General features: G+C 39.8%; 4 protein-coding genes and 2 long non-coding RNA genes across 8 annotated transcripts; 2 read left to right on the top strand and 4 right to left on the bottom strand.

Moving 5' to 3' along the window:
- Positions 1-29,968: 29,968 nt before the first annotated feature.
- On the top strand, positions 29,969-40,022 carry LOC124282541. Its single transcript, XR_006900181.1, has 3 exons — positions 29,969-29,980; positions 34,392-34,396; positions 39,868-40,022. It is a non-coding gene; the product is annotated as an uncharacterized LOC124282541 (long non-coding RNA).
- Positions 40,023-118,241: 78,219 nt separating this feature from the next.
- On the top strand, positions 118,242-143,074 carry LOC124282539 (arg8-vasotocin receptor-like). The gene is made up of 3 exons (XM_046718551.1): positions 118,242-118,376; positions 136,873-137,412; positions 140,740-143,074. The coding sequence occupies exons 2-3, from the start codon at positions 136,891-136,893 to the stop codon at positions 141,439-141,441; spliced, it is 1,224 nt and encodes a 407-aa protein (XP_046574507.1). The 5' UTR covers positions 118,242-118,376; positions 136,873-136,890; the 3' UTR covers positions 141,442-143,074.
- A 24,131-nt stretch (positions 143,075-167,205) lies between these two features.
- On the bottom strand, positions 167,206-216,872 carry LOC124282421 (stimulated by retinoic acid gene 6 protein-like). 2 transcript variants are annotated; one of them, XM_046718411.1, is made up of 18 exons: positions 216,707-216,872; positions 215,994-216,099; positions 215,113-215,195; positions 214,835-214,971; positions 214,461-214,581; positions 212,620-212,680; positions 211,816-211,935; positions 211,489-211,562; positions 203,567-203,675; positions 201,981-202,101; positions 197,917-197,992; positions 197,757-197,832; positions 196,180-196,228; positions 195,593-195,713; positions 194,620-194,736; positions 193,006-193,169; positions 191,786-191,914; positions 188,853-191,426 (listed from the first exon to the last, which is right to left on the bottom strand). In XM_046718411.1, exons 2-18 carry the CDS (start codon positions 216,081-216,083, stop codon positions 191,167-191,169), a joined length of 1,908 nt encoding a protein of 635 aa, XP_046574367.1. In that variant the 5' UTR covers positions 216,084-216,099; positions 216,707-216,872; the 3' UTR covers positions 188,853-191,166. The 2 variants fall into 2 exon arrangements, with proteins under 2 accessions (XP_046574368.1, XP_046574367.1); XM_046718412.1 differs by lacking the exons at positions 188,853-191,426; positions 191,786-191,914; positions 193,006-193,169; ... (1 more) ...; positions 195,593-195,713; positions 196,180-196,228 and adding exons at positions 167,206-167,412; positions 167,757-167,877; positions 168,968-169,016.
- Positions 176,992-178,894, bottom strand: LOC124282422. The gene is made up of 3 exons (XR_006900148.1): positions 178,842-178,894; positions 178,468-178,588; positions 176,992-177,049 (listed from the first exon to the last, which is right to left on the bottom strand). It is a non-coding gene; the product is annotated as an uncharacterized LOC124282422 (long non-coding RNA).
- Positions 216,873-219,639: 2,767 nt separating the features above from the next.
- Positions 219,640-244,587, bottom strand: LOC124282420 (stimulated by retinoic acid gene 6 protein-like). 2 transcript variants are annotated; one of them, XM_046718408.1, is made up of 18 exons: positions 244,373-244,587; positions 241,156-241,279; positions 239,211-239,293; positions 238,618-238,757; positions 238,179-238,299; positions 237,791-237,851; positions 237,101-237,220; positions 236,511-236,584; positions 232,268-232,376; positions 231,238-231,376; positions 228,805-228,880; positions 228,645-228,720; positions 227,777-227,825; positions 226,151-226,271; positions 224,922-225,038; positions 224,301-224,464; positions 222,908-223,036; positions 219,640-222,075 (listed from the first exon to the last, which is right to left on the bottom strand). In XM_046718408.1, exons 2-18 carry the CDS (start codon positions 241,258-241,260, stop codon positions 221,816-221,818), a joined length of 1,944 nt encoding a protein of 647 aa, XP_046574364.1. In that variant the 5' UTR covers positions 241,261-241,279; positions 244,373-244,587; the 3' UTR covers positions 219,640-221,815. The 2 variants fall into 2 exon arrangements, with proteins under 2 accessions (XP_046574364.1, XP_046574366.1); XM_046718410.1 differs by having other exon boundaries at positions 241,156-241,265; positions 244,383-244,587.
- Positions 244,588-249,241: 4,654 nt separating this feature from the next.
- Positions 249,242-267,597, bottom strand: LOC124282419 (stimulated by retinoic acid gene 6 protein-like). The gene is made up of 17 exons (XM_046718407.1): positions 267,484-267,597; positions 265,376-265,445; positions 263,910-263,992; positions 262,976-263,106; positions 261,535-261,655; positions 260,774-260,834; positions 259,531-259,650; positions 258,135-258,214; positions 257,833-257,941; positions 257,106-257,238; positions 255,198-255,274; positions 254,836-254,884; positions 253,736-253,856; positions 253,194-253,310; positions 252,409-252,572; positions 250,470-250,697; positions 249,242-249,429 (listed from the first exon to the last, which is right to left on the bottom strand). Coding segments are annotated over exons 1-17 (1,797 nt in total). The 5' UTR covers positions 267,486-267,597; the 3' UTR covers positions 249,242-249,298.
- Positions 267,598-288,358: the final 20,761 nt, after the last annotated feature.

Raw genomic sequence — 288,358 nt, 5'->3', positions numbered from 1 at the left:
TGGTGGTCAAGCTGAAGTAGTGCGGCAGTGTTCTATACGTGCGCAGTGAAGCGCAATGAAATCAAACGCATTTTTAATCCAAAAATTTCCAATTGCCTATGTGGAAAATTCGAAAGTCAGCGTCAAAATCCATGGAGTTGTTGTTATGATCCGCCATCATTATGGTCAAACGGAAGTAGTTCTCACAATACGATTTGTTAATGCGCGGTAAAGCGGCCTTACAATCAGATGAGCGTCAATCCAAAATTGATGCCGTCTGATTTTTCTGAACAACCAATCAGAATCTAGTATTTTCTTGATTCATGGTAGAATAATGGTTTAACTCCGCTTTTAGCAATATTCCAGCAATATCGGCGGGGGACAACAGAAATGGGCTTCACATATTGTGCCCATGTGGGGAATGGAACCCGGGTCTTTGGCTTCACGAGCCAACGCTTAAACCACGTCACTAGGATACCCCACGGCCCCTGAACTGCTTCTGAAGATTAATGGTCCATCGCGTTTCAAATGCCTATTCCCTACCAATTGTAAGAAGCTTGTGGGTCTAGTAGAAAATGAAGGTGTGTAACAACTGGAATTGGATCTCCCCACCCCAGCTTCGGAAGGGTAGAAAGGAGTGATGCTACACGATTGTACCATAGGATGAAGATGCGATTGGACATGGAAGACTGACAAGACGAAATCAAATCATTTTGTAATTATGTTTCTGTAAGAAACTCAGAACGTTCATGTGGTGCTATTGGATGGGTACTATATTTGATGAACAACACATAATATGCAAGGTGAAGTTAAACCATATGCCCATGGACATTACATTTGGATATAGACGGTGGAATCAAAACTGTCCATAAGTACGAAACTCAGGATACAGTTCACCAACGTTCCGTACATACGGTTGATATATTCCCATTGTGAAGCACAATGGTCTGTTGCTAAATACCAATGTACACATTAACAACTGTGTACATGTTATTAGATGATATAGGAATATAAAGAAGAGCGGTCAGGCTCGCTGACTTGGCTGACACATGTCATCGTATCCCAATTGCTGACGATGGTGATCACTGGATTGTATGGTCCAGGCTCGATTATTTACAGACCGCCGCTATATAGATGGATGGGTGCGGCGTTAAACAGCAATTAAACTTGTACGGGTATGCGTCCTTTGCATACACAAGAGTTATTCCTCAATCAGTAATCTACCAAATGGCGGGGCGCTGGAGTAGCCCAGGGGTTGAAGCGTTCGGTAGTCATGCCGATCGCCCGGGTTCGATTTCCCACATGGGTACAATGTGTGAAGCCCATTTCTGGTCCCACGCCGTGATATTGCTGGAATATTGCTACAAGTACCATAAGTGAGCGCATGGAAGCCTTGATAGCTGTGGTCACAGTTCATTGTTTCTCGAGAATACATGTACGTTATTTTGAGACAACGGACTGCCGATTTAGACCATAGCCCTGTTTCGAACAGGACCATCACGTGGCGGCTAATCAAGCGACGTTTAGTAACGAGGACCAGGTGTTCCACTTGAACTCTTACTTCACCTAGACGGTTTTATCAGTCGGCTGGTCATGCTATGCATGTGCATGGAACATATTATTTCACATTTAACTTATTATTGGGTATTGGTAATTTTGATTTACCAGAATACAATTTTTTGTTATACTTAATTGCCTGGAGTCCTATGCCAAAAGGCGGTAGCTCATGGGCCTAATCTGGTGATGTTGACCTTCGAATAATATATGTCTATGTCGGTCAAGGGCCGAACCAATCTGGCATTAAATTGGTGGACAAATACAGCTATTCATGTCATATTCACTAGAGTATACCACCTCTGTATCCCTGGTGTCAGCATCTTGGATATCCGGTGCAAATTGACACCGTCCTTGTTGACACTCCGTGGTGGGTGCTAAATCGTTTCTTTTCATCAAGGCACTATTACATCCAGGTTTTCTCACTGTGAAAAGTAAAGACGTTTTGAGGATTTAGATCCTTCATCTGGAAATGCTTCTTCAAACAATGAATTATGGGCTCAATTTCTGATGTTCGAGGCTGCTGACATTTGAACTAAAACCATTTGCTCTATCAAAGGCTGCATCTGGGATTTGTGGTGAAGTTGCTGAACTTCACCACGTCTCCGTAGTGATTCACTTCTTGTGGAGTGTGCACGGAGACGGCAATCTCTCAATTTGTTATCAATCAAAACATATGCAAATATTGAGGTTTCCCTGTCTGTGCACAAAACACTAAACTCTAGTCGAGGCATTGCTCGTGACAGGGCTCGTTGCCTGTACATGTCTGAGAAAGATATTGCTACAGTGTTGAAGGAACAGGCGGTAACTGCAGTCAAATGTTTTACCATAAATAAAGATAGTACCATAGTAAATACAAACACGTGTCTACCGACATTTGCCCGTTCAACCCTTCCGGCATCAAACAAGGCATGCTATTTTCAATATCAGAATGGAGGCGCAGGTCTCGAATCCGCTCCGATGCTACGTGTCAACAGTCCGGGCATGGTTCGAACTCGTGTCGTAACTCTGTGGTTTGTCAACGTTGTGGCGGCAACCACTAGGGCACTGTCTGTAGGAAAGACTATAAATGCCGTAATTGTGATGGCGCACATGCTGCATCATCGAAGTGTTGCCCCTTGTGGAAACGGGAATCTAAAATACTAAACCTTTAGTGTCAAAATAACACATCATTCATAACTGGAGGCAAGACATTATTCAACATTCAGACAACACCTCCGTTGACCTTGACCTTCTCTGTTGCAGTCTCTCGATCTGTTGCAACATCATCTATATCATGTCAGACTGACTTGCCAGGGGACTAGTGAGAAAAATCTGTTGATTCAGCAATTAGCACCCACAGCTACATAGTCAACCTACGACAAAATCACAAACGTCTCTGAAACCAAAAGCCAGAAAGAAAGAGAAAACAATGACTAGAACAGAAAGGCCTTCACCATCAGAGGTTACTCTGCAGAACTCATTTGGACCTCTAGACATGGAGTTTTCCCTGTCCTCGAATGGCAGGAGGAGGAGGAGGAATAATAGTTCCTCCTCGCAAAATTTTAAATGCCAAGGCTTGACACGCATTTAAACAGAATAAGCGTCAGTCTTAGAGAAACAATGTTTCTAAAATAAATTCGCACACACAGATGCCAAAGGTGTGGCACATGATACAAAGGATAAAGGGCAAAGGTCAAGTTCTACTGTTCACAACTCTCACCAAGCATTCTTCATCGCCAAACTATGTCCCTGAGTTTATCAGAAACCATATGAGAAGAAAATAATAATTCTAATGTCGAAGTCTATAATATTCCAATTGATACTCATGCTGTTAATCATTTGATTCTCTGGTCCAGACTCGTTTATTTATAAACCGCCGGCATATAGCTGGAATATTACAAAGCAACAACAATAACAACAAAGCAAACCAAATCCTAAACAACGCCGTGTATCATTATCTTTACGGTATCTCATTAAACTGTATTCTAATGAGTCCAACGATGCATGTAACGGTGTCTTTAATCCGCTCTATGAGTCTTCTCTTCTTCCGCCTCTTGGAATAAGTATAAAACCTTTCCTTTCTGCAGCTGGTATTGAGGCACAAATATATCTCCTTCTTGCTTTCTTCGCCTCCTTGTCAAATCCCTCAACAGCAAATCGGCGCCATATCTTGGCCAGACTGATATAAATACAAATGTCAATGTATCAAGCAACATAAAAGGTCTTTGGGTTGTCTTCCAAGTCCAATGCAGTGTAAATGAAAACAGTACAATAATATAAAAATGTCACTTCACGGCGGGGAATTATAACTTTTACAGCTGTAACACTAAAATATAGGCCCATAAAGCCACCCAGCATTGAATGATAATTCAATCCGCTGACATTGCAATCTTAACGTTGTATTTCAACAGGCTAAATCGTATTTTGTTTGCTGTTTTGCGAACATCGCAGTTAATATTGTTGTCTGATGTTGAGGGCTTCTGTGACAGAAACAACAGCCTCTGCATCAAAGCACTCGTCCTACAACTGACACTGTTGACGAAATTGCTTTTTACATCAGTGCAGTGACACTGTCATAAAACACTGATACACTGGCGGATTGGGTGACGTGAAGTGAAACTCATTTAATGTTATCTAAGCACTTTGAGAGGTAATTTAACTTAACGGAGGCTCTGATAGACCTCCAGAGATAAAACTGTATTATACCACGGTTAATATTTTGGACTTGAAGCTTAGCATTAATTTAGTATCTTTCAAAGTTGTATTATTTCTGGGGCGTTGGGGTAGCCAAATGGTTAAAGTGTTCGCTAGGCACGCCTAAGACAGATTTCGATTCCAAGCAATGTGCAAAAACACATCCTGGTGTTCTATTCCTATATTGGTGGAATATTGCCAAAAGCAGCACTCTTATTGGGATAGTTAGGATGAATTTCCTGGTTAACGTACAACCCCCAAAACCCCAAAACAAAACAAGAAAACCCACAATCATTTAAATCAAGACCGAATCTACTCGAAAATAGAAAGAGACAAACGTGTGGTACCGTGTACAAGCTAGCCATGTTGGAATGGTTGTCTGAGTTCCGTAAAAGCTCCAATAAAACTGCAACCCCTTCTAAAGGGTATGTTTTGCTTGAATGGTAGATAGAAAAAAGCGACCCTGTTACACATTACCAAGAAGTTTACAGGATGGCACTCTCGAGTTATACATCTTTTAACTGGCACAAGGGAATTCAGTGTTGATGCCTACATTCATTTATATTATTCACCGCAATTCTGTTGAAATGGCAGGGTACTTTCCAGTTCTATTTTAGCATCTGATCTGAACAAAAGAAATGCAAGTTAATGAAAATCTGTTTAACAGGGAGTGATGTTAAGGAGAAAAAAAGAGAAGGCGGCAGATTCATTGCAATTTTTATTGTGTTGTCAGAGAGCCAGTCGGACATACTTCTCAACACATAGCCGTCTTTCGTGTCTTGTTAACGACTGCGTTCCGTTCATAGACAAACAAAATCCCGACAAGAGAGAGCCGTGATCGAATGAAATGTCACCTCTGAGATCCAGGTTATGGCTTTCTCTGCGCCTCCATAGTGCGATTTTAGGCTTAAATGAGACAATAAACATCAACAGGTCAATGCATCTCACCGTTCCCGTACCAGTGATAGACTTAGATTTTATGGTATTCCCAAATCCGAATTATCATCAATTACGTTTATAATGTGCCACATACATATCAGCAGTCGTCGCTTGCGCCACTTTGGTTCCATCCAGGGAATCAGCGGCAGATCTTTATCTCATCAGTCTCCAGGCAGGTGCTTGCCAGCATTGAAGTATATGTCTAAGAGATCTGTTATAGTTGGCAACACAATGTGCTGTGCGTGACAATGTGTAGAAAACTATTTTCCAGACAGAGCTACTTGGAATCATGACTAAGAACATCCTTGGCAGTACGTTATACGGACAGCTAAGCCTTTACAGACATCGTCGCGTTTGTAATGTAATTCAAGCGCTATCTAATTCTGTTTACTGATGTGTCCCGGAAAGTAAGAACTGGGCACTTGTTTGAACCAAGTTTTGCATTTGCGAAGATTTTAAAGTGTGGGAATTTGGGTTCAATTGCTGTTTAACAATACATTTGTTTTATCAGGAGAAGCTACTGAAGATTAGGAAAATAAATCAAGGTGGCAAAGGCTTTCAAGACATCGTCGCGTTTGTAATATTATTTCATTCACTATCTAGTGTTAGTTTTGCATTTGCTAAAAACTATTGTTTAAATATAAAAGCTGTGTAATGAGGTGCTATTCAAGAATAGGAAATAACCCAATGTGGCTCAACTGTCAACTATGACAATCCAGAGGTCATAATCAGGCGAGTGAAATCTTTGTTTAAGATCTTCTTGACCTGCGTCGCTTGTGTCCAAAGCACGTTCTGTGTTTGCCATATTATGGAAATAATTACTTATCCCAAGTATGATGCAATTTTGTTTTTCATATAATTCCTATTTTCAGCAGTATTTCAATTGATGCTAACAAGATTTCCGACTGTTAAAAGAGTGGGCGCATGATAATGAAACTTATGGTCATAACCATATCAACGACTTACTTTGACGTTTATTCCTTTTGCAGGAGAATGTATATTTGTAATATCAACTACGAACTACATCCACAATCCTGCGGGAAGCGTGTTTCTGATTCAATTGACACTTTGAGTTGAACACATGTTCGTGTAGACACTGGAAAGAGTCACGGTGTTCCAATGCATGATCGAATATCCTCTCTACGACTTATCCCAGTGAACGCCAATACACGGAACTATCGACTCCATCCGTGCTGATTCTGACAGCGACTGTTTACAGTATTCTACGACTTTACTTCAGTATCTGTTTGATACATGATTATAATCACCTTTGAATGATCAGCCAATTGATTCACGTTGAGAGAGAAGCTCTGCACTGTGTGAGGCACATACTCCAAGGACCTCATGCAAAGTATTTATACCATGATACAATTACAGATAGTACGTTTTACGTTTGGAACTATCTCATGGAATAAATGGAAGATGCATGTCAGAAGATCATTTATAAAGGTCATGCATGCAGCCTTTGGGTCACCGGGAGTCCTTCTGAATGACGGATCGGAGAACCGCAGGGATTTGAAGTCGGCTACACTGTGACATCACGTTGACAAGGTTAGCGGTGTTTGAAAAGCATACCTGTCTCTACCATACACGTGTACCTTAATTTTATACTTTCTCAAGCACGACGTTAAACCCAATACCAATAATAATTTTATACTTTTATTTGTTTGACTGGAATGTCATTGCGATACACTTAATTTTATTGCATCTAAAGAGTTTTCAGAAATACATAACAGTAAAAGGCTTAAACCTTGAAATTTGACAACCGTTTTACCGCGTTAGAGATTTTTACCAGCTCTGTCATCCAGTACTCGAGTCCAATGTTAGGCTGCAGACACTTTTGAAGCGGACAATATCATATAAACAGCTGTCATATAAATCAAGGGTCAACACACAGATCCAGCCAGTCCGGACTGATTGATAATGGAAACCACTGACACAGCAGTCACTTTGTGACATATGTAGATCCTGTTCCAGTCATGGCTGTCTGATTGGAAGCCATAGAGCTAATGTTCCTGAAACTGACACACTCTTGTAGGGACAAAATATAATGCGCCTTGGTTATATCTCTCTATAAACCACCTTATTGGCGCTCAGACAAAACGAAAGCTCATCTTAAACTCAGTTTAGTGGCACTGTTACATTTTGGGACCGGAGGTCAAGTAGTGCTTTGCAATTTGTAATTTTAGTGGTGTCATCCCCAATGCAGTACAGAATGGCCGCGTGTTCTCTCAACGAAAAAGGACATCAGCTGTGAATCTGCAGACAGAAAATTTAAGTGTTGATTTCCGAAAACGAAAACGTTTTGAAGACAAAATACTTTCAATCTTGGTAGTTTTGATGAATCAGTTTATTTTCAAACTTTCATTTAGCCACGATAATGAAAAATGTAAGTCATGCTATCTGTTGTTTCTTCTCACCGTTGAAATTCTATTTCACAAAATTTTAAAAAATGGATCAAAACGTCCCATGTTAAAGTCATACAACTGATTCAATCAAGGTAAAATCCAATAAATAATGGCTAAGAGCTGTTAATCAATGTCAGGATCCAACACTAGCATCCCTTGGAAGGTTTCAGACTCGAGTGATGCACAAAAAAATACGCTTCATGGTTTGAACGGTCTTCGTGAATTGTATTGTCATTACACATTAGAAGTTGAATGATTCACCGAATGTCGATCGTGATTTCGTATAGCATGACGACGCAAATATATAATACTGGATCACTGATACACAGGTTTAAACACAAATGTTTAAGCAATATCACCTGAAAGGAAGGGCTGTACTGGTGTGAACGGCAGTATGGTAGAGTGCAAATGAAAAGCTTCAATAAAGCTTTTAAAGACTTAAACCTAGTAATCAACCATTTTGGTAACACATAAGGGCGACAAACCATTGGGAAATTTATCAATAGAAGCTTCTGTTTCGGAGTCAGTTGTTAAGTGATATGTCTTAAGTGTGTGTTTAAGAAGCACGAGTGTATCCTGTTCAGCCACAAACACACGGAAAGACAAGTCAATTGTTCACTGGGCAAAAACACTGTTATTGGACTTGTAGAAAAAGGGTTTTGTATCAGGCATCCTTATCGCTGATGCGTCACTGAAGAGTCTAACATAAAATCTTTTGAAAGATTTACGAAGGCCCTGTGGACATAATCAAACATATAGAGAGCAAGGCTCGCACGACACCCTCCAAAAGAGTATGATTATCAACTGCATGATTGTCAATTTTCGCTGATGATACTCTTCTTTCCTTGTCACTGTTTCGATATAGGCAAGAAGGGAAGATGGCCTCGAAGATTCGGATTCTATTGCCTCTACTGCCATGGAAAATATTGAAAGAAATTCGGGATTATAATAATCTGATTACGGAGGAATTAACGAATCATTGCACGTAACATAGCCAATACAACAGGCTTGTCTCACGAGGGAGTTGCCAACATTAAAAACAATGAGCTTGGCATTGCAAAGTTTTCCTCGAGGTGGGTTTCAAGACTTTTCATTCCTGATCAGAATAGTTCCAACTTAGTTTCGTCGTTTTTGATTGAACAAATCTGACTTTGTTGAGCAGTAAGCCCATAATCCAGAAACTACACTTTCAGGAAAACTTTGCTTTTTCATCGAAACATTTACAAATATTTACAAAAAAGTAGACTCTGGAAATTGTATTTGATCAAACAATTACACTTGTGAAGCCTGAAAACATTCCCCAACCGCAATCACAACTGGGATATGCGTCTATCAAATACATCACCACCGAATAACCGTTTCTTGTTTCTTTCACTTTTAACCACCAAAAATGTGTGTATACGTCCTTTTGTGATTTAAATTCATCCAATTCCAAAGTGTCATTAAGTGTGAATCAGTGCAAAGACATTGAACACCTTGGAAATCCTTCCATTTCTGCTTAATCAAATAGAAAGTTAAGAGTAACCGGGGACTTTCTTCAACGAACTTCTGCAATGGAAATTGCCTAGGCTTTTTTCTGTTGCATCTGGAGTCGTACATCCATCACCGTGGGAACAGCGTCTTGATATACAGAACTAATGGCTCTCCAACCTGAATGTTTTCCCATGTTATAACGGGCAGGTCTATTAACCGCGACAAATCTCAGAGCAATCGTACTCTTACAAATATCATACGTCTGCCAGCATTACATCATAGTAATACCTCATCTTTTAATTACTGCAGGAAGAATCTTTTGTCTTTCATTCAGATTATAATTGTAGGACGGGTTTTTTTCATTTTTATTCAAAGGACAAACCAACAATAACCCAAACACGATTGAGACATGATCCAACCAACGAAACGCCACCTCAGAATCGCCGCGAAACAATGTTATGTTTTCACTTTGCTCTGTGTAAACTTTTAGTAATATATATAACGAACGATATACATGAACAGGTTAATGATTCCTAACATTCTCCGGCAAATAACATTCCTTCGTGTTTATGTGGTTTTCCCAAATCTGCTTATTTATGCATCAAATGAATGATAAATATTTCGGTGGCCACTGACGTCTTCAGGAATATTCCGTGCGAACTTAGAACTCTATAAAACAAAGCATGAATATGAAATCGTTCATTATACAGGGAGTGACTAATGGATATAGGAGGGACCACGAGTCAGAGCAGAGTTCTTGACCGGTTCTTCTTCAGCAGGAATGTGTACATCCTTGGATAAAGACAAAGAAGCAATGTTAGTAAACTTGAGAGGAAAGCCCTTTACAATTACCACTTGGAACCAATGACCACGGATGTGACTATGCTGACAAAGCAAGACACATCTTAATCAGTGTCAACTGAGTGTAACAAGTTTTTAACATTATTCTTTTTCTACTGTGACTTAACCGTTATCAGGATTGTCACGAGGGTAAGTAATAGCTAGTCATACTTTGATCTCAACCCTACGCAACTATGGAACGACAGCTAATAAAAATACCCTTGCCATATCTTCCAGTGTGCAAAAGTCCATCTTATTTAATCTGAGAGAGCCAAAGACCTCAATGAATTGAAATAAAATAATATCTGGAAATCGGAAAACTGTTTCTGGGGATGGGCAGAAGAAAGCTTTTAATCAGTCCTTCCCTACGTACTGGCATCCCTTGATTGGTTTCAGTTGAGAGCGAAGCGGAGTTTCTTTATCTATCATTTCGCACTGTTTAATGATTAACTGACAGGATACTGAAAGGGAACGACTGTACTTTTCAGTTTGAAAGAAATATCGTGTGAACTTTGCCAGTATTGAACAGTGTTCACCATTGCGGACTTATTCCTCAAACCTAATATCACTAAATGTGGTGGTTGTATTTTTAAGAAACCAAATAAACCCTTTATCGACGTCCCTCATCGTGGCATTGCTGAAATATTCCTGAAAGCGGCGAAAAACATACTCATTCTCATAGAAGGAACCCTGTTTGAAATATGTGACACACGGTTTCAGCTATAACCGTGAAGTATACATGTGTACACGTACATTGCATTTTATAATACCATACATACCGTAGGACGTTCACAGCAATGTAACCTCATTAAAATCACTTCTTAGCTCTCGCTACTGCTAAACATCTGAAGAGGTCACATCAGAAGGACATTTCGCGAATTTCGACTGGTCAATGTAAATGAACAAGACGTCGACATTAGCTAATCAGAAAAGTTTTTTTTCAAACTTTAGGTCACTAGTTTCAAAGAGAAAATTTTCGTTCTTACTGCACTTTGCAAAGTATTGATTTAATATTGATTTGAAAAATTCAAATTTAAAATCGAACAAACGAACAATCTAGAATTCCGAACTGAATGATACTGTATCCAACGGACAATGAAAAGTCATTTTCATTTCAGATCACCAATGACGGGAGGGATGGACGAAGATATTCATGGATTATTGTCAGTAAAGGCATTTTGACTGTCACTTTCCTTTCTGGTAAGCGAAGTTCAGATTGGTCGGATGGAAGGTTGTTCTGACGTGAACGGTATACGTACACTCACATCTATGTTTTCCGGAGTCGCGAAAACTGAGATAGGGTGCAGTTCAGTTTTCGGAAAATATCATCAGTTCAGATTTAGTAATTTTACTTTATAAGCTACGCTGTTTATTTACAGCAAAGTTTGGAACTTTTGGGTACCTATTGCTATTCTGGTTATTGCACATTTCAAGTATTTATAATAGTTGGATCGAACTGTGTCTTTCTAGTGGCCGTCTTAGACTAATAAACAATAACATCCACAGCTGTCATTTAACAAGGGCCAATGCATAGCAATACAAGCCATTCCGGGCTCAAAGATAACTGACACCACTGACACTGTCGTTAGTTTGTGACATTTTAGAACCCGTTCCAGTCATGGCTGTTAGCTGCAGGCCCATGTTGCATAGACGTCTGACTCATAAACAGTCTAGAGGAAGATGAAGAGATGAGCTTCAGTGACAGCTCTCACTAACTAGATGGATGCAGCTTAAGACACGTGTATGCTAGATCATATGCACAGGTTTTACTGAACAGTATTCGAGATGACAAAGATATTTCGTTTTGTCATAAGGGATCAAATCAATACCTCATATGCTTGTAATTTTTAAAAATAGTCTTTTTTTGACCGATACGTGAGTGACTTTAGTTGTACGCCGCTTTAGTAATATTCCATCAATATCACTTTATGTTGCTGTCCTCTGATTTTTTTTGTAGGCATGTCCAGTTATATGAATATATCATATCTGTAAATCATCGAGTCTGGACCAGACAACCCAATGATCAACAGCATGAGCATCGATCTATGCAATTTGAATACGATGGAATGTGTCAACCAAGTCAGTGAGCCTGACCACCCGATCCTGTTAGTCGCCTCTTACGACAAGCACCGGGTTGCTGAAGAACAATTCTAACCCGGATCTTCACGAGTCCTGTCATACTAGGTAGGTAGGTAGGTAGGCAGGTAGGTAGGTAGGTAGGTAGGTAGGTAGGTAGGTAGGTTAGTAGGTAGGTAAAAAATCGGGAGGTGATGTCAGTGTGATACTATATTTTACAATAGTAGCACATAAACGAGTGTTGGCTTTGCGATGTAAACTGTTAAATTCATAACCTTTTCTGCGTAAAATCGGATTAAGTGAACATGTTTTTGACATTTAAATTTCGGAGCCGACTCAAACTCCATTGAGACGAGTAACTAGTTATTAATATTACTAGATTTTTATAACATGAGACAATAGCAATAAACAGGATGCACCAAGACGAAATGAATGTTGCCAAGAGCGTCATTGTTTGTCTGTCTCCTAAACAGTATGGCATGGTTTTACTTCAAGTAAGCGTAATGGTCAGAAAGTACACATCATGTGTCAAGTATCCGTCCCAGAAGAAACACATAGTATTTGAGCAGTTTCCATCTATATTTAACTGTAGTGTGATTATTTGAGAATACCATATGATGCCGATATGAACAAAATCACATGTACTCTATTAGTGAGTCGTACAACATACTAGACAAAAGGTTATCATGACAAAGATGCATTCGTTCATTACTGTAATGATAGGAGTACGAAAGAGTACAGAGCAAACCTAATTATCCTACACTTCACATTTAAGGTCGGGAATATATCTTTACATTCATGTCAAGAGAAAGAACCCCAAAAACACATTTAAAGTGTTGTCAAACAATATGTTCTTGATATAACATGAAGCATTCACAGACCACATACGTATATCATATTGTTGGATATACAGTCGTTGCCGTTGTTGACTTATTGGTATATGCGCCTGGCGTTGTTTTTCAGCCTTTGCATGTCTGTGTGAGGGTTGCCAACTTTAAGGCGGGATACGTTCCACTTTTTATGAACACTCGTATCATCAGTATTTTCTACTAAAACTAAACCTAGTGTATCAACTTTCTGTAAAAGATGAGTAAGTAACAGATCATTAACGCTCTATTTACACATATACGCAGAGATTCCATATCAACGGCAAAAAAGTAAAGTCTGACGCAATACCCTATTTCCGCTTGTACCATGACGCGTCCAGTGGTTCACAACCCACATACACGCCTCATATTGTTTGTGATGTCCAGTTGTTGCTGTTGTTTGCTTATTAATCCCAATTCAGATGGTCTGTCTGTCTGGTGTTTTCACTGTCCCTTCGCGTTTTACAAACTTTACGTTTAATTCTAATTTAACTTACCCACAGACAAGATGAAATGCATCTATACAGAGATATCATATCAGTTGGAACGGCAAAGAATGAAGTCTGCCACAATTCATGATGTAGTCGGAATCATACAATGAACAATGCTTTTGGTAAATATGTCTTGTAATTGTGGAAAAGGATTTTGTTCCTTTTCAATTCACTTGAACACATCACTTGCATGCACTCAGCTGCCTTAAAGAGACCTTTGCCCAATCAAAACAGGATCGACTAAAGAATTCTTAATTTGATAAAGCTCTTTTCACTGATTTCTGAGCTTCTAAATATCTTGTTTAGTTTATATGTACTTGGCAGATACGCTGCCCATAACACATAAATAATACCTTTGAGAAAAGGGCACTGTCAGAAAACGTGAGTTCAAATATAACGTTGCACCCTTACTGCGTTTACTGTCGAAAAAATACAACATAGATCTGTGTCAAGTAATACGTGTTTAATTTATTATCATTCTTGACATGAGTGTAGCCAAGGACGTTTAAGGACCAACAATACAATGTTTTTGTACAATTTTATGAACATATCCACCAAACGACGAAGAAAGTATTTGCTCACATTCAATATAATATTTGTGGCGACGTATCACAATATAACCCAGATACAAAGTATGGTGAAGTGGTCTAGGAGCCGCTATCGTTGGTTATTGAGTTCGATTTGCTCCGATTGCAAGACATAGATGTAGTCGATCAGTGTCTTATAAAGATAAACCACAATTCACTCAATAAAAAAAATTCCATGTCGTTTGGCATTTACTGAAGGCGAGATTGCATCTAGTGTTCGTGTTTTTCAGCTTACACTGGTAATTATGAACAACTCTGTTAATGATGTGGATTTCTGCTCCATCTTTTTTTTCAATGTCCCGCAACTCAAGACTTAATCCACTGGACCAAGAAGAATGTCGACATTAACAACATTTCCACCATGTTGGTGTGGTTGTAGAAAGATACAAACCTACAACCGCAGTTATCAAAATGGATCTCATTTGCTGAAGTGAATTAAAGAAAAGAAGCGTTCCTGACAGGCGCCTAAGGTTTACAGGGTGACAGTCAAAAGTAGTAAATCTTTGTAAATAGCATTAGAGAATTCGGAGTAATACCCACATTCGTTTTGCAATTCACAGGAATTCGTATTTCAGTGAGTGAGTGAGTGAGTAAGTTAAGATTTAAAGTCACATCGGCAATATTTCAGCCATATCGTGACTAAAACTAGTTCTAACTTCATAATACATACATATAATATATACAACCCTGTCAACGAAGGACAGTAAAACCACTAGATTATCACAGATTGACTTAAAATTAGCTAGCATATATCTTTAAAAGTAGAAAATTATTTCTGGACAATACAATGTAAAAATGGGCTATAGATCGCCAACAACTGAAGCTAAATCACCATACTAGGGACCATGGGGACTTACAGTGCCTTTGCAACCTGCACGGACCCTAGTTGGATTTACACCATCCCTTCAGCCGCTGGCGATTGTAGGACAAGTTGAGCCGAAATTTAAAGGAACAAATATTCTACGTTTAAAAATCGGGTAAGCAAAAATTTAACTTTGAAAGTTTGGGACTTACGTACCCTCTCAGGAGGACAATACTGTTACGCTATTTCAACCCCCTTCGAGGATACAGCCACTAACAATCGCAGTTGCAAATTTATACTACCATATTTAAAATACCATTTATCTATTTACAAATCATTTAACAAATCTAATTCTTTTAAAAATGCAATAATTAAATGAGAACTGACATTACTAAAAAGATCCTTCATAGTTCGTGATTTAAAATAGATATCCCTTGTGATGGAATATTCAACAGAGTCAAGCAGGACATGCTTGACCGTGATTCTTTCATCACAAGGGATACAAAACGGAGGATCCTCACCTTTCAATAGGTACTCAGTATATCTTGTGTGGCCAATACGACATCGTCGTATGATGACCTCTTCAAATCTGGACTGACAACCCAAGTAGGTGTAACCGATAGTTGGTTTTACTGCATGTAATTTATTGATACCTACTTGGGCGTCCCACTTCTTTTGCATCAGATCACGGATGTAAGTTCTAATGCTAGCTTTGTAATCAGAGTATGGGATCAGAAGTGGTGTCACAGATTTGTTGAGTGCTGCCTTGGCAGCAAAATCGGCCATTGTATTCCCAGAAATGCCAACGTGGCTTGGTAACCAACAGAGGACGATGTCGTATTGGCCAGTTGCGAGATCATTCTATAATTCTATAATTTCTATTAAAAGTGGAAATATTTTTAATCGTCTGAAGACAAGAAAAAGAGTCTGAAAATATTATATTTTGTTTATATTTAGGGTGTCTATCTATATATTTAAGAGCTGTTAGTATTGCGTTTGCTTCTGCTGTCAAAATTTAACTGTCATTGGGTACTCTGGAAGATATTGTTTTGGACCCAATGACAGTGGCACAAGCAACCGCGCCACCATCCTTGGACCCATCTGTAAATAAGGATTTATATGTATTATATTTACTTTTTAATTGATTATATTCTCGTTTATATAGTAAGTCATTAGTTTCTGATTTTTAAAATTTAGTGAGCGTTAGGTCGACTTGTGGCCTAACCAATTGCCAAGGAGGAGAAGAAAGAAGACGGGAAGGAGATATATTTTCCAGCTCAATGCCGGCAGCAGTAATGAATGGCTTAATCCTGAGCCCAAGGGGCGGAAGAAGAGAACATTTCTTGTTGTACAAATCCTCATAAAGAGAATTAAAGATGCAGTGAAATGCAGGATTAGACTCGTTAGAATATAGTTTGGTAATATATTGTAATGATAATTTTATACGGCGTTGGGTACGAAATGGTTCATCTGCCTCGACATAGAGACTGTCAACAGGAGATGTTCTGAATGACCCATGAAAAAGTCTCAGACCTTGGTGGTGGACAGAATCTAATAGTTTTAGGTTGATTTTAGAGGCTCCACCATATACGATGGAGCCATAATCAAGCTTCGAGCGGACCAGTGATCTTTATAGGTGTAGGAGGGTAATTGGTCCCCTCCCCACTTTGAATTAGAAGCGACTTTCAATAAATCGAGTGCCTTCAGGCATTTAGTTTTTAGGGATTTAATATGCGGAAGAAATGACCAAATGATCAATGGTACTTCGATTTTTCCTGAAATTAGACGGATCAGTATGATCTGGGCCAGGCTTTGGTATAGGGACTACTATGGCTTTACGCCACGAAGTTGGGAAATTCCCTGAAGTCCATATTGTATCAAAAGTGCCACCATCCTTGGACCCATCTGTAAATAAGGATTTATATGTATTATATTTACTTTTTAATTGATTATATTCTTGTTTATATAGTAAGTCATTAGTTTCTGATTTTTAAAATTTAGTGAGTGTTAGGTCGACTTGTGGCCTAACCAATTGCCAAGGAGGAGAAAAAAGAAGACGGGAAGGAGATATATTTTCCAGCTCAATGCCGGCAGCAGTAATGAATGGCTTAATCCTGAGCCCAAGAGGCGGAACAAGAGACGATTTCTTGTTGTACAAATCCTCATAAAGAGGACTCGTTAGAATATAATTTGGTAATATATTGTAATGATAACTTTATACGGCGTTGGGTAAGAGATGGTTCATCTGCCTTGACACAGAGACTGTCAACAGGAGATCTTCTGAATGACCCATGACAAAGTCTCAGATCTTGGTGGTGGACAGAATCTAATAGTTTAGGTTGCTTTTACAGGCGCAACCGTTTACGATGGAGCCTTAATCAAGCTTCGAGCGGACCAGTGATCTATATAGGTGTAGGAGGGTAGTTTGGTCCCCTCCCCACTTTGAGTGAGTGAGTGAGTGAGTGAGTTTAGTTTTACTCCGTACTCAGCAATATTCCAGCTATATGGCGGTGGTCAGTAAATAATCGAGTCTGGACCAGACAATCCAGTGATCAACAGCATGAGCATCGATCTGCGCAATTAGGAACCGATGACATGTGTCAACCAAGTCAGCGAGCCTGACCACCCGATCTCGTTAGTCACCTTTTACGACAAGCATAGTCGCCTTTTATGACAAGAACGGGTTGCTGAAGACCTATTTTACCCCGGATCTTCACGGGCCCTCCCCACTTTGAATTAGAAACGACTTTCAATAAATCGAGTGCCTTCAGGCATTTAGTTTTTAAGGATTTAATATGCGGAAAAAAGGTTAAATGGGAGTCGAAAATCAGACCCAAGAACTTGGCCTCTTTTACAACCTTGATGGGAGTGCCATTTAAAAACAGTTCTGGGTATTTATGTGGTTTATATTTACGGCAGAAATGTATGCAATTAGTTTTTGATTTAGAAAATTTAAAGCCGTTTTCAAGACACCATTTATATATTTTGTTTAAAGGTCACATAAACCCTAGGGGGTACAAATACATAAATCACTAACTGGCATCGTTATAAATGAAACCCCGTCATTAAAACTACTCATTTCGACCTTTAATTGACTTAAATCGACCTTTTTGACAACAGTGCACAATTCTCACCCACGAACGAAATTTCAACCAATCAGAGCGGCGCGTCTCTGTGACGTCATATGAGGAATAGCTTTGAGGGCCGATGCAGAATTCATCTACATTTTAGGGGGTAAATTATCTTGTTTACAGGTTTTTTAAACCTGAAATCGTGACAATTGTTGTGGAAAATGAAAGCTATATGTTCTCACAATCTACTGTCATTTAATTTTGTCTCCTGCTTTGCCTAGTTTCCGAGTTACAACTTGTTTTCATAGACGATTCTGTCAAAATCGATTGGTGTCGTTAGGCCCTATTTGTATAATGACTGATCCAAATTGATCCCATTTCTGTGTTTTTTAACCTCGATATTTAATCATGTCATGTAAAAATCTGTTTGTATTCTCAAAACAGTGTCGGCCCATAAGTTTTCACATACAATACAGCAATTAATACTCCCTTGATGTAACCCGTGTTAGGTGGTATAAACCTACACATGTTATTTGTCATCATTCACTTGATGGTCAGTTAATGAATTTATAACAGGTATAATTAGTGGTAACACACTTAGATTACCCGACAAAGGTTCCCATTTGGCATTTCTTGTGTCTGGAGTAAATATTCAACATTATAAACATCGATCAAAGGATTAACCGATAACACGCTGATTGATTAATTACTAAGAAAGTAAGAATGTTTATGGATAACAACTTCTTTATTATATATGATGCGACGTTTCGGTATGGATTCTTATACCGTTGTCAAGCAAGAGTGAAGTACTACAGCACAGAACAGACTTATATACATGAACAAGGATTAAGTAATAACAACATGTAGGACTGAATGAGGGGGATTAACAATAACAACAAGGCACGGTGGCAATAATGTAGTGACAATAGGAAGCCAATGGTGGTGGAGGTAAAAAACAAAATATACATGCTGATGAGATTAATTAACAATGATGGCTGAGGTGCTCTAATCTGTTGCTTTTATGAGATCATTGTATGCAGAAGGGATGAGATATCCCTGGTCTCTGTTGATTGAGGGCTTGTGTCTCCGGATTTGAACTGCTTCTGCAAGTTTCCTTTTGGTGAAGTCCTGGTGGTTTTTGGATAATATCTCCACATTGTCCCAAATTATGTTGTGATTGGGGCAGTTGATGATGTGGTCTGATATTGCTGATTTTCTATCAGATTTAGTGGTAGATGATAAGTGTTCTTTGATTCTAATATTTATGGGCCGGGAGGTTTCGCCTACATAGGCCTCGCCACAGTCACAGTTGATTTTATAGACAACACCTTTGGGTTGATGTTGTCGTTTAGAGGTGTTCCTGCCATTCGCTTTCAGTAGGGTTTTTAGTGGTGTAGAGCTGGTAAAGTAGGTTTCGATGCCTGCTTCTCGCTTGAGGAGACGGCTGATGTGGTGAGAGGTTTTCCCTATGAAGGGGAGGGAGATACGAATAGGTGCTGGTTCAGGTTTGTTGGAGGCCGGTTTTCTTGTTGGGTGGAGTGTGGTGCTCATAATTTTATCGACTAGTTTCGACGGGTAGTGGTTGAACTTGGTGAAAACATGGCGGAGGTGCTGTATTTCTGTAGTGGGACTGGTGGAGGAAAGGTTGATGGCTCGTCTGGTGAGGGTGGAGATAATGCCAGTTTTGGTTCTCAAAGGGTGGTTGGAGTCAAAATGAATGTATTGGTCGGAGTGGGTTGGCTTTCTATAGACACTGGTACGGATCTTGTTGGCTGGTGTTCTGGTTACAAGGACATCTAGAAAGGAAGTTGACCACTGGATTCTGTTTCTAAGGTGAATTGGACCCAGGGGGTGCTGTTGGTTGAGGTGTTGCAGGAGGGCTGCTGGGTCTTGGTCTTGCCGGAGGATGACAAACGTGTCATCGACCTTCCTGTACCAGCAGGTTGGTTTGATGGTTGAGGTGCTGAGTGCTTGCTGTTCGAAGGAGGTCATGTAGATTTCTGTGAGTATTGGGGACAGAGGGGAGCCAATGGGCAGGCCGTGGATTTGTTCATAGTAGTCGTCTCCCCAGGTGAAGTAAGTGGAGGTGATGCAGGCAGAGGTGAGGGCAATGATGGAGTCAGTGGCGAGGTTGGTGTCAAGGGGGGTTTCTAATTCAGAGATGCGTTGGCGGAGGATTTGGAGAGTTTCTTCTATGGGGACACTTGTGAAGAGGTCCACAACATCGTACCTTTCCTTCACCAGTCCCACTACAGAAATACAGCACCTCCGCCATGTTTTCACCAAGTTCAACCACTACCCGTCGAAACTAGTCGATAAAATTATGAGCACCACACTCCACCCAACAAGAAAACCGGCCTCCAACAAACCTGAACCAGCACCTATTCGTATCTCCCTCCCCTTCATAGGGAAAACCTCTCACCACATCAGCCGTCTCCTCAAGCGAGAAGCAGGCATCGAAACCTACTTTACCAGCTCTACACCACTAAAAAACCCTACTGAAAGCGAATGGCAGGAACACCTCTAAACGACAACATCAACCCAAAGGTGTTGTCTATAAAATCAACTGTGACTGTGGCGAGGCCTATGTAGGCGAAACCTCCCGGCCCATAAATATTAGAATCAAAGAACACTTATCATCTACCACTAAATCTGATAGAAAATCAGCAATATCAGACCACATCATCAACTGCCCCAATCACAACATAATTTGGGACAATGTGGAGATATTATCCAAAAAACCACCAGGACTTCACCAAAAGGAAACTTGCAGAAGCAGTTCAAATCCGGAGACACAAGCCCTCAATCAACAGAGACCAGGGATATCTCATCCCTTCTGCATACAATGATCTCATAAAAGCAACAGATTAGAGCACCTCAGCCATCATTGTTAATTAATCTCATCAGCATGTATATTTTGTTTTTTTACCTCCACCACCATTGGCTTCCTATTGTCACTACATTATTGCCACCGTGCCTTGTTGTTATTGTTAATCCCCCTCATTCAGTCCTACATGTTGTTATTACTTAATCCTTGTTCATGTATATAAGTCTGTTCTGTGCTGTAGTACTTCACTCTTGCTTGACAACGGTATAAGAATCCATACCGAAACGTCGCATCATATATAATAAAGAAGTTGTTATCCATAAACTTTCTTACTTTCTTATTAGTCACCAACTTCTAAATGCCAATCAAACAGATCATGTTAATAGACACATCATTTGGAACAGTCTTGTGGATATTGATGGATACATTCCTCGAACAAGGTAATGTCCTGATATTGTTCTTATAACTTTAATCTCTTTTAATTTTAATATTTGCATGTTGTTTTTATTCATTTGTCGTAGCATTCAACAGAATCATTGTTTTCGCCGTGAAGTGTAATGAGACAGACAACATACACTAGGGTGTGTGTGCGAATTATGATTCACATTGGCAAACTATAAAATGTCTAGATATTATAGTTCTGTTATAAATTCACCATAAGTATCAGCAGATCGTCTGCTTTTTATTTAGTTTCAAAATGCATACAAGTATAATAAAAATATTAGTAGGATATTAAGACCAAATATAAAGACGCACATTGACTAGTATCTACATACTGGTGAGTGGACATTAACCACGTGAATGTAGCAAGAAATTTATCGCGCAGTATTGTGACTTCGACCCCCACCTCGCTTCCGTGGAAGAAATCGTTATGTTATAAGTTGTGTCATGCAAAATCCGTTTGGTTATCATGCAAAATCCGTTTGGTTATGATTCCAATACATATTTAACTACGAGTAGAAAGTAGTTTTGATTTTCTAACTTGATGAAAACAAACTATAATCTCATTAATTCTAACAGACTTTACGATTTTCAAACATGGCGGCGCCCTGTCGCGAACATCCGCCAGTCTGAGGATCAATGCTATTTAGGTTTGTTTTCACCGAGTTACAAAATCAAAACTACTTTCTACTGGTAGTAAAATATGTATTTTATTGATGGCCAATAGGATTTTGCATGACATAGCGTATAACATAACAATTTCTCTCCTGGCAGCGAGGTGGGTGTCAATATAATACTACTTACAATATTATTGTTACTTCGACCACAACCTCACTTCCGAGGAAGAAATCGTTATGTTACAAGTTGTGTCATGGAAAATCTTTATGGTCATCAATCATATACATATTTTACTACAACTAGTAAGTAGTTTTGATTCTTTAACTTCCGTGAAGCGATCTAAACACAAGTAAGATATGGTTTCAGGCTTCCACAAATCTGTGCATGGTGACACCATCGCCCGACCCCTAGGAGCAATTGACGACAAAGCAACGATTCGGCATGTCGTCGTTGATGTCGAGAAATCATCAAAATGATGAGCGTGCTACACACTTTCTATACAACTAACTGAAAATCGTTCCTCATATGACGTCACTGCAGTGCTCTGGCGACAGAGTTACGTAACCTGTCTGTGGTTTCGTTGGCGGGCGAGAGGGAAGCAGGCGACTTTTTGGCCACTTTTAATCGCTCGGTATTAATTAACCACAAGTTTTTAAAGAATAAATTTGGTGTTCCGCATAAGACTAACCACAAATCTTTCATATGTAATGGTTAAAAGAGTAACAAAAAAACAAAGTTTATTGGTTCTTTAAACACAACTGTAGTTGGCGTTCAATAGTATGCATATTCTTACCGCGACAAGAAATGTTAAAATCATCCACAAAAAAGTGATCCATCGATTGAATCATTTAAAACCTTGGATAAACTGTTGATCTTAATACTAAACAATGTTACAGACAAAATACTGCCTTGTGGGACACCCTGATCCTGATTATAATGGTCAGACAGGGTTGAACCCACTCGGACTTGAAATTGCCTGTCTGTTAAAAACTGTGATATAAAAAGAGGTAAACGACCCCTTAAACCAAAATCATGTAAATCCTTTAAAGTGCCATGCTTCCAGGTGGTATCATACGCTTTCTCGAGATCAAAGAATATCGATACAGCATGTTTATTTATTATAGCATTTGTATCAAAGGATTCTAAACGTACCAAATGATCAATGGTACTTCGATTTTTCCTGAAACCACATTGAATATTTGTTATGAGATTATTGGTTTCAAGATACCATGTTAATCTATTATTTACTATTCGTTCCATGGTTTTACAGACGCAACTCGTTAAAGAGATTGGTCTGTAATTAGACGGATCAGTATGATCTGGGCCAGGCTTTGGTATAGGGACTACTATGGCTTTACGCCACGAAGTTGGGAAATTCCCTGAAGTCCATATTGTATCAAAAATATTTAGAAGTGTTTCCAAACATGATTCAGGTAAATGTTTCCAGAGCTGATAGTGTATATTATCAGCCCCTGTTGCTATATCATGAGCTTGCTCAAGGGCAGTACGTAATTCATGCATTGAAAATCATTCATTGTAGTCTTCTCCATTGTCTGAGGTAAAAATTATTCTTTTCTTCTCCTGTTGTTTCTGATGTTTCTGAACCTCAGGGACATAACTGGATGAAGACGAATGTTTGGCGAGAGTTTCACCAAGCTTATTGGCAATGTCAGCCTTATCAGTTAACAAATTATCACCATCCTTTAAATGGTGAACGGTAGATTTCTAACCTTTGCACTTTATCTTTGTATCATGTTCCACACCTTGGAAATCGGTGTGCGCGAATTTATTTTGGAAACATAGTTCCACCAAGACTGACGCTTATTCTGTTTAAAACTGCGTCGCGCCTTGGCATTTAACATTTTAACTTTATCTAAATTATGGACAGTAGCTGGATGTAGATAAGTGGGAGAATCATCGTTATATATACATAGGTGATCATCGGAAATAAATTCCTCAAGGATTTTACCTTTAGTATTAGTATGGTCACTTCCCCAAAGCGGGTTGTGACCGTTCAGATCGCCCATGATGAGACATGGCTTCGGAAGCTGATCATATAGATTCTTAAGATCCGACAGTCGAATATCAGAAGACGGAGGTATATACAAGCTACACAAGGTGAGTGCCATGTGCAGTGGAATACGAACAGCTACAGTTTGGAGATTGGTATTAAGAGGGACAGGGCTATGTATTATACCCTGTCGTACCAAAATGGATGCACCTCCTGTTGCTTTATCTCCTATAGGAGAAAAAGTGTGATAATCACTGTACTGTCGTAGATTAAAGTTATCTGTATTTTTTAGATATGTCTCCTGTAGACATAATGCTGATGGTTTAAAATCCTGTATTAATAATTGTATCTCATTAAAGTTATTCCTTAGTCCTCTGCAATTCCATTGCATTAAAGTCGGCAATGAGTCATGGTGGCTCAATTGGCGATCGTTGACGGGTGTGTGAGGAACTGTACCTCTGCCTGTCCTGTGAGGACGGAGTAACCTCCATATCTAGAGGTCCATATGCATTCTGAGTTGGAACCACTAAAGGTAAAGGGACAGAAGGTGGTTTGTCTTTTGTTTGTTGTTTTCCTTCTTTTTTTGAAGTTGGTCGCTGGCTGGTTTTGACATAGAGTTTTGAGATGTGATCACGGAATCAATTTCATCTGTCTGAACCAGACGTATATTGGGATTAGTTGGTGTCATGGCTGACGTTGATGATAAAGGTTGAGCTGACTTGACTCAAGTCAGTCTGACATGCAGTAGAGGTAATTTCTGCAGAGCGGGTGACTGCGGCGGAATATGAGATATTTAATTGAGTTGAAGACTGACTTGTGAAAAGTTTCTTGGCCTAAAGATAAGGAATATTCTTTTCACATTTGATTTTCATAATTTTCGATTCCCTTTGATATATAGGGCAGGGCCTGGATGAAGCAGTATGTGGGCCGTCACAGTTTGCACATTTAAAATCGTTCTGACAGTCTGCACAACGATGACACACTGCAGAATTACGGCATGAATCAGACCGATGTCCGAAATGCTGACACTTGTAACACCGAAGTGGATTGGGGACATACACATCCACCCCGATGTTAAAGTAACCTGCTTTGAAAGATTGCGGAATCGAAGATCTGGCAAAAGTCAACAGATACGTATTTGTTTTAGTAAAGATTCCCTCTTTCTTGATGGTGAAACGCTTTACTGCCGTAACACCTTGGTCCTCAAGCTCTGTAGCAATGTCTTCTTCACTCATATCATACAAACACCGTGCCCAGCTCACGTATGATACCCCGACGAGTATTTAGAGTTCTGTGCACAGACACAGCAACCTCAACATTTGCAAATGTTTTAACTGATAGCAAATTGAGAGATTGCTGTCTCCGTCCACATTCCACCAGAAGTGACCCAGTACGGAGACGAGTGACATTCTTTACCTCGCCACAAATCCCAGAGATAGCTTTTGAAATAGCAAACGGGTTTAGTTTAATTGGCAGAAAATCCGTAGCTTCAGTAACCAAGAATCGAGCCCATGATTCAACGTTTGCAGAAATATTTGTGTTAGAGTGATCTAACTCGTTCAGTCTCCTCTTCTTTTCATTCCGAGATGAACCAACTTGTGGGGACGCCATAATGAAAGGAAAATAATCCATCATCCCTGCTCCCCACCCACCATGGAGTGTCAACAAGGACGATGTCAATTAGCACCGGATCTCCAAGATCCTGACACCAGGGATACAGGGATGTTACACTCCAGCGAGTATGACACAAATAGCAATATTTGTATACCAATTAAATATCAGGCTGGTTCTTGCACATGACAAGAAATTGGACACATATTGAATTTGGAGGTCAACATCACCAGATTGGCCCATGAGCCACCGCCTTCTGGCATAGGACTCTAGGCAATACAAGTTATCAATAATTTAAACATTGCAAATCTAAATTTCCAAGACCCAAATGATAATTTATTGTGCAAATATAATCACCATGCACAGGGCTTGGCGTGACCAGACGATTGATAGAACCGGGCCAGTTCTACCACCCGTCTAGGTGAAGTAAGGGCCAAAGAGGTGTGTTGGGCAACAGGAACACGGTTCCAGGATCCTATTGCCCTCAACCACCAGAATCCCGTCCTCCACCGACACAGGGGCGCAACCCACGGCAAACGGGTTGGTGGACCAATTATGCCCCCGGATCCACAACGGGGGTTTGAAGAGCGCTTAGCGTTACCCAGCACCCACCACGAGGAGGTGGCTCTTCACGGGTGCCCGTATTTAAACATTTGTGAAAATCCATAAATCCGGGAGTGGCGTTAAGGAGAAAAATCATCTCCTTAGTTTAAGCATGATTAGTTTTATAGTTGTAGGAGAAAAAATGGACACATTTCTTAACTCATAGCCACCTTTCATGACCGCGTTCCATCAAGAAGCAAAAATATTCATCAAGAGTGAAGCATGAGCCAACGAAATGTCACCTATGAGACCTTCCCCAGAAAAACTCCAGCTTTTCATTAAATTTAGACTCTAAGGACATAACAAGCGTCAGCAGGTCAATGGCCCTAGTCGTTCTTGTAGTAACAGGCTTCTGTGTTATGGTAATCGCAAGTCCACCTTATCATGATTGCTATATTTGACGTGTTTTAAAACACTGGTATTCATCGACTGATATAATCCAGCTATCCATCCACTATTTAGCATGTCTTCTATATTGCAAAAATAAGCCACTCTAAAACAGGTGATAGGTGATAACATTTCATTTGCGTGGAAGTGATCTGGAGAAATATTAGTAAATACATGAACCCCAATCAAGCCCCACCCACGTTTCTATAAAAGTACGAAAACACCTCCAGTAACTGTAATATATTTTACTCTGCGAAAAACAAAAACACACAAAAACGTGATCATCAACAATGCAGAAAGAGGTGTAGTCAGACAGTTCTCAAATACTGTGATTTTGTGAACCACCACTGGCGACTAATCTCGAAACCTGTGTTTGTGTACATGGTTGGGCAGGTTGCTGGTGTCTCACCCATTGCTTGACAGCATCATTCTGGACGGTTTCTGCTGGTGTCAGATCGTCGATTGTGGGCATGTGGCGTTGGGTCGGAATACGATCTCTTCCTCACGTTGTCCGTTGTAATTGAGTGAAACATCTGCACAATCAACGATGGTGGCTGCGAGACATCTTCTCCTCCTTGGCAAATGCCTCAATAGCAAAACGGCGCTTTATCTTGGCCAGACTGATATAAATGCAACATTGTATCAAGCAATATAAACGGTCCTAGGGTTGTCTTCCAAATCCAATGCACTGTAAATGAAAACATTAAAATATATAAAATGTCACTTCATGGCGGGTAATTATAACTTTTGCAACGATTACACAAAATAGAGGCCCATAAAGCCACCAACATTGAATGATAATGCAATCCACTGATATTGCACACATTAATTCAATTTCAACAGAATAATCGTTTTTCTATCTGGGGCGTTGGGGTAGCCAAGTGGTTAAAGCGTTCGCTCGGCATGCCTAAGACCAAGTTCGATTCCCCACAATGAAACAATGTGTAAAATCACATTCTGGTTCTATTCCTATATTGGTGGAATATTGCCAAAAGCAGCGTAAAACGTATTCCCTTGTATTGGGATAGCTAGGATGACTTTCCTGGTCAACGTAAAAGAAACCAAACCAAACAAAAACCACAACCATTTAAATCAAGACCAAATATACTCGACAATAGAAAGATAAACGTATAGTGTATGTCACCGTGTACAAGCTATCCATGTTTGAATGCTTGTCCGAGTTCCGTAAAAGCTCCGGTAAAACTACAACCCCTTCTAAAGGGTATGTTTAACTTGAGTGATAGATAGAAAAAAGCGACCCTGTTACACATTAAAATGGAGTTTACAGGATGGCACTCTCGAGTTATACATCTTTTAACTGGCACAAGGGAATTCAGTGTTGATGCCTACATTCATTTATATTGTGCACCGCAATTCTATTGAGAATGGCAGGGTACTTTCCAGTTAAATTGTAGCAGCTGATCTGAACAAAAGAAATGTAAGTTAACGAAAATCCGTTAAGCAGGGAGTGATGTTAAGGAGAAAATAAGAAGGCGACAGATTTATTGCTAAGTTTATTGTGTTGTCAGAGAGTCAGTCGGACACTTGTCACCACTTTCTTCCGTCTTTCGTGTCCTGTTAACGACTGCGTTCCGTTCATAGACAAACAAAATCCCGACAAGAGAGAGACGTGATCGAATGAAATGTCACCTCTGAGATCCAGGTTATAGCTTTCTCTGCGCCTCCATAGTGCGATTTTAGGCTTAAATGAGACACTTAACATCAACAGGTCAATGCATCTCACCGTTCCCGTACCAGTGATAGACTTAGATTTTATGGTATTCCCAAATCCGAATTATCATCAATTACGTTTCTTACATGCCATGCACAAGTCAGCAGTCGTCGCTTGCGCCACTTTGGTTCCATCCAGGGAATCAGCAATAGATCTTTTCCTCATCAGTCTCCAGACAGGTACTTGCCAGCATTGATATATATTTCTAAGAGACCTGATGTAGTTGGCAACAAAATGTGCTATGCGTGACAACTTGTAAAAACTATTTTTCAGACAGAGCTACTTGGAATCATGACTAAGAACATCCTGGGTAGTATGTTACACGGTCAATTTAGCCTTTACAGACAAAGTCGCGTTTGTAATGTAATTCATGCGCTATGTAATGCGCTTTGTGGAAGCCGCGGTGGCTGAGCGGTCTAGGCGTCTGACTTTGTGTGCTGGCGATTAGGTGCCTGACTCTGAGGGTGCAGGTTCGAATCCCGGATGGGATTCAATCCCCAAAAAGTACTAGCATCTGTACTTTACTAAGAAAGTGTTATCCCAACTACAATGTATAACATATGTTACTATCTAATGCTGTTTACTGATGTGTCCCAGCGTGTAAGAACTGGGCACCTGTTTGAACCATGTTTTGCATTTGCGAAGATTATACAGTGTGTGAATATTGGGTTCAACAGCTGTTTGAATAATACATTATATATATATATATATGCAATGTTAGTTTTCTGAAAGTTTGTTTCAGATCTTTGTTTCAGATCTTTATTACCTTCGTCGCTTGTGCCCAACTCACGTTCCTTGTTGCCATATCATGGAAATAATCACTTATCCCAAGTTTGATGCAAAGTTAGTTTTCAGATAATTCCTATTTTCAGCATTATGTCAATTGAAGCTAACAAGACTGTCCCTTAAAAGAGAGGGCGCATGGTAATGAAACTGATGGTTATAATCATATCAACGACTTACTTTGACGTTTATTCCTTTTACAGGAGAATGTATATTTGTAATCTGAACTACGAACTACATCCACACTCCTGTGGGAAGCGTGTTTCTGATTCATTTGACACTTTGATGTTGAACCCATGTTCGTGTAGACACTGGAAAGAGTCACAGTGTTCCAATGCATGATCGAATTTCATCTCTACGACTTATCCCAGTGAACGCCAATACACGGAACTATCGACTCCATCCATGCCTATTCTGACAGCGACTGTTTACAGTAGTCTACGACCTTATTTCAGTATCTGTTTGATACATGATTATAATCACCTTTGAATGATCGGCCAGTTGATTCACGATGAAAGAGAAGCTCTGCACTGTGTGAAGGCACATACTCTACGGACCTCATGCAAAGTATTTTATTCCTAAGTATCATGGTCTTTGGGTCACTGGAGTTGTGAATGACGGATCGGAGGAGCGCAGGGATTTGAAGTCGGATACACTGTAGCTCATGGTGATATAATATTGACAAGGGTAGCGGTGTTTCAAAAGCATAGCTGTCTCTACCATAATGTGTACCTAAATGTTATTTCGTTGACGGGAATAGCATTGCGGCAAGCAGTAGCCAGTGACACTTTATTCATATTCAACGGATACACAGTTAGTGAAATATTAAGGGTCAACACACAGATCCAGCCAGTCCGGACTGAGTGATAATGGAAACCACTGACACAGCAGTCACTTTGTGACATATGTAGATGGCTGTCTGACTGGAAGCCATAGAGCTAATGTTCCTGAAACTGACACACTCTTGTAGGGACATAATATAATGAGCCTTGGTTATATCTCTCTATAAACCACCTTATTGGCGCTCAGACAAAACGAAAGCTCATCTTAAACTCAGTTTAATGCCACTGTTATATTTTGGGACCGGAGCTCAAGTAGTGTTTTGGAATTTGTAATTTTAGTAGTGTTGTCCCAAATGCAGTACAGAATGGCTTCGCGTTCTCTCAAGGACATCAGCTGTGAATCTGCAGACAGAAAATTTAAGTGTTGATTTCAGAAAACGAAAATGTTTTGAACACAAAACAGTTTCAATCTTGGTAGTTTTGATGAATCATTTTCTTTTCAAACTTTCATTTAGCCACGATAATGAAAAATGTAAGTCATGCTATCTGTTGCTTCTTCACACCGTTGAAATTCTACTTCACAAAATGTAAAAAACAGAACAAAACTTCGTCATACAACTGCTTTAATCAAGGTCAAATCCAATAAATCATGCCTAAGAACTGTTAACCAATGTCAGGATCCAACACTTGCATCCCTTGGAAGGCTTCAGACTCGAGTGATGCACAAAACGCCCTTGCCAAATTTATCATAAGAAACTTCTGTTTCGGAGTCAGTTGTACGATCCGATTATATCCTGAGTGTGTGTTTAAGAAGGGAGCGAGTATATTGTGTGTGTTTTAGACTCACGAGTGTATCCTGTTGAGCCACGAATACGGAAAGACAAGTCAATTGTTCACTGGGAAAAAACACTGTTAGGGGACTTGTAGAAAAGTGGTTTCGTATCAGGCATCCTTTTCGCAGATGCGTCACTGAAGAGTCTAACATAAATTCTTTTGAAAGATTTACGAAGGCCCTGAGAACATAATGAAACATATAGAGAGCAAGGCTCGCACGACACCTACCAAAAGAGTATGATTATCAACTACATGATTGTCAATTTTCGCTGATGATACTCCTTCTTTCCTTGTCACTGTTTCGAGGTAGGCAAGATGGGAAGATGGCCTCGAAGATTCGGATTCTATTGCCTCTACTGTCATGGAAAATATTGAAAGAAATTCGGGATATGATAATCTGATTACGGAGGATCATCGCACGTAACATAGCCAATACAGCAGACTTGTCTCATGGGGGAGTTGCCAACATTATAAACAATGAGCTTGGCATTTAGTAATATATATATACATGAACAGGTTAATGATTCCAAACATTCTCCTGCAAATAACATTCCTTCATGGTAATGTGTTTTCCACAAATCTGCTTTATTTATGCATCTAATGAATGATAAATATTTCGGTGGCCCTGACGTCTTCAGGAATATTCCGTGCGAACTTAGAACTGAATAAAAACAAAGCATGAATATGAAATCGTTCATTTTACAGGGAGTGACTAATGGATATAGGAGGGACCAAGTCTTCACAGATGACCGGTTCTTCATCAGAAGGAATGTGTACATCCTTGGATAAAGACAAAGGAGCAATGTTAGTAAACTTGAGAGGAAAGCCCTTTACAATTACCACTTGGAACCAGTGACCACGGTGTCACTATGCTGACAAAGCAAGAAACATCTTAATCAGTGTCACTTTGTGTAACAAGTTTTTAACATTATTATTTTTCTGCTGTGACTTAACCGTTATCAGGATTGTCACGAGGGTATGTAAAAGTCAGTCATACTTTAATCTCAACCCTACGCAACTATGGAACGACAGCTTCTAAAAAGCCTTGCCATATCTTCTAATGTGCAAAGGTCCATCTTATTTAATATGAGAGAGCCAAAGAACTCATTGAATTGCAATAAAATCATATCTGGAAATCGGAAAACTGATGCTGGGGATGGGCAGAAGAAAGCTTTTAATCAGTCCTTCCCTACGTACTGGCATCCCTTGATAGGTTTCAGATTGGAGCGAAGCAGAGTTTCTTTATCTATCATTTCGCACTGTTTAATGGTTAACTGACAGGATACTGACTGTTCTTTTGAAAGTTATATCGTGTGAACTTTGCCGGTATTGGAAGTGAAAATTTTCATTCCTACTGCACGTTGCAAAATATTGATTTGATATTGATTTGAAAAATTCAAATTTAAAATTGAACAAACGAACAATTTGGAATTTCGAATTGAATGACACTGTATCCAACGGACTATGAAAAGTAATTTTCATTTCAAATTACCAATGACGGGAGGGAGGGATTATTACGCGGATGATATCAGTAAAGGCATTTTGACTGTCACGTTCCTTTCTGTTAAGCGAAGTTCTGATTTGTCAATTTGTTCTGACGTGAACGGTAGTGTATACTCACATCTGTGTTTTCTGGAAATCGAGTGCAGTTCAGTTTTCGGGAAACAAAATGATTTCAGATTTAGTTATTTTACTTTATAAGTTCCACTGTTTACTAGCAGCCAAGTTTGGTTCTTTTGGGTACCTATTGCTATTGTGGTTATTGTACAGGTAGCCATTTCAAGTATTCACAACAATAGGATCGACCTGTGTTGTTCTAGTGGACGTCTTAAGCTAATGAACAATAACATCCACAGCTGTCATATAACAAGGGCCAATACATGGATAAAGCCATTCCGGGCTCAAAGATAACTGAAATCACTGATACTGTCGTCAGTTTGTGACATTTCTATATCCCGTTCCAGTCATGGTTGAGTTCGATTTTCTCCGATTGAAATACATACATGTAGTCGATCAGTGTCTTATCGTATTGGGGTTTCACTATATCTTAATACGTAGAGACTTCTTTCCACATGAAGCTGACACTGAAAAACTAAAGATAAACCACAATTCACTCAATAAAAAAAATCCATGTTGTTTGGCATTTACTGAAGGCTAGATTGCATCTAGTGTTCGTGTTCTACAGCTTACACTGGTAATAATGAACAACACTGCTAATGATGTGGATTTCTGCTCCGCTTTTCAGTGTCCCACAACTCAAGACTTAATCCACTGGACCAAGAGGAACGTCACCATTTAGAATCTATCTATCACGTTGGAGTGGGTGGAGAAGAAAACAAACCTTCAGCCACAGTTATCAACATGGATATCATTTGCTGAAGTGAATTAGAGTAAGAAGCGTTGCTGACACGCGTCTAAGATTTACAGGGTGACAGTCAAAAGTAGTTAATATTTGTAAATAGCATAAGATAATTCGAAATAATACCCACACTCGTTTTGCAATTCTTAGGAATTCGTTTTAAGAGCATAGTCGAGTACACTTTAAACATTTGTGTTAATGAAAAAGTAGAACGTAATGAAAATCCAGGAATCCCGGAGTGGCGTAAGGGAGAAACATCATCTCGTTAGTTTAAGCATGATTAGTTTTATAGTTTTAAGAGAAGAATTGACATATGTTTTAACACATAGCCACCTTTCATGACAGCGTTGCAACAAGCAAAACAATTCAACAAGAGTGAGGTGTAAGCCAACAAAATGGCACCTATGAGACCTTTCCCAGAACAACACCCTTTTTATTCAATTTTAGGCTCTATGGACATAACAAACCTAATAATTACTGCTTTATCTGACCTATTTTGAAACACTGGCATTCATCGACTGGTATAATTCCGCTATGCAACGATCCATCCACTATTTAGCATGTGTTCTATATTGTGATAATGAGCCACTCTAAAACAGGTGATAGGTGAAATATTAATATATACATGAGCTTCTATCAGGCAGCGCCCACGTTTCTATTTCAGTACTAAAACACTTCCAGTAACTGTCTGGCCGAGATGATTTTATGACTGTTTTGTAAATATTTTAGAAACACGTTTTAATCTGTTTAGTGTCTGTCTCATCAAGTACCTGTACAAGCTATATCACTAAAGCAGCATACAGAAAGTTACAATAGCTTCACCTCAGCACTTATATAAGTATACTATCCAAAAAGGAAACGCATAGGCGTTTTGTATTTTTATCTATTAATCTATTAATTACCTATTCTGTTCAAACAATCGTCAAATATGTAACAAAAGTGTTGATAACATGATTTTACACAATTGCACTAGTAAAAAATCGACTTTCCCTGAAACTGTTGATTTTGATGAGATTTCTTACAAGGATTAAATAGGCATAACCACAACGCAACAGAAATCACCTTCCAGTTGAATTTGTGCAGCAAAGAGCATGCACTGTCTGGCTATAAAACCCAGATTACTTTCGGAAATCGGCATTCGTTTTGAATGAGTTTCAAGGTCAAATCACTACGCCACGTCTTGACGCTGCGACACGGAACATCGTCATTGAAAGAATGCACGCTGGAGATTACCAATCTTCTGTTGCCAGGCGTCTGAATGTTAGTCAGAGCATGATATCACGGCTTTCATCCCGTTACAACCAAACAGGCATAACAAATGACCCTCCCCGTACAGGCAGACCTCAAGTCACCACTGTAGCCCAATATCGGTACATCCTGGTACTACATTTGCGTGATCGTACTGCCACGGGTGAGAGCACAGCAGCCAGGGTGCCTGGACTTTGGAGGATATCCGATCAAACTGTACGGAACAGGTTGAGAGAGACTATACTTGAGAGCCAGGAGATCCGACGTCGGGCCCGTGCTACGTCGTCACCATGGCGTTCAACGTATCCGTTATAAAAAATTATCCACTTGGTTGTACGGGCATTTCCTCCTTCTAAACTGATGCAAAAAATCATTTCCTAAAGTCTATTTGAGGATGAGTTATGCATGTTTGAAAATACACTTTCAATCTAATGACAAGCGCATTGCATTGTCTGCCCTTTTCCTCTAGCAACATGAAGTTAGAAACGGATTGGGGATTGGGGATTGGGGATTCGAATCCCGAATCTGAATTTCTTTTCATATTCGGGTTTAACTTTTGCACATACGGCGTCCTTGTAACTATACTGTTTGCACCTTAATCTTATCTATCATCCACGTTGCCGTGCACCCTCGGAGATAGTTAACGGTCCTGAAGCACTTCCCTGATTGCAGAAGGTCGCGGGTTCGATCCCCGACCGCGTCATACCAAAAGACGTTAAAATATGGTACTTGTTGGTACTCTGATCTGGCGCTCGGCATTATTGGGCACAACGAGGTCTGGTCGGCTCGGAGTCAGTATTATGTGTCTGAGTGGGGTATTCATGCTTCACTGCGGCATGGTATCTCTGTGGGCTAGCACTATAAAACCAGCTTCAGTCTGGGCTAGTACAAGCAGCCGCACATACACATACACACGCATGCACGCCGTCATATGAGCGAAATATTCTCAAGCACGACGTTAAACCCAATTTCACCTCACCTCACCTCCCAGATTGCAGGCATCAACCCTCGATGACGATCGAAGAAATACGAACAAGGTCAATATTCATATTCCCCTTCTTATGTACTATAGGTGCTCGTTGTATACGTGGGTAACTTAAAAACATAAACAACCAAACTACCGTTTCCGATACTTGAACCTCAAATCTGAGTTTTCTCAACATTCGGGTTTCGGGACTTGAATCCCGAATCTGAATATTTTTTCCATATTCGGGATTCGAATCCCAAATCTGATTTTTTTTCAGATTCGGTATTTTTGCAGATTCGACACTCGGCATTCGGTATTTGAACTCTTATATTTCATCCTCCTTCTAATGTACTAGGTGCTCGTTGTATACCTGGGTAAATTAAAAACATAAACAACCAAACTACCGTTTCCGATACTTGAACCTTAAATCTGAGTTTTCTGAACATTCGGGTTTCGGGACTTGAATCCCGAATCTGAATATTTCTCAGATTCAGTATTTTTGCACATTCGGCAATTGGCATTCGGCATTCGTATTTGGTATTTGAACTCATATTATGCATTTCATTAAAACATTGGTGAGCGAGTGAGTGAGTTTTGTTTTCCGCCGCACTCAGCAATATTTCTTAGCTTACATATTGCTGAGTGTGGCGTAAAACAAAACTCACGATTCGGTATGGATTCTTATACCGTTGCTTGACAACGGTGCCAATCAAACAGAACAATATGCAAGCTGTATGGCGGCGGTCTGTAAATAATCGAGTCTGGACCAGACAATCCAGTGATCAACAGCATGAGCATCGATCTGCGCAATGGGGAACCGATAACATGTGTCAACCAAGCCAGCGAGTCTGACCACCCGATCCGGTTAGTCGCCTCTTACGACAAGCATGGGTTACTGAAGGCCAATTCTAACCCGGACCTTCACGGGTATTCAAACATTTGGAATTCGGAACTTCAGCGTCCTTGTAACTATACTCTTTGCACCTTCATCTGTCAAACCTATCTATCCTCGACGCTGCCGTGCACCCTCGTAGATAGTCGAACGGTTCCGAAGCTCTTCCCTGCTTTGTCGGTGTATGCATGAGCTCTCGTTGAAGACCGAAGAAAGACCATCAAAGTCAATAATTTGAAACACACCTTTATTGAGGGCAATCATGCATGAATAGGTTTCTGAGATCAAAGGGGAATTAAGCAAGGAGGAAATCTGTTTGTTTGTTTTGTAATTCTGGTAATTGTATTAAACATCCCTCCTTACTGCTCATGAGAGAATTTGAGATTGACACATTTGAGGGCAATAATGCATCAATAACTAGCTGAGGTCAAAGGGTCAATTGAGCAAGGTTTGTTTGTTTTGTAATTCTGGTAATTGTATTAAACATTCCTCCTTACTGATTATGGTGTGTGAGTGTAAGACGTTTATCCATTCTACAAGGCCAACTATGATTGACTCATTTTAGAACTGAGCTCATTTAGAAACAGTATATAACAACACCCGCACCTCAGAAAGGTTCATATCCAAAATGGAGTCTGAGAGAGGTTCAGACGTCACCTGTATGAATTGTACAACACCAACAAGCGAGTATTGATTCCAAGACATGAATATCAAAAGACCATAAGTGAATTGCTGGTGGTAGAGACAATATGCTTAAAGAAGTTACCAAGAACGTGCACAAGTCGATTTGATTGACATGCAATCCATGTGTCAAGGTCAATTCAAATGGATTATGCATTATCAGCACCATCTCACTAAGTTATGTGTGTTGAGATCGTTGACCTCCAAGAAGTCACGTATCTGTTGGTTGACATCTTGCAGAGTGACAATGGTTCAGAATTTACTGCTGCTGTCATTGAGGAGGTGTCACAGATGTGGCCTAGCACCAAGATCATACATGGTAAACCACGTCACCCCCAATCCTAAGGTTCCGTTGAGCCTGCCAACTGTGATGTGAAGGACATCTTAACAGCCTGGATGTCTGACAACAATACCACTGCTTGGACCATGGGACCCAAGTTTGTCCAGTACCAGCTACCACAGCAGAATCAAGTAAACACGATTTGCTGCCTGTACTTGATCAGATGCACCCACTGGAATAAATTCCTCCAAGCTCCCAGATGAGGTGATTGCAACACTGAAGACGGAAGAAGATCTCATCAATGCCATAATCGCCATGACACCCCCTTCAGACCAGCCAGCACCAGATGCGCCACCAGTTACTGTAGATGTTCCAGATCCCTCAGCAGAAGCGGCCATGCCAGATCCAGATCCACCTGTTGTAGCAGATATGCCAGTACCAGATCCACCTGCTGAAGCAGCCGTTACAGATCCACCTGCTGTAGCCGCCGTTCCAGATCCGCCATCATCAGCAGAACTCCTTGTTGCAAAGAGACGTCAGCAGATCAGTATCCAGAGGAAGAGGGCTGTAGACTCTCAGTTGCGAGACGCCCTAGAGAATGGTGAAAAGAAGTAAAGTTGTTCTGTCAGAAGTTCACGTTGGTGACAACGTTACAGTTCCAATCCCATCCGTGGACAGAGGTAGAGCTCAATAGTGCAGTGGTAAGGCGTCAGCCTATCACGCTGAAGGCCCGGGTTCGATTCCCAGTGGAGGCACCTATGTTCGGGTCCCGAGGTGGGCACATTTATGTAGCATCCTTGGACAAGATACTTAGATCCACATTGTCTCAGTTCACCCAGCTGTAAAATGGGTACCCGTGAGGGTGTGCTGGCAATTTGAATGTTTAGTTCATTGCGCCTAACAGGCAGCATGGCTGTGTGATCCCCAGGGAGTTGAAAGAGTATCGGAAAGAACGATAGTGTCCTATGACAGGGGATAGTAATGTAAGTTGCGCCGTGAGCAGGCAATGTGCCTGGATATGAGCGCCATATAAGCGGACTATTACTATTACTATTAGAGCTGATCCCATTAATGACAGTGGCATATACACAAATGCTGTCAATGCTGGTGTTTTATCTGGAAAACATTCTCGTAATTTCAATTTGATGTGTGCGCCACAGCTCCGTACACCTTAGAGGATACGTCTACTGAAAAACTGGTCACCTTACCCTTAGCAGTCCAGTTTGGGTCAGCCTGTGGTGGACAAGGCTTTGTGAAGTGCAATTGTGCTGGAGTCAAGAGGTGCCAGACAAATAGATGCAAATGCTACAAGGCTGGTGTAAAATGTAATTCAAGGTGCCACTCATCACTGTCTTGTCAAAATAAAAACTGAATTGATGTTCTCCAAACATGTTCATCATACTTTTCCTTATGCACATCATGTACATCTATTATGTTGAATAAAGATATCATTGTAGCAAAGAAACGTCTCTATCCTGCTATATACAAAAGTCCAATTTCACATCTTTTTGGAAGAAACATACCTCAAACTACACAAGTAGTGATTTCAGGGAATATGTCTAAAATTCTAGTATACTTTTCAGTGATAATGTATAATCCCTGCAAAGTTCAGTGATTATGTATACTAAGCAGCAAAAGAAACGTCAGTTTGGAATTTTCCGTCGCAGAAACGGATAACTGTGAACTCATTTAATGTTTTGATTGTATATTGTTGACAACATCTCCAACTTTACCTGAGCAAAGACATTCCTTCCCAAACTCAGAATGGAACCCAGGAAATGGTCTCAAACACGCAACCTGATCTCGGAGATGGTACGGTGTTCTCCATGTTTTTCATGCAACTGCAACTGAAACATTCATATTACAACGTCAGCAGGATGCCCTGACTCACGACAGCTCACAGGAACCAGGTGCTAGGAAGACTTGAAGCTGGCCAAACTGCACAAGCCGTTGCCAATCACTTCCAGGTCAACGTTCGGACCATCTACCGGCTGCAGCAACGTTTCACCCACGTACCGGCAGACCAAGGGTGACCACAAGACGACAAGACCACCATGTTGTGCGACAGCATGTACAGAATCCCTTCATGCAGGCATCCGAAACAGCACGCCAGACAGGGGAACACACGGAAGACCAATCAGTACTGATACAGTACGCCGACGTCTTAACAGCGCGAACCTCCATTGCCGTAGACCTTACCGTGGACCTATCCTCACCCCTCGTCATCAGCGTGAACGTCAACAGTTTGCCCAACAACACCAAAACTGGCGATACAGGCAATGGAGAACTGTTCTGTTCACAGATGAGAGTCGGTACTGCGTATCAACTGCAGATGGCAGAACAAGGAATATGGCGACGACGTGGCCAGCGTTACTCAGACCAATGTGTTATGGAAAGAGGCTCATGGGGAGGTGCAAGCATCATGGTATGGGGTGGAATAGGCCTGAACCAGAGAGTGGGTCTTGTGGTGTTCCAGAACCTTGGTCCAGGGAGAGGAGGCGGCATCACAGCGGTGCGCTTCATCCACCAAGCTCTCAGACCCCACGTCATACCACTTTTCGCACGTCACCGGAACAACGTTTTCCAGCATGATAACGCCCGGGCCCATACTGCCAGAGCTACATGGGACTTCCTACAGCAGAACAGTGTCAACATTATACAGTGGCCAGCCCTTAGTCCTGATTTAAACCCAACTGAACATCTTTGGGATGGAATTCAGAGGAGACTGAATAATGTCATACCAAGGCCGAACACAGGCCTTTCTCAGAGTGTGGTTCCAGGTGCCAATGGCCTTCATCAATCGATTGGTGCACTCCATGCTGCAGTTATTGCCGCTCGTGGTGGTCACACTAGATACTGAAGTCAAGGGTCTGAATGGACTGCAAACGTTGACGTAATGTCTTGGCTTTGTGCTGAGTTATTCATCGATGTGTCAAGATATTGTACACAAAAAAATGTTTTTGATCCGCTTATTATGTCCATTTCTGTAATGATCTGATTACAGTGCCTATCTAATTTTGAATTCGTACTGACTTTTTTTGCTGCTGAGTATATAATCACTGAGTGAGTCAGACATTATACATAATCACTGAATATTTCAGGTATTATACATAATCCCTGGCATTACACATTCACTGTAACATATATATGTCACAGGAAATATGTATAAACAGTAAATATGTATAATTCCTGATAATTTCAGTAATTATGTATAATGTCTGATTCACTTTGTGCCACCGCCCCATAGTTACAAGGGCACTGGTTCTATAATATAGGATGGGTGACTTAGTTGGACGTTTTAGCTGAATGAAGAAATAAGGTCTTTTTAGGTTTTATTTTGTTTACATTTGGAATTACATTATTTTCGAATCCCAAATGTGGAAAAAAAATCAGATTCGGGATACGAATCCCGAATGTGAACAAAACATTCAGATTCGGGATTCGAATGCTGAATGTGAAAAAAAATTCGGATTTGAGATTCGAATCTGATAATAATGATAATAATGAATATTGACATTGTTCGTCTTTCTTCGATCGTCATCGGGGGTTGACGCCTGCAAGCAGGGAATAGCAACAGGACCGTTCACTATTTCCGAGGGTGCACGGCAACGTCGAGGACAGATACGATGACAGATGAAGGTGCAAAGAGTATAGTTACAAGGAGTGAGGGAGTTTGGTTTTACGCCGCTTGTAGCAATAATCTAGCAATATCACGGCGGGAGAAATGGGCTTCACACATTCTACCCATGTGGGGAATCGAACCCGGGACTTCAGCGTGACGAGCAAACGCTTTAACCACTAGGTTACCCACCGCCCCATAGTTACAAGGACACTGAAGTTCCGAATTCCAAATGTGTAAAAGAAATGCATAATAAGAGTTATACTGAATACTGAATGCCGAATGCCGAGTATCGAATGTGCTAAGGAAAAATCCCGAATATGAAAACAATTCAGAATATGAAAGAAATTTTCAGATTCGGGATTCAAATCCCGAATCTGAATATTTTTTGGAACTTTAGGCAGAAATCCCGAAACCCGAATCTTAAAAAAACTGAGATTTGAGGTTCAAATATCGAAAACTGTAGTTTGGTTGTTTATGTTTTTAAGTTACGCACGTATACAACGAACACCTAGTACATTAGAAGGGGGATGAAATAATGAATATTGACCTTGTTCGTCTTTGCTCGGTCGTGATCGAGGGTTGACGCCTGCAAGCAGGGAAGAGCTTCTGGACCGTTGACTATCTGCACGGCAGCGTCGACAATAGATAGGTTTGACAGATGAAGGTGCAAAGAGTATAGTTACAAGGACGCTGAAGTTCCGAATTCCAAATGTTTGAATACCCGTGAAGGTCCGGGTTAGAATTGTCCTTCAGTAACCCATGCTTGTTGTAAGAGGCGACTAACGGGATTGGGTGGTCAGACTCGCTGGTTTGGTTGACACATGTTATCGGTTCCCCATTGCGAAGATCGATGCTCATGCTGTTGATCACTGGATTGTCTGGTCCAGATTCGATTATTTACAGACCGCCGCCATACAGCTGGCATATTGCTGAGTGCGGCGTAAAACAAAACTCACTCACTCGCTCACCAAATGTGTTAATGAAATGCATAATAAGAGTTCAAATACCAAATACGAATGCCGAATGTGCAAAAGAAAAAAAGCCGAATATGAAAAAAAATCAGATTCGAGATTCAAATACGAAACAAAAATTCAGATCCGGGATGCGAATCCCCAATCCCGAATCCGTTTCTAACTTCATGTTCAGATACCACGTTAACAAGGCAGTGGTTCCATTTTGCTCAGCTAATAGTTGGACATTTTTTGTGGACCGAGTGGCGGAGGATTTCACACTCGCTATATATAAGGTTAGTTTGTGTTTTGCTCTCATATTTATTTATTTATAGATATGTCTGTGTATATAGTTGCATTGAGTTAATGCATTCATAAGAAACATTTCTCTGTTAAACCGGTAAATTAACCTGCAAATTAGTGTCAGTGTCAGTTATTGACAGTTATTTATAGGATTACCAATTGAACACTGACCGTTTGATAAGCTGCCACCTCATTGCCACACAGTGGTAAGTTAGGCATACCAATTGTATATATAATTTGACTTTTGTGGAGAGACAATGTGTCGGCCTTTTAAGTACTTCTGTATACATTATAGTTTGCACTAGTTAATCCTTTCAGTTTAACTGTAGCTACTGTTCCCTTTCTATGTCATTTATATATTATTCATAGATATTATGTGATATGGCTGGTGTAATTAATCTATCAGATATTTTAATAGTATATTTTTATAACTTTTACAGAGCTGGAAACGAGTAGTAAACTCTGCTTACTAAATAAAGTGATAGCTGTCAAATCACACCCGGGTAGCTGTTCTGTGTTTTGTGTCAACCAGAGCCTTGTCTGCTACTACATTTTGGAGCCCCCAGTGAGGATCTACAGCATAGAGAAACACAGCCTGAAGACAGCTTGAGGGAAGTTGATATTCCTTATCTGTCATCTTGTTAGTTGTGACTTCCAGATATCAGCCGTGACTATAACTGTGTTATATTCGTCAGAGACATTGCCGTTTGATTCTGCATTGCAGTGACTGATTTCGGAGATTCAAAGATACAATTAACTTTGTTAATATCATTGTTATATTGAGACCTTCATTCTGACATTGAGCCGTCGTGGTGAAATATTTCCATATGAGATGTCACCCTTCTGTGTGGGATGACGAGAGACATTCATGAATAGGAAGCATTCTTCACCCAAGACATTTTTTTGTGTTTATAGACTCAGATTCAGCAGCACTTTTGAGAACTCCATTGATATTTACTCGATATGCTTTAAGTGATAGCTGTCAACTCACACCCCAGAAGGTGTTCTGTGTCTTGTGGCAACCAGAGCCTTGTCCGCTACTACAACTGTGACATATGCTACTCTGTAAATATCGATAACATCACACAAAAATGCCTTGTGGCAACCAGAGCCTTGTCCGCTACTACAACTGTGACATATGCTACTCTGTAAATATCGATAACATCACACAAAAATGTGATTATCAAATCTCTCTCTCTCTCTCTCTCTCTCTCTCTCTCTCTCTCTCAATTTTATTTTAGTGTCAAGTTTTCATCCATAATATTGTCTTCCTTATTGAAATACCAGTCCATTCAGCTTTCTGTAAAAGTATTTAATTGAAATATTATTAATGTTTCACGCATTTCCTTACATACTCAAAAACAACATGCACAGTTTTACTGAACAGTATCCTGAGCTCACAAACGTTACGATCACATCAATTACTCCAGAGACAACATTGAGTGGAACACAGTGACTCACAGTAGTCATTCCACAGTAGTAGTGTCAGAATATATCCTATTTTGTCACTGCCTAGACGTTGCAATGGTTAGCATTAACGGGTGAAATACGAAATCGTGCCATGAATCCAAAAGGCCACCAGAGCCGAAGGACACTTCATACAGATAATGGCAACTCCAGATAGGATGGTTGTGTTTTCATCAATATGACTGCAGGCTGAAACAATTGCCATTGTTGTGTAAAATGTCAATTCACCCGTTCATAATTGTTAATCCCGTGTATAAACACGTTCAATCATTACAGTATATATATTAATGGAAAAAATACCATCTACGAAGCCTGTGGCGAATATAACCCAGAAATTAGACTGCTGAATCCATTTCAAGAGATCAAGAGATTCGTTTTAAAATAATTCTTCTGACATTTTAGGGTGGGGACAAAATAATGTGAGTGGTTAAATAGCTACTACAATTGGTAAATAGCAATGCATACAATGCACTATGACGAAATGTATTTAGCCATATGCATACATGTTGTAGGGTTTTACTCTACGCAACGATAATGACCAAAAGGTGTACATGGTGTGTCAAGTATCAATACCTGCTGAAGTTATACTACTTTGGGAAGCTTCAATGTGTCGTTAACTGTAATGTGCAACATTTGAAAATACCACATGATGCTCATAAAATACAAATTACAATCTTTATGATGCGTACAGTATAGAAAACGTTAATGGCAAAGATGAATTCTCTTATTACTGGAATGACAATAGAACGCCTACATTATCGTGTACTTCAAGCTTCGACATTTCACATTATAAAGGACAACCTGTTTGACCCACGCGTAGTTGTTTTATGTGACAGCGATCATGATCAGATGCGACTCTTACGGTCAGGAATCTATCCCTACATTTATATCTTGTGGCAACTCATTCAAATTGTTGTCAAAGAAGAGGTAATTGGGATCGTTCTGAATCTCCATAGATCATGTTGTTTGAGTTGACTTCATATATCCTGTAGTTATTGTTGCTGGGATTTTTATCTGAATTCGTGATGGATTCTTTGTCTTTTAGTGTGTTTTTGTCTTTAAAAGAATTCGCCCATCAAACATCATAAAACGGTGTCAAGTCATATGTGTTGATACTGAAGCATGTACCATGTTAGAAAATAATGTAACCAATTGTATTCATTGCCGTAATGTAATACCCTTCTGACACAGAAACGGACAAAATGAGTGGCCAAGTGGAATAGGAGCCGCAATTAACTGTCGCCTTTATCAGAAGAGTTGCTTCTAATACAATACATAGAAGACGTCTTACCAGTGACTGTACCTTATTGCATGTCAAGTGGGTGACACGAAGCATTTGGAGACTTCTTCTCGAGTGAAGTAACAGAACAATTGTTCATACAAGTGGTAATCATTACTCTAGATCCAGTTCATGTAGTTTTACATTTCATCCAAAGAGTGAAGTGTACTCCTGGTTCACTCAAGGTCAGATTACATCAAACGTTCGTGTCAGATACAAAATTGTCTTTTGAAATCCCATGGTCCGTAATATTTGCTTAATCTTAACGTTACATGACAGTTATAAATTTTCTGTCTGTGATAATGTAGTTATTTTCACATTTTTTATGATTAAGTGTATTTATCGTAAATTCATAACTTTTTGAGTCACGATATGGCTGAAATATTGCCGATGTGATTATAAATCGTAACTCACTTACTCATAATGGTATTTTTTCATTGAGATACACGTCAGAAGCGGACCACTTGATTGATATACAAATGGTTCAAATGTGTAGACGAAACTTTCCCTTATTGAAAGTGTTGTCATAGAAACCGGGAAAATTCTGTCGAAATTCCTCAGTAGCAAAATGGCGCCATATCTTGGCTGGACTGATATATGCAACATTGGGTTGTCTTCCAAGTCCAATGCAGTGTAAATGAAAACAGTAAAACAAATAAAAATGTCACTTCATGGCGGGAAATTATAACTTTTACAACTGCTACACAAAATATAGGCCCATAAAGCCGGCCAGCATTGAATGATAATTGAATCCGCTGATATTGCAGACAGTAACATTGTATTTCAACAGGCTAAATCGTTTTCGTTTGCTGTTTTTTGAACACCAGATCACAGTTAATATTGTTGTTTGATGTTGAGGGCTTCTGTGACAGAGACAACAGCCTCTGTATCAAAGCACTCGTCCTACAATTGAAACTATTGGCGAAATTGCCTTTTACAGTAGTGCAGTAACACTGTCATAAAACACCGCAGCATTGAATGACGTGATGTGAAACTCATTTAATGTTATCTAAGCACTTGGAGAGGTAATATAACTTAACAGAGGCTCTGATAGACCTCCAGAGATAAAAACGTTTTATTTTAACATAACACCATTAATATTTTAACGAGCATAATGGACTTAGCAAACATTAATTTATTATCCTCGACAGTTGTATTATTTCTGGGCCATCGGGGGTAGCTAAGTCGTCAAAACGTGCGCTCGGCACGCCTGAGACCGAGTTCGATTCTCCACAAGGAAACGGTGTGCCAAATCTATTTCTGGTGTTCTAATCCTATACTGGTGGAATATTGCCAAAAGCAGCGTAAAACGTATTCACTCTTATTGTGATAGCTTGGGTGACTTTCCGGGTCACCTTACAAAAAAACAAACAAACAAACAAGAAAAAAACCAAAAACAAACAAAAAAAACCCCACAATCATTTATCACCGAATCTAATGGACAATAGAAAGAGACAAACGTGTAGTATATGTCACCGTGTACAAGCTATCCATGATGGAATGGTTTTCTGAGTTCCGTAAGAGCTCTAATAAAACTACAACCTCTTCTAAAGGGTATGTTTAACTTGAGTGATAGATAGAAAAAAGCGACCCTGTTACACATTAAAATGAAGTTAACAGGATGGCACTCTCGAGTTATACATCTTTTAAGTGGCACACGGGAATTCCGTGTTGATGCCTACATTCATTAATATTATTCACCGCAATTCTGAGAATTGCAGGGTACTTTCCATTTAAATTGTAGCAGCTGATCTGAACAAAAGAAATGTAAGTTAATGAAAATCTGTTAAACAGGGAGTGGCGTTGGTGAAAAAACAAGAAAGCGACAGATTCATTGCAAGTTTTATTGTGTTGTCAGAGTGCCAGTCGGACAGACTTCTCAACACATAGCCGTCTTTCGTGTCTTGTTAATGACTGCGTTCCGTTCCTAGACGAACAAAATCCCGACAAGAGAGAGCCGTGATCGAATGAAATGTCACCTTTGAGATCCAGGTTATGGCTTTCTCTGCGCCTCCACAGTACGGTTTTAGCCTTAAATGAGACAATAAACATCAACAGGTCAATGCATCTCACCGTTCCCGTACCAGTGATAGACTTACATTTTATGGTATTTCCAAATCCGAATTATCATCAATTACGTTTCTAACGTGCTATATACACATCAGCAGTCGTCGCTTGCGCCACTTTGGTTCCATCCAGGGAATGAGCAACAGATCTTTTCCTTATCAGTCTCCAGACAGGTACTTGCCAACATTGATATATATTTCTAAGAGACCTGTTGTAGTTGGCAACAAAATATGTGACAACTAGTAGAAAATATTCTCCAGACAGAGCTACTTGGAATCATGACTAAGAACATCAGGGGCAGTATGTTACACGGTCAACTAAACCTTTACAGACATCATCGCGTTTGTAATGTAATTCATGCGCTATCTAATGCTGTGTACCTATGTGTCCCAGCGTATAAGAACTGGGCACTTGTTTAAACTATGCATTTGCGAAGATTATAAAATGTGTGAATGTGTGTTCAACTGCTGCTTAAACAATAAATTTGTTTTATGAGGAGGTGCTATTCAAGAATAGGAAAATAACTCAAGGTGACTAAGGCTTTCTTTCAAGACATCGTCGCGTTTGTAATATTATTTCATTCGATATCTAATGCTGTTTACTGATATGTCCAAGCGAGACAGACTGCGGAACCTGTTTGAACTATGTTTTGCATTTGCCAAAGATACTAAAATGAGTGAATTTGAGTTCAACTGCTGTTTAAATAATAAATTTGTTTTATCAGGAGGGGATTTTCAAGAATAGGAAAATAACTCCAGGTGACACGACTAACGCTTTCAAGACATCGTCGCGTTTGTAATACCATTTCATTCACTATCAAATGTTGTTTACTCATATGCCCAAGCGAGACCGACTGGGAAACTGTTTGAACTGTTTTGCATTTGCCAAAGAACCTAATATATGTGAATTTGAGTTCAACTGCTCAAGCAGTGTTAATTCCAAAATACTATGATACACCTACAGATATCATGTTTTGCGTTTGCAAGCGTGTCCTATCTCATGGAATATTAGGAAGATTCATGTCAGAAGATCATGTGTAAAGGTCATGCATGGCCTATATCAGGGGCCAGAAACGGTGGGTGCCTGCATGCAGTCTTTTGGTCACCGGGAGTTGTTGTTAATGACGGATCGGAGGATTCCATGAGCTAGGAAACGCATGCATACGCAAAACATGATATCTGTACGTGTATCATAGTATTTTGGAGTGAGTGAGTTAATATTTATCGCCACATCGGCAATATTTCATCCATAACGTGGCGAGAACAATTAATAACTATATTCTAGATCAATAAAACAAAAGCCTGTTGAACAGTAAAAGTACCAGTGTGTCACAGATATCCATTTAAAACCAGTAATTAAATCTAAAACATTTATACTATAGAGTGCAATACAATAGAAAAACAGGCTATAGATTGCCAACAACTGAAAGTAGATCACCATACTAAGGATCATAGGGACTTACAGTACATTTGCTTCCTACATGGATCACCGTAGAGGAATATTTGACTCTCTACACGTTGAAGTCAGCCTTCTATTCATATAGTCAGTGGACTTTTTCATTCTGACTCTGTAGACATAGTTTATGTGTATATTTGTGGTCAGGCCCATTTGAGACATGTCATTCCATCACAATTGTGAAGATCGATGCTTATGATGTGAATCATTGGATTGTCTTGTCCAGATTCGATTATTTACAGACCGCCGCCATATAGCTGGAATATTGCTGAGTGCGGCGAAAACAGCAAACAAACATTTCATTGTCTCAACTTTCGCTGATGATACTCCTTTCGTTGCCACTGTTAAGAGGTGTGCAAGGTGGGAAGATGGCCTCGAGGATTCTATTGCCTCTACTGCCATGGAAAATATTGGAAGAAATTCGGGATATGATAATCTGATCAGGGATGATCAACGAATCATTGCATGTAACATAGCCAATACAGCAGGCTTGTCTCATGAGGGAGTTGCCAACATTATAAACATTGAGCTTGACATTACAAAGATTTCCTCGAGCTGGGTTTCAAGACTTTTCATTCCTAATCAGAATCGTTCCAACTTCGTTTCGTCGTTTTTAATCGAACAAAGCGGACTTTCCAGAAACTACTCTTTAAGGATAACCTTGTTTTTTTATCGAAACATTTACAAACATTGAAAAAGTGGACTCTGAAAATTGTATTTGACCAAACAATTACAAGCATGAAGCCTGAAATTATTCCCCAACAGAAATCACAACTGGGATATGCGTATCAAACACATCACCGCCGAATAACCGTTTCTTGTTATTTTCACTTTTTACCAAAAATGTGTGTATACGTCCTTTTGTAATTTAAATTCATCCAATTCCAATGTGTCATTTTGGTGTGAATCAGTGCAAGGACATCGAACATCTTGGAAATCCTTCTATTTTTGTTTAATCAAATAGAAAGTTAAGAGTAACCGGGGCTTTTTTCAACGCATTTCTGCAATGGAAATTGCCTGGGGTTCTTTTCAGCTGCACCTGAAGTCGTACATCCATCATTGTAGGAACAACGTCTTGATATACACAACTAATGGCTCTCCAAACTGAATGTTTATCCCATGTTTTAACGGGCACGTCTATTAACCGAGATAAATTTCAGAGCGATCGTACTCTTACAAATATCATACGTCTACCAGCATTTCATCATTGAATACCTCATGTTTTAATTGCTTCAGAAAGAATAAATTGTCTTTCATGCAGAAAGCTTAGTGTTCGCTCGTCTCGTCGAATTTCCCAACATAGGCACAATGTGTGAGTGGAGTAAAACAATACTCACTCAGAACCACTACCACTTCTTGTAAAGTAAAAAATGTTACCCACATAGACAAGTGTGTTGATAGAAGGACTCAATTATACTTAATTATACTTCCCCAAATAAGTGGTCACAGTTCGCCGGCTTCCACGTTGACTGCTCAGCTTCTGCAACGACCCAACACAACTCCACAAATTGTGTTTTCAGGTTTAATTTCTAACTCACATTTTGCATATTGTGTCTAAAAGTTTGAAACAGTCGATAACTAACTCGGTGAGAAGTCTTCTGACAGGAATTCATCCATCTCATCATATACATCAGTTTATATTTATAAATTTTCATTTAACTACATGAACATGTCTTTTCATTGAGAAATATAATAATGAGGTTATATTTTCGATTCACTGATGTTTGAATGGAAAACCCCTAATGTGCCAGTGTTTTAGGAATCCTGCACGTTTATAAGCTTTATTGTGCATTTCACCAACGCTGTTATGCTAACATCGGCAAGTGTAAAGATCCGGCAACTTATGATTCTCTGTGAGAAGAGGCAAAGGGTTAATTATTAGTGTCTCTCCTGATCTCTCTCACAGCCGCTGTTCAATGGATGTTTTGCTGAAACGAGCATATACAACAGAAAAAGTTCTGCTACTTTTACTATGCTTACGCGAAAATCCTTTCCTAAGTTGTATATGTTTTAACTTCTAAACACTTTTTAAATGTGTTGATACTCCCATTCATTTCCGAATTCGCATTTAAAAGGCAAATTAAGATTACAGTTTTTAAAGTATTTAGCAACAATTAATGGCGAGAAATAGAGGTCTGTTTCATGTGGTCGGATCCATCTCATGCTGTCTTGATGCTTAATCCCTCTGTGTTCTATCAGGTGAACGACTGATTTGCTTTAGCAACAGGATACACTGCCTGATGTAGACAGTAAAAGGACTTTACAATTGTTTGTTGATTTTTATTCAGTGGACAAACCAACAATAATCCAAACACGATTGAGACATGATCCAACGAAACTCACCTCAGAGTCGTCCCGATACAATGTGATGGCATTTTCTCTGTGCTGTGTTACCTTTCAGGAATATATATATGAAATTATATACATGAACATGCTATTGATTCCTAAGCTCCTCCTGCATACAATTTCGTTCGTGTGTATGTTTCTTTCCACAAATCTACTATATTATGTAGCTAATGAATGATAACTATTTCGGTGGCAACTGACGTCTTCGTCTAACGTTCTTTTCTGATAAGTCTGAGACTATGGAGAGCACATATGGCTGCATTGTTTGTGATAGCAAGAATAATTCGTCCGAATTTAGAACTGTATAAAAAACAAAAGCATGAATAATTTATAATAATCGTTCATTTTATAGGGAGTGACTACTCGATATGGAGGGCACAAAGTCTCCAGAGATGACCGGTTTTTCTTAGGTTCTTCATCAGTAGCAATGTGTACATGCATAGGTAAAGACAAAAAAGCAGTGCTAGTCAACGGGAGAAGCAAGCCCTCTACATTCCACTTGAAACCAATGACCACGGGGGCGACTATGCTGACAAAGCAAAAAAACATCTTAATCAGTTTCAACTTAGTGTAACACGTTTTTAACATTATTCTTTTTATACTGACTTTACCGTTATATGGATTGTCACATGGGGAAGTGATAGTCAGTGATACTTTGATCTCAATCCTACGCAACTATGGTACGACAGTTACTTCAAAGAGCCTTACCATATCTTCCAATGTGCAAAGGTCCATCTTATTTAATCTGAGAGAGCCAAAGAACTCAATGAATTGCAATAAAATTATATCTGGAAATCCGAAAACTGATGCTGGGGATGGGCAGAAGAAAGCTTTTAATCAGTCCTTCCCTACGTACTGGCATCTCCTGATAGGTTTAAGATGGGAGCAAAGCGGAAATGCTACGCCGATTCATTTCGCACTGTTTAATGATTAACTGACAGGATACCTAAAGGGAACGACTATACTTTTCAGTTTAAAAGAAATATCGTATGAACTTTGCCAGTATTGAACAGCGATCACCATAGTGGACTTATTCCTAAACCTAATGTCACTAAATGTGGCTGTTTTATGCTTAAGGAAGCAAAATATACCCTTTATCGACGTCCCTCATCATGATATTGCTGGAATATTACTAAAAGCTGTGAAAAAACATACTCACTCTCATAGAAGGAACCCCTGTTGGAAACAAGTGACACACGGTTTCAGCTGGAGCCATGAGGTGCACACCGACCTTGCTTTTTATAATACAATAGGTTGCATGAGGACGTTCACTGCAAGGCAATCTCATTAATATCAGATCTAAGCTCTCGCTACTGCTAAACGACACCCCAAAAGGTCACATCAGAACGACATGTTGCGAACTTCGACTGGCCAGTGTGAATTAACAAGAAGTCGACATTACCCAATCAGAAAGGAACTTTCTCGAACTAGTTTCAAAGTGATTTCAAATTTCAAATCGAACAAACAAACAATCTAGAATTCCGAATTGAATACCCCTCTATCCAGTGGACTATGAAAAGTCATTTCAAATTACCAATGACTTGAGGGGTGGACAAAGATATTCGTGGGTTATTATGTTTAATCAGAAAAGACATTTTCACTGTCATTTTCCTTTCTAGTAAGCGATGTTCTGATTGGTCAGATGGAAGGTTGTTCTGACGTGACCAGTAGTGTATCCTCAGATCTGTGTTTTCTTGAGTCAGGAAAACTGAAATTAGCCGCTTAGTGAGATTGAGTGCAGTTCAGTTTTCAGGAAACATAATGATCATTTCAGATTTAGTATTTTTACTTCATAAGCTACGCTGTTTACTAGTTTGTTTCTTTTGGGTACCTATTGCTATTCTGGTTATTGTACATTTCAAGTATTTTTAATAGTTGGATGGAACTGTGTCTTTCTAGTGGCCGTCTTAGACTAATAAACAATAACATCCACAGCTGTCATATAACAAGGGCCAATACATGGATAAAGCCAATCCGGGCTTAATGATAATTGAAACCACTGACACCGCAGTCAGTTTGTGACATTGCTAGATCCCGTTCAAGTCACGGCTGTCTGGCTGCTATCTCATGTTTAGGAAGATGAAGAGATGAGCTTCAGTGACAGCTCTCACTAACTAGATCGGTGCAGCTTAAGACACGCGTATGCTAGATCATATGCACAGGCTTTACTGAACAGTATCCGAGATAATAAAGATATTTCGTTTTGTCATAACGATCAAATCAATACCTCATATGCTTCAATGTTGTAATATTTAAATATAGCATATTTTGACCGATACGTGAGTGAGTTTTGTTTTAAGCTGCTTTTAGTAATATTCCAGCAATATCACTTCGGTTGACCCATCCGTCCTTATGACTCAGCTGAGCTTTTTTGTTGGCACGTCCAGTTATGTGAATAAATGAACCAATCACCTGACACGTGCCATCCTGCTGTACCTATTTCTGTATATGTATGTATAATGTATGTAATATAAATTAAAGGCTTGAAGTGATATTAATGACACTACTCAATGTTACAATAAGGCACATAAACGATCAAGGCTTCGCGATGTAAACTGTTGACTCGATACGCATTTCTGTGTAAACTCGGATGAAGGGAACCATGAGAATCTATTTGACATTTGCATTTCCGGGCCGGCTTAAACTGATATGGGTAACTGGTTAGATATTTACTAAAATGAGACAATAGCAATGCACTGGATGCACCAGGACGAAGTAAATGTTGCCAAGAGCATGACTGTAGTCTCCTCAACATTATGGTATGGGTTTACTCCACGTAATGGTCAGAAAGTACACATCATGTATCAGCAGAAACACAATGTCATAGTATTTAAGCAGTTTCAATGTATATTTAATTGTAGTGTGAGAACACAATGTGATGGCCATATGAAACAAATTGCTTTATTTGTGAAGCGTACAGCATAGACCAAAGGGTATAATGACAAATATGCATTCTTTCATTACTGTAATGATAATGCAAAAACACAGAATGAAACAGTACAGAACTAGCCTAATTATCCTACACTTTACATTTGTACTTTCACATTTTGTCACACTTTGTGGTGATACGTAGAGACTTCCTTCCACATGAAGCGGACACATCGTGATTTCACTGAAAAACTAAATATAAACCACAACTCACTCACTCACTCAATGAAAAAAATTCATGTAGTTTGGCATTTCCCGAAAGGCTCCAGTTAATTCATAGTTCACTCAAGGCGAGATTGCATCCACTGTTCGTGTTCGATCGAAGTTTGTTTCGTGAAATACCTGCTGAAAACAAGATCTAACAATTCAAAGCTGTCTTCAACTTACACTGGTAATTATGAACGACACCGATAATGACACTTTTAAATGTCCCTTAATTCAAGACTAAATCCACTGGACCAAGAAGAATGTCACCATTTACAACCTATCCAACATGTTGGAGTGGTTGTAGAAGAAAACAAACCTAAAACCACAGTTATCAACATGGATGTCATTTGCTGAACTCAATTAAAGAGATGAAGCGATCCTGACACACACACCTAAGGGTTACAGGGTGACAGTCAAATAGTAGTAAATCTTTGTAAGTAGCATAAGAGAATTCGGAGTAATACCTACATTCGTTTTGCAATTCACAGGAAGTCTCTTTAAGAGCGTAGCGTAGTACATTTTAAACATTTGCGTTAAGGAAAATGTAGAACCTAATGAAAATCCATAAATCCCGGAGTGGCGTAAGGGAGAAAAATCCTCTCGTTAGTTTAAGCATGATTAGTTTTATAGTTTTAAGAGAAAAAACTGGACACACGTTTTAACTCATATACCCGTGAATGTGCTATATGTTTCAATGTGCATTACGTGCATCATGGCCAAAGAACCCTTTAGGCGTCAACCACCATGAGTGGTGCAATATCCCTGAAATCGGTGAAAAAAACATACACGTTCACACGGACTGGGACAAAACCAGACGCTTACTGCAGCAGTAACGTTTACGATACTCCGGGTTCCTGTGGCAGCTCTGGGTATTTATCTTAATAGGTGAAATATGTAATTTTTTATCCTGGATTAAAAAAGTGTATGATTTTGATGATGTTCTCTTATTGGGAGACAGGCAATCACAATGCAAGTCGATGTTTATAATCAACGTTATTTTGTGAGATATTCAATATCCAGTGCAGTGAAAGGTAAAAAACTGATCACCTTTTAATAATTTGCTATCGAACAATGAGAATTAACAAGGAGTCGAAAAATCGTCATATAAGCGAAATATTCTCAAGTACGACGTTAAACCTCATTTCACCTCACCTCACCTATTGATGTCTTCTGTAGTCGATCTTCAGATCTTTGGGAGGCAATAGCGAGAGCTAAGACCTTATGTTAATGAGATTGAGTGCAACGCAGTCGCCAGGAAAACACAATTAACTATCATTGTTTTCACTTTTAATGTGAAGCTATGTATTTAGCCATATGCATAAATGTAGTGTTGTTTTACTCTACGTAACGGTAAGGACCCAAAAGTGTACATGATGTGTTCAACCGCCTCCGTGGTGTTGTGGTTAGAGCGTCCGCCCGGAGAGCGGAAGGTCGCGGGTTCGATCCCCGACCGCGTCATATCAAAAGACGTTAAAATATGGTACTTGTTGGTCCCTGCCTGGCGCTCGGCATTAATGGGTACAACAAGGACTGGTCGGCTCGGAGTCAGTATAATGTGTCGGAGTTGGGTATTCATGCTTCACTGCGGCATGGTATCTCAGTGAGCTAGCACTATAAAAATCAGTTTAAGTCTGGGCTAGTACAAGCAGCCGCACATACACATACACATGCATGCACGTCGTCATATGAGCGAAATATGCTCAAGCACGACGTAAAACCCAATTTCACCTCACCTCACATGATGTGTTAAGTGTCAATACCTGCTGAAGTTATACTATTTTGGGAAGCTTTAATGTGTCATTAACTATAATGCGTAACATTTGAAAATACCATATGATGCTCATAAAATACAAATAACAATATCTATGATGCGTACAGTATAGAAAACGTTAATGATAAAGATGAATTCTCTTATTACTGGAATGACAATAGAACGCCTACATTATCGTGTACTTCAAGCTTCGTCCTTCCCATCATAAAGGACAACCGGTTTGACCCAGGCGTATTAGTCTACAGCCTATAGTAGTCTACAGAGTGTGACAGCGACCAGATGCGCCTCTTACGGTCGGGAATCTATAAATTTATATCTTGTAGCAACTCATTCAAATTGTTGTCAAAGAACACGTAAATACGTAATTGGGATCTTTCTGAATTTATTTCCATACACATGAGTCATGTTTTTTAAGTTGACTTCATATATCATGTAGTTATTGTTGCTTGGACTTTTATCTTTTATTCTCTGTCTGGTAGTATTTTCCTCTTTTACAAAAAATCGCCCCTCAAACAATATAAACCTGTGTCAAGTAATATGTGTTAATATTGGATCATGTACCATGTTAGAAAATAATGTAACCAGATGTAATCATTGCCATAATGTAATACCCTCCTGACACAGAAAGGGACAAAATGAGTGGGCAAGTGGCATAGGAGCCGCAATTAACTGTTGCCTTTATCAGAAGAGTTGCTTCTAATACAATACATAGAATACGTCTTACCAGTGACTGTACCTTATTGCATGTCAAGTGGGTGACATGAAGCATTTGGAGACTTCTTTCTGTCTGATATAACTGAACAATTGTTCATACAAGTGGTAATCATTACTCTAGATCCAGTTCATGTACTTTTACATTTGACCCTGGTTCACTCTTTCTTGATAAAACGAACATGAATGTTCGACTCTACTTCAAAATTTGTAAAATGTTGTCAACTCCAATGGCTTTAGCCGTTCGAATATGGCTCTACAGGAAGGGAGGGCTGACAACAGGAAAGTTGAAATCATCCGTCTTGTCATACTGCCTTGTGGAGATGTCTTCTCAGTCAGAATCTTTATGCCTAAATCTAAACATGAAACACACGAAGCGTCCTCACCGATCTCTTTTATTTCAGATTCCGGTGGGTAAATCAGTGGAAGGGAAGGGAGTATTTAATTGTTGTTGAACGATAAATATAATTGATATGCCTCATGCTTCAGTCAAACGTCTTGGCTAAATTACATAGTTTTGATTTTGCCAACCCAGCATAAATTCTTATTCACATACATAAAGCAACATATCCGTAAGGAGGGGAGCCCATTGCGATGCCTATTTCGTGTCTAAATATTTTACCCCCAATTTGTACGCTTATGTTATTGATGAGGAAGTTCAGTTTTATCAGTTACCTTCAGATGACCAGGTGGCTGGGTGAGATGGTTTATTCCAATCGTTTCTTTGTATTTTTTGGTTTGTACTCCACCAATGACAACGGCCATCTCCGTCTTACACCGGTAATTACGAACAACAATGCCACGGAGGCAGATTACCGTATCACTTTTTTATGTCAAAATATATAATGCATTGGAATAGGAAACTGAATATGGTATATAACAATTTATAAGCTATGCATCAGGTTGTGGTTGTGTCCGTTAAAGCTCTAACCAGTCTGCAGCCGTGATGCTTAATGGATAACTTTCGCTCAACGGAATTAAAGAAAAGAAGTGCCCCTGTCACATACGTGAAGTTTACAGGATGACATTCGAAAGTAGTAAATCTTTCTGACAAGCATAAAAGAACTCAGTGTTAATACTCACATTCCTCTTAGAATTCCCAGCAATTCTAGAAAAGGGAAGGATACTTTCCAGTTAACATTAAACAGTTGCATGAGCTTAAGGAAGAAATGAAACTCAATGAAAAACCGCGAGTGACTTTGGCGAGAAAAATCAGCAAGACAATCTCGGTAATTACAGCGACAGATTCATGATTAGTTTTATAGTGTTAGCAGAAAATAGTTCGGACAGACTTCTTAACTCATATCAACCTTTCGTGTCCCGTTAATGACGGCGTTCCATGCTCAGGCAAACACCTTCCCTCAAGAGTGAGACGTGACCCACCGAAATGTCACCTTCGAGACCTTGCGAGCAAAGTGATGGTTTTCCTACGCCTACTAAGTATCGGTTTTAGGCTTTTAACGAGACAATAAACATCAACAGGTCAATGCTTCTGAACGTTCTCCTACCAATAACAGGCTCTGATTTTATGGTATTCCCAAATCGACCTTATTACAAATCTATCCTTTTCTTAACATATCGTCAGTCATCTATTTGGTGGACTTGGCTACCATCCAGATCATCAGCGACAGCATTCGACAACGTTACAGGTTAGTATGGAACATAAAGAGAGGGAGTGATAAAAAACTGAAGACACGTGGTAAAAGAAGTCCTGAAATACATTTTAGTCAATGACTTCTATGTGGTCTGTTAACCTCTCCAGTTTCCATGTTGGTGTAGTCAATACACGCCCATCGATTCGGTAAATTGTGTCTGCTTCTGACAGTAGGATAATTCCTGTTTTGGGAAATGCGGAAACTGAACAGATTGCGACTTTAACGTCAAACAAAACAGGAAGAGTGGATTATTGAACAATGTTGTAATTGTTTGATATTATGTGGCGAGTGAAACTGTCAAGTAAGGACGTTCCTTATTATATAGCCACGACTCTACTAGTCACCTGATCAACAGCTTGAACGACAACGATCTCAATAAAATTTGATCTAAGCATTAATACTGATTACAAACGTATCAGCACATTGGCAAAAGTACCTACATTTCTAAAATAACTTTTAATCAGCAAGAACGAATGACGAATACTGTCTTACATATAATAATATATAATGTATATAACATCTAATATGTATAAATATGTGTCATGATGTAATACATATAGACAATCAAGAAATCTTTCACCCTTGACGTTCACTCAGGTGAGCTGAAATGATGAGGATTGCATCATTTTTGAAGTTAGTGTAATATTTTGTGTGTAATCTAAAGGGAAAGGAGCGATAGCTAAGTGTTTCATTACCTTCAAAACCACTGAATCAAGGATCGAAATTACAACGTTTGTTCACCTTTCTACTGCGGACGCCATATATACTATTCACACTTTGCTAAGGATCAAATCATGGATTCAACAAAACTATGATGTGGGGTCAAATTAGGTTTGGGGCAGTAGGGCAGCCTAGTGGTTAACGCGTTCGCTCGTCAGGCCGAAGGCCCGGGTTCGAATCCCCACATGGGTACAGTGTGTGAAGCCCATTTCTGGTGTCCCCCGCCTTGATATTGCTGGAAGATTGCTTAAAGCGGCGTAAAACCATACTCAGTCAGTCAGTCAGTCAAATTTGGTTTAAATATCTAAGCTTATTGTAAGCATGGATCCTAGGTTTCAGTATGTCACTGCATCTTGTGGATCCAATACCTGCTACGGACAGGTGTTGTTTATTTGTCAATGACTCGTTCCATGATTTGCAAAATGGTTGATTGGTGCCTGAAAACCATTTTTATGGTTACTCATGTATGAAGTGCATAAGGTTAGATTAAAGTGACTGTTTGCCTAAAGAGGGGTTACCATATTATTATTTATCCAGATTTAAATGGATACAATTTCAAAGTATGAATCTACGTTTAAGTAAAGTTGTGATTTTTTGTGATCCTTAGCAAAGTGCGAGTAGTATATGTTAAAAACAGTCAAGAACCCTTAAAAGCATAGAGTATTCAACATGATGGTATATTTAAAATCAAATACGTCGTACTGTAGAAATATAACTAAAATGCATTTTCCTAGCGGATGGCGTTTTAAGTTTTCGGAAATCACGACTGCTTTTTAAAAAGATTGTTAAGAAAAATCTTATTTTGCCATAATAACTTAAGAGAAACTGAGCGTCTGTGTATTGTGGAGACAAAGTGTGATTTTAAAAGACCAGATGAAATGGTCTTCAAGTCTATTCACACTGGTAACAAATGTGCTTGCATTTTCTGTGCAAACAAACAAACAAACAGACAAACAAACAAATATTCAATGAATGCAGTAAGCGTAATCTCGTAAAGTGCGCGAATATCCGGAATCAGTGAATATATTTTGCGGCTGAATCCTGTGTAACGGGGGTGATCCTGTGACTGTCAGATAGAGGCTGACCAGGTTATTTTGTGTTGCAGATTTCAGATATCAGTATAGAGCTTGCGATGTACTGACGGTGATGGGAGAGGTTTGATACAGTTCTTTCTGGTTGAATTTGATTCCTCATATCGATACACCTCTATAAATCTATGAACAGCATTATGCCAATTGATGACATATTTTATTTTACTGATCTCTTCCCTATTCATGGAAACAGAATGAGTTAGGTTAAAGTTCAGATCGCATGGGCATTATTTCAGCCTTATGAGCAGGTTGTTTTGCTATTGTTTAAAGCTGCACACAACAATATTCCATCTATATGACGGTGGTATGTAAATAATCTGGTCTGGGCCAGACAATCCAGTGATCAACAACATGGAAATCGATCAATCGATCAACTGGGATACGATTATTTTTTTAATTTTATTTTTAATTTTCATATTTTATTCCCCCTCTACAACACATATAATACATATAACACATATAATACAGTAATATGCATATACTCTCATATACGAGTCAACCAAGTCAGCCAGCCTGACCACCCGATCCAGTTAGCTGCCTCTTGCGACAAGCATGTGTTGCACAAGACGAATTCTAACATCCTTGTAAAGACAAAGAATGGGCGTTGTTATGTTGGAGAGAAATGCCCTATACATATACCACTTGGAAACCAATGACCACTGGTACGAACTTGATGACAAACCGAAAAACATACTGATGGGTTTTGATTTAAACATTTATTCAAGAGAATGGTTTAGGTACAAGTTATGCCAACTTAGTGAAACCCTCTCCTATTTACAGTGCTTACATGCAAAGGTGAAACTATATATACAGGGATAGAAAGATATATACAAAAGGATATATACAATACAATGAATACATGAATTATTTAGATCATAAACATTATATCCAATTACTGAACCTTTTGGAGTTTGATATATATTTTTGAACTTCTTTAAAAATTTGAATATTGTCACTGTACGGAAGATCTGCGCTTCCATTTAATAGTACGTCTAAAGAATGGGTGTCTAAAGAAACAAGTCTTTAATATCTTAATAATATTTTATCAATATCCAAATTTGCTTTTCAGAAGGAGATAGTCAGTAATTGTCTGATACCAACTCAAGTCACGTTCGATAACATCAAAGAAATCAATGCTTTATGTTTCAACGTGCATTACGTTCATCTTATTTAATCTGAAAGAACGGAAGAGGTTCTTTATCTATCTTTTCACACTGTTTAAGGATCAACTGATACTGAACGAAAACGACTGTATAGCAGACACTTTGATAGAAATATTGTGAACTGTACCAGTACTGAACACCGTTCAGTATGACCCGAAGGCCACGGAAGGAATAAATAGTTAGAGAGTCGATATTAGCCAACCAGATAGCACATGTCTTGAATTCTACTGGTCAGTTGCTTTGCGGACATCCCGAAACCACTGACACTGTCGTCAGTTTGTGACATTTCTAGATCCTGTTTCAGTCACGGCTGTCGGGCCGCATGTTCATTGAGTGTATACTTCTGTCTCAGACCCAGTCTAGGAGATGATGAGATGAGCTTCAGTGACAGCTCTCACTAACCAGATCGGTGGATCTCCAACGGACGTCAATGTAGGTTTAAGACACATGTATGTACAGGTTTTACTGGATCCTGATAAATTACGTTTTGTTATAACGATAAAATCAATTACCTAAAGAGACAACGTTGTGTCAAATCCAGTGTCAAACCCAGTGACTCATTAATGCACAATAGAAGTGTCGAAATATGTCCCATTTTGTCACTGCCTGGACAATGCGATGGTTGGCATTTACGGGCGGAAATTTCATACAGATTATGTGAACTCTAGATATGATGGTAGTGTTTTATACAATATATTGCAGTTTCCAACCGTTGTCATTGTTGTGTAAAATATCAATTCATCCGTGAATAATTGCGAATCCCATAAATAAGCACATTCGAGCTTTGTAGCATACTTACTATTGGAAAATGATTATACTCTATATTACACTAAAATAGTAAGCAGTATCGTTTTAATTCTTTCATTCGACATTCTTGGGGTTGGCATAATTTAAGACTATTCTCTGGTCAGATGTTTATTATCATAAGACATTAACACTTCGCACGATGCACCAATACAAAACGTATCAAACCGTCACGTTATGAGTTATGTCTAAATAACGTTTTCAGACATTTCAAGAGATCAATAAATTCGTTTTCACATTTTGGAATATATTCGTCTGACATTTTTTGGTTGGTGCAAATTACGGCGACAGATTAAATAGTTTCTATAATGGGTGAATAATAACCGGGCACCAAAACAAAATGTGTAGAGCCATATGCATAAATCAAGTCTCCTATAGGTATAGTTTTACTCCACTTAACGACAATGGGGAGAAAGTGGACATAATATGTTAAGTATCAATGCCAGCTGAAAGTATTCTATTTTGGGGAGCGTAAATGTGAATGTATATTTAACTGTAATGTACATCATTTGAAAATACCATACGGTGCTCATATGAATACGTTGCAATTTAGACTATTTATGATGCGTAAACCATAGAAAAACGTTACTGACAAAGATTAACATTTTCTTATTACTGGAATGACATTAGAACTCGTACAGAATTGCTCTCATTATCCTATACTTCAAGCCTGAACCTCCACATCATAAAGGACAGAATGTTTGACCCGGGAGTAGTAGCCTTATCAGACTGCGACCAGATGCGACTCTTGCTGCAGGGAATCTATCTCAACATGTATATTTTGCGGCAACTCTTTCACTTTGTTGTCAAAGAATACGTAAGGACGTAATTGGGATCTTTCTGAATCGCCATATACATGAATCATGTTGTTTGACTTGACTTCATGCATCCAGTAGTTATTGTTGCTGGGTTTTGATCGAATTTTGTGATGGATTCCCTGTCTGGTATTTTCTTTCAAACAACACAAAACTGTGTCAAGTAATATGTGTTATTATTCGAGTATATACACCATCATGCCCATGTTAGAAAATAATGTAATCATTTGTAAATAGAACAGACAAAACCCTTTCCACATCTAGGAGAAATCTCTGCTAAAAACAAAGTCGATTGTACAATTGTGACAATATCATGAGTATGTATTTGTTTCAGGAGTATTACAGCTGTACGATGTTGTTTGTAAACAAATCGAGTCTTAGACATGCAACACTCAACCCATACAGTGTATGGGAACAGCGCAAGCGCATTCGATTGTGTTTATCTTGCGTTTCTTCCGGGAAGTAAAGTGCCTTTTGACGATCGAACAAGTTCATTGCGATAATGTAATACCTTTAATTCCCTTCTGACACAGAAACGGACCAAGTGGTATACGAGTCGCAGTTAACTGTGGTCGTTCTTAGATTTGCTTCTATCACATTGCATAGAAGAAGTCTTACCAGTATCGGTATATTGTCTGACTATTCCATTCCGATAATACTGTTATCACATACCAATGTACATTTCAAAAGAGATGTTTTGGCGATGTGAACATGTTGAGAATGACTGGTCGCATTGAATATAATACTTTCTGACGGGACCGCATCCGTAGTGGAGTGGTTAGAACGTCCGCCCGGAGAGCGGAAGGTCGCGGGTTCGATCCCCGACTGCGTCATACCAAAAGACGTTAAAATATGGTACTTGTTGGTCCCTGCCTGGCGCTCAGCATTAAAGGCTACAACAAGGACTGGTTGGCTCGGAGTCAGTATAATGTGTTTGAGTGGGGATATCCAGTGAGCTAGCACTATAAAACCAGCTTAAGTCTGGGCTACTACAAACAGCCACACATACATACACACGCTTGCATGTCGTCATATGAGCGAAATAATCTTAAGTACGACGTTAAACCCCATTTCACTACACCTCTATGACGAAGATTTTAAATTTTACCCAAACACCAAGAGGTTGAGTGAGTAAGTGAGTTTAGTTTTACGCCGCACTCAGCAATATTCCAGCTATATGGGGCAGTCTGTAAATAATCGAGCCTGGACCAGACAATCTAGTGATCGCCATCGTGAGCATCGATCTGCGCAATTGGGAACCGATGACATGTGTCAACCAAGCCAGCGAGCCTGACCAACCGATCCCGTTAGTCGCCTCTTACGACAAGCATGGGTTACTGAAGATCAATATTCTTACCCGGACCTTCACGGGTACCAAGAGGTTGAAGAAGTGGCCAAGTGGTATTGGAGCTCAAGTAACTGTAGTCGGGTTGCTGCTTTTATATTATTACAGTCACACCTGTATCGGTATCTTACTGCATGTCAAGTGGATTACATGGAGCATTTGGAGACTTCTTCTCGTGTGATATAACTGAACAATTGTTCATACAAGTGTAAATCATTACTCCATATCCAGTTCATATAGTTTTACATTTCACCTAAAGCCTGCAGTGTACTCGTAGCTTACTCATGGTCAGATTACATCTAAGATTCGTGTCTGATAGAAAAGTTGTTATAAAAACAAGAGCTAATATTTCAAATGAACCTAAACCCTTTTCGACATTCACAAGTAATATCTGGACGGTTCTCGTCATTCTGCCAAGATCTAAATATGAAACATACAAAGCGATCTCTTAATTTCAAGTAAATCACTGGAAAATAATTGAGTATTTGATTGTTATTGAATGACAACAGATCATCAATATACCTCAAGCTTCAGTGAAATGTCTTTGCTAAATTATCTATTTTTGATTTTGTCAACCTCAGCAGAATTTCGAATAGACCCAGTAATATATCTCGCAACAAAGGAGGGAAGGTCATGCCATTCGAAGCATTGTCAGTGGGAACAATTACAACCTTTTTATGTCAGCCAGACGTTGGGTGACAGATGACTGGGACAGATGGTTTATTCCAATTATTTCACCTTTTTCAGTTTGTACATTCAACCAATGACAACAGCTATCTGCCACTTACACTGGTACTTACGAACCACAATGCAGTGAGGCGGATTACTGTATCACTTCTTCATGTCAAATAAATTAGACGCAATGCACTGAACCCAGAAAATAGACATGTTATATCACAATTTACAAGCTATCCATCACGGTGTAGTGGTTGTGTTGGAAAAGCTCTAACCAGCCTGCAGCCGCGATGCCTAAGGTTAACTTTTACTAAACTGATTTAAAGAAAAGAAGTCACATACATGAAGTTTACAGGATGACATTCGAAAGTAGCAAATCTTTCTGAATGGCATAACAGAATTCAGTGCTAATACTCACATTCCTTTTAGAATTCTTAGGATTTCTATTTAAAAGGGCAGGATACTATCCAGTTAACATTAAACAGTTGAGTTAAGGAAGAAATGAAACTCAATGAAACATTGCGAGAGGCTTTAGCGAGAAAAATCAGCAAGACAATCTCGGTAATTACAGCGACAGATTCATGATTAGTTTTATAGTGTAAGCAGAAAATAGGTCGGACAGACTTCTTAACTCATATCCACCTTTCGTGTCCCGTTAATGACGGCGTTCCATGCTCAGGCAAACACAGTCCCTCAAGAGTGAGACGTGACCCACCGAAATGTCACCTTCGAGACCTTGCAAGCAAAGTTATGGTTTGCTCTTCGCTTACTAAGTACGATTCCAGGCTTTAACGAGACAATAAACATCAACAGGTCAATGCTTCTGAACGTTCTCCTACCAGTAACAGGTTTCGATTTTATGGCATTCCAAAATCGACCTTATTAAAAGTCTATCTTTTTCTTAACATATCGGTAGTCATCGATTTGATGGACTTGGCTACCATCCAGATCATCAGCGACAGCATTCGACAACGTTACAGGTTAGTATGGAACATGAAGAGAGGGAGAGATAAAAACTAAAAGAAGTCCGGAAAAAACAGTTTACTTTTAGGTGGTCTGTTGACCTCGCGTAGTTGTCATGTTGGTGTATTCAATACACGTTCATCGATTTAGTAAATGTTGTCTGCTAACGGCAGTAGGATAATTCCATCCTTGGGAAATGCGGAAACTGAACACATTGTGCCAAACAAAACAAGATGAATGAATTATTGAATGTCTATGTAATCGTTTGATATTATATGGTGGAACTTTGAACCAGGGACAATACTTAATATATAGCCACGGCGCTAAAGGTCACCTGCATATGCAGACAACAGTTTGAACAACAAAGACATCGAATTTGGTCTGATTACAAATATATTAACAAATGTGAAAAAAGTACTGTATTAGAAGCATTGTAGAAGTTGATAGTAATAGGAATGACAAGCGTTTATGGATGCTCAACTTCTTTATTGTACTTGAAAACGGTATAAGTATCTATACCTAAACGGCGCTATTGTAGAATAGAGAAGTTGATCATCCATAATCACTTGCGATTCCTGTGAAAAAGTACCAACATTTATAAAATAATTTTTAATCAGCAAGAACGAATGAAGCATAAAGTCAAACATGTAATAATATGTAATAAATTCTCTGTCATGATGTAATATATATAATGGACAACCAAGAAATGTTTTCAGTCTTGGCGTTCACTCAGGTAAACTAAAATGATGGGGAATGGTATGATTTTGAAGTGAGTGCAATATTCTATGTGTAATCTAAAAAGAAATCAGCGAAAACGTAGCGTTTCATTATCTTGAAAACGACTGAAAGTCGGATCAAAGTTACAACGTTTGTTTACCTCACCACTGCAGACATCATATGCGTTAGAAAACATTCAAGAACCATAACACGGATTGAGTATTTAAAAAAAACCCAAACGGGATGCGTCTTATGTAGGGATAGAACTCAAGTTCGTTTTCCAAGCGGACGGGGGGTGTTTTGTAGTTTTTATGAAACCAACGACTGCGTTTTTAATACAAAACAATGTATTTTTGAGAAAAGGTAAATGGACTCCCCGTGCCATTCAACTTGAACTGAAATGACCCCCTGCTCTTCAGAGAAAGATGGATGGTTCCTCCTCTACAGTTTTACTATTTGCTTTTTTAATCTTTTAAGAGCTAAAAAGCTTAGGTAATGTTGAACTGTGGGTAGCTGTTTTTGAGGATATAAAAAAGAGCATCAGCTGCATACAAGCAAGCAAAATATGGAATAGTTTGAATAAGATCTATTTTTTATCTGAACCTTCTCGAAATATGATCTTAACATAACAGATAAAATGGTCACGCTTAAATAATTTTCACATTGGCGACAAGTGTGCTTGCGCAGTTTTCAATGAATGGAGTGTAACGGGGTGATCCTGTGACTGACAGGTTGAGGTTGGCCAGGTTGAATATTACAGATATCAGTATGGAACGGGATGTTTACTTACGTTGATGGGAGTGGTTTGATACAGTTCTTTTTGGTTGATTTTGATTCATTATTTTAATATCGCTCGATAAACGTATGAACGGTATTATGACTATTGAAGATATGTTGTATCTTAATGATCTCATCCCATTCAACATACACAAAGTGAGGGAGTTATAATTTTCTGGTCGCATCAGTATTATTTCAGCCAAATGAACAGAAGAATTTTGAATTGTGCTGGTATCAGATCTTAGAGGTTTAGAAGTTCCTCTCACGACGAAAAATACACTGCATGAAGTCATAATAATTATCTAACCGATAATTCATCAATTTATAGTAACATAGAAGTCTAACACTGACTGACTGAGTTTGGTTTTACGCCGCTTTTAGCAATATTATAGTAACCCATGGGGAGAAGTCCTCGGCGTGACGAGCCAACGCATTAACCACTAGGCTACCCCACCGCCCCTGTCTTAACATATGTATTAACAAGGACAATTTGAATGAAGCTAAACACCACTCTAATTAGTATATTTTACCTTCCAAATATATTTCCCCCCCTTTTCTTCAATCGTTTTCCAAAGGCGCATTGTACTTTCGTGTAGACGTCAGTATTATAAATGCGATAGTTTAGCAGCTGGAGACAACAGAAAACACCTTCTGAGTCCGTGCCTGATTTACAACGTTAATAGAACATTGAAAATAACCTGAAATGTGACCGTTAGTGTAAACGGAACACCATGATTTGATTTGATTCAGCGTGCGATTAGCAAATTTAAATTTGATTTGATTTGAACATCTTGAGAAGCTTAACAATCCAAGCTAAACCTAGTGTAGAGACGATTTTTTGTTTAGTGTTCCTACAACTGCGAGCTTTCACTGAATCTGCGGTGGAATGTTTTTGAGGTGATAACAGCTGCTCAAGACGCCAAAAGGTCTTGATCTACTAATTACACTCTATTCTGAATGTTCTGTTATCGTAATAAAGGTATGTTTATCACATAATAGGAATCCCAGAGAAAGTGTACTCTAACAAAATTATCCAGTTATCAGTATTTCATTATAATTACATTGCTCCAGGAATAGATAATTATTTATCATCTAATAACAATATACATTAGTGAGTGAGTATGGATTTACGGTTTTTAGCAATATGCCAGAAATATCACGGCGGTCGACAGCAGAAATGGGCTTCACACATTGTACCCATGTGGGGAATCGAACCCAGGGATTCAGCGTGAAGAGCTGGCGCTTTAACAATTAGGCTACCCCACCGCCCCAACATACATTAGTATGAAAAGTGACGAGGCATCTGCCTTTCCAAAACAATTCAAAATTTACATCGGAATTCAACTGGTAAGGGTTTAGGAGAAGGTATGGGTGAATAAGGGAACACTGGTTTAACTTACAGCACTGCCATCTATTTGGATCCAGTCTCACACAAATCAATCAAGTACATCCTTATGCATGGTGAGTGACACTATCTCTGCTTCAGTTTAACCTTCACGTACTCGTAGGCGTCTTTGGAAAAGTCAGTTGATTTTTTTTATTTCAGCTGTATCAAAATACATATTGTATAAAGGAAATGTACATCTCATTGGTTGGTCTAGATAATGTGGTTTGGATAAAATGTCAGAAGAGGCCTCAAAGTGGGTTACTGAACATTATTTTAGTCATATTACCTCGTAGAGGCCTTTTATATTTCTAGTAAATGCATTTTCATTGTGTACCTATTCGTAATTAAGTTAATGGAATGTACTCAGCTGAATAACCTGTTAAAATCCTTGTGATGCCATATTTGTTTGGTTTGCTCTTTGTTTGAAAGCCAATAATGTTAGAGGTATATCATGATGTCTGGAAATAATGGAGTCCGCACCAGACAAACCATCTTAGTACTATGACATTCAGTTAACAAGACCAATGAATCTGGCGATATGACGTAATTCGTGTTATATGCACGCATACAGAATTCTATCCGTAAGAGGCAGATGGCTTCGGTTTTTTGTCTTCTTGTCTCTTTTGGAGTTTGTTATGAAATTAATGAAAAGTGAATTAATAAAAAAACCTGAAATTTCCCAAATTCATATAAATATCATGGGGTGTCGGTGTCTAAGGCCCCTGCTGCAATAATCCCCCCCAAATAATTCCATAGTATGTGCTACATGTTCATCTTAAGATACAATCTGAACGAAGATGAGGTTTGTTTGAAACTGGACAATGACGCGGTGTCAAAAATAGCCCATAATTGATAACAAGCTCCTTATACATTCCTTCACTCTTTCAATCAGAGGACAAGCACTTGGCAGTGTTACGGTGTGTGTTGTTGCTACGTGTTTAATATACAGTGTCCAATTCATCTCCATCAATATTCAGATTCCGCTTTCAACCTCTGTTTCATGACAACGCGGAAATTGAAGCTAGTTCCTGTCGCTAACGAGTCGACTTGGCGCATTCTGTGCATTTGGTAATGGGGGACTCTGCTCAAACATTCATTACTGAATCCTATGGGAATTCTCCGCAGTTTGAGTCCACCGGGGAAACTGAGTATCGCCACGTACGGATCTCATGTAACTGAAAGGGAAAGCCTTGTCAGTGGTCCTCCATGCCCTTAATCGAGCTTTGTATTGATACTGAAATAAGACAGACTAAACTCCAAACACTTTGGGTCGTGTTTCAGGTTAAGTATTGCGAACCGTTTCTCAGTATGTATAAACACGTGGTAATATTGAACCATTATCATGAAGAATATAATAATTTTCCCAAGGTTCCTGTTTACAATGGATAGTTTTTAGATTGGTATATTCTATTTTGAATCCAAACAGAATGTCAATGAAGAATACGTTTCTCATTCCTGTGTTTTTTCAGTACCGACTGAATTAGGTGGTCATGTGTAATTCTAGGCTGCTTTAGATGTACGGGCATGCTGATTCAACTTGAATAACATGCAGCCATACATTGCAAGGCAGAGATGATACACTCTTAAAAACAGAAACGCATAAGCCATTTTAGAAGAATTTATTGCGTTAGTTTAAGAGCAATTATTTCATGTAATTTCAATGGTAAAAAGTTAAAACTGTAAAAAAAACCCAAAACAGCAGCCTGTATTGTTGTGTTTCTGTTTACCTGAGTCCACAAGTTAGCATCAAAGTCAGAATGGCCACCATTGGCAGCAAGTACTGCTTGGCACCGTCTCGGCACGGCCTGGGTAAGTCGCTCTTGCCGAATTCTTCCCCACTCTTCCTGCAATGCGATGACCAGTTGTGGAAGTGTCTGAGGCGTGTGTTGACGTTGATGTACACGTCCATCGAGTTCATCCCATAGATGTTCTATCGGGTTTAGACAGGTTTATCTGGTGATCGGGAAGGCCATGGAAAGACATTGACGTAAGAATTGGCAAGGTAGCGTACCGTGACGCGTGCTGTATGGGAAAGAGCGTTGTCATGCTGGAACAAATCCCTCTGTAAGTCCATAATCGAAAGCATGTGATGTGCCAGGACTTCGTTGATGTACCGGTTTGTTGTCAAATTCCCCTGAACCATCACTAAATATATCGGATATCGGACCCCAAACCATGACACTGTCTCCACCGAATCTGTCGACTGCAATTTGGGGCAAATCGTTCATTTCTCAGACGGTAAACACGCTGCCTTCCATCTCGCCGGTGAAGAAGAAATCGTGATTCATCACTGAACCAGACTCGCCTCCAGTTTCTAAGGTTCCAGTTCCAGACTCTACGACACCACCGCACGCGATTGCGCCGATGGAAGTCTCTCAAAACAGGGGCGACAATTGGCCTTCTTGGTCGAATTCCCACTTCATGCAATGAATTCCTGACAGTTTGGTGGAAAGTTCTTCTCAAACCAGGGATGCGTTGTGCAGTCTCCGCGGCTGTGGCAAGACGGTGATGCAAGTGAGCAATCCGGGTGTAGCGGTCCTGGGTTCGGTGGTAACTCATGGACGGTCTCTTCTCGGGCGATCTTGGGCGGAATTGGTCTGCAGGAAACGATCCCAAAGGTGAGATATGGTGCGCTGATGAACGCTGAAATGTCGGGCAACTGCAGACTGCGACTCCTCAGCTTCAAGGCGGCCTATGGCGATGTTTCGATTGGCGGCACTCAGTCGTGGCATGGTGATTTCCTCTTTTCCAGGCAAAAACGAATAACAAAATTAAACACAACGTTTGCCTTTTCTTAGTGATCGATACCGCATACTTTTCAGCTTACTTGCACGTGCTTGTTTTCATGGTGACGTTTTGGCGAATATTTCTTCAAATGCTTCTAAAACAAGGGAAGAAGTAAAAATTGCCGCGTTTTGGCGTTGAAGCTCTCTACAATCACTCAGCGATGACGTTTTGGAAAGAAATAGTATATTTGTATTGTTTTTGCCGCAGCTACACGAGTCCAGTATTTTCGAAATCACCGATGCGTTTCTATTTTTTTAAGAGTGTACCTCATGGTACCGATTCCGATAAAACTAGCCCTTGGTATATCCCTGAACACCAGGAAGGGCAACGACAAGTACCACCATTGAACGTCTTTTGGTAAGTGAGTGAGTGGATCGGTGTAGTTTTCCGCCGCTTTTAGCAGTATTCCAGCAATATGAAAATGAAATGGGCTTCACGCGTTGTACCCATGTGAGGAATCGAACCCGGTTCTTCAGCGTGACAGGCGAACGCTTTGACCACTAGGCTACCTCACCATCCCCTTTTGGAAAGACATGACGAGGGGATCGAGCTACTGAACTTCATCTCTCCTACCTCCACTAAAACTTATCCAGTGGTCTGTTTGTTAGGCTACACGTATACCTTTACACATTTAAGGTGTTGACAAACACGGGTAAAGGAGACATACGAAACTGTGACAAGCGGATCCTGGCATGAAAAAGGGAAGCGACCGATGATATAACACATGTCGTGGCTAACATACATATGTTTATTTACCTTACATTCCATTGACCGACATAGTTATTTAACACTGTTGATTTATAAGCGGGAAAGTGTTTACAAAAACTGTCTCTGCCTGATAACACACCTTCTACTCTGCAAAACAATAAAAACTGATACGCCTGTTTGTGAGTCAATATGACTTTCGTGACCGCCCATACCTTCAATCAATATTTAGAAACGTAGAACACCATTTAGTTTCCAAGAAATAATACACCCTTCCATCTTGTCATCGCTGTCAGACACTTCCCAAACACTCCACTAGTGACACATGATCTGTAATCAATACCCTAATATCTTTGATCAAACATTGTCGATCTTTACATGTTGACACGAATTGGGAATTAATGAAAATATATCATGCACAATCTCTTCATTTAACTGCCTTACGGTGTCAGGATATTTCTGCCCGTGCTGAGTTTGCGAATGCTTAAACTATAATCTAAAAGTCAGCATTATTTTGAGTCTTGTTGAAAGAGACCGCGTGTCACAGAACACACAGACAATCCTTGCAAATGGACTCATTGCTTGTGTCTACGCGGCAGAGAAAAGCTGTTATTTGGAGGAGGCTATCTCCTTAGTCTAGGACAATAGGATGACCACAGGAAAAGCTTCTGTGGGTTGTGAACGCCACTGTTAATTAGTGGTAGAAGAAACCGTCTCGCTGACACGTGCCTGGGCTTTATTGTTTAGTTTCTTTCAGCACTACACGATTTCAACATTATAACATCATATAATATGAAGATATTCGGCATTTCACATCGTGCATCAAAGATGCCTTAATTCTCATTCAACAAATACAATAATTTCAGCTCCTGGAAAAAGAATCGGATTTGAATTGGACTCAATTCTTACTTCATGATTGATGCCTGTTTGGAATTAATCAAAACTTGTGACGAATACTAATTGCTCTATAGCCAGACGGTGCACGTCGTTGTCAAATACATTGCTGATTCTGAGGTCAAGAAGGAACAGCTTCAGCGGAGACAATACGGACCTTCCTAGCAATCTAGACCCAGACATAGTTAGTTAATGCCGAGAATTAATGCCAATCTCATCAGATTTCCACCTCGTTTTGCCCCTGCTCCTTCCGTCACCTTGTTATTCTGACCGTGATTCACAGCCGCTTGTCACGGAATGACGGTATTAGCACGTGACGTAATAACGACGTAGTGACCGATGGAGCATGATCAGCGGATATTAACATCCTCTGTGGGTAAATTGATTGTTTTGGAGTTCCTCTGAAAGAATGCTCTCCCAATAAAAATGTAATTCATATATCGCTGATGAAACTTTACAGATTCAACCTTTCCTGGTATGTAAGTTTATGGCCTGATTTTCCTTAAAGCTGCATAATAAGTTATAATCACTGGCGGAATGTAACAGAAGCAGTAGTTAAGTTTTGAGTTGGAATAGTAAACAATCGTGTCTGGACACGGCAAAGCTAACTGAAAATAAGAACAAGAATCACAGACATTGCACCACGCAATCAGCCAAATCACATTGCCCGTGTTCCCGACCCAAATTCACCGTCTCTTATAACGAGATGTGGGAACATGTCTCACCGGGGTCGTAAATAAGATGAGAGAGAACGTGACCAGTTTCGTTCTTTACACTCTTACTATTTTGTACATGTAAATATGTTTGCTCATGCACCGCCGTATTTACTTTTGTTCTCATGAACAAAATTATTTAACTGTTAACACAGTTGTGAATTTTGAAACCCTACTCCTGATTCGGGTAGTCTATTAGTGGTGGAAGAAAATAGATATGACAGATCATTGTTTGATAGAATGACACGGCTTCTCGGTTCCCATGTATTATGTTCGTATGGCCTTTGACCAACCAAGGACCCAGAATCCATCCGGTAATGAGAAAACCATACCTGACATTTCTGTTATAGACGCAAAGCTACAGGCATATACTGTTTAAACTGGGGAGTTTGGTTTTATCATATACAGGCATATACTGTATAAACTGACTGACTGACTGAGTTTGGTCATTTACGCCGCTTTGTAGCAATGGATCATTCACATTGACTACTTCTAGCTGTCATCATGAAAGCTTATTCAGACGATGCTAAACGTTTAATTGTTTACCTCACCACTGCAGACATCATATGCGTTAGAAAACATTCAAGAACCATAACACGGATTGAGTATTTAAAAAAAACCCAAACGGGATGCGTCTTATGTAGGGATAGAACTCAAGTTCGTTTTCCAAGCGGACGGGGGGTGTTTTGTAGTTTTTATGAAACCAACGACTGCTTTTTAATACAAAACAATGTATTTTTGAGAAAAGGTAAATGGACTCCCCGTGCCATTCAACTTGAACTGAAATGACCCCCTGCTCTTCAGAGAAAGATGGATGGTTCCTCCTCTACAGTTTTACTATTTGCTTTTTTAATCTTTTAAGAGCTAAAAAGCTTAGGTAATGTTGAACTGTGGGTAGCTGTTTTTGAGGATATAAAAAAGAGCATCAGCTGCATACAAGCAAGCAAAATATGGAATAGTTTGAATAAGATCTATTTTTTTTATCTGAACCTTCTCGAAATATGATCTTAACATAACAGATAAAATGGTCACGCTTAAATAATTTTCACATTGGCGACAAGTGTGCTTGCGCAGTTTTCAATGAATGGAGTGTAACGGGGTGATCCTGTGACTGACAGGTTGAGGTTGGCCAGGTTGAATATTACAGATATCAGTATGGAACGGGATGTTTACTTACGTTGATGGGAGTGGTTTGATACAGTTCTTTTTGGTTGATTTTGATTCATTATATTAATATCGCTCGATAAACGTATGAACGGTATTATGACTATTGAAGATATGTTGTATCTTAATGATCTCATCCTATTCAACATACACAAAGTGAGGGAGTTATAATTTCTGGTCGCATCAGTATTATTTCAGCCAAATGAACAGAAGAATTTTGAATTGTGCTGGTATCAGATCTTAGAGGTTTAGAAGTTCCTCTCACGACGAAAAATACACAGCATGAAGTCATATAAACCCATAATTAATTATCTAACCGATAATTCATCAATTTATAGTGACATAGAAGTCTGTCCTAACACTGACTGACTGAGTTTGGTTTTACGCCGCTTTTAGCAATATTCCAGCAACATCACGGCGGGGGACACCAGAAATGGGCTTCACACATTGTACCCATGTGGGGATTCGAACCCGGGTCTATGGCGTGACGAGCCAACGCTTTAACCACTAGGCTACCCCACCGCCCCCTGGCTTGAAACATCTAACAGCGGCTCATGTAAATGCACGTGCAGTTCATCATAGTTTTGCACTGCACAATGACCGTTTGGATCATTCACATTGAACTAGCGGCAGAGCTTATTCAGACGATGTCATAGAAAGTTGAATTTTTAAAAAGAGAGCAAATGCACGTGTCAGTTCATACATAGTTACCTACAAAAGGTGCAAAGTTAGATTCTTTTGACATCAGGGTCATCAGCATAGCTGACCTACATTGACGAACGTTGACCTTTATGACCCAACACTGCCGCTGTTACAGGTCATTGGCTCCCTCCCTCTGCAAGCCGTCTGCGTTCTGCTGTTTATTTTGTTGACAGTTACATAGACAGATTCTTTAATACAAATGCATAAAATCGGTGATTTACAATGTGATTAGGTTGTCTGACAAAACATCCACTTGCACAGTTTGAGATCGATTGGGTCATTGGATGAAGAGATATTTACAAATTTCATGCCAAACTATATATCAGAATCACATGCTCCCTGAGCGAGTACCGTTTGTAAACATCTGAAGAGATAGAGACATGTGACATATTTAGTGCTGTCATTTTTATCGCCATGACTTATGCTTATTGTGTGTACAGATATTTTCCAGTAGGTGACATTTGGTGCGGAACTGGGGTTGATGTGTTCAGATTCCTGTGCTCGGAACATTGGCAGGATAAGTTAGCCGGAAGGTTTCTTTTTATTGTAGTTTAAAGGCCAGTCTGTACCCATGTGTACATGGAATGGCTGTTGACAGCCTGGGCAATTTTAAAAAAAATGTAGCGTTACTGTAGAAGTCAATGGGAAAAAATTTGTGTTGTGTAACCTAAAATAGTCACTATGCCTTCGGAAGTGAAGAGTGAGTGAGTGAGTATGGTTTTACGCCGCTTTTAGCAATATTCAAGCAATATCACGGCGGGGGACACCAGAAATGGGCTTCACACATTGTACCCATGTGGGGAATCGAACCCGGGTCTTCAGCGTGACGAGCTAACGCTTTAACCACTGAGCTACCCCACCGCCCCCGGAAGTGAAGAAGGGGCATAACTCTAAATTCTTGTTATCGCAGACCACGAAACAGTCCGTTCAAATTAACACTTAACATTTTACAAGCGCTTCATTATTGCAGCCGCAAACAGTAATAAAAAAGCGCTCACACAATACGCCGCCACCCAAAAACGTCGACAACAACCTCCCCGTACTCTTCCTAACTCCTCTGGCAAAATGAACCCGTGTAGCTAGTTTAGATGACTATCCTTCTACATATCCGCTATACTGTAGCTTAACACATCCCTCAAGGAACAAATGAACCCAGATATATACAAGTTTATACAAGTTTCAGTAAACGACCTTTGGGTGATATTCTTCGATTGGGGGCCAGAGGGCAGCTAAGAACTGTACAATGCATTGTACATATGTAACCTGTTCATCCGGGTTTTATAGTCTCTAGTTATTGCAAAAGTTAAGCATATTTCAAATATTGCTTGTTTCACAGAATACAGGCCGGTCTCTCAGTGAATATAATTGCAACTGAAATAGTGTAGTACAATATAGGACGTTATCCTGCTTACGACCTACACTTTCAATACATGTAATGCATGTTTGAGCATATACTTGGCCATGCTAATGTAGGAATGTTCAAGGATAGTATTGGCGTTTCCACAACGGCCCATTGGTCTCTGCGTTCACCCTTCACTCAATACCAAAGAGGAAATGTTTAATTTGTAATGGCTAACTGTAAGGCAGGACATGCGTACTCCCTGCCTGAAAACATCTTATGTCATTCAGTGATCCGTTTTGCATTAAATTACGTCAACTGGAATCTATTGCGTGGGACAATGCAGAATGGCTATTCAGAATCGTTGACTTTAAAATGTACAGGCAAGGTGAAAACGGAATAACATACCAGTATATGGGCCAGTTAAATATTCCAATCAAATAGATATAACTGTCAATGAAACAGAAAACCTATTCAGATCTATATCCTATAGCTAATTTAGGATTCGAGCATGACGTCCGATGCCATTTTTAACAGTGCCAAACGTAACATTGTTCCACAAAAAGTTTCAATGTTTTTACTACAGCACTCGTGCTCTCCTACAGTTGACCTAAAAGCTTTCGAACAAGCAGGATGTGACTTTCCTGGCATAAACGTTCATCTGAAGTACTGTCAACGCTGTGAGACAAGACCAATGATATGGTCGCCTGGAGCACGTTGCATTGAGGTGGAGAAGTGCTACACTGACGTCGATCTTATGGGCGTGCTTAGATGCCACTCTTACTGAACAAAGTCACATTATCTTTGATTTTCCGTGGTGAAAAATGTGTTTTCATGTACGTGAAGTTGGAAGGGACAGTTTTCTTAACATCATCGAGATGTGAGAGCAGTCAGATAAGTGTTTCTGCATATTTTCACACCTCGCCAGGTACGGTTTTTTGTTTAAGAAATGCATGTAAATGAGTGTGATTTTTTGGACGGAAGCTTTATCACAACAGCGGGTACATGAAACCACCAATGAACATGCATGTTGACATGCAACCAGACTGACAGCCTCCCTCTTTTATGTCTCCTCTTGTGACAAGCATGGTGCCTCAGTAACCGCTCAAAATATATGATGGAATATTTATTATCACGCCCCACGTGAACGCCAGTGCGAACTAAAATAATTTCTAAGCATGTTGAGAGACGTGTTGAAGTAAATTCAATGAACGAACGAACGCTGTTAACGCAGCTTTGGTTACGTTCTATAACAGGGCGTCAGTTATAATTAATGACTCGCAGGAATGCCCCTTGATTCATCAACTGTGCTGACGAACAAAAAAGATATCACAATCAGGCCGAATCTTCCGAAACACCATCAAAGCATTCTGTTCACGAAAAAGTACACAATACTGCGTCTCAACTCCCACGGGCCCCATCCCCAAAAGGACTCGTGAGTATTTCAAAATGCAAAATGAATTTCGCATCGGTAATATTATAGAAGTCTGTGATTGAAATGACACCAATGTTATGTTCCTATCATCTCTAGGTTCTGATTCTGACCTCTGGACTGCTGTAATGTTTATACCGCATCCGCTGTCACCACCACACGGTTGTCGTGTGAGAAAACAGGCAGTAGTGGCTCCCGTCACCGATAATTTACAAGGGACAATTACAGAAATTGTGTTACCTCATCTGGGTTTCTTCTACTTCCTGCACGTGTTGAACAAAGTGTCACTTCCTCCTCGCCAGATACTGATAATCGGAACCAGACAGTAATCGCGTTGAAATATGCCATTAATTGACAACCAACATATACATTATTCATACATATTGCGGACAAAGAGGTTTAGTCTCTGTTGTTCATGAAGATTGTGTTGGTAGTTTTCTCAATCCCATTTTGATGAAGACCAAATTGTTTGTTCTTGCGAATAACATTCAGGTTTTTAGAATAAATACATTAATGTTCGTACAACAATATAAAGAACGTTACTATGATTACATTAAACCTAACAGCCATTTACATAATTGCATGTTTATCATAATCATTACCATAAACTTAGAGAAAGATTTTTTAATTTTCATAGGATATAACAATAACCATACCCGGGATATTGACAACGAGAGTATTACCTGTACACATGTTCAATTTCGTTCAACCTATAGTCAGTGATAACTATTTCATATGCATGTTGCTGCATAGGCCACACAGCCATCCGACTACCTCTACAGTTTAACGTCCCTGGGACTCCTTTTGAGCTGGAATCCAACAACTGTTGGTTCGAATCCATAAAGCCGGATGCTTATCGTTCTTAGTTTTCAATCAGTATAGTCCATGCAGGAAGCAAATATACTGTAAGTCCCTTGGTCCCTAGTATGGTGATCTACCTTCGGTAGTTGGCAATATATAGCCTGTTTTTATGTTGCATTGTCATTTATAGTTAAAACATTTTAGATTTAATTACTAGTTTTAAGTTTATTTCTGTGATAATTTAGTTGTTTTACTGTCCTTTGCAGACAGGTGAGTATAAAATCTAACTATGTTTTTATTCATTTTTAAATTTACAACATTCTTAGTTACGATATGGCTGAAATACTGCCGATATGACTTTAAAGATTAACTCACTCACTCACTCAATCACTATATGCGCGGGTTTAGTCAGTCATATTAAAACCGGTTGCATTATCTTTTCTCAACAATAAGCTGATCTGCACTACGTAACTGAAACACCGTTTAGAGAAGCGTCAAACAAAACTCACTGCTTGTTTTGTATTTTTATGGTATTACGATGAGTATCTTGGTAAATTTTTACATTTATAACTGTAAGCGTTCCCGAAATTGATCTTTAATCCGGATGAAATAGAGATGAAACCGAAGGCAGAATTTGATTTAGCTTTGGCTCATCAGAAACTGCACATTTATTCTGTTTCTCTCCTAAAAGCTTAATAGACTTTTTAATCAAGAACTCTTTCTGAGGGAATGACCCCGTCCAATAATTTTTACGCTTGATCAAATTTGAATCACAGGTCTCAGGCTTAATTTCCAATTGCGCCTTGTCCACATCGCTAGATAGGATTGGAATGCTTGCGTGGTTCATGAAATGTGTGGCTTTACTTGAGAGTCAGAGCAAAAATAAATACTAGCCATAGATCGGGATAAACAGATAGGACATAGGCACTAAACATAAGACCTTTTGCATAGCCAAAATCATTAAACAACCTTACCTGGCTTCATAATGATTTATCTAATCTGTGACAATATAACACACTATTTTCACTGTTCGTATCAGTGTCCATTTAAAGATCAATATATACTTTATATACATATACTTTGAGCAGAGATCTTTAAATGGACACTGATATATATATATATATATATATATATATATATATATATATATATATATATATATATATATATATATATATATATCAGTGTCCATTTAAAGATATATATATATATATATAGTATATTTAAATATATCAGTGTCCATAAAGTATATCTCTGCTATTAGAAATAGCATCAAATGCAGTTATAATATATATATATATATATATATATATTAGTATAATAAAGCATCAAATGCAGTTATATCATTGTGACGTCATGACAAATTTATCCGTTTAACTGTAATCACTTCTCTGAAGATAAAAGTCTGTTGGAGAAGATCAAGGTCTTATATATATATATATATATATATATATATATATATATATATATATATATATATATATAGCAAAGCATATATATACCTTGAGCAGATCGATACTTGATGGATATTGTTATAAGTGTGTATCGATGCTTCATTTCTACACACAAATAAAAACCCAAACATGTTTTAAATCGTTGCATGCAAGTGTGGTATCAGTTCATAAGAGTGATGGCATGCAATTACTTTGTTGTGAATTGCTTGATGCCTGGTTTTACTTTGATAAGAGTGATGTTTAAATCTCATTCCCTAATCGCCGCATGGGTTACATGCAGATCAGTATATAAATTGATGGATTGATATGAAGTTTTTTATGTTCTTGTTCAAAAGAATAACTAATCAATATGAAGTGAAATTGTTAAGATTACACAAAAATATTTGAATGTTTTTAAAATAAAAATGTGGTTGGTCTTGACACACGGTGATGCAATCTTAAATGATTGAAACCTTCAAATATTAAAAAAAGTGGATTCCAGTTGAAATGTTTCATTTTCCTGATTATTCCGCAGTCGAGCAAATGTGGATACGAGAGTCGTCGACTCTCTGGAGTAAATGTGATTATGAGAGTGACTACCTCCATGAATTAAATGTGATTACGAGAGGGGCTGATTCTGTGGAGTGAATATGTGTACAAGAGAAAGGCTAATTCTGCAGAATGATTGTGACTATGAGAGAATCTGACTCTGGGAGAATTAGTGCGAGTAAAAGAGGGACTGACTGTTGAGCGAATGCCAGTGAGAGATGGGCTGACGTTGTTGAAATACTGTAAGTGCGAAAGAGACCGAGTCTATTAATGTGAGTACGAGAGGGAGAGAGTCTGTTTAACGAAAGTGAGTACGAAAGGGAATGAGTGTTGAACTTGAAGTGACTTCAAATGGGAGTTAAATGGTGTCTGTACGAACAGGTTGGTAAATGCTAGTGTCAGCATGAACGGGTCTGTACATGGCAGTGTCCGTAGAAACGGGTCTGTACATGGCAATGTCAGCATGAACGGGTCTGTACATGGCAGTGTCAGCGTGAACGGGTCTGTACATGGCAGTGTCCGCATGAACAGGTCTGTAAATGGCAGTGTCCGCATGAACGGGTCTGTACATGGCAGTGTCAGCATGAACGGGTCTGTACATGGCAGTGTCCGCATGAACGGGTCTGTACATGGCAGTGTCAGCATGAACGGGTCTGTACATGGCAGTGTCCGTATGAACGGGTCTGTACATGGCAGTGTCCGCATGAACGGGTCTGTACATGGCAGTGTCCGCATGAACGGGTCTGTACATGGCAGTGTCCGCATGAACGGGTCTGTACATGGCAGTGTCAGCATGAACGGGTCTGTACATGGCAGTGTCCGCATGAACGGGTCTGTACATGGCAGTGTCAGCATGAACGGGTCTGTACATGGCAGTGTCCGCATGAACGGGTCTGTACATGGCAGTGTCCGCATGAACGGGTCTGTACATGGCAGTGTCATGAACGGGTCTGTACATGGCAGTGTCCGCATGAACGGGTCTGTACATGGCAGTGTCGTATGAACGGGTCTGTACATGGCAGTGTCCGTATGAACGGGTCTGTACATGGCAGTGTCAGCATGAACGGGTCTGTACATGGCAGTGTCAGCATGAACGGGTCTGTACATGGCAGTGTCCGCATGAACGGGTCTGTACATGGCAGTGTCCGTATGAACGGGTCTGTACATGGCAGTGTCCGTATGAACGGGTCTGTACATGGCAGTGTCGTATGAACGGGTCTGTACATGGCAGTGTCCGTATGAACGGGTCTGTACATGGCAGTGTCCGTATGAACGGGTCTGTACATGGCATGTGCCGTATGAACGGGTCTGTACATGGCAGTGCCAGCATGAACGGGTCTGTACATGGCAGTGTCAGCATGAACGGGTCTGTACATGGCAGTGTCAGCATGAACGGGTCTGTACATGGCAGTGTCCGTATGAACGGGTCTGTAAACGGCAGTGTCCGTATGAACGGGTCTGTACATGGCAGTGTCCGTATGAACGGGTCTGTACATGGCAGTGTCAGTATGAACGGGTCTGTACATGGCAGTGTCAGCATGAACGGGTCTGTAAATGGCAGTGTCCGCATGAACGGGTCTGTACATGGCAGTGTCAGCATGAACGGGTCTGTACATGGCAGTGTCCGTATGAACGGGTCTGTACAAGGCAGTGTCCGTATGAACGGGTCTGTACATGACAGTGTCCGTATGAACGGGTCTGTACAAGGCAGTGTCCGTATGAACGGGACTGTACATGGCAGTGTCAGCATGAACAGGTCTGTACATGGCAGTGTCCGTATGAACGGGACTGTAAGTGTGGTTTTGATAATGAAACTGGAAGTGACTACAAATGGGAGCGAGAACAGTGTCTGCAACTGAGCGCGATATGGAAAGAAAACATGACAATGTGAATATGACTTGAGATAGGAACTTGACAATGAAGGTCAATGTGACTGTAAAATGGACTCTAAGCGCGAGTCTCCGTATGAGGGCCACCAAAGTGAATGTGAAAATGCAAGAAAAGCTGTTACCAATCGTAATCACACCATGTGATTTAAAATGTATGGCTCCAAAGTCCTGCACCTCTCACATTTCGATTAAAGCTCTAAATAACAGACCAGCTAAGTTAAAAAGCCTCACATTTCAGGTCAATAGGGACTACACATCAAACAAAAAATCGACACTGTCGACTTTAAATGAGAAAATAGTTAGGCCTGTAATAGGAATCCCTACACAATGGAACAGTCAACGTCTGGCCGACCGACCAAATGTGGGGAAAAATGAAGTATTTGTGCTTATTTGCCACTTTCTGACTTCAGTCATTAAACACGTAAGGCTTCCTATTATGGCATCAGCTTGATTAACGGCTAGCTGGACAATCGGGAGGTCTTTTTGGTATAGCAATGTTCACGTGTTCGGAAACGTTCACGCCACAGATTGACTGGCCCTGGAGCTGAAGAAGTATTGACAGTTCTTATCAACAGCTGATTTCCGGAACATGTCACTAATGCCAAAACGTCCACTGTTTGAACATCTCATCAAGTTCATAAGATGAATGGCATTTGCGTGCTAGTCTGCTGATTGAAAAACACAAACTGTGGAGATCAGCCTTCAGACTTCGTTCCGATCGAATACAGAGAGACAGCGTTGTAATATTGATTTGAAAATAACTGACATACTCAAATATTGTATTAACAAACACCACTGACTGAAGATATTAAAGCATAATGAACAACAAAAGAGTAAGAACAATCAGCTGCATCAACATTTCAAAAATATAGTTCATCTTATCACAGAAACAAACGTTTCAGTTCATGTAGTGTGCCTTCGCTACGGTCCGTAGGCAGGATATCTTGGGAGAATTTGGTCTAATAACGATTCCATTCAGTGAAAAATGTACAGGTGCAGAAGTTAAAGATCTAAACTGGGTTTCTGTTCCATGGACTATTGACATATATGTATGACCTGATTTGTGTAAGAAATATTTTCTTTCCGCAGCACTCAACTCTTCCATCTTCCGCTGAAGCTGGTCGATGACCAATGAGGAGGTTGGTTGGTTGGTTTCTTGTTTAACGCCGCACTCAGCAATATTTCAGCTATATGGCGGCGGTCTGTAAATAATATAGTCTGGATCAGACAATCCAGTGATCAACATCATCAGCATCGATCTACGCAATTGGGATACGACGACATGTGTCAACCAAGTCAGCGAGTCTGACAACCTGATCCTGTTAGCCGCCTAGGACAGTACGTTTATCCAGGAAGTACTTGGTTTTTTAGTGCACAGTTAAACAACAAACAAACAACCAAACAAACAAAACTTGGGATTTTTTGCGGAGACATAAAGTATTGTTTTCTCTTGTGACTAGTCAGAGAGTTTACTAATATTATAAATAACTTTCAAACGTCGTTTTATGGGATTTGCAAATTAGGTTTCTCGAATTTCACGATCATCCAGAGAAGGGATCTAAATTAACACTGCTTTGGAATTTGTGTGAGTATATTCAAAGGTGCAATTGGTTTTAGTTATAACAACTTTTAAAACTTCGAAAAACCTTCGTTACATATAACAAACATGTACATATATGTATTAGGTATAATGGACAGTTATCATTTCGATAATGACATAATCAAAGAAGCAGCTTGATCAGATAGCATTTCCTATCTTCACGTTTAAAAAGACGTGTACGCTGCTATATGCACTTATTATTCACATCTCTCGTTATATCTAAATATCTAAGAATGCTTACTAGACACAAAAGGAACATCATATTTTCAAAACCTAGAAATACGAAACAACGTTGGGGAGAAACTCATTTGAATACTCTTGTGATGCCACGGGAGTGTTGATGTCACGTGTTGTGTGATCAAGTTAATCAAGATATTTTCGTCCATGTTTCATCATCACTGTTACAGTAGTTTTGCCAATTAAAACCTCTTCTTTCATCATTAAACCCTCTTTTCCACCTAAAATAACAACTAATCACAAGTTGAACGGATGATAGCCTAACTACGAGTTAAAATAGTGTTAACGGGCTGTGTCCTAGCAGATGGTTCATGATGAATCTTCATCAGGGTAAAAACACACAGTTCAAACCATTAACATTAGGACATCAGGCAGAGAACCATAATAAATGCCATAGATACTGCCTTTGTACTGCTAACAGTGTCTCCACGATGCTCAGTCTGGTCATGGTCCATTCTGCATTATCTTCGAGCACTTCTCATTTGTTTCTTTTAGTAAATAGGTGACGTTGGAATTCACAATTCACTAAGTCTTGTTTTCGCCCTTGAGAAATTATTCATCCTTTGATCCTTTAATGACTTTGGAATCCCCTGATCAATGTATTTTTTTTTATGAGAATACCGACAGAGAAGATGTACAGTTTAGTTCATTTCTCACGAAATACACCCAATCAGCAATTGTCAGTCCTTCAAAATACACTGACAGGCCATAGGAAGGCTATTTATATTGTGTTCCATGTCTCAAAATCAACCAAGTGAAGTAGATACATTGGTGAAACGTATGAGTAAAACGGTGCACTATACCTGTCATTGCACATTAATTCATTCCAGTTCCAGTAATTTCAGAAATGAGTGTTATCACTTTATCTTTTTCAGAGTGGTATAAAAATCCACATCGTATAAAGATTTGAAGGACAAATCCATTTCATCTCCACCTTTGTTTTTGTTATGTATAATATTCATCGAATCCTCCCGTACCTGATTAATTTTTTTTCTTACTTTGTGTCATTAGATGATAGGTTTTGTAACATCGCACATACCGTATTGTATATGTTAGTAAAACACTGATCAATCAGTTATCCATAATATAAAATAAAGGAATGGTACGGTAGTACGGCGTGTGCGGCTCTAGTAATATCGTGTGCACAAAACCACTGGTTTGACAGGTTACTTCTTGATCTTTGAAGTCAGTGTTATACGTACATGATACATCAAAAACGTTTTTCAAGTTTCATAAATTGTTAAAGGTAATTGTGATGTTAATAGTAAAGTGTCGAAAAGTGAAGATTCGCTAAGAATTGGTCTTCAGCAACTAATGCTCGTCGTAATAGGCGACTGATGGGATCGGATGGTTAGACTCGTTGACTTGAATGCTTTTTATGTCATCGCATCCAAGGATATAGTGAGTGAGTGAGTTTAGTTTTACGTCGCTTTTAGCACTATTCCAGCAATACAAGTGTGTGTGTGTCACACAAAGGGGTTTACACATTGTATTCATGAAGGGAATCAACCCCGGGTCTTCAGCGCGTCCAGCGAACTCTCTACACTGGTTCCGTATTCGTGGAAGGATTGACTTCAAGATCCTCTGCCTCACCTGTCAGTCTTTTTAGGACTCAGGACCTTTCTACCTTCAAGACCTACTGATACATTACTCTCCAGAAAGAACTCTACGCTCATCACGACAACTGTTACTCGCTGCCCCAAGCTATAATCTAGAATCATCTGGCTCAAGAACCTTTTGATATGCAGCAGTTTCTCTCCCAATCGAGTTAAAATCATCTCCTTCCCTAAGTACATTCAAAACACGACTCAAGACTCATCTATTTCTCCGCTACAAGTGACTTTTAATCATCTGTACATGCCATCTGTATATAGTTTTAACTGGAGCTCAGGAAGCGCTTTGAGCATATCCTTGTGACGTGGAAAGGCGTTATATATTAATGGCCTATTATTGTCCCCCGCCGCAACGCGGTACGGGGGACTATGTATTCAGCAGCGTCCGTCCGTACGTCCGTCCGTACGTACGTACGTCCCGATTCTTGTTAACGCGATATATCATGAAATGTTGTACCCAATGTCTTCATATTTGGTGACAGCCTACATTGGGGGATTACGCAGGCACCAGTTGATTTGAGTGACCTTGACCTTATTTTCAAGGTCACCACGACACTGACCACTTTTCAAACTCTTGTTAGCGTGATATCTCATGAACTCATGTACCCAATGACTTGAAATTTGGTGACAGCCTACATTGGGTGATTACGCAGACACCAGTCGATTTGGGTGACCTTGACCTTATTTTCAAGCCTACATTGGGGGATTTTCAAGGTCACCACGACACTTTGAACACTTTTCAAACTCTTCTTAACGCGATATCTCATGCACTGTTGTACCCAATGTCTTCAAATTTGGTGACAGCCTACATTGGGGATTACGCAGACACCAGTCGATTTGGGTGACCTTGACCTTATTTTCAAGGTCACCACGACACTTTGAACACTTTTCAAACTCTTCTTAACGCGATATCTCATGCACTGTTGTACCCAATGTCTTCAAATTTGGTGACAGCCTACATTGGGGGATTACGCAGACACCAGTCGATTTGGGTGACCTTGACCTTATTTTCAAGGTCACCACGACACTGACCACTTTTCAAACTCTTGTTAACGTGATATCTCATGCACTGTTGTACCCAATGTCTTCAAATTTGGTGACAGCCTACATTGGGGATTACGCAGACACCAGTCGATTTGGGTGACCTTGACCTTATTTTCAAGGTCACCACGACACTTTGAACACTTTTCAAACTCTTCTTAACACGGCATCTCATGGACTGTTGTACCCAATGTCTTCAAATTTGGTGACAGCATACATTGGGGGATTACGCACACATCAGTTGATTTTGGGTGACCTTGACCTTATCTTCAAGGTCACCACGACACTTTTCACATTTTTAACTCTTGTTAACGCGATATCTCATGGACTGTTGTACCCAATGTCTTCAAATTTGGTGACAGTTTACATTGGGGGATTACGCAAACACCAGTTTATTTGGGTGACCTTGACCTTATTTTCAAGGTCACCACGACACTTTGAACACTTTTCAAACTCTTCTTAACACGGCATCTCATGGACTGTTGTACCCAATGTCTTCAAATTTGGTGACAGCATACATTGGGGGATTACGCACACATCAGTTGATTTTGGGTGACCTTGACCTTATCTTCAAGGTCACCACGACACTTTTCACATTTTTAACTCTTGTTAACGCGATATCTCATGGACTGTTGTACCCAATGTCTTCAAATTTGGTGACAGTTTACATTGGGGGATTACGCAAACACTAGTTTATTTGGGTGACCTTGACCTTATTTTCAAGGTCACCACGATACTTTGACCGCTTTTTAAAGGCGATATCTCATAAAACATTGCACCCAATGTTTTCAAGTATGTTGACAGCCTACATTGGGTGATTATACAGACACGAGTCATATCAGGCATCTTGTATGTGACCCAAAAATATAAAGTAGTAAATATAGATATTCCATTTTTTAGCGGCGGGGGACATTGCCATATCAGTGGCAAACACTTGTTATGTTTTACAGATTAAAGATGAAAATGCAGCAGGGAGGGTTCGGGTGATCCTGGCACAGTCAGGCTAGTAAGGCTCATCATCAACTCAGGGCCCTTGCCCCCTTTACACGCAGCCCAAACAGCGAATGGCACTTCTCCCAGGAAACGCTGCCTAGTCAAACCCACCAATAACTTTCCGGAGAATATGAATGCCCCCCAACACTGCAGCCTTCTGCATTACCCAGAGAGGCAGAAGGGCTGTGCTCCTAGTAGAGAACCCGGGCACTCTCCTGATCTGCGCCAAGAGATCAGGAGGTACCAAACCAAGGGCACCGAGAACAATGGGGAGCCTGACGACAGTGCACTTGGGATGCAAGCGAGACATTTTAAAGGCGAGGTCCGCATATGTATCATGCTTTTCCTGAATCTTGCCAATCACATTGCTGTCAAAAGGGACAGAAAATTCAATGATATATATAAATTCATTGGCTTTATCAAAAAGGACAAGATCAGGTTTGTTGGCAGGAATTCTTCTGAGGCTACATATGGGCCTGTTACAGAGAAGTCTGAAAGCATCATTTTCCATGACGCCCTGGACATGTTCAGGGTCGTACCATGATTGGACCTCGGAGTCAAAGCCACAGACATGGCGGAGACTGTATTATTATTATTATTATTATAACGTCAGAGAAAATTGAACCAGTCTCGATCATCCGATGAAACTGATACCACTGTATGTAAAGGAAAAGACCGGAAAATGTGTTATGACAAAAGGAAAGTAAAGCCAAAATCACTTACTTTCCAAACATAATCTTCTTACGAAACAATTGAGTTATTATAATTTATTATTGTATTGATGTCGTAAATGTGCGTAGTTTAATGTTTGGACATAACACAAAAAGGCAAAGTTACAGCTATGAATATTTACTCAAATAACTCGCATTCGACATATACTCTTTGAATGTCAAGAACAGTTATGTACGTGTAGGTGTGTTTCAGAATCCTGTTGTTTGAAAACCATCCTTAATAGCTAAAAGCACTATCATCTTACACTGTATATACAAAATTATAAACGCTGCGTTGGATATGAATAATGTATCCATTCAGTAAATGTTAAATTGCCTGGAAATAACATGTTTCTATTCAGAAAACAAATACAGAATATTCATACTGTATACATGTATCCATTTACAAAAGTGGGAGGAAAACGCAGTTACAGTATTGTGTTCGATTACTGTTTTTTCACATTGCTTGGTATTGATCGTGAAACAGGTCCTTCAGAGCCTTTGAGACAGTTCCCTGTCGTGTCAGTGTCTCGATGTGAAGATAACTAGCAGTGTAACAAGAGCGTATAGTTCAGCCACATCAGTGTACAGGAGACCATTGACTTACAAGCAGAGACGAAGAACTTTGGTCAGAAGATGCACGTCAGTCTTTGACACTGCAGTAAGCGTAGCACTTTTAATGTTTTAATCTATAGCATTCTATGGTAAAAAAGATGTATTTGTGGACACGACTGCAGGACAGGTAGAACCTGTTTATCGGATATTACGTTTAACAATGGGCCCACTTGATCACTACATATATGCGTGCTATGAGACGACTTGAATTGATCGAATGGTCATGAGTCTTCAAATGGGTGTCACCGTAACCCAAAGGCGTGGGTCGTTGCATTTGTCTTTGGTCTATACTAGATCCTAACACAAACTATATTATATGGAGGCAGCAGTGATGTACCTGTAATACAAGAGGTTGTTGCTATACACAATAAATACTCTCTCGCTGTTGTTGTAAATTATCAATATTCTGTGACAGTGTCAAGAAGATATATGTTCTGAACCATTAAAATACTTTTCGTTAATTATTCTTCATGAAACATATTTTAGGGAAGCAGGGTATATCCGTGGACGTGATTCCGATGCAGGTGAAACTAATTGTTATTTCTTGTTGGCTCAGCACAATTACTGACCTATATTAATTAAGTAGACATATTTAGAAGAAACGTTTCGGTCAGCTGATCTGAATGTTTTAAATATGCATGTAAATATGAAGTTGAAAACATTGGCCACTTTGGGATTTAATTCAAAACACCCGTGAATATCCGGGTTAGAATTGATCTTCAGTGACCCATACTTGTTGTAAGAGACAACTGACGGGATCGGGTGGTCAGGCTCGCTGACTTTGTTGACACATGTCATCGTATCCCAATTACGTTGATCGATGCTCATGATGGTGATCACTGGATTGTCTTGTCCAGACTCGATTATGTACAGACCGCCGCCATATAGCTGGAATATTGCTGAGTGCGGAGTAAAACTAAACTCACTCACTAATATAAAACGTCAACGCTAGAGAATAACCAGTCCCGTGTGATTGCGGAAAACAATATGTGACGCTGCACATAAGAATTGTAATACAAAAGCGACCGAAAACAATCAGGTATTAACCAACAATCAAATAATAGACAAGTAACTACACGAAAATCGACAAGTTATTGTTGAATTTGAACCCTAAAACAATGTTAAACATATTAACCTTGTGTTAGGCTTAATTGTCCATAAGTCATTATAGACGACAGAAAAGCATTATGGCTAATGTGACTATTGTCCCATGAGAAAATATTTTGTGATAAAATGACAGCCTTGAAATTGTGTAAGCGCTTCTTCTTGTCGTAAAGCATATATGAACACGAAAACGACTTTTTCAACTCTCTCAGTCATCCCTTGGGGGTAACGTGTCAGTGCTGCGGTTTCGTGACTCTGTTAACTTGTCCGACTTTAGCACATATTTTTTTCATTTTCAAAAGGCTGTTAATAAGTCCCGGTTGTGATCATTTTTATTGAGTCACATTTCGTTACCATTTTGAAATGAGAAGGAAGGACTCTCATATTACTTTATAAATGTGCACGTCCTTAGTTCTACAAACACACTCATATCTATGTGTCTGTCCCCCTCTTTCTCTATGTATCCATCAGAACGAAAGGAGTAGGGGTTTCATTTTTTTCGGTCACATTCGTTTTGTTTGCAGGATTAAATATTTCGTTGATTTCGATACGTCTTTACAATATGTTTTTATAAAGTTACAATGTTTTACGTCTATAGAAAACATCATGGCTTCATTTATTTGTTTCTTATTTTAGAGATATTTAGAGTGGTTTAACTGATTTAATGCAAGTGAGAAATCCCTGTTCCTTGCACTTACAATATCCAGTTGCATAAGCGGAAAGAAACAGAGTATATTCACGTTAAACCAGAAGACATTACTAAGCATTTAATCCGTTTATACGTATGATAGGTTAACACTTGTACAATACTTACAGAGTAAATGTGGTATGTAACAGAAGCTTCTCCACAACTGTTTTACTGTATGACCACCGGTAGTTTGAATTCCATTTTGTTTTATGGAAGCATTTGGAGCTGAGTGGGTTAGATCGCTGACGTTGTCTGTTGTCGATCTGCTGCTTGATTTTAAGGGACCCCAACCCCCAAAGAACAACAACCTGTACGTACTGTGTGTACTGAGAACATATAATCGTAAATGTGAAACTTGGAACTATTTTACTTGTTCTCAACAGTTACTCATAGCGTTGTTTTACATAAAATTTAAAAAAAAGAGTTTATATTCTTCAGTGAACACGAGCAAAGTAAACAGAGACGTTTTACCAAAGAAACTGGAAACACATTGTTATTTCTACTTAACAGTCATGTTCTGGTCGTGCTTGATGAAGAACACACTAACCAACAAACAGACATCGTGTCTGCTTGATTTGACAGTTATGTTGAAACAACCTTTCAAATATGTTTAACAAATAGCGTCTGGTGAATGTCAGTTCTTTTGGTCGAGATGACGCCATATACCATGTTCTGACCTTTTCAATAATTCCGCGCCTGGGCACCTTCAGATGCAAAATCAAGAATGCCAATAGGACGATTTACGACTCGGGCGAAGGAAGAATTTCCGCCTTGTAGACATGTTTGACATTATTAAAACCGAAAATGTTATTTACGAGACATATTTATTTCTTTTGTCAGCCTAGTTACACTGGCAAGAGACAACGACCTCCCAAAATTGAACACTTAGTCTACGACTAATATTCCCGACCAGAGGAGAGTAGACATAGTCTCACGAAATTACAGTTTCTTAGGTAACTGTCCAATAAATCACAGGACATCATGTCAGTCCCGTTTACAGACATGTAAATTTTAAGGTTTATAAAGATATAAAATCAGAGTCATATATATCATTCAGTCAGGTATAGGCAATGACACAACTTAACCATACTGATGCTGTTCTAAAGGTTTATCCTTATCACGATCAGTCTGGTAAAGGATGAGTTTTTTTCCATTCTGTATTTATGTGTTCAAGCCCTAAATTATTAATGCTTGCATCTTTTAAAATGTCGAAACCGAGTAATGAAACAAACAGGCTTCTCATGCATTCCGAGATCGCTGCTTTGTTACCAAACCAAGCTGTTTGGCATATTTTAGTTTAATCAGGCCTTTGAATGGCATTCAGTGCTACACATAAGGAAGATACTTTTTTATTAATGACAACTTCTTTATCATGAGGAACACAACGTTTCGGAGTTTAGTTTCATAACTAAATTAAAATGTGTTATTTAAGTTTAATTACTCTCATTGTTTTGAATTATTTGAATTGAAAACAAATATCTTGGAACATTTTTTAGGTAACATTGTTCTGTCCCCGTCAGTTTGTCTAAATAGGGAAGCGAAGAGCTTGATTCTCTAGTGTCAGATATTTATAGTTTTGGTGAAGGGAATGGGCTATTTGGCCATAACTAAAGGGTGGCAGATTATCGATCTACCAGAACCGTATAACCTTAAATTTGTTTTCCAACCCGAAACAGATCAACAAGGGGTCGGATAAAGTGCTTCTAAGGAATATGATTTACCTGTATGTATTATATATAGTGTAGGTAATATTTGTCATATATTGATGTATTTTCCAAATGATGTATTGGGCATTCATTATTCAATGTATATTAACTAACATCCAATGATTGTTCAGACGTTTTCATGGACCAGATCACGGTTTTGAGAGTCACACCATGAAAGATGTCCATATCTGCCAAAGCCACATACATAACCCTCCAAGGGATTCAAGGACTCTTTGAGAATTTAAATGTTAGCTTTCAGGAAGCTTTGCTTGTGTTTGGCTGGAGATCACTGATGAAGAGGATGAAGATCCCTCTCTTCTTTGAAGCTGACTTACATGTGCAGTCCTACATTCTCGGAAGAGCAGCATGTGTCTACACGTTGAACACTGATGTATTGAACTTGTTAATCTGTTAATTTCAAAATGATAATTTGAAATTATATACGACCAAACTTCACACAGATATTATTCAAACACTGCCCTTCTTGGCTTTCTATGAAAGATGTTCAACTATCGCAAAGAACTCTGATTATCCTGAACGTTATTGTAAGCCCGTGTCGAAATTCCTGTTTAATAAACTATTTCTTTGATGTATTCGAAGAAAATCGAGTAATTGAAGAACCTTGTATGTTATGAAAGAGATTATGGTTGAAAACGCACAGGTTCTGGCTGTACGTACACCTGATAACTGTGCATTTGTACCCCGTACAGAGAGCATACCCGCTTTTGTTCATATAATGCACTAAATAATGGTTGCCTTCATATCCCTGTGGTTGGTGTGTTGCTAAAGTAATATTCCAGCTACATGATGGCGGTCTGTAAGTAATCGAGTCTGGATCAGACAATCCAGTGACCAACAGCATGGGCATCGGCATACTCAAATGGGATACGATGACATGTGTCAACAAAATTAGCGAGCTTTACCAACCGATCCTGTCAGTCGCCTGTTACGATGAGCATGGGCTGCTGAAGACCGGATCTTCACGGATCCTGAATGAGAAGAATTTAGTTCTGAAATAAATTGATGTAACTTTGGAACCAATATATAAATGTCATTGCACGTATCTCTAAGAGCGGTCATGGATAAGTAATTTTTAATATATCACGTTTCTATAATGACGAATTATTCCATGCGATTCACTTTGAGACGCAAAAGGCCAGTGGGAGCTTCCAATTTCAGAATATATTCCGTAAGATGGTACCGAGTTACAAGTGCCATAACACAGTCTAACAAATAATGAACCAGTGGAAGTGTAGACATTCTCAACAGCGTTCTGGGGCGTCCTTGCAAGAACATGGTGGTTGAATACATATCTGATTAAACTATTTCTTAAAGTTAAATTCTATCAATTATATTTGTCACAACGGTCAACACAGTGAGTATTTGAACTATTTTCTTCAACTGCAATATACGATCAGATGGTAAATTTTTCAGTTGTATATTTTGATTAAATCATATCCATTTATGTAATACCTCACACCTTAAAAAAAGATTGATTATCCGAAGGAATCTAGCAATAACCCTTAACGGGTTTCGAAATAAATGTGTTCAACTGAAGACCAAAAAAATTATCTTACAAAAGTCAAAGCAAAACTATCGACATCCATGTTTTTTCGATAACACAACCCCGAAGAACAGTTCTTCGTGCGAAAAATGGAAATGTCAATATATATGTCACATGGGATCAGATGTCTCTGCTAGCAGCTAAAGGTTCTGATAGCTCCTGACACTAGTAGCAACCAGAAACCAGTACCCCATGCGCCTCTCAGCTACAGGCGTTTCAGCCTTAAGGTGACTGGCGGAACAGAGTATGATAGATTAGACGTGGGGCTTCGTGGGTGTTTCTAATGTCTCTGTCTTCACTGGATCATCTGAACGCGTGATTAAGGATTTGCTTGCATGGCCATACAATCAAAGTTACGTGGTCGTGTGGTTAAGTTTATGCTACTCCAATGCAATCTTGTTTTGCTGGCTTATTCCTGTCACAGTGTGGTATTAAACAAGAAACCCCTATTAGAATAAAATTGCACCGGAGGTTGGATAAAGTAGTCAGGCGTTGAGTATAACACGTTTTTACAACAACCACTTTTAACGTTTAATGTATTTTAAACGTGTTTCCAATGGTTGAAATGTCCCAACGCGTTCGTTATTTTCAGATGCAAACCATCACACCTGGTACTGTGTTTGTAAGAAGGCACGGAACAATATTATATAACTCAAATGATGTATTAAATATGTAATAATGCACGAACCAACAGCTTAAGGCAAGGATAGACATACATAATGTAGGAGCTCCAAGAGATAATGTGTTTCCGTATGAACGAATTGTTTATCCAGACATCGAAGGGAAACATGATTTTTCTGATTATGCTGAGGATGAAAAGATGTTGTACCCTGTGACATCATGAGCTCTGTTGGTATCGGCCTTCAGCTGGTCGTAATTTGTCAGATGGAATATCCGATTAAAGCTCTAGAGATGACAAAATCACATAGACAAAGGATGAATGGGAAAGAGTAACATGGACTTGACGCCGCTTGTAACAGTAAAATTGTCGTAGGAAATTGATGCATTACTTAGATATTTAGAGCATTGATGAAACAAAACCACGTGTACTTAGTAATGACATTAGATACAAACATGTTAATCATGGAGACGTATCGTAACAAAGATATAGTTGTATTTCTAATGTTTGTTGCTGTTGCTGTTATCTGGAAAGATTAAGTCATAGATTTGTACAGGCCTGAACAGGAGTCGGGTGATTTATTATCATGAAGTACGATCTTCCTTCTCAAAAATGTCAGACTGCCCTTCCCTTTGTTTCTCTACACATGCTCGTAGTCATCCTCGACATTTATGTTAACTTCACTTCCAATTATATTAACAAGCAGACCGATAACATTTCCGATCTTTGCCCAGACGCTTTATCTACCTTATCTGTCTCTGAACAATCAGAGGTCTTTGATAACTTCAGGATAAACCACTCCGAAGGTAATAAATCAAATCATCTGCAAAAAGGTCTTTTAGAGGGTGATAAGTCACACCTATTACGAAAAAGTCGCTGGGAGTCAGTTTTGAGACTTTCAGATGGCGAGAACATGGTGTGGTGTTTTACTCAATTTAAGTTGTTGCAACATGATGTTTTGGGGTAAACCTTTAATTCAACCAAATCTAAACTCGTGTGTCTGGAACGTGTTTGGCCGTTATTGCACTACAGGGAAACCATAATAGTGTAAGCACTTTTCTCGAAATACAAATACAGTTAGATCAAGATGAGCTACGAAAACAAAGGACGCATGCCAAGGCACGTGTGAGGGCAAACATTTTGAGTCATAGTATAGCACACGAAGCCGTATTTAGTAATGCTGACAGAAATATTTGGGGTTCTCATTGATCATCTTGGAAGCCAAAACAAATCATTTCAAGAAAGGACAGGATTTGAAACTGGAGGCTTTCATTCATCAGTCACAAATTAACTCTGACTGACCCAAACGGTTTATTTCCATCACCTCGGTATTTGGCCGTTCTGGTTTGAATTATACAGCCTATCTCACAAAAGTCCAAGACTTAGGGCTCACGATGCGACATTTTTATCCATAGCCTCATTTCGTATTTATAGTATTCATCTAACATGGACTGTGAAATCCAAACTGTCACGTAATGAATATTGTAATGGAGCTGACCATTGTCCACTACAGACGACCAGACGAAATGCGGACACGAACACACTGGAGATCAGTGAGGCAGAAGAGTGTACCTTGGCATCAATGATCGCCAATGACAATAGGGGCCATTCTCCATTTCATCACGACCTGTGAGGAAACGTTGACTCCACGTATTTACATTTAGATCATTTGATACCGTTCAGTACTGCTAGGATGACCGAACCAGTAATAAAAGTCATCGAGGCGGATTAAAGTGTCTCCCAGGTTAACCATGGTTATTAGTTCCACGCAGTCCTCTGTGTGGTCAAGAACAGAAAACCTTATGATGGCACACGGTGGCCTCAAGTGGACCCGTATATGGTCAGGGACTTAAAGCTTGGGAATATTCTGATTAAAATCGTGAAAAGTGTACGTCCTTTCAATTTCACCAGACGTCTGTGTATAAATATTGAGTAGGGAAAACCAGTAGTTCACATAAAAGCATACAACCCACTCGGAAATATGGATGTTTTGAGTTGTGAATCACACGGCAATGCAGTCGTAGCACTAATGTGAATTTACAACTGCTAAGCCCAATTTATACTTTAATATGTCTTTATCACACAGTACTTGTCGAGATATTCGTTTGGTTGTTTCGCCTGTTTCACCTGACTCGAAACACTCGAACTGGTTGCCTACCCTACTTATTTTTTGCAAATATCAAAACAATCTCTCCTGAACAAGCATGTATTGTATTTTACGAGATATATACTTTTACTCAGTGAATAGTGAGTGAGTACGGTTTAACGCCGCGTTTAGCAATATTCCAGCAATATCACGGCGGGGGACTCCAGAGTTTGCTCCACACATTTTACCCATGTGGGGAATTGAAAACGGGTCTTCGGACAAGCCAACGCTTTAACCACTAGGCTACCCCACCGCCCCACTCGGTGAATAGAAGACTGGCAATGACTGACAACTGATTAATTTTTTTTGCGTCCAATTTAGGTCAAACATTTAATGTTTTATGAACGGAACAGAATGATCCACAGCAATATGTACAAATATAGTTGAAGCATCCTCCCAGAACAATCTGTGAGTGTGAGAAATACTGCTCCATAGGTTTGTTGGGTACTACTTCCACATGAAACATTTCGTCATTCAGTAATTAACCCTACTGCAGATAATGACACCTCTTTCATCGCCTTGATGTTACTACGTAGTCACAGTCACAGTGTCAGATTGACGTGGTCTGATGTTCTGAAACAGCCGAAACAGCTTGATATTACATATATGTATTTTGTCAGTTGAACACTTGATCTATTAATTGAACTTAAAATATCCTAAAATATATACGTAGAGAAACAAATAAAGAAAAGTTCTTTTATTATTTTCCAGTTTTCATCACCATTGTGCTATTCAAAGCAGGTGATGAAAATTAGAAAATATTAAAGAAACACTTGAATTTTCCTGTGTTCCTTTATTTGTTTCTCTACGTATATGAATGCACTGCACTTTGGTTCTATTAGTATGTAAACTATAATGAATAAATCATATAGAACTAATCCCAATTCGCTATTCCGTGTGCATCAAACATTTTGTTTATGGATTTTAATATTGTGTTTTTATTCTTTCAAATGACATTTTAAAAGCAGTCTGCAAACCCATCAATCGAGAGCTAAAGTAAGGGTTAAGTATACAAATTAAATGTCATTTTGACACAATTCAAGATACTATTAACAAAGCGAGGAAACATACAATAGTATGTGGAACCCAATCCGTTGTAAATGATTACACAATCTTCAAAAAAGAAACGCATTAGCCATTTAAGAAGAATTTATTGAGTTAGTTTAAGAACAATTATTTCATGTAATTGGTAAAAAGGTGAAAATCCACACGTCTATAGACACAGAGTTCGCCAACACAACAACAGCCTGTATTGTTGTGTTTCTGTCTACTTGAGGCCACAAGATGGCGTCAAAGTCAGTACATAGTATGGCCACCATTGGCAGCATTTAATGCCGCCTTGGCACAGACTGGATTAATCGACGAAGTCGCTCTTGCGGAATTCTTCCCAACTCTTCCTGCAATGTGATGGTCAGTTATGGAAGTGTCTGAGGCGTGTTTTCACGTTGATGTACACGTCGATCGAGTTCATCCCATAGGTGATCGGGAAGGCCATGGCAAGACGTTAGAATTGACGTAAGTGAGCAACCCGAATGTAGTGGTCCTGGGCTTGGACAGCCGTTTCTCGGGCGATCTTGGAAACGGATCAGGAAACGCTCCCAAAGGCGAGATATGGTGCTCTGATGAACGTTGAAATGCCGGGCAACTGCAGACTGCGACTCCCCAGCTTCAAGGCGGCCTATGGCGATGTTTCGATTGGCGGCACTCAGCCGTGACATGATGATTTCCTCTTTTCCAGGCAAAAACGAAAGACAAAGTTAAATACAATGTTTGCCTTCTTATAGTGATCGATACTGCATGCTTTTCCGCTTACTTACACGTGCGTTTTGCTTTGCATGTTTTCTTGGTGACGTTCCGACGAATAGTTTTGCAAACCCTTCTAAAACAAGGGGAAATGTTAAATTTGCCGCTTGCCGCGTTTTGGTGCTGAAGCTGTTTACAATCTCACAAAGATGAAGTTTTGGAAAGAAATAGTATGTTTGTAGTATTGTTTTTGTCCAATAATCTCAAAATCACCTATGCGTTTCTTTGTTTTGAAGAGTGTACTATGTAATCATTCCTGAAAGCTCTACAAGAGAAAACTTATCCATTTAAAAATGATTCTGTAATTGAGTTGTTTTGCATTTTCCATTTTATTAGTCTGAACCCATTCAGCATGGACATCAGAAGTCCTTCATGGTAGATAAACGTTTGAGCCGAAAAAATATGTAAATGTAATGATGTCACATCATCTAGAAGTCACAAATTGTAGTTGTGAACACCTTCAACTATTTGACATTTTAAAGTGATAGTTTCAAAATCTATCAGTTGTTGCACATATCATGCAGCTGTCAGCAGTGTGACTACTGGACATGATGTCTTTTCAATCCATGATGTAACCCATGAAGCGCGTTTTTCGTGTTCCGTTCCTTGACGGCGCTTAAAGTAGCATGAAACCGAATCTGTTCACTCTGAAACGCACACAGTAATGAAACCTTTTTGAACACCAGTGATAGGGGTTAAACATTTCTGAATCAAATCACTGTGATGAACATTAAATCGTGTTTAAGCGAATTTCTCATGTGTAGGTGGAACATGGTTGAACAAAATATTAAATTCACTCCCTGCTCATTGATGCCACAAACTACCTTTTATGATTCTCATGATTTCATTCATTATTTGACGCTTCCATGCGGTCATATCACACTTTATCTATTTGTTGAAAGGCCAAGGGTCTTCTTGGCGTGTGAGTGAATTCACTTTAACTGGACTTTAATACTACAGCTGTGATACTCCATTGCATATGCAATCTCTGACAAATCCTTGGTTTTAACGGGAATATACCGTCTAATTAAATGCAAACAAGAAGTCACGGGTTATTCACCATCCCTTGAAGTATGAGAAGAAGAACGTCAGAACAAAACATATATCAACTCTAAATATTCCTTCACACAGACCATTAACATATAGAAATAACTTCCAATTGATTCTATAGATTCTGTACTGTACATTTATTAGATTCTATTCATGCATGTTTCGTAATATGTTATTAAGATTCAACGAAAGTCCTTACTTTTGAGCGAGTGAGTTTAGCTTTACGCCGCACTCGGCAATATTCCAACTATATGGCGGCGGTCTGAAAATAATCGAGTCTGGACCAGACAATCCAGCGATCAACATCATGAGGATCGATTTACGCAAATGGGATACGATAACATGTGTCAACCAAGTCAGCGAGCCTGACCACCCGATCCCTTTAGTCGCCTTTTACGACAAGCATGGGTTACTGAAAATCAATTCTAACCCGGATATTCACGGGTTCCTTGCTTTTGAAAGGAACGATATTATCAATGATGACGCGTGGAAGTTTGATGATGACGCGTTACGTTTTATGCGGTAAGAGTCACTGTGTATATTACATGCACATGGGCAATTATTTTGATTTAAACAATGACATGCATTTGGGAAGCTGACTAACACCTATTTCGACAAAACAAATATAGTTGGTAAACTAAATTCAAGCAACTTATATTCTAGTAGACATATTTCTTGTCCATAACAGTTCCAATGACGTATTCGCAGTCATTATAATATTGTCATAAACTGTATGGTTGCTGGAAGATATTTATTATCGATATGTTATTATCAATATTGTCACAGCAACGTGTAATTTACAACCCGGAAGTACAGTCTTATGCCAGCGATCTGGTTTAGCTCAGTTATGACAGAAAAGGTTAGCTGGCAGTCATATGCGACTGTTACATCCTTTCTCATGACGAATTTGCGTACATGAGCTGAATGTTAGCTGTGTTTGTTGTCAGTTCCAACAAGGAGTGAGTGAGTGAGTTTAGTTTGACGCCGCGCTCAGCAATATGTTCCAACAAGGAAGCAATGTCGTTTGCAAGTAGCTAGCCTTCCTTACGTGAGTTCCACCTTTAACAGTTGCAAATAGAATTGTATTAAAAAGATTCAAAATTTGGAAGTATTCTGTGAGTGGTGCTGATGCGGCACCAATACCATTCATTTCTTTAATATGGTATCGTTTACTGAAATGTTTTACAACTGAATATAAAACTTATGTTACAATCATCTCAGAGGTTTAGTTTCATATATTTTTAATTAAGAGAAGAGTTACTGTGTGATTTACATGTTTAATTATTTCAATAAAGCTATTTCATATTCTTCACAGGTGGTGTGTAATAGTGCGGGGCAGTTGTCAAACAGTTGTGTATCATCCATCGTTTCTGCATTTACAGAATACATAATAAGGTACCTGTTCAATTCATACTAATTGAAAATACCTGTTATTCTTGAAATGTAGTTATTTAGTGAGGTGAGGTGAGGTGAAATTGGGTTTTACGTCGTACTTGAGAATATTTCGCTCATATAACGACGTGCATGCGTGTGAATGTGTATGTGCGGCTGCTTGTATTAGCCCAGACTGAAGCTGGTTTTATAGTGCTAGCCCACTGAGATACCATGCCGCAGTGAAGCATGAATACCCCACTCAGACACATTATACTGACTCCGAGCCGGCCAGTCCTTGTTGTACCCATTAATGCCGAGCGCCAGGCAGGGACCAACAAGTACCATATTTTAATGTCTTTTGGTATGACGCGGTCGGGGATCGAACCCGCGACCTTCTGCTCTCCGGGCGTACGCTCTAACCACTACACCACGGATGCGGTCAGTTATTTAGTAACAACAATTGCATGCCAAACTGTAATCAGACAAAAGAAAGTACCCGTGAACATCCGGGTTAGAACTGGTCTTCATCAACCCTCGCTTACGTGGCTGACACATGTCATCGTATCTCAATAGCGTAGGGGCGGTGGTTAAAGCGTTGGCTCGTCACGCCGAAGACCCGGGTTCGATTCCCCACATGGGCACAATGTGTTAAGCCCATTTCTGGTGTCCCCCGCCGTGATATTGCTGGAATATTGCTAAAAGCGGCGTAAAACCAAACTCATTCAGTCAATAGCGTTGATCGATGCTGATCTTGATCACTGGATTGTCTGGTCCAGACTCAATTATTTACAGACCTCCGCCATATAGCTGGTACATAAATGAGGGCGGCGTAAAACTAAACTCACTCACTGATATGTTATCGTATCCCGATGGCGTAGATCGATGCTCATGCTCTTGATCACTGGATTGTCTGATCCAGACTCGATTATTTACAGACCGCTGTCACGAAGCTTTATTATTGCTGAGTGTGGCGTTAAACACACTACAAAAGAAAAAGATGTTTTTCCTCAACCAAGTTTTACCTTTGATCATTGATCGGGCACATCTATTTAAAAATTAGAGCTTCAAAACTCTCTCAAGATCAACAAGAAACCTCTGACATAGAGCAAACTCGATTGTACGATATCGACTTTAAAAATTACTCTCAAATAGTGATGGTACCAACCTTTCTCGAATAGGTGAACTTATTCTACTCCACCAGTGCCATCTGTCATTAACACATGCAAAGGCTAGTTAAGTTTTCAAAGGGGTTGAATGCAAAGGTAACGATTAGAGCCATTTTTCACGACATGTTACACACTCCCAATTCTCATCAGTTCTCTTTTACGACAGGCACAGGATATAAACATGTAGGACCTGTTAAGGCGTCCCTAGACAGATTTGTTATTTGGAGTGATAACACGTAAAAGTGAAAATATTGATCACTGCGTCTCTGGCCGCCTCAGCCTGGTATGGAATAATATTTAGCACACACTTAATCATGTCACCTCACATGAATACACTGCGAAAGTAATGTGAGGTTAAAACATAACATGTAGCTCGTAGCACATTCTAAAGCCACATTATAGAACGTATTGGCATAGTAAGTGTACACACTCACACCTCCCGTGAATCCCGAATAGCATTAATTCACTCTGAGTCACAGTACTCACTTCTGAATCGTGAATACTATAGAACACAACTATCGAACACATTCAGAAAAGGGAACGATTTGAAATTAAATTATTGAAAAAGCAACGAAACATTAAAACGAAAATGTTTCAACATTATTTCCACAATAATTGTTAAACCAGCAAACTGGACATATCTATATGCATCCCGCTTACCACATTGCGACCCAAACACCGTCTAAATATACCTGTGCACGCGTGCTAGCGGCGTCGTGGTTCCATATTGTGATAATCTTAGTAAGTGAATAAGTACCAGGCAGTGCATGGGTTCATTGAAAGTGTACGAACTGTCGAAATGGTGCAATATTGTGTACCAGTTACCACGTCATGGTTCCATATTGTGAAAATATAAGCTAGTGAATAAGTACCAGGCAGTGCAAGGGTTCATTGCAAAGGTACGAACTGTCGAAATGGTGCAATATTGTGTACCAGTTACAACGGCATGGTTCCATATTGTGAAAATATAAGCTAGTGAATAAGTACCATGCAGTACAAAGGCTCACTGCAAAGGTACGAACTGTCGAAATGGTGCAGTAACGTGTCCAATTACCACGTCATGGTTCCATATTGTGAAAATATTAGCTAGTGAATACGTACCAGGCAGTACAAGGGTTCATAGTAAAGGTACGAACTGTCGAAATGGTGCAGTAACGTGTCCAATTACCACGTCATGGTTCCATATTGTGAAAATATTAGCTAGTGAATAAGTACCAGGCAGTGCAAGGGTTCATAGTAAAGGTACGAACTGTCGAAATGGTGCAGTAACGTGTCCAATTACCACGTCATGGTTCATAGTAAAGGTACGAACTGTCGAAATGGTGCAGTAACGTGTCCAATTACCACGTCATGGTTCCATATTGTGAAAATATTAGCTAGTGAATAAGTACCAGGCAGTACAAATGTTTATTGCAAAGGTACGAACTGTCGAAATGGTGCAATACTGTGTACCAATTACCACGTCATGGTTCCATATTGTGAAAATATTAGCTAGTGAATAAGTACCAGGCAGTGCAAGGGTTCATAGTAAAGGTACGAACTGTCGAAATGGTGCAGTAACGTGTCCAATTACCACGTCATGGTTCATAGTAAAGGTACGAACTGTCGAAATGGTGCAGTAGCGTGTCCAATTACCACGTCATGGTTCCATATTGTGAAAATATTAGCTAGTGAATAAGTACCAGGCAGTGCAAGGGTTCATAGTAAAGGTACGAACTGTCGAAATGGTGCAGTAACGTGTCCAATTACCACGTCATGGTTCATAGTAAAGGTACGAACTGTCGAAATGGTGCAGTAACGTGTCCAATTACCACGTCATGGTTCCATATTGTGAAAATATTAGCTAGTGAATAAGTACCAGGCAGTACAAATGTTTATTGCAAAGGTACGAACTGTCGAAATGGTGCAATACTGTGTACCAATTACCACGTCATGGTTCCATATTGTGAAAATATTAGCTAGTGAATACGTACCAGGCAGTGCAAGGGTTCATAGTAAAGGTACGAACTGTCGAAATGGTGCAGTAACGTGTCCAATTACCACGTCATGGTTCCATATTGTGAAAATATTAGCTAGTGAATAGGTACCAGGCAGTACAAAGGTTCATTGCAAAGGTACGAACTGTCGAAATGGTGCAATACTGTGTACCAATTACCACGTCATGGTTTCATATTGTGAAAATATTAGCTAGTGAATACGTACCAGGCAGTGCAAGGGGTTCATAGTAAAGGTACGAACTGTCGAAATGGTGCAGTAACGTGTATCAGTTAACACGAAAACATAATAAACCAGTTCTACAGTATCGGGGTCAGTCCATATGTCCCACTTAGATCTTCAGTCATATCGGGGGGATATTCCTAGCGCAGAGACGCATAGCAACTGTCAGTCAGTTGTCTCACTTGCCCTCTAACACAATGACTGGTTGGTCTGGTTGTGTTTGTTAACATGGATAGAATACGGACATTTCGTAATATGCAACATGGCAGTAATGTCTCACTCCATTCACTCAAGTATTGTATGGATACAACGAGGTGACATTAGACTGGGAATCGGGCCTTGATGTCAGTAGTGTTATCGACAATTACAAGATTATTGCCATGAGGTAACTTACTGATTACGAATAGGCCATGGCTTATTTGGCTTTGACCAGTGCATTAACTAACAGAGCTGTTAGTTAAACACACTTAGCAATGATTTCTTATTTCCCTTTAATTTACCTTGATGATAAGTCGCCAGCGGGATTTGCGCCTGTACGGAAGACCAACGAGTGTATTCTTCTGCCAACATCGTAGAAGAAATATGAACTTTACAAAACCATGTGTACTTATATTGAGACTAACTGTTTAGCGTTTTCATGAATAGTTATGCTTGTTAATTAGGTATCAACATGGTTGATCCAGAATAAATTGCAATATCTGCCTTTGGGAAAAATAACTCTTTCATAACCAAAGTCCTCAAAGAACACCAAACGCTTGTAAGAAACACAGTGTTCATTTGTGTGTGTGTGCGTGCGTGCGTGCGTGCGTGCGTGCGTGCGTGCGTGCGTGCGTGCATAACTGCATAAAAACAATGCAGTTTAGATATTTAGGGGGCTAAGCTTTGTCGAATATTAGTCATTGTTTAAACGGGTTAGATCACGAAGCCCTGATGTGTAATCGTTGGAACTGTCTGTTTAGATTTTGAGGACTCGATATATTTCAATGAGACATCAGATCTTCCTAATCTGACCTATACCAAGACAGCTACAAATTATGTTAATGATTGCATCGAATATTAATGACATTCCACATTATCGCATGGTAGCGTCAGCTGTAAAGGCAACATATCTCAGGTCAATAAGCAGTGCTGGCCAGTTTCATTCAAGTCATTCAGAGACCAGTTTGATTGTCAGTATAGTCAACTCAGAATTTACCGATTGCCTTAATTACACAGACACAGCGTCTCAGATTGACACACGTCAATAATTTAAACTTAAGTTGTAGACTAGGCCCTCGAACGTGTAGCGTAAACTCTGAGACCGTTAACTGTTTATGTGTCACGACTTCTGATAAACCACTGGACTAAATGAAGAATACATCCCTGTTAGTGAGTTAAGTTTTACGCCACTTTTAGCAATATTCCAGCAATATCACAGCGGGGGACACCTGAAATGGGCTTCGCACATTGTACCCATGTGGGGAATCGAACCCGGGTCTTCAGTGTGACGAGCGAACACTTTAACCACTGAGCTACCCCACCGCCCCCTATACACCCATGTACCAGAAATGTTATTAAACGTTGATGTATGTGATGCAAGTATCAGTTGTATTTGTAGCCTAGTAACATTTTAATAACGTGTGTAATGTTTAAAGTTAAATCCAATCTTAAAGTGTATACTTCCTTGCCATTTGAACTCGTCATGATACATGTTCAATGTTTAATAGTTCGTGTCACGAGAACATTAATCAATGTTTCTTATTCAAAGTCTAGGAAAATTATTTAAAACCTGAAAAAATGTTCACGCGTCAAAACACTATTAATCTTGGGAAGATTGGAAATCTTTTTGGTCGGAACGTTGGTTCGTTAAACCGTAGCTACGATTCGTCCTCATTCACACATGGGATCAGTGAGTGAAACCCATGCTTGGTGTACCCGCCGTGATACTGCTGGAACATTGCGAACAGTGTAATAAAACCAAAACAATCTACTTTTTTTTATTTTCAAATACAGATTCAGAAGTGATGGATTTTCTCTTGTCTTGATGCGTCGGAATGGCAATTTCAGTTTATTATCACCAAATGGATGCTTCGCGGTCCTTCCAGTTCACGTAAATTGATGAATCGTTGGAAAGCATTTGTTCGTGAACACTGTGTAAGACGCTCCATGTCTCATGGGTTTAACTCGATTGGTGAGGCTATGGTCCTTCAGTTTTTCATTGAACTAGCTTGACGTGATGACATAATTGCTCTCGTCAACAACAAACGAAACATGAAAAACCCAACAACAACAAAAATCCCACACAACAGACAATGAAAATAATGATCATCTTGATCAACTACCAGAGGGAGCCCGTCTCTTGAAAAACATCCTTTTTTATTGGCAACAATGTCGTTTGTCGCCGTTGCCAGGCTGTGTGCATTTGAAACATTGGTATCGTGAGTACCAAAGTGAGTTTCAAAATACATGTAGGAATGCGTTATATATCTAATAAAACAACACCATACTGATCTGTAAAATATTGTGATAACTTTTGTAATAAAAAGACAGTAGAACGGTTTTTCGTGTTGATCATGATAACGTAATACGCTTTCATTTGTCCAAAACTCGTGTAAGAAACGTTAAGGACCCCGTGACCCTATTACCAAACGAATACTGTAAACGGTTTTCTTTAATGAGCAAACAAGTATTAATAAACATTGCTAACTGTTATTTTGTAAAACGAATACGGTCTGTGCTAGGTTCTTGACCGAACATTCTACATGTGAGACCTCTCTTGAGACGGGGAGGCAGGCTGTCAGCTCATTGAGACGAGAGTGGTAGTTCTTCCTGTGTCACACTCTTCAACACTTGAGCCGGGTTTTCCACGAGCTCATTATACTAACACAAGCACAGACATCACACTGATTTGGCTATCCATCAATTACTCGGGTCTACAACGATTGGAAAGGTTACGGACAAAATCCAGTGCAATTTCTATGCTGAATCATGCAAATATGTTTCATGTAATAGGGCACGTGTGAAGAAGCGGAAGTCCATGGTCAGTGATGCCAGGCACGTACAGATGAAGACGTGTGGAACCTTTGTCTTCCTTGGACACCAAGTTATACCATGTGATGAACATGATGCAATTACCACTATGACGTCATAGCGAGTTTGTAAGACGTCACGAACTGCATATGTTTGCAGCTGTTTCTACGCTAACATCTAAGGAATGTGCAATGTTACGAATGATGTGTAACAGAGACCGTAATTGTGGCTAATGACATGCAGTTATAGGCACTGGACAGACTTTGTAAATGCTTGCAGTTTTGTGTTTGGTGAAGGAGCTCTGTATTAGATCATGTATTTACTTAATTCTTCAGAGTCTTCACATGGTGTGCCGCTCGAAATAAGAGCCATTGTTAATCATTCAATGTCTGCCACCTGTCTCCCTGTTTGTTCCTCAGACACAATGGCTGTTTCAAAGTCTGGCAAAATAGTACAAGAGTATGTAAGTGAGCGGGCTATATTAGCCACGTGAGATTGCTATTTTGGGTCATAGTTTTGGGACGCGCGATGCAAAAATGACACCATCTTCTTGTAAAGTTTTAGTAACGATTGCGAAGTCTACAATATATTTTTAACTAAATGCTTTTTAATAAGTGTGACGTTTTGGTTTAGATGAAAATTGAATTTGGAACCTTTGCCTTGGTACAAAGGAACAGTGTTGTTTCAGTCACTATGTGAGTAAGGTTTTTAGCAATATTTCAGCAATATCGCAGTGGGATATCACACATTCTGGGGCGGTGGGGTAGCCTAGTGGTTAAAGCGTTTGATCGTCACGCCGAAGGCACGGGTTCGATTCCCCACATGGGCACAATGTATGAAGCCCATTTCTGGTGTCCCCTGCCGTGATATTGCTGGAATTTTGCTCAAAGCGGCGTAGATCTACCTTTAGTTGTTGGCGATCTATAGCCAGTTTTTATATTGTATTGTCCAAATAGTGCTATTAGTTTTAATTTTCCACACTAGTTTTAGTTGTAATTGTGATATTCTAGTTGTTTTACTGTCCTTCGTCGACAGGTTTTTATAATATACATCTATTCCATTTCAATGTCACATATGTTCTCGTCACGATATTGCTGAAATAATGCCGATGTGACGTTAAATAATAACTCACTCACTCAAAGTGGCGTAAAACCCAACTCACTCACCTCTACACAATCTACCTATTTGAAGAAACGAACCCAAGTCTTCAGTGAGATGAGTGATCGTTTTCACCACTAAGCCACCCAACCGCCCCTCAGATTATTGATCATGTCACTTGGTCATAGTGGGAAAACATGACTATGTATACAATCTTCTTGCTGCAATCATAGTATTTACCCACGGCATACGGTTTTCATTCATGACATTGTGTGTAATATTAGGCAGGGTATCGTCAGAGCATCGATAGATCATCCACTGTCCCGACTCATCAGCTTCATCACCCAACGCTGCGGGTATCGTCATCCTATAAGGTTCACGGAGGACACATGATACTGGGCTGCGACTGGATGATAACTTGGAAGTGGCTACACTGATTGCCTATATTAGTTGCAATTAATAATCATCCACTTGCAGGCAAATCTTTGTAAGAGGAAGATCGTCGGCTGATACACTACTTATACTAATGTATTCATGGAATGTTTGCCTCGCTGGTTTATATTACCAGTAAGACCTTGAATTCATGAATTTTCCTGTCGAGGATAGGGACCAGACACGAATCTCGAGAAACACTCCACCATGGCACTTAAGGACATATGCCCGAGTATTTCTGAATTTCGAATATGACCAAGAGGACAGTGCTGATACTTATATGGGCTAATGAACGTCTAATGCTTGCTTAATATACGCCGAGTGGGTCTCCGATAACACGCTTTTCATGTTACCTCGTAGTTTGATATACCTGCTTGAAATCGATATTTTGCGAGTTCTAATTATGTTCTGTCCTGACGTTCGTTCTTGTGTTCTGACATTACATGCAACGTCCCCAGACACTGAGATTGTCGCGATGTACTCGCTCTGTAGGCGTCTCTGACGTCCATATAATTTAAATCCATCCGTCCAAAATCAAGACGCAAAAACCCAACACGCCCCAAAAATTCAAAACAAAAGACCCCTCCCAAAAAACAACAACAACAAACACAACCCCTCAAAACAAACAAGCAAAACAACAACAAAAAGAAAAAAGAAACACACACACACACGCACGCACGCACGCACGCACGCACAACGTCAAACAAACAAAATATAACATTATTTCAAACAGACAAAATTGAGAATACAACATCGAGGTTAGCGCGAAGAATTCAACGTTCTAATCGTTGACGTAATTAAAGCATTAATTCTTGTATATTCCTAGGATTAACCTTTTTTTGGAGAATGACATGTGACCAGTTTTCTATTACTTCTATTCTTCTTCACCCGTAATCAATACCTGACCTGTTGCAAAATAGGAGATGAAACTGGGTGAAACTGGGTTAGGGAGTTCAAGATTTGAGCATTTAAATAGAGGCGAGGTGAAATTGGGTTTAACGTCGTGCTTGAGAATATTTCGCTCATATGACGACGTGCATGCGTGTGTATGTGTATGTGCGGCTGCTTGTACTAGCCCAGACTTAAGCTGGTTTTATAGTGCTAGCCCACTGAGATACCATGCCGCAGTGAAGCATGAATAACCCACTCAGACACATTATACTGACTTCCTTGTTGTACCCATTAATGCCGAGCGCCAGGCAGGGACCAACAAGTACCATATTTTAACGTCTTTTGGTATGACGCGGTCGGGGATCGAACCCGCGACCTTCCGCTCTCCGGGCGGACGCTCTAACCACTACACCATAGAGGCGGTCCATTTAAATAGAGACATGCATGAACGTATGTACACTGCCAGTCGACGAGTCCTGGTTTTGTCTCCGAAATGAGAAGAACAACAGTAAAATAGGCATGACGTCCGATTTTGACGAAGGCTTCGACGATATGAACGTAACTCTACTGTCCTCAGATTTGTTGCTTGAAATGGGCTATTGATAAGCTGGCATTTTGTTGTTAGTGCACTCTCATGCACAACAAATGCAGTTTCCTACCGATTACGAAACCATACCTGTAAACAACCCTAACAAAACGACGCGAATCTAAAACTAATTACTTTAAATTTAAACTTTTTTTATACATTTAAACTTTCCTCACCTGTAGAAATATGTGTAAAATTGATTTGGCACTTCATTAATGTGATTCCTTAAACATGCTGTTATGTGTACATCTACATCATTTTGACACAGCACAGTTTGGACAAATGTGACTCTAATAGCTGTGGTATTGTCAGTATGTTGTCAAATGCACTGACAATCTCCCGAGTAATCACTGTGGCAAGTGCAGAAGATTTAATCTGGTATTTGAGACTTGGATTAGTGGGCTCGGTGAGGATTCCCAAGTAGCAATCCCACAAAATAAATGGAATGTTAGCTAATACCGGTAAATAACTATAGAAGTTGAAAGAATCGGTATTAGCTCCTAATTTGGCCCCGCTGATATCGACATCCCTATTCTGATTGATTGCAGTGGCGACAATCTAAATCAACACCCTCAATTGCGATGAATTGCTCTGGCTATTTGCTGGGAATATTGATCAGCTGATTCTTGCCAATCCTTCAGAGTAGCCTCTACAATTGACAATAGACAAACGTCTCCCTTCTTTCACTTACTAAATCCACGACTTGACATCAAAAACCTTTCGACACACTCGGCATGCCATTTGAACCTAAGTCGGTTGTAACCATCGATTGTAACAGCCCCTTATTAATGCAATACGGCTCCCATTCTCATACATGACATTCGAATGAGAATTATGTCCATCTTATCTGACGCGACAGTAACTTGAAGACGAATATATTTTCAGTAACACCGTATATTCAAGACTACACCGTACTTGTGAAGTCGACCGCTTTCAAATATGTCCAGATTAAAAATTAGCTGGACGTAATGTCTCATTGTATACAGTGAGTGAGTGAGTTTAGTTTTACGCCGCACTCAGCAATATTCCAGCTATATGGCTGCGGTCTGTTAATAATCGAGTCTGGACCAGACAATCCAGTGATTCGTTGTATACAGACGTCACAAATGTTCAGGAGAGTAAATACAGGGTTTCAGTATTAACGGGGTTCCAGTTGTCGTATTTGCACTTTATTGGTGATTTTATGACAATATTTAAACAAATTAGCAGTCGTTGACAATTCAACTTTCAACTCTATTGTGAATTGACAATGCAACTTTCAACTCTATTATCTAGCATGAATTTATCATCATTATGTAATTAACACCTTAACTTCACTTATACTGTACTCACCCTTGTGTACTGTGATGTCACTTGCATTGTGACGTCATAACTCAGTTATGACGTCATAGTGACGACGTCATAGTCCCAACTGTCAGTTCACCTTATGAATGGACCTGGAATGGTCTCGAAACGTCGTGAGGGAAATTATAAAGAAGTTTAATCCATAAAAATATCGTGGACATCAATGTACAACTTCTAAATGCCACTGAAAGACATCAAACTCATTAAAGTCAGGTCATGTGAATTGGAGTACCTCTGTAATACTGATGAAACAGATATATAGTCATGATATAGCTGCAAGACTGCCGAAACAGATATATAGTCATGACATAGCCATAATTGTACAACAATCGAGTCTGCTTTTAACAGAGATTCCTTATGGCTGTGGAAAGGGTTTTGTCGCTACTATTTAAAGTCGCATGCTGGACTGTTAGACTATCGTACCTATAAAGCGACGGACATGCATATACGAGACTGCTGGCACTGCTCAGAATGTGTGCCGGTTATAAAAGGGAAACACGGAGATATCATGATTCAGTCTAACATAGACAGTCCATTGAGACACAGCACACTGAATCCGTGACAACCAATCCTTGTTTTATCCCCCAGACTCTTACAACAATATTAGATATATCAAAGAGTGTCCGACTCATTTGAGAGAAAAGCCTGAACAAAGACCCCCTGCCAGTGATACCAACGAACACGTGGAAGGCTTAAAAACAACAATATGTGTTGGGCAATCCGCGATTAACACCGTCGACCGAAGGTTTCAGCAACTTATAAAGATCGCAACTCTGCAGAGTGAATAGATGCCTGTTATACGGCTTGGCTGACACATGTCATGGTATCCCAATTGCGTAGATCGATGCTCATGCTGTTTATCACTGGATTGTCTGGTCCAGACTCGACTATTTACAGACCACCGCCATGTAGGTGGAATATTGCTGAGTGCGGCGTAAAACTAAACTCACTCACTCACACACTTACTGACTGACTAAGTTTAGTTTTACGCCGCTTTTAGCAATATTCCAGCAATATCACGGCGGGGGACACCAGAAATGGGCTTAACACATTGTGCCCATGTGGGGAATCGAACCCGGGTCTTCGGCGTGACGAGCCAACGCTTTAACCACTAGGCTACCCCAACGCCCCACACACACACTTACCAAGGCACAATAGGGATATAGTACAAGAGTTCTATTTACCTTTTCTTCCATGTACTGTCACGTATTGTATCACTGATGATTCTACCTCGATGTTGACATTATAGGTGGGCGTAACAGCTATGGAACGTGACAGAAACCGGTTCATTGTTCTAATCTCAGATCCGCGCCGATCATGTTTCCGGGCCAGTAAGCTTTGTACCCACCTTTCTGAATTTCAATAAAGTGGGAAAAGTCCAAGGCCTGCATGACTTCCTGTTTTTCTCCAATATGACTAAAATGATATGAAAAATGGCGTTAAACCAAACTCACTCACTCACTCAGAAAGTGTGGCTAAATACACTAATTCACAATTTTACAGAGATTCATGGTGTTCAACCGAAACATTCAACTCGGTTGTTCTATCAAGATCATGAATTTTGCCATCCTCGATAATCTCCAGGGTATACGTTCCGATAAATCTTCACTATAGTTAGATTATCGAGGATGGAATTTTGCACACTTTATCAAAGACGCATGTGCCCTATACTGTTCAATATGAGTGAGTGGGTGAGTGTGGTTTTACGCCGCTTTTAGAAATATTCCAGCAAGGGACGGGGGACACCAGAAATGGGCTTCACACATTGTACCCATGTGGGGAATCGAACCCGGGTCTTCTGCGTAACGAGCGCACGCTTTAACTACTAGGCTACCCCACCGCCTCCTGTTCACTGTAAAAGACAAACAAACATAGTATGGTAACTAAGTAACGTAAGTAAAAAAAACCATGATCATAGATCTTACGAAAACAGTAACATGTTAACAGCAAAAGCACTCTCGCATGAAAAGGTACTTTATCTTTTTCTTCAAATTGACATGTATTTGCATGTGTTTGTGACAGGTACCATCGGAGCGACTCGATGCACTCACCTTTACAGTATTTAACAGTGATTCATGGACGCATGTATTTGATATAGTACAAAGACCTGTGCTTTTAACAAGTACATCTTATCATTATCGAAATGGTGTTGTCGTCTGTATAAAACAATTGTGTAAACATCGCCTTGTTTTTACATCTTATGTAACCCGTAATCTGTTCCTATATGAATACTACATCTAACGACTCTGGATCAATAGAAAAGATCGAATGTGCCTTTGAACCTTTTACATTTCAAAGAAAGATTAATATTTATTTTTTCTCTGGTTTTATGTATGTGTGATGTTAGTCTTGTTCTCATATGTACACGCACACCAGTGACGTCAATTATGATTTCAGATTAATAAAAATATCCTGACTGTACATTCCACATGAAGTAAACGCCATAACAGTACAATAAACCAATGCCGCATGAGGATAATATGTTCTGTTATGATGCTTAATGGCAAACGTACACATCCGTCTATATATGAAGGGGCGGTGGGGTAGCCTAATGGTTAAAGCGTTGGCTCGTCACGCCGAAGACCCGGGTTCGAATCCCCACATTGGTACAATGTGTGAAGCCCATTTCTGGTGTCCCCCGCCGTGATGTTGCTGGAATATTGCTAAAAGCGGCGTAAAACCAAACTCAGTCAGTCAGTCTGTCTATACATGAAAGACGTGGGAGTGGCATGTAGACATTTACACAACATAGGCGGATCCTGAGGGGGGTGCAGGGGTGCGCACCCCCCTTTTTGTGCTGAATGTTTGTTAAATGACCATTGAAACTCGGGTGAAAATGAAGTGTGAACCCCTCCTTTTCTCAATAGTGTGCACCCCACCTTTCTCAAAAAGCTGTATCCGCCCCTGCACAACGATTGGTCTACTATGGCTCATTAACTGTCATAATCAACTACAACGTAATTTTCAGTATAATTTGTTGGCGTGTTCGTAATTAAGCTTTCCACGTGTCTTGGCTCGGACTAATGATCAGTTCTCGCGGATTTGATTCAAGTTCCTAATACCCGGCTTTGATCGTGCTTTTCATATTTAAATGTACATCAGTTCTCCAGTCGATGATAACCTTATTACACACAGTACGTCTCGGTTCCACACATGGCACCACCTGAAACGCCTTGATCAAGGAATCATATAGGATCAAAAAGGTGTGAGCATAACCCCTCTATAATATGACACACGTGTATCTAATCTGCCTGGCAAAGGAAAATATATATTTGAAAATTGAATTAGACCAAGAAATCACGAACGTGATAAAAACAGTAAAGGCAAAATAGATAAAGAAAACCCCAAAGAAACAAAAACAACAACAACAACAACAAACAAATCCAAAACAAAACAAAAGCGAAAAAAAGACACACCCCAAAGACAACCCCACAAAACCGAATAACCATTTTTTCATTATCATCCATAACCAAACATGTTAAATGTTTTTCCGTGTACAATGAAACAGACTCGTGAAGATTCGGGTTACAATTGATATTCAGCAACCCTTGTTTATCTTAAGAGCCGACTTACGGGATCAGTTGGTCTGGCGCAGTGACTATGTCATCGTATCCCATTTGGGTAGATCGATGTTCATAATATCAATCATGGGTTTGTTTTGTCCAGAATCGATATTTACCGCCGTCTTACAGCTTGACTATCGCTGATTGCGGCGTAAAAACAATGTAACAACATCTAAAATTACATAACGTTTATCTTCATTATATCAGATAATTGTAGAACAAACGGTAAGAATGGATGAAGACTATGGCATAGTTCATCTCTACAAGGCTGTATTTATGCACTCTGTGCACTCAAGTTCTATTTAAGAGCTACGTTATAATACTGTGAAGGACAGTTATTACTGCCCATGAAAGAAATGGAAGACGTTTTAAAACATTCTCAGTAATAGCGGTTATAGCCTGACAAGCATGAAACATGTAAATCAAGACGAAAAGACGCGTTAGACATTACAGCGGTGACAAGTCGTGATTATAAAGAAGTAAATGGCAGCAGAACTAGGCAGATGGCTTCCAACATATCGACGATGTTTTTTCATGATACGTAATGCTCTATCATGTCACATAGAACAACGTGAACTGATGTAAGCGATACTTCTTCTGACGTTTCTATACGCTAAATATGGAACAATTTTAACAAGCCAAACATACATAGATATACCAATATAAATATACACACATACATATAATTACACACACAGACGCATTTTCAACATTGAAGAATAATACCGTTTTATGAATCTACTCAGCGTGTATACTTAGACAAGGTCGATTACCCATAAAGGCCTCCGAATACTACTTAGATTCTTTGGGTTTAGAATCCAATTATGCAACATGATTACTAAAGACAAAACATCATAGCACACGTACTGAGATGATGTTAATCCCTAAAACCAGACAACCAGTGGTAAATTTCAAGCCATTTTATATTATGATGAAAATCCGAATTAGATCCCCCGTTATATAATGCTGTACTGATATCTGAATGTATGCATGTTATGTTCTTCGTAATCGTCTATTTGTGATAGGGCTTTAGTTTCACATTGCATATGTACTAACTAACTGAGAAATACATTATGCTGTATTTATCCCTCCCGGTTATAAGGAAAATTAGATCAAACAAATACATAAGAACAGACAGTTTTAAAAGAGTGTGTAAGTCCTCTGAAAAAAAAACCCAATGAATTTCAGCCGATTTGGACCCGAAATTGTTTTAAAATATTCCGCATATCGTCAGACTAATCAGTTTTCCTGACTGGATTATGTTTGATTGTTTTCGCCCAATGTAATTTGGTTTGCTTGATAGGTATGCAACACTGACTGACTGACTGAGTTTGGTTTTAAGCCGCTTTTAGCAATATTACAGCAATATCACGGCGGGGGACACCAGAAATGGGCTTCACTCATTGTACCCATGTGGGGATTCGAACCCGGGTCTTCGGCGTGACGAGCCAACGCTTTAACCGCTAGACTACCCCACCGCCCCAGGTATGCAAGAACGTATAGTAGACATTGTGAAAACTTGGTCCTTCGGACTCTTGTAACCTTGTTAATTCAATATGTTGTTGAAGACGAAGACAGTTAAGAGTTTTACATTGTAATGAAACATCGGCGCGACATTTGTCTTAATTTTTTTATATTTTTCAGTTTGATTCCAACGACTTTCACTACTGTATTTGGCGTCAATATTCTTTACGGCTGCTCTTTTCAATTACCAAAATATATTTCATGCAAATGTGGAGTGAACGAAAAGAGTATTCTCATGCAGTTATGGGTTAGTATTGATAACTGGTGTGTTTTGAATTCTGAGAACACATCATATACTAAATGCTTAACTAGTCATTAGTTTCAGTAAGGAGACACCATTACTATCCTCTCTACGGCTGGTTACCATTTTTGTTTGAGTCACGATACCAGATATACATACAAACATGCAATTATTAAAAACTCTAAATCCAAAATATCGAATCAGGAAGAAATAGTCTCATTAACATTTTTCTTCTTCATCATTCCTGATGTTCTTGCTTGACTGAATAGGACGTTACATGTATGAACAGCTAAATGATAGCATCCGACATTTGAAACATATATTACGTTGACATTTGGAATGGATCATCCGTAAGAGATCCACTGAGACCAGCATGGAACTAAGCTGCCAGTAATTACGTCTCGTTCAAGATTTGTCTTAACGTATACTGCTATAGACACATAAATGCATACAGATTTATATGAGAAGTAGAGAATGAGTAAATCTGCAAGTAAAGCACAGATACGTTCAACTGTACATGTGATATAGCTAATGCCACATGATACATTAAGAGCTAAGGATATACATTGCATAAAAAACTATGCTGAGTGTATTCCTGCAATGGACTCTGAGACCATTTCTCTCATGAGCACATGCTGTGAAGAGCATTTTATTCCATCGCACGTCGCAGGCAAGCAGACACTCACACCAGTTATGAAACAGTCTCCAGTGTCAACTATCACAGGCTCATGGGCGGTATGGCGGCACCTATATTAATTGGAAAGCGACCAATGGCATGCTGCAGGCGCCGTGATGCGACTAGAGCTGTGAGCGATACTACCATCTGAGATGCTAGAGTCAGCTTCAACGTCGCCACAAGAGCGAGCGCTTGCTACTTTGGCGTGCTATGTCAGCACAATGAAGCTCTAAGCTAGTGACCAGATGGTTATTGTTCATAGGCCTGGTTTGGGAAAATTCCATGCACGGGAAATTTTGTGGGTCTACCAGTTAACAGCAAGGTAAGGGAGAAACTTGAAATTGAATGTCAGTTCTAAAGTATCCACACTTAGTTGTAATGATGTAATTTGACGTATGTCCAATTTAAGTGACATGAAGCTGTCATAATCATCTTTATAAATTCCCCATATTTATTGTGTTACAACTTACATTTCTGTAAGCATGTAATAACGTCGGAGAAAATTATGTGAATGAGCGATTGTAGTTTTACGCCGCTTTAAGCCCAGCATTAGTATTGCGGAGACAGAAACTATGGTCGTCTCTGTGTGGAAATAGACCCTTCTCCTCGGCGTGACTACCCACCTACGCCCTTTTTAGAAGACTTGCTCTCCTTGTTGGCATTCATAGTAATATGTACATTATGTCTCTGTTTTCCTTTGACGATAATCGAGTTTGAAATATGTAAAAAATGAATTTGGTTGCAGAGGACATGATACCGCGTATATTCCTCAAAATGCTCACAGGTTTACACAATTTCAAATTGGTATATACACTCATTGTAAGAGTTATTTTAAACGCAGGGTAAGTACTCATTAGTGTTTTTCATATACTACCCATCAAAAGTGTAGACTCACTTAAAGCACTCACTATATGCTATGGTTACATTAAAGATGAATTTCTCCACTAACGTGGGGGAACCAACTGCAAAATTTATGCAGATGAATTGTACGAGAATCATGCATCAAATTGCTAAAAAGCATGTGCAAATATCGTGCATGTGAATAGCTGCGTTTTGGTATAAAGTTTTTTAAGATTTCGCCAATTTTCACTGATTTTCATCAGTTACTGAACTCATGACAATGATCTTTACAACGTTAGGAATTTGTTTTACAATACAACAGTTCATGTGTAAACAGTACCTGTAAACAGTATGGAATATTTTGCAAAATCTAGTTTAGAACAGTTGACTGAAGTATGTAGCTACATTTACACTAGTGAGTCTAAACTTTCAATGGGTAATAGTAAGACATTTCTGAACTAGATATTATTACTCGGTATATCCAATTAAATATTCATATTAAGTATCAAGATTAGTATTAAGAGGCGTAAAAAGGATCTTTACCATTTGCAAAAGGGCATGTGTTATTCTCAAAACCAGATTTAGAAATGTGTTGGTAAGGTGATCACAAGAACACATGGCACCGCGTATTTTCCTCAAGATCCCCAAATGATGACACGTTTCTTCGATGCACTCGGTCTAAAACGTTATTCGTGTCAAACTTTCAACCACCCTAAAATTCCATTGTTTTTTTACAAGTCATACCTACTACAATAATCGCCTTGTCACGTGTGGCTTTGTGAAATAGAGTATGTTTATTAATCATTTTATTATGCATTCTGAAGTATTTTAAAATAAATCATTAAAACAAACTCTTACCATTTCTGTGTCCCGTCGTAGCAGGACATGTATTGTAATGTCTAAACTGGAACTTATAGGTAAGTGGAAGGCAGCTATGAGTGCAACCATTGTTGGAATGTATTTCCTCAAACTTGCTATGAATAAGCTTTGCTGTCCGTAACACCTGTTATTGAAAACACGTAGTTTTAAATGACATATGCTGCATATATATAACAATTTATCGATTTAGCTGCCTGCGTTGATTGTTGTACTTCTCTGATTACACGTGAAAGCAACTATGAATAGATTCATACCGTATTGTGTTTTTTGTCAGTACAAACTGCAGTATGAATTCTGACAATGTTCTGCGTATCTTACACTGAGATAAAAACCCATTTTGCATTTCTCTGATAATTATACACTGGTCATATGTATTTGAATACAAATGTGTTTGTGTATGCTTTCTTGTCAAGAATATTCAACAATCTAATTTGAAGTGCTTCACTTTTTGTTAGTTAAACGTGTTTGTATATGTAAGTGACTACGCATTGGGACACCGCTTGTTTACTTAAAAGGGTTTTTAGAAGGATAATACTTTTAAACATGATACGTAAATCCGAAAATGTCATTGCTCAACTTACCATACTGTATCACGGTATTTGTTCTTGTATTTGTAGTGTGGGTCTGTGCTCACATGCGTTGGTGTCTATTTCGTGTTGTTTCGCTAGTTCTGTAGTTAGCTGGCGTTAGAAAGCCGGTATTACATAAAAAAAAATATATTTGGATAATTTGTAAGTTGGAACATCAAGGACAAAGTGGAAGTTATATGGATCTTGTGATGTTGGGACATTGTACTTTAGTTTAATCGAAACCACTGTCTATCCTGAAAGGAACGTTTTACCTAGAAGTCAGCACATCATATCTTTGACACAATCGGCTGTGAATACTCCAGTTCAGACAAAACAGTCGAAAGTGTACAAACACTTCATGGATATCAACTTCATTTGCTGTAATCGGGGTTTCGGCACAGATCCCTATATCGTTGTCAAGTAAAACTCTAAAAAAGTCGTTACCAATTAACTCTTTGTCATCCGTCAAGTTCTAAGAAAAGCCATACAAGCAAACGCTACATGGCATGATAAATGATCCACCTGATCGGTGCAGGGTGACACAGCCAGTCAGTACAGTTGGGATGGTCCCCGCTCCAAAGGGAACAGATTCTTGAAACTATTTAACAAGGTATGTTTAAGTGCTTAACAGAAGATGGAGACAACCATCTTCAACACAAATCAGACTCCCAACATATGACACACAAAAACATAGTTGTTTAAAAAAAGTATCAACTAGATAAACAATTCTGATTTTATATGCAAAATCAGTCTTATTCTTGAAAACAATCATTTATTGATGTGATTTCTGTCCTCTGTCAATCAGCCAACTCAAAACTGTCATTGTTCCATTTATTTACCATATTCCATTTATTCTTTTTTTTGTACACAATGATCATGGCAGAGAATTCTTATATTGTCACTTTTATTGTGCAATTGTCATAAGTGTCAATTTTATTTTAATATATTTCTTGTGTAGAGTTGGGTCATTATGTTCCTTCTCAGCTTTCTGCTAATTCTTAGTTCAGTTCGTACTGAGAAATGTTTATACATGTAGTATATTTTATAATGACTGCAGACTACTGACCACTTCGGCAGGTGCGCACTAACCAAACCACAGGTGATTCAGGGAATGTAATTTAATCCTTTGATTCCTGACAGGACCTGTAAGGACTCAAACACCCTAATCACTTTCCGGGTCTATGCAACTGAACTTGCCAATGACAGATCGAGAAATGCAACGAGACAATTTTAAGAACTTGTACTTCCCAAAACAGGTGGATGGCATCCAAACTGTAAAGGGGTTGAAAGTGTAAAGCCACTCCAGGGTTCCACATAGGCACATTCTGCTCCCCATTCTGTGCTTTGATTGAAATCAGTTAGTAATTAAATAGGCTTAAATCAGGATCATTGTAATGAGGTTCTGGTGATAAATAAGGATCACTGTGGTGAATTTTCATTGATGCATAGGGATCGTGAGGTTCCAGCGATAAAGAAGGATCATTATGGACATGTTCCCCTTATAAATAAGGATCAAAGAAGTCTGTCTTTTTGACCGATTTATAAGGTCAACAATTGAGATTTACCATAAGCATTTCCGAAACTTCAGGGCTCGAACACATCAATGTTCTCGATAGTCATTTTATCAAAACTGTGTACATAAATTGAATCTTTGAATAAAAGAAGACAAACCTAATAAACTATCCCTTTCACTTAATGCCACGATCGTGGGTAAAGACCCTTACCGAGCGATTACGTTAAAACCAATTCTGTGTGATGCCTTCAAACACGGGGACAAAATGACGTTTCAAGTAGTTCTTGATGCCGAACGTGCTAGTACACATCCCGTTCAATTATATAGTGAATATGTGTGCGATCTCTGTAATGTTGCCAAGTAGGCATGAAAGAAATTCAGTAAAACCCACGTGACACTAAAAAAGATAGCCCAACAACGATGATCTGCCTTTGAGAAGCAACTCTCTGAAGAGAATTGATTTGATGAGTCTCGCTTTCAAAACACTTCTGTGCAACAGTAACAATAAGCCTTAGGCATTAAAAGTGAACGTGTCTAATTTGACATGGTATGCATGAGAGGGGGCTGTTTTGAGTGTGAGTGAGTGAGTTAAAATTTACAATCACATCGGCAATGTTTCAGATTGTGACTTTCAAAGTTATAAATTCATAATAAACGCAAGTAAATTATACAAAAACATTGTCGACGAAGGACGAACTAAAGGAAGCAATACAATATAAAAACAGGCTGTAGATCACCAACAACTGAAGGTAGATCACCATACTAGGGACCATTGGGACTTACAGTGCCTTTGCTACCTGCATGGACCCTAGCTGGGTTTATATCATCCCTTCAGCTGCTGGCGATTGTAGGAAAATGTAGGCATAACGTAAAATCATAAAAAGACTACGTTTAAGAAATCTGGTAAGTTTAAATTTCCTTTGATGCTTTTTGGACTTGTGTATCGGGGTTGTTATGAAAACATTGGTTCACCAACATACATTTGAGACGTTTGATTTGCAAACGCTTATTCAGCGGTGGAGAGAAGTAACACAAGGGGGCGATGGCGATGGTGTTCAGATACGATAGTGCAGTGAGATTATACATGATTACATTTACATATGTCACACAAATAATAGTCGTAGAAAGACCAGGCCCCGGGATCATGAAAAAATCTTAAGTCTAAAATTTGCTTAGAACAAAAAAATCAAAAGTCCAAAAAAAGCTAAGATTTTAGATAAGACTGGATCATGAAACTCTCTCAGCAAAATCTTACCTAAGACTAAGACCGAGACAGTTACCATGGCAATTTTAGAATTATGTAATCATGACCGGTCACTTAATTGGTTAATTAATTGAAGAGAATAGTTTAGTAGCATGCACTTAATGTTCCAAACAAGTCAACTGACGCTTTTATCCCTGCCGCGGTGAATTTTAGTGTCTTTACGGTTTGTATGTTTTCGAAAATACACCAACACGAACGCCTAAGTGCGCTTACTGCCATATTGCATTGGACAGTGTTTACAAAATCACGTTTCGCGAAGGCCGGTATTGAGACGCCTATTACATCACGTATATTTCATATTCAGCTGCGACAAATGCATCACTGAATTCCTCATACATTTTAGTATCAAATAAGAAATGGTCTTCATCACTAAAACCAAGTGTCTAGGTGATACGAAACGAAAGATCTATTGGGCATGAAAAAGAACGCTGCGCGAATATACAGCACTTGTTGAAATGTAAACACAGAAAAATTCAGACTGTACACTGAGCATGCATAGGCTCAATACTTTTAGATCATACATGGAAAGAGTATCGTAGCAAGAAATAGCACATTAAAAATAGATACAATAGAGTAATGGGTCATGTTAATACAAATATGTGACGTGACGTGACGCCATGACTGACTGAAAATGTCGCAGAACAACAACGGTAATGATCAACATATCTGGCTTCTTCTCTTACTTATAATGAAAACGATAAACCATGTAACAATACACAGACAGTCAGAATCATTCCGATTACTTACGTCACACATTTATGTACAAACGATACCCGAATCAAAGGAAAGGTCCTCGCAAAATCCTGTATACCCATGTCAGCGAAGCCGCCATTTTGTAAGAAATCGGTTGTGATGTCGTATAAGTCAACATTGTTGTTACATATTTGGCAATTTCTTTGAAATGAAGGTCGGTTGAATAAGAGTAAACACAATCGCCATGTTCCATCGATTACACTTTCAGTGTATATTTTGAGTATCTTTCAGATATTTTTTCATGAAACTAATTTCATTATCTACATTTAGCCTTTTTCTATATCATATCCTTGGATATAGGGTATAGGGTTTTCATTCTTTCAAGGGTTTTGTTTGTTTGAATAATATTTACATAAGAAATAGATATACTGAGTGTAGTACACCATATTTTAAACCCTTAAACAAGTATTAGAAAAACAAACTAAGGCGTAACTGCAACATGTACTTAAATAGTTCATGTATCATGTGCAATATTCGCCATTCGGACCAATATTACAGTTGCATATGAACAGGTTATGAACAGCGATTTAACTTTCATGATCCCGGGGCCAGGGGTTGTGAAATATTCTTTTTAATTTACGTCAAATTGATGCCAAACATGTGCGTGTTTTGTTCATATTAAGATACAAAGTCAAACCGTGTAATTATGGATCTTTTCAGGACATTATTTAAATGGTAAAATCAGTCATTTTAAGTTCTGTCGCAAGAGTGTTAAATTCAGACATAGAAACCGAAACCTTTTACACAATTCATGGAAATTATGTGAGATATATAGTGATCAGCATACCAATGTCGTCTTTTTCCGACGTCGCAAAATACATAAAACAAGCAATGACGTCAACTACAATGTTGTAGTCTTTTCAGTAATTTCATTACATTTGAAGATATGGCTAGTACTCGGTTAATAAAGATGCAAAATCAGTCAAAATACATCTACACAAACAGGAGAATTTGTGAATTTAAGAACTTATTTACATATCGGATAGGGCCATCCAAATCGCTTTTACGTGCTCACTCATGTAGTACATTGTCATCTTTTCTTATAAATTGTGAAACTACTAAAACGTTTTCGCTCACATTTGGGAACTTTGTATTGGAATACATGTAGTTTGGTTCACCGTGAACAAAACATCAGGAACATATAGCGTCCGTATCCACGATGAGTTATATCCATGTGATCTTAGTTACATTGACCTAGTGTTAAGCATAGCGGAGTTATGCCACCTTATCTTTATACGTGTATGACCTCTGTCGTCGTTTGACGTCATAGAAGAAAATCCATTTTTGACATTTATTGCGAGTCATTTTTAATGTTGAGCGTATAACGTTCTGCATAAGCAAATAAACCCATTTCATATATACTTATGTCGTTCAGATATCAGGCTGTATTTTCTTCGCTAACGCTTTCCGTAAAGATGCCAAATTAAAAACATCGTAGCACAGTGCTTTTACCGGTGCACGATCAAAAGCATAGCGCATAGCAAAATTTTGGACTTCATTTAGCAGTGTTTATTTCTCAAACCGCCGAGTTATATTGCAGTTATATTTATACCAACGGATAGGAAATTTAATATTCCGAATTTCTGGGTAATTTTTTAGCTTTACGCAGATCCAGGACCACGCGAGCGCAAATTTCGTACAACGTTCACTTTTCAAACCTTATGAAATTGTGCGCCTGAGAAAAACCTCGGCATCAAAAAGGGCTTAAGACTGGTAGGTAGCAGTCTCAGGATTTAAGACAAAAAATGATCTCAGTCTAACTTTTAAGACTAAAAAATGTACGTGATCCCCGATTTAAGACAATTTTTTGGACTTAAGATCAAAATGACAGACTTAAGCAATTTTTAGACTTAAGTCACTTTCATGACCCCGGGGCCAGGTAGCAGGAACAACTCTCCCAGCTGATCAGTGTCTGTTTGCATACGTATCTATTTGCATACTATGTGTTGCTACTTTTTCGATTGAAATAGAGGACTTTATGTCACAAAGATCGACACAAGTTTTATATACAGAGCTGGCCATTTTTGCCAAAAATACTGAGAGAAATGTTAACCCAATACCATTTCTGTTTCATAGGTCGAAGTAAACACAATTGAGAAACAATATTTCGTATCTAATCTGAAGCGATACAAAAAGTGAGAATACTTCGTTTTTTTATAGAATACATCATCACCCTTCTAGAATATATCATTACCTCCGTATTATGGCGCTTCTATTTCTCAGTTGCTTTTGTTCTTTAGTGCATGTACATTGTATTCAGTTTTCTGTGCAAAAAAGAGAACCGACTTTTTATAGGTTTCTGGATCACAGAAGTCAAAGTTTTCCCAGTTGTATGGTAGACAGAGCAATTTACCAAATATGAAACTGCGCTTCTCAATATGATTATTCTCTGTCGTTGCCTATTGCTATCACAATAAAACAAATTATTTCCTGCTTCTCATCATCGACCAACCCTAAAAACGGCCTAAACACTAACGTATATTTTTTAAAATTAGATTTCGGTTTAAGTGATTTTTTCGACTTCAAAGTTGAACATTTTGATGTAACCCGCTCTGACGCACAGCAGTATCATTAAATATTTCACAAAATTCAGGAAATGTGACTGTTTTGAAATGAAGCCTTGGTTGAAAGATTTGATCAACAATTTGGAGTGGTTTGAGGAACCAATGATACAGTTAAAAATCTACTTATTCACCACAACAGAGAGATAAAGATAAATCTTAATGTGTCCAACTCATCAGAGGAATTAGCTCCAGCTGCAACTGCAAATTATACATGTATTTTCATTCAGTAACGAATGAATTTAACGAAATGATATCCTGTGAAATTACCGTAATAAGCGAGAGAAACTCTCAGCTAAGTTAAATATATCGTAGTAGAAATTGAGACGATGACGTTACTTCCCAAACGTAAATGAGATAGGGCTTGTCTCATTAGGTAGACGAAGTATCGGTTGGCTGCAGTGAATGACGTCTATGACGTCATCGTACGTCAATTAACTAAATTCAAAACTGACTAAAGGCTTGGATATTGAAGACAGCAGCTTCAAACTATACTAGGCACATAAAGAAACTTTAAACTTTAAACAAAAATTTAAAATCTAAATTTATCAAACCTGTGTAGACACATAAGGATTCAAACTCAGAGATTAGTGACATGTATCCAACATGCATGCACGTGCCACGTTCCGTGACGTCAGTGGGTTCGTCCTTGAGACGTGCAATACGTTGTTGCACGTGCATTCCGGGAAAGAGAAACAGAGCAAATGAATGCCACACAATACTGTCACGTTGGAAAGCTCAACCCCTGCCCTTGCGATCGTTCAAAAAATTAAACGGCTATTGAAACGCATAGCATGCCAAGGCTCACGTCTGCACAACGTCAGGAGGCCATTGGGATGGTCCGTGGGGGAATGTCTCAACGTCAAGTGGCTGCACATTTCCACTGCCACCGGAACACCATTTCTGCACTGGTGAGACGCTACCAGAACACAAGTGACGTCATCGATCGGTCACGTTCTGAACGTTAACGTGTAACAACGCCAAGACAGGACATATGGATAAGGGTGACCCATCTGCGCCAAGGGTTTCAGACTGCAGTGATGACTGCCCGAACCATCCCAGGACTTCGCCATATCCACCCCAACACAGTTCGACAACGTTTACGTCATCACGGGATCAGACCACGACGTCCCGCCATACGGCCTATCCTGACACAAGGTCATCGACAAGCTCGCCGAATGTGGTGCCGAAATCATGTCCGCAGACCCTTGTTTTGGTGGAGAAATGTTGTGTTTACAGATCAGTTCAGGTTTAACATTTCCCATAGTGATGGACGTCAACGTGCCTATAGACGCGTGGGAGAACGTTATGCACAGGCCTGTGTCTTGGAGAGGAATCGCTTTGGTGGTGGTTCCGTGATGATTTGGGGTGGAATAACAGCACGCCAAAGAACTCCTTTGGTGATTGTTCAGGGCAACTTAACTGGTGTGGGCTACAGGGATCAGATTCGTCGACCTGTGGCAATTCCTTTTCTGCAACGTTATGGCCCTGGGTTAACATTCCAACAGGACAATGCCCGCCCTCATACGGCAAGGGTTGCTATGGATTTCTTGCAACACCACAACGTTGACTTACTGCATTGGCCTGCAAATTCACCGGATCTCTCCCCGAAAGAGTATGTTTGGGACGAGATGGATCGACGTCTACGCCGTCTTCCTCATCCGCCAGATAACGTCCTTGACCTTGCCACAGAACTTGAGAGAATCAGGCGTGACATCCCACAAGCCTTCCCTGCACGTTTGATAGGCTCTATGCGTCGTCGATGCACTGCTGTTCTCAATGCCGATGGTGGACATACCCGTTATTGAGCTAGTGACATGGTCGTTTGACCCCTGTCCCGCTTGTTGACTCGTGACGTCATTGTGATTGACTTTTCAATTGAAATTCTTCCTACTTGCAATGGTCTCATGATCCCTCCATTAAATTATATATGTGCCTTTGACATTGTTATCGTACTTATCAACTGGGATAATATTTTGACAATGCACAGTTTCTTTATGTGGCTAGTATATATTCGTTCACTCACGTGAATACAATGTACGGCTCTGCAGTAAAACGTCACGTAATCGTATGGCAATAAACCGCGTTCGATAATTCACAGGTTGCCTTGTCACGACTCTGATATTGCTGAATGCAGCGCTAAACTACATTCACTCACATGCTTTCAATGTACGGCTGTGTAGTAAACTAGTGCTTCATGTTGAAAGTGGATATGCATCTCCATGAAACTGGTGAAACCGTTCAAGCTCATGTCCATGTTTGACACAACTATGAATAAAGCAAATAGAAATTAAGACTAAGGTTATAACCACAAAAGGACTGACCGTCCAGGGAAAGTATTAAGTAAAATTATTTCCTGGGCATTAAGATTTCAGAAATTTTCAGTCGCCCGAACGTTGGTCAGAAAATCCGTTCGTAGGTGAATATTGCAATGTTTTCTTGGATCCTTTTAGGTTTGTTTGAAATAAAGTTATAGGATGGGAATCGCTATTTGAAGACAAAAAAGATAAACACTTTTCTAATTTGTTTGGCTCAGGAAACCTCATCTTATAACTCCCTGTTGACCAAAGTGTTGTTTTCGTGCGGCGTCTGTCGATGTATTATCGTTACCAACGTCGCAAAATTAAGACAGCTTTATAGGTTAGGACCCGGCGTTACATGCTCAGCTCTTATGCGGGACGTTGGCTATAAGAGGATTACTCAGTGTTTAGCTTGGGTATCATGTTTACTGACACTGTAGGAACCTTACGTCCGTGAAGCCATTACGGAAGTGTATCATTATTTGTCTTCTCCTAAATGGATGCACTCAGATTTTTTACGAGTTTATATTAAAAAGAATGAACATGCCACGTATTTTCCAACAACTCCTGTCCCTATTGAACATCTGTCTTTTGTGGAAGCACAATTTTGTATCGGTGAGGGGAATGAAACTGTTGCCTTTTTATTGTATGTCATCCGCAACGTGTCTTTCTCAAATATAATCAAGGAGCTGAATTGACCCCACTGAAGATCAAACTGATATGAACAATAATCCCTCGTTTATTGTCCTGCCCGTTTGTTTCTTTGTTGTTTAATGCCTCAATCAACAACATTACATCTTTAAATAATCGACTCGGAAGCAGACAGTATAAATATCCAATCCCACAGAATAAGCAGTATCGATTATCTGTCGAAATAGATTGTATTGGGCATGAAAGGCCAAGCGATATGAAACATTACATGAATGGACTACTGAAAATCAGTAATGACACTGGCTTGTGGCAAAAGGTTATGCGTGTCCTTCCCAACCAGTCGCATCTGCAAATCACACGCGGTGCATAACGATTATGCGTTTGTTGCCTGACAAGACAGTGATAGCCGTTGGGGTACGATGACACACAAACACATCAAAATCGCTGATCCATTAAGTGACAACAAATAACAGGCATACATGAAGGTTTCTGGTGGCATATTTTAGCCTGGAATAGTCATAGGGGTTTCTGGCTATAAAAGGCACAATATCTACAAAACATCACATTTACCAAACCCTTTCTATAATCATAAGAAGTTAAAACTAACAGCAGTGGGGATTTACGATGTTACTGTATCGTAATGTTGTTACGTCAACATGTATGAATAATTACCAAATATTGATGGCACAAAGTGTTTGCAAAAGGGGAAGCTGGCCTGTCACAACGGTGGTGGCATGCAAAGAGTTACAAGGGAACACCGATCGGTCACCTGATCATGTCAGATTTGGAAATATCCTTTAGCTGTCTGACGTAAGACTTTCTGAAAGTTTAACTAAGGCCCTGGAAACTGTGAAATTGTCAAAAAGTCACGACAAGAATCGCATGAGGCTCTTTAAAATGATTAGTCATTGATGTGTCAAATTTGGAAATGTCTACGAAAAAGAAATTTTCAAACCTTTACCCAGATGTCTTAATACGTCGATCGAGCAACTTTTGAGCAAAGGTTGTATGGCGCTCTTTGGAATCTTGGTAACAAAAACTTGCTCCATTGCAACTTAAAAATGTAAACACGAAATGCTAGACCTGTTGGAAACCTGTTTGAAATGACATCATCATATGTGGCCATCACTGAACAAGACCAGATCATCGATATAACTGAAGCTTAGGTTAGTACTTACTTGGACAAATTCACTTGTTTGAAGTCCAGTCGCAAAGTCATATTTATATAGAAACAAAATTCGCACAGAATCTGGTACAGTTGTTGCCGTTGAGGATGCGGGAGCGGAAACTAATTACTTTCACAGATGATACAAAAATAATAAACTAATCTAATTGTCAAACAATGATAATGGTTTATAAACTTGAATGCAAATTATCACCGTCATACAGAACCCCATTGAATATGAAACCCATGCATGCACGTAACGAAAAAAGATTGGTGTTTCATCAGTCGGAAGTTTTAACCTAAGAGAAGGTGATTACATCCGGATGTTTCAGAAAAATACAAACAGGACACCTCTGACGAGGAGAGGTAAGATGTCCTGGTGGTTCCTTACATCCATGAGTGTCATTTCGTCTTACCCAAATCCTCATCTGCTGTTCAGAACAGCTCTTGACCGCCATTCCCATTCGCTTCAAGTCACAAAGCATCCATAAATGAAGACTTCTGATATTTAATGGTAGTAATGCTGATTATATGATCATAAACTCATCACCTGTGGATTAAAAGGACCATCTGCATGTCTATGTAGTCTCCAGTGAATAGTTACTTTGGACTGGAGTTGATACAGCGGTGTTTCATCCGGATCAATAGTATATAGATGTTCTTTCTGATCCCCCAAGAGGGACATATACTGAGATGGATTCAAATCACGACTGAGCAATGTATACATATGTCCGATTGGGACGTTTGCAAAATGATATTTATTGGACTCTGGAACATGGTTACATATGGCATACACGTTCTTATATGATGCAGTCTAACATCCTCACATGTATCTGTCTTCAATACTATATTTATAGTAATTCTGACATACAGGCCGAGTGTTCTGACAGAATATTATCGAAGCTTCTACCAACATATTTTCTCATATAATGGAAGCTAGCTATTGCCTGTCGTCTCACATTACATCAAAAGTACATAACTGTGTGTGATGATCATATATCCTATCAAGGCCTTGTTGTAAGTTGGATTACTGCTGCGGAGAGGCGAATATCACTATCACTGTCTACAATGCTATAATCTCAACTCGTATTACATCTGATTTTTTACTGCCGCTCAATGTAGTACTTTGTATTGATTTTTGAATTCTAGATACAACAGTACTGTTGATACAGTAGATGTCATTTTTGTTTTTACACCTGGTAGTTCTCTTACGGACCGGTTATCTTTTAAGTTTCCACTTAGGAAGATATACGTGTATGTGCATACATATTTGATTGAAGGTATAGCATTATCACCAGTGATATCTGGGTTACATTTTGATATCCCGTTTGGACAATCATACAACTGCTCATCGAACGGACATCCATTTACATTTCATGTGACCATGCAATTCCAATTCTTGTGAGTGTTGAGATTTTCTTTCCCTACGCTGTGGTGTTACTGATAATATCAAACACTTCTTTGTCTGGTCGCTTACTTACACCGATAATAGCTTGAATGTTTCGAATTAGGCATAAAACTACGAATACACAGTGAACCAACGTGACTGTTCTGATTTCAATCCTAACATACACACATACATACATACATACATACATACATACATACATACTAACATTTGTATAGCGCCGATATCCAGCTCAGCTCAGCTGCTCAAAAGCGCTTTGTTTTTCCCTCGTTCACTGGATGTCAATCTCAACGGCACATCGTATTGTCAATCTCAACTCCCTGGGGAGCATACAACGCCATGGCAACAATTTTAGCCAGTGATATTTTCACGGTCGCTTATTTATACTGATTTGAAATTCAATATTGCAGATAAGAGGGTAAAACAATGAACAAACCAATTCGATCCCATTCATTTTCATTTGACTCTGTTGTGATTTTCCTCCCTACGCTGGAGCGTCGCTGATAATTTTGTCTGGTCTCTTATTTACATTGATAAGAACTTAAAGGATGCAGATTGGGGAGTAAAATGACGACCAAACACAGACCATCCTACTTCATTCCATGTGAATCTGCGGTGATGTTCCACGCTATGGGGTCTGACCACCTTTAACACAAAGATGGCATGATCAAATCTTGTCTGACAATCATGATTCGATGTCGTTATGCGTGCTTTGAACAACTGCTATTGACACCCTACGGGCAGTTATCCACAATTTTATCCCTACTAAGCCGATGCCGTGGTCATTTTTAGAATAAAGACGCTGTTTGAGGATGGCTTCCCCCGCACTTTAGGCGTCAAGCATTATTTCATGGAACTGCGAAATCACGTCTTTGTATTTATCAGAAAATAAATATCTATGGAATAATTTCAAAACCTCTACTTAGCGTTGACGTTGTCGACAGCAGATCTGTAAACCGTTGCCAGTGTCATAATCCCATGTGAATAGCGTTACATCAGGAATCGGAACACATTCACAGCTGTTTCATTTATCACATGATTGAGTGGTGTTTGCATTAAATCACAGTATCTTCACAGAACAGCAAATATCAGGAATTTTATGAGGATGTGGATGTCATAAAGCCGATCCCTTGCGCATTGTGATGTGTTCACAGCCAAATTTTGCACATTTGTATTGCAATTGCAACGGCATAACATATTTCAAAAGCAGACAGAATCCATAAGCTTTCATTTATTTTTTCTAATAAAAGCCGATGAAACCAAGATAAACAGTCTCCGCAATAACCCCTATTGTGACACTTAAGCAGAACGTCAGCTAAACGTTATTGTCTGTGGGTATCTGGGGCTATAGAACATCGTGCCTGACGCTGTGTAAGGATAATGGAATATTTATGTTCAAGAAAATAATTTCTACGTGTCATGCATCGTTTTGAGTAAGTGATGGAGAGGGTGAGAAGGAGTGAGTGAGTGAGTGAATCGGTGAATTCATAAACCTTGAGTGGGCTTTAGACGGCTTTTAGAGTTATATGAGACAAATTACGATGGGGACAGCACGATTCATGTACACATTGCACCACGTTGGGAATCGAGCTGTGGTTTAATCGCAAGGTTATATTCTCATGTTATTTTGAAGGCAAAAATTATAAAAATGAGTAAAGACAGTCTTTTTTCAGAAATAGAATAACGTAATAGCGTTAGGTGACAAATGATATTGGCTGAACTGGTCACTTTCAAAATTTCACACCTTATAAAGAATTATTCTACCATTGTAGTAAGGGCCATAATGTGACAAACCACATCTCGATTCAACCTAGTATTATAGCAATTTGCAATTGTGGCTTTTCATGACACACACGAGCAAAAAAGTCTATATTTTCATAATGTCAATGAGGCTAATTTCTGTGGCGTATTTACGTGGGCGGACACTCTTTAAGTGAGCATCTGAACCATCTGAACTCATGTAACAATATACAATACCTGACGTATCTGCCCTGGATAGACATTTATTTTGTGATTAAGAAGTACTGAATATTATATGATCTTGTTTTTGCTGCCATGCTACTTAGCGACGGAAGAGATTCTAGTTACACATACTATATATAAAAAGCTCATGCGTGACATTAATACGATATCTTGAGTCACGTGTCAATGTTTTATCCGTTGGTATGACGTTGTTGAAACACTTATGACGTCCTAGTGGTATATGTCACCGACGTTGGTGATGCTCTATACATAAGGTACCCGTGAAGGTCCGGGTTACAATATTGGCCTTCGGTAACCCATGCTTATCGTAAGAGGCGACTAACAGGATCGTTTGGTCAGGCTCACTGACTTGGTTGACACATGTCATCGGTTCCCAATTGCGCAGATCGATGCTCATGATGTTGATCACTGGATTGTCTGGTCCAGACTCGATTGTTAACAGACTGCCGCCATATAGCTGGAATATTGCTGCGTAAAACTAAACTCACTCACTCACTCACTATATACATAACATATCGTATTCACTTTGATTTCTGCTGAATATCTCTGAATCACTCATTCCTCAATCTGGCAAGGCGGTGGGCTAGCCAAGTGGTTTATACGTTCTCTCGTCACGCCAAAGACCCGGGTTCGATTCCCCTACAATGTGTGAACCCAATTTCTGGTGTCCCCCTGTCGGGAATTTGCTCGAATATTGCTAAAAGCGGCGTAAACTCATACTCACTAACTCACTTCTCATTCTGGCTATATGACTGAAGAACATAACACAACGTGCATTAATTATAAATGTGAATATCATTAATACATATCCAATAATGATTAATTGACACATTTAACTTATATTTCATGAATTATATTGGCATGCGTTGCTTTCATTCGATATTAAGACGATTGGAAAGCCTGGGGTTAAGGTGTTGCCAGAGGATTCGATTCCTCACTGTGTACAATGTGGTGTTCCGGATATTGCTTTTATGTCATCGTCTTCAGGGCACACGTGTCTGATATGTCTTTGATACGCATGTATTATATTTCTATGACCTTTCCCTGGTACATTTATAAGAAAAATCATGCATTTTCATATCTCCGCGTACACGCAAAGATGATGAACTGATCAGTTGTGCATTCATCTGCTTCCTTGACTTTGTTGGGGGAATACACATAGAACCGTCTGTTCGAACCGTTTGTTTCACCATGTCATTCAGCTCATTAAACCAAGGCATACTGCGAACAAGATCACTTGCTCGAGGCCAGTAATGACTTTAGCATATGGTCACGTAATTCAATTTGGTAACGGATGTGATCATTTTCAGATTAATTTAATGCAATTCCCGTTTTTAACCCGTTTTTTCTTATGCAATAGTTATAAAAAATCGATAAGAAAGAATAAGAAGGACAGTTGTCGGCAACTTCTATAGGTCTGATAATTGTCACGACAATTATATGTTAGGGCTTCGCAACCGAATAAATGACATCAGATAGTCAATTTGTTTAATGCATTGATTTAGAAAGTTAATAGCTGCAATAGCTTTGTAAGCAAAGGAACCAAACACACCAGTCAGCCCGTTTTGGCTCTATCTTTCCAACCTTACGCAGTTCAAATCATCATAAACCTACGATAGGCAGCGACGCGCATGAAAGGTCATCCGATGTGTTACTGGAAGCAACACGATTCCTTTAGCAAATCTCCATGTAAATACAATGATGTAATGGACGTTCCATGAGACCGGGTCACATTTCACCCGGGGCTAAATCGATAGTTTATCACTGTAATCTGGTTAACATCATAGAGAGGTCCAAACGATTCATCCTGCTGGTTATAATTATCATCTTACTGTTACCGGCTCACGAGGGGGTTCATCGTTCGTTGTCTGGCTCTCAAAGATTGCCTATTGATGGGATACTGTTAGTTATTGGATTAAGGACATGTAGACGACAGCGTTTGATTGTTACAGCATTATATATTGTTAGTTGTCTAACGCCGCAATCCTACAATATGACGGCATTTTGTAAATAATCCAATCCGGATCAGACAACCCAGTGATTGTCATTATAAGCGATCTACACAACTGGGATGAGATGAGCGACCCTGACCACGCGACCTTGTTAATTATTGCTACAAGCATGGACAACCTGAAGACCATTGCAAACTATTTTATAAGTAAAACATACACTTCAGAAAACGAAACTGAACAATATCAATATTTATATTTATTTTTGTACTGACAACCCTTTTTGGACATCGGAACGCTGTTTGTTATTCAATGTGTTCTAAATATTGAGGTGAGGTGAGGTGAAATTGGGTTTATCGTCGTGCTTGAGAATATTTCGCTCATATGACGACGTGCATGCGTATGTATGTGTATGTGCGGCTGCTTGTACTAGCCCAGACTTAAGCTGGTTTTATAGTGCTAGCCCACTGAGATACCATGCCGCAGTGAAGCATGAATAACCCACTCAGACACATTATACTGACTTCCTTGTTGTACCCATTAATGCCGAGCCCCAGACAGGGACCAACAAGTACCATATTTTAACGTCTTTTGCTATGACGCAGTCGGGGATCGAACCCGCGACCTTCCGCTCTCCGGGCGGACGCTCTAACCACTACACCATAGAGGCGGTCCTAAATATTGAGTGATGTAATGGTGTGCACTGAACATTTGGACGTTTGAAATTATATCCATACACCTCTTTAGTGTGTCTTTTCATTTGGACTTATGAGGCAGCCTAGAGGATGAAAAGCGTCTGCTCGTCACGAAGAAGGCCCGGGTTCGATTCACACAATAACGACTGAAGTCAGCTTCTTGTATCACCAGCCCTGGAGTACAATGTACTCACTGGTCACAAACCGAGCAATTAACTAGAACTGTATCCCATCCGAGCGTAAATTTTGAGTTCCATGATTTAGAAACCAAATTTTTTTGTCTTACAGAGACATCAATAAACCGACATGACATCGACGGCGATCAGCGTTGATTTGATCACAAGGGGACACAACTCGATTCAACAGTTCTCAATGGAACCTTCCAACAGCTCGACCATTGTGGTCAGCAACACTACCAACTACACGTCATCTGTCAATGACACAACCACTCCTGGATACGTGCACAGCGTCCACGACATCACGTACGACTTCAAAATCCGCCGTATCGTTCTCTTCCTGCAGATCATCCTCGGGGCTATAGGGGGGTTCCTCGTTATCCTGTGGATGTGGTACAACCGACGACAAAGGTCCCGAGTGAACGCCCTGATTCTGAACCTATGCGTGAGCGACTTGTGTGTTGTCTTCTTTGCGCTGCTTCCCCAACTCGTATGGGAGTACGTTGAGCGAGAGTGGATGGCAGGTGAAGTTATGTGCAGACTTGTCAAATTCATGCAAAGCTTTGCTTTGTTTGCTTCAGCCAACATGCTTGTGATCATAGCATTGGACAGACATCAAGCAATACGGGCACCTCTAAGAGAACCCTGCAAAGTAAGTTCCACTATCTTCTTTACTTTCAACTTAGCTACCTCAGGTACTCTTTGTATATGTTTTAACTTAAGCGTACATTACAATTAATGATGTTTACAGACCTGTGTCTCCCTTCACTAAACACTTAGGTGATTGTAAGTCACTCAGGTAACATTAGCGCAATGTTAAAGAATGGGAGTTAAGGTGAAACTTAGTAAAGGTTGCTTCGTGAAAGGAGCCCCAGTTCCGTATCATTGTAGTACCAGTTATGTGAACGTCAGTAGTAGAAGGCATATATAGCATAACGTATAGTTATACAGTAGAAATAATACGTATAATTGACAGTCAGATAACGGAACTGAAATGAGCAATATCAGCAGGAGTACTTGAAGGAGTAATAGGGGAAAATTAAACTTAACTAATAGTTTCACACAACACCGTCTTAACACATCACACAACAACAAGTTGCTTCATAACACATCACACAACAACTTGCTTCATAACACATCACACAACACCGTCTTAACACATCACACAACAAGTTGCTTCATAACACATCACACAACAAGTTGCTTCATAACACATCACACAACAACTTGCTTCATAACACATCACACAACAAGTTGCGTCATAACACATCACACAACAAGTCCTTCATAACACATCACACAACAAGTTGCTTCATAACACATCACACAACAAGTTGCTTCATAACACATCACACAACAAGTTGCTTCATAACACATCACACAACAAGTTGCTTCATAACACATCACACAACAACTTGCGTCTTAGCACACCACACACTTGCGTCTTAGCACACGTCTTAACACATCACACAACAATATAACACATCACACAACTTCTCATAACACATCACACAACAAGTTGCGTCTTGCTTCATAACACATCACACACACACACAACAAAGTTGCTTCATAACACATCACACAACAAGTTGCTTCATAACACATCACACAACAAGTTGCTTCATAACACATCACACAATAACACATCACACAACAAGTTGCGTCATAACACATCACACAACAAGTTGCGTCATAACACATCACACACAAGTTGTTGTTCATTGCGTCATAACACATCACACAACAAGTTGTCTTAACACATCATCGTCATCACACACAACAACTTGCGTCTCATAACACACACACACACACATACCAAGTTGTCTTAACACATCACACAACAAGTTGCATCATAACACATCACACAACAACTTGCGTCATAACACATCACACAACAAGTTGCTTCATAACACATCACACAACAACAAGTTGCGTCATCATAACACATCACACAACAACTTGCGTCATACACACATCACACAACAACTTGCTTCATCATAACACATCACACAACACATCACACAACAACTTGCGTCTTAGCACATCACACAACACAACACCGTCTTAACACATCACACAACAAGTTGCATCATAACACATCACACAACAACTTGTTTCATAACACATCACACAACAAGTTGCTTCATAACACATCACACAACAAGTTGCTTCATAACACATCACACAACAACTTGCGTCTTAGCACACCACACAACACCGTCTTAACACATCACACAACAAGTTGCATCATAACACATCACACAACAAGTTGCGTCATAACACATCACACAACAAGTCATAACACATCACACAACAAGTTGCGTCATAACACATCACACAACAACGTTGCGTCATAACACATCACACAACAAGTTGCTTCATAACACATCACACAACAACTTGCGTCTTAGCACACCACACAACAACTGGAGTCTTAACACATCATATTACAGAGACCTTGCGCATCCCACAACGTGCGTCTTCTGAACGCATCTCATAACATGCGTCTTAACACATCACATAACATGTCTTAAAAACACATCACACATACACATCACTGCATATAACGGGTTTTCTCCCTGACAGCCGAAAGCAACTGTATATACATGTACCTTCGATATCGAATATTATCCTGTGTTTTGTCACTCACTGATGTACACATAATCACAACATCAGACATTAAACATATCAAATCTATTTCAGAACACATGCCATTACGGAAAATATACACCAACCACTGTCTTAAAAATGGACAGTCTCCTGTCTCTAGGGCCGAATTGTCCTTAACTAAATATAGCTTTGTTTGCGATGACAGTAGTTGTTCCAGTAGGCTCATATCCACCATCAAATCAACACGTTTTATTGAACATGTGTAAATAGAACTGCCGCTTTCCAGAACCAAATGAAGTGACTCAAATATAACCATGTCTAAGTTCTGTGTACAGGGGAGCTATTTTAAAACAACTGCTTTAAACGTAAAACACACAAATAACTTTAATCCTGTTATTTGATCAATTTCAGAATTGTATTTAGCAATTTGTCCTATAGATAGCATGTTGGATAGAATTCCAAGATCATTTCATCGCAACCTGCTTGGATACAACTATGTATTTGTTGAAGGTTACCTGATCACTTTGTAATTTCAATACCTTTTTTCCAATTATGATGAACTTGAGTGACGATCTGGGTTCTCATATAGCAGATCAATTTACCCACATGTGATCACGAGTTCTGAAGAATACCGTTTTCAAAGCTTACATGTACTTATCATTGAGGAACGGAGATAAACCTACTCTATTTTGAAAGTTGAGGTAGTCTAACTGAGGATAAGACACCTTATCTATACATTTGCATTCACGCAATCTTCTCGTTCGGGTCCAAATTAAAGTACGAGGTATCTCAGCTAGACATTTATAAGTTTAACGTGACATGCCGATATTTAAAGTCAGGTAAAACTAGCTAGCTCTCGGTAATAATATACCACATGTAGAATCTGGTTGACATTATACAACTCGTGGCTGTATGTGGATATCAAACTTAGTTTAACTTGATCATTGTGACGTTATTTTCAAACTAAATGGACTCTGGACTATTCAGTTATCCGTGCCTCAGTACTGTAAACGTTGGTTCGAATCACAGATTCTGCTCCCTTTTAAAAAATGTATTGTACCCCAATACCCTTGCACGTGTATGTCACCAAAGATGTACCATGTTTCTCCAATCCTCCTTCCAGAATACCCTATTCACTTTGTGATCAATCACTCACCCACCCAGGCTTGCTCACACACCCACCCTCACCTGCACTTACCCATGCAACCAAAACACATCCACGCACCCACTCACACATCAGCACACGAAACTAAGAGCAGTCAGTTCTCCTTGAATTGGAATATGGCTGTAATATTGCCTATGAGATGTAAAGTTTTAACTCACTCAGTTTGCCTTGGTGTAAGTAATTAAAAGTCTTTTCTCATTTCAGGTGTGGATGATGACTGGATGGGGCTGGGGTGCTGCTGCGGTTCTGTCCGTTCCTATGATGTTTGTCTTTCACCTGAAATTCAACGAGCATGAAAATATGATGAAATGCGAAAATATTTTCCGAGGCAAGGCTCCGTGGCATAGACAAGCCTTCATAACGTACGCTGCCATTGTCGTATTTCTGCTACCTCTCATCATCTTGGTCGTCTGCTATGTACGAATCTTCACAAAAATTGCTCAAAAGGCCTCTGAAAACAAGACATCACGACGACAAAGTTTTAAACCTGGCAAAATCCACCTTACCAGTACCGGAAACACATCTCTCCCAAAAGCAAAGATCAAAACTCTGAAAATGACAGTCGTAATAGTCGCTGCTTACATCATCTGCGGGTTGCCATATTTTGTTGCAGAGATGATAATGTCCTATGGCAACTTCAAAATTTTGGAAGAAAATATATACGGAATTCTTGGAGGCATCGCAGCTGCCAACTCCTGCGCCAATCCTTTTGTGTTCCTGCTCTTCAACGCCAACTGGCAGTGTGTTCGGGGTCTGAAGCTTTGTCCCATGCAGACAGAAGCCACGAAGAGAAGCTTTATGTATTCAACAGCCAGTACTAGATCGGAATATTCAACCAGTTATGCTAGAGGAACTCCTATCACTGCGTCTGATACCTACGAGATGTCAACGGTTCGAGTTCATTAAATCTTGACATTTTTGTTGACGATCTGAACAGCATCAATGAATGTGTGTCTTGGTATTTTAAAGGACCAGGATACATCCGATCCATGGTAATACTATAGTGACTTAAGGTGGCCCTTATTACGAGGGTGGAGATGTTGATAGAGGAAGATTGTTGCTTGGTTTAAAGACAGAAAGGCCCATACAGTATTACATCTGCATAACCACCTGAAACATGTTGCTGGTTTTGGTGACTTGCGAGGAGAGGGCAGTGAAACTGCACAAGGTCATCTGACATGGCGCCTGTGATTCCATGGGACATGATAAAGTGCTATGTTGCAATGGTTGGAAAATAACCATAACGTAACCTTGTATTCATCACTTTCTCCAATGCTGCTCCAGTTTGTAGATACTGATCCACATGGATTACATTAAAATTCAAATAGGGAAACACTGCAATCAGCGTTGGAGCTTTCGATACACCTCAGTTCATCATTCCTGCTACCAGGTACGACGTGTTTGTGTTTGAAGATATACCTTTTGTATACGGTAAGGAGAACAGGAGCCGTTTACACATCACCACGTGATCAGCATCTTCATGTGTATATGGCTGTTTATATTGATCGTGAGCAAACGTGTTTTAGGTCAATTGCTACTAATATCATAACGTCAGTGCAGAAGAATATCCAGTCTTGACTATCCTTTTTAATGAATGGACCACTGAAAATAGGATGAAATAAGGTGTTCGCGAAAAGAGTAAGTATGTCCCTCCCTACAAGTAGCTTCCGCTATTCACACAATAGGCCTAAAAATCAAGTAACGTTTTCATAAACATATTTGGAATCCTGTTTCTCATTTTCTTCAGTGAGTTTTGTCGGAGAAAATGTGGCTGATGAATAAAAAGGGCTTGTTGTTGATCTGACAACGCACACTGGCAAGAGTCGATTCCAGACTGATACATGATACACCAAGACAAGTACTTTTAACCACACCCGAAATGTTGTAGTCAGTTCTTCATAACTGATTCAGTAGGTAATAACGGTATTTTTGTATGACAATGAATATATCGTATATGTCTCGTGTATTTCTTGGGCTAATGACTTACATTGTGTTTGGATACCTGACGTATACGCCATGAATTAACCAAAAGCGAATCCTGCACAGGAAAGGAGTACAACTCTACGCAGACAGTGTAGCCCAGTGTCCAATCACAACATCACGTCGTATTCTTCACCTTATGGACATACAAACGGTTTACGAAATTGTGGGTTCAAAAGGCTCAAGATAATACCTAAAAAAGATCTCATCATTCTGTGGCTGATCGGGCAATAAATCATAATTCTATGCTGTCCATGCAGCCAGGTCTGTGTTGTGTATGGATTAATGATGTTTTATATGGTGGCTATAGTGATTCTTGTATGATTTACATGCAGCTTTGATCATTTAAATGTCATTGTTTAAATTATAATAAGAAAATTTGCTACTTTAAACAAAATGTATGAAACCGTATGTTCAATTTTCTTTTGACGTTTAGGCAAGAGACAGACGTTCCCATAGACACCAGTTGCGCTCACTTCTTGCTGATCTGTTTATTGGTGCATATGAATAGGAATTTCTGCTTGGGTTGGCAACCCGTGAAGATCCGGGTTAGAATATTGATCTGCAGTAACCCATGCTTGCTTTTGTCGTAAGAGGCTACTAACGGGATCGGCAGGTCAGGCTCGCTGACTTGGTTGACACATGTCATCGGTTCCCAATAGATCGATCGATGCCAATTATTGTGATCACTGGATTGTCTGGTCCAGACTCTATTGTTTACAGACCGCTGCCATATAGCTGGAATATTGCTGAGTGCGGCTTAAAACTTAACTCACTCACTCACTGCTTAGTTGGCAAAGAAACAAAAAAGAAAATGAAGCTGGGCAAGTATTTTGACCTCATTTTTAGATATATCTATATCTATGTTAATGATTCAATAACAAACCCCTTCCTACCGAATAAGAAGATCAATGGAACAGTTTTCTCTTTTTTATATATAGGTCTATGAGATTCAGTATTACAAAGAATACTTCACAAGACCGTCTGACAAGTGTGTGTGTGTGTGTGTGTGTGTGTGTGTGTGTGTGTGTGTGTGTGTGTGTGTGTGTGTGTGTGTGTGTGTGTGTGTGTGTGTGTGTGTGTGTGTGTGTGTGTGTGCTATATTCCTAACATGTCCCAAGAGCTCCATTCTTTCATGTCCACGTCTCACAAAGTGTGAGGTACATTGGATGATGCTCGTTCGAAGAAAGAAAAGATTCCAAAGAGCATCTTTTTGGCACAAACGTTTTTTCAGGGTTTTGCATTCCAGCCCTTCAAAGGTTTATGATAGGCATTTAGATGGCTTTTCGAAATTTGACGCTTGAGTGACCAAGACTAGTATGTCCGATGCAGTTTCCTGTTTTAACCGTATACTCACGGATTCTATTTGTACAAATGAACAATTGACTTGCCTGTGCATGTGTTTGTGACGGGAGCTCGCCTGTTCTCGAACACAAGGTATTCAGAAATCATGGTGTAGTCGTATTTGAACTCTGGATATAACTTTCAGTAAAGATTTCTTTGGACTTTGGGATTTGTTTTTGTTTTTAACAATGTCATGTGAATAGTGGTTATTTGAAAAAAATGGAATCAGGAAAACTGTTGTTGGTGTACATTTCAAAGCTTAGAGGCTGATAGATCGTATTGTTATACATGTCAATAGTATATTTTGTTATAAATCTATACATGTATATATGTACATGTTTACAGTAAGTGCATGAAATTCAAGTTCATGACTGTGAATATTTTGAGTCATCGTTTGAAACATTGACAACCTATTAACGTGTATGGTTTTAACTATATATAGCATGATAAGCTGTGTAATTTGAATGGATTTATGACATTTAACTACTCATTTGTAGAATATATGGCATAGAATGGTGACCACCATTTTATCATTCTGAACAAAGGCCGATATTAATATTGCCATTGTTTTGCTAATGTGTAGTTTGTATGATTCTGGTAATTGTGTGTTTACGTAGACATTGAATCTTCAATGTGAATATAAAAACTACATTTTTGTGTTGTTTTGTTGATTGAATGTTGCTTACGTTAAGATAGATTCACCGTGTTGATTTCATAAGTTCGAGTGTGATACGCAAGACCGGTTCTCTGGAGAAATCTCCCATTAACGATCAGTTAGTTTACCCTGACTGTGAGGGGCGGAAAACGAGACCTGATTTAATTTCCTGTTCTAGGACAGGGTGCATCATACAAATCCTGTTGTTATCCACACACTGTCACGTTTTGAAGGATTGTTCTCCAGCCGTGATGGCACTTGCTAAATCGTTTGCTATGGTATTATTAATTCGTTGTCCTCGCTTCGAATAGTAGTTGATACTCAAACACAGAACAATGCGTATTGTCAACTTGATGACTACGTGGGAGTGTATCAATAGAGAGTTTGATATTTTCAAAAGATTGTTTAAAAAATGTTTATTGTTTTCACCGGTTGTGAAACGTGCCATTGGTGTCAAATTTGCTCCATATGTTAGTGAAACTTGCTACAGTGTTGATGTCCTTTATCAATTACATAAAATAACAATTACCCTTTTTATTGCATCGTGTTTGAATTTACTCGTTTCAATTATGATGCCAACATAAAAGTGGTATGTGACACTGTTTTTAAAAATACATTTGTATATAACAGTTTTTATGCGACGAATTTGATTATACAATTCTCTCTCGTCCACTTGAAATTGAAAACTATCAGTTACAACACGGAAAGTATAGATTACAAAAGACAAACAATTTTTGTATCCACTTTTCTATTCCCTTTTTGTTTCCGGTGGGAATCCGTTGTTAGGATTTAATTATTATGTGATAAAACGTAATCATGATTTTTATAAGTAAGGTTCTCTCAGTCGCAACATTTGAACATTAATGCATATACAAAAGTTTCAGAAACGCGACCATCGCACCCAAATTCTCGTGATGTCCGCGATCGAGGGAATGTATTTTTTGCCTATTCGTGGTAAAGTTTTAAACTTTTAAAATGACTGAGAGCTATTATAACTTTGGAGACATCGCGATTGTTATCGTTTTGTTTAAACATTTGCTGAATATTGTTTCGTTGTATATGTGATGTGTTTGTTGAAATAAAACATTGAATGTTTTATGTCTCTTACATTTCTTTAACAATTTGAATTGGTTTAGCATTGTCAATGCATCATTCGGAAATTGTGAAACTGTGATTAGGTGTGGTTCAGTTTGATACGGCATTTAAGTCATATCCTGGCGTCACAGCGTGACGTGAGATGGTTTGGCGTTTGATGAAACCACGTTCATTCATGATGAATGGGATTCAGGAACAGCCTGAATTGAAATAGGTCATATGCTTTCTTGTACGCCGAAGGAACGCAGCTTTGCACTACTAAATAGGTGGTTACATCCGCGATCGATACCAAACTGATTCCTGTGATGAGACTAATTAGTGACAAAATCGGTTGAGGGATCACACCAGGACCATCACACCGTCCGGCCCAAACGTCCGACGATACGCCCAGTTCCACGTTTGCATCCACGTTACAGTGTGCGCACGGCTACCTTGGTGTAACAGCATCTGAGCTTGAGATAGCATTCTGTTCACAGAGTGTTCAAGGCGTGCGATCGTCCTCCTCAGCCACCTGACTCATCCACTTTCACTCACTTTTATTTTAAAAGGTCTGTGGAATAACGCATCATTGTCCATACGCCAAATGATCGATACTTTTCAGGCATCACCGTTTATATGCATGTGTATTGTCATTCTTGCCATGGGAAGTTACATTCACAAAGACATCTCGAATGAAGGAATCACATACAAGGAATGCCGTCAGACGAGCACACACACGTGGTAACCAACACTTTTCTTTGGGATATATATTGAAGGACAGTTTAATTTTTTTTAGCAATATACACCTCCTGTAGATTAAGTATACTTAGACAACATGTAGGTAGTGGTTCTCTGTCAGAAACTGGGATAAACCATACTGCTCACAGATCGCTCAAGAGTCCACTGGCGTTTTAAGAGAACAATTAAGCGACGCTTGCGCTACTCAACGTCTTCGGTTTGGGGGGTGTAAATGTCGCCATATCTATTGGTATAAGAATTCATGGGAGAACATAGCTTGTCACTGTTTAAGGCAATCTGAAATGGAACGACGTCTACGACAGGTCCCGAACAAGTCGATTGCTATTCTATCCCGTTTTAGGGCTCACCGCTCTGTCTTCTCTCACTAGGTACACGCTGTTTTAATGAGGATTTTAGACGTTCAGCCAACGAATCATTACATTTTATGTTGTTTTCAGCATAACATTTGCATCACTCTGTGTGAGGTGAAGTGAAATTGGGTTTAACGTCATGCTTGAGAATATTTCGCTCATATGACGACGTGCATGCGTGTGAATGTGTATGTGCGGCTGCTTGTACTAGCCCAGACTTAAGCTGGTTTTATAGTTCTAGCCCACTGAGATACCATGCCGCAGTGAAGCATGAATACCCCACTCAAACACATTATACTGACTCCGAGCCGACCAGTCCTTGTTGTACCCATTAATGCCGAGCGCCAGGCAGGAACCAACAAGTACTAAAATTTACTATGGTATGACGCGTCGGGGATCGAACCCGCGACCTTCCGCTCTCCGGGCGGACGCTCTAACCACTACACCACGGAGGCGGTCGCATCAGTCTATGTAAATAAATCAAAAAGAAACGTAAGAGATTTTGACAGTTTTAAGACGACACAGCATTTTATCATTTAACACACGTTTTCTTCCGTCGTGATGTTGCAAAAGAAAACGGGATTCATCAGAAAACCAGATGCGCCTCCAGTTTTGTAAAGTCCATATCCTTACGTTGTTGCACCACCTGAGTCGTCGGCGTCGATGTAGGGGGCGTAGTACAGGTCCAACAACTGGTCTACAGGCACGTAAACCCGCTTCTTTCAGACGGTTCCTAATCGTTTGAGCTGACACTCTCCTCAAACCTGGTATTTGTGTGGCAGTCACGGTTGGTAGGGCATGCCGATTACGCAGGTGATGGACCCGGATGTACCGATCTTGAAGGGGGGTCGTGATTCTTGGCCTTCCACTTCTCGGGCGATCGTTGGTCAAATTGAAGTTGTTGTAGCGGCTCCAAAGTCGGGATATCGTTGTTTTGTGAACATTTAGGTGCCGTGCAACAGTTCCAAAACTTTCTCCGGCTTGAACACGACCAATGGCGATATTTCGGTCGGCAGCACTCAATCGTGGCATTTTCACACAATCTGAGGACAGGGGTTGCGTTTCTTTTTGACAGAGTTTATATACATCTTCCATTGTTCTCTCGTGCCCATTATGTAATGAATATAACCTATTACATAAAACAATTATGTGACTGTTTGATATAAGACCACGAAGAGAAACAAAGGATCGCGCATACTATAGTCAATACCAGATTGAAATACTACGCAGCGAACAAAATAGGCGGAAATTATGAATAAGTATATCAGTTCGTTACATTCCTATTTCACAATAGTTTGAAATTTGTGGACCAGAGCTGTTAAGGAATTGCTTTTTAATACGACAAGCAGAACTTGAGTTCCATTTGTGGTGGAGCTACAGGTTCATTTTCGCTTACCCACCATCCTGGGCATATATCGTTTGGGGAGTGTAGTCTGATTCACTGAACTTGAACCCCAAACAAGAGGTGTGGGTAAACGAGAAGACCCCAAACAACCGAGTGTCAACAGCTTGTCATACAACGCCACGGCTTGATTCCAGCATCATTACAAGGGGGAAAGCCTATGCTTTAGTTTCCTTCTCATCAGACAGAAGCATGGTTAATTTTCAAAGTGGTATATATAAATTGTACCCAATTATGAAACAACCCCCCCTTATGAAGAACGTTATTGTCTTGTTATGTTTCTATTATAGCTGTGAACGATTACACATCTTTATACATTGGCTAGCTGATTGATAAGTTGTTGAAGCTTGTAAATTGTGAGCTGAATCATAGCGAATTTGAGTTTATCGACAGTAACTTGAGGAAAGAGTTAAATGACTTTCCTCATTCCAAGCTGTTGTTTTGACTATGCCCGGTTTTGATCCTATGGCCATGATTAAAATTCATCTGCAGCCTTTGAAGTCACATACGATTTTGATTTCATCATCACATTAGAATATAGAACAGACACAATTTTGTCCTTTGAACTGGTATGGCCTTGTGTCCTTTGAACTGGTCTGGCCTTTATCGCACGCCGCACTAAACCCGGAAACCGAATTGTCGACCCCGAATAACAGGCAAGGCATAATATCCTTGTTTTTCATAGTTAGAGTAGCTCGTGTATTTTTGGTCATAGTGATGACAAAACCTTAGCATGATCTTGCGTAGCATATTTCGATCGTTTCCTGCGAAGTATTCAGTACTAAAATTCTATTCAAACGTAAAAAAGTATTAATCATTATAAAGTTGATTGGTACGCTTGCTAAATCACGATATGTCTCAGCTGCTTGTGTACATCATTGTCCTCACCTACTCCATAGTCATCTCAAGTGGATACGATATCGTCCCAAGGAGTGGAAGGTCGGTAGGTCGATCCCCGGCAGCGTCATAATAAGAGATGTTAAATGGAGAATTGTGTTGTTACCAAACAAGGACTGGTTGGCTCGGAGTCAACTACGGTGTCTCAGTGGAGGATCCATTTAAAACGGCGGCATGGTACCTCAGTAAGCTAGTTCTATACAAACGGAATTGATGGGGACATTCTGGGTACCAATCCTAAAAACTCTAGTTGTGCTACGACATCCGTAAGCCTATGATAAACTATTGAGTTACGACAGGTCGTAACGTTACGAACGTATTCTGGATCGGGACCAAGAAGTGGCAATACATACACACACATTTACGCCTACACGCACTCACAAGTACATTTACGTCGATATGCGAGTACAATTATCAAACACCGGACGTTCAACCCCATTTAACACCATATCACCTCGTGATTGTCGTCAGAGGTCGGATAGGTTGTGGGTGGTGAAGGAGTGCGATCGTCCTCCTCAACAACCTGGCTTATTCACTTTCACTCACTTTATGGGGCGGTGTGGTAGCCTAATGGTTAAAGCGTTTGCTGGTCACGCCGAAGAAGCGGGGTCGATTCCCCAGTACCACCGACGTGGTATTGCTGGAATATTGCTAAAATCGGCGTAAATCTAGACTCACTCACTCACTTTATATCAAAATGTCCATGGAACTACACATCATTGTCCATACGCCAAATGATCGATACTTTTAGGCATCACCATTCGTATGCATGTGCGTTTTCAATATTTTCAATGGAAAGTTACATCCACAAAAACGTCTCTGATAATGGAATCACATACAAGGAATGTCGATAGACGATCACACACGTAGTAAACAACAGCGCTCTGTGATATAATTAATGAAGGACAGTTCTGAAAAATAGTAAATGCACTCCTGCGGATTAGCTTAAAGTCAACATGATTGAATCTATTAAGGCAACATGTCGTTAGGGGTTCACTGTTAGAAACTGGGATCAAAGCTGCTCTTCTGCTTACCTCATACTGTTTTACTATCAATCCAGTTTAAGTACTCAACAATATTAAACGAAAGGTGGTCATCAAGGATCCAGTTTAGAACCCTGTTCATTACAATATTCTGAAACTAAGAGGTTCTTGTTCTAGATTGCTTCTTTCGGTTATAGAATTTCGACATCAAAACATAGTTTATATGAAAATATCCCCTTCCTTTGGACATAGGATCCAAGCGAAGACAGGTATGTTACAAAACATATTACAACATAATTGTCATTGTTATCAATATTACTATATCACTAGAACAACCGACTTGATGGCTTTTGATGTAAAATCTCTTACGTCCAAAATATCAAGGGACCTTATAACACAGCTACATTCATTGCAAAGGGATGATTGTTAAAATAGTTCTCAGGATGATTTTTAAAAAAAAGTTCTCAAACGTAAAGAAGAGAGGCTAAAATGCACAGATGAGTAAATATCAAATTGTGAGAGAAAGATGAGCTTGAATGGATTTTCAAAACAATGCCGCTGAATACAACTGACTAACCCATATTACGCACGTAAGTAACATTATATCAGAGTAAGCATATAACATATAACAAAGCCTTGAATATGTGTATTGTATCTGCGAGTATTTGTAATATAATATTTGGAACCTTTTAACTGACCACTTGATGCTAATCCTTATGTTTGAAGATGTTCTTTTGAAATGAAAATGCATACAGTGTATTGTAGCTTTATTTGTTTGAAAGATTGATAGAATTTTAGTGTTGATGTAATAGCATACCGACGATAAAATGTTATGTGTTGCTATTACGGTGGGGAATAGTTGTATGATGTCCCTGTAGCAGAGAGACCACATGACCCGTGAAGATCCGGGTTAGAATTGGTCATCAGCAACCCATGCTTATGTAAGAGCGACTAACGGGATGGGGAGGTCAGGCTCACTGACGTGGTTGACACATGCCATCGTATCCCAATTACGTAGATCGATGCTCATGCTGGTGAATTGTTGAATTAATGAATTGTCTGATCCAGACTCCATTATTTACAGACCGCCGCCATGTAGCTGAAACATTGCTGAGTGAGGCGTTAAACAACAAACAAGCAAACAAATAAACAAATATACCTATCACATGTCCAATATATAAGCAATTATACCAACTGTATCACGGCGAGGATACACGGAACACACATGACTGAAAACATCAGGAACGATGACAAACAACCAGAAAGAGCCACAGAACTGGATAAATCGAGCCATTTCAGTTGCCTCTTCCCACAAGCTCTTGGGGACTGGGGTCTATTCTCACGTGATTGCCTTAGGGTTTTTATCATCTGCATGTTTTCTACGAGCATTTGGCATACATATTTGAACCTGGTATCGAGCCACTTGATTAAATAACTTTGTGACATTCACGTTTAATGTGGCGGAAAGGTTTTCTTCTTTTTCTTCAGAGGCTCCTTTGTAGCACTGGAGATGGAGTTCAGTGAAGTGGAAAGAGGAGCTGGAAATAGAACTTTGTGAAGTGAACAATTTTACAGTCGCAGATCATGGATACAGATGCACAAACTACATTTCATTCAGCTCGTTACCGTTTATCTTAGTCGTGGCGCTGCCAGTCATCACTGACTGTGGATGGTACTGTGAAACCCCGTTAATGCGAAATCATCCTGATTAGCACTGTCTTGATAAACGAATCCTGGTTGTGGAGTGGTGGATTTTGCAATATTCCAGCAATATCACGACGGGGAACACCAGAAATGGGCTTCACAAATTGAGGTAATGTTGAGAATGGAACCTGGTTCTTCAGCGTGATGAGCGAAGGCTTTAACTACTAGGCTACCCAACCACCCCGCGTGTGGAATAATATTGCATTCAACATTTGTACGTACACCTTCTGAATAAGGCCTGCAAGGTTCCAGAAATAGCTGCTCCGGATATCTGAGTTTTCATCATATGTTCACTGTATCTTTTTAATACCAAGCGACGAAATAGACCTAATTAGGTTGTCAAGCCAGATGACATCTGGACAGCGTGTCGTCGTCCCTCAACGGCGAGGAATCATGCTCATGATATCTATCACTGGGGGAGATTCGATCATTCACAGGCGTAATTCAGCTGGAATATTGGTGTCTGTGGCAATAGGTACCACACAGATAAATACTAGATGTGTCACAATGTCCAACGAAACAATAAAAGCGACAAAAGCCATTCTGTATTCACATTTGCATCATTCCAACACCCACCGACCATCCAAATGTTACATTTATTATTGCAAGCAAAATCTAATTGTTAGTACTTCAAAGTTAGATTTTTGCGCATAGCAATATTTTAGCTTTTTGACGTCGTTCTCGATTTAGATGGCAGCAAGAACCTGTTTGCTGAATTTATTGTGCGCTTCAAATGTAATGAGAAAAATAGAAGGTACCCGCAATAATTTGATTACAATTTACAACACAAGCTGAAGAACCACATGTGACATGATCAGACTCTCAGCTTGTCGAACTATGAAATACGCGTTTTCGGTCATAAACACTAGATTTTAGTGTAACAAATGATATATGTTTTCGGTCATAAACACTAGATTTCAGTGTAACAAATGATATATGTTTCCCCAGGGATGTATTTTATGATTGCGAAGATTAAATAATAACTGTAACTTTGTTGTTCCCATCGTGCTTTTACCGTTTTTTCCTCAAATATATGAAATTGCTCGTTCAAATAGAAAAAATATTAAAGAAAATTCGTTCCATTTACTGAAAACCATTAATATACGATTTTCGAAGAAGTGTTCAATGCACGTTAAAGGAATGACGCGACAAACCGATACTTTGTTCAGCATCAACAATTCTACACTTATGTATAAGCATGGTGTAAGAGTGTTGATATGTGGACTTAAATTTTAAGAAAACAGTGTGCGATGATATTTTCATGTAATGTTGACACGTAAAAGAGTTGTGTAGCGAACACATATTTATTCGTCTCATACTTTTCTTGGCGTCTGTTTAGACCATACGTTCCCTTGCTTTGTTTTCAGATGAACATTTGACTTGCCTTTGCATTTGTTTGCGACAGGCGGGGTATGATACGCTCACCATTTTCAGAATACCTTTTACTATAACTAGTGATTAAGAAACTCAATCTTATGTTACAGTCGGAATCGTACAATCGTTTCTCACAGATATTCCTTTCTTAATTACAGAAAGCTGGGGGACACCTGAAATGGGCTTCACGCATTGTCCCCATGTGGGGAATCGAACCCGTTTTTTCAGCGGGTGGTGCGAACAACCACTAGGCTACTCCACCGCCCCTATATCAAGAAATGACACGAGACATGAACCATTCTCCCTGGACTCTCTGAAAATCAAACCTTTCCACCAGACGTACAATGCGTGGGAGAGCACAAGAAATGTTTCCTGACTAACGTTAAGAATGTTTAAACTTGAGTTGAAAACGATTGTTCAATTCTAAAGCACCAAAAGTTTAGATATTTTAGGTTTAAGTATGACATGGGACATACGTATATGTATTAGAGATTAGTTAAAATAGTTAGTGAGTTTAGTTTTACGCCGCTTTTAATATTCCAGGAATATCACGGCGGGGGACACCAGAAATGGACTTCACACATTGTACCCATGTGGGGAAGCGAACCCGGGTCTTCGGCGTGAGGAGCGAATGCTTTAACCACTAGGCTACCCCATCGTCACTCAAACGTCATTTCAAACGTGTCAATAACCCTGAAAAACATCATTACTAAGGACATGAATTCATGTACGTTGTCTCTCAGAAATGTTTTGACTTAGTTCTTGTCTGCTACATGTTGTCAACTGAAACATCGTGATATGCTATCAGTTTGCCTCGCACCCTCTTGAATAATACCTTTTTTTCTTGATGCAGAACCCGTGAATACATCGACGCCACACACAAAATGCCAATTTAGATTGTTCCTTTAAATGACATGCCAATGAATTAGTCTATGAACCAAACACCCCTAAAACTGCAACTATGTCAAATTAACTTTCCGTAGCAGATTCCAAGTTCAAAGCCTTTCATGTCCTTAACTGCATCATCTGCCCATCCCATTAATGAAAACCTCCGGCTGACATAGAAATCTGATCCTTCGATATCGTTAGTTTGAAACACAGCAGTATTCCCAATTATAAACTCTTTGAAGGCTCGAGTTTACGACAGCGGTTGACACAAAAGGACTGTGAATTGTAATGGAAGGAATTCTTTGTTCATTTTAAGGTTAATAAATTGTTCAAAATAACGATCTCTGAATTTTGGGACGATCTTACTTTCTATCTCAATGACTCCCTATGAAGAGTAGTAATGGAAACAATATTCTTGAAGACTTAATAAAATCTCCTATTCTGACATAAAACCATCGCAGGAACTAGATTCAAATGAATATGTTAACAACGCTAGGTTAATTGTTATTGCTAGAAAATCCATCAAATATAGACCTTAACTGCATAGGTAGCTCGTTTTGATATGCCATTCTAATGCTGAATTTACAGTGCTACAAACCGGCATGTGGTTTTTTGGTGTCACAGTACGTCATTCACAATATGCCAGTTCAGTTATATAGTTTAAAAAGCTTTCAATTCAGAGAACACCTATGGGATGAACTCGATCGACGTGTACGTCAACGTCAAAACACGCCTCCGATACTTCCACAACTGGTCATCGACTTATCCAGTCAGTGCCGCGACAGTACCGAGCAGTAATTGCTGCCAATGGTGGCCATACAAAATACAGACTTTGACGGCATCTTTTTAATTCAATTAAACAGAAACTCAACAATAAAGGCTCCTGTCGTGTTGGCGAACTCTTTGGCTATAGACGTGTGACCTTTGTACCATTGAAATTACATGAAATAATTGCTCTTAAACTAACGCAATAAATTCTACTAAAATTGGTTTATGCGTTTCATTTTTTAAGAGAGTATCAGATTTTGTATCTTTAATAGAAACGAAGCTTAAAAAAATCCCATCAATCATGACCTGGTTACAAAACGTATTTCTTCATTAATTACTTCTTTAGTCAATTATTAATTCCTTTTCCATCATTTCTCCAAAGAAACATAATAATATGAACCTTGGTATACAGGCATGTAGGAATGAAAAAAAATCATTTTCTATCTTTAAAGGGATGAATTAATCATTCCAAAGAGAATCAATACCATCTCATGATGTAGTGCTGGATAAGGTAGTTTCATTTGGGGTAACTCAGTTTGAGGAGCGTAGCTCAAAACAGAATCCTTCTTGAATATGTGTTTTTTGGTATGCCTTTTTCGTTCCACCGAATTGGTCGACGACAATGACCCGTACCACTGTGATCTTGGCCAAGGTTTCCTATTGAAATCTGCCACGTTTTATGACTGGTTTTCGGTTCAAAGTGGCGTGGAACGTTAATCAAATGACGCCCACACATGTTTTAAAAAATTGTTATGATATGATTCTTACGATATCACTACGCCCCCATAACGTCAGGTTGATGTACATTAATAGTATGTATTGTGTTGTTTGACGTAGATGTGAAAGATAAATGTATATAAATAAATCCGAAGATACGTTTTGACGCACGAAACAGACTTATCGATCGACAGGAAAACATGTCATATAATTTAGTACTAGATATTTGAGCATTGGTATTGGAATTGGACATATGGTACATGTAAATCTGAGAATCACAGACGATCTAAGAGCGCTCGAATCCTCTTGAAAAATATTAAGATTAAAAAAGGTTTCCAATATAATCTTCTTCCACACAATCTGGAAAGCGCTCCATTCAAGGTACACATTTGTATTCCTGAGTGTTATCAAGTTGTTTCTAACTTTATTGACCACATTATACTTGTCTTGCACAGATCAGCAGCAGCGCGAGTGATTCTTTGCAGCAGAATTCCATATCCTGAGGGAAGAGCTCTTAAACTACGGGTTATAACGTTATATCAGTGCTCTTGGCGATAACATAATGTACCTGCTGTGAATGTTGAAATAATGTTGGTTGGTTTGTTGTTTAACGCCGCACTCAGCAATATTCCAGCTATATGACGACGGTCTGTAAATAATCAAGTCAGGTCCAGACAATCCTGTGATCAACAGCATGAGCATCGATCTACGCAATTGGGATACGATGACATGCGCCAACCGATCCCGTTAGTCGCCTCTTACGACAAGCATGGGTTGCTGAAGACCAATTCCTAACCCGGATCTTCAAGGGTGATAAACATAAAGAAACTGCTCTGTGTGATAAGATGTCACTGTTCTGGCTGACAAAACATGTTACTGCTCTGTGAGTGAGTGAGTTAGTTAACATTTACAGTCACATCGGCAATATTTCAGCCATATCGTGACTAAAAAAAGTTTCAAATTAACCATAAATACATGTAAATTATAAACAAACTGTCTACGAAGGACAGTAAACCAACTAGAATATCACAGTATTAAGAATAAAACTAGCATATCTGTCTAAAATTGGACGTTGAATTATACTACTCTGAAATAAAATGTTATATCACTGCTTTGTATATCAGTATTATTGTAGTTGCTCTGGCTGACAAAACATGTAACTGGTAACTGTTCTGGGTGATAACGTAAGGTAACGGCCCTGGGTGATATCGTAATGTAACTGCTCTTGGTGATATCGTAATGTAACTGCTCTTGGTGATATCGTAATGTAACTGCTCTTGGTGATAACGTAATGTAACCGCTCTTGGTGATATCGTAATGTAACTGGTCTTGGTGATAACGTAATGTAACTGTTCTAGGTGATAACGTAATGTAACTGCTCTTGGTGATAACCTAATGAATGTAACTGCTCTGGGTGATATCGTAATGTAACTGCTCTTGGTGATAACGTAATGTAACCGCTCTTGGTGATATCGTAATGTAACTGGTCTTGGTGATAACGTAATGTAACTGTTCTAGGTGATAACGTAATGTAACTGCTCTTGGTGATATCTTAATGTAACTGTTCTAGGTGATAACGTAATGTAACTGCTCTTGGTGATAATGTAATGTAACTGCTCTTGGTGATAACGTAATGTAACTGGTCTTGGTGATAACGTAATGTAACTGCTCTTGGTAATAACGTAATGTAACTGTTCTAGGTGATAACGTAATGTAACTGTTCTAGGTGATAACGTAATGTAACTGCTCTTGGTGATAACGTAATGTAACTGCTCTTGGTGATAATGTAATGTAACTGCTCTTGGTGATAACGTAATGTAACTGCTCTTGGTGATAACGTAATGTAACTGCTCTTGGTGATAACGTAATGTAACTGGTCTTGGTGATAATGTAATGTAACTGGTCTTGGTGATAACGTAATGTAACTGTTCTAGGTGATAACGTAATGTAACTGCTCTTGGTGATAACGTAATGAATGTAACTGCTCTGGGTGATATCGTAATGTAACTGCTCTTGGTGATAACGTAATGTAACTGCTCTTGGTGATAACGTAATGTAACTGCTCTTGGTGATAACGTAATGTAACTGCTCTTGGTAATAACGTAATGTAACTGCTCTTGGTGATAACGTAATGTAACTGCTCTTGGTGATAACGTAATGAATGTAACTGCTCTAGGTGATATCGTAATGTAACTGCTCTTGGTGATAACGTAATGTAACTGCTCTTGGTGATAACGAAATGTAACTGCTCTTGGGGTTATCGTAATGTAACTGGTCTTGGTGATAATGTAATGTAACTGCTCTTGGTGATAACGTAATGTAACTGCTCTTGGTGATAACGTAATGTAACCGCACTTGGTGATATCGTAATGTAACTGCTCTTAGTGATATCGTAATGTAACTGCTCTTGGTGATATCGTAATGTAACTGGTCTTGGTGATAACCTAATGTAACTGCTCTTGGTGATAATGTAATGTAACCGCTCTTGGTGATATCGTAATGTGAGTGGCATTATATTGCCATAGTACTGCGAGAGAATACACAACGTCACTGCTTTGTTTCATCATAAAATATACGCAATTATTTAGTAAACTTTATTATATTTTTATCGCCTGCACTCTTGCAGGTGGAGTTTGGAGACGGGAAACACCTATATAATGGCCCCAGCTTGTTTTATACGCTAAAGATACCGCCTACTCTATATCCGTCGTTACCTGAAGGGCATATGTAGTTTCATCTATCTCGCTGTTATATATCATGACATTCGTGACTCGCAGACATGGGTTATTTTCAGACATTTCCTAGAATATATGACCCCATTGTAATATTGTACTGGAGGATGATATCAATGTCCATTCAAGGATCAAACAGAGAAAAAATAATCTCTGTTCGGAAACTGAAAAATGCCACAATAACACTACTTTGTGTGCCAATCTCTGTATCTCACAATAGCATCCTGAAATATTAAACTTCTTAATCCATTTTTCATTGCAGTAAGTCAAAAACGTCACGCAAAAATCACCTGTTCTAGGTCTATTTAAGTGATGGTGGCCTCATACTGGTTATTGGTTATTTACCAACGCCACATCCAGCAATATTCCAGCTATATGACGTCTGGACTAGGCAATATATAGAGCGACATCACAAGCATCGATCCACACAATTGGGACACAACGCATTGTCTCAACTAAATCTCCGAGACCGATCACGTTAATCGCCTCTTATGACCAGCAAGAGTTGCTGAAGACTAAGCCGTGACTAAAGAGTTTGTTAGTAAGTAGCTATGAAGATGATTCATTGTACATTAAATTTCATTATAGAATAATAAAAATAAAGCACTTTTGATTTGGGACAGAAAGAAACTGATCGAACCAATTCTGTCTCTGTTGATGCCTTTTGCGATGGTGGCTCTCTTCAGTGGGAATTCTTCAAGAACTTTGAATTTGACTGACGAGAACATATCAGCTCTGTCAAGTAAAGATTATGACATCCTTGAAGACGACAGAATGAAAAGAAATGCTTGCCCATGGGAATGTATGTGAAAAGGAGTTTAATCGACTTGACGGTGGCCCTGTACTTTGAGAATACATGCGTTCCTTCCTCACGCCAACATCACAAGAATCTTTCATTTCACAGGAGTTGGTTTGATTCATGGGGAGGGACAATGTATGAAGTATTTCGTTTGTGTTCTTTCTGTCCCTGTTGTCATATGACTGGACCAGTGATGAGCCGGAACCACTTACAAAGTGTACCCACACGTTTCAACTGATAGATGCTCAAGCAGAAAATGAAACAAAGAAATGAAGTTTCTAACAGTATTAAGATATATCTTTCTCCCCCAACTGAATTCTACAAGGGAGTGGGCTTGGCTTGAGCCGTTTAGAATAGCATGTCAGTTGTATCACGGGTTGCTTAATTCAGGTGCTAAAATATTGACAGTTAGTATTCACGATCTCCCGAGTCATTTGTAACAGTATTCCAGTTTATCACAACGTGTCAGATTCATGTAGGATGAAACCCACAGGGATACTGGTTTAAAACGTTCCCCCTATGGTGTCAACCACGAGCAAGCGTATATTGCTGTCAGACTAAATTCTACAAGTGAGTGGCTTCGGCTTGAGCCGCAAGGCAGTTTTATCACGGGGTGCCCCTTTCAGATGCTAGAATATTGTCTTTAGTATTCACGAGTTCCTGAGTGGGTGAGTTGAGTTTAACGACGCTTTACAGTATTCCAGTAACATAGCTGAATGTAGGAGGAAGGCCTAAGGGGATACATGTCTAAAACGTTCCCAAATGGTGAAAACAACGATCAAGCGTATATTGCTGTCAGACCTAACTAAATTGTGAGTGGCATTGGCTTGAGCCGTTTGTAAGTTTTATCACGGCTTGATTCTAGAATACTGACTTAGTATTCACGAGCTCCTGAGTGGGTGAGTTGAGTATTACGCCGCTTTTAACAGTACTCCAGTTTATAACAACGTGTCGTGGGAAATAATGACATGCGGTTGAAGCATTCCCAGCCGTGTCTTTGTTTTTTACACGTCACGTCATTTATGATATGTCCTCAATATGTGGACCAAAGAAATGTGTCAGCATACACTTAAGCATTAAATTTTCTTTCGTTGTTTTACAGCCTTTTCGTGATTGTATTCCAATTTATGCCTGAATTTGTTACATGAAATAAATCCTAACCATGGTGTTAGGTAGTGTATTTGCAGGAATTATGCCACGGTGTGAGCTACATATAGGTGGAAATCCCAAAGGGATACAGGTCTAAAACGTTCCCCCTATGGTGGAAACCACGAGCAAATGTATATTGCTGCCAGACCTAGAAACCTGATCGGCACGAACCACAGCTACTGGTTGTTTCCTCAGGAACACAACTATGTCTAGGGACATAGAGCGCCTTGGATGACAATGCTCCCGTGCACACACAATCTCTTGATTACTGTCTGGTACGCATGCACTTTTTAACAAAGCAAACACAAGAAGCGAGCTCGCTATACCGCTACCTAATCCCTTAGATGTGACATTGTTCACTCATCGTGTGTCCTAGAATATCCCTCTGATCATGGATCCTTTTGCCAGCATAATATCTATACTTCCGTAATTCACTGGAGCGGTAAACTTGAACGACTGAAAAGAAGTCCATGTACTTACAAGCTTACCATCGACACACTTATTACATCTGTTTCGATGTATAGTGGTGAACAGATATCTCAGGTCTCACAAATCAACAAAATGAGTGAGTGAGTATGGTTTTGCGCCGCTTTTAACAATATTCCAGCAATATCACGGCGAGGAACACCAGAAATGGGCTTCACATATTGTACCCATGTGGGGAATCAAACACTGGTTTTTGGCGTGACGAGCGTAAGCTTTAACCACTAGGCTACCCCCGCGCCCCTAAATCAACAAAGAACACAATTCTAATCAATGAAACATTTAAAAGCATTTATCATTTACATCACTGTTACATTTAATTACAAGCATTACACAGCTGTGGAGTAAAAATTAAAGATCTGATTACAAGCATCACATAACTGTGAAATGAGTAAAAATGAAAGATCGCACAGAGAAAAGAAACCTGTAGAGGTTCATATTGTCATTGAAATGTATTACACAGACAGCGGCATGCACAGCAAAACGTAAGACAACAATGAAACACAGTATGTAGAACGAATGTTTTCACACTTTAAATTGTCAATATTAACATCCTTGCAAAATATAAGAATAAAATAAAAACAAGATAATAAAATTGACTGGTTGGATAGTCCGTCATACTCTAAAGATCGTGAGCTTCAACATTGAGTAAACGTTGCACATCTGCGTTATATTTCACCATGACTGCCATAAAACCATACCGTTGAAATGGCAGATTTTACAGACAAAACCACTTCTGGCTGAATATTGACACAATGTAACACGCTGAGATTACAGATAACAGTCGGTGATATATTATACTCCCCGCTGGAACTGATCGTGGTTATTTAATAATGACATGCGCTTGAAGCGTTCCCCGCCGTGTCTTTGTTCTTTACATGTCACGTCATTTATGTTATGTCCTCAATATGTCTAGATGTTTCATAAACCGACATAGAAAATGGAAACCAAAGAAACGTGTCAGCATACACTTTACATTTTCTTTCATACATTTTACATTTTCTTTCGATATCTTACAGCCTTTATGTGATTGTTAGTTAACGTATTTATGTACATAATGTATTGTCATATTATGTAACAGTATTATGCAGTTGACAAATAACATTTGAGATATGATGTTTGCACACTTAAAAGATGCAGTAGATTAACATTCTCAAGCTACAACAGCCTAAGCAAAGATAATAAAAGTAAGGAATATTATTACATCTTTAATGCGGTTGACATGGAAATGCTGGAGTTACTATTCTGATTACGATTTGATCCTTACTTTGTGTCTGCTTTATAGATATGAAAGCAGTAATAAATTTCAAAGCATTCTGTAATACATTCGTTTTCCTATACATCACACACAAACATACAAACGTGCAATAAAGTCTGCAATTGAGAAATATGTCTGGAACATGGCAGTCATATCGGCCTGAAGTACGTTTTGGTTTTCAAATACTGGCATTTGTGGTTCCTGCAAATTTCACCACTGAACGGTTAAGCTGATTTGGTTACAATGTTAAGGTATCGTCACTAGTTTGATAGTGATTCATAAACACATGCTCATGATATCAAAGTTGTACAATCAACTATGTTTTTAGGAGATATTTGGTATGGATGTGGAAAGTGTTTGTCCCTTCTATTTTCTAAAATTGGCAAACCTGAACAGGGTTTAGAGAGACATTTAAAGTCTCAATCAAACACAACATATTTATATACATGTTACTACATTTTAAGGGACTGGATATGAAGATCTACAAAATATCACAAGTAACAAATCTAATAAAGATGATGAAAGTAACGAAACAGGGAAGCAAATTGTGTGTACCAGTGGTGTACAATACAACATTAATGCAGAATGACATTAGAGAGAAACACAGATCCATTCCTGAATACAATTTCGTCTTAAATTACAACTGTAATGTGTACATATTTTCTAGATGCGATATTTTTTCCTTAATTTGACAGCCTTTTCGTGATGTTTTCCACTTTATGCCTGAACTTGTTACATTAAATACATCCTACTGTATATTACAGTCCGTATGATTTCAAATGAGACCTATGAATTGCTCACTAACACAAAATCTGATAATTGCTGTTGGTAGAACAGCCAGGTGTGCGAGTTGCGCGTGTGAAATTGAAATTTCACAACACACGCTTGTTGATTACGTGGCTGTTCTACCAGCAAGTAGTCCCCTCTCGTAAAAATGGCGAAAAGTGACAACAAAATAATACAATTTTTAGATTTTGTGTTAGTGAGCAATTCATCGATCTCAAATGAAATCAAACGGACTGGACATGTGCCGACCACAAGAATGATCACGACACCCATGGGAAAGAAAACTAAAATTACTATTAATTGTAATAATTTCTCAACACACATGAAACTGGTGGTTCGCTCTGCGCCGCGGCATAGCGAAAGATGCTAAAAGGTGGTTACAGGTATTGCCCCCGGTTACAGGTATTGCCCCCGGTTACAGGTATTGTTTTAAAACGACGATTGGTCTTTTAATCCGGGAAAGTACGAACACACACACTGGCTTGCACGTACGCATACAAATACACAATCTAATTTGCTGGTTGACATTTTGTTGGGACATTATTTCATTCACAGGTTAAGTATAACTCTGCTACTGGCGTCAGTGGAGGGTGTGACGGCCAAGCATTCAGCCACATGTATTGTCCAGGCACACGACCGAACGGACTTTAGAGGATGTGTGATTTGTGACAACGTTCCTTCCGCTCGATACAACTTCAATAGAGGAACTGATTCCGTCGTCAATAGGCCAGTCAGCAGCACCTTCCATTTCTGCTTGTGTTATTCTGAGGATTCGACGTTTCCTGTTGGTTTCATTGAGAACTCGTTTCCGTCTTTGAGCAAGTTCTGGGTTGTTAATTAGCGTGTAAGCCACGTACCATCTTCTTGAAGCCCTGGTATTTCTTCTCACTTAATTCAAATTAGAAGAAAGGTTTCATATTGATCATTAATAATTCCAAATGTTAAGTAAAATACACAATTGTCCAACTCGCGCACAACCGTTCCGGAACATCTTTGTATTTTCAGATCGCCTTGATTTTGTTCCAGAATAGGCCAGTTCATTTTCAATAGAAGGGTCTACTTATAATGTGTAAAGCCCATTCTCTAACATAGAACAATACTCCCACAATGTGACGTACATGTGTAAAACCATACTTACTTTCTTTTCTTTGAGAGGCATTTTAGAAGTTGTGAAGATGAAGGAAAACTGATTTGTATGGATAGTCAACTTCTTTATTGCAATGAGTGCGACGTTTCGGTGTAGGTACTTGAAGAGCTTGATAACGGTGTTAGTACCTACACCGAAACGTCGCACTCATTGCAATAAAGAAGTTGACTATCCATACAAATCAGTTTTCCCCCTAAACCATTCTTACGTCAACCTTCACCACACGTCCACATAAAATGTTACCAACATTACAATGTTTGTCGACTACCAACACACGAACTACAAAACATTCGTTACCAAAACGTACCCGGTCTCTGGAATGGTTGGTGCTGTCCATCCTTATCTAGATCTGTCAGTAATAGGTCACAGAAGACTCTCAACATGGGGTGGTTATGGGCGTTCTCCACGTGCAGCATGCAAATATACGACAGGTATCCTACATAGAAGAAACAGTTATTGCTTCGTAGACTAAGGACTTAGTGAGTATGGTGGGTGATACTGGAGAGAGAAGCTACAATTATTAAAAATTAACCAGTTGTAGAATATGTTGTAAAATAACTATTAGACGCATATTTTCACACGCAAATGGTACCTTGAAACAATGACCGTCAAAATCTCCATTGTGATTTGTGATTTAAAACAGAAACATTGCGTGTCTTGAGTCTACACTTTCGCCCTTCAGATGCGAACGCAATTCGTTCGTTTAGCATTTTGACGAATTTTCCGATATGTCAGGATCACAATATGTGTTCCTGTTTCAGTCACTATCACGAATGTGTTCCTGTTCCAGTCACAATCACGTTTCGATATGTTCTTGTTCCTGTTTAGATCACACGATGCGCCGACATGATGGTTACGACCACTATCTGCCTTTCGCAAAATTTTAACTGAATAATGAATTTCTATTTAATTTCGACTTTGAAATAAAATTGTAGTGCAGGAATACAACGTCAGTGTAATAGCTAAAAACGTCGTTCGTGCCACTGCCTCCGCAATACAGGTACTGCATGTCCAAGAGTTATTGTGACGTTAAACAGCCATTGCCCTTTGATCCATCAAATGAAGAGCGTGCCTGTATAAATAATGTTTCACATCATACTGGATACGATGAACACTTTGGTTCCTTAATGTTGATATATTCGTTTGATATTTTACAATTACGACGTTAACCCGCACTTTGGAGGACCCTGAAGTGGAAACATTGCTTTCCTTGCCTACTCTTATGTTTTGGTCATGGTTCATTTTCAGTGAACCATACATATAATTTTCAAGGCTATTTTTCCATTTACGCCAAGTGAATTCTGTGTCAGTGGATAGTTAATCTCTGGTGCGGTGGATTGAACGATTACTTCATGGTAAATAACATCACGACAGGTCTTTCCTTTAGCAAAGGTCCATCCTCATACTCCTATCACAGACATACCGCTTAAAAGGGTAAAAAGGAAATACAGAAATACAGGATACACCTGAAACAAAACCCTTGGCATACCTTTGTCTCTGTGCTCCCAGCCCCTTGCATATATGCTGTGATCCAGCCGTCCAACCATTAAAACACCAAGAATGAGTCCTTGTAGAATTCTCAAGAAACACGACAATAGTCCAATGCCCAGATTTCCGAAAAAGGCGTAGTAATTAAAGCATTCATAGAACCGCCTGAAATTATATAATTGAGATTTTATGGACGTTGTCCTCGACATGAAATTTCATGATCTGTAATTGGATGTATTTATGTTCCGATTGTCGGAAACACCGTGTCTGTTGTGAAAAGCATATAGTTTCTTGATATGTTTAGGATATTGCAACTGAACATCAATTCGAAATTGATTTGGCAATACAAGAATTGGGCTTCACGTATTTTCCACCTACATATATGAGACATCGAACCCATTCGTTCGACGTGACCAAACTAGACTTGAGCTAAAAGAGATTTGAACATACACCCTTCAAACAATTAAACGCAGAAGCCTTTTTTAGAAGAATTTATTGGGTTAGTTTCAAAGTAATTACTTCATGTAATGTCAATGGTAAAAAAGTGAACATTCACACGTCAAAAGACAAACACTTGGGCAACACAACAACAGCCTGTATGGTTGTATTTCTGTTTACTCGAGTCCACAAGATGGCGTCAAAGGCAGTACTTTTTATGGCCACCCTTGGCAGCAATTACTGCTCGGCACCGTCTCGGCACAGACTAGATAAGTCGACGAAGTCGCTCTTGTGGAATTCTTCTCCACTCTTCCTGCAATTCGATGGCCAGTTGTGGAAGGGTCTGAGACGTGTTTTCACGTTGACGTACACGTCGATCGAATTCATCCCATAGGTGTTCTGTTGGGTTAAGACCTGGTGATCGGGACGGACATGGCAAGACATTGACGTTAGAATTAGCAAGGTAGCGGACCGTGATGGGTGCTGTATGTAAAGTAGCGTTGTCGTGATGAATCAACTCCCTTTGTTGGTCCATAATCGGAAGCATGCGATGTGCAAGTACTTCGTTGATGTACCGATTTGCCGCCAAATTCCCCCTGAACCACAACTAAATCAGATCTTTGTGTGATGGATATCACACCCCACACCATCGCACTGTTTCCAACGAATATATCGACCTGTCGTTCATTTCTCCGACGGTAAACATGCTGTCTTCCATCTCGCAGGTGAAGAAGAAATCGTGATTCATCACTGAACCAGACTCGCCTCCAGTTTCTAAGGTTCCAGTTCCGGTCTCTGCGACACTACCGCAAGCGATTGCGCCAATGGAAGTCTCTCAAAACAAGGGCCACAAATGGCCTTCTTGGTCGAATTCCCACTTCACGCAATCGATTCCTGACAGTGTGGACGGAAATTCATCTGAAACCAGGGATGCGTTGTACAGTATCAACGGCTGTGGCAAAAAGATAACGCAAGCGAGCAACCGGGATGTAGTGGTCCTTGGCATGGGTAGTAACTCTTGGTCGGCCGCTTCTCGGGCGATCTCGAGCGGAATTGGCCTGCAGGAAACGATTCAAAAGGCGAGATATGGTGCTATATTTCGATTGGCGGCACTAAGTCGTTGGGTGATGATTTCCTCTTTTCCAGGCAAAAACGAATTAAACACAACGTTTGCCTTTTTATAATGATCGATACTGTATGCTTTTCCGCTTACTTTGCACGTATTCTTGGTGACGTTTGGGCGATTATTCTTTCAAACCCATCTAAAACAAGGGAAAAGGTTAAACTCACCTCGTTTTGGCGCTGAAGATGTTTACAATCACACAACGATGACGTTTGGGAAAGAAATAGTATATTTAGATATGAGTCCAATATTTTCAAAATCACCTATGCGTTTCTTTTTTTTGAAGAGTGTATCTCTAAAGTCTAGTGAGTGAATCCATGTTATTATACGACGCAGTCAACATATTTTACAGGGTGAAAGCATGAACACATATGGTCACACGTTGTGCCTGTCCGTTCAACCAACTGTATGATACAGCCTGTAAAGTAAAGATTGATATTGAGACCGGAGATGTTACACTACCTGTTGTCAACATTAAGAGGAGGCGTGTCATCTGTATCCTTGATCTTGTCTTGCATGAGCACGTACTTAGCCAGGATAACTTGCAGATAGAACAGCAGTAAGGCAAAGGCTGGAATACTGATACCAAATCATTTTTTAATCAATTTGAATTGAAACAAAGACCCCAAAAGAAGTATCAATACGAGACCGTACAAATATTAATTGTATATTATATCAGTGCTATATATCGTACAGAGCAACTCTGTAAATTACTTACCAATTCATATCATTGCTGTATATTTGGAAGATGGCCGTTCACATTTGATAAACACATTTATTAACTCACAAAGATTTGGAGATTCCCAAAAGGTCCGTTAAAACTACGATTATGTCACTGTTTGGGACATGTGTGTCGACAAGAAGCTGTATGAAACTCACTTATTTTTTAAACAATGCTGTAGTGACCATATAAGTTGGCTTACCTCAATAGTTGTAACAGCCATATAAGTACCGTTGACAGAAGGCGACTGATAGTGAGGAAATATATCACATAGGCGAATATCAGCACCACGGAGAACATTACAAGAAACAGCACTCCAAATCCTGCAAAACAATCCATATAATTATTGAGGGGACAAGTTAAGGGAAGGAAACTGACAAAGCACACTGCGCATAGCAACCAAATTAATCATTTGATATCATGTCACAATATTGCATTCAGTAGTACCCGTTCGAGATATCCAATAGGTAGAGTAAAACATAGTGTATAGTCGAAGCTTTGGAATTTTTTTAAATATACATGTATGGACGAGCACGCACTCACGTAAATTTAGATAGACAATTACATAAACGAAACTAGGAACACATTTTTAATAGCATATTTATGTAGCGTAAATATCCACGCAACTAGTACATGCGCAAGGCGCTGGAGTGTTTGCTTGATCAACCAGTTCAACTCCCTAGGAAGTATTTTCTTCACATGCAGCCTGTTCGGCGCAGCGCGTTATCGCACAGCGTCATCCTCACAAAGAACTAATTTGCAGCTTGGTGGACTGGGACACATGGTCACGGTTTCTTGTCCAATGATGCTGCACGTTACTATACCCGTAACTAGGTGTCTGTACGTGTTCGTGTGTCCACCATCTGGTCACCTACCAGATGAGTGGGTTATTTTAAGTGCACAGGGTTGTGTACTGCACACTAGGGGTTGTGACAACACTGAAAGAGCCTGCAAGTAATGTTAGCTCCAAGGTTCTTACACCCGGTCACAATTGGGGATCGATAAAGGCACCATTAGCTTTCTAGCGTGGCGCATTAGACAGCTCGAAAAGCTCCCCTACTATACACTAATTCTGAAAATTGTTAATCCAATCAAAAGTCTTTTTTGTACCCTTTCGTCCTGATTAACGAGGTTTCGTGGTATGGGGGATAAAGCAGGTCTGCCTTTATACATGAACGGATACGTTGAAGAAACTGCAAAAATGACTCAATATCTTCTTAACTGGAGATATTCACCTTATTTGTGATTAAACAGAAGCCTAGGATTGAAACATGTACACATATAAACTTAAGTGAAATCACCGTATTCACTTTAAACTCAGCTGTGCCTCAACAGTTGTCGTAGCCGACACTACTACCTACCTATCGGGAACAATTGAGCATGTCATTGACTAAACTACTTTGTAGCTGTTACCAGATAACATGTAGGCAACTTGATATCCAGGAAAGCGCATGCTATGGACCTGAAAATAGAAAATCAAAATACCAGTTTGCATTCTTTCCCCCAAAATATAACACTGCGAAAAACACGTTAACATAATCAAGTAATCAAGGTCAGTTCATCTGTACACTACACCTTCAGAGTGAAGTCTCTCAGTGAAGTCTTTCGCGAAAAAGACGTCTCGAGTCCTGTTCCACTGAATGTTTAAACATATCAGACATGTTGAAATGGTTGACGATTTTCTTCACGTTTGGTTCGGCGAACGTGATTTGGTTTGGTTTGTTACGGTGAAGAGTGAGTGTGTGAGTGAGTTGGGTTTCCAGCAATATCACGGCGGGGGACACCAGAAATAGGCTTCACACATTGTACCCATGGGTAATCGAACCCGGGTCTTCGGCGTGACGGACATGGTCATGTATTATTGTTATTAGATAAACATTTACACATTCTTTATATACTTTGGGGGATTCTAACATAAGGTTAAACATGGGTAAAATAAACCTCCTTTGGAAATCCTCAACTTATCTCGACACGCCAAAAAAGCTCTGTTAACACATTTAGTGTCATCTATTCACTTACATCAGGGGTGTAGCGAATAGCATTATATTCTCATTATATCCACACATCTACAAACTTTAATAAAAAATGAAAAACTTTAATTTCTTGTGGCAGGAGTACTATTATGCAGGGCCTAGATTTTTAAACTATCTTAGCGCTAAAATAGTCGTACGTTAAAGTTAATGTATGGCACTAACGACACTCTAGTACAGTCCTGTGTCCTCGTTGATATACTTTTGTCATATACTTTTCGCTGCTGAATTTGTTTCTCTGGATAGTCAAGACTGGGTATTCGTTTGCATTGAGGTTCTATATTGAATAATTCATTTCCTGGAGTATTACCATGGAGAGGAGTATTCCTTTACAACCGCTCATGTCGATGGGTATAATGTTATACATACCATGATACTGGGCGGTTTCGGCAGTTGACTGAAAATGAAACTCTTGTTTCCCCGAAACATTCGCAGCATATGCCGTCTGAAAGTAGAACACAATCATGATGGTCTTTCAAAGCTTCCCGACAAATTGATATAATTGCATCGTCTGGAATTCATCTCTTACCTGTAGCTCTTCATAAACAGATAGATGTAGAATGAAGTGACAATCACACATACGATCAATGTGGCGAAGTATACACCTGCAAACAGGAAACAAGCGAGTCAAATACCCAAGGATACCGTTTTCGTTTCGCTTTTGTTAAATCTTGTATCAGATGGGCCCATTAGTAGTTTGAATGCTTCAAATGTCATACAGATACGTTTACAGCAAGGTTGTTTATTAAGTCCAAGGGCTTTTCTCTATGTCTTTGTTAATGAAATGTTTGTAAAGGTAGGCATGGTGTTCACCTGTCTTTCAGGATGAAAGGATGACCTGAATTCATTGTAGTTCTTGATTTGTACCATTTAGCCAAACAAAACAAATGAATGCGCATTTCTACTAGGTGTCTCATAACGTGGTTATAAGACCGGTTTATTTTTAAAAACTTATATAAAGAATAAGCATCTGGGCATAAGATGTTCTTGTACATATGTAATATCTGATATAATACCTTGAACTAAGTGTGCTCTTATGGAGAAACTATTTCCAGAATTGACAGACTACATGGGTGTTCAGTCGTTTGAATGCAAACACAAAAATATCGTTACTTTCTCATAAACGCAGAGGTTAAGAGGGGTAGATAAACTGGGTGAAGTTAATGAAAATGACCGACAACGTGTCCCCAAACGGCATATTACTTCCTTTTGCAAGATATTAAAATGTAACACATACATAAGAATCCAACATGATTCCAAGCTGAAGACATATGTTGTATAATGTGTGTAAATTTCTATTAAAATGTAAAGATTTAGTGTCCATTGTAACAGAAAGAAACTCCTGTTTCATGTTCAGACCAAGAATAATGTAGATAAACAAAGACTCACTAATTTTAGGATTGCTCTACCTGTTATATATAATAGCGTTATCTTTAAAGCAAATATAGACAATTTTGTAAAACTGTTCTCACACTAGACACTGATCTGTTCTTAGTTGTATGTATTGACCATTTTGCCGTTTCGAAAACGTGCTATAATCACAAAAATGCACCACACGTCTATTAAGCTGCAACAGCAAACGGCCAGAAGCGGATATTATACGTGCGCATTAGGGAGAACTAATTAAAATGCAGCGTTCACACAGGAAGAAGATGAGTGAACCGGCTTGGCTATTGGAAAGAGGCAGTAAGTGGCATATTTACACATTAACAATTTCCCCAGAACTACCTATGTGGATTTCCATTCACGTTTGTGAATTGAATTGTTCATACAGTCCTGAGAGACGAGAACAAAAATCAGCGATCCTGTCTCTTGGCAACAAGTATCGTTCGTGGGTAATTTGGAGTAATAAAATCGTGAATGGTGAGTGTTTTCTATACCTATCAGTTCTTTCGTTCGTCATTGTCACACAGTGAAGTAATACTATTCAGTCTTCACAACGTGTTAACTTTTATGAAATATAGGTTCCAAACTTACACAAAGAAACACGTTAAGCACCCCCTGATATGTTTTATGAAAATTTCCCCCGTTATTTAATATAGTGATACAAGGTATAATTGTGGGAAGGGGAGAGTTTGTGCGAGATGATGTGACAATCGCACTCGTGTCGCTTGTGGCATGCACATGCAACATGCTATCCTCGAGGATCACAGAAAGCAGTATGGCTCAACTGTATTTGTGGGTATTTAACGTTGGCTGAAACGGCCATTCAAGCATATTCATTAAACATGGCACGGAGACGATTGTCAATCGACACTAGGAATCAGATTATTGGTATGCATACAGCAGGAATGTCCTTTAAGGCGATTGGACGAAATCTGGGCTACCATTACACCGTTATTAGCCGTTTAGTCCGGAAACATGTGCAGACCGGAATGTGTCATCCGGGAAGTGCAATGGACCGTCCAAGGTCTGGAAGACATCCTGTCACTACACCGCGTGAAGACAGACAACTGATACGACATGCACGCCGAGAGCCCTTCAGTACAAGTCCTCAGCTGCAAAGACTGTGGTTACCCAATCGACCCCAGAACAGTCAGAAATCGTCTCAAAGCGGCAGGATTGAAGGCCAGAAGAGTCATTAAATGTCCCTTGTTGAGAGACCATCATAAACGTGCACGTATGGCATGGTGCTTGGCCAGATGGCACTGGAATCTGAAGACCTGGAGGAAATTCCATTGGTCGGACTTCTTCGTATTACTGATGGACGTACACGTGTTTGGAGGCATAAGAACACAGCTTATACAACAAGGAACATTCTGCCAACTGTTGCCTATGGATGAGTATCTGTCATGTTGTGGGGATGCCTTTCTCACGATTGCATGCTGGATTTCGTCACCACCCGGGGCAATTTAACGGGAGCTCAATACATCCGGGACGTCCTACAACCAGTTGTTGTCCCTCATTTCGATAACCATCCACTTGCTACAGGCGTCATCGATCACGTGCCATAGTGGATTACATGAGGACCAGCGCAGTGACAACTCTACCCTGGCCAGCGTTAAGCCGAGATCTGAACCCTCTGGAGCATGTGTAGGACATTATAGGGCGGCGAATCCAGGCACGGAATCCTCCAGTACAGAATTTACGTCAGTTGGAGGCAGCTCTGCATGCTGAGTGGTTGTTATTGGCCTTAGAACAGATCCGAAGTCTGACTGGAGGCATGAGACGTAGGGTGGAATGTGTCATCCGGGTACGTGGCGGGTCCACCCGGTACTGATTAGTCTCACTGAGCACGTACACTAGTGTCTTCAAGGAACATTTTCATGTGACAGTATCAATGTCAACACCCTTTCATTGACTTGCAGCTCCATACTTTGGGTATTTTTGTTTCGGGGTAAAAACAGTACCTGTGATAACATGACGTAATCGCTATTAAATTCTAACAACAGCTAATCGATGTTGCGTTTCTGTCTTGCCAGATGGTTGTTCTATCAGATGGCATTTGAATGTCCGGATCATTTAAGGCAATTGCGGACCTGACATGTATTTTGCCATTTTGTATTGTGAAAATATCAGGGGATGCTTAACCCTTTTCTTTGTGTATATTTCCCTTTCGTACAACATCGAGTGGCATATGTTAAACGAAGTGTTTCACATGCTGTAATTGTGCCGTTAACTGTGCTATTGTTTAACACAGCAATTCATATAATGACATATATAGCCTTAATTGATTAATATGCCCCTATCCATGACAACGCTATTGGCTCTTCGTCATGTTGTCATCTCTCCATCTGTACAGTGTTCTCTGTTACTCTATCTATGTATACTGACCATGGTGACCAAGCAGTTGAAACTGCCCTAAATGTACCAGAGATAAGCCCACACCTACCTCTAAGTTAGAACGAAATCAAACGTCTATCAAATATCTCTAACAGTGACACACCAAAATTCAAACAAAAAGATGTAAGACCTCATCCAAAAGCCACTTAAACAGCTCATAAACATCATATATGAAAACAGAAACAAAGACAGGGCAATAACTAAACTTCCGACAGGACAACAGATCCTCACCAGGCGCATAGCAAGCCATACATTTTGTGTAAGCCCGATGGGTTGCAAAGCTTTATATTAAGATAGTATTGAGGGATTGCCCAACCTCTTTACCAGCAATCATGTGCAAGCCTGGGCTTTTTTATAATGGTAGCTACGCCCCTGCTTACGTGCACAAAATAAGAAAACACCCCCAAAGCACCATACGCACTACATCCAACACAGAATGGTGTTTCATAACACACTTTGCTCCATAACACGCGTAAACCCTACTAAGCCCACTAACCAACTCTCAAACCTTTGAAGCAGTCGCACACAAATCAACGGAAGCAATCTCAAAACCAAAACATCCACATCATCATCATTTGATTGTCTTTTTTTCCTTTTTGGGGATTTCTGAACGTGGATTCCGCTCATTCTGTATTTGTTAATTATTGTGCAGCGACGTAGTGCTTGTTTCTCCAAAGGGCTAATTCTATGTCAACATGTGACACTATTGTTCAAAATGGAGCTCATTGTGAGTGTTTGATGTGTCACATGCACTTTATACAAATTAAAACAGTGAACATTTTACAAAGCGAAACCAGTGTCTACCTGCAAATATATCTACAACGGGCTTCGATAACCATATCTTGAGTCCACCGAGAAAAACTGGAAGATTGTATTTCCAAGACTGTAGCCATTTGGTACTTAGAACTCCAAGGAGGATCAGGCCCATTCCAGTCTGGAATCAAAACAAACAGTGTCATTATGTACACATTGAAAGCGTGTCGCAACACCCAATACTTTTCATAGTATGGTTTCAACAGCAACCCGGGTGCTTATGTGTTTGGTTTCAATGTTCACCGTTCTACTGACGTTTAATTGATGAACGTGGCATAATTAACACACAAATCATGGTTAATAATCATCCTACTTACTTGGTACAGAAGAACTAGCAGTATGGAGACCACGGATATGATTCGCACTGGATATTTGAAACCAGGGACGGATCTGTAGATCCATTTATCACAAATTGTCTTCTCTATGCTGAAATACAGTGTTATACAGTGTGCAACATGGTAGAGCACAAATATGTAATAATTTGATAATAACCCAAATTGCTTTTGATTACTGATACACTTTCTGCTACCATTTGTTCTACTTGACAGTATATTATAGATTCATAAAATTTCAATTCTGCTGCCGTTTTAAGATTTGCAACAGTACTGTCATAAAGTTCACTAAAGTATGGCGCGGTTTTACATGCATTGCTATAATGCTGAAGTCTCGCTATAATGTCAGTCCGACATCTCACTATAATGCTATAGGCCCATACGCCAGGATGACGTTACTGTTGTCATAATGTTTCATATTACAATCATGTTACTGTGCTACATCTCACTGTAATGCTACAATTCCACATCCCACTACAGCGTTGTACATCATGTTACAGTCCAACATGTCAAGGCAATGTTACAGTCCTATAATGTTGTAGTCCTACATGTCCCGGTTATGCTGCAGTCCTAAATGTCCTATACTGTTCTACATGTCTGTATAAAGCTGCAGTCCTAAATGTCCCTATAATGCTGCAGTCCGACATGCCCCTAAAATGCAGCAGCCCTACATGTCCCTATAATGTTGCAGTCCTACATGTCCCTATAATGCCGCAGTCCTACATGTCCCTATAATGCTGCAGTCCTACATGTCCCTAAAATGCTGCAGTCCTACATGTCCCTATAATGCCGCAGTCCTACATGTCCCTATAATGCAGCTGTCCTACATGTCCCTATAATGCCGCAGTCCTACATGTCTCTATAATGCCGCAGTCCTACATGTCCCTATAATGCCGCAGTCCTACATGTCCCTATAATGCTGCAGTCCTACATGTCCCTATAATGCCGCAGTTCTACATGTCCCTATAATGCCGCAGTCCTACATGTCTCTATAATGCCGCAGTCCTACATGTCCCTATAATGCTGCAGTCCTACATGTCCCTATAATGCCGCAATCCTACATGTCCCGGTTATGCCGCAGTCCTACATGTCCCTATAATGCAGCAGTCCTACATGTCCCTATAATGCCGCAGTCCTACATGTCCCTATAATGCTGCAGTCCTACATGTCCCTATAATGCAGCAGTCCTACATGTCCCTATAATCCAGCAGTCCTACATGTCCCTATAATGCAGCAGTCCTACATGTCCCTATAATGCTGCAGTCCTACATGTCCCTATAATGCCGCAGTCCTACATGTCACTGCAATGCCACAGTCCTATAACGATGATGTCCTAAATGTCCCTATAATGTAGCAGTCTTACATGTCCCTATAATGTTGCATGTCTATATACCGGTTCAGTGCTACTGTCTTACATGCCAGTATTTAATGGTACAACCCCACGTGTTCCTAATGCTACGGTACTATGTTCCTGCCTAACCATCGTATCACGCTGCATTCACGATGCAATAAGTACCCGTAATACTGCAGTCCAACGTGTCGTTATAATTCTGCAGTGTATGAAACAACAACATTACCAAGGTTTCGCCCTACTATAACGAAGGGATTATTCATCCTGAAGAATTCTACAAGTCTTCAGTAACCCACATCCCAAACTACATGCCCCTATGTATTCCTCAGATCACCACGATATTACCTTGGCTCATAGTCTCTGTGTAGAACTTGACGCACATACTCCTGTTGGTGAGCGTACACCCGTTTTAGCGGCTCCTTTTCGTGTAAAAAATATATATATTAGTCCAAAAAAAGAAGGAAATTGACAGAATCTGAATATGCATGTCGTGTAGCATCAGTCGATGCAAGTAAACTTAAAATACGGTATATGGAGTCACTTGTTTGATAAGCTTTTAGAAGTGGGCACACTAAAGATATAACGAAACAATGACACTTCCAGTACTACTCACTGTTATGACGTATGTCTTTGACCTCAAGCACTCCATGATGACAAGAAGGAACTTCAAGATCAGATACAAGAAGCACAGGACAGCCGGGAAGTAGCCGAGCACCGATCCCGCTTGTATTTCCTATAAGTGATACTTACATATATATCCAGTATTCATGATCCGTCATATGGCTAAATGCAATGAGATTGCGTTTTCAGGGCAGCAACCGAGCACTACTTTAGGCTAATCGGCACTAACATTAGCCCTTGTTTTGACAGATCCGTTTTAGCAAGGACAATGGAGGACGTTACACGTTTTTAAGCCTTTGGGTATCGTTCAATACTTCACTTTCCCTTGAAGAGACCTTTCAATAGTATGTCATTACTGATGGCATGTGTGCTTATTAACCTCAAGTGTCAAGTGATGCATCTGACTTGTTAACGTGTGATGCATCTGACTTGAGGACACCGGTAAATGACTAATCTAACTGGCGTTTAATTTGTGTTTTGCTCATAAATCATTATGACTCTTACCGCCGGTTGTGAATCATTCTGGCAGTTGAACTGTACGGCCTCAGCAATCGAAGCGCCTAAGCTGCAGCATACAAAATTTGGATGTATAAACCATAATGACAAAAAGTCATGTTTTTGTTTGTTTGATTGTTGCTTAACGCTGCACCCATCAATACCAAGCTATAAGGCGGGCTGTCTGTAAAAACGTATTCTGGAACAATCTTGTGATCAACATCATGAGCATCCATCTACGCAATTGGGATACGATGACATGTGTCAACAAAGTCAGCTCGCCTGACCATCAGATCCCGTTAGACGCCTAGCTATTACGACATGGGTTGATGAAGACGAATTGTAACCCTGATCATCACTGGTGACATGATGCTGCTGATGTTGCTGCTGCTGCTGATGTGGTGTTGGTGAAAGTTATGATAATGACTGAGCGTAAGTGAGTGAGGTAAAATATACGTCGCATCAACATTATTTCAGCCAGATAGAAATACCAAGTCTGCACATATACACAAGCATATCTAAAGTACAAGGTTAAAAGGTGTTTCTGTAAAATACATAATTTCATCATTACAGTAAAATGAACAACACCAAAGTTTCCTTCTTTCCTTGTTACATGTAGGTGCACATTTTCTGTTTCTGGTTTTGGTATCTGCTCTGTTGTTTGTGAGTTTAAAGTTTGAACTCCTTTTTTCGTTTGGAAGATGTAGCAGTATGTTTTCGAGTGAAGTGGTAGAGACTGGTTGAAAGAGGTGACCTATGTGAGGTCAGTCTGGCAGAGATTACAGGAAGTAGCGACAGCCGAACGAGAGACTACAAGAGAGTAGAGGTTGTCGATGAAATGGCTTGGATCCATGTCCAAACTTTGGCAGGTGTAACTATGGAGTGGACTGGGGACATACACTTCCACCCCAATGAAGCAGATGAGATAGATATTTAAACGTTTTATAGGTGTTCGGGCAACGTGGCCCATTTACACAACCAGCTTTGATTGATTGAGAGATAGACGTTCGGGCCAATGTGAAGAGATGAGTGTTGTGTGTTGGACCACACCTTCCTTCTTGACAACAAAACGCTTCACAGTTGTGACAGATTGCTGTTCACTTCCACGTTCACGTTCCTTTGTAATTTGTAGTTGGTTATGTCGGACAGACAGCGAGCTGCGTCACTGACAATGCCTTCACATGAGTTCAGAGTCTTATGCACTGTGACAACAGCCTTGATATACACGGGAAAACTATTCGTCGCAGCTTGAGCAGACTGATGGAGGTCGGGTCGTTGCTGTTTACGTGACAGATTTCTGCCGGCTACACGAACCAGGGCGTGGACGTTATATCAGGAGAGAACCAGATCGGAGATTAGAGACATAGGAAACCTCTCCATAAATACCAGCAATGCCTTGGGAGATTGCGAATGGAGATGAAGTGGTGATGGTTATCATGAAGATGATGTGTTGGTGAATGACAGATCTTAACAACAGATACAACTTACTGTATTGAACTGTAGGTAACACCGAGGACTGACCCAACCAGCTTGTGTCGTGTGGAAATACAGGCAAACAGTGGAAAACATGCGATGCAGGTCTCAAGAATTCGTAGCTGCAGCAACAATGCTGAAATAAAACAGATCATTACTTGATTTTATTTGAAAACCCCGAAAGGTTCAACTTTTTCCACAACCACAAGAGATATCAGTGATACGATTCCGCCTTTATCACGGGTATCTGTTTAGCATCCATGCCACGCCATCGAATTTTGGTATTACCAGGTGTTCGCGAAAAGGTGAGCCACAATAGTGGCAAATACGAGTAACATATCACCGAGATTCACCAGTTGTATATTATGAGAGTAAGGTTGTACACTCACCCTTAGCCCACAATGGATAGTTGAAGGAGAAGGTTTGAGACAGGAAAAAAATTGAGATGATATTGGTAACGGCCCCGAAGGCTGCGGCGTATGAGAAACGGTTGTCGTAGCCGTCAAGCAGAGGGAGGGGACTGGAAAGAAATACATTTGACGAATGATTTACCTTTTACATGGAAACAGATATGGATATGCTGACTAAAAGATATCTTGTTTTGTGATGCTCACACAATCAAGGCAGGTCGGCCTCCACATACTTCAGGGCGAAATCTCCGCTTCTCCAGAAGAGCTAAAATTAGGATTATGCCGGCCTGGAAAGAAAGGATCATGTCTTAAGATTTAGCTGACAAATGATATTCACATTTTTGGGTAAATGCATTGGAATATGAATCTTCAGAAAGTCAGGGATGCTTTAAATATCGTCCCGAACTCCGACGTTAGTACAGTTTAGCCTCTACTCTATGAGTGAGTTTAGTTTTACGCCGCTTTTTGCAATATTCCAGCAATATCACTGCGGGGGACACCATAAATGGGCTTCTCACAATGTGCCCATGTGGGGAATGGAGCCCGAGTCTTCAGCGTGACGAGCGAACGGTTTAACCACTAGGCTACCCCAACGCCCCTCTCTACTCTATGAAGGTTCATACTCCAACGATCTCACACAAAGTGAATGTCAATTCTCATATTCTTGCCTTGATATCCCTATCGGTGACGCCCTTTTTTCAAACTCACCGGCAAACATCATGTAATTGTTTCTCGGAAAATATTCGTAGCCAAAACGAGAGATGACATGAACATATTGCATGTTCAGCAAACAGGCATCTTTATATATTGTTCAAAAGAAAAAACCTGACATGCTGTTTTGGAGTTTATTTACTGAGTGCATATAACTGATTCAAACATGACATCATTGCTCAGTTACAGTAAAATCATCACTTTACAAATTTCCAAAACCTGAATATCCAGAAAGTGTTTGGTGAAACCACATAGGGCTAATAAAACCACTTGGTCAGAGTAAAATGTCAGTATCTGGTGTGACCAACATGAACATCGATAACAGCTTGGCAGCGGTGGCCCATAGAAGAAAGGAGATGCCGAATGCTGTCTTGAGGAATGTTTCGATACTGTTGCTAAAGTGCTGCATGCAGTTCTTGTAGTGTCTGAGGTGGCGGATTATGCTGTCGCAAGCGTCGATCAAGAGTATCACCTAGATGTTCAATGGGGGACAAATCGGGTGATCGAGAAGGCCATGGTAACACCTAAACGTTCCTTTGCTGGAGGAATTCCTGGCAAACACATACAACGTGAGGTCGAACATTGTCATGCTGGCAAGATCCCCCGTTGACGTTGTGTCATGACGTTAAGTGGAACTGGTCTTCTGACAAAAGGTCCGACTTCCCGTAGCCGATTGCGCACTGTCTGGTCTGAGATTCGGCGCAGTCCAGGGATGTGGGTTGTTGTGGATGATGCGGCCGCGGCGCGCAAACGAAGATGTCTCAACCAGATGTAGTGGTGGTGGTAACTCTAGGTCGACCTGACCTTTGTCTGTCATTAACACTCCCAGTATTGTTGTATTGTGTCGATAGGTTTGAGATGGTCTGCCTTACCACCTCATGCTGCAATGCCCGTCCTTGCAAACGGCCGATGGCGTTGTGTCGTTGAACGTCTGTTGGTCTTGGTATTCTTTTGTCGTCTATAGTGGCTTAAAACGATGCATGTGGAGTACCGTTGATGTGGCTTTTCAAAGCCCACAGTCACAATCTTCAGATCGCGGTGATACACAATTTTATGATTCACGTGCATTTCATGTAGAGTGCGTTTTAGCGATTCACTATAAACGTGAGTGTAACGGTACGTTTTTGTTCAACGTTTCTTTTTATAACGTTTTGTCGTCGGCCACTATTCCTGCACATGTTGGTATTCAGCATGGATCGGATTCTGTAAAATATTTTCTTAAAATTCAAATTGTTCCTATGTCAAGTTTCTTTTCTGGAAGAGTATAGTTTGTTTATGACAAATACATCTTAATATCTGACCATTCTATGACAACTTTCTGCTCAGTGTTTACACAATAATGCTTCGGAAAACTGGTTGTCAGAATGGCCGATACGATCAACCGGGGTCCAGACTTCATTCAAGTCAACTTCATTCTTGTCCATTTACAAAATCGCCGCCAGGACGAATCAAACAAATATAGCACTTCCGGCATTGCACAACTGTTGGAACTTCATGGGCCTTTCCTGCACGTGCAGAACACTAAATTTAGCATCTCAATTTAATTTAAGTAAAAGTTAATTTTAATATTCTAAAATCGTCAACACATCTGTGCAAGTGCCTGTGGCATAAAGGATTGTTCACTTGAACCACTAAGACAAATACACAGGTTACAGGTTCAAACCCAGGTTAAACAGCTTAAACTTTTTTAAATCTAAAAGATAATTCACGTCCTGGCAATCTGATCACATGATCAGAAGCACACAGGCACAACCAGACACAAGGCCTCCATATTGAGAGCAGGACAGTCAGTTATGGCAGAACACAGATATGAGTTATTTCTTTAGTTGATATTGTTTCTATGTTCAAACGAGTTTAAAGAAAACCTATTTGATTTAATTAATTGCTCATTTAGAAAACATGGAATTTGAATATTTGACACTTTAACAGGTTCAGATTTGTATTGTATACTCAACAAATATTTTGTTTCTCTTTTATAGTTTTACTGAGCCTCTCGTCATCAACTGTTTAGTACACAACGATACAACCTATGTACGTAATACAATGATGCGACGAGGATAAACATTCACTAAAATGGAAATAAACTTTGATGAGAGTGAATCAGCCTAATGTGATTCTTGCCACAACACTTGCCTCAGAATATGAAGTAATCCACTAATATTCCGAAAAGATAAATGCTTTCAATCAGTTGAAATTACGATATTACTCTTCGTGTTTATGATACATGTAATGCATTAGCAGATCATAATTGCTTTTATTACCTACGAGGGCGAAAATATCGGGGTTCATATTTTTCAAACGATGCCCTCGGGCAAAATATCACATTGTCATGGTGACGTTACGTCATGAGCAATGCTATGACGTCACGTTTCTTCTGTGACGTTATTTTAATTATTATTATTCTAAAATTTGTATAGCGCCGATATCCAGTTCGCCGATATCCAGTTCAACTGCTCAAAGGCGCTTTGTTTTTCCCTCGATCATTGGATGTCCCGTTTTTACACCCGGGCACAGGTGGGCTCGATCCGGGCACCTTGAAGCTCGCTGGATTACTAGCCTGGCGCCTGAGACAGCTCGCCCACCGCGCCCCCAAAGTTGCGGTCCGGCGGGTATCCAGCCTATGTTTGAAAGTAGAGTTGGGTATATTTTCCTCAATTTGACGACTTTGGTAATAAACAGAATAATATATTCGTGCCCATATCGTGCTATGTTTACGACACTCGTGTCAAGATATCGGTATATCCCTCGCTCTCGCTCGGGAAATACCAACATTAAGGCACTCGTGGCATAAACATAGTATGACATGGACACTCATATAATATCCTCTATTTATTGATATCAGTAATTTATGGACTAATATCAGTATACTTTCAAATGTTTGTTTCCGGTTTAGTATTGAGTCAATGTTGTGAGGAACCAGATTGAGGATATCGACATTAATTGGAACTATTGTAATAGTAACTGACGTTTTTCCATGAAAAGGAATGATATCAATTCTTGGATTGATATCATTGTCAAATTTCTTGATATAACTAAAACTTTACTGATATCAGTGAATAAATACTGACAGCAAAAATGAAATACTGGTATAAGTAAACAGGTAAACCTTTGTCCATACGAGCATGGCATGGAGGTGGATGGACTTACTGCAGGCAGGGTGATGACATGATTGAACACCTCTGCATCAATGATGTCCGCACAGGCAGGGAGGGTCTGGTTACTTAGTACTGACGTCATCACTCTGTCATGGTAGCTGAAATATATTGTCTGTTGTTTAACGGCGCTCTCAGCAATGTCCCACACACATGACGGCAGTCCGTAAATAATCGTGTCTGGACCAGGCGATCCAGTGATTGACATCATGAGCATAGATCATCACAACAGGAACACAGAGGCTGACCACAAGATGTATTTAGTCCCTCGTTTCTGCCGAGCTATACCATTACGTGAAATCAGTATGATAGAAAAAATATCAACCACAAATAAAAACATGCAAATATGTGACATCCTTGTCATTGATATAAAAGTGTTTGTTAAAGATAAACAAAAGCTTACAAAATTAATCATTTGTGACACATAATTTTGTTAACATCGATTATTCCCTAAATTTATTAGACATCAAACAAAATTATTTAAACATTCCATTAGAGGGACGGAGAGATAGACTTCGACAAATATGGCCAACGTTTGGCCATACTATAACAAAGAACGAGTTTAGCAAACTGCAAGCCTGTGTAGAGAAAAGACACAGCCTTAGTATGACTGTTGCACACGAAGCACGGTCTGTACACCATTCTACCATGACTACGTGAAATACTTGAATTTGATTGGAAACTCAATACAATTAGACACTATCAATCCAGGATTGAAAATGCGTCTGATTCAATGACCACTTCACTGCGCACGTATACTACACTACTTCAACTTGACCACCAACATGGCTAATATCATCACAACTGACGTGATGGAAATGCTTATCAAACATTTATTAAACTCGTAAAATACAATCATATGATATTTTTCCTCCACAACTATCAGGGAACCTCACTATGATAATACCTTCCATCATAAAAATATTCTAACTCCATTACAATGTACAGCTCCAAACATATCTAACTTATAAATCAAAAAGCCTTGTAAACATAAACGCTAGCAACATTTGCCTACCTGGTAAACGATATATTTGTTTCCGTCTAGAATGATTTACACAACATGAGATATCCAGTAAGTTTGAAACACTTCCTTTGCGACACGTTTATCCGGAAATTCGCAAGATAACGGTCAGGAGAAACATCAAATTTAAGCCACTCATACTCCATCATGTTCCACTGCATCGTTAAAAAAATACATTTCCAAAATTGAACCACCAGAACGCTGTCACTGCTGTTGATCCATGTTCGTACACTTTAAATTACGCTTGGCCACAATCCTGTCCCAAATGATGAAAACAATTTCCAAGGAATCCCAAGTTAGTCGCATGTACATAAATCATTGTGTTCGGCCAGCACTGTCACTCTTCGTCGCATGCCGGGGTAGAGACACGTACGTGAAATCATGATCGAAACTCATAAAAATCAACAGTCTTTGATGACGTCTTTGATTGGCATTCTAGAAGTTGATTAGATGAAGAATCAGGACTATATTTATGGATATACAACTATTGTATTATGTATAGGCGACGTTTCAGATTCTAATGTCGCTGCTTGCTTGACAACTTGCTTGACAACGACATTAGAATCTATGTCGAAACGTCGCCTATACAGAATAAAGAAGTTGTATATCCGTAAAAAATAGTCCTCTTTCTTAGTCTTTGATGAGTTACAACACTGATTCGAGGGTCGATCAGAACAGGATCTATTCCTCGATTCTGCAGGGTCGAGAATCGACAGTCAGTCAAGTATTTTCTCCACTACTTAAATTCAACCTTTCGCAAAATATACACACTGGCTCGTCTGCCATTTCAAACTGTTGCGTAACTGTCCACAACTACTTCCAAGAAAATAAGTAGGTCAGACGATTCCATTTTAGTGTTGTCAGGTGTTGTACAGTACCACGGCACACAAAATAATAGGCTGGTTTCGGTCTTGTGTAGGTGGGATTTTAAAAACCAAGCTCTTAGGTATTGTTTTCTTTGGACAGAATATTTTTTATGTTGCAATGTTTAAGAAAATACCGACGGCACCTACCACTCCCTTCAGAGACGAGTTCAATTCGCCTATGGTCCCACGCCAGTGTCTTCCGCGGAACGAAGAAATTCGATTTTAAATCGGTTATGGTAGAATGGAGATAAATGTACTGTGTTTGAAAATTAGATGAATGTTAGACCGAATTGATAGTCTCTACTGTGTTTGGAAATTGGAAGAATGTTGGACGGAATTGATAGTCTCTAAATTAATCATTTGAAACCTCACGCTACGCGTTCGGTTCCAAATGAAATTTAGAGACTATCAATTCGGTGTAACATTCATCTAGTATCCAAACAAAGTACGTTTATCTCCTAAATATACTCTCCCAAAAGAAACGCATCATGAAAATAGCAATTTCATGTAGCAATGAATTAAAACGTGATTCATTTTACAAAAGGTTTTGCTCTGTTTATGAGTCCTATGGTGTTTATGTTTTGAAACATCACAACAAAACGCACCATCCGTAAAATACCCGTATTTAACAGCATGATTTTCAATTTCGGCGTGTAGTGTCACAGAATACACAATTCACATGCAATGCACGTGAAAGTTGGGGATCAGATAGTCTCAATGATGGGTATAAAAGGTTGATCGCTGTCTGTCGATTATTCACTGTATATGGAATATTGCTGACGAACGCAAAATGCCACGTCTAAGTGAAGCCAACCGTCATATCGCCAATGGTTTGCTTGAAGCTGGCCAGTCTCAACGGGCAGTTGCCCGATGCATGAATGTTCACCAAAGCACCATTTCACGGCTCTGGGAGAGATATCGCCGGCAGAATTCGGTAGCAGATGCCCCTCGTAGTGGGCGACCTCGAGCGACCACTGCGGCGCAGGATCGCTACATCCGGGTACATCATCTGCGTCATCGAACAGCTACGGCGACCAGTACCGCTCGACAAATACCCGGATTGAGGAGGCTTTCTGCACAGACCGTCAGGAACAGGTTGAGAGAGGCTGGTGTACGTGCCTGAAGACCTTATTTTTGCCCTGTGCTTCGACAACAACATCGTCGACATCGAGTTCAATGGTGCACCAACGTTCAGGCCTGGAACCTACCGAATTGGCGTAGAATCTTGTTCAGTGATGAATCACGATTTCTATTGGAACGACGCGATGGAAGAATGCGGGTGTACAGACGTCGACGTGAACGTTTCGCCGACGCTTGCGTTCCCCAGGTGGACAGATTCGGCCGGGACAGTGTTATGATGTGGGGGCGATCACCTGCCGTAGGAGAAGTGATTTGGTGATGATCCAGGGCAACCTGACAGCTCAACGGTACTGTGACGAAATCCTACGCCCACACCTCCTTCCAATCATTGATCGCCAGAGGGAGTTGTTGCAACAGGACAATGCCAGGCCCACACAGCACGTCACACTAGAGACTTCCTCCAGAACCACAACATCAATGTGCTCCCCTGGCCCTCAAGATCACCGGACTTAAACCCGATCGAACATCTGTGGGATGCCCTGGACAGACGGGTGCGACGCCGTAACCCTCAGCCCCAGACACTTCAGCAACTCGCACAGGCACTACAGGCAGAGTGGGCTGCAATTGGGCAACACGAGATTCTGAGACTTATTCGTTCGATGCCGAGGCGATGCCGTGCAGTTCTGGATGCCCACGGTGGTCACACGAGGTATTGACTTCAGCGCCACCACACGTCTCCATGTGACACTCAAACTGACTTTCCTCGAGTTGGTGCCAAAGACGGATAAGTCTGCATTCCCAGTGTGCAATTTCGCTATATTTCATTGACTCATAAAGCCTACAAGATGTTTCAACATAAACATAAAAATACAGTTGAAATTCCTGTATGCGTTTCTTTTTTGGGAGAGTATATATAGTTCTATGAAACACGATATCATAACAGGACGCTAATATAACAACACATAATGACTCAGACACGAAGAAGGAAGTTCAGGAAAAGTAGAAAACCCATGATGTGTTTTACCTGACTTACCTAGAACTGTTCTTTTGTCCAGAGGTCTTCACCAGACAGCCCTTGAGTTAATAGATGCCCAACAATCGCCAAGATCCACAAAGCAATGCCACAACACTAATACATACAGCTTTTATGGACTAGCTATTTACATTTACTCGATACTACGAAAACACAACGGCTACTTGTCAGTGTTTGGTGATAAGACCCACCGTTACACAGTGTACTTCCGCTGCGGGTAACATGGCTGCATGGTGTTTCTTTTATTGATTTATTGTTGTTTCTTTTATTGATTTATTGTTGTTTATAGCCACACTCAGCAATATTTCAGCTATATGGCGGCGGTCTGTAAATAATCAAATCTGGACCAGACAATCCAGTGACCAACATCATGAGCATCGATCTACGCAATTGGGATACGACGTGTCAACCAAGTCAGCGGCCTCACCAGCCGATCCCGTTAGTCGCCTCTTACGACAAGCATGACTTCCTCAAGACCCATTCTAACCCGGATCTTCATGGGTTAAATTCACGGGGATAGTGACAGTATCATACATAATCTTGATATACATAGGTAGGTTTGATATGGTGTTACTGCGATACGGATGGACTTGAATGATAAAACCTTGATCACATACAGTTGAAATCTGGAAGACCAATAAACCTGTCCTTCGGTAGAACTTTGAATTGTTTCCTAAATGCATTAGAGTTCCGATTATTACAGGTGTGACGGAATCTGTTATGTCATTTAATAAATGCGCTTTCACCAGTCATGTTATTGCAAAATAGACAGAGACACCCTCACTTAATTCATCATCGCGGAAGAAACATCAAAGGAAGGGTATCAGGTGATCTGTGTTAATCTTCCGTTACACATACAGGCTAAAAATAAATATTTATCGTAACCCTGGACCTATTTTTATAATCAATGTTTTTATATTATTCAAAATTTCATCCAATATTGTTTACATTAATTTCAGCGAAATCATAACTTTTCGACCAAATTCCGTTATTTACACAAACCAGTAGCAAATTACCTGTAGCATTAAAACAAACGTTAGTTGATAAGAGATAAAAGTATCACAAATGTCATACGTTGACCAGTTACAAATTTTTGCAGCATGACAATTATATTCCAACAAATCGTTCCAGATCCAGCTGTAACATACGTCAAAATATATCCGGCAACAGCAATCCGTTGAACCAAAGTAGTACACTTACAGTTATTATGATATCACGGCTTGATTCTAGAATATTGACGTCAGTATTCTCGAGCTCCTGAGGGGGTGAGTTGAGTTTAACGCCGCTTTTAATAGTATTCCAGTTTATTACAACGTGTCAGTTTAATAAAGGTGGGAAACCCAAAGGGATACAGGTCTAAAACGTTCCCCCTATGGTGAAAACAACGAGCAAGTGTATATTGCTGTCAGACCTACAAACCTGATCGGCACGATTGTTTCCTCAAGAATACGTCTCTCCAAAGCGACATATGGCGCCTTGGATGACTCTGCTCCTGCGCACACAATCTCTTGATTACTGTCTGTATACATTTTAACAAAGCAAACACGAGAAGCGAGCTCGATATACGACTACCTAATCCCTTAGATGTGACATTGTCCACTCATCGTGTGTTCGCGTCCTACAATCCCTCTGATCATGGATCAGTGAACGTGAACGATTGAAAAGAAGTCCATGTACGATGAAACTTACCATCGACACACTTATTACATACGTTTCGAGTGAGTGAGTGAGTATGGTTTTACGCCGCTTTTTAGCAATATTCCAGCAATATCACGGCGGGGGACACCAGAAATGGGCTTCACACATTGTACCCATGTGGGGAATCGAACCCGGGTCTTCGGCGTGACGAGCGAACGCTTTACCCAATAGGCTACCCCACCGCCCCCACATACGTTTCGATGTATGTTGGTGAACACATATCTCAATTCTGACAAAACAACAAAGTGAGTGAGCATGGTTTTACGCCGTTTTTAGCAATATTGCAGCAATATCACGGCGGGGAACACCAGAAAAAGGTTGCACACATTGTACCCATGTGGGAAATCGAACACGGGTCTTTGGCGTGACGAGCGAAAGCTTTAACCACAGGCTATCCCCGCACCCCTAAATTAACAAAGAACACAATTCTAATCAATAAAGCATTTAAAAGCATTTATCATTTACATCACTGTTACATTTGATTACAAGCATTACACAGCTATGGAGTAAAAATTAAATATCTGCTTATAAGCATCACATAACTGTGGAGTAAAAATGAAAGATCGCACAGAGATAGGAAGCCTGTAGAGGTTCATATTGTCGTTGAAATGTATTCCACAGCCAACGGGATGCACAGTAAAACTTAAAACAGCATTCTACAATATGTAGAACGAATGTTTGCACAATTTATATTGTCAATATTAACATCCTTGCAAAATATAAGAGTAAATTAAAAACAAAACAAGATAATAAAATTGACTGGTTAGATAATCCGCCATACTCTAAAGATTGTGAGCTTAAACACTGAAGTAAACGTTGCACATCTGCGTTATATTTCACCATGAACGCCATAAAACCATACTGTTGAAATGACAGATTTTACAGACAAAACCACTTACGGCTGAATATTGACACAATGTAACACACTGAGATTACAGATAACATTCGGTGATATATTATACTTCCCGCTGGAACTGATCGTGGTTATTTAATAATGACATGCGCTTGAAGCGTTCCCCGCCGTGTCTTTGTTCTTTACATGTCACGTCATTTATGATATGTCCTCAATATGTCTAGATGTTTCATAAACCGACACAGAAAATGGAAACCAAAGAAACGTGTCAGCATACACTTAAGCATTAAATTTTCTTTCGATATATTTCAGCCTTTTTGTGATTGTTGTCCACTTTATGCCTTAATTTGTTACATTAAATATATTCGAATCATGGTGTTAGTTAACGTATTTATGTACATAATGTATTATGTCATATTATGCAACATCATTATGCATTTGACAAATAACATTTGAGATATGATGTTTGCACACTTTAAATAGGCAGTAGATTAAGATTCTGAAACTACAACAGCCTAAACATAGATCATAAAAGTAGCGAGTTTTATTACATCTTTAAGGCAGTGGACTTTGAAATGCTGGAGTCAATGATCTGATTATGATTTGGTCCTTACTCTTTGTCTGTTGTATAGATATGAAAACAGTAATAAATTTCAAAACATTCTGTAATACATTCGTTTTCCTATACATGAAACACGCTGAATACAAACTTACAAACGTGCAATAAAGTCTGCATGTGAGAAATGTGCCTGAAACATGACAGTCACATTCGCCAGATGAACGTTTGATTTTGTTGTCAAATACTGGCATTTGTGGTTCATGCAAATATCACCACTGAACAGTTAAGCTGGTTTTGGTTACAATGTAACATGCTCATGATATCAAAGTTGTACAATTGACTAAAGTATGTTTTTAGATGGATGTGGAAAGTGTTTGTCACTTCTATTTTCTAATTTTGCAGACCTGAACAGGGTGCAGAGAGACATTTAAAGTCTCAAGCAAACACAACATATGTATATACATGTTAGAACATTTCCATGAATATGAACACCTTCAAAATATAACAAATAACAAATATAATGAAGATGATAAAAATAACGGACAAGTCTTCCACACGAAACTGTGACCTTAACAACGTTGAAGCAAAACATGTGTACCAGTGTTGTACAACAGAACTGTAGTGCAGAATGACAAACAGTGCCAGGAAAAAAACACAGAGCCATTTCTGAATACAATTTCGTCTTGAATTACAACTTTAATGTGTAGATATTTCTCAGATGCGAAAATGTTTCTTTCGATATTTTACAGCCTTTTCATGATTGTCTCCCACTTCATTAAGCCTGAACTTGTTACATCAAATAAATCCTCCTGTATACTACTTGTACATACTACACGAATTCTCACGAAACTCTTGGGAAAGGGAAGTAAAATTACTATTTATTGTAATCATTTCTCAACACACACGAAACTGGCGGTTCGCCCTGCGCGCCATAACGAAAGATGCTAAAAGGAGGTTGCAGGTATTGCCCCTCGATAAAACGACGGCTTGTCTTTTAATCCGGGCAAGTACGAACACACATACTTGGTTACACGTACGCATACAAATACACAATCTGGTTTGCTGGTTGACATTGCGTTTGGACAATGTATTATTTCATTGACATGTTAATAATAACTCTGATGATATTGGGTCTCCCTGGGGCTCATTTTCAGTTTAAATGGGTTTATTTTTTGACAATCAAAATTATATATATATTCAGAAACTAAGCGTTAGTCTATGATGTAGTATGAATGTCATGATCACACATGCTGGAACACCATAACCAATGCAATCTGTAGTCACCAGCATTGTCCCACCACAAGCAGTGTTCAGTGTCATGAATTGTCTAGTCACACGACCGAACGGTCTTGAGAGGATATGTGATTTGTCACAACGTTCCTTCCGCTCGATACAAATTCAACGGAGGAACTGATTCCGTCATCAATGGGCCAGTCAGCAGCACCTTCCATTTCTGCTTGTGTTATTCTGATGATTCGATGTTTCCTGTTGGTTTCATGGAGAACTCGTTTCCGTCTTTGAGCAAGTTCTGGGTTGTTGATTAGCGTGTAAGCCACGTACCATCTTCTTGAAGCTCTGGTATTTCTTCTCACTTAATTCAAATTGGAAGAAAGGTTTCATATTGAAAAACATTAATGATTCCAAATAAAAAGTAAAATACACATATGTGCAACTCGCACACAGCCGTTCCGGAACATCTTGGTACTTTCAGATCGCCTTGATTTTGTTCCAGAATAGGCCAATTCATTTTTACTAGAATACTCCACATATAATATGTTAACCCCATTCTGTAACATAGAACAATACCGCCACAATGTGACGTACATGTGTAAACCTATACTTACGTCAACCTGCTCCACACATCCACATGACATATGAAATGACACCAACATTACAATGTTTGTCGACTACCAACACACGAACTACAAAACATTCGTTACCAAAACGTACCCGGTCTCTGGAATGGTTGGTGCTGTCCATCCTTATCTAGATCTGTCAGTAACAGGTCACAGAAGACTCTCAACATGGGGTGGTTATGGGCGTTCTCCACGTGCAGCATGCAAATATACGACAGGTATCCTACATAGAAGAAACAGTTATTGCTTCGTAGACTAAGGACTTAGTGAGTATGGTGGGTGATACTGGAGAGAGAAACTGTCACAGATTTAACATTCCTGAAATAATCAATAATTTCAACCAGTTGTAGAATATGTTGTAAAATAACTATATTAGATGTCTCCCTTCACATGCAAATGGTATCTTGAAACAATGACCGTCAAAACCAATAACCATCACCATTGTGATTGTGATTTATAATAGAAACATTACGTATGTAGATTCTACACTTTCGCCCTCCAGGTACGAACGCAGTTTCGTTCGTTTAGCGTTTAGACGAATTGTCAGGCTCACAATAGGTGTTCCTGTTTCAGTCACAATCACGTTTCGATTTGTTCTTGTTCCTGTTTAGGTCACACGATGCGCGCACATAATGGTAACGACCACAATCTGCCTTTCCAAAGATTTTAACTGAATAATAAATTTCTGTTTAATTTCGACTATAAAATGAAATAAGACAAAGTGTAGGAATATAACGCCTGTCTAATAGCTGAAAACATCTTTCTTGCCTGTGCCTCCGCAATACACTGGCTGACTGACGTCCAAGAGTTACTGTGGCGTTTGACAGACATTGCCTTCTATCTAACCCATCAGATCAAGTGCATGCATGTATAAATAATGTATCACATCATACTGGATACGATGAACTCTTTGGTTCCTTAATGTAGATGTATTCGTTTGATATTTTACAATTACTGATCATGACGACGGAAATCTCATTTTTGCACTTCGAAGAACCTTGAAATGGAAACATTGCTTCACTTGCTTACTCTTATGTTCTGGTCATGGTTGATTTTCAGTGAACCATACATATAATTTTCAAGGCTATTTTTCCATTTACGCCAAGTGAATTCTGTGTCAGTGGATAGTTAATCTCTGGCGAGTTGGGTTTAACACCGCTTTGAATGATTCATTCATGATTAATAACTCCAGGACGTGTCTTTCCTTCAGCAAAGGTCAATCCTCATACTCTGACACGTTGTCCTATCACAGACCGTTCAAAGGATAAAAAACAAAACATACAGGATACACCTGAAACAAAACCCTTGGCATACCTTTGTCTCTGTGTTCCCAGCCCCTTGCATATATGCTGTGATCCAGCCGACCAATCATTAAAACACCAAGAATGAGTCCTTGTAGAATTCTCCAGTGGAACGAATATATTCCAATGGCCAGATTTCCGAAAAAGGCGTAGTAAGTAAAACATTCATAAAACCGCCTGAAATGATATAATTCAGCTTTTGCTGACGTTGTCCTCGACATGTAATTTCATGATCTCTAAATGGATATATTTATGTTCCGGTTGTCGGAAACACTGTATCTGTCATGAAACGCGTATGGTTTCTTGATATGTTTAGGATATTGTAACTGAACATCAATTCGAAATTGATTTGGCAATATTCAGTTTGATTGAGTAATACCACGTGTGTGGATACAAGAAATGGGCTTCACATCTTTAACACCTACATACATGGGAAATCGAACCCATTCTTTCGACGTCACCAAACTAGACAGGAGCTAAAAGAGATTTTGAATAGGAACATACACCCTTCAAAAAATGAAACGCATAGAATTTTTATTGCGTCAGTTTAACAGCAATTATTTCATGTAATTTCAATGGTAAAAGGTGAAAATTCACACGTCTATAGACAAACAGTTCGCCAACTCAACAACAGCCTGTATTGTTGTGCTTCTGTTTACTTGAGTCCACAAAATGGCGTCAAAGTACTTTATATGGCCACCATTGGCAGCAATTACTGCTCGCCTCCAGACTCGCCTCCAGTTTCTAAGGTTCCAGCTCCGGACACCGCCGCAAGCAATTGCGGCGATGGAATCTCTCAAAGCAGGGGTGACAACTGGCCTTCTTGGTCGTGTCCCCAAATCACGCATTCGATCCCTGACAGATTGGTCGGGAAGTCTTCTCAAACGTGGGATGTGTTATGCAGTTTCCACGGCTGTTGCAAGACGATGGCGCAAGTGAACAACCCGGATGTAGCGGTCTAAGGCATGGGTGGTAACGCTTAGTTGGCCGCTTCTCGGGTGATCTTGGGCGGAATTGGTCTGTAGGAAACGATCCAAAAGGCGTGATATTTTGCTCTGATGAACGTTGAAATGTCGGGCAACTGCAGACTGCGACTCCCCAAGGCGGCCAATGGCTATGTTTCGATGGGCGGCACTCAGTCGTGGCATGATGATCCCCTATTTTCCAGGCAAAAACGAATGTCAAAATTAGACACAACGTTTGCCTTTTCATAGTGACCGATACCGCATGCCTTTCCGCTTACTTGCACTTGCATTTTGCTTTGCATGTATTCTTGATGACGTTTTGGCGAATATTTCTTCAAACCTCTCTACAACAAGGGGAAATGTTAAAGTAGCTGCGTTTTGGCGATGAGGTTGTTTACAATCAGACAACGATGACGTTTTGGAAAGAAATAGTATATTTAAACTTGAGTCCAAATTTTCAAAATCATCTATGCATTTCTATTTTGTTGAAAAGTGTAAAGCCTAGTGAGTGAGTCCATGTTGATATACGACACAGTCAACACTATCTTACAGGGTGAAAGCAAGAACACATATGGTCACACGTTGTGCCTGTCCGTTCAACCAATTTTATGATAGAGCCTCTAAAGTAAAGATTGATATTGAGACCGGAGATGTTACACTACCTGTTGTCAACATTAAGAGGAGCCTCGTCATCTGTGTCCCTGATCTTGTCTTGCATGAGCACGTACTTAGCCAGGATAACTTGCAGATAGAACAGCAGTAAGGCAAAGGCTGGAAAACTGATGCAAAATAATTTTTCAATCAATTTGAATTAAAACAAAGATCCCCAAAGAAGTATCAATACAAGACCTTTGTGCAAATATTAATTGTATATTATATCATTGCTATATATTAGTACAGACTGAGCAACTCTGTACATTCCTACCCAATTCATATCATTGCCATATATTTTGGAGATGCCCATTCACATTTGATAGACATATTTATCAACTGACAAAAAAGGGATACACTGTATATTTTTATATTTACTATGTTGTCTTAATGTCTATTTTAACATGACAACGTTGGAACAATGTTCATATTCACGATAAGTAGCCTTGACTAGAGTCGGCCTAAAATTGAGTATTCATAAATTATGTTTGTATATATATGAAATATGAAAGTATGAACCTTTAGCTGAACAAAGTTCACTAATATCAACACTTCTGATAACTATCACACCGAATTCTCCCCATGTGAATTTCGTATTGAATAGGTGCCCAGAAGCCTTTGCTGGTCGTAAAAAGCGATGACATGGAAGCAGTGGTCTGGGCCTGATAACGTGTCATCGTACACAGCCCGATGGCGTGAATGTCTGCCTACAATATCATCATTGCTGGTCAAGAATCGCCATCCTGTGAGGCCACCATCACACAACGGGAATATTGGTGATTGCGACGTTAAATAACCAAATCACAGGTTTCTTAATATTATGCTTCTGTTCGGAATTTTGTAGAGTACCAAAAGGACCTCCACCATGCCATGACCGTTAAAACAACGATTATGTCACTGTTTTGGACATATGTGTTGACACGAAGCTGTATGAAACTCACTTATATTTTAAACATGCTGTAGTGACCATATAAGTTGGCTTACCTCAATAATTCTGACAGCCATATAAGTACCGATGACATACGGTGACGGATAGTGATGAAATATATCAAGTAGGCGAATATCAGCACCACGGAGAACATTACAAGAAACAGCACTCCAAAACCTGCAAAACAATCCACAAAGTTATTGAAGGCAAGAAAACTGACAAAGCACAGTGCGCATAGCAGCCAAATTTAACATTTAATATCGTGTCAGAATCCTGCATTCAAAAGTACCCATTCGAGATATCCAATACGTAGAATAAACGGAGTGTATAGTTGAAGCTTTGGTATTTTTACAAATATCTGTATGGACAAGCACACGCGCACTCACGCACGCACGCACACACGCACGGACACCGTATATATGCATGTAACTGTAGATAGACAACTACATAAACGAAATTGGAGATATACACCTTATATGTGATTGAATAGAGGCCTAGGACTGAAACATGTACACATATAAACTTAGTGAATCGCCGTATTCATTTTACACTCTGCTGTGCATCGACAGTTGACGTAGCCGACAATACTAACTTTCGGGATCAATTGAGCATTTCACTGACTAAATTATTTTGTAGCTGTTACCTTGTAACATGTAGGCAACTTGATATCCAGGAAAGCGCATGCTACGGGCCTGAAAATAGAAAGACAAAATACCAGTTCGCATTCTTTTCCCCAAAATATTACACTGCGAAAAACTCATCTATTGTATAAACTCATTCTGCATATTGTTTTAATCACTATCACTCTGTACATCAACCTACTCTGCTCAAATCACTAATTAGTAATCCAATGTATATCAACCTTGCCAATTGTATATACACACTATGCAGCTATGTATATATTCCTCATGTTGCAACTCTTTGTATCACTTGCTTGATAACGGTGTTAGTACCTACACCGAATTGCAATAAAGAAGTTGACTATCCATAGAACTTGGTTTTCCTGCGAAAAACACGTTAACATAATCAAGTACTGAATGCCAGTTTATCTGCACACCACACCTTCAGAGTGAATTCTTTCGTGATAAAGACGTGTTTGGGTAAGAGTCCTGCTCCATTGAATGTTTAAAAATATGAGACATGTTGAAATGGTTGACCCTTTCTTCACGTTTGTTTGTTTCGGCGAACGTGATTTGGCTTGGTTTGTGACGGTGAAGGGCATGGTCGTGTATTATTGCTATTTAATAAACATTAACAAATACATGGAAAGGTTCTTTTGGCTCATATTTTTATATACTTTTGATGATTCTTACATAAGGTAATACATCGGGGTAAAATGATAAACTCCTATAGAAATCCTCAACTTATCTCGAAACGCATCTAAAATGCCCTGTTAACACATTAATCTCATATATTCATTTATATCAGGGCTGTAGTGATTAATGTTTTATTCTCATTTATATCCACACATCTAATAACTTTTATAAAAAAATGGAAATGATTAATTTCTTGTGGCAGGTGTACTATTATGCAGGAGTACTACCTTGTCTCCTCACTGATTTTCAATAATCCATTCATATCCTTTTTGCCGCTATTTTCCCTTAACATCAAACGGAATTTGTTTAGTCAAGACTCGGTATTCGTTTGCATTGAGGTTCAATACTGAATAATGCATTTACTGTGGACGTAAACATTTTCTTAATCATACCTTGTTCTTTTGTATAGTTAACGGGACATCATATCTTCATTAACTTCTTGGAATAGGAGAGGCATCCATATGGCTCTTGGAAAGGTAATGATACTAACCTAATTCCAATTTAGTTTAACATAGGGTTCACCACCAGAAACAAAATGAAAAAGTCGGCACCGTTGTCTTTAGACCTTAATGCCTGTGACATATATTATTGATAAAGCTAATGATCCATTCAGATGATATTGTTCCTTTAGCAAATATCGTTTCGAAGTGGAATGGCATTACAGCTTAAAACACTTTTTCGCTAGCACCTTGTGTGACATGGCTGATTTTCAGGGATCAATTGATATCATTTCCACGCCTAAGTGTTATTATCGAATCTTTTTTGTTGGATAATGGGCACTGCTTATTCTCAGTCGTTGATGTTTTATATCATATTGGCACTGTGATTTTTCACATTGAACATAGGACGCAGAGGAGTATTAATTTATAATCGTCCATGTCGACGAGTACAATGTTATACATACCATCATTATGTGTGGTTCTGGAAGTTCACTGAGAATGAAAATCTTGTTTCCCCGAAACATTCGTAGCAAATGCCGTCTGAAAGTAGAATGGAATCATGATTGTCTTCCAAAGCTTCAAGACAAATTGATTTAATTACATCGTCAGGAATGCATCTCTTACCTGTAGCTCTTCATAAACAGATAGATGTAGAATGAGGTGACAATCACACATACGACCAATGTGGCGAAGTATACACCTGCAAACAGGAAACAAGCGAGTCAAATACCCATTAAGGATACAGTCGTGGATTATTCCGTTTCGCTTCTGTTAAATCTTGTATTTGATGGGCCCAATCGTAGCCTGAATGCTTAAAATGTCATACACATAAGCTTACAACAAGGTTGTTTATTAAGTCCACAGCTTTTCTCTATGTCATTGTTAATGAAATGTTCGTGAAAGTAGGCATTGTGTTCATCTGTCTTTCAGGTTCATATGAAGTCTAACAGTAAATAATTGTATTTGCTTCTGAAAGGATGACCTGAATTGATTGGAGTTTTTGATTTTTGACCGTTTAGCCAAACAAAATAAATGTATTCAGATTTCTACTACGTGTCTCATAACGTGGTTCTAAGACCTGTTTATTTTCAAAGATTGATATTAGCATCTGGGCACAAGATTTTCTTGTACATATGTAATATCTGATATAGTACCTTGAACTAAGTGTGCTCTTATAGAGAAACTATTTTCAGAATTGACAGACTGTATGGGTGTTCAGTCGTTTGAATGCAAACACAAAAATATTAGTAGTCGGGACGAGGAGTAGATAAACTGGACGAAGTTCTTGGTTGCATGATAAGAAATAATGGTATTGTCATCAATTGTCATCAATGATAATGAATATAAACTGGATCAATATGCCGATGATACTGAACTATTTCTTGATGGAACTGAATAGAGTGTGTACTCTGCTTAAAAACTCTAGCAATTTCCAAATTGGTCCATATTTTCAATTCCTTACCCAACCCACCAGCAGAATTTATCACGTCCCTTGACAAAACGTTTTTTAAATTTATTTGGAATGACAAGAATGATAAAATAAAAAGGAATGTAATTCAAAACAACTATGAAGAAGGAGGTTTGATAATGATTGATGCAAAAACATTTATAGACGCTTTGAAATTATCTACTTTAAGACAGTATTTCAAAAGAGGTGATAAGGATAATCCATGCAATATACCTTTTAAAGACATATTTAATTTTGGAGCAAATTCTGAAACTTACTTTAAGATTGAAAATCCTTTTTGGCATGATGTGCTAAAAGCATGGCAACTATTCCACAAGAAACATTATATTGACCCAAATAACATTAATGAAATTCTATCCAAACCATTATGGTTACTCATAATTTTAAAAATTCAATAAACTTCATAAAGAACTGGGCAGATAAAGGGATTATAAATATTAGGGATATTTGTGATAAAACTGGATTATTGTCAATAGAATCTTTAAAAGAAATATATGGTATCAAAGGCACTTTTTTAGATTATAAATATTTACTATATGTATTACCTGACTCTTGGAAAAATACTCTTAACCACTGTCATTTAATACCAGTCAGGGATTTAAATATTAACCAATGCCAGATATATCTAGTAAAAACATCTAAAGGCTGCAGGACTTTTTATGATAAACTTATTTCCAATGAAATACACCCAAATATGTGTAATAAATGGCAGCTGCTATTTCCTGAAATAGAGTTTGATTGGTAATATATAATTACAGCATACAGAAAAGGATTGCAAGACACAAAACTTTTGGATTTTCAGTATAGATTTCTACAAGGTGTTATTTATACAAAAAGAGAATTGCTTAAAATGAAAAAGGTTGATAGCAGTCTATGTTGTTTCTGCAATGATCTATATGAGAGTGTTTGTCATGTGTACTGGGAATGTCAGGAGACACAAACTTTTGGGAAAAACCTACAAATTTGGCATAACAATTTATACCCTTATCCATTGCTATTATCAAAACATATGGTTTGGTACTCTACATCATAATATATTACTAAATCACATCATCATTGCAGCAAAAAGACACATTTACGTATGCAGTATTAAGAATACGCATCCAAACATAACTCTATTTATAAAAACTTTGAAAGAAATATTCTTTGTGAAAAACCATATATGCAAAAGAAATAATAACATTTCAGTCATAAATGGGGTCTTCTCTTCCCAGTACTTTGATGAATTTAAAATGAATCCAATTTACCTGAGATCATATTTCTCTTTTATTGACTTATAAATGTGTATTAACATGATATTGACATATAGTACCTGTACATCATCCATCTGTCTGTACATCACTGTTCTACATATGACATTGTAATCCTGGGAACCAATAAAAAAAAACTAAAAAAAACTCAAAAAAAAAAAATGGACGAAGTTAATAAAAATTTCGCAATAAATTAAAAAATATAACACATACATAAGAATCCAACATGATTCCAAGCTAAAGACATGTGTTGTATAATGTGTGTAACTTTCTATTAATATGTAAAGCTTACTTCCCATTGTAACCGAAAGGAACTTCCTGTTTCATGTTTAGACCAAAAATAATGGAGATATTCAACTACTACTAGTATTGCTCTACCGATAGCATTCACGTAAAAGCTAATATGGACCATTTTGTAAAACCGGTCTCACACTAGACACTGATCTGTTCTTGAGTTCGTATGTATTCACCATTTTGCTGTTTCGAAAACGTGCTTTGACCATACAAATGCACCACATGTCTATTAAGCTGCAACAGCAAACGCACAATGGCGGATATTATACGTGCGCATTAGGCGAGAACTAATTGAAATGCAGCATTCATTTAGGAAGAAGATACGTCAACCGGCTTGGCTGTAGAAAGAGGCAGTAATTGGCATATTTACACATCAACAAATTCCCCAGAACTTTTGTGGTTTTCCATTCACGTTTGTGAATTGAATTGTTTATACATTTCTGAGAGACGAGAACAAAAGTCAGCGATCAGGTGTATTGGCAACAAGTGTTGTTCGTGGGTCATTTTAGAGTAATAACATCGTGAATGGTGAGTGAGTCCCATAACTATCAGTCCTTTATGTGCGCCATTGTCACACAGTGAAGTGATATTATTCAGTCTTGACAACGTGTTAACTTGTATGAATTACAGGTTCCGAACTATTTCACGTTCGAACAAAATCGAGTGACGTATGTTAAAGGAAATCTAAGTTGTTTCACATGCTGTGATTGTGCCGTCGACTGTGCTATTGTTTAACACAGCAATTCATATTATGATATAGCCTTAATCGAGTCAGATGCCCCTATCCAGGACAACGCTATTGGCTCTTCGTCATATTGTCATCTCTCCATCTGTACAGTGTTCTCTGTTACTGTATCTATGTATACTGACCATGGTCAGTAATGTACTAGAGATAAGCCCACACCTATTACTAAGTTAGAACGAAATCAAACGTCTATCAAGGCATCTCTAACAGGGACACACCAAAATTCAAATAAAAAGATATAAGACCTCATCCAAAAGTCACTTAAACAGCTCATAAGCACCATATAAGAAAACACAAACAACGACAGGGCAATAACTAAACTTCCGAAAGGACAACAAAGCCTTACCAAAACACCATACGGACAAATGCATACAAGGCAGCCAAAAAGAAACACCCGTATACACTGCACGCAGTACATCCAACGCAAAGGGTGTTTCATAACACACTTTTCACCATCACGCCCGTAAACCCTACTGAATCCACTAGCCAACACTCGATCCTTTGAAGCAGTCGCACATATATCAATGGAAGCAATCTCAAAACCAAAACCACCATCATCATATTTCTGGTGTCCCCCGCTGTGATATTGCTGGAATATTGCTAAAAGCCCCGTAAAACCAAACTCAGTCACTCATCATCCTCTGATCGTCAGCCTGGTAATCTGTCTGCTTGTGTAAGGACGACCATGCATAAAAAATGCTCTCAGTCTAAGCTTGGAACTCCACGCATAGCTGTCTCTGTGATTTCTGAGTATGTATTCCGCTCATTCTGTATTTGCTAATTCTAGTCCTTGTGTCTCCCAAAAGCTAATTTTACGTCAACATAAGACACTATTGTTTAAAATGTAACTCACGGTGAGTGTTTGATATGACACATGCAATTTGCACAAATTAAAACAGTGAACATTTCACAACGCGAAACCAGTGTCTACCTGCATATATATCCACTTCAGGCTTCGATAAACATATCTTGAGTGCACCGAGAAAACTGTATTTGCAAGACTGTAGCCATTTGGTAATTAGAACTCCAAGGAGGATCAGGCCCATTCCAGTCTGGAATCAAAACAAACAGGGTCATTATGTACACATGGAAAGCGCATCGCAACACCCAATACTTTTCATAGTATGATAGTACCATTAACAACAGCAAACGAACATATTCAAACCTCAATTTAACATACTATCTGGATACATATACCATCAGGAAATAATACCCTTGACGTTAACAAGTGCGGCCATTTTCAAGATCCTGGTATACAATTCCCAATAAATCACATGACTATCAATAAACGAGTACAATGTCAATATCTGTTGTAACTTCCGCCAAATGCAATATTATCCATGAACCTTCTCCTCAGATATGATGACTTTGACGTTGAAGTTTTGCGTCCGATTCTTGGTTGAGGGTTTGTTCCAATACATCAGAATTTTGTATTGAAGGATCTCTGGCGTATTCTGCGACCCATAATTTTCTATACAAGTCTATAGAACGGAAAGCTGGAGTCCTGGCGGGTCAAGGTAGAGTTCCTATCTCCTCCTGATTTACGAAATCACCACATGCACCAAATGTAGCCCAGCACTGTCGTCCATCAAAACTGGCAAAAAGGTCAGAGGATTGTCATTGAAATGTGGTACAACAGTCCACCTAGGATGTCAGTGATATATTGTTGTCCATTCAGATAATCTGTTGTTGACATGCATTGTTTCTGTGGCGCCAAAGACGAGCTGGGACATCAGTCATGAACACAAGAAATCGACTCCAGTGCGAGCAGTGGGCCTTTGCCATAATGTCAAATTCCAGAGACGTGGTTTGACACAAAGATGTTTTGTGCTCTAGGGGTAACAACGGACGTCTGATAGGTCGCCTGGCTCTTCCTACCTTTGCTTGTTGCATAATGAAAAGGACGTTCAGGCGAGGAATTACATCTGTGTAACGCTGTGTGGAGAAGCAAAAATGTGACACGTCACTAAGCAAACAGGTCACCATCGCTGTTTGTGAATACCTTGTGACCTTGACAGCATTGACATCAGATCGAGAATGACGCCTCGAATGTTAACGTTGTGTTTACCCGGAACACCCCTCGTGTTTGCGTTTCCCCAAATTCTTATCGCGTATCTTTAGTCGTTGTTTATTTTACACTCAGTCACTCCCGGTGCATGCTGCCATGAGAAATTCATATTTGGTATTTATTTTGTATGAAGTACAACCTGCGACTACCAGATACTTCCTCGTTAGTCGCCTCTTACGGCAAACATGGGTTACTGAAGATCAATTCTAACCCGGATCCGTTCCCGGTCCCGGTGAGGGACCACGTGTGTTCTGATAAATGAAGATAAATGGGAACATCCAACCTTGTGTACGTGTATTCAGTGTGTTATGATTTCTAACATCTACCCGCTTTTACTGGATGTTGGATGATATGGTTTAGATGTGTGGTTTCAACCGTTCTACTGACGTTTAATTGACAAAAGTGGCATAATTAACACACAAATCATGGTTAATAATCATCCTACTTACTTGGTACAGAAGAACTACAAGTATGGAGACCACGGATATGATTCGCACTGGATATTTGAAACCAGGGACGGGTCTGTAGATCCATTTATCACAAGTTGTCGTCTCTATGCTGAAATACAGTGTTATACAGTGTGCAACATCATGCCAGATCATAAATATATAATAATTTGATTACAAGTACTTATACCAAAATTGCTACTGATTCATTTGCATACTACCAATATACGTGTTACAGAATACACGTTCTGCTACCATTTTGTTCTACTTGACAGTAAAGGCTGATTAATAAAGCTTTAAGTTTGCTGCTTTTATTTACAGTTTTGCAACAGTACTGTCATAAAGTTCATTAAAGTGAACATGTTTCGCTATATCAGTCCTACATGTCACTAAAATGCTACAGGCCCATGTGCCAGGATGACGTTACTGTCCCACATGTTGTTATTATGTTTCATATAACTATCATGTTACTGTGCTACATCTTACTGTAATGCTACACTCCAACATGTCACCGCAATATTGCAGCCCTACATGTCCCTATAATGCTGCAGTCCTACATGTCCCTATGATGTTGCCGTGCTACATGTCTAAAAATGCTGCAGTCCTACATGTCCCTCTCATGCTGCAGTCCTACATAACCCTATAATGCAGTGTCATACATGTCCCTATAATGCAGTATCCTACATGTTCCTATAATGCAGCAGTCCTACATGTCCCTATAATGCTGCAGTCCTACATGTCCCTATAATGCTGCAGTCCTACATGTCCCTATAATGCTGCAGTCCTACATGTCCCTATAATGCTGTATCCTACATGTTCCTATAATGTCCTACAGAATCCTACATGTCCCTATAATGCTGCAGTCCTACATGTCCCTATAATGCTGCAGTCCTACATGTCCCTATAATGCTGTATCCTACATGTTCCTTTAATGCAGCAGTCCTACATGTCCCTTTAATGCTGTAGTCCTACATGTCCCTATAATGCTGTATCCTACATGTTCCTATAATGCAGTATCCTACATGTCCCTATAATGCAGCAGTCCTCCATGTCCCTATAATGCTGCAGTCCTACATGTCCCTATAATGTAGTATCCTACATGTCTCTATAATGCTGCAGTCCTACATGTCCCTATAATGCTGCAGTCCTACTTGTCCCTATAATGCTGCAGTCCTACATATCCCTCTCATGCTGCAGTCCTACATAGTCCTATAATGCAGTGTCATACACGTCCCTATAATGCAGTATCCTACATGTTCCCATAATGCAGCAGTCCTACATGTCCCTATAATGCAACAGTCCTACATGTCCCTATAATGCTGCAGTCCTACATGTCCCTACAATGCTGAAGTCCTACATGTCCCTATAATGCTGTAGTCCTACATGTTCCTATAATGCAGTATCCTTCATGTTCCTATAATGCTGCAGTCCTACATGTTCCTATAATGCTGCAGTCTTACATGTCACTATAATGCAGCAGACCTACATGTTCCAATAATGCTGCAGTCCTACATGTCCCTATAATGCTGCAGTCCTACATGTCCTTATAATGCTGCAGTCCTACATGTCTTTATAATGCTGCAGTCCTACATGTCCCTATAATGCAGCAGTCCTACATGTAATGCAGCAGTCCTACATGTCCCTATAATGCTGCAGTCCTACATGTCCCTATAATGCTGCAGTCCTACATGTCCCTATAATGCTGCAGTCCTACATGTCCCTATAATGCTGCAGTCCTACATGTTCCTATAATGCTGCAGTCCTACATGTCCCTATAATGCTGCAGTCCTACATGTCCCTATAATGCTGCAGTCCTCCATGTTCCTATAATGCTGCAGTCCTACATGTCCCTATAATGCTGCAGTCCTACATGTTCCTATAATGCTGCAGTCCTACATGTCCCTATAATGCTGCAGTCCTACATGTCCCTATAATGCTGCAGTCCTACATGTTCCTATAATGCTGCAGTCCTACATGTCCCTATAATGTTGCAGTCCTACATGTTCCCTATAATGCTGCAGTCCTACATGTGCTATAATGCCAACATCCCTATAATGCTGCAGTCCTACATGTCCCTATAATGCTGCAGTCCTACATGTCCCTATAATGCTGCAGTCCTACATGTCCTTATAATGCTGCAGTCCTACATGTCCCTATAATGCAGCAGTCCTACATGTCCCTATAATGCAGCAGTCCTACATGTCCCTATAATGCAGCAGTCCTACATGTCCCTATAATGCAGCAGTCCTACATGTCCCTATAATGCTGCAGTCCTACATGTCCCTATAATGCTGCAGTCCTACATGTCCCTATAATGCTGTAGTCCTACATGTTCCTATAATGCAGTATCCTACATGTCCCTATAATGCTGCAGTCCTACATGTCCCTATAATGCTGCAGTCCTACATGTCCTATAATGCACTGTCATACATGTCCCTATAATGCAGTATCCTACATGTTCCTATAATGCAGCAGTCCTACATGTCCCTATAATGCTGCAGTCCTACATGTCCCTATAATGCTGCAGTCCTACATGTCCCTATAATGCTGCAGTCCTACATGTCCCTATAATGCTGCAGTCCTACATGTCCCTATAATGCTGTAGTCCTACATGTTCCTATAATGCAGTAGTCCTACATGTCACTATAATGCTGCAGTCCTACATGTCCCTATAATGCTGCAGTCCCTACATGTCCCTATATAATGCTATAATGCAGTCCTACATGTCCCTATAATGCTGCAGTCCCTACATGTCCCTATAATGCTGCAGTCCTACATGTCCCTATAATGCAGCAGTCCTACATGTCCCTATAATGCAGCAGTCCTACATGTCCCTATAATGCTGCAGTCCTACATGTCCCTATAATGCTGCAGTCCTACATGTCCCTATAATGCTGCAGTCCTACATGTTCCTATAATGCAGTAGTCCTACATGTCCCTATAATGCTGCAGTCCTACATGTCCCTCTCATGCTGCAGTCCTACATAACCCTATAATGCACTGTCATACATGTCCCTATAATGCTGTATCCTACATGTTCCTATAATGCAGCAGTCCTACATGTCCCTATAATGCTGCAGTCCTACATGTCCCTATAATGCTGCAGTCCTACATGTCCCTATATAGCTGCAGTCCTACATGTCCCTATAATGCTGCAGTCCTACATGTCCCTATGCAGTCCTACTATAATGCTGCAGTCCTACATTCCTATAATGCACAGTCCTACATGTCCCTATAATGCTGCAGTCCTACATGTCTCTAATGCTGCAGTCCTATAACATGTCCCTATAATGCAGTGTCCTACATGTCCCTATAATGCAGTCCTACATGTCCCTATAATGCTGCAGTCCTACATGTTCCTATAATGCAGCAGTCCTACATGTCCCTATAATGCTGCAGTCCTACATGTCCCTATAATGCTGCAGTCCTACATGTCCCTATAATGCTGCAGTCCTACATGTCCCTATAATGCTGCAGTCCTACATGTCCCTATAATGCTGCAGTCCTACATGTCCCTATAATGCTACAGTCCTACATGTCCCTATAATGCTGCAGTCCTACATGTTCCTATAATGCAGCAGTCCTACATGTCCCTATAATGCTGCAGTCCTACATGTCCCTATAATGCTGCAGTCCTACATGTACATGTCCCTATAATGCTGCAGTCCTACATGTCCCTATAATGCAGCAGTCCTACATGTCCTATATAATGCTGCAGTCCCTACATGTCCCTATAATGCTGCCTATGTACATGTCCTATAATGTCCCCTATCCTACATGGTGTCCTACATGTCCCAGTCCTACATGTTCCAGTCCTATAATGCTGCAGTCCCTACATGTCCCTATAATGCTGCAGTCCTACATAGTCCTATAATGCAGCAGTGTCCTACATCCTACATGTCCCTATAATGCTGCAGTCCTACATGTCCCTATAATGCAATGGTCCTACATGTTCCTATAATGCTGCAGTCCTACATGTCCCTATAATGCTGCAGTCCCACATGTCCCTATAATGCTGCAGTCCTATACATGTCCCTATAATGCTGCAGTCCTACATGTCCCTATAATGCAGCAGTCCTACATGTCCCTATAATGCTGCAGTCCTACATGTCCCTATAATGCTGCAGTCCTACATGTCCCTATAATGCTGCAGTCCTACATGTCCTATAATGCAGCAGTCCTACATGTCCTATATAATGCAGCAGTCCACATGTGTCCCTGTAATGCAGCAGTCCTACATGTCCCTATAATGCTGCAGTCCTACATGTTCCTATAATGCAGCCAAAGTCCTACATGTCCCTATAATGCAGTCCTACATGTTCCTATAATGCAGCAGTCCTACATGTCCCTATAATGCTGCAGTCCTACATGTTCCTATATAATGCAGTCCCTACATGTCCCTATAATGCTGCGTCCCACATGTCCCTATAATGCTGCAGTCCTACATGTCCCTATAATGCTGCAGTCCTACATGTTCCTATAATGCAGTCCTACATGTCCTATAATTTTGCAGTCCTACATGTCCCTATAATGCTGCAGTCCTACATGTCCCTATATAATGCTGCAGTCCTACATGTCCCTATAATGCTGCAGTCCTACATGTCCCTATAATGCTGCAGTCCTACATGTCCCTATAATGCTGCAGTCCTACATGTCCCTATAATGCTGCAGTCCTACATGTCCCTATAATGCTGTAGTCCAACATGTTCCTATAATGCAGCAGTCCTACATGTCCCTATAATGCATGTTCCAGTCCTACATGTCCCTATAATGCTGCAGTCCCACATGTCCCTATAATGCTGCAGTCCTACATGTCCCTATAATGCTGCAGTACTACATGTCCCTATAATGCTGCAGTCCTACATGTCCCTATAATGCTGCAGTCCTACATGTCCCTATAATGCTGCAGTCCTACATGTCCCTATAATGCTGCAGTCCCATGTCCTATGTCCCTATACCATGCAGTGTCCTACATGTCCCTATAATGCTGCAGTCCTACATGTCCAGCACATGCTGCAGTCCTACATGTCCCTATAATGCTGCAGTCCTACATGTCCCTATAATGCTGCAGTCCTACATGTCCCTATAATGCTGCAGTCCTACATGTTCCTATAATGCAGTCCTACATGTCCTTATAATGCTGCAGTCCTACATGTCCCTCCTATGCTGCAGTCCTACATGTTCCTATAATGCATGTCGCCATACATGTCCCTATAATGCTGCAGTCCATGTACATGTTCCTATAATGCTGCAGTCCCACATGTCCCTATAATGCTGCAGTCCTACATGTCCTATAATGCTGCCGGTCATGCATGTCCCTATAATGCATGCAGTCCTACATGTCCCTATAATGCTGCAGTCCTACATGTCCCTATAATGCAGCAGTCCTACATGTCCCTATAATGCTGCAGTCCTACATGTCCCTATAATGCTGCAGTCCTACATGTCCCTATAATGCTGCAGTCCTACATGTCCCTATAATGCTGTAGTCCTACATGTCCCTATAATGCAGCAGTCCTACATGTCCCTATAATGCTGCAGTCCTACATGTCCCTATCATGCTGCAGTCTGCATGTCACTAATGCTGTCCTACCCTATAATGCAGTGTCATACATGTCCCTATAATGCAGTATCCTTCATGTTCCCATAATGCAGCAGTCCTACATGTCCCTATAATGCAACAGTCCTACATGTCCCTATAATGCTGCAGTCCTACATGTCCCTACAATGCTGCAGTCCTACATGTCCCTATAATGTTGTAGTCCTATATGTTCCTATAATGCAGTATCCTTCATGTCCCTATAATGCTGCAGTCCTACATGTCCCTATAATGCTGCAGTCCTACATGTTCCTATAATGCTGCAGTCCTACATGTCCCTATAATGCAGCAGTCCTACATGTCTATTATGCAGTGTCAGTCCTATAATGTCCTATAATGCTGCAGTCCTACATGTTCCTATAATGCTGCAGTCCACTGCTGCAGTCCCTATAATGTAATGCAGTCCTACATGTCCCTATAATGCTGCCTACATGTTCCTATAATGCTGCAGTCCTACATGTCCCTACAGTCCTACAATAATGCTGTCCTACATAACCCTATAATGCAGCAGTCCATACATGTTCCTTTAATGCTGCAGTCCTACATGTCCCTATAATGCTATAGTCATACATGTCCCTATAATGGTGCAGTCCTACATGTTCCTATAATGCAGCAGTCCTACATGTCCCTATAATGCTGCAGTCCTACATGTCCCTATAATGCTGCAGTCCTACATGTCCCTATAATGCTGCAGTCCTACATGTCCCTATAATGCTGCAGTCCTACATGTCCCTATAATGCTGCAGTCCTACATGTCCCTATAATGCTGTAGTCCCCATGTCCATGCTGCAGTCCTATAATGCTGCAGTCCTACATGTCCCTATAATGCTGCAGTCCTACATGTCCCTATCATGCTGCAGTCCTACATGTCCCTATAATGCTGCAGTCCTACATGTCCCTATAATGTCCTACAGTAGTCCTTACATGTCCCCATAATGCAGCAGTCCTACATGTCCCATATAATGCAGCAGTCCTACATGTCCCTATAATGCTGCAGTCCTAGATGTCCCTATAATGCTGCAGTCCTACATGTCCCTATAATGCTGAAGTACTACATGTCCCTAAAATACAGCAGTCCTACATGTCCCTATAATGCTGCAGTCCTACATGTGCAGACCCCTATAATGCTGCAGTCCTATGTCCCATCCTACCCTATAATGCAGCAGTCCTACATGTCCCTATAATGCAGCAGTCCTACATGTCCCTATAATGCAGCAGTCCTACATGTCCCTATAATGCTGCAGTCCTACATGTCCCTATAATGCTGTAGTCGTAAATGTTCCTATAATGCAGTATCCTACATGTCCCTATAATGCTGCAGTCCTACGTGTCCCTATAATGCTTCAGTCCTACATGTCTTTATAATGCTGTACTCCTACATGTCCCTATAATGCTGCAGTTCTACATGTCCCTATAATGCTGCAGTTCTACATGTCCCTATATTGCTGAAGTACTACATGTCCCTATAATGCAGCAGTCCTACATGTCCCCTATAATGTTACAGTCCAACATATCCCTATAGTGCTGCAGTCCTACGTGTCTTTATAATGCTGTACTCCTACGTTTCCCTATAACCCTGCAGTTCTACATGTCCCTATAATGCTGAAGTCCTACATGTCCCTATAATGCTGAAGTACTACATGTCCCTGTAATGCAGCAGTCCTACATGTCCCCTATAATGTTACAGTCCAATATGTCCCTATAATGTTGCAGTCCTACATGTCTTTATAATGCTGCAGTCCTACATGTCTGTATAATGCTGAAGTACTACATGTCCCTATAATGCAGCAGTCCTACATGTCCGCTATAATGTTACAGTCCAACATGTCCTTAGAATGCTGCAGTCCTACATGTCTTTATAATGCAGCAGTCCTAGATGTCCCTATAATGCTGAAGTACTACATGTCCCTATTATGCAGCAGTCCTACATGTCCCTATAATGCAGCAGTCCTACATGTCCCTATAATGCGACAGTCCTACATGTCCCTATAATGCTGCAGTCCTACATGTCCCTATAATGCTGCAGTCCTACATGTCCCTATAATGCTGCAGTCCTACATGTCCCTATAATGCTGCAGTCCTACATGTCCCTATAATGCTGCAGTCCTACATGTCCCTATAATGCTGCAGTCCTACATGTCCCTATAATGCTGCAGTCCTACATGTCCCTATAATGCAGCAGTCCTGCATCTCCTTATAGCGCTGTATTTCTAAATACCTGTCCAGTGCTACTGTCTTATATTCCAGTTTTTACTGCTAAAATCCTACTTGTTCCCACAATGCTACGGTGCTATATACCTGATTCCTAATAACACCACGATATTACCTTGGCTCATAGTCTCTGTGTAGAACTTGACGCACATACTGCTGTTGGTGGGCGTACACCCGTTTTAGCGGCTCCTTTATGTGTAAAATTAATTAACATATATTAATCAATCTAGTTAGTGGAATAATAAGTGGCTATATAACATAAAAATGCTTAACAGTACCGACTTATATAACAAAAGGAAATTTAAAGAATATGCATGTGGCGTACCGTCAATCGATGCAAGTACACTTAAAATACATTGTAAAGAGTCACTTGTTTGAGAGGCATTTAGAAGTGGGCACACTAAAGATAGAACGAAACAATGACACTTCCAGTACTACTCACTGTTATGACGTACGTCTTTGACCTCAAGCACTCTATGATGACAAGAAGGAACTTCAAGATCAGATACAAGAAGCACAGGACAACCGGGATGTAGATGAGTACCACTACTGCATGTATTCCCTATAAACGATGCCAACTATTTAAAGATATAGAGGATACCAAGCGATTTAATGATTTGGTATCTATCGAGTTTCATAAAAATGTTATTTCACGGAAGCGAGTTTAGTATTCTGTTCATTACTCTCCAACCTAAATTGATAGAAACTGCCTACAGTGTGATGACTTTCAGCTTTCCGTGAGTCAAGCAAGGTCTAATGCCATTGTGACATAGGTATTAGCATTGTGATGTCATAACAATAAACCATTATGACGTCACACGGCTAGCGGTATTACACTAGTGTAATATTGCCGTAAATATTACACTGCAGTATCTTCCACGGGCGAATAATCCAGTATCCATGTTCAGCCATATGCACTGCTTTATGCTAAAACTGATTTATGCTAAACGGCACTAACATAAGTCCTTGTTTTGACATATTCGTTTTTAGCGGCAGTTATAACAAAGACAATTAAGGAATTCTGATACAGTTAGGTCGCGTGTTACACGTCTTTAAGCCTTTGGGTATCGTTCAATAATTCACTTTCCTTTGACGAGACCTTTCAATAGTATGTCATTTCTTATGGCATATGTGCTTAATAACCTCAAGTGTCAAGTGATTCATCTGACTTGTTAAACTAAGGTCACGGGTATATGACTTATTTGACTGGCTTTTTATTTGTATTTTGCTCATAAACGACACTTACCGTCGGTGATGGATCAATCAGGCAGTGGAACTGTACGGCCTCAGCAATCAAAGCGCCTAAGCTGCAGCATGTATCAAATTGTATGCATAAGCCATAATGACATGTTTTTGTTTGTTTGTATGTTGCTTAACGCTGCGCTCTGCAATACCAAGGCTGATATGGATTCTGGAACAACCAATCTCGTGATCAACATTATGAGTATCGATCTACGCAATTGGGATACGATAATATGCGTCAACAAAGTCAGCTCGCCTGACCATCCAATCCCGTTAGTCGCCTAGATGTTAGGACATGGGTTGAGGCAGACGAATTGTAATCCGGATCATCACGGGTGACATGATGCTTGTGTAGATGCTGCTGCTGGTGATGATTATGATGTGTAGGTTAAAGTTATGATGATGATGATGACTGAGTGTAAGTGGATGAGTTAAAATATACGTCGCATGAACATTATTTCAGCCATATAGCGAGACCACATATACACAATCACATCTAAAGTACAAGGTCAAAAGGAGTTTCGTAAAATACATAATTTCATCATTAGAGTATTATGTGCAGCAGCCATATTTATATACAGTCAATTTGCCATACTTATACATAGTTACAATTTAGGATACAGACCAATTTGAGAAGTTCATAATGAGATGCGTAAACACTAAGTTCAAAGCAACAGTTTGTAGTTTTGGTGTTAAGTGGAACTGGGCAATTGATGATACCAGCCTCACCAGGATATAAGAGCCTCCTGCAGCTTTAATGCCTAGAGGAGAAAAGGAGTTTATAGGGACTGTATTGAATTGTCAAAATGATCTGTTTCTAGGAGACAAAACGCAGACAAAAACAGTCGGTATTAATCAAGAGAATAATGTTTTGTGGATTCATGGCACTTCCACGGGTGATATATCACGTGAACCCCAAAAAGCGTTTAAAGAACTCCTACGTAACCTCCATATCCAGAGGACCAAAGGACAGCTCTCCGTTGGTGCTGGTATTGGCATTTGACCATGGTGCTTCAGCCTTAATAGTTTTCCTCTTTTTCTTGTTAGGTGCACAATTTCTGTTTCTGGTTTTTGGTATCGGCTCTGTTGTCTGTGAGTTTGAAGTTTTAACTCGTTTGGAAGATGTTTTCGTTTGGAAGATGTCACAGTATGTTTTCGAGTGAAGTGTTAGGGATTGGTTGAAAGATGTTGAGTCTGTGAGTTCAGTCTGGCAGAGAATAGAGAGGCTACAGCAGAGTAGAGGTTGTTGGATCCATGTCCAAACTTTGGCAGAGTGGACTGGGGACATACACCTCCAGTCTCCAGTGATGCAGATGAAATAGATAATTAAAGGTTTAACAGGTGTTCGGGCAACTGGTCCCATTTACACCTTGCAGTGACAGCTTTGGTCGATTGAGGGATAGACGTTTGGGTAAATGTGAAGAGATGGGTGTTGTGGGCTGGACCACACTTTCCTTCTTGACAGTAAAACGCTTCACAGCTGTGACATATTGCTGTTCACGTTCTAGTTCACGTTTCTTGGTAATTGGCTCCTTGGTTATGTGGGACAGGCAGCGTGCTCCGTCAATGCTCCTGCTCCTGACAATGCTTTTACATGGGTTCAGTGTCTAATGCACTGTGACAACAGCCTTGGTATTCACAAACTCTCTCAACTTGAGCAGACTGAAGGATTGCCGTTTCCGTGGACGTTATATCAGGAGAGAACCAGATCGGAGATTAGAGACATAGGCAACCTCTCCACAAATACCAGCAATGCCTTGGGACATTGCGAATGGAGATGTAGTGGTGATGGTTATCATGAAGATGATAGGTGAATGACAGATATTAAAAACAGATACAACTTACTGTATCGAACTGTAGGTAACACCGAGGACTGACCCAGCCAGCTTGTGTCTTGTGGAAATACAGGCAAACAGTGGAAAACATGCGATGCAGGTCTCAAGAATTCGTAGTTGCAGCACCAATGCTGAAATAAAACAGATCACTACTTGATTTTATTTGAAAACCCTGAAAGGTTCAACTTTTTCCACAACCACAAGAGATATCAGTGATACGATTCCGCCTTTATCACGGGTATCTGTTTATGATCCATGCTACGCCATCGAATTTTGGTATTACCAGGTGTTCGCGAAAAGGTGAGCCACAATAGTGGCAAATACGAGTAACATATCGCCGAGATTCACCAGTTGTATATTATGAGAGTAAGGTTGTAAACTCACCCTTAGCCCACAATGGATAGTTGAAGGAGAAGGAATGAGTCAATTTCAGGAAAAGAATTGAGATGATATTGGTAACGGCCCCGAAGGCTGCGGCGTATGAGAAACGTTTGTCGTAGCCGTCAAGCAGAGGGAGAGGACTGGAAAGAAATACATTTGACGAATGTCTTGCCTTTTATCATGGAAACAGATATTAACATTAACGAAATTTATATGATGTCCCAAGAATTATTATTACTTGATATTGCTGAATAAAAGATGTCTTGTTTTGTGATACTCACACAATCAATGCAGGCCTGCCTCCACATACTTCAGGGCGGAATCTTCGCTTCTCCAGCAGCGCTAGAACTAGGATTATGCCGGCCTGGAAAGAAATGATCATCTTAAGATTTCGTTTACATGTGGACAAGTGTATTACTCATTTTACTATTTGAGAATCCTTAACTGTAATATATTTGTAAAGTTTATTTTAAATCCAATTCCGCTTCATAATCACACCTTTTATTAATGTTTCGTTTTTAAATCACTATTCAACTTTTGGTAGCGGAACCCTTCGGTTCGTCTGCTTTTTGATTGTGTCGGTCCCTCATAACCTCTCTTTAATAGTAAGTATTTTAGCAAATGTAATTATCTTTTCATTGTTTCTAAAGCATAGATAGGCGCATGATCACTTTGTCCTCTTGCTCATTGTTGTTGTTGTTGATTGTATTTGATAGTTTAGCCTATTTGGTATTGCAAAGTGACGGTAGTGTTGGCTTTCACTGCCACACCCAATGTAAGGGTTATGATGCAGGGTCAGTTGATTATTATGTATTGCATTATGTATTTCTTTTATTGATATCAGTAACGTATGCTCTAATATCAGTATATTTTTTAAAATGTTTGTTTCCGGTTTAGTATTGATTCAGCGTTGTCAGTAACAGGTTAAGGTTATCGACATTAATTGTACTAGTAACTTTTGCATTGTGAGATAGTTCTAGGAAACGAAAAGCTCTAGGAATGACAGCAATTCTTGGATTGATATCATTGTCAAATTTCTTGATATAAATAAAACTTTACTGATATCAGTAAATAAATACTGACAGCAAAAATGAATTACTGGTATAAGTAAACAGGTAAACCTTTGTCCATATGAGCATGGCATAGAGGTGGATGGACTTACTGCAGGCACGGTGATGACATGATTGAACGCGTCTGCATCAATGATGTCCGCACAGGCAGAGAGGGTCTGGTTATTTAGTATTGACGTCATCACTCTGTCATTGTAGCTGAAAATATATTTTCTGTTTATGACATATTTGTTCTTCTGTTGTTTAACGGCGCTCTCAGCAATGTCCCACACTCATGACGGCAGTCCGTAAATATTCGTGTCTGGACCAGGCGATCCAGTGATTGACATCATGAGCATAGGTCATCACAACTGGACCACAGAGGCTGACCACAAGTTATTTAGTTATACCATTACGTGAAACCAGTATGGTAGAGAAAATATTAACCACAATAAAAAACATGCAAATATGTGACATCCTTGTTATTGATAGAAAAGTGTTTGTAAACACAAAAGTAACCATTTGGAACACATAATATTGAATACATCGGTTATTCCTTGACTAGACATCTCGAAATAAATGATTTAACGTTCCATTAGAGGGACTGAGAGACAGAGTTCGACAAATATGGTCTCTGTTTGACCATACTATAACAAAGAACGAGTTTAGCAAACTGCCTGTGTAAACCAAAAGACTACTGCACTGGATGCACGGCCTGGTCACGATATCATAACAGGACGCTAATATAACAACACATAATGACTCAGACACAAAGAAGGAAGTTCAGGAAAATTAGAAGACCCATGAAGTGTTTTACCTGACTTACCTAGAACTGTTCTTTTGTCCAAAGGCCTTCACCAGACAGCCCTAGATTTAACAGATGCCAAACAATCGCCAAGAGCCACAAAGAAATGCCAAAACACTAATACATACAGCTGTTATGGACTAGTTAATACATTTTTCTCTCGTTACTGAGTAAACCCGCCTGACCTACTTGCAGTGCTTGCTGATAAGACCCACCGTTAGATTGTTTGCTCTGTGTACTTGCTCTGCTGGTAACATGACTGCAAGGTGTTATCTTGATTGATTTGTTGTTGGTTAAAGCTACACCCAACAATATTCCAGCTATATGGCGGCGATCTGTAAATAATCAAGTCTGGACCAGACAATCCAGTGATCAACATGAGCATCGATGTACAAAATTGGGATACGATGACATGTGTCAACCAAGTCAGCGAGCCTGACCACCCAATATCGTTAGTCGCCTCTGACGAGAAGCATGGGATGCTGAGGACCAATTCTAACCCGGACCTTCACCGGTTAAATTCAACGGGTATAGTGACAGTAACAAGAGTACCGTTTACATGACGAGCCGCGTATCTTGGGCACTGTAGAAGCGATGATCCTGGGTTCTAATCCGAGATGATTTCGTATTTTATTTCTAGCGCTTATATCATCCATAATCTTGATATACATAGGTAGGTTTGATACCGTTTTACTGCGATACGGATGGACTTGAATGATAAAACCATGAACAGGTACAGCTGACATCTGGTAGACAAATAAACTTGTTCTTTGGTAGAACTTCAAATTGTTTCCTAAATGCATTAGAGTTCCCATTATTACAGGGGTGACGGAATCCTTTATGTCATATATTAAATGCCTTTTCACTAGTTAATTCATCGTCGCGGAAGACACATCAAAGACACATCACGTGACCAGTGTTAATCGTCTTACAGGCTACAAATAGATATTTATCGTAAATCTTGACCTATTTTTGTAATCAATGGTTTTAGAATTTTTCAAAATTACATCCAATATTGTTTACGTTAATTTCAGCAAATCCATGAGTTTTCGACCAAATTACCGTTATTTACACAAACCAGTTCTGTAACATATTACCTCTAGCCTTGAAACGAACGGTAGTTGATAATGGTAAAAGTATCACAAATGTCATACATTGACCAGTTACAAACTTTGCAGCATGACAATTATATTCCAACGAATCGTTTTCGAGATCAAGCTATGATGTATAGATCAGGGAACTTTTGTCTTAAGAAATGTTTTCGATGTGCTCTTTATCGACCCATTCTGCCCTAAATGTAAGGAATTCGGAATGTTATCTGAGTTAAAACTCTTAACTGCTTCATGAATACAAGAGCGTGCAGGTTGTGTTTGTCATACATACTCTTCAAAAAAAGGAGGGGAATTTGAACTTCCTTTTTAATTTTGGATTGAAACAACTGGGAGATATATCGGAGTCAATCAGTGTTGATATGAAAATAATGACCTTATGGCCATAGTTTTGTACAGTAATCGATCTTCAAAGATGATTGGTGTATGACATGTAATTTGCATGTGTACGATTTTCATTTTAAAAAAAATCAACAACAAACAAAAAACAAAACAAAAACCCGCCTAGAAACAAACAATAACAATTGTGTGATGCAAGAAGATTGTCAAAATTAATGGTCTACAGTTATTTATCAACCTTCTTGAAAACCGTCAAAATTACGCATGATACCCCATGCACGTGTATGGGGCTACTGTGTTGTGCACGTGCATCCTATGCGTTGTGCTTAGGGGTGGCGATAAAGAGAATGGTGGTGCGTTCATAAGATGTCTGTCTTTGAAAAATAGTCAACACTTATACTTCCGATCCAAATTGAAAGTTCAGGCTCCGCTACGTTTTGAGTATATTTGAGAGTATTTTGAAATCACACATGCCGCTGCGTCTTAAAGGCACAATGTCACACATTTTCGACAATATGTTCACCTTTAATATATATATTGGGGTCATATGCACTCACTTTAGCTTCCTATTGATGCTATAAAAGACTTATTACCCCTTACGATTTGCCTGAAATCAATAATTGAAACTTCGAGGCGAACAGCTTCCAAACAGATAACACTTGCCATGTAATGTAAACAATTGCTCCGTAAACTGCACGAGGTGTTGTCGGTGTTTGCCGAACTGGTTCCAATCACACGTTGTGCGAAGGTTATTCGTAAAGAGCTCTCCAAAGGACATAACACTATGAGGTTCGCTTGAAATAATGTTTGTCAAGTAGAGGGCACGCGAGTCGATTTAATGCAACGTTGCAATAATTCATTCGAACTTTTAAATTTAACATTGTAATCTAAATACGTATTTTGAAAAAACAAATTATATGGTAGCTTCCCTGAGGGCTGATTGTTAGTATTAGTGAGAAAAATGCATTATGTATTTATAGAGACGTATGGCGTGACATTGTGCCTTTAATAATCGTATTTAAACTCAACTTGAAAACATTGCCTCTACAGGTGTACAATGCACTGAGTAAAAACAAGTTGATCAATAACCACCACTGTAATTCAGGTAAGATTTCCTACTCCGATACCACACCGCTGATCTCAGGAGAGCTGGAGACGGGTCTTGTGTACTTTCTGATCAGTGAATTTCCGGCGAGGCGTCAAGATGGCAAATCATTTTGACCAGAATGTCTGATTTCTGCATCTCGAAGACGTTATATAACATCTTTCCCAAATGTACATGACGATGGTTGATCCATCATTTTGTCGTGGCTATTTCATACATACTTTCGTTTCCGTGTTATGCACACTCATAAGGGAGTACAATCAAATGTATATTTACGTCCTGCATGGATGTTCCATGGATAACACCACACTCAAGACCAAGAAGTATTGTTTTACAAAGGCTCGTATATAAAGTTACTGCACATATAACAATATGCATATAAAATGGATGCAACACTAATAGAGTTAATAGGATTTTATATTTTTTTATATTTCATAATCAATTCACGTCGACGAGGGACAAAGACATAAATAAGGAAAAAAATAGGCATTTTGTGGAAAACATGTTTTTCTTATAGTCAGTTTAAACACTGCAATTACATGAAATTCGTCTTCTTCATGTATATTATTATATTAAACATGCTTGATATGTACAGATTGTTGTTGTCAAATATTGATAATTATCTTTGACAGTCCAAGATCGAATCATGAAAATGCACCATGTCAAGTTTTACATTCAAATGTAATTTTTGGTAAAATCAAAGAATTCAAAGATCTGTACATGTGATACCTTGAACTGTTTTCAAGAGAATCTCAGTCTTGTTGAAATAATCTAAGAAACTCATTCTCGTTGCCTATTCTTTGAAACATCCAACCTAATCCAGGGGAATACAAGACAGAAGGAGTATTTCATATCCATGTGATATACATGTACCCAAAATTATACAAATGGCATGAAAATTGACAAGCATTCTCGCTTACTCACTCCACAATATCAAGCAATAGGGTACTTTGAATATGTTAGGTTCGTTTTTTCAGTACCTGCACCGAGTGCAGCCTGGCTTATAGGTTTGGCTGGAACATCAAAGTTTTGATTTCACCATAAAAATTAATAATGTCACAGGTTCTAAAACGTAACATAAATACTTGTTTAACAATTTCAAAACAAGTATCAGATATATTCAACAAAACCTGACCCCAGGATGTTAAATGATTAATGATTCTGTTTCAAAGTTGCCTTACCTTTATTGATACATCTTAATTATATTATTACTTCTACGTAACTGATTTATGAGTACTTAATGTCTATGCATGTAACAAGTCATGCGCAGAGAAACGTATTACCTGCAGTATTACTGAGTGTCTTTTCATATCAAATATATCATCACGAGTTGATAAAGTTACAAATATCCAAGGCTTCCCGAAGATATGTTTACTTTTATCAACGAGAGTTGATATATTTGATATCAGAAGACACGAGGGTGAGATTCTATTTATCATAATTAGCTGACAGCTATAAAATGCTGGAAGATTTATTGTTACCTGCTGTGCCAACAGGTCACTAAAGGACTAAGGACACTAAACCTACCGAATACCGAATTTGGTTATCAATCTCAATATGTCCTTACATTGACGGCGAACAACCACATTGTTAGTCAGCATCTGTTGATATGCATGTAAGATATGATACCCTGTGAACATGTTGTTATTGGCTGTCGGTGGGGATGAGTGAATAGTACACCGTCAACAACCGTTGTGTCGAAGTTGAAGGGGCCTACAATAATATTTAGATTTACCCGAGGTTCAAAACAACTGCAAAAGGATGATTAAATAAGGAATGTGTGGTGCACAGAGCAGAGGTAATGAATCAGTTGAAGTTGGTCGTGGAGAGTCTTTGGATGGGTGACCATGTTTGGCAGCTTGACAATGTTTCGTCTCACCTAAGGCAAGTAACTTTGTTCATTTTATGCCTCTGTATCCGGGTATATATGGGTATCCGATGTGATGTGATGGTCATATGACTCTTTTGGTTGTAGTGCACACTGGTTTTATGACCGGAACAATAATATTATCACTTTGAGGATACACACTTATAAACATACAATTAGACAATTTTAATACACAAGAGCCAAGCCTTTACTTTTAGACAACTGTAAGTTCGGCACAGCGATGTTTGACTGTAATAATGACAATTTGGTTTGTATTATGACGGTTATTCCCCAATCAAAAAAGTTAACTGTAATAACATTTAAATTTTTAATGTATTATATTGCCATGTGTAACTCAGTTGGTATAAGCGTCAGCCAGGTGTTAAAGCAGTGATGTCGTGTAGTCTCAGAATCCCTGAACCATATTATTTTCCCTACTGCCAAGCCCTCCCTGCAATGTTAAAGCCCTAATTGAAGCAAGTCTAGATTTCCCCAGGTTCAGGTCTGAATGTCTTGACTCCTTGGGGCTCCTTTTTAAATTTCAAATGGGTTTATTTGTTAGAATCAACTTTATATATATTCAGAGACTCAGCGTTAGTCTATGATGTGGTATGAATTTTATGATCGCACATCCTGTAACACCACAAGCAATGCAATCTGTAGTCACCAGCATTGCCCCTACACAAGCTTTAGTCACATGTATTGTCCAGTCACACGACCGAACGGTTTTGAGAGGATATGTGATTTGTCGCAACGTTCTTTCCGCTTGATACAAATTCAATAGAGGAACTGATTCCGTCGTCAATGGGCCAGTCAGCAGCACCTTCCATTTCTGCCTGTGTTATCCTTATGATTCGACGTTTCCTGTTGGTTTCATTGAGAACTCGTTTCCGTCTTTGAGCAAGTTCTGGGTTGTTGATTAGCGTGTAAGCCACGTACCATCTTCTTGAAGCTCTGGTATTTCTTCTCACTGAATTCAAATTAGAAGAAAGGTTTCATGTTGATAAACATGAATGTTCCAAATGTTCAATAAAAGACACATATGTGCAACTTGCTGAATTTAAGTTAACCCTCCCTGAACTCCTTTATATTGTCAGATCGCCTTTCGACTTTGTTCCAGAATATGTCAATTCACTTTCCAACGAGAAACCGTTTGTTCGCTTTTTCCTTTTGTTTCACGATATAGAGGATTATGTATCATATTCTATTAGCTTTTATTTTCCATAAACGTGCATTGCTAACTGATGTATTACAATATCTATACCACATATAATATTAATTATTAAAATACGTGGACACTGTCGCTCTGTATATGTTCTCTATGTTATGGTCAGCATCAAATATTTCGTAGTAATCGGTTGAGAAACGTTTGATAATGTGAAATGAAAGCCAGAACACCAGAATATCAGAAAATTACAACATGGCAGTAGATACAGCGTTATGGTTTGTCTTCAAGATCAGAGGATTGCCAGGTACTGATGTTGCTGTAGAAAAATGGAGCTATTTGTAGATTGGTCCAGCTTTACTGGTTGGTTCCCCGTTACAGGTACGTGGTTATAGCACTTACTGGTTCAACACAATCGTTTGAACATTCCAATTGTTTGCTACACCGGAATACTCCACATGAAATGTGTAAATCCAATTCTCTCACATAGAACAATACCCCCACAATCTGGCGAACATGTGAAAAAACATACTTGCGACAACCTGGACAAGTCTACATGACGTATGAAATGTTACCAAGATTACAATGTTCGTCGACTACTAACACACGAATTGCAAAATTTGTTACCAAAACGTACCAGGTCTCCGGAATGTTTGGTGCTGTCCATCCTTATCTAGATCTGTCAGTAACAGGTCACAGAAGACTCTCAACATGGGGTGGTTATGGGCGTTCTCCACGTGCAGCATGCAAATATACGACAGATAACCTACAATAGAAGAAAACGTTATTACTTTGTCGTACTTAGTGAGTATGGTGGGTGATACTGGCGAGAGAAACTGTCACAGATTTAACGCTCTTCAAATAATTCATACACTTAACCAATTGTAGAACATGTTGTAAAATGACTATGAAGCGTCTTTCAAATTGAAATGGTACCTTGATATAGTGGTTATTTCTTCGATAAACATTCAAATCGCAACTGAGACACAAAGTTCTAATATTTCGGATCTTGATTCTATACGTCTGACCTCCAGGTGCGATTGCAATTTCGTTTGTTTGCGTTTCACCCACCATCACTGATATTTCACTGATGTTCACAAATGTGTTCCTGTTCCAGTCACAATCACAATTAACGATTGTTAACGATCACGATCTGCCGTTCTCAAGCTTTTAACCGAATTTTAATTTTCTGTTTAATTTCGGATTTAAAAATGAATAATCAGGTCAAGTGTCGGTATAAATGTCGATATAGAAGTCAAAACGCACAATATATCAAGTATTAAGTGCAGTGTGCCTCCACAATACCACTGACTGACTGTAGGTCGAGGATTTATTGCGGCATCAAACAGGGATTTCCAATTAAACCATCAAATGAAGTGTGTGCATGTGTATAAATAATGTCTCACATCATACTGGATTTGATGATCACTTTAGTTATGACGCTTCTTTAATGTATTTATATTTGTTTGATATTTTACAATAACTGATTATAACATAAGTGACGGAAATCATCAATTCGCACTTTGGATTACCCTGAAATTGAAACATCTCTGTATTTGGTTACCCTTGTCGCGGACACCTGGTTTGTGTCTTGGTTACGGTTGATTTTCAGTGATCCAATCATATAATTGCCACGGCCATTTTACAATTCACGCCTACTGAAATCTGTTCCAGGGGGTAATCAAGACTAGTTATATTAATCTCTTCTTTGAAGTTCTAGAAGTTGAGGAGATGAAGAATGGGGACAATTTTATGGACATACAACGTCTTTATTCTGTATAGGCGACGTTTCGACAAAGATTCTAATGTCGTTGTCAAGCAAGGGATCCATCCATAAAATTGTCCCCATTCTCCTGGCGAATTGGGTTGAACTCCGCTTTAAACGTTACTTCGTGATAACTAACATCAAGGCAAAGGTCCATTTTCTGACAAGTTGTCTTATCACAAACATACCGCTCAAAGGATAAAAAAAATACACCTCTCAAAACAACAGGGTCCAGAAAGGCGGATAAACAAAACCCTTGGCATACCTTTGTCACTGTGTTCCCAGCCCCTTGCATATATGCTGTGATCTAGCCGACCAACCATTAAAACACCAAGAATGAGTCCTTGTAGAATTCTCCAGAAACACGTAAATAGTCCAATGGCCAGATTTCCGAAAAAGGCGTAGTAATTAAAGCATTCATAAAACCGCCTGAAATGATATAATTGAGCTTTTATAGACATTGTCCTCGACATGTAGTTTCATGATTTGTAAACAGACTTGTTTATGTTCCGGTTGTCGGAAACACTGTGTGTGTAACTAGATATCAATTCAAAATTGATATTGAGCAATACTCAATTTGATTGAGTAATAGTACGCCGATCGACACAAGAAATGGGCTTCACATATTTTACATCTACATACATGGGGAATCGAACCTGTAAGATGGAAGTGACCAAACTAGACTGAACTAAAAGAGATTTGGAATAGAAACACATATCTAAACTCTGATGAGTGAGTCCACGCTGGTATACGCTGCAATCAAGTATATTTTACAGGGTGAAAGCAGGAGCACATATGGTCAAACGTTGTGCCTGTCCATTCAACCAATTGCATGATAGAGCCTGTAAAGTAAAGATTGATATTGAGACCGGGGATGTTACACTACCTGTTGTCAACATTAAGAGGAGCCGCGTCATCTGTGTCCTTGATCTTGTCTTGCATGATCACGTACTTAGCTAGGCCGACTTCTATATAGAACAGCAGTATGGCGAAGGCTGGAACACTGGTATCAAATCATTTTTCAATCAATTTCAATTAAAACAAAATCCTGAAAAAAATATCGGTACGTGATCTTAATTTGCACAAATATTAATTGATATATATATATATATATTTGTATAGCGCTACTTCGTAGATGTCTACCTTCCTTTCATTGCCATGTGTGTGAGAGATGGTCGTTCACATTGGATAACTATACTTATTAATTGATGGTGTGTGGTCCTGTGCATCAGGTCACAATCAGTTGAAGTTAAGCACATTGGGAACGGAGAGTCCTTGGATGGGTGATTTGGCAGCTTAAAACCTGAGAGTTTCTAAGACTTCTGTCCTGCCCCACAACGAAGCACATGTGATACATGTGGTCTCACCTTAAGCAAGTGAGTTTGTTCAAAAGTGCCTCTGTTCACCCAGCAGAAAGTGGATACCTGGTTAAATACTGACTGACTGACTGAGTTTGGTTTTACGCCGCTTTTAGCAATATTCCAGCAACATCACGGCGGGGGACACCAGAAATGGGCTTCACACCTGGTTAAATAAGTCTTGAGTCTATTATTCTTAGCAAGCGCCTAACAGGCAGCTTGTGTTATCCGGGGATTGTACGCTTTGAGCAGGATATCTAGCCTGGAAAAGGCGCGTTATAAATATTCTCATCATTGACAAAAAAGTAATGAAATGTATATCTTAATTTTTGATGTCACGCTCATACCGATGTTAAGCCTTTACTGGAGCCTGCATAAAAGTACTTATTCATATACATGATGCATTCTTATGTATGTATAAGTGGGGCGGTGGGGTAGCCTAGTGGTTAAAGCGTTGGCTCGTCACGTCGAAGACCCGGGTTCGAATCCCCACATGGGTACAATGTGTGAAGCCCATTTCTGGTGTCCCCCACCGTGATGTTGCTGGAATAATGCTAAAAGCGGCGTAAAACCAAACTCAGTCAGTCAGTCAGTATGTAAACGTATGAACCTTTACCTGAACAAAGATACCCCTTATTAATATCAACACTTCGATTATGTCACTATTTTGGACATGTGTTGACACGAAGCTATATGAAATTCCCTTATTTTTGAAACAGCAGTATTAATGCTGAAGTGACCATATAAGTGGGCTTACCTCAATGTTTGTAACAGCGACAAAAGTACAGATGACATGAGGTGATTGATACTAATCAGATATATCACATAGGCGAATATCGACACCACGGAGAACATTGCAATAAACAGCATTAGAAAACCTGCAAAACATAATCCATAAAATTATTGAGGGGACAAGTAAAGGGAAGAAAACTGACAAAGCACACTGCGCATAACAACCAAATTTATCATTTGATATCATGTCAGAATCTTGTATTCTCAAGTATTCATTCGAGATATCCAATTTAGTAGAATAAAACGGTGTGTGTCGTTCAAGTTATGTACGTTTTCAGATATACACATATTGACACGTACGTATGTGTGTAAATGTAGATAGACATTAAGTTGTATGCTTCTCTCGAGGGTAATACGGTCTGATGTGCGCGCCTCTTGGAAGCAGTGTTACCCGAGCCGGGTCGGGTCGGGTAACACTAGTCGGGTAACACTGCTTCAAAGAGGCGTACATCAGACCGTATTACCCGAGGGAGAAGCATACAACATATTTATCTTACCACCCTGTTAAATGTACAAAATATCATTTTACTTTATTTTGAAGATCGCCACTGACCATATGACATGTAAACAAAATGGCGTCTGCCTCTCGACTGGAATTTCCCCCTGAACCCCCCCTTGGCTTCGACAATGCAAATCATTAACTTCAATGTGGTCTTAAGTCATTTTCCGCCAATGGGTATAGATAAACATTTCTTGCAGGGTGAATTTATAGTCGGTTCATTTTATCTCAATTGTTTGTGTAAATATTTCCAGAATGATAGCACAAGGCATTTGTTTACTTTGTATTGAAGTGACTACAGCGTAGATGTTGTGGAGAACATCATTATCGGAGAGCATTTATGTGACACGAAACACATACGATGAAACCTCGCCAGTCCTGACCCCGTCAATCCGAAAACCTCCCCTATGGGCGATCTTGTTGGGAACGGTTACATGGCAAGTAAACAACGTGACATCAATACTAAGATTTGTTAATTCTGAAAATTGTTAATACGGACAAAACATATTGTGTTCCCTTTCGTCCGGACTAACAAGGTTTCATGGTACGTGGGAAAAGGTAGGTCTGCCTTTATGCAATAACTTATATGTTAAACAGTGAGTGAGGTTAGTTTTACGTCGCACTCAGCAATATTCCAGATATATGGCGGCGGTCTGTAAATAATCGAGTCTGGGCCAGACGCTCCATTGATCAACAGCATAAGCATCGATCTACGCAATTGGGATACAATGACATATGTCAACCAAGTCAGCAAGCCTGACCACCCGATCCCGTTAATCGCCTTTTACGACAAGCATGGGTTACTGAAGATCAATTCTAACCCGCACCTACACGAGTCGATACGATGAAGAAACTGCAGATATGAGACTCAATTAATCTTTCTTAACTGAAGTTACCACAAGAGTGCTCATATTCAATCAGTGATAGAGGACTAGAACTTTAACATTAACATTAACTTGCACAAACATTAATTTGAAGTCACCGTATTCGCTTTACAGCTTACTGTGCATTCCAACAGTTGACGTAGCCATTGATACTACGTAACATGAACAATAAGCCATGCCATTGATTAAACTAGTTTGCAGTTGTTACCCCATAACATGTAGGCAACTTGATATCCAGGAAAGCGCATGCTACTAGCCTGAAAACAGAAAAGAAAAATACCAGTTTACATTCCCTTGTACGAAATACTTCATTGTGTTAACATAATCAAGGCCAGTTTATCTGCACACCATATAATTGATGTCTTTTGCGACAAAGATGTATTAGGATAAAAGACCTACTCCAATTGAAAGTTAACAATATCAGACATGTTCACATGGCTGAGAACTAGTTATATTCCAGGATATTTTTAGTACAATTGATTTGCCCTTGCATGTGTGTGTGCCTGTGGGGAAGGATATATTTCGTTTCACAAAACATGGTATTACCATTATTTAATAATGATTCATAAACATATACTCATAATATAGTCGGAATCGTACAATCAGCTCAGCATTTGAAAAAGATTTCTTGTGAATATGGAAAGGTCCCCATCGCAACACTTTTAAGGTTGTTAAAATGAGGAAATGCATTAGGGTAAAACGTGCCGATGGGTCGTATATGTGTGTTTTTCCTTATTAATTTTTTAATCATTAAACACAAGCCATGACTACAACATTCTACAATCAGCCATTGTGACACATCTCATTAATTTATATAGGAGTGGTGTTTTTAAATCCAACACATATAAGAAAGGTACGATACTTTATGGGTATCAACGTCTTTGTTATATTATGATACGACGTTTCGGTATAGGCTCTTATATCTTTGCATAATCTCAGTCGTTGATGTATTATAGCATATAGGCGCGGTGGTATTTCTCATTGAACATAGAACATATAGGAGTATTCATTTATGTAACCGCCCATGCCAATGGGTATAATATTATTATGTATGAATGTATATATGTAATACATACCATCATTCGGTGTGGTTCTGGCAGTTGATCGAGAATGAAGCTCTTGTTTCCCCGAAACATGCGCAGCAAATGCCGTCTGAAAGCAGAACAGAATCATCATGATCTTTCAATGCATCAAGACAACTCGATTTCATTACACCGACTGGACTGTAACTCCTACCTGTAACTCTTCATAAACAGGTAGATGTAGAATGCAGTGACAATCACACATACCGTCGCTGTGACGTAAAACACACCTGCAACACAAGAAACAAGCCAGTCAAATATGCATCAGTGATACAGTCGTGGATCATTTCTTGCTACGAATCCCACAGTGATGCATCTCCCCGGAAGTATTATTCTTCATATGTATAAAACGGGTTATGCAAACGTTAAATAATCAAAATATGTCTTTAAAATTGTACGTCAAAATGGTTGGAATAGTAAAAATATAATGTGTCTGTTAAATCTTGTATGAGATGTGACCATTACTTCTTTGAATGTTTCGAATGTCCTATGCTTATAAGCGTACAACAAGGTTGTTCATTAAGTCCACGGCTTTTGTTTTCGTTTTTGTTTGTGAAGGTACGGTGTATATCTACTTTTCTGGTTCATAATTTTATGTCAACTTACAATAAATATCTAGATTGTTTTTGAAATGATCTGTCCTTGTATTTTCCATCTTTTAAGCATTCACATCTGGTCTAGTAACTTGAACTAAATGTGTTCTTATGAACAAAATAAAAAAATTTAAATTGACTATAATTTTATAGTTGACGCAGATACATCTACATGATGCGGGTGCTCAGTCGTCTGAATACGGATACACAAATATTATCGCTTGTCAATTTTTCATATAGACGCAAACGTTAAAGAGGGAGGTAAAACTACATGTTGAAATTAACGAGGATGCACGATAAAAGTTCCCCCAAACGGTTTCAATCGAATAATGTTGGACGTAGAATATGGACGTCAACAGTACATTTTTAAATATCAAATTTACGTAACAGTGGACTTCTAAAATGAATCCAAGGTAAAGGCACATATATGTTGTATAAAGTTTATAGATCACTGTCAAGATATGGAAAGTATTGTCCATAACAGAATAATACTATCTGTCTCATGTTTCGATCTACAAGGGGCGGTGGGGTAGCCTAGTGGTTAAAGCGTTGGCTCGTCACGCCGAAGACACCGGTTTGAATCCCCACATGGGTACAATGTGTGAAGCCCATTTCTGGTGTCCCCCGTGATGTTCCTGGAATATTGCTAAAAGCGGCGTAAAACCAAACTCAGTCAGTCAGTTCGATCTACAAAATGGCTACAGAATGTCCGATGTACAAATACTGTGTCATATGGGTACATTCTCCTTTGAAAAATATAAAGTAACGTAGCATAAGTCAACACGTCAACTCCAGGGAAAACATATTGTCTCTTATGTACCGGAAAAAATTCCGTTGGACAATAGTGATGAAAATCCCGTGACAAGGATCACTCAGAATCAGTGCTGACACCTGGGGTAAGCATACTATTGCTCTACAGATAGCATCCGCTGCTAAAATGCTAATGTAAACTCTTGTTCAAAACTTGTTCTCACCGATGTGTTTACGTGTCTGTACGCAGTCACCATTTTGCTATTCTGAAAGCGTGTCCTTATTGTCATACAAAGCATGACACTACCTTACAGTTGCAGCAGCAAACATACTGTGGCGGGTATTATACGTGCGCATTAGGCGACCGTTGACTGAAATGCAGTTGACGATACGTCAACCATATATTTCATTGGCTGTGGAAAGACACATAAAGTGAGGTATGTAACCATGAACAGGTTCCCAAAATTAGATTTCCGTTCAACCAACTTTCGGGGCCACACTAAATAGTCCGTGTAGGAAATAAACATAATGCCGGAAAGCGCAAGTAAAATCTCCAAATCATCAAGATCATCAGTTTGTCAGTCTGGCAATTCGATTGCTTGGGTGATTTTGACCACGAGCATGAAACGTGCTGAGGCTGAGCTAAAGTTCGCCTCACCTCACTTGTGTCTGAGCTTTGAGCTCCTCTAATTGTTGTACTTTTGATTTCTGAGCGTATATTCCATTTAATGTGTATTTGTTAATCATTGCCCATTACACGTCCCGGAACAGTGGATCTGTGAACATCCAGGTTAGAATATTGATCTTCAGTAACCCATGCTTGTTGTGAGAGGCGACTAACGGGATCGGGTGGTCAGGCTCACTGACTTGGTTGTCACATGTCAGCGTATCCCAATTGCGTAGATCGATGCTCATGCTGTTGAGCACTGGACTGTCTTGTCCACACCCAATTATTTATAGACCGCCGCCTTGTAGATGGAATATTGCTGAGTGCGGCGTTAAACAACAACCCAAACCAGAAAAGATCCGGAACAGTGAAGGTGATGCAATATATAGATTTCCTAGCTTGTGAAGGTAATGTTATCCTTGTATCCAATTACCTGTCGGCACTATTGTTGACTATGTGGCGCTTTGACACTATTGCTGATGATGGAGTTCGCTGTGAGTGTTCATGTATTATATGTAATTCTATTAATGCAATACATCAAAACTGGATAGTTCACAATATAAAGAAAGTGTCATACCTGTAAGTAGATCAAACAACACTGGCGTCGCGAAATAAAACCTGGTGTCACGAAAGATATATGAAACATTCAATTGGCCAGAAAATGATTCAAGTCCTTCGGTAATTTGAACTCCTACAAGGATCAGAGCTATTCCAATCTGAAATCAAAACAAACAATCTCATTTGATATAATATCTAGACAAGCAGCCACGAAAGAAGGAAATTTGGTTATAGTCTATTCAATGTAAGTGGACAACGTGACTTTTTCCATCACATTTATCAAGGAAAAGTGTGATAATGGTGAGTTTAAAGGGAACCAAATCTCCAGATTTTAGGCCATTAAAAGAAGGATCAGGTTTGTTCTTCGCGGAATCAAATAAGATTCTTATGGACAATAAGTTTGGTTGGTTTGATTTGAGTTCGGCGCTGCTTTCGCTGCACTGCGCGAAGCGACTCCTATCTGAGAGTCGAAGATTGAGAAGCTGTCATCAGCAGCATTAACATTGGGATTTATGGCATTGTATTATATTATTTTTTTGTACTTTTATACGTATTGTATTATTAAGCTTGTTCTTTAAAGCGTTTGCTCAACATCTCAAAGGGCCGGGTTCAATTCTCAACCTGGGTATAATTTACGGAGTACTTCCAAAAGCGATTGTGATGAAATGGGACCACATATATTCTGTCGGGTGATGATAAATGAGACGGCTGAAACATCCACCCGTATATTACGAGTTGTTGGGTAATGTGCTTTAAACAAAACCTGTCTGTGACTCATTGTAGTATTGCGTGGTTCCAAAGTCCACCGTTCTACTGAGGCATTAAACTGACGGACGTGGCATTATGCAAAACGTGTGAGTGAGTTTAGTTTTACGCTGCTTTTAGACATATCCCAGCAAGATCACGGCGGAGTACACAAGAAATGGGCTTCACATATTGCACCCATGTGGGGAATAGAACCCGGGTCTTCGGCGTGGCAGGCGAACCCTTTAACCACTAGGCTACCCGACTGCCCCCTTATGCAAAAAGGAAAACATTAACTTACTTACTTTGTATAGAAGAACTAGCAGTACAAAAACCACAGAAATGATTCGAACTGGGTATTTGAACCCAGGGACGGATCTGTAGATTAGCTTTTCATACGTTGTTGTCTCTGTGCTGAAATACAAGGTTATACAAATTGCAATATCATGGTTATGCATAAATCTATCATAAGTTGATTACACTTTCAATATACAAACCTGCTACTGATTATACATATATATATACTACACTCTTTAAAAAAATAGAAAAGCATAGGCGTTCTCAGCAGTTGGTTTTGATATACTTTGACAGCAGTTCCTATGTTAGAGTCCTGTTAATCATGCCGTGGTTGTAGTGTATTGCTCTCAAACGCATTTCAAAATGTGTTTGTTTACGTTTGTCATGAAAAATGAAAACGGTACATGAAAAGTGCATGCAGAAATAGTTTTCCACGTAATGCACGTGCAATGTGTCGGAAACATGAGTAGAGACATCGACTTTTATAAAAGGCCAAACCAAATTCATCATTTCATTTAGAATCTACGACGTAAACGAAGATGACAAATGCCAAGATTGACTGCTACTGACCGAAATATCGGCATTGGACGCTTGGTAGCAGGGGAGTCCCTGTCTACACTTCAACGTCCACCAAAGCACCATATCTCGATTTTGGCATCGATATACCCGCTTGAATTCGACCCAAGATCGTCCCCGAAGCGGAAGAGCAAGTGTGACCACTCCTGCTCCGGACCGATTCATCCGGGTGTTTCACCTACATCAACGACTTGCTTCAGCAACGTACACTGCAGGACAGGTGCCTGATCTTCGAAGAAATTCCGACCAAATCATCAGAAATCGTCTGAGAGAAGTAGGAATTCGAGCATATCGACCAAGAGTTGGACCTGTCCTGACACGACTAAACCGACAAAGAAGGGTCCAATGGTGCAACGGGGAACAGGCATGGAACCTGGGGAACTGGCGACGCGTTTGGTTCAGCGATGAAGCGCATTTCCCCCTGCAACGGCGGAATGGGAGACAACGTGTCTATCGACGTCTACACGAACTTTTTGAGCCGTTCGACAGGTGGACAGATTTGGGTTTAGGTAGCGTCATGGTGTGGAGGGACATGTCATACACGGGTAGATCAGAGCTAGTGGTGGGTCAAGGCAATCTAACAGCAAATCGCTACTTCGACCAAATCCTGCGACCTCACCTCCTCCCACCGTTTTTAACCACCAGAGGGAGCTGTATAAACACGACAATGCTCGATCCCACACAGCTCGTGTAACAGGTACCTGTTTCGCCAATGCAAACGTCAATGTTCTTCCTTAGCCTTCCAGATCACCTGATCTGAACCCCGATCGAGCATCTATGGGACGAACTTGATCGACGCATCCGTAAACGTCACCATCGTCCTCAGACACTTGCAGAACTTGCCAACGCGTTGCAGGAGGAATGGCGAAGAATTCCCCAAGCAAACATCCGACGACCTTTGCAATCCCTTATAAGGCGGTGTCGCGCAGTGACGACTGCAAGTGGCGATGTCACCAGGTACTGACCAGAACGTCCCCTTGCGTCCACACATGTGCAGGGAGTGAATTGAATTAATGCTGGCAATGACAACAAGACATATGTTCATCCGTGTGTCGAATTTCCTGCATCCATGTTTAAGCTTAATCGACTTATCTACACTGAAATGCGTTTATTACATTTCCTTATGTTTAGCCTATGCGTTTCTGTTTTTGAAGAGTGTAATACATCCCACAGGTATACTGATATCGATGATACCGTTCGATTTGCTCTGCTTGGAAGTTAATGTAATGTTATGTTGCCTTTTTACAGTGTTGCAACCGTACTGTCATAAAGTTAATTCAAGTGCTACAATTCGATGTTACTATGCTAGCTACACATTATATATGCTGGTAAGGTAAGTTATACATGCTATAATTCTACAGTCGTACATCTGTATGTGCTACATCTCCCGAAAATCCTACACTCTCAATGTCACTACAATCATACATGTCACTATCATGTTACTGTGCTACATCTCACTATAATGCTACAGTCACTATCTGCCAGTCACGATCATGGGTCACTATCATCTTACTATTATTGCTACAGTCATACAGTCCTATATGTCACCACCGTGGGACAATCTAGTTTGTCAGACCCTGAAGCAAATAAATCCAAGAAAGCCCACGCAAGTCTAGAAAATGTGGCAAGTGTAGATTTCCAGGAAAATGAAGAAAGTCTCAGGGCTCCTTTTCATTATATTATATTTCTTTTACTATGAGTTTTTTGTCTGTAAAATATGTTTCATTTCCGAGACTAGTTGTTAGTCTAAGGACATTCCCACATGCCACCATAATACTACAGTCTTCCATGCCACTACAGTCAAATATGAAACGATAATGCTACAGCCCTGCATGTCTGTCCAATGCTACTGTCCGACATACCACTATATAATGCTAAAGTCCCAAGCGTTCCTTTCATGCCACAGTCCTACATGCCAAATAGATCGAATATATTGCTACATCACCACAGGTCTATAATAATAAGGTCTTACATTAATGGCTTACATGCCACTACATTGCTACAGCCCCTTAAGCCATTCTACGGCTAAAATCGTACGTGTCACTAAAATGCTACAGTGTTTCATGTATGTGGTTCCATAGTGCTACAGTCCTATATGTTAATATAGTTTAATGTCACGGTCCTACAACAATGTTTCATACTACAATGCTACAGGTCTATGTCACCATAAAGATACTTTAGTTCTAGTCCTACATGCCACTAGAATGCCCAAGGTTTAATTTCCACTATACCGCTATAGTCGCTGTAAATCTCTGTGCAATATATGATCATAACACTACAGTCCTACATGCCACTAGAATGCCCAAGGTTTAATTTCCACTATACTGCTATAGTCGCTGCAAGTAAATCTCTGTGCAATATATGATCATAACACTACAGTCCTACATACAGTCCTGCAATACATGCCACATGCCACTAGAATGCCCAAGGTTGTAATGATCATAACACTACAGTCCACTATACTGCTATAGTCGCTGTAAATCTCTGTGCAATATATGATCATAACATCTACAGTCCTACATGCCACTAGAATGCCCAAGGTTTAATTTCCACTATACTGCTATAGTCGCTGTAAATCTCTGTGCAATATATGATCATAACACTACAGTCCTACATGCCACTAGAATGCCCAAGGTTTAATTTCCACTATACTGCTATAGTCGCTGTAAATCTCTGTGCAATATATGATCATAACACTACAGTCCTACATGCCACTAGAATGCCCAAGGTTTAATTTCCACTATACTGCTATAGTCGCTGCAAGTACAGTCTACATGTGCACTATATATGATCATGTGCACACTATGATCATAAGTCCTACATGCCACAAGAATGCCCAAGGTTTAATTTCCACTATACTGCTATAGTTTAATTTCCATATGATCATACTGTCCTACATATAGAATCGCTATACTGCTATAGTCGCTGCTCTGTGCAATATATGATCATAACACTACACATGCCACTAGAATGCCCTAGGTTTAATTTCCATATACTAATAGTCTGTAAACCTCTGTGCATATGATTACATAACATTGCCGCAATAGGGCCCGTGAGTATGTCACGGCACTTCGCGAGACGTTAGTACTTCCGGTGACAAACATCGTTTCATAGCCTTTCAACTGGTCCCATGGTTATTAGTTGTCAGTAAGGAACCGATAATTATTGCAAGAATAACAAATGTCCGATCCAACCATCCCCAAATTAGCCAGCTATTACGACTGTCAACAGCTATGACAGCCAAGCATGCTTGTACCCTTGGTCTGGCCAAAAAAAAAAGCTTGTGGTTCTGAAATCCCGACCGATCCTAAATATTCCCGCCGAGCCTAACAATTTTACTCACCTCATAATAAATTAAATCTATTTTCTGACACATGATGAGTAATGTAAAAATATTTTGCAAAAAAACAAACAAACCCTACCTACCTACCCTAGTTCTGAAATGTAGGAAATCGGAACCATAACATTTATTTTTTTTGGCCCTGGTAAAGTCCTAATTTGGAACCAGAACTGGTTCTTGAATATACGCTTGTCACCGGAAACCTGGTACCATTAGTAAGCTGGGCCCCGTCTCGCTATCGCCAGTTGGCGCGCACATAATGAAGGATTCTCCAAATACAGGACTATATAATAGCCTGCATGCCCCATGTATTCCTAATAACACCACGATATTACCTTGGCTCATAGTCTCTGTGTAGAACTTGACGCACATACTGCTGTTGGTGGGCGTACACCCGTTTTAGCGGCTCCTTTGGAGTTAAACAAATATATAATAGTCATTTAATTTGCCTTAGTGGCATAACCAATGGTCATATATCACCAAAGTGCTTGATATCGAAATATTGTGGTGGTGTCTGGTCCTGTAATTAGACAGTTCACAAATCAGTTGAAGTTAAGCAACGTTGGTTAAGGAGAGTCCTTGGATTGGTGTTTGGTAGTTTGACTTCAGTCCTGCTCCACAACGAAGCATATGTGACACTTGTGGTCTCACCTTAGGTAGGTGAGTTCGTTCATCATATGCCTGTGTTCACCCAGCAGTGAATGGGTACCCGGAGGGATAAGATGGTTATATGGTTATTAACCTTCTAGCGCCCCACAACCAGCTTGGGTTAACCGGGAAATACATCTGCGCTACTGGGCATCTTTGAGGTTGATAATAATCGCTTTACAAATGTATAATATAATAGATTATCCATTTGGTTTTTAAAATATGCAAGTCATGTACTGCCAATCGATGAAGGAATGAAAACTCTAATACTACTCACTGTTATGACGTATGTCTTTGACCTCAAGCACTCCATGATGACAAGAAGGAACTTCGAGATCAGATACAAGAAGCACAGGACAACCGGGAAGTAGGTGAGCACCGATGCCGCTTGAACTACCTATAAACGATGCTAACTATTCTTAAATAGTCTACGGGCTGTGGCGAGAGGCAGATTATAAACATAGCTATCGAGCATAGATTCAAAGCGCTGACTTAAGCCAAAAAGGAGGCTTATAACACAGGCCCTCTTGTCTTTGCGAAGATTACAGGTTAAACAATTCTTTTTTTTAGATGACACCCGACTCGAAATGCTACACAGTACAATACATTATGTCATAATTATTATACTGTGAAGTATTTCGAGTCGGGGGTCATCTCAAATGATTTATATCTTTTTAACATCTTTAATCCTCGCAAAGACACGAGGACCTGTGGCTTAAATCAGTTATTTTGACAGATTCATTTAGCCATGTTGTTGTAACGGTATTCAAAACGAATTTTAACTTTTGGGTATTGTGCGATGGTTAACTATCTCTGAACATCTCCTTTCAACATAACAGCTTTCGTGGCATATATACTTAACCTCGAATGTTTAGTGGCACATTTCACTTGGTTAACCTAGGGGTATGGCTATGTAACTTACCTGACTTATGTCGTGTTTGTGTGTGCTAGGCATTAAGACACTTACCGTTAGTGTTGGGTCAATCATGCAGTAGGTCTGTACGGCCTCAGCTAACGTACCGCCTAAGCTGCAATACAAATTGTATCTGTACTTTTCTTATTTAACACCGCATTCGGCAATATTTTCATGGCCGGCTATATGGATAAATAACCGAGTGCAGACCAGACAGTCATCATGAGCCATTCTGATACCAGGACATGTGGTAATCAATAATCAAGTCAGCGAGTCTGACCACCTCATCCCCCTGGTCGTCTCTTAAGACAAGCATGGTTTCCTAAGACCACACATACACACGTACACACACACGCACGCACACACGCACGCACTGGTCTTTATACACTGGTCTGGAAATAGATCATCACACCAACGGATGTTGACAACAAATACAACTTACAACACCGAACTGTAAATGACACCAAGTACTGATCCAGCCAGCCTGTGTGGTGTGGAAATACAGGCAAACAGAGGAAAACATGTGATGCAGATCTCAAGAACTCGAAGCTGCAGGACCAGGGCTGAAACATATCAACAGTGCCATGATAGCAAAGAACATGCTTTAGAAACAACTCATGAACACAGACATAATAGTTCATTTACGATATTATCGATTACACAATTTTGATACCGATAATAATTAATAATGAATCCCATCAACGATATTTCCGATTATCGATCTTTTCAGCCAGTCCTACATATGACAGTGCTTCGTCTTGCCTTGAACAAACCATGTTAATTTGACAAGTTATGATTTTGACTGTTACGATCTGATAACCCCTAGAGCTTGTCAGTATGACAGATCTGTCCGAGGATCATCAGTTGTAGTGGACACCCACCTGCAGCCCACAAAGGAACGTTGTTGAAGGGATTGGGTGTATCCAAGTTCACGAACAATGATGTGATGATGTTGGTGACGGCCCCGAAGGCTGCGGCGTAGGAGAAACGGTTGTCGTAGCCGTCAAGTAGAGGCAGAGGACTGGAAAACAAAATATGAATATATTTCCAATGGAATCAGACTAAAAGACTGGCACTTCATGAAACACCTTGACGTAACCCATCTGATGCCGACCCGTGAAGATCCGGGTTAGAATTGGTCTTCGGAAACCCATGCTTGTCGTAAGAGGCGACTAACGGGATCGGGTGGTCAGGCTCGGGTGGATCGGGTAGATTTGGTTGACACATGTAATCGCATCCCAGTTGTGTCGATCAGTGCTCATGATATTGATCACTGGATTGTCTGGTACATATAATTTACGTACAGACCGCCACCATATAGCTTGAATATTGCTGAGTGCCGCGTTAAACAAAAACCAAACCAACCCCATCCGATACCCCATTTTTTACACGACCCTTTAGTTTGGTTTTTATGCCGAAATAAATACAGGACTAGAAGAAATGTACACAGAGCTGGACAGTCGTTGATACTCACACAATCAATGCAGGTCGGCCTCCACATACTTCAGGGCGGAATCGTCGCTTCTCTAGCAGCGCTAGAATGAGAATTATGACAGCCTGGAAAGAAACATACCTTCCGTGAATTACGATTGACAGTTGACTTTATTGCAGCGTGAACCCTCAGAGAGTCAGGGATAAGGTATGAACGTTTTCCCAATCTAGCACATGTTATATTTGGGATTACACTCTGTCGGTAAAGTACTTTCTAGTACTTTTGTTGGGTTGCGTCCCATAAGGAATTCGAACCCACACCCTCAGAGTCAGGCACCTAATCGCCAGCACGCAATGACAGCCGCCTAACCCACTCAGCTACCGCGGCTTCCGCAATAATGGAAGTCGGACAACTGGTAGTCTGGATCGTCTTTGACGATCATACAGTTTGGCCTCGACCCATCAAGGTTCATACCCCAATGAACTGAATTGAATGCCAATTCTAATATTTTAATATCCCTATTTAGTTCCTCTATGAAGATCATTTGTACGTGTAACGACATGTTTACACTGACTGCTATACAAAAAAAATATGGTCCCCTAAAACGAGAAGTGAGGTGAGGTGAAATTGGGTTTAACGTCGTGCTTGAGAATATTTCGCTCATATGAGGACGTGCTTGCGTGTGTATGTGTAAGTGCGGCTGCTTGTACTAGCCCAGACTTAAGCAGGTTTTATAGTGCTAGCCCACTGAGATACCATGCCGCAGTGAAGCATGAATACCCCACTCAGACACATTATACTGACTCCGAGCCGACCAGTCCTTGTTGTAACCAATAATGCCGAGCGCCAGGCAGGGACCAACAAGTACCATATTTTAACGTCTTTTGGTATGACGCGGACGGGGATCGAACCCGCGACCTTCCGCTCTCCGGGCGGACGCTCTAACTACTACACCACGGAGGCGGTCCCCTAAAACGAGAGATGACATGAACCTATGTATACTCTAATTGATTTAACAAGGTGTCATTTGAAATTTGGTTGCGACATACAGAGCTAAATACTTTGAACATAGACCAATACCCATTTAAAATTGCATTTGTGTGATGAGCAGGAAGACGAGGTGGGTCCATGAAATCTGCTCAATGTCGGTCGCCACCGAACGAATCAAATCAGTCATTGCCAGAAGAATTAACTCAAACAGGCTTTTCAAAAAACTGTGATACTGAACAAATTCCGTGATTGCACTTGACAAAGATCGTGAAACATGTTCCTGGAAAATTGATAAATTTATTGATAATTATATTCATTAATATCAGTAATTCATTAACTAATATAATATCAGTATAAAATGTTCTATTCCGTTTTCGGGAGAGCGCCAAATGATGTCAATAACTTTATTAACGATAGCAATATAAATTGTAAGTATTCATGATTACACAATGCCATTTAGAAAGGGGTCAAATGTAACATATGTTATATTTTGGATTACACTTTCTTAGTAAATGGTATTGTGTAATCATAGCTTTCGGCCGTGGGAACACGTACCAATTCACACTTATAAGAGGGGTACACAAAGTCTGCAGTCTAGACTACCAGTTGTCCGACTTCCATTTTTGTGGAAGCCGCGGTGGCTGAGCGGTCTAGGCGTCTGATCATGACTTTGTGTGCTGGCGATTAGGTGCGTAAATGGGTTCGAATCCCGGATGGGACTCAACCCGAAAATGAACTAGATTCTGTACTTTACTAAGAAAATGTAATCCCAAATATAACATATGTTGTAAGTATTCAGTTTTTAATGTAAACTGACATCGTTAATTCATTCCAAACCACATAATTCCTTGAATGACGTTAAATCTTTAATATCATTATTGCCACAAATACAACATAATCGTTGAATATGTACTAACAGCATGTAATGAATTACTGGTATAAGTAAAAAAGTAAAGCACTCAGCACACGGACATGCCCAGGAGGTGGCTCGACTTACCGCAGGGAGGGTGACGTAATGACTGAACGCCAAAACATCAATGATGTCCGCACAGGCAGGGAGGGTCTGGTTACTGAGTATTACCATTGGCGACATCTCTGTCATGGTAGCTGAAAATATATAAAAAAAATGGTGAAAATTCTGTTTTTTGTTTAACGTCACAGTTGACACAATTGCAGCTACATGACCGCGGTCGGTAAATGATCTCGTCTGGACCGGACAATCCAGTGATGGATATAGATCATGGGCATAGATCCCGACAACAAAGGCTGCTGATGATGATGATTGCTATAGAGAAGAATGTACGATATGAATGACTCCCCACCCCGCAGAAAATGTTTGTACAAAGTAAGTGTCCCTCTGCATGTCATGTACAGAATCAGTGACCCTACCCTAGTCTCCAAAATTGATGATCCCCCTCCCCATCTCCCCAGAACAAAATGGCTGTTCCTCTTTCAAATCATCATCACACTCCCAACCCCTAGCCATAAATTATTAACGGTCCCTTACAGTGCATAGCAATGAGGACTTTTCACATTTTGTCAAAGTCGCCTAATTTGTTATTTTCATTTTTCTGGAGTGAATATAGTTTTCTGTTCAGATAAAAATATATTGATTGTTGTCACAGAATTGTACCTGTAGACCGTGTGGTGTCCTTCACATCATGATAGTAAAGTGAAAGACTACCCAAACCACAAACCAGCCATATCAGGCGGGTGAAACAAAGAAGCGGCGTTATACATTGCACGCACGTGTAGAGTGAGTGAGTGAGTCTAGTTTTACCCCACACTCCGCAATATTCCAGCTATATAACGGTGGTCTGTAAATGATCTACTCTGGACTAGATAATCCAGTCATCAACAGAATGGACATCGATCTAGTCAATTGGGATATGATGACGTGTCAACCAAGTCAGCGAGCCACACCACCTTATCCCTTTAGTCGCCTCTTACAAAAGGATGGGTTACTGAAGACCAGCTCTAACCCGGATTTTCAAGGGTCACGCAACATGGGGAACCGAATAAGGATCATAATTAGATTAACTGTTAAGTGCTGGCTTTCATTTGTCCTTTGCCATTCAAACAGGAACGCCTGTTAACTGCTTCCATTGTTTAACCTGCATCTTTGTTGTCTTATTACTTGTGTTGTTCTTACATATACATATATACGCTCTCTGATTTTTTCATCACAAGGGATACAAATTTCAGTGTAAAAAATACACGGAAGGATCTTCTATAATATTATTTATTATTTAATAATTAGCTTTTCAGAAGATATAGAGTTGTTAGAAAAATTGTGAATAATCTGTTTTGTATTTAGATCAATGGAGTTTTATAATTGGTAGATTAAATTAATGACTTTGATTGTTAGTGGCCGTTTCCTTAAAGGGGGTTAAAGTTCTGTAAAATTATTGTCCTCCTGAGACGACACGTAAGTCCCAAAACATTCAAAGCATATTTAATCACGTTTTTATTCGTAGAATATATGTTCTTTGAATGCTTGGCTAATTTTGTCTTAATCGTTAGCATCTGAAGGGATGGCGTACATGCAGCTTGAGCCCGTGTATGTATACAGGGCACCGTAAGTCCCCATGGTATCTAGAATGGTGATCTACCTTCAGTTGTTGGCGATCTTAAGCCCATAAAATGAACCCCTTAAATGTATGTACGAAGTAAGTGACCCCCTAGTGCATGTGTACTAAACTGATGCCCTTCCCACTCCCCAGAACAAAACGGGTGCCCCCTTTAAAATCATCATCACCCCTAGCCATAAATCATGAACGGACCCTTATATTGTAGACTAACAACTAGTCTCTGAAATGAACATATACTACCCATCAAAAGTGTAGACTCACCTAAAGCACTTACTATGTGTAATGTGTGTGTGTGTGTGTCCGTGTGTGTGTCCGTGTGTGTGTGTGTGGTTACACAGATAAATTGCACGAGTATTATGCATCAAATTCCTAAAAAGCATGTGCAAATATCGTGCATGTCAACAGCTGCGTTTTGGTGTAAAGTTTTGTTAAGAATTCATCACAATGAAGTCTTGACAAAAAGCTTTCAATGGTACGAATTTGTTTTACAATACATTAGTTCATGTGTAAACAATACCTTCAAACTGAATGGAATATTTCGCAAAATCAAGTTTAGAACAGTTGACTGAAGTAAGTGGCTACATTTACACTAGTGAGTCTAAACTTTTGATGGTTAGTATATTTTCCAAAAAAACCCAGTTCACAATAAAAACAAATAAAGTATAATGAAAAAGAGCCCTTAGGCGTTCTTCATTTTCAGACTGTGAAAATCTAGATTTACCACATATTCTAGACTTTCATGGCATTTCTTTGATACATTTGTTTCAGTGTCTTTATGACAGACTACTTATATTATTGCGTGTATAATTATTGTTTTGTGGTAATATGCTAGTTTTAAGTCTGTGCTAGTCTTGTTATTTTACTGCCCATCGATGACAGACTTCTAAATCATATCTTATCCAGTATTTATATCAATTTTCTCGTCACGTTATTGCTGGAATATTGCCCTTGTGACGTAAAGTTTGAACTCACTCAATCTCTGCCTCATACCATTCATTCACCTGATGACGCAATAAGAATATACCCCGAGACGTTGTGTCCCTCATAATAAACAAGTTCACATTCATAAAACTCTCCCCCTCATGTGTATCACTTCTAAATGTCATTCAAAGTCTAGATGACTAAACGCTTCAACAGCTCAGCTATAGTCTGTCTCACAGTCCCTGAACCACATTATTTTCCCTACAGCCTAGCCTTCCCTGTAGTGCTAAAGCCCTAAACGAAGCAAATCTAGATTTCCCCAGGTTCAGGATCTCTGGTCTCCCTAGGACTCCTTTTCAATTTAAATGGGCTTGTTTGTTACTATCAAAATTATATATATTCAGAGACTAAGCCTTAGTCTAGCTCAGCTACTTCACCTCTCCCTTTAGCTTACTTAAAGCCAACATGTTAGAGTTACTTCCCTTGGATCAACCGAGGCTGTTTTCACAGACATAATCTAAAGTTTGACTGTTTCCCAGGAAACATGGAATGTACACAATACATATTTTAAAGCATAATGGACACGCGTATACCAATACACAATGCCGAAGAAATATTTTCAGACACGAAGACGGAAGTTAACGATGAGACTAAAACGTATTCTTACTACCAGAGACCTCTATTGTGGTACTACCTACTACTTATTTCTTACCTTACAGCTAAGTTGTTTTTAGTCCAGAAGTGTACACCGGACAATAAACAGCTTACTTTAAGAAGTATACATATACCCAACAACCGACACGAACCACATCGCTGTTGCACGACACTAACACAGACAACTATTATGGACTAGCTCTACATCCGGATTCGTTAAACGTAGGAGAACATATGGCGACTGTGGTCGCCCCGTCTGACCTACTTACAGTGCTGGGCGATAAGACCCGCTGTTACTTTGCTTATCAGTTTGCTGCCGGGTAGTTACACTGCTCGTAACGTGACTGCAAGGAATGTTAATTGCTGAATGTACAATGGGTGTGAAATGTAAGAGATATCTCTCCTATTAACCAGCCTCTCTGTAATATGACACTCTCCGTAAACAGGTTGATAGATACGCATAAACATGCATGAGTCAATTGCATATAGTAGGGTGAGTCAATTGCATATAGTAGGGTGAGTCAATTGCATATAGTAGTGGGTGAGTCAATTGCGTATAGTAGGGTGAGTCAATTGCATATAGTAGGGTGAGTCAATTGCATATAGTAGGGTGAGTCAATTGCGTATAGTAAGGTGGGTAGATGGGTGAGTGGGTGAGTGAGTGAGTGATTGAATTTAGTTTTACGCCGCACTCAGCAATATTCCAACTATATGGTGATTCGACCCGTGAAGGTCCGGGTTAGAATTGGCCTTCAACAACCTATGCTTGTCATAAGAGGCGACTCAAACCGCTAAGAGGTGGTCAAACTCGCTGACTTGGTTGACACTTGTCATCGTATCCCAAATGCGTAGATCGATGCTCATGCTGCTGATCACTGGATTGTCAGATCCAGACTCGTCATATAGCTTGTATACTGGAGTGCGGCGTTAAACAACAACCAACCAAGTCATAACGCCGAATGTCGATGTGGAAGGCCCCTCTCTTGGGCATTCTAGAAACCAATATCGTGGGCTCGAATTCCAGATGAAGTATTATATTTCTAGCGCTTATTTCATTATAATCTTGATATACATATTGGAAGGTTTGAACAGGTGAGGTGAAATTGGGTTTAACGTCGTGCTTGAGAATATTTCGCTCATATGACGACGTGCGTGCATGTGTATGTGTAGGTGCTTGTACTAGCCCAGACTGAAGCTGGTTTTATAGTGCTAGCCCACTGAGATACCATGCCGCAGTGAAGCATGAATACCCCACTCAGACACATTATACTGACTCCGAGCCGACCAGTCCTTGTTGTACCCATTAACGCCGAGCGCCAGGCAGGGACCAACAAGTACCATATTTTAACGTCTTTTGGTATGACGCGGTCGGGGATCGAACCCGCGACCTTCCGCTCTCCGGGCGGACGCTCTAACCACTACACCACGGAGGCGGTCCCAGATGTACGTGATTAAGTGTGGCAATTGCTTGCCCTCACCACATCGTACCTGTGGGTTTCAGCGCCAGAAAATAAACCTCCATTATATTAATCCCATCTCCCACATTTAGCTAATGCGTCATAGCTGTATTTACACCCGCTCGTTACGCCGAAGATCCGGGTTCGATTCCCCACATGGACATATCTGTGAAGCCCATTTCTGTTGTCCCCCCGCCTTGATATTGCTGGAATATTGCTAAAGGCGGTGTAAAACTAAAACTCACTCACTCACTCACTTTGCTGAAAAAGTATTTTGTACACTCACATTTTCATGGAGAATGTCGAGACATCAGATAGGGGAATACTAAAAACATCCAAAGTCGGAAGAAAATACTACAGATGTGTCGGAATTTTGTATGTCATATATTACATGCCCTTTCACCTTTCATGCTATTGTCACAACCGGTACCCTTGGTGATGATGGTTTCGTAATTCATCATCACGCATGAAACATCAAAGAGGGGAGGGTGTCACGTGCTATGTGTTAATTTACTTTTGTCATCACCGGTACAGGCTACAAATAAATATTATTGCAAACCTGCATCTATTTGTGTATATATTACACTATTAATATTAATACATTATTAATACTATTCAGAATTTCATCCAATATTGTTAACATTAAGTTCAGCGAAATCACGAGTGTTCGAACAAATTATTGTTGTTTACACCAACCAGTAGTATATTACCCCTAACCTTGAAGCGAACGTTAGTTGATAATAGATAAAATTAACATAAATGTCATACGTTGACTCGGTGCAAATTGCTGAAGCATGATAATAATATTCAACCAATTTGAGATAGAAATCTCTGGGAAATCTGAACGATGACTGATCAAACTATGATATACGACATATACTGTATATATAACCACCAACAGCAAACAGTTGTAGAAATGTAGTACGCTCATATTTATTATTATTTTAGATAATATTAAACACTGCAACAAAATGACACTATATTAGAATATATTAACCCTGATATCAAAGGTACTGATATATTATATTCTCATCGTTGTATCAAACGTCCTGTGTTACGGTTTTGTTTTTGTAAAATACATCGCTAGTAGATTGGGGGATTGCTTATAGCTATTTTTGATAGTTTTGTATCAGATTTCACATTTATATTGAACATGTTTGTTATACCTCGTTCCTTCATATGAACTTGCTGAAGAGATACGAAACAGTTTTTTGACAGAATAATACACGAATACTGTATTGTATTAGACAATAGAGACTTGTGTTTTGGACCTCCATAGAATAGTCGTAGTGAAGTGGTTCGGGTATCCGGAAATTCTAATTCTAAAATATTTTAGAAAGTGCAAATGTCAGTATAAGCGAGGTTAACTGTAATGAATACTTGCAAATATGTTTGAGATTATTGACAAAGTGTTTGTATTAAGAAATGATTCCGACTTCAAACTGCTTCCTAAAAACATCAGAGTTCAGGTTACATACAGCAGGTATGTCGGAGTCTTGGATGTCAAATATTAAATGCCCTGCCATTCAGTTTTTTTATCACACTTTGAATGCACACCTGCCGTTGTTTGGGCAAAAAATAGTAACAAAATTGGATATTGGCGAGATTAATGCAAAAATGTACACGAAGAAATGTTTACGACTCCATCAATGCATATTCATGCTGTTACTCATTTCAACACTTATTGAAAAGTATATTATGTTTATTATAGCTTATACATTATGTTTATTGAAAAGTATTAAATATTCACATAGATTGAAAATCAAAATGGATTTACTTTTGTTTGACATTGGTAAGTCAGACAACATAAAGGCCCTTGGGGTAATAAAAACACGACAAAAATAAATCGACCTGTCTCGACATGTGTACTATGTACCAAGTAAGTAAAATCTGATCAACAGCCACCACTGTTACTCAGATAAGATTTGTTACTCCGATACCACACCACTCTGTGCGAAGATCTTAGATAGCTCTAAGGTGAACTTTCTGATCCGTGAATCTGCGACGAGGCGTCGAATCTATCGGTTCAAGTTGGCAAACTATTTAGATCAGAATATCTGACTGACTGACTGACTGAGTATTAGTTTTACGCCGCTTTTAGCAATATTCCAGCAATATCACGGCGGGGGACACCAGAAATGGGCTTAACACATTGTGCCCATGTGGGGAATCGAACCCGGGTCTTCGGCGTGACGAGCCAACGCTTTAACCACTAGGCTACCCCACCGCCCCTGAGCAGAATATCTGATTTCTGCATCTCGAAAACGAACTAAAACTAGTATGTTTCATTTATATACACGACAACGGTTGATCCATTATATTGTTGTAGATATTATACACACCCTTTCGGTTCCGTGTCATGCGCATCCATAAGTGAGTACAATCAAATGTGTATTTACGTCCTGCATGGATGTTCCTTGTTCAAATCGAAATTTCCAAATCTAGAAACACGACACTTAATTTACTCGAGACATACGCAGTAATCATTTAACATGAGGTGAGGTGAGGTGAAATTGGGTTTAACGTCGTGCTTGAGAATATTTCGCTCATATGACAACGTGCATGCCTGTGTATGTGTATGTGCGGCTGCTTGTACTAGCCCAGACTGAAGCTGGTTTTATAGTGATAGCCCACTGAGGTACCATACCGCAGTGAAGCATGAATACCCAACTCAGACACATTATACTGACTCCGAGCCGACCAGTCCTTGATGTACCCATTAATGCCGAGCGCCAGGCAGGGACCAACAAGTACCATATTTTAACGTCTTTTGGTATGACGCGGTCGGGGATTGAACCCGCGACCGTCCGCTCTCCGGGCGGACTCTCTAACCACTACACCACGGAGGCGGCCTCATTTAACATGAGAGTCAAATGTCACTTAGGGTTCACGTCACTTTCATGGCGGTGGCTTCACGTGAAGTATCGTTTCGGAGTAAAACGTTCAGGGCCCTATAGCGCTATGATGATCTTAATTTATCCCTCCCATAATTATATATAGACTTGTTCATGGTTAAAGGGCCTCTGAGTGTTATGAGATCTAATAACCACACGTATACAGTCAACCCTGTTAAACCGAACACTCATTTTTCCGGATGATTACTTTTCGGGGCGTCTCCTTTTTACACAACGTGTCACAAAACATACATAACGTATCAACTATCCATTTGTTAATCCAGTAGATTTCACAGGTAACGACGTTGTTCGGATTAATGATAATAATAATAATGTGTCTATTTATATAGCGCAAAACTCCACACTAGATATGCTCAAAGCGCTAACAATGAATAGAACAGGACATAACAGGACCTCGGATAACCCAAGCTGCCTGTTAGGCGTTTGGAGGTTATAGTCACATGACTTATCCCACCGGGTACCCATTTTCTGCTTAACAAGGTCGTAACTGTTTCCACATATAGTCACATTATCATTGAATAATAATATCACTGTGACGACTTGAATTATCACATGTGGTTCATTTATTCACACTGATGAGAACTCGTGTGCGTCAATCATTTCTACTGCCGCAGCTTCTTGGGCTTTGTGTCCACCATTGGATAAAAAGTCTTCCTCTGTTTCCTTAAATCCGGGTTCCTGAGTAATGTGAAGGCCAGTTTCCATTTCCGCACGTTTCGCGTATTTTCCAAAGCTGGAAATAAAAATTATCTTATAGTATAACGTCGTCATAACGTCACGCAAGTATACGTTTTCTGGTTGATTTAACTTCACTGTTGTTGAGAGGCGGTGGGTAGCCTAATGGTTAAAGCGCTAGCTCGTCAGACCAGGGTTCAATTCCCCACATGGGTACAGTGTTTGAAGCCCTTTTGTTGTGTCCCCAGTGTTATTGCTGGATATTGCTGAAGCGGCATAAAACCCTACTCACTCACTCATTAATATAATGTAAATACATGGAATAATATCTATCAAAATGTGTAGAGGATTCCCCCCTTTCTTAAAATATGTATACAGAATTATTCTGTGGGTTAAAATATGCCCTTATCCTTGTTGGGGCGGTGGGGTAGCCTAGTGGTTAAAGCGTTCGCTCGTCATGCCGAAGACCCGGGTTCGATTCCTCACATGGGTACTATGTGTGCAGCCCATTTCTGGTGTTCCCCGCCGTGATATTGCTGGAATATTGCTATATGCGGCGTAAAACTAAACTCACTCATTCACCTTATCCTTGTTTGATCTTTGACATTAAAAAAAATAATAATAACTACCTAATGCGCAGCATGAGAACACTCCAACTATATAGTCAGATCAATGTTGGTATGTACGCTATTCAACAAATCTATTTGTATACAATACGTGACATGGTGTGTAACGCTATACATGTGATATTTATCTTATCGCAGTGTGCAGTACAGAATTACCTCCCTTGGGAGCGCCAGAAACCTATGATCGTGACTTCTGATCACAGTTCGTATATGTTTCTAGATCTGTCAGCATCAAGCATAAAACTTTCCTCCTGTCTGTGATTTGATACATTTTAGAGAAGTAACTGGAATACTATCCAAAGCAGTGCTCAACCCAACATATCCCAATTGTGTAAATCGATGCTCATGCTGTTGATCACTGTGCATATTGTCTGGTCCAGCCTGGATTATTGCTGAGTGCGGCGTAAAACTAAATTCACTCAATCAGCCCAACATACTCACTCACTATCTCTATTTGTATACAACAAGTAACCTGATATCTGTCGTCGAGGTTTTCTACCAGAGTTGTCGCCAATTTCATCCTCGGGGGGCTCAACGCTAGGAAATGTCCTGTACTTGAGGGTAGTCTTTTTCAACAATGTCGAAGAGGTGGCGTGTCTCCGCTGCAACGTCTGGTCCCAGAGGATGCCACAGAAAACCCTGACAACGGGGTGGTTGTGGCTGTTTTCAACGTGCAGCATGCTGATGTAGGAGAAGTGACCTGAAGGATGAAGACAGGGATGAATAATCCAGATTCATCAAAAATATAATATTATGATAAACATCACATAAAGGGGAACATTTATGGACGTGAACTTCTGGAAGATGAGTGAGCGAGCGTGGTTTAACGCCGCTTTAAGCAATATTCTAGCAATATCATGGTGAGGGACACCAGAAATGGGCTTCACACTTTGTACCCATATGGGGAATCGAACTCGGGTCATCGGCGTGACGAGCCAACGCTTTAACCACTTGGCTATCCCACCGCCCACTGAAAGATGAGGAACAGAGTATATGCTTACTCCTTCACCAGGTGAATGAACGCTAGGAAGCAGATGGTTATAAATAGAGATTATTACACGAGCAAGTGTGTCATACGACTTATACGAAACGAGTGCGAAATTTTGTATTGCCCGAGCATTTTATTCATGTGCATTTGTGCAGTAAAACACGGTAAGCAAATCTGACTGCCCAGTTCATTGACGTCACGTTCAATTGTTTAATGACGTCACAGACGACGAAACACAGAAACAATGGTTGCTAGGCAAAAGTAATATGTGCACATGTGCACATATGATATTTATGACACTGGTTATGTTTCACCATATGGATAATAAATGTAGGTATATCTCTTCTTAATGCTATTCAAAGAGTTGATCAACATTGTAGATCATCCATTTTCACGCCAAAAACCATTCAGTTTTCAAGTAAAACAAGGTGACGAGCAATGTTGGGTATTAAAGAGAATTGTACGTCCAAACTCAGTCAGTCAGTGTCTTAATGCATTCAAAGTGTTGTTACAATTGTATATGTGGCATTTTGCAGGTACTTCAGTTTTACGTACTAATATTATGGTACTGGCCTGCCGTGTAGCAGGTTTGTCGTTTTACTGACTGCGGGCCAGACAGTGCTTGTTTTATACCTTACTGCCAGGCAGGGTGACAACAACTAACATCTATTGATGACGTAGTTTTTTATGAAATACTCATGCATCAAACAATCGACCATCTACTTTCATGATAGACGCTCTATCCACTAGAGTTGGAATTAGTGAGTGAGTTTATGTTTTGGACAGTCTCTGGACATAACGTGTTGGCTGGAAGAAATTGTTTGAAGCCATCTGCGCCTTGGCCTTTGATAAAAGCAGTTGAATATTGTATGCAGGCATACAACCTGAATATTGTATGCCTGTATACAGTAGTTGGCCATAAGTGAGTCATCATTAGTGAAATTTCCATAGACTTGCATGTTAATTAACTCTTGCAAGAATAATTTTAATAAATTTAGTTTCGGTCGAATTTTGCTTTCCATGCTTATCTACCAGCTGGGAAATCATCTCAGCTACATACACATAATTTCCATTCAATTTTCCGATGATTATTAAGAAACTTGCAACTGTGTAACGAACATATATTAGACATACCAATCAGGATTAACATGGCTGTCTGTGGGATGCATTAGAATTAAGTTGTTTTAATGGTGATTAATCAGGTGTTATTCGATAAGCTAATCAACGGAAAGATGAAAAAAATTTATATATATATAGCCGAAGATGATTTCCAAGATGTTTGCAAAATATCAAAATAAAATGACTTCTACTCAATTTATGAAATTTATTCTTGCAACAGGTAATTAACATGCAAGTCTATGGAAATTTCAATGAATGATGACTCACTTATGGCCAACTACTGAGCATATCTGTTTGCCTGTACCTTTATCACGCCTCTCCATGCTTCTCATGTACGTAGTTTTGTCCAGTCTGCCGACCATCACGACTCCCATGACGGTTCCAGTTAGAATTCGTAGAAAGCAGGAGAATATACCAATTGTCAAGCTCCCGAACAGGGAGAAAAAGTTGAACCCCTCGTAAAATCTCCTACAACACAACATGAGCCCTTTTACCACTATTTCAGTGCTTTGTTTTATAGGCACAATTCCATCAGGTCAAAGATATTTATTGTACTTAAGGCCTCCAGCCCATATACAAGTAATACAAGTATATATACAGCACATGTTACAGACATTTCACAATGAAATTACAGTTCACATAACATATTGCTTCGAACGCATACCATTGTCAAGGCCTGCCATTTGAGTTCTTGAAAAGTGTTCATTTTACCTCAATTTACACATATGCCTGCAGCATTAGATATTAGTTGCAGTGTGTCATTTTGGTGGTTTAGGACCCACCGTCTTCACACATTTGAAAACAAAGATTTCTTGTACAAATTACGAATTTCCAGAAATTATACAGAGTGGATCGATGTGAGTAGTGGTAGGGCATAGTTCTTTGAGGTCACCAGTTTCATCGTTCCACTATAAACAAGTATCGTAGTGTTAATTTTCATATTTCATATTTCATCTTACCGATCATTTGTATTTGGGTACAAAACGCACCACATCCTGTTCTTTTCACATTTATTCTTTTAGGCCACACACATATTATTTCAACAAAAAAAGAAAGTTAACTAAGAATTATTATTTATTTCTGGCCCACCTGTTATCTACATTGAGTGGCGGGTCCTCGTCAGTTGGTCGTATTTTGTCCTGAAGCAGAACGTATCTCGCCATCGCCACCTGGATGTAGAACAGGATGAGAGCTGTCGCAGGGAGGCTGGGAAGAGAAAACATATACATAACAATAACTATGAAATATTCAAAAGGAGAATCAATCGTCCTATTCTGACATGATTCATTATGAAACTGATTTTGGCGGAAAGATTTATGTTTCCTGCCCCACATGTGACGCCAGTCACAAACACCGGCAAGAGTCAATTGTTTACCCGAATGATTAATAAAAACAACCCCAAACAACGTGTAAATCATTTCCTTATTCAAAATTTTATAAAGCAGTTTTAATTTACAATATTGTCGACAACCGAATCACGTCAGAATATTCTCTAGTGCCGTAACGTAAGCTACATTTGCGAATGTGTCAGGGATGTTTTAAAATTAAAAGGCAGTAAAATACAGTGCCTACAGCAGACATACAATATGGCAACATAATCCATAAGGTCAGGTAAACTACACATGATCTACCTCAAAAGCTGTACCACGTATAAGAAGAATGTCCACAGGATGCCGTTAGCCTCCATCCAGAACATGGCGTAGAAGACCACGAGACCAAATATCAACAGGAAGACGAGGAAAATCACAGCACCTGTAACATAAATGTTTTGTTTGTTTGTTGTTAAAGGCAGCACTCAGCAGTATTCCAGCTATATGGCGGCGGTCTGTAAATAATCGAGTCTGGACCAGACAATCCAGTGATCAACATCATGAGCATCGAGCTACGCAATTGGGATCCGATGACATGTGTCAACGAAGGTAGCGAGGCTGAACACCCGATCTCGTTAGTCGCCTCTTACGACAAGCATGGATTGCGGAAGACCAATTCTAACCCGGACCTTCATGGATCGTAGTATTAAATAGGCATCATGGGTATTGTATTTCGGTATCACAACCCCAAATATTGCATCAGAACTATACATGTCTCAGTGATTGTATAAACAAACGTGGCTGCAATTTTTGCACTATTTATCAAAGGTGCAGTTCACTTGCGCACAGACTCTAAAGGTAAAAGAATTACTACTCTCGTATGATACTAATAGGAATAATGAGGTCTCTGATCACCTAATACATATTTATGCCGCAAATATGATGATGAGAGGGTTGAAAATGTAAAGTATACTTGCTGACGTATACAACGTCAATGTGGACGTTAATCAGACGTTATGCTTAACGTGATATATTGACGTCACGATAGTCTGTGTCACACAGTGACCATATTATTTTCCTTTCAGCCTAGCCATCCCTGCAATGTTAAAGCTCTAATCGAAGCAAGTCTTGATTTCCCTAGGTTCTGAATCTCTGGTCTCCCTGAGGCTCCTTTTCAATTTAAATGGGTTTATTTGTTACAATCAAACGTATATTGATTATAATATATATTCAGAGACTACAATCGTTAGTCTAACGATAGAGGATGACGTTACGTCTCGAGAAGGTTCCATCTTCAAGAGGTTCTACCTTCAAGAGGTTCTATCTGTTGTTTTCTGTTTCTATAATGGATATAGCAAAGTCTGGTAATTACAACTATGTATGCAGCGTACTCATAAAGGCATTTCTAAAGCGAGACCTACCCCAAATACTGTAGGCAATTAGGTACCCAAGGAATCGAAGATTGCTGGCCTGAAGGTGAATGAAATAATGACAAGCTGTTAGTCGTTTTCACAATTCAAAAATGAATACTTCGTTATCGTTTAAATGGCGTCAGTACTTTGTGATTTGCTCGATTGCATTTGGTAGTATATATCCACGTATATCAATTACGTAGGGCCGGGTAGCCGAGTGGTTTAAGCGTCCGCTCGTCACGCCGAAGATCCGGGTTCGAATCCCGACATGGGTACAATGTGTGAAGCCCATCTCTGGTGTCCCCCGCCGTGCTATTGCTGGAATATTGCTAAGAGCTGCGTAAAACCATACTCACTCATTGCGTCCTTACCATTATATACTGTGTATGTTGCTCAGTCTCGCAGATGAAGGATCGATCTCCTCTGGTGCAAACGCAAAATGTTTTTCCTGTAGACATGAAAAGAAATGAAGTTTAAGTATGTTGCAAGGTTGACAGTTAAGGTTCTACTTGATTAGTTACTTGAGTGAATGAGTGGGTTTAGTTTTACGCCGCACTCAGCAGTATTCCAGCTGCATGTATATGGCCGCGGTCTGTAAATAACCGAGTCTGGACCAGACAATCCAGTGATCAACAACATAAACATGAACTCCATTATCAATATTGATTTTTTTCCTACAACCAATTGGGATACGATGGAATGTGTCAACCAAGTCAGCGAGCCTGGTCACCCGATCCCGTTAGTCGCCTCTTACGACAAGCATGGGTTACTGAAGATCAAATCTTACCTGGATCTTCACGGGTCAGTTCCCTAAGTGTGTGTGATTACATTTGATAAGTTTCTGACAGTATCGTGAACAATCGAACAAACAGATGGCACTGGGTGGACATAATTTCTGTTAATAAACATAACAGTATTTATAGAGGAGTTACACTGATGACGATGATGTATTTTCTTTAGAAAGTTTATTTTGCGGGAAAAGGAATCTGAAGAGAATCTATGAAACTTTGAATAAATAATTGTGACTTTGTACTTCTCTTCCACTAACTTTAAGCAGCATTCAAGCAATATCATGGTTGGGATTTAAGAAACGTTCCTTAGAACATTTTGAGAAATCGAACCGCGAGTTGGTCTTCAGCAACCCATGCTTGTTGTCAGAGGCGACTAACGGAATCGCGTGGTCAGGTATGAGTGGTGCATACCATCGTATCTCTATCGCGTAGAATGATGCGCATGATGTCAGTCACTGCATGTCTCTAGTCCAGATTAGATTATTTGCAGACCGTCACGTAGCTAAAAATTGCTGAGTGCGGCGTAAAAACCAAACTAACAACCAAATGACAGAGAGAGAGAAGCGGCCATAAAATATGATGGATGCCTCAGAAGTTAGGAACCCCGTCACAAAACCATCCCAGCTCAATGTAGATTGTACACTTCCCACTTCGTGACAGTGACTCACGACATTCGTAGAGCTAACAACGCTGACTTGTATGGAGCAGGGTCCATTCTCACGGTGCTAACTCAAATTGTCTGCTAACGTTTTGTGGAACGAGGCCAGGCTTGAGTGTCCATATTAAATGGAAATTGAATAAGAGAGAGAGATAGAGAGAGAGAGAGAGAGAGAGAGAGAGAGAGAGAGAGAGAGAGAGAGAGAGAGAGAGAGAGAGAGAGAGAGAGAGAGAGAGAGAGAGAGAGAGAGAGAGCGATGAACAATGAAGGCATATTTCGTAAGAGCATATTTCAATGAACAAGAGAGAGAGAGAGTGCAATGGACAATGAAGGCATATTTCGTAATGTACATGTAACATACATTAACGTACCTGTATATCTTCAGGAAAAAGAATATGTGAATGAGGGCTGCAGCATTGGCAATAAACACACATGTATAATACGTTCCTGCAAAACAAGAGAATTGAATACAACATTTCATAGAATGATATCTGATTGACAAAAAACAGCCAGGTGTTCTTTAGCACGACACCCGTTCTAGTGGGTTATACTCAAGTGGAAAACCAGAAAATGTTAAAGAACAACCCAGCCTAAAAAAACCAATTAAAGCATAGTGGCTTTTGTTCGTACCATTATCGGGACGGTAGGGTAGACTAGTGGTTAAAGCGTTCGCTGGCCACGCAAATGGACCGGTTCGATTCTCTACTTGAGCACAACTTGTGAGGCCCATTGAATCTAACCCCTGTCGGAATATGGCTAATAGATAACACCATACTAATTCCCTCACTCAATCACTATTAGTAACCAAACACGTTAAGAATGTTGCTTACCTATCATGCCGTTGACGGCCTGCGGTGTGAGCAAGACGATTGTATGATTGAATGCGTCAATCGATTCAAAGTTGAGGAAATGTTCTTTGATTTCCCACAGTACAACTCCACCCGTTATCTCCAGAACAGCCAGCTGAAAAACAGAAACAAATCATAAGGCTGCTGTTTCTTTATTCGCCATTAAACGTGTATCATTTCAATTTTTGAAGAAAAAAAAAACATTGCCAGAAAAATATATTTTTTACATTGAAGCATACTTGACGGTGACAGCCAAACTAATAATTTCTGAATGAAAACCGATTTTGAGAAATAATATAAGTAGTGTCCTGTCCTACAGGTAGTATCCGTATAATATACTGAACAGCAAAAGAAGCGCGAGTTATTAAAAAAAATGAAATCTCATAAAAGTAAGCGTTCATGTTTATGTCTTCTATTGAAAAACTTGACAAAAAAACAGAGTTGCGTTTCTTGGGCTGTTCAGTATAGTTATCCCAACACAAGGTACATGGAAGCATGCCCTACCCCACACTAGTGCCACATGTACTACGAACGTGGTAATCTCTACACAGGGACACGTAAGCATTTGCACTAGGTACATGTAAACATGTCCTGTTGTACTTATGTGATAACATACTGTTCAACATGTCCTCCAAGAGAGGAAATTCCTTTGCTCAGCATAATATTTCACATCCTTCCAATCACACCGCAGCTTGCAGGTAATACGAACCTGATAGAGAATAACAGCTACAATGAAGACAGCACAAACTATTTTCACTGGATACCTGAAGCCCAGGATGGATCTATAGGTCACCGTTTGTCTAAATGTTTCGTCTTTCCTGTAAAGTAACGTGATTATTCTTATTTCCACAGACTGTGTCAAGAGTTGTTGGGGGAATTATCCACTCAATCACCCACTCACTCATTCAACTAAACAACAACTCAATCAAGCAATGAAGAACTCAATCATTCACTCAACCAGTCAACCGCCTACACACTCACTCAACAACCTTCTCACGCTGTAGTACTTACCTTAAAACTGTATCATAGTAACCGCTAAGTAATAGCCTCACATGGAGGGTTTGATGTGGACGCACCGTGTCTGTCTCCTCCTGTGATTACAAGCAGAAGCAGGAAGTACTTCCATTTAAATTGCGAAGAGCAAATATACACATCAGAAAAAAATGTTGATTTCTAACTGCAACACTTACCGAGAATGTTCTCTGCATGAATCGGGCGGGATAGCCTAATGGCTTAAGCGTTCGCTCGTCACGCCGAAGACACGGGTTCGAATCCAAATATGGGTGCAATGTGTGCAATATTGTTAAGAGTGGCGTAAAACCATACTCACTCACATACTCATGAATTAGTTATAGCTCAGTCGTATGTTGACGGATACTGGGCAATCTTTCCGGTCTTTAATCATATTTGCTAATGCATTCAACATTGAAGTTTCCGTTGACAAATATGCAGTTTCCTATTTTTGGTTGTACTGTATTTTCCATTTTTTGGGTGACGGATGCCAACGGCCAGATAGGATGCAGTCAGCTTTTCTCAAACACCTGCTATCTTCGTTTGAAAATGATTCACAAACATATAATTATGGCATAGTGGACGTTAGAGGATATTTGTTATGATAATGGAAATGTATTTTTATAGCTTTTTATTGCAATACTTTTATACAAGCCGGAATTCCTTTTCATATTTCAATATTTCAAATTCCAATTTACGTAAGCAAGTATTGTGCCTAATTATGCTCAATCGAAAATGGAGACAAACAAGATTTTAAAGGAAAACACTTCACGTATTAGTGAGTCTCATTTTCACAGTTAAATGCAACACCAAACTACCCGTTCCTCATAACGTTTTCACTTCGACCTTTGAATATTTGACCAGTATATACTATATAATTCGACATATATACACATTTCGCAGTGGATGACTGACGATAGTGAATATCTCCATGTAAACTATCTCACAGCACATTCTATAAATTCTAGAGATTGTTTTGACCGTCCGAATATTGTCATAGTACCCTTGAAACACGTATGTGCTTTTGACCCTTGCAATTCAAATTTAAACCGAAGAATGTACTTAACTATTTAACTTAATGTATTTAAACATCATCACCAATTTTCTGAGATTCACATCTCTTGATTGGACTATTTTATCTGAAAATAATTTTATAGCTAGTTATCTAAATTAACAATGTGTCCACTTCTCACAAATCACTTTCCTTATACAGTTTTGAGGAAAGTATAATGTTATTCTGCAAATAGTAAAATACTCAGTTACAAAAAATATAGTCTCGGGATACAATTTCGCCTCTACCGCCATTTACTCAATCACCAGTTGATCAATATACAGAGAACACAATATGGGATTTACTACACAACCATAGCAGTAAACGTGCATGTCCCTGTCTTACCTGTAGGGAGTACACTTTGGATGACACAGCGCGGATGATTTCTGAGGCTGATCTCACCAACAGATACATATAACACAAAAGCACAGGAACGTCGGTGGCAATGGGACTTAGTTCAAAAACCTGCAACAGAATGTCAATATGGCTCGATTGGAACAAAGAGACTATATCAGTTAAGTCACTGTGACGCAAGACCATATCAACATGGTTCGATTGGAATATAGAGACTATATCAGTTACGCCACTGTGAAGTAGGACCCTATCAACATGGTTCGATTGGAACAAAGAGACTATATCAGTTACGCCACTGTTAAGTAGGACCATATCAACATGGTTCGATTGGAATATAGAGAATATATCAGTTACGCCACTGTGAAGTAGGACCATATCAACATGGTTCGATTGGAACATAGAGACTATATCAGTTACGCCACTGTGAAGTAGGACCATATCAACATGGTTCGATTGGAATATAGAGACTATATCAGTTACGCCACTGTGAAGCAAGACCACATCAACATAGTTCGATAGGATTATACAGACAACATGAGTTAAGCCACTGTGAAGTAGGACCAGGTCAATATGGCTCGATTGGAACATAGAGACTATATCAGTTACACCACCGTGAAGCTGGACCAGGTCAATATGGCTCGATTGGAAGATAGATACTATATCAGTAACGCCACTGTGAAGCAAGACCACATCAACATAATTCGATAGGATTATACGGACAACATCAGTTAAGCCACTGTGAAGTAGGACCAGGTAAAGATGGCTCGATTGGAACATGAAGACTATATCAGTTAAGTCACTGTGAAGCAAAAACCAGGTCAATATGGTTCGATAGGAACATAGGGACTATTTCAGTTAAGTCAGTGTGAAGCAAGACCATGTTAATATGGTTCGATGGGATCATAGAAACTATATCAGTTAAATCCTTGTGAAGCAAGACCATGTATGCATGGTTCGATAGGAACATAGAGACTATTTCAGCTAAGTCATTGTAAAAGGCAAGCAAAAAACTGTTATTGATTGTTGATGACATCTTGTAAGCTGTTTTGCTTTGACTAGTACTTTTCAATCACATTTCATGACTTCATGATAATCTGGGGAACATTTTATAAGTTTTGGGGTCAAACACTAGTATTTTGCATTTTGTTTGGTAGCTTGTTTCACATCATGTGATTCTGATGTCAATGTTCACCGGAGGCAGATATTCGTCCATACAGTGAAGTAGTGAACTTACTGTACTGGTACCAGCTGATAAACGGACCCGCTGAACTAGATCTGTGAGGATACCGCCGCACCTGTGAGATCGTATTTGGACGTAAGACGTTATATAGATATAAGCATCTGCTGTTTCTGATACTATGGTTCTAATATGTGGACAAAAGAAGTTATTTTTTATAATTTCTATGATCAATAATTGTTTCGTACCCTAGGTTTGTTTGAATAATATTTAACGCCGCACTCAGCAATATTCCAGGTATATGACGGTGGTCTGTGAAAAATCGAGTCTGGACCAAACAATTCAGTGACTGACATCATGAGAAACGATCTACGCAATTGGGATACGATGGCATGTGTGTCAACCAAGTCAGCGAGTGTACCCACCCGATCCCGTTAGTCACCTCTTACGACAAGCATGGGTTGCTGATGACCAATTTAAACCCGGAAGACCAATTTAAACCCGGATCTGCACGGGTTCGGGCCCCTTGGCACGTGCTGACTGACTCCAGTTCTATAGAAAGTCACTCTGTTCATCTGATGACTAAACAATCGTTAAGCATTCTCCAGATCATTCGAGAAAAATACCATACAATCACATAAATGTATATATTTCAATATTTCAAGTGGGTACACGAACTAATGTTTGCACTTCTGACCAAGTCTGGAAATAATGGTCTTAGTGGTAAGCATGGTCTCACTGCTAAAATGCTTTGGTAGAGTATGAAGATGTTCTTTCAACTAAAGGAAAACAGGTTTGGTACATTTGACCTTACTCACAAGAGGATAGAATACAGAAGTCCGCAAACGGATCCAACCAATCGGTGTCGAGTGGCAATGCATGCAAACAATGGGAAACATACCACCGCCACCTCTACTGTCCGCACCTGTAGAATCAGTGCTGTAAGCAAAATAATGCATGCCAATACACGCACATTAACATTGGCTACTTGTAATTGTTAAAATAGAAAGAGTAGGCTAGTTTCACCGTGGTAAAAATGTGCATATTGAATTTAATTTAATTGATACAAAAATGATTGTATATAATGAGCTTGTGTTTATGAATCACTATCACATATAGTCGTGATGCAAATGCATGCAAAGTCAAGTCAACCGTTCATCGGAAAATACAGGATGGGATGATATGAAGCAAACAAAAATAGGAACAACAAATTATTTTCATTGATGAAGAAACCGATCAGCGAGGATGGGAGCACACTTCTCTCCAATGGAATGTCCCGTCTTGCCATAATGTCTGCTTGACAACACAGACGCTGCAACTGACGGTACTAATGGGTCAAACTAACACGTCTGACAGGTCGCGTGGCTCTGAGACCTTCCTCGCGAAGGTGGTTCCGCACTGTCTGTTCAGATGTCCATCGCATCATTGAAACCGCCGCTGTTACAGAGTCTGCGGGGGATAAATCTCTACAGCTAGTAATGCAGATACTCGAAACGTTCTTGGGCATCAATTGTAACACGGGCTGGCGTGACCTGGTTGGTCACTTGACCGTACTGATGGTACCTATACCAAAGTCTGTAGACGATGTCTAAGGACAATCAATATCTTGGAACAGTTGAAAGGGAGTTTGCGACTTCCAGGTGTTGTGAGAATCCCTTCCTGTCCCTAAGTCATGGTATAGCAGTCGAACAGATACGAACAGACAGCGTTTAGGTAGCCTAGAATTAGGCAACTATTCATGATGTAACATGCACCCGTTCTAACGTATTATCCCTTGAAGTAGTGCCACGTTTGGTTAATACGTCTTTTGCTGATTTCAGCATATTCTGGTACCCTGTGAAACCATGGCCATACTTCCCATATCGTATATAAAGATGATTTTCCCTGTGTGTATATCAATGCCAAATATACATTTTCGTGATCATATTTATGACACAATTGCACAAGACTGTAGCCATGGACATGGCGCAGCCAGTCACTTATAACAAATGTTGCATTCATTCAAATAACTCGTGTGATGCACTCACACACCTCATTCATCACATCGTTGATGCAGCACATACACAAGCTGGACGATAAAAGCACAATGACCATTTTTACGTCGCGATCGCATGTATAGGAAGCACTTCGTGGATAGACTTTAAACAGATAGCGTACAACACATTGTGCCATCATCATTCGACACATCCCCAATAAGTTTAATATTATGCTAATTACACTTCAGCTTGATTCAGTTATTATTCGAGTAATGATACCCACCGAAAGCCCAGAGCGGATATTCGAAGGAGTACTGGGTCTCTAGAAACAGGCTGAGGATTTCATTCGTGACGGCACCAAAGGCAGCAGCAAACGCAAACCGGTTCTCATAACCGTCCAGGAGATTCAACGGTCTACAAAACAAACCGGTTTGTGAGAGGAAACTGGAACCGTGCAAACAGTATAACATGGATATACCTGCCCATGATATAGTCTCAACTGTACAGCTGACAGAGATTTCTTATGAATGTGGAATGGGTTTTGTCGCTTCTGTTTACACATGAGAGTAGACCATACCTATTTCATGTGTCTTAAAGGGGCTTGGCTCTCATGTTAACCCTTATCCGTAGCATATGTGATTCAGTGAGTGAGTGAGTATGGTGTTACGCCGCTTTTAGCATTATTCCAGCAATATCACGGCGGGGGACACCGGAAATGGGCTTCACACATTGTACCCATGTGGGGAATCGAACCCTGGTCTTTGGCGTGAATATGTGATTCAAGTCCTAACCTCCTTAATGAGCCTCCATACTCAAAGTGAATGATTTGGATCATGTATGCAGTTCACTATCCCGATATTACACAATAAAAACCGTGTGGAGATTCCGGTTAGGTTAGGTCACCAGCAACATATCACACTATCATTATTGTAATTGTGAGGCGATTACAGTATAGGTTCGCATGAAGGTGTCACGTTGCTTTCAGCAATATTCCAGCAATATCATGGCGGGGTACGCCAGAAATGGGTTTCTCACATTATACCCATGTGGGGAAACGAACCCAGGTCTTCGGACGCTTTACCCATTAGGCCACCGCACCGCCCCCATTCCTGTTAACGTAACAGAGATGGGCGAATGATTACTACCTTCGGTATGTAGCTTTTAAAGACACACTTAAGGATGATAAATTTGTATCATGGTAATGTGCCTTGTCTTACACGATCAATGCCGGGCCGCCGTCATAGATGCCCCTTCCACTCTTCCTCTTCTCCAGGAAGGCCAGCAAGAGTATGATTACCACCTGTGACATAGTAGACTATCTTGGATCACCATCACTTGTAAATTACATTATATTTAATCAAATAGTTTGGCTCTAAAAATGAAAAACATTTCTACTATTAATGTTTACAGAACAAAGGTCATATTTGAATAAACGGCGCCTTTTTTGGAAACAAGTTCTTTGTATTCTTTATACGATGTTTCAGAGCTAATACCTGCTCCTTCATCAGGTGAATTATTTGTCAGATTTGTCTTACGTAATGTGTATACCCGTGAAGATCCGGGTTAGAATTGATCTTCAGTAACCCATGCTTGTCGTAAGAGGCGACTAGCGGGATCGGGTGGTCAGGCTCGATGATTGGTTGACACATGTCATCGGTTCCCAATTAGGTAGAGCGATGCTCATGCTGTTGATCACTGGATTGTATGGTCCAGACTCGATTATTTACAGACCGCCGCCATATAGCTGGAATATTCGCTTACGTAATTTCTAAATTTTTAAATTTTAATTTCAACGACCTGAAAGATGTGATGTATGGCTGACATGCATTGCTCAATGGATGACTTGGATTTGACACTGTTTGTCGGTACTGTAAGCGTGGTGCAGGAAGAAAGCCAAATGAAAAGTGGATCGAACTTGTTTACCCGACTGGTGGGACTCAGAGAACATCTCATGGGCAATGTATTTGGAATCCATAAACAACGGATCTTGTCAAGGGACAGTTCTGCACAATCAGAGCCACTATGCCCAATCAGATCCGACAGGACTGCTATGCAACCTGTTTCTGCAGCGCAGACTGCTGGAAATGGTCCAAACATTCTCCTCTTAAACCACAGGGCCATCCGTACCACTTCCTAAATCAGTTTAGTAGGGTTAAACGTTTTGTCAATACTGTGAAGACTCGAGTGAGTTTAGTTTTACGCAGCTTTTAGCATTATTCCAGCAATATCACGGCGGGGGACACCAGAAATGGGCTTCACACATTGTACCCATGAGAGGAATCGAACCCGGGTCTTCTGCGTGACGAGCCATCGCTTTAATCACCAGGCTACCCCACCGCCCCTTGAAGACGCGAGGGCATGGATAACAAGTTAAACGTTTCACTGGAACAATGTAAGCTACAGTTGTACAATAACATGAGTATAGGTGGTAGGTCAGCATAACACTGCACAAAGTGGTGCCGATCTACTCTGTGTTTGTAAGAGAATGGATGTAAATTTTACGCCGCTTTTAGCACTATTTCAGCAATATCGCTGCAATGGGAACCAGAAATGAGCTTCACACATTGTACCCAGGTGGGAAATCGAAACCGGGTTCCCGGCGTGATGAGCGAAACGCTTAAATCACTACCCATCGCCCCCTCTGAACTTTTGAGAAAGAAATGGTATCAGCGTAAAAGCTTACCGCGGGTATTACTGTGTAGTGAGTGAAGTCATCATAGTTGAAGGATATATCAGACCCCGTGTCGTCAGACCTGCAAAATTATATACCAATCTGAATTACAGATATAGACTTGAAATAATAAAAAATAATGTGTGTACATATATTGTACCAACCTCCACACACAAAGTGCATGCTTAAGGCGCCAACACTATTACCCCGCATTCGGTTTGTATTCGCAGCGTCCTGGGCAGCATACAACATAGGTTGATTCTGAGACTCTAGACGGTTAACAGTCACTTCACCTTATCATCCCACCGGGTACCCATTCACTGCTGGGTAAACAGAGGTATATTACGAGCAAAGCCACATGACCAAGGAGACACTGCTGGTGCTTCAATGAGGTGGAGAAACCAAAAAAGGTAATTTTTATAGCATGGATGCAAGCAGGTCGTCTCCCGAGACGCACTGAATACTGAGTACATACTACAGGGATCCGTGTGTGCTGCGCTATCAGAGTGAAGAGGTTTGACTGTGGACTGCGATATCACATTTTACATCCCGCCTCTTCACTATCATGCAATTGCAAATGAACAACTAATCGAATACTGTTGAATATTGGGCTAACTCGTTGCGGTAACTGTTAAAGGTTCCTGATCCGTGCTTCAGCATGTATGACGTGTATTTCGAAACGAACATTTATGTAAATCGACATTTGAATAAAGATGTTCTTTTAAGGACAGAAATACCTGAAGTTTTTATCACAGGACTCCGTGACGAAGAGGCGGTGTACGTAATCTGCCTTTTAAACGAATGTTGCTATTGTGCACTGTAACATAAGGCGGGTTGTTAACTGTACTGCTTTTTATAATTAAAGGGTTGCTCGTGGTTGAAGATTTCTGTATTAGACAAGTGGTGATGATTGAAATATCATCCTCAATAAAACGATGCATTAATATTGATAACTAGTCCATTTGTATTGCCCTAAATCCACACCGACACATGCTCGTGGCGCAGACAGTTCATTATTACCCCCGGATAACCCAAGCTGCCTGTGAGGCGCAAGAAGGTTATAGTCACATGACTTATCCCACCGGGTACCCATTTTCTGCTGGGTGGATAGAGCCAATTTTGAACAAATTCACTTGCCTAAGGTGAGACCACATGTACCACATGTGCTTCGTTGTGGGGCAGGACTGAGGTATTGGAACTCTCAGGAGTCAAGCTGTCACACACGGTCACCCATCCAAGGACTCTCCACGCCCAACGTTGCTTAACTTCACCTGATTTGTGACCTGATACACAGGACCACACACCGCCACACTGACTAATCGAGAATGTCGCAGTCCGAGACACTGGCCCATATATATTATTGTGATTATTATTATTATGCTAACATTTGTATAGCGCCGATATCCAGCTCAGCTGCTCAAAAGCACTAAGTTTTTCCCTCGATCACTGGATGTCAATCCCAACGGCACGTCGTATTATCAATCTCAACTCCCTGGGGACCATATATACCATCAAAATCTGATTTAGTTTCATTGTTGACCATTTACCTTAGATAGTACGTACATCAATTTTATAACAGCCTCATTTATATCACGAACAAGTAGGGATTGACGTTGGGTTCAATTATATTGTATTTATATATATGTTCGTGTGCCTGTACTAGTTTGGGCCAAAGCCGGTTGTATTGTGCCAGCCCACTTAGGTACCATGCCACAGTACCCGACTGATTCAGTCCTTGTTCTATCCCATTAATACCGAGCGGCAAGCAGGTTAACAAGTAAAATCATTTGAGTCCGTTTTAGTATGACACGGAGTAGAGTGGGAGTGAGTGAATGAGATGTTACACCTTTTTAGCAAAATTCCAGCAACAGCATGCCGGGGGTGAGTGAGTGAGTGAGTGGTTACACCGCTTTAGCAAAATTCCAGTAATTGCATGCCGGGGAGACAAGAAGTGGGTTCAACACACACGTGAGCCTGTAAACCTACGCGAGATACCGAGCTCGGGTCTCGGATCTTGGACCACTACGTTACCCCACCGCCCCCAATAATGACTGCGACGAGGAAAGAAATGTACGTCAAACTCTTTATGTCGCGGTGTACCCAATCAAGTATATACTCACATGTCTTCTCGCTCCCAGTGGTTATTATAGGGGCCGGGTAGCTGCGATAATGTTAATACATTTGTATAAACGTGTTTGTCACTGTGTGTGCGCCAATAACAGACGTTATTGTCTCGATCGTGTATCGTCTACGTTATCAACAGAGATAACATAGTGTCTTGATACAACTGATAAAATTATCTATTTTGACATGACTTAAGATCGTATCTATTGTTTCAAGCGGGACCCACTTTACAACGTGATGTTAACTTACATAACGCGTTAACGTCTCTCACTTATAGTACTAATTAGCAACGTTTTTTAAAAATCAGTGCCAATTTCACGCATATTCAATATGTCGAAATTTCACCCTATAATCAAAATGCATTTAATCACCACAGAATTTGAACATGTCTTCAAAACGCTGTTACGGGACAAAAACTTTTAAATAATGATGAGAAATCTCGGCTGAAAGTATATTCCATTTTACGATTCCGACGATATGATGGTATGTGTTTATGAATCACAATCAGCCGGTGATGAGCCCGGGTGATACACGTAGAATGTGCGTGGGATGGAGTGTGTGATTACATGTGGGTGATACTGTGCTTGACGAGGTCATGTTTACAACCTTTTATCACCGTATACGCTCCCATAACGTTACGCTCCCATCACGTTTGTCTGAGATGATGGCCACTTTGCAGATACCACTCAATATTTGTATTCAGAGGGCAGGTGAGGTCAGGACGGGACCTCCGTGAATACACGCGAGAATAGATACTGCATTGTCATACGCTGTGTTTCGTACGAATATGAAAAATATATTTATTCTAAACAATACTGAGTAGCATATGTCTGGTTATATTTGATCTTTTGGATTCGAGTCTTCATGTATCGGCTGACCGCCTCCGTCGTGTAGTGGTTAGAGCGTCCGCCCGGAGAGCGGAAGGTCGCGGGTTCGATCCCGGCCGCGTCATACCAATAGACGTTAAAATATGGTACTTGTTGGTCCCTGCCTGGCGCTCGGCATTAATGGGTACAACAAGGACGGAGTCAGTATGATGTGTCCGAGTGGTGTATTCTTGCTTAACTGCGGCATGGTAGCCCTCAGCGAGCTAGCACTATATAACCAGCTAGTACAAGTAGCCACACATACACACGCATGCACGTCGTTAAAGTTCGACGTTCAACCCTATTTCACCTCAACTCAATTAATGTATCAGTTGTGTATCTATAATTCATGGCATCGATGAAATAGGTTTTTTTTATACTAGGTTATTTTTGTATATATGATACTTTGAAATATAATATTTCATTAGTTTATCGAAGAGTGATTTTTGCAAAGGAAACGTTAAACGATTTTATGACAATGAAATGTGTCTGAGAAAGAAAAGAGGAGCTTTTGTCCCATAAATCAACGCCCTTCTGATCCCCTTCTGAAGATTTTATGCCACTAAAACACTTGTCCCATGAATCTTAAGTACTCTTTACATTCAACTTCCTTCTGTGGAAATTCCGGAAAAAATCATATCTAGGTTTGCCCAGCTTGCGGGTCCCTGCTTTCTTGTTGTAAGGTGTAAGGCAATGGGTGACTTGTATGTGCCCGTCCTGACAGAAAAGCTAATATATATGATAATAAAATGGCATTTCAGTTGGGCAAAGAAAATCCCCAACTTGACAAGGACGGGACGAATCTGATCTTCGAGGTATCTCATACCGATTCCGAGTGTTACAGCAAATTGTTTTACCGAGAAGTGGCTAGCAATTTATCGATTAATTACGCCTATCTTTTCTGGATGATCAGTGAGAGTGATGCCGCATGCAATTATGGGGGCAAAGGGACAGAAAGAATGCCAACTTTTGCCAGCCAAACCTAAAATCTGTCTGAGTAAATCTCATGAAAGTGTAATGACCTCGTGCACACATCGGTTGCTATTGGCGGAGCGGGTACGTTACTGGTGTTGATCTGTGCCCTCCTCGTCACGATCGGGCCGCAGAACCTGCTAGTATTTCACCATTACATTGGCCGTCTGGATTCACGTTACTAATCTCTGTAAAATGATACATCGTTATTTGATAGGCGCTAAGTGTTACATAGGACATACGAGAACCAAACAATGTGCTTCCTTTCTGTTCTACCTGATGACGTTGCTGATGCATCTGGAAATCAAGAAAGGTAAGATCGCTGATGAAATGTATTCTGAGTTCAAATTTGTCAAAAATGAAATGAAATGCTGTCTGAAGTTTATTGAAAAAGGAATATGTGATCATGGAATGCTGGGCTTTCTTACCAATGACATGTATATAAAAGATGAGGAGTGAAACGGCAAGAAGCAGGCATCACGATGGGCGCCACTTGTTCTTTCTCATTTGTTTCTTTATGTGTACGAATAGAAATATCTTCAGGTATATCGATTACCTAATACCGCTCAATAACCATCAAATTATCAATGACTTCCAGCTCATGTATCCACCTGAACTAGAAATACAGGTGACACATGATTGAGTGCGTATATTTTTACGCCGCTTTTAGCAATATTCTGCAATATCACGACGAGGGACACCAGAAATGTTCCCCACACATTGTACCCATGTGGGGAATCGAACCCGGGTCTTCGGCGCGACGAGTGAACGCTTTAACCACTGGGCTACAACACCGCCCCATAGTGTTTGTTTGGCTCAATGACAAGAGGATATGACTTCAACGTTCCAATAGTTCACTCGCCCTTTATGTCAAATAATGTTTCTACAGTTCCAGTATTAGGAGTTCAAATTTCATAACTTTTGAGGTGCAATCCAGGTTGTCATTTCACCAAAGTTTCAAACATCGTCAAAAAACTGCTGCTCAGAAATTGTTTGAACAAGGCTTCAACATTCAAGGCCATTCATTAGGGTTTCCAAAACGCTTCATGCCGCGCACGTAAATGTTTCAAATTTAACATATCAGTTAGAAAAAAAGGGTTCAGTGCATATCTTAATATGACTTGCACCACATCTCCTCTTGTTTGTAGATGAATGATTAGCTCTCCAATGCATGTGTTTGTGAGTTTGGGGCAGAATACATTTTAAATTTACATTATGTAACCTGGTAAAACCACCTTTGATAGTGTTTAATAAACACATCTTCATAGTGCATTCGGGATTGAACCACCAACTCAGCTGTTGGCAGAAGGTTCCTAAAACTTTGGAAAGGGTTTTGTCCCACATATTGACATTTATCAAGATAAGTGGACCATGGTACAGGAATGGTTAACCTCGACTTGAGAAAATAAATTTACCTTGCTCTGCAAAATATATTTAAAATAATTCAATTGGCGATTAGAACTTATTCCATCCCGTTACGGATTTTTCATTATGTTTGATTCATAATTATGTTCAAACCCAACGATATCGCAGTTCATATCGCGTTTTTCTGAAAAGGAAATTACATTCATTCTGATATCATTTTAGGACCAGATCGCAATCTCTATATGAATCAAATACATAGGAACTCCTCTTGAGGAATCTCTGCGTCACTTGTAACATTTGTCATATTTATCGCCCCAAATCTTAATTACTTATGCTATCATTTCCTTGCTGACTGATTCCCTTAAGTTGAACCTTTGGCCTACATGATTTGGAAACCCTCGTGTTATTTCAGTCTCATTTGGATTTTGCTATTAGTAAGTTAGCATTTCAGTAAATCGCATTGATTTCCGTACCAGATAAGCACTCTTTATGACCTTCCCGAATCTGATTGTCGATTGAAAATGCAATGAAAAAACATTGAGTCAGAATGATGGACTGATCAAATACAAAATGTATATAATATATGTCAACCACATTCGTAAAACCTCTCGCCTTTTCTGAAAAAAATGCTTTGATAAAACTAATATCAATAAAAGAGTATCTAACAATTGGCTAGTCTATATGTTCATATACAAAGTGAAGAAATCAAAATTTCGACAAGGCATGAGAGAAAACAAACATGTCCTCACCTGAAAATATCATTCCAATTAATTCAAATCAAGATGTATTATTCATCTGTAAACTGATCACTATTGATCTTATTAATAGCTCCCTGAAAATGCTTCACTCAGACGCTGTCCTCACAACCCAAACCTTCATTCCCTTGCTGTCTATTTGACCGCCAACTATCAGGTTTATTGAGAAGAAGGAGAGCATTACGAGTCTCGTTATTGCTTCAAAGAAATTTTTAAATGGTTAAGTTTCATTGGTTTGCTCCAGAAACCAACATCACGGAACATTTGAGCGTCCTTCTTTCGTTTTTGCATTGTGTCAAATGGAAGCTGACGGAAGAATCGAAAAGGGACCGATAGGACATTTAAGTGGAACGCATAAAAAGTTTCCGGACGATTTTCTCGTAATAGGTTTTAGGTCTACTCTGGAATCCAGCATCGTTGGCCTGTTTGTAACTGTTTCGCACAAACAAAACAAAATGGGAAACTCAGGATTGAAAGTATATTGAATGTTTGTTACAAAGACGGATAATGGAGGTGTAAGAATACACAAGTTTCGACATATTCATGTTCCAATCCATAAAGTGTGTCAGCATATTGGAATGATGCTACTACCAAACAAACCATGTGTAATAACATGCGATGTGGAGCACGGTTCATTTGGTCGCCCATGGCGAAACCTGAGATTACAGGATTTGCTTGTCATGGGTTCGAATTCCAAAACCACATCAGTTACGATTTTTTATTTGATTCCTAACCGCGCCCGCCAAATGTCTTTACATTTTGTCATTGTGGACCTTCGGATGCCATAAGGCTGACACGCTGTGATTCCAATGAGAATATTGTTAAGAGCGATGTTCAGCTCAGCTCGTCCAATAATCACAGTGCCTGTGTAAGCTGAGACTGATATACAAGAACGACATGGACATGGCACGTGAAGTATTTCTCCAGTATCGTAAAGAAATCCATGGTTTGTTTAGTATCATGCTGAAAGCATCTTCCCGAAAGGCTGTTGTGAGGTGCAATGTATGTGGTGAGATCAAACTCTTCATTCTGTTAAGACCAGGTTAGAATATGTGCGTCCTCGGTGTCATTTTGCTGGTAGCTCGCAAATTGGAACGGAATCCTGTTTGCGTGTCATCGTGCCTCGGTACCGCTGCTCATTGTCCGTGTTTCAGTCACTGATGTGTCCAGACTGAATTACAGACTGTCGTGACACAGTACAGCATTGACGACTCGTTAAAGAACATTCACTCGCCTTATTGTTTTATTCTACATTGAGGTCTACCCAGATAACCTGTGGCCCAGTTGTTTAATATGCTAGGGTTCTGAGTGCGACTCCAATCCCGATTCTGTTTTTCGCTTTGCCATCACCACATCCGAGCTCGTGGGCATCACATAAGGTGGAAATGTCTGAAACGTAGATGATTGTCTGATCCAGACTCGATTATTTACAGAGCTGGAAGCTGGAATATTGCTGAGTGCGGCGTAAAACTAAACTCACTCACTGAAACGTAGATCATTTCGGGTTTTCCTCCCTCACTCAGCATACCCCGTAAAAACCTTTAAACACTCACTCACTCACATAAACGCCTATCTAGTGATGGTCAGTTTGTTTTGAAGATATGCTGTTAGGGAATGTGGGTTGTCATATATAGTCGTAGTGAAGGTATTCACTCACCGGTCCGAAATCTCTGGTTCGATTCTCCATCCCCATTCGATTGTGATACCGTTTAACAATACAAGTCGTTCTTTGCCGTTAGAGACCCGTGAAGATCAGGGTTAGAATTGGTCTTCAGCAAACCATGCTTGGGTTGTGCTCGCTGTGATCGTATCCCATTTGCGTGTATCAATGTTCATGCTGTTGATGACTGGGTTGTATGATCCAGACTCTATTATTTACAGACCGCCTTACTATAGCTGAAATATTTCTGAGTGCGGCGTTAAACAACAAACAAACAAACTTTGCTGTTAGATGGTGGTCGATGATACCTTTGTGATTAAAGCGTCTCGTCTCTGCGAAGGCCTCTGTTCGATTCTGCAGATGGGTACAATGTTTGAATCCTATTTGTGGTTTCCGCACTGATTTGGCAATATTGTTAAAAGCGGCGTAAAACCATTCTCAGTCAATCAGTGTGATATGGTACTGCCAACAGTAGTTAAACTCATTGTTGTTCAGCAGCCGTCTACTGTTAAATGCTAAGAAAAACCCTTTAATTAAGCTAAAAGCATCGTCATCAATGACACGACGAATCCGCGACGCTGCCAACATTATTGGCCTTATACGAACCGTTCATGGGGAGACACCTCTACGGACTACTGAGTGTAAACATAACGCTGAAAGTAATTAGGATCCTTATTATCGTGGATCCAACAAGGTTACATTTCATTACTGGAAGTAGAGCGGGACTACACGAATGTAAGGGATACCAGACAGTGTCTCTGCGCCGCGACTTTGTCTTGAAACAATCCTGGTATTTACACTCAAGAAACAGCAATCATGCAGATTCCTCTGGAAGGACCGTCGAGATGTCCATACACATATACCCACATGGTGAGATGATACCACCCAAACAAGGTAATGATTAGAAGACTCTCAAAACCAGAACACTGGAATCAAAGGTCTTTGGGGCATTTGACGAACAATTCTGACAAATACGTAATCTAAGGAAGCAGTGATAGTTTTGTTAACCTGATCCAAACAGCTACATGTAGATACTTAAATGTGGAGAACGGGGACAAAGTGTTATAAGCTTAAGGCATCGAAACTTGACGTGAAGATTTGCGTTCTGTGGGTTAAAAAATAAGTTATTCGAGTTTTCACAGTTGTCAGTTTTCACATTCAAGTCTTTCAGCACCATACCCATCGTCTTACCGGTTCCACCTGCATGAGAGTGGTGGGGTAGCTTAGTTGCTAAAGCGTTCGCTCGTCCCGCCGAACAACCGAGTTCGAATCCAAACGTGGGTTCAATGAGTGAAGTCCATTTCTGGTGTCCGTGCAGTGATATTGCTGGAATATTGCTAAACGCGACGTAAAAATAAAATCACTCACTCAACCTGCATGAGGGGCGCTGACGTAGCCGATGTTTGAAGCAGTTTGCGTCTAATGCCGAGAGCCTTGGTTCGATTCCCCACGAGTACGATGTGTGAAGTCCATTCCTGGTGTCCCTGCAGTAATTTTGGTGGAATATTGCTAATCGCGGCGTAAAATATATTCACTCACCGACGTGAAATTGTCTGCATTGCTTTGGACATTCCAAGCATATTAAGTCCACGTGTACAGGGCTGAAGGTTTTCAATGATTGATGTAATAGATTATGGAGACTCAACAAAATACATGACCCTTATTATTTTTCACAACTGTTCCTACTGTTTATCATGCCAATTACTTGCGTTTCTTCCAGCATAATACCGAGGCATTTAAAAAAGTGAGACTTAGGTCATGCTTCAAAAGGCTGTTTTAGTGTGGAAATAGCTAATCACTCTAAACATAAAATCTGACAATAATCAGAGTGCATCAAAGTTGTAAATCATTCTTAACTGGCTGCAGCTAGAATCGATTGGCTCACTCAAATACAAAAGCTAAAGGCTTCGGATGTTAATGCAAAGATTCTGTTTAGCGTTAGCTTTATATCGTCTACAACCGAAGGTTAATGGAGCCGATATAAACTATTCCACAGGCTGGATGCAGCCAGTCTCACCAGGATACCGTTTTATTTCTTTTCGCGACGAGCATTTATTAAATCACGTCACATCGATCAATGCTTTGTTAACAACGTGTTATACGACTGGACTTTTATCGGATCTTTCTTCATTTCTCCAGATTTAGAGACCGATTTCGATGTTTAACTTGTACATTAAAACGGATTCAAGGAAAATAATTCTTTAGAAACAGTCACAGGTCGCATGGGCATATGATGAAGGTAGTGTTCCCTGTTTGGGATCAATCTCGCATGAGGAAAGGTTTCGTATGTGAATGTAACGCCAACACGTGTTTGCAAAATTTACCAATTGCATCGTTACCAATTGGCATATTGATTACCCTTTTGGCGAACACATAATGTCATCGCTGATTTTCGGGGTCCATTCATATGATTTTCAGAGGTATTTTGCCTTTACGGCAAATGCAACCAGTTTGTGAAAAGAAAATATAGTTAAATTCCATATAGAGAATTATAAGATCTGGAAGCATTCTTTGGACGTGAAATCGTAATGTTTGTTTACTTATTTTTGATATCATATATGGCTTTATTTTCAAAGCGATATGGCAATCTGATAAATATGATTGCACAATCTTATAAGTATGCAAGTGAGCTCATCTTGCAGGAACTGCATTTTAGAGAGTGCCTTACATCAAAGTGACACCCACTTCTAAAGCCGATAACATATAGAGGGATCCGGATGCGTGAGTGCGACGTAAAGAAAGTGGGATGCAAATAATTTGGCAAAGATGGTAACAAAGATTGGGTGGTTGACTGAAGTATCGAAAATATGTCTTAAACTTAATTTACTTTCACATGACTGTTGAGATCCGTGTTAGAATTGGTCTTCAGCAACCCTGCAAGACGTGAGAGGCTCGCTTACGTGGTTGACACATGTCATTGTATGCGCCAAGCATAGGTCGATGCGCATCACTAGGTTGTTTGGTCTAGACTGAAGTATTTAGAAACCGCCGTCATGTAGCTACACCGATAAACAATTCTAACACAAACTAAGTCATTGAGGATTCCTTACAAAAGTCGTTTGATCGGGATTAAAACATTCAGCGCCTCAGTGAAGGTTTCAAAACATCTTATGGTGGACATGTGGATAATATTAACCAAATCAGTCACGAAAACGATGACCAATGCAATTCCCAGTGTTTGCTGCTACCATGTGTTTCCAAGATTAAAGGTAAAAAATTCATATGCCTTTGCATGTGTTTGTAACTGGTGTTTGATAACACTTATAGCACTCATGTTCTGAACTAACTGCAGAATGGTATGGCATAATACTGTCTGCGGCTTAAAGCAATATTCTCAGACTCTCAACACAATAGGTGTACCATTTCATCCTGTATGCCATTGATATAAATTAATGGTGTCAGCGCTAAATTCTTGGTACCTCCTGTTGCCCAAACATATTGTGTATTCAGAAAGGGCAGTTAGGAGTACATTGGCATGAAGAAGATATGCAAAGCGTGTTTTTACGTGACCTAGTCCGGGTAAACCCGTTTCAATCATGTGTCCTTGTGCATTAAGCACGTCAAGGCAACTACACATACATATGCATCCCGCATGTCTTGGATCATAGAGACAGCATACCATATCATCGATACGATCAGCCTCTCGAGGAGAATCTTCATCCAGTGAAGCACTGACCGGAGGATCACGTCATTGGGATGGCATCACATCCAGACATCTTCTCATAACATTCATGTTATCTGTTCTACTGATGAATAGTTTTCCCATACATTTTTTTCATAATTATGAATACATGTCGACACTGTGTACGCCGTCGAATCGAATTTGTTTTAAGCAGTCTAATAGACGCCAATTCGACAGCCGTTGAGAGCAAGTACACATAAATCATTTCCCGGGTTTAAACATCAGCTCAGCAGTGTAATCGACAGTCGGTTCCTGGTTAATGGTATGGTCACAATGAATGAAAATAACAGAAACCTCGAGAGAAAAATGACTTTTTCACTGAAATGCACGAAAATAGACCACAACCACACGAATCATTATTTAGACAACAAAAGAGCGAAAGGTTATCCAATCGCAAACGATATATGTGGGCGATGCTTGGTCATGGAGAGCTTCTGTAACAAGTATGCCCTTAGAAATGGTTAAAAAGGGCAGTGCCTATCACTGATATGACCAGAACTATACAGTTAGACAGGAACAGCGTCTATCACTAAAATGACCTGGGAAATGACTGGACATGGAAAGCTTCTATCACAGATATGAACTGACAAATGGCTGGAGATTTAGAGCTTGTAATAGAGATTATACCTTAGAAAGTACTAATACACGCCACAATTTAATTCTGGAAACCCATGAGTGGACTCATACAACTTTCAATAGATGTATGATGATGTGGTTTGAGGTGAGGTGAGGTGAAATTGGGTTTAACGTCGTGCTTGAGAATATTTCGCTCCTATGACGACGTGCATGCGTGTGTATGTGTATGTGCGGCTGCTTGTACTAGCCCAGACTGAAACTGGTTTTATAGTGCTAGCCCACTGAGATACCATGCCGCAGTGAAGCATGAATACCCCACTCAAACACATTATACTGACTCCGAGCCGACCAGTCCTTGCTGTACCCATTAATGCCGAGCGCCAGGCAAGAACCAACAAGTACCATATTTTAACGTCTTTTGGTATGACGCGGTCGGGGATCGAACCCGCGACCTTCCGCTCTCCGGTCGGACGCTCTAACCACTACATCACGGTCTGATATGCCACGGATATTCTTTAGTGGACACGATGATCTTAATCTTCCAGATATGCAACGACATAATGGGATCAACGAAACCATTTTAATAAATGAAACTAGTCTGTGTTAACCCTTTAGGCATATACTGTACTCATCATGCGTGATCACAAAGGTTCATATCACCAATCGTCAACACCAAACGTTGTGTACATGTGAAAGCATAAATACATCTATGAAGTTTCAAATTCGAAAAAGCGCCTCGTTCAACTGCTCAGCCGAAACTGCAACATACTTCAGACTCACGACTAAGACCGCGTTGTGGACACGGATGGATCAGAAAAGAAATGCTATGCAAACCGTTTTGTTGCGCACGCTAGAAGATAACATTTTGTTTGAGCACGCTGAAAGATAACGACTTGTTTGAGCACGCTGAAAGATAACGTCTTGTTTGAGCACGCTGAAAGATAACGTCTTGTTTGAGCACGCTGAAAGATAACGTTTTGTTTGAAAGATAACGTTTTGTTTGAGCACCCTGAAAGAGAACGTCTTCTTTGTGCACGTTAAAGATAACTGGATATGACGGTGGTAATAAAAGAAAAGCGCAGCGTGCGTAACTTGTAGTTGCTCTGTTCTATATGTGCGCCTCATTAACACAGTGTATACTGAGAACACGTTATTAACAGTCAATAAGTCAATAACACATTTTATTACATCCAAATTACAAGTATCACTAGCAGCTGAAACCATCGGAAATCACCAGTCCAAACTAATGTTGCTTGACTTAACATTAGGTGTCTTTTATTGGTTTAACAAACTGGCGATGTGCACGTTATGCCACTTGTCAGCACGTAGAGCATCTCTTCACACACATGCTCTTGGAGCATTACCGGTCATTCCTGTAGAGGTATGGCGCCCATTACGTAAGCACTGAACGTCCATACATTGAAAATATTTGGTTGTACGTCTTCTTGTTTCAATTCATTATATCATAAAGGCAATGGTTCAACCAGGTAATATATATTCTCGAAACACTCAGTGGTTAATTCATATGGATTACAGCTACAGCAATGAACAGAGCCTGCACTAGCGATGAACGTCATTACTTTGATGGAAACTCGATTCTAATTGGTCAGCCAGAAGCATCAAATCATTGTAGTTTTGATTTGATTAAAGCAGGTTTTAAGACCTTAATTTGAAAGCCAATTTTGTTACGATAACTCGTAATGACATTAGATTAAGAAGGCTACAATCTGCCATGTGTTGGTTCCTGGACATTATGGCTCATTATGGGATTCCGGGTTAATAATTATACCCAGCAGACTTTGTTAGTCTTTGGCGATTCAATGGGTTGGTTTGTCTGTGTCGTTTACCTTATTGTGTTTGTTTTAGGTTCTTGAAGGAGTCAACGCGTTGTTGCTTCAAACGCATCAGCCCTTTACGTGTGTATGCATCCATTGTGTGGTAATAATGTGTAGAAAAACATGTTTAATGTTTTTTCAAGACGGGGTAGTCACGTAAGTTCGACCTTTGAGTCGAGGTAAAAATCCTTTGATGTTTGATGTTGTGACAACGGTGTTGTTTTAAGGGATTAAGACGCTGGTTTTCTACAAAAGGTAAAAAGTGTTCACGCAGGCAACGAAATATGACTTGTACCATCGGGTTTACTTTAGTCAGTGAGTTTGTTCACTCAAAACTAGTTCATATATAAACTTGCATGTTATAAGAATGTTGGAACTGACAGTGTTCATCATCATTTCCACAACTTCATTTATGACAAATGTACAATATGTTTCTTCCTACTTCTCGTGGTGGAAGTTACCTATGTGTAAATGGTTATTTATGTTAAAAATAAATTAAAAAAATGGTTATATGTTCATTGTGAACAAGAGGAAATGGGGAGAATGGATGTCGTGGAAATGCATTCAGAAAGACCACAGCCATCAGTCACAACAGTGAACGACATAATTTCCAAAATACCAGTAGACAACAACCACGGACCTTTACACAGCGAAGTCAAGGCAAAATCTGTTCGACTGTACCATAAATAACGATTATTTATTAATATTTATTCTTTCAACACTGAAGGTCCACGCACAACGAACAACCTGGAACGTTGGCATAGCCGCCCAAGAAGGTTGTTGGAAAACAACATCCCAACCTCTTCGAGATGTCCAAGTTCTTGGCAGATGAACAAGAACTGAACGATGCAAAGATGCAATGCAAACCCCTGCAAACCGACCAGTTTGTTTAAACACCCATCCAAAGGTCGGACTTACGGTGCAGGCTCATAACGCCGACCTTTCGACCAAACTTCACGGTTAAGTGGAACAAATATATCGACGTCCTGAGACTAGTTTCATTTTTCCAATTATTAAAGGATTACGAGGACAATGAAGAATCAACGAGTTGTTAGAAGAGGATAATCCGCATTATCCGGATGAGAGGACACCTATTGAGAAGACGACAACCGTTTATATTTTTATCAGTTTATTTCCATACTTGAAGCACTCATCAACAAACTCAGTTCACAGATTTAACGGGTTTTTTACAATGATTCACATAAGTAAATGCGTGACATTTTTAATAAATACATCGCATATCCGATGCGTATTCATGATGCATATAGCACACATGTTTTTCACAGAGAGCTGGGGACGCATGTCATCCAGTCGTCGCTCTAAGCACGGTATTTCTTCTTCTTGGACGGACGCTTCTGGCCAGCAGCGTGCTGGACCAGCTTGTTTTCCGTGTTGGTCTGTTCTCGTGACAGGAACGGCGCGATCTCAAAGATGTTTGGTTTGGTCTTCAGACGTGAATGCCACCCTTCCAGGTGGTTGTTGGTTCTTGGCCCATCTGAGTTGTGGTGGTTCCATTGCGTTCCACTGCGATATGTTCACCAAGTGCGACGAGTTCACCTTATCAAAACATATAGAGTACATTATCTGCAACCTTAATTACGCCTAATCAGAACCTAACCTTCAAAGGAAACCGCAGGTCGGCGTCCCGAGACTAGTGGAAAATCGAAAGGTCGGCGTCCTGAGACGACACTGGACTTACGGGACCTAACCTTCAAGACAAAGGGCGACAGCGTTATTCAAATCAGCAACCTCGTAAATTCATGTAGTGGGCTCCGTCTCTGACAGTGTTGGTCATTTGTTCCAAACAGTTAGCACATCTGAACATTGAAATGAAGCAAATAAAGTTTCTTTTTCAGTGGGAGTTGAATTAACAGTAGAGTGAACATCGAAAACGTCACACTGAAAACACCTCACGTTCTTTTGGTCAATATTCAATTTAGCGCCTACCGTGCTCTAATTTGCACAGTACCACAAAGAAAACAGAGTGTGTTTTAAAAGATCTCACAATTTAATCCACATATTAACAGCGGGGATGAACGCAAGAACTGCTTCAAATGCATGATTAACTTGAACATAAAATGTGTCGACCAGTATACATGTTATGGTGCGTGCAACCTGGATTTCTTTATAATGCCAACCTGGTTTTAATTCTTATGCCTTTCTTTTTGTCTGTCAAGTCATTATCACCAATAATGTAGGGTGTTTTTCACCAATACATGTCATTATCGTTCATCGTATAGAAACCAGTACCATTCTTAAGTAGAATGATTTCAGTTCAGTTCACTCCTTGTACACTTTGAATCTTTCTTTAGCGAAACTTTAATAAGCGCCCATTTTATTAAAATAACAAACAAATAAGCTTGATCTTCATTACCTTAATTATTCTGTTCATTAGCTCTGTTCAGGCGAGTGCACTTTGATTGACGAAACCCAATTCTTGACAAAAATTATCACTAGAGACATGGGAGTCTTTGTCTGCCAAGGATGCATGCTGAAAGCCATGAGATGTCAAGACTTTCTTTCTGAAGAGCAAGCTCGGGCAATAGAAATATGATCTGACATTGTTGGTACCCCGACCTGATTATCAAATGTCACAAGGCATTCTTCAGTCAGTCAAAGACAGGTTCAAACCAAATTCAAATTTATATGTGTACAATGTACATTATGTAAGATGGATAAGACAATAAATAGATTTGTATCTGTAACTTTTCTTAACACGTCAGTCAGGACCATTGACCATTTTGTCTACCTGGTTAGTTTGCCTACTAGGTTATAATAGATTATTTAATATTTTCCAATGAAGAAAAGAAGGCATTTCTTTTGCCAGGTATAATGTCAGACCTCAATGACATCATGAGTTCATCAACATTCATTCAAAGAACCTTCGCACCTTATATGTTTAAGCAGCATAGTATGTGACCTGTGACAATACAGTGGGAGGCCCCTGTGTTTCCTGATTCCTTCGGACCTGCATCTCGCAATTTGCCCAATCGTGTCATGAGATTCATGTCCTGGAGCAAGTATACAACCAAGCAGGACCAACTCAAACACATTAAGAATTTCCATAAGTATTATCGTATTGATGAACATACTGTAAGCAAACATACGTCTAAGAAAAGGAATGTTAGCGAAAAACTGCCAAATCGCATGTGTGTCCAGTATACAGAATAAAAGGAATACGTATTACTAACATATATCGCTGTTTGAAAACGGATGAACTGTTTTGGGTTTGATAACTATAACATTAAGAATTCCAGAAAATGTAAAAGTTAATTCATAATTTTTAATGTGTTTTTAGTAATATTCTGTTAAATTTAACTTGATTATGCTGTGGACGGCGGAGAAGACAATAAACTATAGTCCTCACACGCTTGATCAACTTCACGTCATGAATTCCAATTTACTATCAAAAATGAGATAAAAATAAAATACAAAATGAACGTAATAAGGAAAACATTAACCTCGATCCGGTGTAATAACAGGGTCATGAAACCAGCGAAATATTCTGGGATCTGATTGCACTAGCTCGTCATGTAACAGAATGATTTACTATTTCATGAAATTTGTCGGAGGCGAATTTCGCTTTCTACATTTCTGCATATGTGAATGCATTGTGCAAACACATTTATACATGTACATATTGTGCTTCATATCAATGACATCCGTGTACCTCATGAATGAAATATACTTTCGATCGACTTCTGCATCTGTCGATGTTACGCATGCCTTAGCCTTTTAGAGTGACCTTCCATGGAATAACGAATATCGACTGGATGTGCCACGACGATCGTTACATCTGGTCAAGAAACGGACACAAAGATAAAATAGATAACGGAAATTGGCGAAAGTGAACTTTAGTGACGTTAAGTGCGTGGTTGTGTCGCTTAATTCCTTCTTGCTGAGAGCTTTAGATCGAAGATTTTAGATCGAAATTTGAAACCCAAGGCAGTATTGTTGCAAGGAAGGCATTCGTAAAATTACGTTCTCTGGCAGATGTATTGAGTTGTATTGAACATATCTTGTAATGTGATATTTCGTTTTTCAGCACCAGATGAAACACTCTCTGCTGTCTCGCATTCCGTGTAAAAGAAAATCATTTAAAATTGTGTCTTTGAACATGTAATAAAATACAAACCAGAAAAATATCTTCATTTTTAGAAACTTGCGTAGGTATTATGGACCCCCTTAGAATTTTTAGTTTAAGGGTCTTCATAAGAGATTACACATACCACAGCATCACTCCGGCGATCATCGACACAACTCTTGTCATTGTTCGAGAAAGTAATTTGGACCACAGCGTACATCAGTGGATTAAAGCGAACCCATGTTTAGTCATGTATCGAATATAGTTTCATCAGAGACAGCATATTGATTTTCTTTCCCTGTATTCATGTAATGTGTGTTAGGAGTCGGGGATGATTCAACTAACAAGCTAGTTACAACCTAAGGGTGTTTCCTTAAATGTCGACCCCATTTCTGTTCAAAAACTATTGACTTTACCTAGGAGTTTGGTGAAGTGAGATAAAATGAAAGGGGACGTAAGGTCAAATTCAGTTTATTATCCTTATAAACGTGCGCGCGCGCGTGCGTGCGTGTGTGTGTGTGTGTGTGTGTGTGTATGTATATATATATATATATGTGTGTGTGCATGTGTGTGTGCATCTCTCTCTGTGTGTGTGTGTGTGTGTGTGTGTGTGTGTGTGTGTGTGTGTGTGTGTGTGTGTGTGTGTGTTCCTGTAAGTATCTGGATGTATGGTGACTGCCAACTGAAATACCATAACGCAGTTTAACCATAGAAAATGGAATTGGAATCCGACAAGAGGCGACTGACAGGATCGGATATTCACGTTTGCTCACACATATACTCTGTCCCCAATGATGTTAATCACTGGATTGTCCGGTCCAGTCTTGATTAGTTATAGTCTGCCGTCGTAATGCTGGAATATTGCTGAGTGCAGTGCTATACAAACAAACAAACAAATGCACAAACATTGTAATCCAAGCCGAACATACTTGGTTTTATCTCCTGAATGCCAACCGTCAGGGAGAGAGAAAAGTGTGCAATCTTTATAAGCCTTTGGTAGCAAACTGCCTATTTTCGACTCAACCGGCAGATGTTCTATCCGCTAGATCACAAAGGTGGTCTTACAAACTCAAGGTAAACACTGTAAAACAGCATTGAGCTAAGGATCTGATCTGGAATTGTAGTTGACACCACTGCATGTCATTAACGGTGACTGACTTCGGCGAATGGACATACCCAGTCTCGTTTATACCAGGTCACTTTGATATAACTGCAATATCGCTGACTGAGCGTATCCCAACCGCTGGTGACTAACAAAAAGGACAAACTCTATTGGACGACATACAGAGACTTTTCTGATTGATGACGTCGCTGGCTTAAGGGAATTGAAACAACTGGGCATTTCCGTTTGAAAGGACAATAACTCACCATGATGTTTGTGCAACAAATTAAATCCACAATGACTAAGTGAATAAAGATGAGGTATAAAATTGTATTCGACATTCTTTTGCAGTTTCATAGTCAGGTGTAAGGACGTTTGTGCGAGTGTATGTTTGTGCGTGCGTGCGTGTGTGTATATGTACGCATGTGCGTATGTGTGTGATTTGTATTTGTCTATTATAGTCAGGATTATAGTGCTAATCGATATACCATACACACAGTCTATTCGTGACGTGTCAACCAGCATTTGTTTTATCCCCCTCAAAGCAGAGCGACAGGGAGAGTAGCAACGTCTTCTAACGTCTCCTACCCGTGAAGGTCCGGGTTAGAATATTGATCTTCAGTAACCCATGCTTGTCGTAAGAGGCGACTAACGGAAACGGGTGGTCAGGCTCGCTGACTTGGTTGACACATGTCATCGGTTCCCAACTGCGCAGATCGATGCTCATGCTGTTGAACCCTGGATTGTCTGGTCCAGACTCGATTATTTACAGGCCGCCGCCATATAGCTCGAATATTGCTGAGTGCAGCCTAAATCTAAACTCACTCACTCACTCTAACGTCTCCCGCAAACATGTAAGTGGCAGATGAACACTTCATTTTGCACGGCTGAGTGATTAGATCACAGGGGGTCTTCTCCATTGGTCACTAATGGTCGAAGGCAACAGGATGAATAACGGTGAGTGAGTTAAGTTCTACGCCGCACTCAGCAATATTCCAATCTATAAATAATCGAGTCTGGACCAGACAATCCAATGATGAACAGCATGAGCATCGATCTATGCAATTGGGATACGTTGACATGTGCCAACCAAGTTAGAGAGCCTGACAACCCGATCCCGTTAGTCGCCTCTAAAGACAAACATGGATTGCTGAAGATCAATTTCCTACCTGGATCTTCACGGGTCAGGAGGGGTAACAAAGAGAAAAGACTTGGTGAAAGCAATATGGAAATTCATGATCAAACTGATGAAGACGAGGAATAATGTTTAAATTAAACTGTTTTTCCAATAAACTAACATTATATCAAAATAGAATAAATTTTCCAATTTTGGGCAATGCATTAAGTGCTATATAACCCTAACGTTTTCCTTGCACGAAGAAAAGCAATTTAAGCTATTCTATAAAGCATAATAAAAGAGTAGTAAAGCTTAAACTAATAGCACTTAATTCCGCTTCATCTGCAGCCTCTTTGATACATAGCATTCCTTTCGCGGGTTCCCCATTTACACATGCCTCAAATCACCAGAGACTGATCTTTGTAATGGATGAAGAATAGCGATAGAATATTGTGCTGACTTTCACAAAATGAAATAAGAAAGCAGTAGTGTATTTAAAAACTATTTTGTCAAGGGCATTTATGAAATAGAAGAGAGATGATAGATAGAACAGGATCGGATGCCTTATTCCAGGTGGGTGAACGTCGGTTATTGCCTTATTCTAGAGAGGCATGTAGGAGTCATTCAACGACTTGCATCGAGTTGCAGCGTCACACTGTATCAGTGAAACTGTTCATTTAAAGGATGATTTGCAGTCACCTTCTTTAATTTCATGTGAGGGCTGTTACATGGTTTTCCTTTCAATAACTAATCTAGTATATACACATGTAATTATGCTCACTTGTCAACTCTTAGTGTCAATGCCGTTTCGAAAAAAAAGCTCAAACCCAAGATCTGTATCAGTGAAATTACACACGTTGGCTTTATGACGTCTTCTATACTGAATATGGTGATGTTACACTGTCACATATACTTGAGGAGTTACATTGATCTGTCTCCTTACTCCTTTTGGAATAATGGATTTGTAGACGTCTTGATGTGACTATTTTATTCATAACATATAGAATGTGAAAAAGGAATTGTAAAGGCGAAGATGTTTAAGAATGTTTTTTCTCAGAGCCCAAAATACCTTGAAAGACAAAACCAAACCAAGACGAGTTGAGTGAGGTGACTGTTATATGAAGATGGGTCGGACCAGTTTGGTAGTGGCGACGTTTTTTATTGCATGGATGTGAAAATGAAATTAATGGAAAAAGATTGAATACTCGAAGTGCCTTCGGAAACTATATGATCACGGGAGCCAAAAGCGTTGTGTCACAACAGTGAAGTTGTTTTGCTTGTAACCCCACACGCAGCAATATTCAAGCTATATGAAAGGGACGTGTAAATAATCGAGTCTGGACCAGACAATCCAGAGATCAAACCGCATCAACATCGATCTACCCAATGGGAAACCATGAAATCTGTCAACCAAATCAGTGAGCCTGATCACCCGATCCTGTTAGTCGCCTCTTACGACAAGCATGGGTTGCTGAAGACCAATTCTAACCCGGATCTTCACGGGTCCACTGTTCCGGGACGTGTAATGGACACTAATTAACAAATACACAATAAATGACGATTTCGCAGAGTTGGTATTATGGCAGGGAAGGATAATGTTTCGAAAATCTTTTTCATAGATTTACAGTGAAAATTGTCATTGTGTTGCTGCACATTTCAGTGATAAAAAATCAAGTTGTTCTCAGTTTGTTCCTATTTGGCGTCTATCACGTCAGGAACGGCTAAGTACAACTGGCATTCGAAGTTGGTACAAGACAGATCATTGTATTTCGAGCTGTTACCGTTTTTACGGTATGTTAGCAGATTACAATCGCGCTATCGACAGACAAATAACGTAGAAAACAGACGTCGATCTGTTCGACCAAGGGCGACAACTGGCGCCGAAGACCATTTCAAGGGAACGGCCGTGTAACGAAACCGTGGTCAAAGTGCCTCTCAAATTGGAGATGAGCTTCACAAGGCTTCAGGTGTTAGACTGTGTGTACATACGGCTACATGCATGCCCGACGTGCACATATATGATATCCCACGACTGACGGACCATGACATTACTGCAGGAGTTCTCTGGTGTCCAGAGCAACATTGCTGAATCAATCGTCATTGGGCAAACGTTATGTTATCAGATGAATTAAGGTGATTCTGACTATATTGACAGGCGGAATAAAGTGTGGCGTAGACGGAATGGGCGTTTTCATGCTTTGACAGGACGATCGTCTTGGGGGTGGCCAATAAGGGGTTATTACACATACAATTCACCGACGTGTCACTGAGCAGTACTACCATGACAATATCCTGGAGGCACACATGGTGTCATTTGCTCACCGACACTGGCGTTGTTTCAGGATGATAACGCAAGAGCACACAGGCACGTATTGTTACTGAATACCATCAACAGAAGAAAATTACCACCTTACCATGAACAGCACTCGGTCAAGACATGTCACCCATCGAGCATGTCTGGGATATCATTGGACGTCACCGTCAAAAACCACAGATCACTCTCCACGAACTTGGCACTGCCATGCAGGAAGAATGGGATAGAATAAACTAAGTTGATATTAGACGTTTGAATAGCAGCAGGCGTCTGCATCCGGGATTGTGTTGAGAATAGAGGCGGATTCACGCAAAATTAATAGGTCTGGCGTTATGGATATTAAGGCGCTATGACCATTCATCTTATAAAATCTATGATATCTGATTTTCAACGACAAATGTAAATCTTATTCAGATGTTTCTGTTACAGTGTTAAACTTGCTATTTCAAGTATATAAAACATCAGTACTTGTGACCAGTTTATTTTAAATATTCCCTACTTTTGTTAATGAAGTATGTGAATACTTGCAATACTAGTGTCAGT

This window comes from Haliotis rubra, unplaced genomic scaffold (assembly GCF_003918875.1).
Source record: "Haliotis rubra isolate DU_JTF1 unplaced genomic scaffold, ASM391887v1 Scf3, whole genome shotgun sequence".
NCBI lineage: Eukaryota > Metazoa > Mollusca > Gastropoda > Lepetellida > Haliotidae > Haliotis > Haliotis rubra.
The sequence above is the reverse complement of the archived record's forward strand: the minus strand, read 5'-3'. Positions and strand labels throughout refer to the sequence as shown.

Coding starts and splice junctions, on each gene's coding strand:
- LOC124282420 (XM_046718408.1), bottom strand. CDS start 241,260: ATGACAGAGATGTCGCCAATGGTAATACTCAGTAACCAGACCCTCCCT. Junction 228,881..231,237: donor GTTGTTTGATCTACTTACAG/GTATGACACTTT, acceptor CTTGTGTTGCAG/GTGTGTTTTACGTCACAGCG. Junction 225,039..226,150: donor TCGCTGTTACAAACATTGAG/GTAAGCCCACTT, acceptor ATTTGATACCAG/TGTTCCAGCCTTCGCCATAC.
- LOC124282421 (XM_046718411.1), bottom strand. CDS start 216,083: ATGACGTCAATACTAAATAACCAGACCCTCTCTGCCTGTGCGGACATC. Junction 196,229..197,756: donor CAGAACCACACATAATGATG/GTATGTATAACA, acceptor TTCTATTTTCAG/GCCCGTAGCATGCGCTTTCC. Junction 191,427..191,785: donor CCAACCATTCCAGAGACCGG/GTACGTTTTGGT, acceptor ATTTGAATTAAG/TGAGAAGAAATACCAGAGCT.
- LOC124282419 (XM_046718407.1), bottom strand. Junction 257,239..257,832: donor TAGCTGTTATTCTCTATCAG/GTTCGTATTACC, acceptor TCTGTTTTTCAG/CTGGCTGTTCTGGAGATAAC. Junction 253,311..253,735: donor TACGTGGTACAGCTTTTGAG/GTAGATCATGTG, acceptor TTCTCTTCCCAG/CCTCCCTGCGACAGCTCTCA.
- LOC124282539 (XM_046718551.1), top strand. CDS start 136,891: ATGACATCGACGGCGATCAGCGTTGATTTGATCACAAGGGGACACAAC. Junction 137,413..140,739: donor CTCTAAGAGAACCCTGCAAA/GTAAGTTCCACT, acceptor TTCTCATTTCAG/GTGTGGATGATGACTGGATG.